Consider the following 288,358-nt stretch of genomic DNA (forward strand, 5'->3'; position numbering starts at 1 on the left):
GGAGCTCATATAGCCTGTAAGTGATAGGCTAGGTATCTGCATCCAAAAGATTTGACTAAATCGGTTTATTCGATAAGAGCTCCCCCTGGTGGACATTGGTGTAGCTACACAGTTCATAACTCGTATGGTGCGTTCCAAACGGGAAATATCGCCCTCTGAAGGGCACTTCGGAGTGAAAACAATCATGGCCGCCATATTGAAGGATCGTTCCAAACCGAAGTGCTCAAAACTAGCCACTTCAAAGGGCCCTTCGGAATGAAGGATTTCGAAGGGTACAACTGATGGACACTTCGGGCTCCCATGATCCTTTGCACAGATCCTTTGCATGATGACGGCGCCTCCGTGTGGGCACGTGACGATGATGCAGAAGGGCACTTCAAGAAACAGTTGTTTGGTCCCCTACACCCTTCAACCCTTTGAAGCTCTCACTCCGAAGGGTAAACCCTTTGAAGGGATTAGGACATAGCGATGAACCCTTCCGAATGGAACGCAGGGTGGGACAGATAACTGATGCACAAGTGTGTCCGTTTAAAGGGTTAGTTCACCCCAAAATGAAAATCCATCCATGTAAGAGATGTAAGAAAAATATCCAGATTTAAAGCATAATAAACACTTTTTTCTCACTTCTGCTGACTGTTGGGATGCGGAAGACGTGCAGGCAGATGACGTAGTACTTCAGCGCTGCGTGGTTTGTGACAAGCGCGGAGAGAAAACAAAACAAAACAAAACACTGGTCACGAATAAGAAGCACAAAATGAGGATTTGTAAAGAAAAATATTGGAGGATTTCGATGTAAGCCAAGAGGAGAATGGTTTTCGGCGCTCGCACGATGCATACGTCTTCCATCTGCATGTCTTCCGCTTCCCACAGTCAGCAGATGTGAGAAAAAAGTGTTTATTACGTTTGAAATCTGGATATTTATCTTACAAAAATGCATGGTGTCACTACAGCGGGCCTTTATTCACCCCTAGAGCCGTGTGAGTGACGTTTTATTACAGATGAGCGCACTTTATTTCACGTCTTCTGAACTGTTGATAGCAAACACTTACCCCATTGAAAGGCTTGGAAAAGCAAGGACAATTTTTTGTATAACTCCAATTGGATTCGTCTGAAAGAGGAAAGTCACATACACATAGGATGCTTCGAGGGTGAGTAAAACATGGACGAATTTTCATTTTGGGGTGAACTAACCCTTTTACTTTTTTTTCGCCTAAAACAGAAACAGAACAGGTTATTATATTTGTAAATTTACACTTTTGAATGTATTTATTTAAGTTTTTATTAATCTGACTAGACTAAAATGAGGATTATGTGGCATTTGGCAGCAGGCAGTATCCACCTTTGCATCCTGTATCCAACCAGGATCCTTTTTGCCTGTAGGGGGCATACCGTACCAACTCACCTCTATAAACGGAGCCGGAGATTTGGAGAATCAATTGAGTTCAGCACAAGCATACCGACTAACCTCACCTTTCCACAGCCAGATGTCAGTTGAGACTTTATCCTTTCAGTTACACTTGGGGTTTATTTACAGTCTCAATTTGTTCAGTTTGTGGAAGAGCGTAAAAATAAGTGAAGTGTGTTCTTTTTTGAGCTCTACACTGACATAATTCTCCATGAACTCTGCATGAGTGCATTCCATAGAGGCTGTGTGGGCCATTGTACTGTTGTCTTTGGGGACCTGTCACACACACATGCTCACACTAAGAAATCAAATCTTTTACTTTTTACCTACACTTTCAGAAAAAAGGTACAAAAGCTGTCACTGGGGTGGCACCTTTTCAAAATTGCACCATTTAGGCACTAAAATTTACAATTTAGGTACTAATATGTACATTTTAACATACCGATATGCACATTTTTGGGATAAAAAAAGATACAAAGGTGCACCTTTTGAAAAGGTACCACCCCAGTGACAGCTTTAGTACCTTTTTTTGAGTGTGTGACATTTGACTTACTCCCCGATCTTTTCCTCTGCCTACTCCACTGCAGATTGTAGATGGTGGATAATGGGGTTATTTTTTCTTGAGCCTGGAGTAAAATTACACCCACTTATCATTAGATTGAACACCTCTTCCTGTCATATCATATCCTTTTGTGTTGGCACACATACATCCATACACATGTGCACGCACACCCTAACCCATGCCCTGATGACCATGCGTCTCTTGGTGGAGAATGTTTTTCATTCCTTCACTGTGTCCATGAATGCTGGCTTTGTCTACCTGCTCCATCTTACACCCCCTTCTCTTCCCTCCATCTTCCTCCTTTCTGCCTCTCCCAACATTCTCTGATCTCTGTACTGGCCAGAACTGCTGTGTGTATGGTGATACTCAAAAGGAAATTAGGGTGTCAAGAATTCCAACAAACATTCTGACAAACACAATTATTATTTAAGTGCTCATTATTGATTGTCAGTTGATCTTTTGAATAAACCAAAAATACACATTGAACTTATGGAGTACATTACCCTTTAAAGATTAGGTAAGATTTATTCAATTTCGAAATGTCGGTAAAATTTTTAGATATTTTTGAGGGAAATCTCTTATGCTCATCAGGGCTCCATATATTTGATCAAAAATACAGTAAAAACAGTAATAGTGTGAAATGTTAGTGCAACTCAAAATATTTTTTATTTCTTTTTAAAATAAATTTTCTATAAAATACATTTTTCAATGATTCTTCAGAAATGATTCTAATATGCTGATTTGGTGCTCAAGATATATTTCCTATTATAATTATTACAGTTTAAAACAGTTGTGCTTCTTCTTTATATATTTTTGGAAACTGTGTAAAATTTTTTCTTTGAAGATTTTTTGATTAATAGAAAGTTCAAAAGAACAACATTTATTTGAATTCTTTTTTGGTAAAATTGTAAGTATCTTGTTTTTGATTAAGTTAATGCATCCTTGCTGAATATAAGTATTGATTTCTTTATAAAAACAAAATCTTGCTTACCTCAAACGTTTGAACAGTTGTGTATATATTTATGCTTTTACAAGTAATTTACTTTACTTTAGAGCTATATATTGTATGTAACTATTTTGATTTACATTCTCACATACAGATTTTTCTTTTGTATTTAAAAAAAAAATTATTTAAATGTAATGTCAAGCTCTTGGATTGCAATGTCCACAAACAGGGTCAGTTTCACAGGACTTAACTCTCACCCTTGAATGTGTACCAGGGAGCTGCTAAGAATGCAGAGCCCAGAGGTGAACTGTTTGTTTTGTTTAAGTAATCGTTGTGTGTGTGTGTGTGTGTGTGTGTGTGTGTGTGCATGTGTTTGTTCTAAGATACTGAATTGGTAAACACTACTGGTTCCACTGAAAGTATACTGCATGAAGTGCCGGCTTTGCACAGAGCTCATGATATAAAATCACACCTGAGGAAATATTCCAAAAGCCTCAGTTATCTAGTGCAACATTTTCAAACTTTTTAATGCCTAGGATCCCCAAATATGATAATCAAGTATAATATAATATAATGTAATATAATATAATATATAAAAGTTTTACATTTTTACTGTGTAAGAAAAATGTATGGATATAATGAATATGAATATTTTATGGAAAATATTTGATCATGTGTCTGTTTCTGCCCACTATACTGCTAGATATGTAGATCTGAAAATAAGTTACATTTTGGATGCATTTTTCCTGAAATTTCCCATGGACCCCCTAGCACCCCCTTGCGGCCCCCTGGGGGCCCCTGAACCACAGTTTGAATGAAATTTATTGTGGGTTTTGTTTAAATCCATGTGGTTAATGGTGTGTCAGTTTTAAAGCACATTTATTTATGATTTTGGTTGAAGTTCGGCTGTTAAACCCAGACAGTGGGGTCCTGGATGTATTAAGCCCATTTGTGGCCTAAATCACTCTATCAACAGGGACCCTTCATTCAGAAAATCCTCTGTCCCAGGACACCAGCCACTCTGTTTTGCTATAGCTTATCTCAGAAGTTATGAGAATAAATAGAAAGCTTTATGAGACCAAACAAAGACAGAATGAATCCTTCCCCGACTTCAGGCCCCCCATGTGGACTGTAATATCAAACAGAACGACGCCATTTCCCACGGTCGTCGCAGTCTGATTATACTAAAGGTGAGAAAATGTTATTTTAATTCACTGTTATACTAATATGAGAGATCAAATATCCCGTCTGGGAGAGTATTGAAAGCACAATTGTGCAGCAGTTTAATTACGGTGTAGTGTCGACAAAGACGACACAATTGTTCACTCATGTGAGTCCGTTTGGCATCTTATCTTGGCACATGGATCAGAATATTTTGTAAAGTGAATGTTTCAGGGTCTTGGATGCCATCTGGTTGATTTAATTCACTTTTAAAGGGGAAGACCACCCCAAAACAATTTTGGCAACATTTACCCACTCTTGTGTTGTTTCAAACTTAGAAGTATGACAGAGTATGACTTCTGTGGAATGTAAAAAAAGATATTTTGAAGAATGTTGTTAAAATTTTAGGTTCCCATTAGGTTCCAACAGTTTAGGTTCCTATTGACTTTTACTATATGGACAAAAAAAAAAAAAAAAAAAAATTGATTGCAAGTCAATGGGAATCCAAACATTCTTCAAAATATTTAAAAATATGTTGTGTTCCTCAGAAGAAAGAAATGCATTCAGGTTTGGAATAACAAGATGGTGAGTAAATTTTTCTTTTTTGGTTGGACCATCCCTTTAATTCAGCTTTATTCACCTTAAGCCTTCCAAGAATGGTGGAAAAGCCTCACATTTAAAATAAAGTTTGGCAGGTGCTTAATCTTCAGGCACATATCGGCCTTCTAATGCCTGATGCCAATCAAGGTAAGTGTTTTGCTCTTGATACAGGTTCTCGTGCTAATCGGCAGGCCCCACATCATCTGATCCACAGCTACCCAGCCACCCTACACACCCCTGGAGCCTCGCCGTGCCACGGCCACCACTCTTCTCCTCTCCTCATCCCTCTACCTTTCCGCACCCTCCCTCCATCCACACCCGCGGCTCTCTTCTCCCCCACTGCCCGGTGCTCTCTCACATTCCTCAGGTCTGCACACAGAGCCACATTGTGTGTGTGTCTTACAGAGCACACAGTCAGTGCTCATTTCGGACACACACACATCCAACAGGGTGTGTGCACAGTCGCACCGATGAGTACACACACATACACATATCCCTTCATAAAACTAATAGACATGCATTCATGTGAGCACACAACCACAAACACACACACTGATTTTCATATGTGCACACTGTATACACACTCATCTACATACACAGGATGTCTCACACCGAGGTCGAGGCTGAGATTCCAGTATCCGTATTCCTTCTTTTATGCTTTCACTTGATTTTTGCAGTTTGATCTTTTAATCCCTTGAGCATTACAAATTTTCTCTCCTCCTCTGTTCCCACAGTTGGATAGATGATATGGTAGATGTTTTATTGGGATTGGATTGTGGAACAGTTATATAAAGAAAATAAACTTATATAAATTGCCAACTACACTGGGGAAGACATATAGTTTTTAGATAATGTTTTTTTTGTGTTAGATTTAGACAAGGAAATTAAAATTGTATGTTTTTTTTGTTATTTTTTAAAAAGTTATTTTTTTGTTGGACAGATGTGAAACTTTTGAGAAAAAAAATACACAGTAACAGTGTTATTGTTGTTTGTTATTATAATATTTATTAATATTTTAAATAGTCATTTGTTATATTTTCAGCTTTCATTTTAATTTTATTTTACTTTAGTAACTTTTATGTGGTTTTATGAATTTTTTTGTTATATATTATATTTCTTGTAATTTTTTTTTTTTTTTTTTTTGTAGTTTTATTAATTTTAGTACCTCAACTGAAAAGCTTATTTCAGTTAGTTGCCATGACATCATTTCTAATTTCAATTAATGAAAGAGACTGTTTTAGCTTTAGGTTTGGTTTAATTGTAGATTTAGTTTTATTTTGCTTTATTTTTGGTTTTGTTTTTGGATTTAGTTTTATTTTTTTAAGTTACTGCTTTGGCTGAACAGGACATTTATTTGGACTGTAATAACAATAACTCTGAAGCAGCTGGGGCTCTACCAGAGAAATAATGTTTAAATTTAGTCAGGTTGTGCCAAGTATTGTAAGTTTGTCATTTGTTAGTTAAGGTTATTACAAGTTTAGTAAGTTGGAATTTTTAGTTGTTTTGTGAAAAGTATTGTATGTTGTATGTTTTTTATTTTATGATTTTGTGTGATTTGTGGGTCATCCATAATCAAGATGTTCACTATATAGCATCAGTAACATGGTTTTTGGAATTCAAGTATTATTGAAAATGCAAACTGCAAATATATCTGATGCATCAGGTCTGATGTTGTTCACACCTTATGTATGACCACCAATGGTTCTCATCCTCACTGTATTTTGATACTTCATGACATTATCTTGAGTTTTTAATGGTCATGTGCAACCTAGTGTGTCCAAAATCTTTGAAACAATTAATGTATTTTGGTTCTCCAAGTTTTTTTTCTGAGCAAAGGCCATTCTGATGCACTTTCATACAAAAGCATAGAGAGAAAGCCACCACTTGCCAGAAAAAGGGCAATGAGGGGAGGGGTGCATGGGTTTGGATAAAATTGTTCTTGAGACAGAGGAGTGGCGAAGTTTTTTTCCCCCTCATCTTTACAAATGGTGGAGTTGGGGGGCAGATATGGCTCGTATTTCAGCGCTCGTGGGGGTCGGGGTTGGACTCAATTTTTGGGATATACTAAGATTCATAAATGCGCAAGTGGACATAAAACCGCGGAGCTCTGACTGACGCGGTGGGTTCTGTTTGTGTGTGCCTGGCGTCGGATCCTCCCAAATACATCCACCTCCACTTTCACACTCCCCGAGAGCTGCTGCTCCGCCGGTTCTTCGGCGACTTTGACCCCTGAGGACCTGCATGTCTAAACTTTAGACATGTTCAGATTAGTGGATTCACGGACTCTCCTGCTACTTGTAGCAACGCATTGCGTTTTGCTATCCATTGTAAGATGTCAAGAAGAAGATGACCGTAAGTTGGAGTTTTTCCACTTTGAAATTCAAAGTATTCTGCTAAAATATTGTACGGTGTTGCCATGGTGACTGCATGAGAGGAAAGTTTGGAATGGATCAGGTTGGTTTGCGTGTTCACCTCTGGACTGTGGAATGTCTTGGCTCATTCTTTTTTAATATAAGACCGCATGCTTGTCTTTTAGGTCTAAGTCTGCAGATAACCAAAATTTGATTGCAGTCTACAACGCAAACAAGCGACGCGACGCGTTAAAACGCAAAAATCTGATTCTTCATGCATTCAATTTTTGTTTGCATTGTAGGTTGCGAGCAGTGGAGGCGTAGTGTTAGATGCTGAGGTTGCGCGACAGGTTAACACGCTTAGACTCTTGTGTATTAGATTTCTAATTTAGCTAAAACGTGAAGAACAAAACACGTTAAGTATATACGTATTCATTTTGCATTAACGTTTCTAAACAACGGTTCAGGAACCACAAAAGTTAGAATGCAAGTTAATCTGTGCGCAAACCTGATGCTCGCCAAGTAACTTTCTCGTGACTAAAGCAACAGTACACGGTTCGAGCACTTTCAGCTGGATAGGATCGGTATCATTATAGTGACAAAACGTATCTTTTCCTCATTACTTATCACTTTTTCATTTTCAATTCATTCATTTTTCAGTTTTCATTATGTAGGCTATTTAAAGTGTTAATTTTCTTTATAACGGGATACCTGGAGAAAATATTGACCATCTTTAGAGTTCTCAGAAGAACTTAAGCCAGTGTGGCAAACCGAGGAACACCAAATGATGCCTCAAGTCTTTGTGGATTTTTGATTTTATTTCTACAATGTATAAGGTTATGTTTAATCATTTCAGCATTATAATGACTGAACTCCATGCCATTGATACATCCACTAGTGGTTAATCTGTTTCACTCAAGATTAGGAGCAAAGGTTCTTACAAGGGTTCAAACGGTGCACCATTAGCACACGTGCACACACATATTTTGGGTTTAGTTCAGGGGATTTTACATCAATTAGTAGGAGATTTGGGAAACTAGGTCTGGTGGGTGGATAGGGAGGGGGTCTGTGGAATGTTGGCAAAACAGACTGGCAACCTCAAAGAGGCACAAGCATCTTGGAAGAGTGTCATTTGTGATACTGGGTAAACTCTGAAGGGATAGAAGAATAATGATCAGACTGATGATCTCATTGTGTTCTCACTGTGCTCATTAAATTTCTCACTCCTCAGTAAACAAGGAAATGTTAATAACACAGAACACTTGCTTAGGCCGGCCTATATTTGCATCCTAGAAAAGTGGATTTTCTGTATTTACAGTTCAGATTTAAACAGCTATAATTGACGCATTTATGTGCACTAGGGCTGAAAGTTAAATTCAAATTGCACTTTCATATGAATATTTGAAAAGCAAACACATCAAGGGGTTCTGTGTGTGTAAGGGCTGTCCTTTCCGACCCATGAGGGTGTGTTTGCCCTGGTGGTAAGTGAGACCATTAGATCCAGATGGAGCTTTCGAGAGGCGTGTGTTTGCATAAGGCACCAAGCTGTCAATGTAGCCCAGTCTGTGTTTGAGAAAGCCCCATTCATGGCTAGTTTAGTAGATTTGGGGTTCAGTTACAAATACGCAGACTACAGGAGACTGTCAGATATGTATAATGTAAATATAACCAGATGCCAGCTACCAGGTGGACAGAAATTAGAATTTTGTTTATGCATATAAATATAGCCACACACACACACACACACACACACACACACACACACACACACACACACACACACACACACACACACACACACACACACACACACACACACACACACACACACATATATATATATACAATTTAGAATATCTTAATTATATATTAATATTTGTATTAAATATATGAAATATTATACACACACACACACACACACACACATTTCTATGTATATATTCTAAAATATTTCCAAATTATTAGGAGACCTGTACAAGCTTGTTTTTTCAGGAAGTTGATATTTTTATGTCGCTCACCTGTCTCTTACCCCCATGCAATCCTTTCTGTCGCCCCCTTCTGGTGGCTGCAGAGGAAGACTTTGGGGGCTGCATCCAAGATGGCCAGCAGTATGCAGACCGTGCAGTATGGAAGCCAGAAGCGTGCCGCGTCTGTGTGTGTGATGCAGGGGCAGTGCTATGTGACGAGGTCATCTGTGAGGACCTGAGAGACTGTGCCAATCCCATCATTCCACCTGGAGAGTGCTGTCCAATCTGCCCAGCTGACACCGACGAACCTATCGGTCCGCTCTCTGCTTATACACCTCTCTTTGCTTATCATACCTGTCCTGCTAGCTGTCTGCTTTGAGTTCTGTAACCATGGCAACAGTGTCACATACCACTAGACTACACTAATTGGTCATGTGATTGCATTCAGAACTCAAAGCAAACATTTAAAGGGAAGAAAGCAACACTTTTCAGTTTTACGCTTGCATTATAGTGCAAATTATGTTTTTCAGTTAAAGACTGTTCATGGCTAAAATGTGTCCACTTTACATTTAACTTTCATAGTAGGTTGTTTTTTCTTATAGAAAAAACACAATCTTGACACTAGTTTGCTGTGAAATCTATTCATTTCAAGATATTTGGTCACTTCTTCAAAAAACTAAATTTACAATTGTATAGTGGTCATATTTTGAGCTAACTTATATTTTAGCCTCAAAATATTTAATTCTGAGGATGATTTGACTTTTTTTTAATTAAAATAATTAGTGTAGCATTTTATTTTATGCTTTCACTGAGGGACATACATAGTTCAAAAAGATTGATATTCAGTTTTTAACACAAAAAAAGACAATACATTTCTTGAAAGTGGACGTACCTTGGCCTTAGGGTGCTTTAGTTTGGAAAATGCTAAAAACCAAGACAATAAGTCTTTGAATGGGAGGTCATGGCACAACCTTATTCAAACAATCTAATTAACAAAAAATTTTGAAGTGTTCTTTCAACTTTTTTCATTCTTTTCATGTTCAGTGAACCTTGACAGCTCAAAATGTTGTGTGTTGCTGCTGCACAGATACACACACAATTTTGAAAATGAACAGTATATAAATAATAAGATGAACATAGTTAACAAAATATGATGAAATGTTTTCCTTTTGATATACTCTAGCTCACTGTAATCAGCTGCAGCTGCAATCAATCTGTAATTTTTTTCTAATTTGCTGAGCAGCATATAGCCTAATATTGCTTCTAATATAAAGCATAATGCATTATCATGTTTTAAATTGATCATGAGCTTGCAGCTTAATATTTCTGCTTTTAACAATTTAACCAAAGCAGATTGGGAAGAGAATGATGCTGTTTTGGTACACGGCCTTGTGGGGTGCTGCTTAGTTGGTCTTTTCAGCTATGTAGTTTCAGCAGGGAGTAGCTGTTCATTAGTTCTTACAGTAACACTGAGTGTCTGACTAGTTTACCGTCCTCATTATGAGTCAGTATTAGCTTATTACTTCATTCGCAGCCATTTTTTTCCTGACCGTTTGGTGACCTCTAGTTTTTTATGATGAGCCAGCAGTATTGTTATGAATATATGATTCAGATGTTACGACTCCAGTCAGACTGTTATTCTGCAACATTGGTTGTTTTTGTGTGTGTTTGAATACTTGCTTATTGATTGAATACATGCAAAACTACTTCCTCCTGTGTCTAACTGTCAGTCTTTCTTTTCTTCATCCTGTGACATGATTCAACAAGGGTCACTTGGTGCAAAGGTGAGACCTTGACTTATTTATCATGTCTTTATTTAAGAAATGGATGATATTCTTAAGGTTTAGATTGAATACTGAATAGAATTAATTATATAAATTGTATAGTAAGTCTTAAATATGGTCTTTCTTACTCTACACAGGGACAGAAAGGAGAACCAGGCGATATTGCAGATGTAAGTCATTTCACCAGTAAACAGTTTTGGGTTTTAGATTGATTTTACCAAATTTTGAAAACTGGAGTTGGAAAATGATAATTTATTTGTTTGTTTCTGTAGGTTGTAGGACCAAGAGGACCTGCTGGCCCAATGGTGAGATTAATCAGAAACACTTTGGTAGTTGGTTTCTGAATAATTTGCCACACATCATTGCACTTCTCCACTAGGGGGCACTCCAGACGGTTTATTTGAAATTACTGTTGTCCTTTTTTATTTCAGAGGCCTACAACTTTACTTGTTGAATTTTTTTTTTTTTTTTTTGACATTTCTTTTTGTGATTTCAGGGACCCCCAGGAGAGCAGGGAACACGTGGCGAGAAAGGACCTAAGGGTGAGAAGGTAAGTAACTTTTTCTCTCAGACTTGTTTGGGAAAGTGATGTCAGATCTTATTAGCAGTTATCCGGTTACATTAAGGGGGCAGTGGACACACTCTGCAGGATGCTGTCATGTGAAAAGGCTTTAGTTAATCTCTGTTCTTTCCAACTCATATGCTCTGAATTTTTTTTTTTACTCCCACCCCTTAGGGAGGTCCCGGACCAAGAGGGAGAGATGGCGAGCCTGGTACACCTGGAAACCCTGGACCCCCTGGACCACCAGGACCTAATGGTCCCCCTGGACTTGGAGGAGTATGTTTCTCCTCTCCTTTCATCTACTTTAAAATTTTTGTCTGCCCTTTTGCAGGGTTACTGTAAGTGTGTTTTTCTCTGTGTGTGTGTGTGTGCAGAACTTTGCTGCTCAGATGGCTGGTGGTTTTGATGAGAAGGCAGGAGGTGCTCAGATGGGTGTGATGCAGGGACCAATGGTGAGAAAATTATTAGTTATCATAATATATAGTTCTATAATTCATAAACTGTTAATCTGCCACCTTGCAGAATGCCCTGGAATGATATTTCATTTTAAGATGGAATTTTAAATATTTGCTCTGCATGTCAGTTTTTTTCAGACATATTGACGAAGCATTTCATACAAAAAAAAGAGCAAAAACAATATGCACAAATTAATAAAAGTCACCTTTCAATATTTGAGCATTGTACTATATTTAAGGTGCTGCATTATAATTGTACTTGAAGATCTCTATGACTGTGTATTTTTTTTTTCAATTTAAATATTTTTTTTACTCTGCAACATAAAGAATAATATCAGGAGAGTTAAATGCTGTTACCTGTTTTTAATCTTTAGTGCTCCCTAATGATTTAGTCACAATAGCATTTTCAAATGCCACCTGTTCTCAGAAAGTTACAGTGCTTTACAGATTCAAAGCTTGTAACATACAGTATAAACATATATTCAAAATAAATGTGATTACTAAAAATAAAACACACACAATAAAACATAATTAATCTTAAATGATTGGAAAATACAACACAGTCATGCCATTTATATTAATTTGTTTCAAAGTTGCCATGCTGCATTTCAACTTTATCTGTTTCTACAGGGTCCAATGGGTCCCCGTGGTCCTCCCGGCCCCTCTGGAGCACCTGTAAGTAAAAACGCATCATTCATATTCATAATCATGTCATATTTCCAGAAAAATACAACACAATGCTGATTATATTCTCAACAGAAGCTACCATTGACGAGACAGATATGAGTAATATGTTAGCACCCACCAACACCAACTCCTAAGCCCACACTGTCATTTGTTTCCATTCCAGGGCCCACAAGGTTTCCAAGGCAACCCTGGAGAGGCTGGTGAACCCGGCCCTGCTGTGAGTGTCCCAAATCTTACACACATACAGTATGACATTTTATATACTCACATATTACATGGCCCACACAGATGACGCATTCAGATAAACACAGAGGAAGGCATGGCTTTGCAGACTGCTTTACTAGAGAACACAATGCAGTTTAATCAATTTATAACAATTGTTTTACTATAGGGTCCCCTTGGACCCCGTGGCCCTTCTGGGCCCCCTGGAAAACCTGGAAGTGATGTGAGTAGTTTTTGCCACTGGATTGATATTCAACCTTTTACAAATGCTGAATGCTCGACAGATACTAACTACAATGTCTCTGACTGCTCTTCTTCCAGGGTGAGGCTGGCAAACCTGGTAAGTCTGGCGAGCGTGGACCCCCAGGGCCTCAGGTAAACAACATACACAAATAAAGACCAGCATGCAACTGTTTCAGTCACTCTGATAATGGTCATATAATCTAATGTAATCAATTTGTTACAAAGATGCAACATAATAACTAAATATGTTTCTTATTTATATGACAGGGAGCCCGTGGATTCCCCGGAACACCTGGCCTTCCTGGCATCAAGGGACACAGAGTGAGTTTCAGTTGAAATGAATTGTTTTCTGTATGTTTATTTTTGTAGATATACATGCATTTAATATTTGAATGTGTTTGCAGGGACACCCAGGTCTTGATGGAGCTAAAGGAGAGGCCGGTGCTGCAGGTGCTAAGGTACAGCAACATAAAAACAATCAGCCAAGACACCCAACCCTGACAGATAAACTACGTGAAATTCATCCTAATACACTGTCTATAATCATATCTGACAGGGGCATCAGAATTCTAACATACATTTATTACATTTATGTAGTTTTAAGGCATTATTGTTTGCAAATGTGCATATATATTTTAAATTATAAAGATGTTTTAAAATATAGGTACTCCTATAAAAACCTTTGAGAAATGGAGATTCACTACCTGCTCATTTACACCCACCTTTCACAGATACACTACGCAAAAGTCTATTATCACATTTGACAAAAAGCATGTATAGAATAAAATGCACAGATTTCACAGGGCATCAGAATTATAACAGACATTTATTAAATCTTTATGTAGTTGCAAAGAATTATTATTTGCAAATCTGCCTTGGAACAATATATTTGATTAAATAATTTCATTTCATTTCATTTCTACAGATAAAAACATTTTAAACTATAAAGACTCATATAACGATACCAGAACTTTGAGCAATAGATAGTAACTAAGTACCAAATGCTAATATGCTAATTCATTTTAATTATGTTCTGAGGAAATAAATTTGATCTAACAATAACATTATACAACTGCAAGGTGTAATCAGTCTCCTCTCTCTTCTTTCAGGGTGAATCTGGTGCTAATGGTGAGAGCGGTGCTCCTGGACCAATGGTCAGTACCTAGAGTCAGAAATGGCCTGATGATTAATTTAGCTGTAGTTTTCTGACACTGAAATAGTGCATCTAACACTCTCCATCCTGTTTTCTTCTTTTTTTTCTATCAGGGTCCACGTGGTCTGCCCGGTGAGAGAGGTCGTTCTGGGCCTTCTGGTGCTGCTGTAAGTGAACACTTAGATAACTGGCCTAATTAACAATACAATATATTATCAACATTTCTGCAGCTGAAGGCTTCAGACTGTAATGATCTACTTATGTCTCTCCACAGGGTGCCCGTGGTAATGATGGTCTGCCTGGTCCTGCTGGTCCACCTGTAAGTGCAAATCATTACTTCTTCAAGTGCAGGTTCTCACATACTAGAAGTTAATATACACTTAAAATCATGGTTTCCATTCTGTTTTAAAAGCTTAGCTTCATTTAATGCTATTGCTAATGATAACTAATAGCGATATCAAGTTGGACGATTGTCGATATAATGCAGATATAACATATAATTCAACTTAATGATAGCAAATAATTTCACTGAATATTTACTAAAAATATTTTGAAAATACAGTTAAAAGGAAGTAAGCACACTTCTTTGATCATTTGTTGATGTTTCTGTCCTCAGGGCCCTGTTGGTCCTGCTGGTGCTCCAGGTTTCCCAGGATCCCCTGGTGCTAAGGTAAAATATCAGTCATCTATAGCACTTCACTGCGAATTCTTAACCCATTCTCAAATTTAAGCATTTTTGATTTGCACAGATCCTTGGTAATGAGATATGATGTTCTCTCCTGCAGGGTGAAGCTGGTCCCACTGGAGCTCGTGGACCTGAGGGTGCACAAGGACCACGTGGAGAGGGTGGTACACCTGGATCACCTGGACCCTCCGGTGCATCTGTGAGTAATATTACAGACAATATGACAAGCAAAATATGATTAGATTTTCTTTATCATTGTAAACAATATATACAGTATTTTGAAATTAAATGTTCACATGCTGCAGGGTAACCCTGGTACTGATGGTATTCCTGGTGCCAAAGGATCTGCTGTGAGTTTATCCATATAATTTATTGTTCTCTTTCACTCATTTCTCTGTATATTTTAAAATATTTTTTAGTCTTAACACTGGTCACATTGTTGCAGTGAATCTATTGTGAACATTTTTCTCTTTGGCAGGGTGCTCCTGGCATCGCTGGTGCCCCTGGTTTCCCAGGACCCCGTGGCCCGCCAGGACCTCAGGGAGCTACTGGACCTCTTGGGCCAAAAGGACAATCTGTACGTAATCATGTCCAGTTAAAACGCTCTCAGTGTTTCCCAGACATCTATTAGTAATTTCATATGTATGATCCAGATTGCAAAGGTTACTAATTATTCTGCCATTTGGGGTTCACCATTGTACTAGTTGAAAACGCTCTTGTGTTTATACAGGGAGACCCTGGTATCCCAGGATTTAAAGGCGAGGCTGGACCCAAGGGAGAGCTTGTAAGTAACCAACATTATAATTATCATCAGTCGTCTGTTCTATTGTATTATTGTATTTATTATGATATTTTGTAGTGTTGTAGTAAGTTATTCATTTTTAATTTTTACTTATTGTGTTGGGTGTTGTCAGGGTGCCCCTGGGCCATCTGGAGAGGAAGGCAAGAGAGGACCAAGAGGAGAGCCTGGTTCTGCCGGACCTCTTGGACCTCCTGGAGAAAGAGTGTGTTTATTATCTTAATTATTTTTACTTATTAACTGAATGATAAAGAGCCACATTAATAAGCCCATATATGTGTTGTTATTTGCTAGGGAGCTCCAGGTAACCGTGGATTCCCTGGTCAGGATGGTCTAGCTGGAGCAAAGGTTGGTGATTTAGACTCATAGTTGGTTACTCATCTAATCAACCCATGTATTTCCTCTGAACTCAGATGTTTTGTACTATGATAGGGCGCACCTGGTGATCGTGGTGTTCCAGGTTTGACCGGCCCGAAAGGAACAACTGGAGATCCTGGTCGCTCAGGCGAGCCTGGTCTTCCTGGAGCCAGAGTGAGTGATTGTGGTATTTCTGGGATTTACCTGAAAAGTGATTATTCAGAGCAATTTAGATCATCATAATTGCAGACATTACAATCTGAAATCAGCTTTTATGATTGTTGACCATTCATCTGTTTCCTCTTCTAACAGGGTCTCACTGGAATAGATTTTTTTGCTGTTCATCATGTTATAGTTGGACCAACTGTGAGTATCTATATCATTTAAAGCACTTTCATTTTTCTTGTGACAGTAAAGAGTTACAGCCTGCAAACAGATATACACTGCTGTTCAAAAGTTTGGGGTCAAAAATATTTTTTTGAAAGAAAGAAATTAATATTTTCATCTAGCAAGGATGCATTAAATTGATCAATACCAATGAAGACTATTTTAATTTTAAAATAGATATCTGTTTCAAATAAATGCTGGATCCTGAAAAAATATTGGTCAAGCAAAACCATCAAAACGCTAAACCATTGACATTGAAAATATATTAAAATAGAAAATAAGTTTTTTTCACAGGAATTAATTAAACAATAATTCATAATAAAACTGTTTTGATTGTATGCAGCTTTTATGCTGAGATTTCTTTAAAAAGAAAAAAATCCTTCTAATCCCAAAACTTTGAACGGTATACATTGAATCAATATCCACTGGGAACAAATGATTTTCAAATACTAAATGCTGCAAACTTTGCTTTCAGGGCAAATTTCAGTTCAGTGCTGGTAATATCCATTTTGTTATAGTGTGTGCTTGGTGTAGTTGGAGTTCAGGGTAATCTTGGGTATCTGGGAGCTCGTGGTCAGCCTGGAGTGATGGGATTCCCTGGACCTAAGGGAGCCAATGTAAGACCATTGGAGTGTTTCTGCATTTCAGCTACTAGTGTTCATATTTAGGTCCACAGAATTGTTTGGGAAGTGTATGTGTTGTACCTCATTGGACTGTTTCTCTCTCTCACAGGGTGAACCTGGAAAACCTGGAGAGAAAGGACTTGTTGGACGCCCTGGTCTTAGAGTAAGTCATGGTTCAGTAGACATGCATGTCCAGATTACTTGGCCTTATATGTCAGAATATACAAGCTCTTCAGACTCTTTTTGGATGCTCTGTTGTTATTGTAGTTCATATTACTGTTACACCTAATATTAATCTGGTTTTCAGCTGATGAAGTCCTGTAGATTCACACATACTTGGGTTGGTCTCTTTTGACCTAGCAACCACTCAGAACACCCTAGCAATCACACAGAGTTGTGCTTGAAATAATTCAGAAAACCATAGCAATCATATACTAACACCTAGCAAAGTTTTTGTACAAACAAGCACCAAGAACATGTAAAAATGCATTTTTCTCATTCTTTCTCTCTTTATTTATTTATTTATTTCTATTAGGGTTTGCCTGGTAAAGATGGAGAGACTGGAGCTGCTGGTCCACCTGGCCCTGCTGTGAGTATTACATCACATTACTCACAATGTCTTATGATCTCAATTCTTTCAGTCAGTCAATAATTGACCATGGTCTGAAACACTTGGTTGGAGAATAAATTGTGATTTCAATGTGCTTTTAGGGTCCTGTATGTTGTGAGAGGGGAGAGGGGTGTGAGTGTTGTACATGTGTTTTAGGTGTATTTTATTATTATTATTTTATTTTTTTTATTTGTTTATGAGAAAACTGCACTCTTTTTAAATTACCGAAGCCGAACAAGGAATCAGAACTCAAAGAGTAATTATTTATATTGTTACGTTTCAGTTTGATGGGGTTTTTGTTTTTATTAGTATTTTTCTGTTTTTGTTCTTGGTGTTCCTGGTGGTGCTGGAGGAGATGGTGGTAATGGTGGTGATGGGGTGAGGATCACTTAAGATATTAATTTTAATTCTCCATTTGTGCCTTTGAGATGTAATTAGTGACTATAAGTATCCCAATTATGCTGAATTTCTCTTCTTTCTCTCTATAGGGTGTTCCTGGAGAGGGTGGTGCTGCTGGTCCCACTGGACCAAGAGTGAGTTCCTATCTTTAATTAAGAAGACTCCCAATTATTACTGGATATCAGCAGTAATGTGTCATTATACAAATATAACTCTTGTCTGTGCTTCTCTTAGGGTGAACGTGGTTTCCCTGGTGAGAGAGGAGGTGCTGGCTCTCAGGGTCTCCAGGGACCAAGAGGACTTCCAGGAACTCCCGGTACTGATGGACCTAAGGTGAGATCACATCTGACTGACGTTATGCTCTACTATTCCATATCAAATCTGTCCATTCTTCATTATTAAGCTTCTTAAAAAGTCAAATGAATGAATACCTTATTGTTCAAAAGTTTGTGGTTGGTAAGTTTTTTAAATGTTTTTGAAAGACGTCTCACCAAAACTGCATTTATTTGATGAGAAGTACAGTAAAAACAGCAGTATAGTGAAATATAATAATGTATTTTGACTTGTAATTTTTTTCGTTTGTTGACAAAGTTTAATTTTTAGCAGACAGTCTTCACTGTCACACAATCAGAAATCATTCTAATATGGTGATTTGGTGTTCATTTCTTCTTATTATTGATGTTGAACACATGTGCTGCTTAATATTTTCTGTGGCAACTGTGATACATTTTTAAAGATTCTTTAGTGAATAGAAAGTTCTGCATTTATGTGAAATAGATATTTTGTAACAATATAAAAGTCTTTACTGTCACTTCTGATCAATTTAATGCATCCTGCACTGAACAAAGGTATTAATGACTTTAAAAATAATCTCTCAAACTCCTCACATCTCTGCTTGATTTCCAACAGGGTGCAATTGGACCAGCTGGTGCTGCTGGAGCTCAGGGCCCTCCTGGTCTGCAGGGCATGCCTGGTGAGAGAGGAGCTGTTGGAATCCCTGGAGCTAAAGGTGACAGAGTAAGTGTCTTTAAAAACGGTATTCATAATTATGTGTTTTTGGTATTGGTTTTTCAGTGATAAAATAATCCTAAATTCATGGTATTAATCTACTGGTTGAATGGGAGAGAAAGGACCTGAAGGTGCTTCTGGCAAAGATGGTGCAAGAGTAAGTGTTATAAAGACAGCAGATGTAGGGAAATTGCTTGCTTTTTTTTCTTGCTTGTCATAAGTGATGATGTTTCTGTCATTTTTTTATCAGGGTTTAACTGGTCCAATTGGTCCACCTGGTCCTTCTGGTCCCAATGGCGCAAAGGTGAATGTCTCATCCAATGGTTGCAAGCTAAAATAATTTGAGGAGATTGTTTAATTCTCTTGTTTAATTACTCTTTTTCTTTTCTCACAGGGTGAAACTGGTCCCATTGGCTCAATTGGTGCTCCTGGTGCTCGTGGTGCCCCTGTAAGGAACACATTTGTTTTCGTGGTTAAGCTGTTTTGAAGTTTTTTTTTTGTTTTTTTTTTTTATTGTTTTTGTTTTGTGTTATTTTTAGGGTGATCGTGGTGAGATTGGTGCACCCGGACCTGCTGGCTTTGCTGGACCTCCTGTAAGTAGAAACACAGTTACAAAAAGCCTCCATTTTGCTGCAGCAATAACATTATAAAATATCTTTTGTTTTCTGACTCAAAAATAAAAATGTCTTTCAGTAAGGTAACATTGCTATAATGGCTTAGCAATTCTGTAGACAGAAGACTAAATTGAACTTAAAAAAGCAGTAAAAAAAACAACCAGTCGATAATATTGTGTTTTTAATGTAAAGTTTTTTATAATATGAATATTGTGGGTAATAATATTTTATATTTTGTGTTAATTTTTAAAATGGAATATTTGAATAAGTGAAATATCTCAGGATTTTGGCATATTAAAGAGCGTCAATAAAATGATTAGCAAAACATTGTGTCAATTAATGCAATTATTTTCACAGATATTGGAAACCTAGTAGATATGATACATAACTCAGTACTCTATAGTTAGACTTTACATTTTTTTTTTCTCTGTTGCTACAGTGTAAAAAGGATGTGGTGAAATAATAGTTTAGGGAGTGTCTTTACTATTAAACTTGAAATTATCGTGAAGCATTTAGTCATAAGGAACCTCTGATTACAACCTTTCATCACTGTCACTCTTTAGGGTGCTGATGGCCAGCCTGGAATTAAGGGAGAGCAGGGTGAGTCAGGACAGAAAGGTGAGGCTGGATCCCATGGACCCCAAGGACCATCAGGAGCACCCGGCCCAGTGGTTAGTGTTTCTGCCTCACTACCTATTGATACTTTAGTGCATTTTGTCAGTCAGTGTTAGTGTTTCTGCCTCACTACCTATTGATACTTTTATATGTTTTTTTTTTGATTGTTTCACTGATATGTGGGTGTTTACTGCTTGATTTCAGGGTCCAACTGGTGTTACAGGACCTAAGGGAGCACGTGGAGCCCAAGGAGCCCCTGTGAGTTACTTAATAATTAAATTAGTCATAAGTAATCATTTTCAATTCATTTTTAAATATTTACCAGTTACTTTGACAGTAAAGATATTTGACCATTAGGGTTTCTTAATAATAATATATTTCCCCTTTGTAGGGTGCCACTGGTTTCCCAGGTGCTGCAGGAAGAGTTGGATCACCTGGCCCCAATGTAAGACCCTCAATATCACAGACACATCTCTGCAGTTCTTCCATATTTTACTTAAACTGATTGACTGTATTTTCCTAAACTTATCCTAATCTAATTTTTTTTTTCCAATTATTCTTTCGCAGGGTAATCCTGGTCCTGCTGGCCCCCCAGGTTCTGCTGGTAAAGATGGTCCTAAGGGAGTTCGTGGTGATGCCGGTCTCCCAGGCAGACCAGGAGATGCTGGACTGCGTGGACCACCTGGTGCTCCTGGAGAGAAGGGAGAGGCTGGAGTGGATGGTCATCCTGTAAGGCTAAGATTCATTCATACATTCTTATTTTAGCATTGAAGGTACATGTGTATTTTGTACAGGTTTATTGTTTCTTTACTGTATTCTTAACATTTCTTCTCTCAATATTTTCTGTGTAGGGTCCTGATGGTCCTGTTGGCCCTTCTGGTCTTGCTGGTCAGCGTGGTATTGTTGGTTTGCCTGGTCAGCGTGGTGAAAGAGGTTTCCCAGGACTTCCAGGACCCTCTGTAAGCAAACAAACCCACCAGCAACATCATTTCTACATGAAAACATCTCATGTCTTCATTCAAACACTGTTTAAATTCACGTTAAAATAGAGCATAGATTTTTGTGTTTTATTTATCTGATGAAGAAAGTGATTCATATTACGTATACATATTAAAAATGAATTTACATATTTATTTACATATTTTTTTTCTAAATTTTTTTTTATTATTTTTTTTTTTATATTATTTTTATATTATTTATGTTTGGTTATATTTTATTATGATGATGTGGTGTTGATGATGTGTCTCTAATCTGGTACTGAAAATGATATGTACCACAGGGTGAGCCTGGTAAACAGGGAGCTTCTGGCTCTTCTGGTGACCGTGGACCTCCTGGCCCTGTTGGACCTCCTGGATTAAGTGGACCTGCTGGAGAGACTGGACGTGAGGTAAAGATCACATACATGCATAACATGTAAAAAAAAAAAAAAAAAAAAACAGTACCAAATAAGACAAAACTAGACTGCAAATATCTAACTGACAAAAATACAGATCTGAAGTCAGTGAACACTTTACTGAACATTTTCCTCCTACAGTATATGTATTATGCAACCATATCGAGTCCAGATCTCACTCATCCATTCTGTTTGTCCTCAGGGTAATCCTGGATCTGACGGTCCACCTGGTAGAGATGGTGCTGCTGGTGTGAAGGTGAAGGAACAAACAAACTCATATAATATCTTTTTGTTGTCTTCTGATCTTTATAAATCAACCTGGTAGAGATGGTGCTCCTGGTGTGAAGGTGAAGGAACAATAAAAATAATATGTCCATCTTGACCAGATAATTTTAATTCCATACAAGTAAACAATATATTACTATTTGTCACATACACTGAAGTCTGAGACCTCTAGTGAAATTACTTTTGGATAACTATTTTGAAATTACGTCTGTTTTAATTTTTTGATGTATTTTTTGCATATTTTGTTGAAATGTTTTATTGATTTTTTTTATAATGACTTCGGATCTGGTTATGTAAAATATTTCTTATTTGTTTGAGGTAATTTCTATTTAAAATTTGGGATTAAAATGTTGGTTAGTCCATGCACAGATGAATTTCCAACCAGCTGTAATATAGAATGTTTTTTACTTGTTCTTTTCTAGGGTGAGCGTGGTAACACTGGCCCAATCGGTGCTCCTGGAGCTCCTGGTGCACCTGGTGCTCCTGGTTCCGTTGGTCCAATTGGCAAACAGGGAGACAGAGGAGAGAATGTAAGTTCATCAACTTCAGAAACCTCATTTTCAACAGTATAAAGATGATATCTTCTGCATACTAAACTGCATGACTTAAATGTACTACATCTACGAATATGAATTTTGTGGTCTGCTTTGACGACATAATTACAGTCAACAATAAGCCCAACTGTTACATAAAACACATTAGTGTTACACCATTAAGAATATATGACAAGTTATAACATTAAAAAATATATTAACCTTTAATATAATAAGATCAAAAGCCCAGAGCTGAAGAGTTTTAGCAGTGTTCACCACTTATATTAAATTAAGTATTTTTTTTTTATTATGTACCATCTTCTTTCCTTTCTAAAGGGCCCACAAGGACCTGCTGGACCCCCTGGACCCGCTGGAGCTAGAGGCATGGTTGTAAGTACATTTTATAAAGTGTGTGGAACAAAACAGAACACTGAAAACACACATCAGGCTTTAAAACTCTTAGCCAGAGTAGCCAGTATCAAAAAATATTACACATACAATATATGGCTATGAAGAAAATCCAGTAAATTGACCAGACATCTTCTGAGGCGTTTCTTACACCTAAACTCCATTTAGTTATAATGCAATTGTGTATTTAGTTTTTATGATTTTAAATGTTTTTTTTTTTTGTAATTTTTATTTAGATATGTTGAAAGAAATTCCTTTTTTTTTTTTTGTGGCTTTACTGTACTTTACTTTACTTTATAGCTGCTCACAGGTTGATGGACTTTTTCCATTTCTCTGTATCAGGGACCCCAAGGACCTCGTGGTGATAAGGGTGAGTCAGGAGAAGCTGGAGAAAGAGGTCAGAAGGGACACAGAGGATTCACCGGTCTGCAGGGTCTGCCTGGACCTCCTGTGAGTCTCTTTTACAAGTCTTAGTTTTTATAAACAATTTACAGTGGTAATGTAGAGATATTAGAAATGCTTACATTTCTGTTGTGTCTCCTCAAAAAAGGTGCTCCTGGAGACCAGGGTGCTGCTGGACCTGCTGGACCTAGTGGCGCTAAAGTGAGTGTGGCTCTAAGCTAATTTTATTTATAGAAAATTTATGTTTTTTAGAAAATTTATTTAATTCTTTGATTGTATTTTTGATTTTTTGTTGATCTGTTGTTATTTTATTTATTGAAATAGGGACCTTAGCTGGCAAGGACGGTAGTAATGGTCAGCCTGGACCCATTGGACCACCTGGACCTCGTGGACGCTCTGGAGAGTCTGGCCCAATTGTGAGTGCATCTTACTCTGAAAAATGCACATAAAACCTGAAATATTCACTGACATCAGGTCTATCGACATGAAAAGAAAATTTCTGATTCGTTTTGTCTTCCTATCTGCTCTCATTAGGGTCCACCTGGTAACCCTGGACCCCCTGGCCCTCCTGGTCCCCCTGGCCCTGGCATTGACATGTCTGCCTTCGCTGGGTTGTCTCAGCCTGAGAAGGGACCTGATCCTCTGCGTTACATGCGTGCTGATGAGGCCTCCAGCTCTCTTAGACAACATGATGTGGAGGTGGACGCCACACTGAAGACAATCAACAGCCAGATCGAGGACATCCGCAGCCCAGATGGGTCCCGCAAGAACCCTGCGCGCTCCTGCAGAGACCTGAAACTCTGCCACCCTGAATGGAAGAGCGGTAAGAAATGAAAAAAAAAAGAGATTCAGAGACAATCTAACATTGGAAAATGTTAGAAGGTGTCACATTCACATGCTCAAAACAGTCAAGTGCACTTGTGTGTATGATACTCGCTATTACTCACTTAAACATGTTTGGTCCCTATCCACAGGTGACTATTGGGTGGATCCTAACCTTGGTAGCGCTGCTGATGCCATCAAAGTTTTCTGTAACATGGAGACCGGAGAGACCTGTGTGAAGCCCAGCACTCCCAAAATCCCACGCAAGAACTGGTGGAGCAGCAAGAGCAAGGCGCAGAAGCACGTGTGGTTTGGAGAGAGCATGAATGGTGGATTCCACGTGAGTATAATCCTTAGATTTTGGAGATGTGTACACTTTAAATTTTGGTAAAGTGACCACAAACCTCAAAACAAATCATTAAAAGGCTGTTTAAAAGTTTGCAGCACCACAAAAAGCACATCTGGAATTGATAATGAAGAGCTGTTCAATTGTCTGCCTGAGTGCCTGCAAATTCCCACAGCTAGCTTGGGGAGCTGTTCACAGTTCTGAATTTCTGTTTGTCCATGGTACTGAAAGTCTCTGAAACATTAAGAAATGCATATATTTGTAGAGTCAAATGGTATGTGATGAGGTGATATGTAGTTGTGCTTGTGTAACTATCTAGTTTTACAATTTATCTGTTTTTTTTTATATTTGTTATGTTATTTTTTGTTTTTTATAAATGGTATTAAAAGACATTTTCTCTTTCTCAAACAGTTCAGCTATGCTGATAGCAGCCATACTCCTAGTACTACCAGCGTCCAGCTGAACTTCCTGAGACTGCTTTCTACTGAGGCCACTCAGACCATCACCTACCACTGCAAGAACAGCATTGCTTACATGGACCAAGCCACAGGCAACCTGAAGAAGGCCGTTCTGCTGCAGGGCTCCAATGATGCGGAGATCAGAGCAGAGGGCAACAGCCGCTTTACATATGGAGTACTTGAGGATGGCTGCAAGGTGAGTCACACAATAAAATATATTCGTATTCGAAAATATTGGCTATAGTTATAAAATGAATGAGTTGAAAATTAATTTAAAATAATTAACTTTTTATTAACTTTTAATAAAATAAATTAAAATTATTAACACTACGATTCAAAAGTTTGGGGACAGTAGGTTTTTTGAAAATAAATGAATACTTTTATTCAGCAAGAATAAATCAAAGGGATCAAAAGTGACAGTAAAGACATTCATAATTTTACAATACATTTCTTTTTTTTTTTTAATGCTGTTCTTTTGAACTTCCTATTTATCCATAAATCCTAAGAAAATATGGTTTTCACCAAAATATTAAACAGCACAACTGAATTCAACTTTGATAAAAAGATAATGTTTCTAGAGCACCAAAATCACCATATTATTCTGAGTTCTGAAGGATCATGTGACACTTAAGACTGAAGTAATGACTGCTGAAAATTCAGCTTTGCCATCACAGGAATAAATGACATTTTAAAATATATATTATAATAGAAAACTTTTATTTTAAATTGTAATAATATTTCCCAATATTTAACTGTGTTTTATCAAATAACTGCCTGACTTCTTTTCAAACAATTAAAAATCTTACTGACCCCAATTAAAAAAAAAAAATTATTAATATATACTTATTTTTATTTGTATATATATCCACTTACATGGCTTTTTTGCTGTCTTACAGAAGCACACAGGTCAGTGGGCCAAGACTGTGATTGAGTACAAAACTCAGAAGACATCCAGGCTGCCCATCGTGGACATTGCTCCCATGGACATTGGAGGAGCAGATCAGGAGTTTGGAGTGGACGTTGGTGCAGTCTGCTTCTTGTAAAAAAAATAAATAAAACATATGTGGATTATGATATAAGACATGGAAAAATACCAATCACGAGCAATAACTGTGAGGATGCAATACACTCTCCAAATAACGAAATATGGAAGAAAAGAATCTGAAAATTGACGAAAGTTTTTTTTCTCTAAAAACACAAAAAGTCGTGCTGTCCACGTTTAGTGTGCAGGAAAACCAGCGTTAAATGGGATTGCCCCAAATAGTCTCTCCCTCTGAAATCCAGCCATGTTTCCCACAAGCTCTCGGTGCAGCGCCTCCTCCTGACGGGAGCCAAGAGGGGGACAGAATGACCAAGTGCAACCAAAAGAATAAGAGTTTCAAAGAAAGACAGAAACATGGCTTGATGTCATCACATCCTGCAGGGGGTGGGTGGTTGGGTGATGCTGTACAGCGTCATGGCTGGATACCACAGTAGTCCCTCCCACTAAAGAAGAAAGAACTCCATGTCCAGTCCCACTTCACCCTTCCCTCTGCCTCTTGACTGTGACTCAGAAGAAAACATCACATTATGCAAGATTTTGTGAAATATTAAATCTGAGGAGGGAATAAGTTAATATTTACTGTGTATAGTAACAAAAAATCTTGATTCAGTCTGTACTGAAGCAGCCAGATCTATATATTTTCACAATTATATGTGTTTGTGTGTGTGAGCTTGTGCCTATACACAGACCAACAATATTTTGGGGAAAGTGCAGTTCCATTCCTTTTTGTGTGTGTGTATGTGTGTGTGTGTAAATCATACCATTATTTTTTCCCCCACGATTGCCCAAACTAGGAAGTTTTGGTCCCTTAACAGCAGAAAACAAAAAAATCTAATAAATTTGGAAACCATTTCTATTTTTTGTTTATTTGCATGATCTTCATTTTTCAAGAAAAGCTACCTCACACAAGAAAAAAACGAAGTTAAAATCTGGAGGTGAACGAGAGCAGCTTGGGGTTCGAGAAGCGTAAGGAAGACCCCCCGGCACAGCTCGGTCCATCTTCAGAAGGTGCTATTAGTATTGATCTATCAGTCAGTATTTCCCACAATTCCCAGACCATCCCACTCCCTAACTAGCCTCATTCAACACACACAGCCTGCTCAGAGTATGCGGAACTATGCGGGATGATCAAAAGACAGAGGGACTCTTTTGTCAATGCCGGAATTTTGCTCCCAAAGGATCGCTGAACAGGATGTGTGTGTGTGAGAGGGTGTGTATATTTTTGTTATAATTAATATTATTATGATCTTTTTCTTTTTTTGGTTCTGGTTTTGTTATGATTTTAATTAATGTAAATTGAAAATAAAGGAAAAAACAAGGAATTATGAAGTCAGATTTTAATTGTGTTTTTAATCATCATGAGCACAAAAAAAGTTAAATGTATGGATTTGGCACAGGAGTATGAAACTAATGCTTTGCTTATGTGTGTGTGTGTACTATATGTTTCTGAATTTTCTGAACTAGAAGCCTACAAGGTATCAGATAAAGGCTTGTATAACATGCTTACTTAGCCTTCTAAAAATAAAACAGAATAAAAAAGGAGCTCAAACCATGATAACAACATACATCTGGACCCTTAAGACCTTTAGAAAATGAGCAATACTGTAAGGTATACATAATTTATATATAGAACCTTTAAGGCTTTTAGAAAATGAGCAATATTGTAAGGTATACATACTGTATATAGATCAAATTAGAGACATTCTTATTGGGGTAGTTGTATTAATTGATGTTAATGTTAAAGATAGATTTAATTTCTAAAGAGCTATTAGGTAGAAGGGGCCAAACCTTGAGCAGGAGACTCTGACCAGAGGCATCATGCCCATTCAAACTGACAAAAGACAAAATAATATTTTTTACATTTGATAATTGAGTTCCACGATTATTGTAGGTACAAAATTAACAGTGGCTTAGGTCATCACCTTGATGAATTTTGGTTAACCACAAAAAAAAAAAAAAAAAAAAAAAAAATTGTGCCCATGCGTCTGACGGGCAAAAAAACCTCAATGAGGATGCTTAACTATTGTAAACAATAATAAGAAAGAAAGGTTGGCACACCACAGCTCCAAAAATTCAAAAATGTTTATTTCATGTTCTCACCACAGGTGACGTTTCGAGCTGTATGGCTCCTCATCAGGCAATGATCACATATACTAATGAACCCTTAAATGCTAACAGAAATTACATCACATGATAAACCACATGACACACACAAAATAAAATAAAACTCAAGCAACAAATTACATAGCTGAAATAAAAGTGAAAACATAAAATACCAAGAACAAATCACAACAATCTTATGTAGGCCAACTTATGTTATTTAGCCTACGTGATTCACACAGAATTATTATTTTTATGTAGGGTGGTGGTTTTCCCATGATGAAGCACAAAAACTGTTATCTAAAAAAAAGTACATTCTACTGTTTTTCATGCATGAAAATGCAGGGCCATCACCAGCAGTCAAGTTCAGTTGTAATTTTGTTTGGTTCATTATAAAAATTGATATTATGTGGGGACTTTAAAATTAGTCAAGTTTAGTTTTATTTTTGTTTTGTTAGTTATTTATAAGAATTTTAAAGGATGCCCCTTAAAAAATTAGGTGCATGACACCCCTGACTATTACTTTTAAGAAAAGATGAGAAGATGATGGTAACAGGGGGACACCCCTAACACATGGGCAGAGCTGGGTAGTCACTGACTACATTTCTGAATTACATAATCAGATTCCAAAAATAAAGTACTCATAATTAGAGTAAATTACATTTTAAAATACCCGTTATCAGACTATAGTTACTTTTTATTGATTACATGGTTGCATATTATTCACACAATAGCAATAAATTATTCACAATTTATTGATTCTCCCTAATTCCTTTTTTCATCTTTGAAAGGTTCCTTTCTAAAATACCCTATCATTTATATACACTCAGAAAGTCCAGTTTTGTAAAAGACACAACATTTGACCACTGGATTTACAAAAATTATTATTGTTTTAAGAAGTGTTTCAACACTGCATCAGCTACTGATGAACATTCACATTCAAATGCACTAATTTACTTTATTTACTTTAATGCACTAATTAATTTATTTACATGTAATGCAGGCATTCCCAAACTTTTTGTCATCTGAACATCTTTCATCTTATACACATGTACTTGAAGCACTCCTGAGATTTTAAAATAAATATTTTAATAATTATCACATTTGCATGTTCACATTTTTCTGATTTTGGTAACATGACATGGAGGTAAACAAATAAATATTTAATCTTTTTTAATAAGTGTTTTATTTTAATTGATATTTTAAAAATGATAAATGAGTTTGTTCAAAAGCAGTCTAAAAGAAATCAAAAAGTAGTCTGATTATATTACTTAAAATGTGTAATGTAATGGATGTTACTAAATACAATTTTTGTCATGTAATCAGTAACAGATTACTATTTGTAAGTAATCTACCCAGCTTTGCACATGAGAAAAAGATTTTGCAGTTGGATGAGATCAAGAGTTTAAGGCAATAGTGGACTAAAAGTCTACATACCAAGGATGAAAAATGCTACTGAAAATGCCTTGTTTTCGTCATTAGGGGTATTTAACATTTACATTAAGTCATTTTGCAGACGTTTTTATCCAAAGCGACTTACAATTGGAGGATACATAAAGCAATTCTTCTTAAAGATGCAAACAGACACAGGAAGTGTTTGAAATACCAAGTTTTAGGCATTGTTCGAATAAGTACAAGCTAGTTTTTCTAGTACAATCTAGAAAAAGTACATTTTATTTTGCATTAACAGAGATGTCAAGAATACATGGAAATACGTCAGAATGACCTGTTTCAGTCGGTTAATATATTTGTAGAAATGTATATTAAAAGGCAACACTTGTGACCATCTTTTGTATAATGATGAGTTTGTTCTCATTGTTCCCATACTATTAAATTATTAAAGCTAATCAATGTAACATAACATTCAGTAAAAATAAAATAATTAGTTTTTCTTGACACCAAGCAACGTTTAGGATGGTAATCTGTGAAACAGACAAACAAAAGAGTCAATGGAAATATTTGAGATACATTGAAATACTTGTATTTTTAAACAGATCAGATCAGCAAGCAGTCTGTAATATCTAATCTTTATCTTTTTTCGCACAAAAGCCTATTTTTTGTGTTTCAAACTGTCTATCTGTTCAATAAACGCAGTACAATTCATCCTCTCCATCTGCTCAACCACGTCTCTCTTAATCCATGCTTCCCAAAAGTGGTCGTCGTCGTATCATGTTAAGTTGTATCGTGTATTTTTATTATCCATTGCGCTTACTAGGAAATCCACGTTGAGAGAGTCGAGCTGAACGCAAGAGCAGAGAGCCAAACTGAGCAGGCGCGGCGCACGAGCGTCTCGTGAAGTCAACTTGACCGTCTGTGCGCCGAACCGAACTGGAAAACAGAACGGATTCTCAGCTGTGAGAATCCCGCTTTACCGTGGGAAGAGATGATCCTGTCTTCGGAACTGACATAACGGTTAAAGGTAATGCGTTCAAACTGCGTATTTTTGTTCCTGTAGGCTTTTTTATTGCCTTGTAAAAAACGCGTTACATAACGTGCGCCGGTGACCTAGTTTACCACGTTTGTTTTGCTATTGACGTTTTTCAAATGTCTTCCTTACGTTTATCTCCGTGTTGTTCTTTTGAATATCTCGTTTTAGTTTTAGGAACGTAGCGGGGAAGCCAAAATGTATACATTAACTCTAACTACAATGTCTCGCCAGTTTCACCTACTCGGAATTGACCTAATTTCTACTCCAGGATGTTTAGTGTGTCTGTGGAGCAGCGTCGCGCGCCACTGTAAAAGGTGTTTCAGCGCAAACCAAAACTATTTATGCACTGTTTTTGTCTATACTGTATTTGCTTTGATTACTACAGTTATATGTACCAGTCTTTGTGGTCTCTTTGTCATGAATGGTAATTTGAGATGAGTACAATTATGAAACTCTGACCTACCATTCCTACCCACAGCATCCTTTTTGGGGGTTGTTTGTGGGTGCAATTGGTTAGTGCATCCATATTTTTGTTTCTACCTTTTTTCCCTGAGATGTCCTAATTGAAAGTTGTTGTAAATGAAAGTTACCAGTATACTACTGGTAGCCCATCTTAAACGGTAGGTCAGATTTGCAGTACACCTTCAGGTAAATGTGTCTTTTTAAATAGATTATTTAGATATAACAGGTCAACAGGGTACTTTTTTTCAACTAAAAAGTACACAAGTTTTTTGAAATGTTTTGTTTAAATATGCAAATGCTGCATTATCTAATTTATTAGGCACTAATTTCTAAAACCTTTCCAGAACAGTCTTGTACCAAATCTCCGCCTGAAGAATGCAACTGAAAAAATGCAAACATTTAGCAAAAAAAAATCTACCTATTTGTTAGGAATAAAATGTTCTATTAATCAGCAGAATTATGTAAAATAAAGTGAAAAGTAAAGTGAAGTGAAAGGACATACAGCCAAGTATGGTGATCCATACTCAGAATTCGTGCTCTGCATTTAACCCAAAGTGCACACACACAGCAGTGAACACACACATTGTGAACACACACCCGGAGCAGTGGGCAGCCATTTATGCTGCGGCACCCGGGGAGCAGTTGGGGGTTCGGTGCCTTGCTCAAGGGCACCTCAGTCGTGGTATTGCAGGCCCGAGCAGGTTATGACTCCTATACTTAGGGTTATGAGTCAAACTCTCTAACCATTAGGCCACGACTTCTACGACTGGTAAGAACAAACCCTACTCTAAAAACCTTGAGAATATAGAAGTCTGGTGTATATAAGTGCTGCTTAAGTAGAGATTTCTGGCTCAGTGTGTGAGGAAAAAAATATTTTGAGAAAATATATGTACTGTAAATATATGTACTGTATTTGAAATCTACAGACACAAGTAAATGTTTGAGTGTTTTTACTCTTAGTACTCCCATATATTACTAGTGTGGGATGGTGGCTAAAATATTTTGGAAAAAAAAATAGTGACAAGCACCTTTGGCAATTTTGTGCACATGCAGGACAGTTGTAGCAGATGGGCTGTACAAGTTGCTGGATCAATCCCAGGTAGAGGTGGCCTACTGTAATTCCCAGAGCACAGACAACCGATAAGTTGCCTCAGAGATAGAGGCTTAACCTTGCATATAGATTAATCAAGATAAATCCTCTGCCTCCTTGAGACCACTTTCTTTGTATGTGTGTATGATGGTTGTTTTCGAGCAGGGTCTGAAGACATGTCCTTGATTGACAGGTAGACTTCTGTGACCATGAATGTCACATCACTCATGAGAGACGGTCTGGGATTGCCATATATGACAGTAATATGTGTGATAATTCAGAACAGTGTAGACGTCACACATCCTGAGTCATTCTGAGGAAAAGCCAAGAATTGAATGGCACATGAATGACTTCTCAGATTGACAGGTTTTAAGTCCAGATTGCTCTGTCATGAAGGGGAAACAGGACAAAACTAACCAAATGGTCTCTGAGCAACAGTTAAAATTGACCCATTTTCTGCCTCATTGTAGAATATTATGATGCTAATGTCTGTAAAATAAGAATGGAAAAGTCTCACAGACAATGCATGTAATATGTAACTTAATTGCATTTCTGTTATAGCGAGATCTTGTGCTAGAGATGGTCCCCAATTTGTTTTAATTATGATGGCAACAGTAACATGTTAAGAATAAGATGCTGAAAAGTGTGTCATTTGTATGTAGGGTCCTTTTCTTAGAGTAATTGTATTTTTTTTTTATTCAGTTTTATTTTTATGTTTAAATGGCAAAAAAATGTCTTGTAAGGCCACGTTTCCCCATGTTTAATGAGGGTGTAATTTTCTCAAAAGGTGGTATATGTTTTAAGGCTTTCCATTTCTTTATTATTTTGCTCTTTGAGTGCATATGAAAACTGTCTCTAATTAATCAGCAGCCTCTAGAATGAATGTATTTGTCCTGAATTTATTTATTTATTTATTTATTTTTAAAGGGTGACTCAGTGAACATGGCCCCAAATTCCATCCACTGGTTCCGGAAGGGCCTCCGTCTCCATGACAACCCTGCACTTCAGGAGGCAGTACGTGGGGCAGACACTGTTCGATGTGTCTACTTTCTGGATCCCTGGTTCGCTGGGTCCTCAAACCTTGGGGTCCACAGGTGGAGGTGGGTGCAGATGTTTTAGAAATATAAGAAAGCATAATTTCATCCCATATTTCATCTTTGTTAATTATGAGTATTCAAAAATTTGTACAAGACATAAAGTGTAAACTTTGAAGTGCCTGATAGAAACAAAATATGCCATTGATCCATCATATGCAGTGCCTTTATGCACATTTTTTTAAATCATTTTTTGATTGGGACTACCAAACAGTACAAACACAGTCACTATTTAATACACACTCCAATGTGGATGCAACTAACAACAAAAACTATCCCTATCTAGGTTTTATTGTATGATATGTTATGCAACTTGAGAATGCTGAGTAGCCTTGACATATATAACAACTGCAAGGAAACTTGCTGAAGTGAAAGGCTTTTCCTATTCACACATTACTATTACATACTTCCCATTTAGCTGGTACTTTTTAAAATCACACACCATAACTGATCTCCCATCTTATATCACTTTATGTTGTGTGCATTTGAATGAAACTGATATTGAGGTCATGCTGTTGAAAAAAAAAAACAGCATTTTTAGATTTGTGTATGTTCTGTTCCAATGAAAATGAACCCTATTGTTGCGTAAACCTGAAATACGAGTTGACACAGTTTGATGACCACATAAGCAGTCTATTAAATATACTATTGCATTTTGTTCCAACTGTAAAATAAGACAGGTCAAAGTCATGACATGTTACTTCAATAAAGGTTAAAAGATGTGTTTACGGTGTTGTAAATTTTGTGCATCATTTTACAGCCACATCCTGCCTGCAGTGATCATAAAGGTGCAGTCTCATTATCAGCTGATGCAACTGCATTTTTGTAGAAACAGAAATGTCATTCTCTTATGATATCAGATTTTCTCAATGTTTCTTCAATGTGGGGTGATGGGCCAAAATGGATAATAAAAATGCATTATTGTAGACAGCATATTGTTGGGTCTTAGTAATATTATAATTTTTCAGTTAACATTTAAGGTTGTACCATAAACAATTCTAGTATTATGTTGGGTGACCAATTTGTAAATTTGGGATCCTGAAGCAAAACTAGTTGAGAACCACTGATTTACACAATTGTTAAATTTAAGAAATGATCTATTTGAGTTTCACTAAAAGTATCTCAGATTTATTATTATTATTATTTATTTTAATTGTCAGTCAGATATGTATTTGTGTTTCTATTTTAAACCAGTGAATAACATGAGGTGATGTGATCTGTTGGCTTTGTATGTATGTAGATCAATTGAGTTTAATTTCAGTTAAGAGGAAAGTAGGCCAAGTCGCCAACCAGCAGATGCTTTGCTCTCAGAAGACAATCAGACAGTCTGGTCACAGAGCTTGTCATTCAGCTCTCCTCACCTACTGGATACATTTTGATCTGACTCACTGAATGTTAAAGAGAGCTAATTCACCAGATTAAAAGATGAAGCAACTGTGACTGGATTTGTCATTGTCAATGTTCAGATGGCCTCTGCAGTCTTATTTAAAACACCTGTTGAGCACCAAGTTTAGGTACTTTAATACAGGGAGATTGCAGGTCATGTTGTGTTGTCTGCTCTAAATCGCCTTTAAAAATAGTGGTGTAAATGAGAGAGCTTATGTTAGTATTGTTTGTGTTTACTGTTATATTGGGTTTTTTTGTGTTTAATTACATCCTCAAGAGAGACATGCTACAAAAATATGCTTGATGTCATGCAGTAGAGAATTACATGTCACTCAATGAACTGATATCCATTGACAATGATAGAACTGATGTAACTGACTGAGTTAATGATAACTAGTTGTTATTGGTTCAAGTTATTATGCTCTGGGAAGGGAATGACATTCACATAACACTAATATAATTAGTGCTGACTTGAGATGCAAAACTGGAATGGCCAGGTTATACATCTTGTGTCTGCAGCACGTACCGTAAGTGGCAGACTAAATGTAAATTTTTTGCAGCAGAAGCATTACTGAAGCAGCATTGTCTATTTTTGCCATTCCAGTATCCAATTTACATTACCCCTCCCCATATAGAACACAATTGTAGTAGTTCTAGAAGTTTATGACCTGTTATTCAATATCAGTGTTTATGACATATACAGTATTACAATTTATGTCCTGTTATAGCATTTATTAAATTTGATAACCTGTCATATTATGTTTAGTGTAAAGCGCAGCTCTGTTACTTTTACACTACTGTTCATTGTTCTAGAATTGCAATTGTAAGAATTGCTAGTATTACTTACAACTTACAAATACTTACAACAAGGATATATTAAATTGACCAAAAGTGACAGCAAAGACGTATATAATGTTACATTTTATAATGATTTCTATTTAAATAAATGCTGTTCATTTGAACGTTCTATTCAATAAATAATCCTGAAAAAATAATATGTAATAATATTCACAATATTTCTGTTTATACTGTATTTTTGATCATATAAATCCAGCCTCGTCATTTTTGTTTACATTTACATCAGTTAATACATTTACATTTAATCCGTTCATGTAGTAATTCATCTAGTATTTTTAAGCCATCACCGTGGAACAGGAATGTTATTCTCTTGTGTGCACTCTGCAGAATGTGTGAAACAGACCTAATTTGTTTGCTTTTGCTTAACTTCAGCATGTTATATACCTTAACGGATGAGGCACGTGTACCTAGTTAGTTACCCATTTTGTTTAGTAACTTATGATATGAACTGTAGCCCATAACTTATCTTGGTTTCCTAGAAGCTGGAATGGATAGTTTTTCACTAGTTCTCATGGCCAGTAATTCTAGACTTTATTTTAAAAGACTGAACCTTATTGTCTCAGGTTTGTTTTCACGTGTTCTGGGGGAAAGGGAATACAAGTGTGCTCTTTAGGTGCTGAGAGTGTTGTTGTGGTTGAAAAGAGGTCACTGGGCTAATTTTATTCCCTCCAGTGGTGGAGACCATGCATGCTGCAAATCCAGGCCAGGCCAGTTACATAAGGTATAATGGATGACAGGGCAGAGTTGGGAAAATTAGGTTTGAGTTTTCCATTCTTGTGCTCCCAGTAGCTATTAGTTTTTGTGTTCTTTTGGATTTCACGAATGGAGGTGTTAATGTGTCCGTTTATATGTGTGTTGTTGGTGTGTTGACCAGTCAGCCAGTATCTGGAGCGTAGGGAGCTGTGTCCCTGTCTGTTCTCTAATCAGGGCTGGTTGCAGACAGTCTGATTCAGTGGACTCTGTCAGGACTCTAGGACCAAATAACAGACACTGGTAGAAGGTTTGGACGGGCCTTTCAGATAAATACTATAACCTCATTAATGAAAGAACAAAATGCTCTGTAGAGGAAGCCTACCGTGACAGTGGGTCTTTTGGAAACTTCTGTCCTGTCTGCTCTTTACTCATATTTTACATACAAAATTGTCTACTGTATTTGGGTTAACATGATTGCAGACTCATAGTTACTGGTCTGGAGCAAAGGGTTCTGCTTTTACAGAGAAAGTTTCTAAATGCCAAGGAAAAAAAATAAAAGTATTTTGAAAGGACTTTGAGCAGTTAAAATTAAAACATCACTTTTGTTTGTTGCAACAAGAACAGTTACCAAAATGTTCCTTTATGTAAAAACGTAAATATTGATATTTTTTTTGTTAAATGTTAAAGAATATAAAAAATCAATTTTTAATCATTTTAAATTTATATAAAAAAAGATAAAATAATATTTTCTTATGTTATATAATTTTACCTAAATAACGTACTAGTGCTTTTGACATTTAGAATATTTTTTTATTTATTTTTACGTGAAAACAAAAATGATCTGACCTCTTTATCCAAGTGCACCAAATGTCATCTGCTGATTTATTCATGGAGCAGTGTTTCTCGGTAAAGGCTGTAGTACTTAATGTCCCTTCAGCTGGTAAGGCAGATGTGTAGAGAGGAAGTAGCAGTTAAGCTTCTAATGTTTTAAATGGGTCATGAATGAACAGATTTGTGAATGGAAACTCAGAGCATCTGTAGGTTTGAGGGACAGCTTGATGATCAGGTAAAGCCTCAGGGCTTTGCTTTAGATCAGTAGTTCTCAAACATTTCAGGCCAAGTAACTGGTCAAGTCAAATAAGAACATCCCAGTACCATCCTAGTATCTACATTGTTCACTGTATTTTGGAATTTGAGCCAATGTAGACTTAATGTAGATCTTAAAATGTAAAATAAAATACTTTATAAACAAATGTGCTTATTGGTATTTTTGACTCTTATTGGAATAAGTCCATAGAATGTGGATCTGCCTTTATGGTGGAAAGACAATACAAACATTCCTATACAGGACTTTGTAGATGGAAATGGTAAATGGCAATAGTTTCTGTGGTAGGATTGGTCAGTAATGCTTTTTAAGTGAAGCTCAAATTGAGTAACCTCATCTGCTCTTTTTATTTTTTATTTTTTTAAGTAGTTTATGTTTTTTGATTGGTGATTAATTTTTTTTAAGTCTTTTTATTTTTTATTTTTTTAATTTTTAGTGCAGAATTATATTTTTAATGCAGTTAATGGATGATCTTGATTCCAATCTAAGAAAACTCAATTCCCGCCTTTTTGTCATCCGAGGACAACCAGCCAATGTTTTTCCACGCCTTTTCAAGGTAAATTATTTTGTTTAAAATACCGCTATCAATCCTTGAATATGGTATCACAAAAGACTTACAGTATTTCTTTCATTTGTCTGATTTCATGAGCATTTCTGAAAGACACGCATCCCAGTTTAGTTTAATCCACTGCATTAACCTTTTTTGAGTAACTATCTAGTGTTTGTGATCATTCCTACAGGAATGGAAAATATCCAGGTTGACCTTTGAGTATGATTCAGAACCGTTTGGAAAGGAGAGGGATGCAGCTATTAAAAAGCTTGCGATGGAGGCTGGGGTTGAAGTCATAGTCAAGATTTCACACACCCTATACAACCTTGATAAGTAAGAGCTCATTTCCTAACATTTAAAAAGTTGCATTTTAAATACTGTTTCCTATACCTGCTTAATGTGCAACTTTAAGTAATCCATTTATAGGTTGATTTGTCTACCTGTTTAATATCTAATGTCAGATGTAAGCTTTAATTTTGATTTTTATTTTTTTTTTGTTGATTTTTGATTTTTGATATTGAATGAAGATATTTTTGTGTCTTCTTACTATCTTAAATAAGAGTTTTAATGCTTGTGAATTGTACATGTGGGAAGGATGGTGGCAAACAGGAAGACACTGACACTTTACCCTCTACATCATTTCAGGATCATTGAACTAAATGGTGGTCAGCCTCCCCTCACTTACAAACGTTTCCAGACTCTGATCAGCCGAATGGACCCGCCAGAGATGCCAGTGGAAACCCTCTCCAACACTATTATGGGCTGCTGTGTCACACCTGTCTCTGAAGACCATGGGGACAAATATGGTGTGCCATCGCTGGAAGAACTAGGTGAGCTGAATGAGATAAAGAGCTTTTTCTGATGATAAAGTTGATAGTTCTTCCAAAAATTATGATTTTTTTTTATCATTCACTCAAACTCAAGTTGTTCCAAATCTGTATTAATTTCTTTCTTTTGTTGAACAAAAGATATTTTGAACAATGTTTGTAACTAATCAGTTGCTGGTAGCTATTGGCCTTGTTTACACCAAGTATTAAGATTTAGATTAAGAAGTGTTTTGGTTGAGCAGATCACAAGTAGACCAGGGAGACACATTCCCGTTCACACCTGGTGTTTTAATCCATCTCTTCTCTCCACTTTCACTCCTATCCTGATTTCTTTTGAGGGGAGAGTCTATTGGCTAGTGTATGTGGGGTTTTTCTGATCTTTCTATGTAATATTGTGAAATAAGCTTCCGCAATTTACATATGAGCAGAACTCTCTGTTTTTTGTTGTTTGTTCCCAAAGCTATTTTTTAAAATGTTAACAGCGAACTTGGATGGGGTATCCATTTGCATGAGATCTTGACCAAAGCTCCCTATGCCATCATGCCTAGCAGGTCCACAAAGAATAACATTTTAGACTTAAGGGCATCAATACCATTCTGCCCTCCAGTAACCTCTATTAATGTTTGTAACTCTACAATTTCAGCTTTGAGTTTTCATTTTTCCATGTAGTGTTTTTAGAGACATTGAAGGTATATTGCTGGCAAAACAATTTTTGCCATTTAATATTTTTTTCTGTACTTTGGAAGTCAATGGCTACCAGCATCTATTTGGTTATCAACATTCTTTAAAATATTTTCTTTTTCTTCTTATGTGTTCAGCTGAAGAAACCCGTGGTTTTTTAGAACTTCGTGGGGTTGGTAAATTTAAAAGTTAAAATGAAGTAGTAGACCTAAATGATAACATCACTGTATCCATTTCCTGTGACCTAATGCATGAGTTTCATAAACTGCAATACGAGAACCCACCAAGTTATGCAAGGTTAGTATTGTCTTTTTTAACCTACGTTATTTTGACTCAGGATTTGACATCGAGGGACTGCCTTCTGCTGTCTGGCCAGGAGGTGAAACAGAGGCATTAACAAGGATTGAAAGGCATCTGGAGCGAAAGGTGTGATCATTTATAGATGTACATCAGTGGTCTCAAACTCGGATTACCTGTGGCCATATGCCTGGTGGTGTTTAACAACTAAAACAAATACAACAGAAAGTGTTGTTACAACCGTGATTTTTACTGTGTACTGTGCAGTTATTGGCCCAGTTTTGCAGTTATTGATGAATTGGTGGACCTTTTGCAGATACAATAATGTAATGTATATTAGTCTTTAAAAGAACTATAAGAAATAAAAGGAACAATTTTGTTATTTTTAAAAGCATATTTTTGTGGAATTTTTAGTCCAACATGTACTGCATCATGTACTTGTTAATAGCAGACCAAACTTCATATTTTCCCTCCTAAATGTTTTTATAGGCTTGGGTTGCAAATTTTGAAAGACCCAGAATGAATGCCAATTCTCTGCTAGCCAGTCCGACTGGCCTGAGTCCCTACCTCCGTTTTGGCTGCCTCTCCTGCCGCCTCTTCTATTTTAAACTCACAGACCTCTACAGGAAGGTACAGACATGACTCTAGACTATCCATCTGTGTATAAAACTAGTATACCTTCACTTTAAAGTACCCATCTGTGTATAAACCTAGTATACTTGCATTGTTTCACTTTTTAATGATGGTGTATCAGTATTAGGGTTGGGCATTATTGGTTTGTTTTGCTTTTTAATGATGGTGTATCAGTATTAGGGTTGGGCATTTATGGTTTTTTTTGAAATTCTCCTTGCAGGTAAAGAAAAACAACACTCCTCCGCTCTCCCTGTATGGTCAACTTCTGTGGAGGGAATTTTTCTACACTGCTGCCACCACCAACCCCCGATTTGATAAGATGGAAGGGAACCCAATCTGTGTGCGCATTCCCTGGGACAAGAACCCAGAGGCTTTGGCCAAATGGGCTGAAGCTAAGACAGGTTTTCCATGGATTGATGCCATTATGACCCAGCTGAGGCAGGAGGGCTGGATCCACCACCTGGCCCGTCATGCTGTCGCTTGTTTTCTCACTCGTGGAGACCTGTGGATCAGTTGGGAAGAGGGCATGAAGGTGCATATGTTACACATAGGAGATAAATGTTTTTTATTTATCATTATAACTATAATATTACAAATGTTGACAATCTGAATGACAAAGTACTTCTTACAACCTCTTTTATTAACTGAATAGCACAGACCAGATCCATTTACATGTGCAACCCATTCCAGTTATACTAGATGCAGCCACACCATTTTGAGTCAAAGCAGGTTGATCTGTGCTGCACTTTCAGTGGGTTGCTTTGTGTGGGTCAGTTGAATTACACAGTATCAGTTGTGCTCATGGTGGTGATGCAGTGTGGTCTGCTTTTTGTTCTCAGAATAATACTTTGAATACATGAAGAGCATGTTTAGTTAGGATTGTATATGAATTTTTGAAGGGTGAATTTAAAAATGGCACTTTCAGAAAGGTTGCTGTCCTCTGTTATAACGAAATATAAAAATATGCTTGATGGATTTGAGACCTTGTTTAGGTCACACTAGTAATGACAATATAGTGACCTACTTTTCATCAGCCGTGGTTGTAGAGGAATTTTATTTCCATGTCATGAAAAAAAAAATTACGGACTGACCCCTACTTTAAAACTGTTGTGTAAAGGTCTGTTTTTAATAGTTCTGAATGACTGCTTAATAACCACCATCTCTGATTGGCTGGAGAATAATGGTAGTTATGATTGACAGGTGTTCGAGGAGCTCCTATTGGATGCTGACTGGAGTGTAAATGCAGGCAGCTGGATGTGGCTCTCCTGTAGCTCTTTCTTTCAACAGTTCTTTCATTGCTACTGTCCAGTGGGTTTCGGCAGGCGGACCGACCCTAACGGCGATTTCATTAGGTTGGTAACATTCCTAAAATGCACACCAATTCCAGGCTGAATATCCTGCTTTCAGTAAAAGGCTGTTGTTTAACAGCTAGAATGTGTTAAAGATCAACAACAAAGAAGGACAGTTTAATAGAATGAGGAAACCTTTTTTTTTTCTTTTTTTTTAAGAAACACAATTTAAAAAAAAAATCCATTAGAGGAATGTCAAGAATTTTGGGGTCGTTTGGAAGGGTTATTCATACATTCATGAAGATTTTAGACAGTTGGGGGGTCATATGCATAACTTTCATTATACTACATGGCATCATGTTTTTTTTATATATGACTGAGATGCAGAAAAGTATCAGTTGAGGTCCAGACATCAATTCCAACATGAATTATTCAAGAAAGCAAGCCTGTCCCTGGTAGTCTCTTTGTGTTCTAACTTTCCCATCAGTTTCAGAATTTGGTGTTAAAGGATTTTGGTACTTTCCCAACACATTGTCCTCATTATAGGCCCCTTCAAGAAACAGATGTCTGCTTGTAAACATTGCTGTCATCGTATTTGCCATAGCTCATACACGTTAGCTCAAAGTTTGTTTGTTTTTGTGTTTCTGTGTGGTCGTCTCATGGATTGGGTGAAAAGTTCAGCTTTCCCTTTCCCCTTTGTGAATTGTGGTTGATTGTTTTTAAGACGAAAGCCATTCTTAGCCAATGCATTTGGAAACCTGTTAGCTGTGAATGTGGTTGAAGCTTGATGCTTTATCAGCGGGAAATGCAGTAGCCTGTTCTTTAGCTCGGTAGCATCTCGTTTCATCAAAAGGGATTTTAACTGCTTGGTAGAGAAATATATATGAAGCCTGGCCTGTTTTCAATGCATAGAGAGCCATATTGCATTTCCCAGAGAGCATGATGGGAGGTGGGGCCCAAAGCCAGTGCCAATGAGTTCATTCTAGCTTTGGACAACTCCTCCTTATCAGACTCTTTTTGAAATGTTTAGCAGTCCTCTAGGCGTTGAATGCAGCCCTGCCTGTGCAAGAGAACGCGAGTCCTGTCCTTCAGCAAAACCCTGTTCCAGTGAAGTATTTTATGGTGCACTGCCTATGCAAGAGAACGAGAGTCCTGGCATTGAGAGAGAGTCGTACCTTTGTTCCAACGAAGTCATTCACGGTCCGTAGGTCATCCAGCAATTAGGGTTCTGGTCTCTTTTGGCAAAATGAGGGGGCCACCCAGCAGCAGAGGACAGTATAGGACAGTATTCTGCGTTTTTTCTTTTTTGGCTGGTAGGTTTTTTTTCTTTGTTTTGTTGTGATTGTTGTCGTCTCAAAAGCGATCAGTGGCAGTGCGAGGGGCAGGGAGCGAACCTGAACCTCTCACTCAGCTCTGAGATTCGATTTGTTGAAGCGGGTGGGATGGGGTTGTGGGAGGGTGCTCTGTCATTGGATCTGGAGGGATTGGGAGGGCCTGGTCACTGCCTCTGCTTTCTAATACGTGTTGTAGTAGGAATCTCCGTAGTGTCTCAGCACAGGCGGGACCTGTTGCCCAGTTTAAAGTGTGTCCGCCTGTTTGCAAGCCGTGCCTCCTGCAGCCCTCCGTCCCTACGCTCTGGTAAGGTGGAGCACCTTAGGTAGGTGGCCTTTTCTGTCCCTGGGTCCTGGTGGAGAGACGCAAGTCCTGATTTCAGTACAGCCTGAATTTTTAAGTTCTTTTCCATTTGTTATTTTGTTGTCGTTACTGTATGGTGGTGTGCTGACCGTTTTAGTTGTAGTATGAAATGGCACATATCTATACATTCACGTTTATAATATTACACAGTTAAATGTGTGAAAATACCATTTTGAGATCCTTGTAAATGAATCATTAACACAAGCTGCTTGACATTTTCTGTAATCCGAGAAACTGTCATTCTTTTTGTACCTGCTTGTTCAAACATGGGAACCCAATAACCATCTCGCATAACCTTCCTCATGTTTATGATGAGACTGGTTTAATCTCTCTTTGTTCTTTCAGACGATATTTACCTATTCTCCGAGGTTTCCCTGCGAAATATATCTACGACCCATGGAACGCCCCAGACTCTGTGCAGGCCGCTGCCAAGTGCATCATCGGTGTCCACTACCCCAAACCCATGGTGAACCACGCTGAAGCGAGCCGCCTAAACATTGAGAGGATGAAGCAGATCTACCAACAGCTTTCACGCTACAGAGGACTTGGCAAGAATTTCACTGTCTATTAGCAAGCAACTATTTATCTTACATGCAATCAGATTTATCAGTGAAAACGAGCCTTACATGCAGTTGTAATGCTAGAAGTTCTAGCAATTGCTTTAATGGTACATTGTAGCAGTAGAAGATAATTTTATATTCTATTTTACCAGGACTTCTGGCCTCTGTACCATCCACACATAACGGGACTGGGAATGGGATTCTATTTTACCAGGACTTCCAGACAAAACAGCCGTTTCTGGGTAAACCAATACACCAAGCTCATTGAATATATATATTTTTAAACCAAGGCATTCTCTCTTGTTTGAGATTGCAATAATTGTGTAAAAAAAAAAAAAAAAAAATGAAAACTTATTTTACAAATTTACCCTACTGATTTACAAATGCCCACACATGCCCTACTGATTTACAAATGCCCACACATGACATGGGGAAATAAAAATAGATATCATGGACACAAATTATGAATTTGTTCCCACTACTTAAACTATCCCAAAAAAATTTACACAGCTGTTGTCTTGGCATCTTTTTTTTGACATCCTGTGTTTTGACATCCTGAAAGCACCAGCTGTATCAGGTGGTTGCAGTGGTAAAAGGAGTGGAAGTATTCTGCTGAAATTTGACAGGGAAGAGCATCAGGGAAGAAGTTGTAATTAGGTGTCACATCTATTACTGTTTTAATTTTCTAATTTTTTTACAGTTGTAGATTATTGTTGTTTGAATGATTGCTAATTGCAAAATTAGCAGAAGATCTTTTTTTGTCATGCAGTTTTTTTCCCTCTTGCTTGTTTTCCAGGATACCACCACATGCCCGACACAGGGCACAGCAGTGGACTTTACAGATGTAATGTCTCACACGACATGGCAGGCCCACAACATTCAGGTAACGAACATGGAAATGTGTACTGCGTGTTACATGAATATCGTATACATACAGTTAATATTACATACAGTTTATATATTCCTATTTACAACAGTTTTTTTTTTGGTGTTTAGAAGGTTATGTGTTGTGTTCAGGAGGAAGTTTTATGGGTTAGGGGGGGAGTGTTTCGGGTAGGGGTCTTGACGGTGAAGATGACACTCTCTCCACCTCTCACAAGTTACAACGGCAAATTGCAGAGGTCACGTCGGTTCATGCTACCAGTGGGAACCAGTCGAGTATGGTAAATATAACTCACTTAAGTCCTTGATGTATAAATGTTAAGAAATCATACATTGTATTTAAGATTGATATTTTTCTGTTCTTTTTTCCAGAAGAGTTAGCTGGACATATCATCAAACTGAGCAGAGCAGATTCAAACAAAACAAGACCCAGTCTGAAGAGGACTGACTTTAAATCTGGTTTCCTATAAACAAGTCATGTTTGGGGATTTATTTTATTTTTAGAATAAAAATATTTTGTTCTCCATCTCTTTTTCCTTTTTCTTACATGTTCAGTTGAGATAAATATTAACTGAGGATTAATTTATCATTTAATGAAATTCAGGTGATTTTAAAAAGAAGTTGATTTTTTATCATTTGTTGGCAGCGAAAAAAACCATCAAGAGATTTTTAGAGATTTTTCTGTTGTAAACCCCTTTCTTTCTGTTTTGCCCATCTTTGCTCAGGTTAGGGTTTTATTTACTGTGAAGTGAACCATGCTAAGTGGGATATATTTATCAGCTTTTACCAAACATGATAAAGCTGAGCTTCATTGTACACTCATTGCAGCTAGGATTTTGTGAGGATTTTTACAGTTTGGTTGGTACCAGCACCAGCCATAGGTTTGAACCACAAACTACAACCATCACACAGCACTTTTGTACATTTTCTCATTGTACAATTTCAGTATTTTTTTTTAGGATTTTCAGTAGAGTGGTGTACGTGCCACTTTTTGTAAACAAACAAATGTATACAGGTATATTTTATATATTGGTGTTTTTTTTTTTTCGTTCTTCATTTTATTGTTGTTTATTTATAAGTTTTTTATATGAATTTATAAATATTAAATACCAGCAGAGATGACCATTTAAAATAGGGTTTAAAGATTTCTACATAAAATTGTTGCTTAACTGATTTTAAATTCATGTTTTTAACCTTGAACCAATTTGTAAATTTTATCAGGGACAGAGCTGCAGTGGAATGCAGTTCTTTTTTTTTTTTTTTTCAGTTTTTAAATGGTCTACAATGGCCCATTAAATGCATCTGTAGATTAGCTACAGTATCTTCTTCATTGTCATGCTTGGCCGACACACACAGACAGCTGATCTTCATGGTCAGGCCTTAAACACTGATAAAAAATGCCAGTCTAGACTCTGCCAAAGCCAGGAAATGACACTGGAAAAGAACATTTTTCCTAGCTCAACATTGATCACTACAGTACATCTTTGAAATAAAGCTTTACGGATCTTTAGGAAAGAAATGTATGGAAAATAAATACACCCTGTTATCTCTGACTCTTAAGACCTCTTAGCAGATTATACATGGAATTATTATTTATTTTTTTGATCTGGGTGTGTGTTTACGGTGTCTGTGTGTTCACTACTGTGTGTGCACTTGGATGGGTTAACCAGTAATTAGGATTCTGATATTTAAATACAGAGGTTATTCAGCCTCTGTATTTGCCCACAAATGCTTTATTGAATATTAATCACTTTTTTTTATTATCATTTAATTTAGCTGTTGGTTTTCTACCATATTGCCAATCAATTAAAAAAAGTTCTGAAGTACAAATATAGGCCTACTTAATTAAATTAAATTGAATGATCAATTTGGGAATCTATGTGCTATCTGAAGAAAAAGCTCATTCTTAATTTTTTTTTATTTTTTATTCAGTACGAAGTCACAACAACTAAGACTTCTATTAAATCCACGACGTTTACAGTGTCACTAACACAGATGCTCAATGACAACTATATACTATTGTGAATATACTAGTGTATATAAATAAATGGGGCCCCTGAGTTCATGTACGGTTGTTTATCATGGTGATCTGGCAACCTATGACTGAACTGGACTATAGCAATTCGGTCTGAATTTGTGTTTGTATAGCTGGATCTGCTTTGATACGGTGACATCTGTATTGTTTTTGCTGACCAGGAGAGGTTTCCAGTTCTAATGTGAATGTTTTGATATGACAATTGTAGAAACCTCAGTGCTTTTTGACTGTAATATCTCTGTGCTATAATAGTTTGTCACAGCAGAAGAAGTGAACCATTTCTGTTTTCTCCCCATTCGAGATTTTTATTTCCTTTCTGTGAAATAAATGTGATGTCAAGTCTAAATTTTGTCCTTGAAGTCTGTAAACAGTTGTAAAAGTAAATCTGATTAAAACTGGATTTGTTTTTCTGAGTTTTTTTTTTTTTTTGTGTGTGTGTGTCTGACCAGATTATAATTATGGAGGACAGAACTTGCAAAAATTTTAAATAAATAAATATAAAACAATAAATGGAAAATGAAGAAAGTAACAAATAAAGAAAGAATATAATAAAGGGAAGATAATACAAAATATAATGACTAAGTTCAAATTTTTATCATTTGTTCCTTGCAGAAATGTACAATTATTTTCTTTTGTTGCATTATTTATTTATTTGTATTTTTTTGTAGGTTTGATGGAAATATAATGAGCATCTGCGACCACTGGAGGGCGTCGTTGATGCTTATAATTTCCCATTTTAGGCATTGTGTGGGCTTGTCCCGTGCAAAGCTTTATTTGTTAAACTTCCACATAGTTTTTGAGAATTTAAGTTTTTCTAATAACAAAGAAACAAAATTTCAGAATTTTTCCTGTTTTTCTAAGGAAGTTATTGAAATGTTATTTGAGTGTTTTGCTGTTTTAAGCAGCAACTCTGCTTTTGATGTTATGGTAAGAGAACTTGATAATGTTAAATTTAGTTGGTCAATAAAATATCTTCCGATTTTAAATTCAGTATTGTTTCTGTTTTGTGTTCTGTTTTCACAATCAAAGGTAACTCAGAATCTGTGGGGATTATGAGTTTCATTCACACAGCCCAATTTTGTTCTCTATCAGAGGCTTGGCACACAACATTAAGGGAAAAAAAGGGTTGAGATGTCCTGGGCCCTCGAAAAACAGGGAAATTTGGCATCTTCGGGAACCATTGCAGCACCTACTCTTGTTTTTAGATTGCCATGTGCCTTGAATACACAAGTATGACAAAAAATGCAATGGAAAACCTTTTTGCCATCCTTAAACTGGCATTGTTATTTAGTGAATAAGAATGAAACTCACTAGTGTTTCCTGTTCTCTATTTGCGGTGGGTTTTTTTTGTGCCCAGGACCTCAGTCCAGACCCTGATTTGTATATTAGTGTACTCAAGGGGCCAAAACTAGTTGCCACAGCAACTGTGTTGAATCTCTCACGGACCCCACCGTCCCCTTCCACCCTCTCTCAGCCTCCCCTCTCAGAACTCTGTGAAACAAAACAAACATTGTCCCTTAACAAGGCGCGGAGAGACAGCGTTCTGTTCAGAAGTGCGGGACATTCAGGTCATATTAGTCCTTCCTCATTGAGTTTGGTCTGAGAATAAGAGAGTCCCCACATACAGGACACTCATCACTTTCTCACGTCTGCTGAGGGTGACTTGAAATGGGAAGCCCTGGATTCACCTCACCAGACTGTCATTTTGCCCATGCCAAGATAGCTTTTATAGGTGTACACAAATATTTGCTGAGTACATCCTTCAGAATGGGAGAACTGTCATTAGGTGAGGTTAGAGTTCTGAGCGATAGGTTCTGTCTTGTCCTGAGGCCTAGATCTGTCTTTCATCTGTTAATACTCTCATTTCAATGCAGAATGGAAAGTGGACTGGCTCTCAAGGAAGCACAGATCAACATCACTAGTCAAACAATGCAATTATATAAACTTCTTATTTATCTATATATTATTTTTTATTGTTTTCCTTTCTTTAAATAATTAATTATTGATTTTTATTTATTTTGGGTTTGTTTATGCTTGCTTATGCAAGTTTATTTATCGTGAATTGTTTCTGTAGTTTATTTGAAGCAAAATTCATGTTACACAATATTTTACAGACTTGCTGATAAATGATTGTATTTCTGGAAAGCATTGTACATTGACCATGTAAATGGGGGAAACTCCTGTTTACTCTGATACTGAAGCCTGATTTCTTGAACCCACCAAAAGGGGAGGAGCTGACCTCTATATAAGTCGGCTCTGAGTGACATTTCATCAGAGATCTCCTCGCTGACTCTGCAAACAAGAGCAAAGCAACTGACCTGGCTTTGGATGCTACTAAGGCCACTGTGCAGGTGATCGGCAAGGCCATGGCCAATTTGGTGGTGCTGGAGCGCCACCTTTGGCTGAATTTGGTAGAGATCAGGGATGCTGACAATGTCACCTTCCTAGACTCGCCAGTCTTTCCTAAGGGACTGTTTGGCCCTGCCATGGATGGTTTTGCAGAGCAGTTTACAGCAGCACAGAAGTCATCGCAAGCAATGCATCACTTCCTGCTGAAGCGCTCCAGTGCGGTAGCTTGGTCAAGTCACCAGAAGGCTTCATTCCACTCAGCAGCCTGCAAAGCTGGCATCGCCTCATCCCCAGCCTAATCTGAGCCTGGGCTTCAGCAGAGCTTCCGTACAGTGAAACATTACCCATTTCCGAAGCACCAAGGTCCCCACCCCAGAGTGACGTTGGACCCTGGAGCCTCAGTAGCCATCCTGATCTGAATGCAGTGAGGAGAGGAGAGGCTCAGCTCTCGCCGAGCCCGGGAACTCCCTCCAAGAATCTTGTGCTCACTCTCCATCCCTCCACTTAACACCAAGGGATGTTAGCTCCATTCAAGCTGGGCCCATCCTTCTCATTCAGTTCACTCCCTGACTGCTCAGCAACTAGCGGAGTCATTCAAATTAGTGACTTCACGTCCCCTCAGGGCTTTCCAAAGGATGCTCGGCCTTCCTCTGTGATTCCTCTGAGCCTGCTCAACATGTGGCCCCTTCAGTACTGGCCCAAAGCTCATGTTCTGTACCATGCTTGGTGCCTGGGATGTTTTCATCTCAGGGTAACCCACTGCTGCTTCAGAGCTGTAGCCCCGTTGGAAAACCTCTCGCCTGTTTCAATCAGGCATCCCATTGGGACTGACCTCCAGAAGGAAGGTGATCATGACAGTTGCCTCCAACTCAATTGTCGAACTCTGCACGAGGGCTCCTGTTCAAACCTGGAGCAGCGCTTACACATCAACTGCCTCAAGCTGATGGCAGTTTTTCAGGCCCTAAAACCTTTGCGCTGGCCTTAAGGAGGCCCCACGTCCTGGTCCATTTGGACAACATGACAGTGGTAATAATAACCAATGTGTTCTGTGGCCTAATGATTAGAGAGTTGAACTTGTAACCCTAAGGTTGTGGGTTTGAGTCTCAGGTCTGGCAGGAATACGCCTGCCCATTGCTTAAGGTGTGTGTTCACTACTGTGTGTGCACTTGGATGGGTTAAATGCAGAGCACACATTCCAAGCATGAACACCATACTTGGTCACTTCACTTTCACTTTTACTTCCAGTCAGGTCACATTCCTTTCACAGGTTGGCTTGACGCCTCCTTTTATGGGGACAGGGTAAACTCCTTTCACTGGGAGCAGTTCATGAGCCGGCCAGACTGAACCAGGGGGTAGACATGCTGTCCAGGGACAATGTAGATCCAGGATAATGGAGGCTACATCCCTAAATGATTCAAATGATTTGGTCTGTCTTCGGGAGGGCAGAGGTGGACCTCTTAGCCTCAGAAGACAACTTTCACTGTCCAATCTACTTTTTGAGACAGTGAGATGATTGGCCCTGTGCTTGCCTGTATGTCTTCCCCCTGGTTGCTCTGCTTTCTCCGGGCAACAGACAGTTCAGGGAAGTCACCTGCTCAGTCCTCCTGGTGGCCCCACTCTGGAAGAATCATATGTGGTTCCCAGAGTTTATTCAGCTGCTATCGGCAGCCCCTTGGCCGATAAAACTGAGGGACGACCTTCTATCGCAAGTGAAGGGCATGATTTGGCATCCACGGCCAAATAATGTTTGGCTTCTTGACATGATCATTTTGGAGGCTAGACCTCCGTCTACATGAAGTAATAGTCAGTCTTCTTTTCCAGCATGGAACAGGGACCTGTCCTCTTGTGAAGTGTCCCATGTGCTAACCTTTCTAGAAGAGCTGCTGGATAAGGGGCACACCTCTTCCACACTCAAAGTATATATGGCAGCCATCGCGGCGAGTCATTCTCTCGTGGCTGGCCAGTCAGTCGGAAGAAACGACTTAGTCTTTAAGTTTCTGAGGGGAGCTCAGAGATTTAATCCACCTCGCCCCCATACTGTGCTAATTTGGGACTTGGGTAAAGTGAATCAGTGACCACCAGAGGAATGGCCTGCTCCTGAGCTTGGTCCAGTGGGATTTCTATTGGGGATATTTGTGTGGTCACCAACTGGTCATTGCCATGTACTTTCACCAGGTTTTATAAATTGGACATCCCTGCAGGCACGGATTTTATCCACTTAATTTTACTTAATCCCCTTTGTAAGTGGAGATGGTTATGTTATGTAGCCCTCAGCCTTAACCGTTTCTGTGGCTCAGTGGTAGAGCATTGCGTTTGTAGTGCAAAAGGTTGTGGGTTCACTTCCCAGGGAACACACATACTGGTAAAAAAATTAAATAAAATGTATATCTTGAATGTACTGTAAGTTGCTTTGGATAAAAGTGTCTGATAAATGTAAATGGCTTGGGTCTCATTATTGGCTCATGCTTACAGGAGCCCTCAGTATAAGTGTCTGTGCTGGGCTCGCAAAGCGGCATCGTTCTGCACTTGCTTATAGCACAGCACTATTGGATGTGTTCCCCATAAGTGTCAATGCAACGGGAGGACCGTTCAAACAGAAACACTCCAGCTACTAATGTAACCTCGGTTCCCTGAGATATGGGAACAAGCATTGTGTAGGCTGCCTTGCCTACACGCAAAATCTTTGTTTGTTTTGACATTGATATGCAAAATATATTTTTACATTTTCTGAAGAACATGTGTGAGGTATTTATTATTATATTATTATTTAATTATTATATTACATATATGAAGGCTTTAAAAAAAACAAAAAGTCCATTTGAGATTTTTTTTTTCTTTTAAATGAGCATTTTTTATCAGGATCCTATGTTTAGGTTAGGTTTATATAAGCTGTATGTGTATATTTTTTTCTTCCAAGTCTGGTGTTTAAATAGATATATAATAAATACATCACATTAAATTCTAACACTATTAGGCGCTGTTGTGTTGAATAATCAGTCTCCTTTTTTTTTATCTTGGTGTTTTGGAGCATGATGTCAAATATGTTTGTCTAGTGGGAGATGTACCTCTTGTTCAAAATAACAATGTCCTAGAGGTGACCTCAATAATAACTCATGACACTGAACATCTAATGTGAGCTGTCATGCTTAATTGGACAATGAAATAGAGTAAATTTGAATGCAATTGAATTAACATGAAGTAAATTACAATTGTACTTTCCAAACCTGTGAACATCAGAACTACCTCTTTTAATGTTTTTAATGTTTTAATTTTTATTTCATGATTTACTGTAGTATAATGCTTCCTGTCATACTGGCATTGAGTGTTGTGAAGAGATTTGTTGATTTGTGGCACAAACTTCATTACAGAGAACAGAGCCTTGTCTGTTCTCCTGCAGTCATTATGGCCAGTGGAGCTCTCTCTTAAAGCCCTGCTCAGTTCTCTAATGAGGCCTTTCTCTACCTCTCTCACTTGTCTTCTGAATCTCTGAAAGGCTCTGAGCACAAGCCAAAACCACAAGACAGTAGAGGTCCAGCCCCTTCCTAACAACCCCTGCAGCAACACACATGTCAGTCTAACCCAAACATTTGTATCTTTGATTTAGTTTATGTTTCACGGTCCGCTGAATGTTAGATGATCAGTTTGAAGATGTGTTTTTTTGTTTTAGTTTTTGTTTAAAGGTATATTTTATATGACTAATGACTCCTTTCAGTGTCCAAGCTTGCACTGGTCAGCACACCGACGAACATGACAAGCATACAAACGTTGTACTTTTGTCAAATTCTTTGATTCCTACATTGACAAGAAAAGGTGGCAAATCCAAGTGGGTTTTTTGTTCACACTTGGCCATTCTGGAAAAAACACGTGAATTTTTAGACGGTATCTTGGCAACTCAGCCATAGTCTGGCTATTGATATTCACAGTAGAAGCTTCCATCTCCTTTTCAGAACAATAGAAACCTTATGGGAATGAAGAAACCAAGTCTGCAAGGACAAATCTTCTCCCCCAGGCCCTGATGGACATTTGAGAGATTAGTACAACTCTTGACACTATTTCTTGCAATTTCAAAGATGAATGAGACAACATAAATTATTTAAAGGTATTTATTGAATAGAGTTTAATAAACTGTTTATGGACTTTTAAAATAATTTGCTTATGAAAGCAGCTATGTGCAAAAGTTACAATAGTCCCTTGAGGAGGTACACCATTCAGTTTCTGTCTTTTTGTCTTACCGTACTACATGAAAGGGCACGAAAAGCTAGTTTGCTCAGGGAGTTTGCTTTCAAAAATGATCTATTTACATTCTAATACAGCTGAGTGATTATATACAGAACCTGACAATCAATGGTGTAGATAAATGGACCAGTGTTCAGTGGTTTTGATAAATGATGAGTTGTTTTTAATTAGTGATAAATAGCATTTGCCTGAGTAACAGACAAAAACTCCTTACATTTTTGTTTCACAAGTTTCCTATTATATGAACAAGATGATGTGTTATTTGTGATCTGGTAGTATTCACTGCATTTCTGATCTCACAGAGTGTTTAGCTAAATATTTATACACTCTGAGCTATGTGTAAAATTCGTAACTGTCTGTACAGAAATGTAGAACTATGAATGTGGGACATTTGAAGTCAAAATTACAGTGACTTTAATGGAGACCCTGGTGATATATTAAAGAGATAGTTCACCCAACAATCGAAATTCTGGCATCTTTTACACCCCCTCATGTTGTTCCAACCCTGTATGACTTCCTTTCTTCTGCAGAACACAAAAGTGGATACAATGAAGAATTGTTTTGTTCATTCAATGAAAGTCACTGGGGTCCAAAACAACACTGGACCCCACTTGGCTTCCATTGTATGTACATAAGTATGGAGACGTCTTACAAAATGTCTTCTTTTGTGTTCTACAGATGAAATGACACGAGGGTGAGTAAATTATTGGGTGAATTATCCTTTTAAGAACTTATAGGTACATTGAGCCATCCTGAGATATTATGGAATGAATATTCAGATTTATGAACATAATTTAGAGTGAATTAGCCTTCAGATGCCAAACTTAGAAATTAGATCTTAACTTAAAATGTTTTTTACCTGGCAAGTTTGTACCAAAACCAATATTGCAAATTGGACTCAGATTTGTTGAACAAAGCTAACTTGCTCCAACATAACAGTAAGAACTGCTATAAAGATGGCCACTTGTGGATAATGGGAATATAGGTTGTAGGTTCCATGTCATCTCATGATGTCATCACTTAGGGATGGGATCCGCCTACTCAACTGCCAATGGACAAGATGGTTGTACTGTCCTTGGCTTTGTCAAAAAAAATTGAGGACACGTCATTGGTGGTCTTGAGCTTGCCTTCAGCGACGTTTTGGGTGGATGAAGAGTTGCTTGGTTGGCATTCTTCACAGCAGCAGCAGCAACAGTCCATGAAGGCCTGGCCCAGAGATTTGCACAGGCAAAGCAGCAGCACTGGTGTCACAGATGACTTAAAGAACAGAAAGAACTGGTTTATGAGGGCTAGAAGAGAAGTCACCTCTTCAGACACCTGGATGGGAGCATACGCCAAAGTCAGGTTACAAATGTTCTCCGGCAGCGTGCAGACACCATAGACCACCGCTAGAGCCATGACCGTGCAGTTGAGCTGCCGTTCGATTTGCTGAGCGTGCTGAAGCTTTTGTTTTTTGGATGGAGATCGCTCCTCGGGCCGCTTGGGAGAACTTCCGCTTCCGCCGGATACATGACAGGTGGCCAGCTGACAGAACAGGGTGAAGACAATGGGCAGACAGAAGTAACAGCCAAAGTACCACCACATGCGTGCGTCGTGGTAGTTGATAATGAGAGAATAGATGGATTCAGGGAGATCTGGATATGGACTCATGATGCAGGTGTCCACTTGGTCACCCAGACTAGGTGGTGTCACCTGATGCAGCTGCCACAGGAGCAGCTCAGGAGCCGCTAGCACCATGGAGCCAATCCAAACCACCGCCAGCTTAGCCAGGACCTTTTGACAGCGCTCAACTCGTCGGGTCTTTGGCATGGAGCTTGTGGCAGCGTGGAAGCGGTCAATGCCCAAAGCACACAGACTGAAAGTTGTCACACCAAGAGAGGTTACCTGGATGGTGTGCAAAAAAATAATTATTGATATGATCATATAACGTGTTTGTGTTTTCATGATAGGTTACCTGGATGGTGTGCAAAAAAATAATGATTAGATTAGGGATGTAATTATCATTGTGCAAAAAAGTAGCATTTAATTTTTTTATTATTTGAAATGCTATTTTATTAAATATTTTATAAATACTGCTTAAATATAATATAAATATATAGATATATAATGACATAGATAGTAATATTTTAAGAGATTTATTTAGGCTACAAAAATTACTACCAAAAAAAATAAATGCTACAAGTGAATTTAGGAATTAGTAAAGTTTAAGTATGAAAAACTGATGATATTAATGTGAGATTTGTATTTAAATGTTTTTTTGTTTTTAGATTGTTTTACTTTATAATACTAGCTTACTTAAAGTTAAAATTACTAGATAAACTCTAAATGAGCGTTAGATGATGTCAATGGTAATTGATAGTATAAAATAAGGGGAAGTACACAATTAAATGTCCTATATTTATCAACAATGATAAATCAAAAGTCTGTAACATTGTAAAATAATATATAACCGATATGGTGTGCATCCCTCTTGATTATCATAAATAGTAATTATAAAGATTTACATATAGATTTTTAAAGATTTTTCGGTGACTACTTACATGGGTGTTTAAAATGGTTAATTCTGTGTGTTTTATGAAAACTAAAGTTAAAGTTACAGGGTTACGTTACATGGTCTGCAGTGTTAGGAATCCAGAATGAATACTGCATCTATCTGAATTTAAAAGTTCCTTAAATAAAAATATCGGCACTAGCTATACTTTTGCCACATTTAAGATATATTTTTCAGATACATTAGACCATGAGAAACTGATCAAGACTTAATGTAAACTTGACTATGCCTTAGAAGGGCCTCACCTCTATGTAAGGCACAACTCTGCAGGAGAAATCTCCCAGCAGCCTCTTATTGGTGAGTTCATTAAAGACCACCACAGGCAGACAGAAGCACAACACCAGAAAATCCCAAAAAGCCAGACTTGCAAGAAAGTAGTTCCATGTGCTCCTCATGAAGTAATTTTGCCACACAATGCACATTACTGCCAGATTACCCACGACGCCGAAGGCAAACACCACAAAAGCCAGAAAGAGAATCCCATAAGCACTGTAAGAGCTGTCAGTGATGGGAAACAAAGGATTGTGGATTTTTGTGATGCTCCTTTTTGTTGGATCACTATTAGGAACCTGTTCAGTAGTTATTTCAGTGCTGTTTCCATTTTCAGCCAGTGAGGAATTGGTCATCTCTGTGAAGGGCAAAGGACTTGTAGTTTGTGTGTCCATGGATCCTTTATCTTCATCTTCCACATCGAGCACTTCTTGCTGTGTGCTTTCTTGTGAATGATGTTGATTAAAACTATCCTCCTTGCCAACAGTTGTCTTGTCTTGACTTTCTCTTTTTGCTTCTGAAGCAGAAGCACTCAGAAGCAAAGCCAGTGTCATAAGATAAATAAATTTATAATCTTGTATCCCCATCTTCAAGGCAAAGTCCAGTAATGTACAAGTCAGAGGAAATTGCTTCAAAAGCAGTAACTAAGAACAGATGGCAGAGGCTGAAGTAAAGACCCTGATGAAGGCACTGCTGCAGTTTGGGATCCCTTGTGCCAAAAGGCTCTGTGTTCTGCAGTGACCAGAGAGTAGCTCTCTTATCAAAGCTATGGATGTCTGCTCCCTCTCAATAGGGGTCTATGGAGTCACACCCCCTTTTGCTGTTCTCCCTGACTGACTGATGGGTGTGATTGCCCTCTGCTGGCATTAAAATGCTGTTCTAATTTCAATACAATTTACTAAACTGAGAGTTTTGAACATTACTTTTATAGTGCAAGTAATGAAACTAGTTTTCAAGCTGTGGTGAATTAAAGAGGTGAAACAAAATGCATAAATGCACATACTACCAGTCAGAAGTTTGGAATAATTTAGATTTTTGAATGTTTTTTAAAAAATAAAAAAAATTAACTTATGCTCACCAAGGCTTTAATATCTTTTAAAATGCAGTTTATTCCTGTGAATTCAGCAGCCATTACTCCAGTCTTCAGTGTCACATGATCCTGAACAGTATTTTTGTTTACAGTCATTGATGCAACCTGCACAGACAAAGATTAAAGAGCATTGAAGAAATAATATTAAAGTGAAAGTGAAATGTGAGTGTGAGTTAAATTTTTGTGCGTCTAAGAAAGTGAAATGTGAGTGTGAGTTAAATTTTTGTGTGTCTAAGAAAACTAAAGAGAGAATTCCTTAGCAAACAAAGTGAATGGCTGAAGAGACAGATTTGTTGACCCCCCCCCCCCCCATTACTGTAGCCGTGAACAGCTTCAACACGTCAACACATCCTGGTTAGACAAACTTTTAAACATGACATGACTCATGTCTGAACTTCTAGAAATCTAGATTAGGGTTAGAAGATAAGATTGCTTCCAGAAAAGATTAAATTGTGTTAAATTAGAAGGGAAAAAACACGCATGTGTAAAAACTACCATCTCTATATCAGTGTTTAATCTTAATCAGCATGATATCTGTTGAGCAGAGTTTGTGATACAAACTCTGTCTCATATGAATACATTACCTTTGACTGAAAATTTTTACATTTTGAAATGTATTTCTTTTTTTTCTTTTTTTTTTTTTGGTTCATTTCTTGGGTGTGGAGTGGGGGGGGGGGGAGGGATTTGATTTCAAAACAATACAGACAGCAATAGCCATAGTTTACACATCAACCCTTCTTGGTCTGGGGAGGCCGCAGTTTTCAACACAGAAACACAGATGGCAATGGCTCTCCACAGACCACGAGTATAACAATGTGTAATGTTTGTTAATCCTTCTTTTGGAGTTAACAGTTTGCACGTGTGTAATGCTTAGTAAAGCAACACTAACAACATAAGTGTGATGTGCTAGTGATTCAGAAATGTCTTCCTTCTCTTCCCTTTTGGGTTGTGCATAATGTATTTGCATGACATCATTCATTGATTTTTAAATATGCCTAATACTGAAAACCATTATGTTACCAATGATATTCACATGCAGAAAGCTAAGTTTGTTAGCTCAAGATTATTTGCTCGAGATACAGTGTATGACTTAAGATAAGCTAATGTCACTAATATTATTCTCTGTGATTCTTGTTCTTAATAGCTACTCAGCAATGGTTCTCCTGGAAATTGCTAATGTAATAGTTTTGTGTGTGACTGTAAATAATTGACTGTAGTATATTTATTAAAATGTAAAATACTCTACTTAAGTGTCATCACACAGTTGCATCAAACGTGATGCTTCATGGGCAGTTATGTTACTGAAATAGGAAGGAGTGGCACATTTACACATTTTGTGGGTATGGGTGGAGGATAAATTATCTATATGGATGTTATTATCTCTAGGTTCTTCACTCACACATGTGCATAAAAAAGCAAAGGGCAGTTTACATTTACAACAAAACATTTCCTAAATATTAGCATCCCACCCACATCAGTCAGAAAGATTTATGCATGCACATAAACCATCCTATAAATTAAGACAAAAAAATGCATACATTTATATTGTCATAATATTTAGATACTGTTTATTTGAAGTAATAAATAAATAGTTGAAAATGAAATGTTGTTTAAAATTTACTCACCCTCAGGCCATCCTAGATTAATTTGTTTCCTTATCCGAAGAGATTTGGAGAAATTTATCATTACATCACTTGCTCGCCAAAGGATCCTCTGCAGTGAATGGGTGCCATCAGAATGAGAGTCCAAACATCTGATAGAAACATCGCAATAATCCACAAGTAATCCATACTGCTCCAGTCCATCAGTTAACATCTTGTGAGGTGAGAAGCTGCATGTTTGTAAGAAATAATCCTCATCTACATCTTGGATGGTCTGAGGGTGAGTATGTTTTCAACAAAGTTTCATTTTTGGGTGAACTGTTACTTTAAATACGAATCATATCATCATAATGTTATGCAATTACATCACAAAATATTATAAAGTTTTGGTGCAGAGACTACAAAACCATAACATATGAAATCCAAGTGCTTTAAGATATCTGATACCAACAGGAAATGTAATCTAATACTAATGAGGACATCATTAGTGGTCACTCTGAGAGAGTTCTAGAGAATATTCCTGGGTTTTACTCCATTTACAGGAAATGCATAATGTTTCATATCTGGGAAAAATGCTGATGGTGTTTCGATTTTTCATTGAAATGACAGTGGTTTTGAACTTAACAAATTAACTCAACAAATCGATGTTTTAAAACTGACAGAGGACATTTTTTGTGGTAATGAAGTTTTCCTCCTGTTTGATAAGTGGGCTGAGGCATTGTAAACGTCTCCCTGTGTCAATAAGGATATGAGGAACAAACTGTAGGTAAAGCTGGAGGATCCTTTGGTCATGTGCCTTAGCATGCACACACACTTCCTAGGTAACACACCCTAACACCCACCCTTTTTTTTTTTTTTGTCTGCGCTACTCTCAGTAGATATTTTGCTCATTCTTGAAGTGATTACTTTGAGTATTTGTTTTTATTTTTTTTATGTAGTTTTTTGCTGATGATGGAATTTTTTTCGGTTTTTTCTGATTGTTTTTTAAGAGTCATTAATATGCAGTCAGCCAAAATCTGTGTATGACCTTGCCCTTATAGGGAGATCTGAGCTAAAAGTGAGATTTAACAAGCCAATGGAGGGTAACAAAGAACCTGTAAAATACTGGTTTTGGAGATTATGTGAATATAAAAATATTTCCAAATGAGGCCATAGCTAAGGCTGGGAAAAAATCTTTCTATGGTGTCAGAAATGTTGTTGTGGTTGCATGTGATTTATTCACAGACTGAAGAACTAATTAGAAAAGAGTCAGCTCTTAGAAAAGCCAGCACTTTAGTTTACTCTCAATTATTGTATTTTTAATAATAATTGTAAGGTTAAAAGCTTTGCTAATGTGCAAAGTGTTTTAAAAGTATTATTGTGAGTTTAGATCTGAGAAGGTGTTGTTCGTAATATCATGACTGCAGGTGTTATAGGGTATTTGTTAATTTTTGTGACCTGTCCAAAGGGGCTTTTTCTACTTCAGCAACATCTCTCACTTGTGTTGTGCACCTACATTACCAAAATATGGCAGTAATTACTCAACTAGAGATTAAAACATGAGGTTGCAGGGTTGAGCAAGTGGGGAGGTTGGAAGTAAGTTTTTATTTGACTTTAATTGAGTTTAAGTGCAATGCAGATGTGGAAATAATTGCACAACTGCATCCAATCTCTCCTGAAGCTTGATTTGAATGCAAATTTGCCTGGACATTCATTTTGAATACGTGGAAAAACAGCTTGACATTCAGAGCAAGTACTTGTGCACAGATGTGATTTTGCATGGCACATATTTGTGCGTAGGTATCTTTTCTTGCTGATGGTGGCGTTTCCATGGCTCCTTATAGTGAATAATTATTTTATATACCAACTTGACATACAGTGACCTTTTTAAACATAAATGAATGGAAAGATGGATTGCACATTTCTCAGCTGTGAATCTAAAGCCTCTCAACATAAACCACAACACATCAAAGTGTGAAACTCTCTTGCTGTAACTGCCAGTATTGAAGGATATAGATGTGATTGAGTGTTGGATATTTTATGATGTTATGTTTTTGATGTTTTTATTTTTTATTCTTGAAGTCTTTATTATTGACATTATGCACAAAGACATCACTCGGTGGATCATATTATATTGCTTAAGATGTGGTTGTTGGATTTTGATTCTGTATTTTATAATAAATAACATTGTATTGGGTTGTTGTTTTTTGTGATTTTGTATTAGGTTGTATTGCAGTTGATTTATTTCGTGTTTTTTATTTGCGAGGTTGAGTGGGTCTGTTTATTCAGAAGCATGTGTAGCTTTCTAATAGAGAAACCTTCTCATACTCTGACCCTTAAAATTAATACACAAATATTTTAAAGGCATCTAAGGTATATAATAGATTAAAGGCATTTAAGAAAACAGGTGGGCCTAAAAATATTTACTTTTTAAAATTAATTGCGCAACAGCTAATGGTACAAAAATCATATTTTCTAACAAAAAGAGCTAGGTCATGTTTTTAGTTTGTCATTATTATTTTTATTTTATTTAATATTTAATTTTAATTTTTTATCCTGCAATGATAAGCGACGACGATTTTATATATAATTTTTTATTTTTATTTTTTTATAATCTGTATGAGAGAGTAATATATCGATTTTATATATAATATTTTGTTTTTTTTTGTTTCTTTTTTTTTGCAATGATGAGAGTGAGTTAGCGAGTCTCATCTGTATTTTCCTTCCACGCGGTGCCTGCCTCGTTTGAAGCACTATGACCTCAGGTACGCTGCAAAGCTCCAATAACGATTCACTTTCTGCTTCTCGGACGTTTGCGCTTGACATTCCCAGCTGCACATCCAACCGGGGATTAACTTTTTTAGGGTTTCTTTCCTTTGCATGTTTTCCAGCTCTACCGGGATGCATTTATACTTCAACTGTGGGTGAAGCGCGTGCCTACACCCGCTTTATATCAGGAAGAGTTTGTAAGAAAAGTGTCCGGGCTTCTCAAGATCAGACTGAAGCATCCAGACTCCTGCGTGCTGTAAATAGCAAAGATGTCTGATTCAGCATCCAGTTTTCTGCATATAGGGGATATTGTCTCCCTGTATGCAGAAGGAACTGTCAATGGTTTTATAAGCACACTGGGGTAAGAGTCTTTCATTGACTTCTCTGTCTTCCTGCTTGCCTTCACCTCAGCCCAAGACTCTGCACAACATACAGCATTTGTTTATTTAAAAAGCAGTAAATCATAGCCATCAATAAAATACAGTTTTAATGTGAAACTTAGTTTATTTTTAAATAAAATGACTGGCATTCTAGTCTTGAGAACTCAAGCTTTGTTCTTTTTCTTTGCTAGTTGGTTGTACTGTGGCTTTCTTTTACTCTGAGCTTTGATGTGTTTGAGTTTTTGGTTTGCAAAAAGATCGAGAGCTGCACACAGGTGTGCAGTTAAGTTACAGTGCAGTTAACTGCCTAGAATCTTTTGATTCACATTTTGATTGATAGGCAGACTGTCAGCCAATCATATATACTATAAATGTCCATGAATGTGTATATTGTGCATATTTTATAGTGAGGACATCACAAATCCATTCAAACAGCTTCATTTGATATCCATGCTCTTAAATAAAAGCACAATCTTGAATTTACATTTACAGTGAAGCCTGTTAGTCATTGAAAGGGAGAGACCTTTTTAGTGTTATTCTGTATGCACTCTGAACTTCTCAGCCCAAACCTTACTGTTGTTTTAATGTCAGGATGAAATACGGAAATAGTTGGGTTCATGTTTTGTGTTAGGGCAAGATGATGGAGAAGTTGATCTTAAAAAGCAAATGTTATGCAGGAATGGCTTTCTTAAACAGCATTCAGAAGTGTCCAGGGTTTTTCCTTGGGCTATTTCAGCCGTTCGGGCTCAACGAGTGTCTTATTGTACTGGGGTGGCAACTTACTGTATAAACACGTTTTAACCTGTTTCCCAGAAACCCTCAAAGGTTGCTGTAGTTAGTTGCAGGCTAGCCTAGGGGTATTATTGAATAGGATTGCATATATATAATATAACGTAATTAGACCTTAAATGCACTTTGGCAAAGCATTTAGACCTTATTATTTAAAGTATTTAGCAGGATGTCCACCAGAAGTCTGTAGAAATTAAGAAATTTGTGTTCAAGGCCATGGCTGAAGCTCTTTTAGAGTTCATGGCTTGTAACTCTTTATTACCGCTGATACCGATGTGCCTCTTGAAGGCTTTTGAAGAATCGTTTTATTGAGGTGACACTATGTGTTTACCTTCCCAGGCTGGTGGATGATCGTTGTGTCGTGGAGCCAGCAGGTGGAGATCTAGACAACCCTCCCAAAAAATTCAGAGGTATTTTATAGCTTTTAAAATAATCTTTCACACAGCTAAATGTAGTTCCATTTTGATTTTTTCTTTCTGTAAGGTTATTTTGGTTTCTTGTTATGATTTTTTTTTTTTTTAAAGTAATCTTTCACACAGCTAAATGTATTTTGTATGATAGTGAGAAGTCTGTGGTCCCCAGAGAGAAGTATTTTTATTTTTTACTTAAAATAAATAATATTTGTTTTATATATTTTTTTAGTTAGCTTTAATCTATGAAGTTTGTGGTCCCCAGAGAGAAAATAAAAATTGTGAGAAATGTTAAATTTTGGTTGTATAATATATTTGGGTTATTTATAGTTAATTTGTATTATTTAGTTAATTTATATTTTTGTAATGTTGGAATGTATGATATTTACGTTAGTGTTGGTTTGTTGGTAACTAACTGGGTCAACAATGCAGTGAAGTAACCTCAAACCATAACCTCCCCAACCCATTAAGTTCAGATCTGATCTGCAGATGATACAAAGGTTTGGTTGAGATCAAATGTGAGCGAATACAAAATTATTTTGTCCCATTTCCTGTGAAAGTCCAAAGCAAATTTTTAAATATTGCTTTTATTATTTCTAAAAATACAGTATTTTCCCAAAATATGGTCTCACAAGAACAGTGTCTACAATGTTTTTTTTTTTCTTTTCTTACAAATCACATTTTCCAAAAACAGACACACAAACAGCTTGTACAGATGTTATTTATTTATTTTTTGAATCTAGACTGCCTCTTTAAGGTTTATCCCATGAACCGATATTCTGCCCAAAAACAGTTCTGGAAGGCAAAACAGGCAAAACATGAGAAGGATAAGATTGGAGACATGGTGCTTCTTCAGAAATTGCAAGTACGTCACAAACAATTCTACTGAATTTAGATCATCAACAGAAACCACCTTTGTTTTTTAATTACAGCTGTGAGCAAAAAGTGGAATCTGATGTATTTAATATGTTTGCTGGGGCACGTTTCATATGATGATTGACATTTGAGCTGCTTGCAGTTCTTTGTTGCTCATTTGTTTGTTTTTGTTTGCTTTGTTTTTTTTGGTTTGTACCAAAGCATGCAGCTAATTTGGAACAAAAACAGAATGAGGCCGAGAACAAAAAGGTCCATGGGGATGTGGTAAAATACGGCAGTGTCATTCAGGTGAGAATCTCCATTTAGAAAAATGATACCTGTTAATTAGCTGCTGATGCAGTCAGTGTGATCTGATGTTTTTTACAGGCTGGTTGTCTATAAATACATCTTTGCTGATTTTTTTGTTTTTTTGTTTTTTTAATATTTCACATTAGAAAGGTTTCCCACAACATTTCTTCAGGACATCGTTACACTATTTAATAATTATGTAAAAACTTACAAAATCAAGAGAGGTTTTGTAAAGCTCTATCAAACAGCTATATTCCCGACAATTAAACCTAAGTGTAAAACCATTTAATCCCTTATATAGAGGAGTAGAAATGTGTTTCTAGAAACAAAAGATTAAGAGTTATCCCAGTCACCCAATGTGATCATGCATTTCATTCAAGATTCCAGGTGCAACACCAACTATGGACTTTTTAGCTGTTAATATGGGGACACTGAAAATGATTTGATGTTTGTACTTTTTCTTGATATTTTTGGGTGTATGTTTTGTTGTACGTGGTCTGTATATTACATTAGGAGCTGGGTTAGTAATATTAGCAATGAATGGAATGAAAGCCATTTTGATGAAGATAACGCAGAGAAATATTTAGTTTCTTTGGAATAACATGCATCAAATAATCTTGCACAGTATTAACTAAACAAAGTCCCTTTTTGTTTTGTTGACTTATGCAGACATGCTGAGTTTGTTAATGGGGTCACAACTGTACCTGCATATCTTTATATGAGTCAGAAAAGGCAAAAAAGAAATGTGTTTCCTCCCTGTTAGTGACGTCAGTTACAGATAATTGCTTACAGCAATGGCACAATATTGTAGGAAACAAAGTTTTTCTTTTTCTATAGTATAGTGTATTATAAAAAATAAGAGTTTTTTTCAATTTATTGTGTTTAGGTTGGTGTTTTCATGTTTTTTTATTTTATTCTTGTTTACTATAGGGTATCCTAAAATAAATAGGAGCTTTCAATGTCCAGTGATTCCGTACCCAATCAAGATGTAGGTCTTTAGGAATTTGTTCAAAAAAGGAAGTAAAGTTACTAAGAAGCTCTGTGTTAACTTCCATTCTGCAGAAACAGCAGTGAAAGAAAAGGCTATAATGGTACACATTCAAAATATTTGGCACGAGGTCTTTTTTTGCAGATAAAAAGTCAGACAGTATGAAGTACTTTCTTTCTAATAAGCTCTGTAGTAGGTGCAGTGCTGTAGAAAAAAGCAACAAAAAGGATGTGTTGTGAGTTGTTTATTTCTAATAAGCTCTGTGGTTGTTTGGTTGATTGAGAGAGTGTTGTTGGCACGATGGTCTCGAGTGACTTCCATGTATAAAAAGTCAATCAATAAATGTTGATGTGTTTTCAGCTCCTGCATATGAAGAGCAACAAGTATTTGACGGTGAATAAGCGTCTCCCAGCATTGCTGGAGAAGAACGCTATGCGTGTCACTCTTGATGGGACGGGGAATGAGGGATCCTGGCTTTTCATCCAACCTTTCTGGAAGCTCAGAGCTAATGGTGACAATGTAATTTCACACACGCATATGCAAGCATACAAGAAACACAAAAGTCACATATTATAAACTAGGCCTGTCACAATATCAACTTTTTGTTGTGCGATTTCTTGCACCAGAAATAATTGCGATAAACAATATTATTGTCATTTTAAGACCATTTTATGCCACTGAATATATATTTATAATATAAAAGAATAATAATGCAAGAAGGCCAACGCACTTGCAATTCTTAAGAATATTTAGATCATGGAAATTAAGTATTAAAATATTAGATACCTTAAAAAACTTGAATAAATAGTAAAGTACCATTTTCTAACAAAAAGTGCAAAGTAACAGAAAGAAAAAAAGACAAATTCACAAATAACTTGTCCTGTATGGAGATTTTTTCCATCTACAGATTTTTCCCGGACCTTCCTTTCTCTGTGAATTAAGTCAGATCAGATGTCCGTATGCACGAAGGCACAGATTCCTTAACAAGGCCATTATCCGCAGATGAAACATTTTTGTAGAAGCGTTTTTTAAATTTGAACTAGCACAAACCTCACCATGTTATGTACGAGAAACTGCAGAAGACACAGGTGCAAGTGGAATGCAAAAAACATGGTGACATTAACTTTCATGTAAATACAATGGCCAATATATTGCGTCACCAAAAATGATTGAGGTCATGTACATATATTGTTCGACACGTATATATATTGATTATTGCAGGCCTAATATAAACAAGCCTATAAGGGGAAATCACATCATTATGTGATCAGAGTCATATTTTACCCAAAATAAGATTAAAAACAAGAAATTTGCATAAAGTTGAAGCTTTTAAATCCATTTAAATTTGTATGATTAGTTACAACTGAAACTAAAATTAAAACCATTTAAAAAAAAAAAAAAAAAAACATTTTCATGACCTGAAGTAAAATAAATGTTAACTGAAATAAAATATTTAAAAAAACGTTTTTTTTTTTCAGCTAGTTTCCAAGGCAATATTTCTCATTTTAATCTATTTTAACTTTATGTAATGAAATAACTAAAAACTAAATATACTGTATACATGAAGTGAAAAAACACTAAAATTAAAAAAAACTAATTATTAATAAAAATATAATAGTAATGCTATGATACTAAAATAGCACTGCTTCCCCCCACAGCTTTTGTGACTAATGTAAAAATAATGTACTACTGTAAAAATATAAAAATTACTTTAATATTTACATTATGCAGTATTTGTTTAATTTGTGCTGAATTTAATTAATTTATTACTGTAATATTTTTATGGTAATACAGAAAAATACTGTATTAATGCTAGAAAAATTTAGAAATTAAAAATAACATAGAAAATAACATCCAGATTCTTTTTATGTCAAAATGTTGTAAATCTTTGTAAACAAGCTCTGTTTTCTGTGTGTAAAAGGCTTTTTACATGTTTTTTTTCTTCTTTTGGTTTTGGGCTGCACTGCAGTGTAACCTTGCATGCTTTTATGGGATTCACCTTTATACCTATATAGATACGGCATATTTACCTGCACACCTAATTACATATCATAGTCTATACAAATATAGACACGCATACTCGCTCACCAAGTTAGGTAAAAGCATGCAAATGACCCAATACACATATAAACAGGTTTACCGAGCTAATCCGAATTTAAATGTTTGTAGATTGCTTCTCCCTTGTGTAAACTGATAGGGATGTACATATTTGCTTTTCAGATGTCTGTGGCTGTGACAGTCATATTGAACCCCTCACTGAATCGTTTATACTCCATTTCAGGTGGTAGTTGGAGATAAGGTGATCCTGAATCCTGTGAATGCTGGACAGCCTCTCCATGCCAGTAATTACGAGCTTCTCGATCACCCAGGGTGCAAAGAGGTGGGCCTGTTTGAGAAGACATGATCAGTTTTTTTTAGAGAGTTGGGGCTGTTTGAGAAGACATGCTCAGTTGTTTTTTGTAAACATGATTTTTGTGTAGTAGGTGGGATTGTGTGTTATGGTGAGCAGTAGATTAGTTTAATGCAAACTAGTTGTCAATTTTCCAAAATGTACATGTTTTCTGAGATTGTTAATGGTTCTGTGATTTTAATAATTTACTGCCCCCTACAGATCAATTCAGTCAACAGCAACACCAGCTGGAAGATCAGTTTGTTTATGATGTTCAGTGACCATAAAGATGAAGTCCTTAAGGGAGTAAGTGCAACGATCACATGCAAAAGTCATTGTTACAAACATGTGCTGCAGTTCGTACCAACAAGTCTATGGTGTTATTTTGCTGTTTTTAAAATAAATGCTAAGCCTTATTGCATGCTTTCAGCTTTTGCATACACCATAGCCACAGTTTCAAACCAGTTTTATGATTATATATCCAAAGCCAAGCCAGTTATGTTGATATCTTATATGCTATTCATGCATAGGGAGATGTGGTGAGGCTTTTCCATGCAGAACAGGAGAAGTTTCTGACCTGTGATGAGTATAAGTCTATGCTGCATGTGTTCCTGCGCACAACTCTGCGTCAGTCCGCTACTTCAGCCACCAGCTCTAATGCATTATGGGAGGTTGAGGTAAGAGCCTCCTCGTAGACTGATTTAGCAGATTTCCTGCAGTTAATGGTAGGATTTAGATTCGGATGTGTGTGGGACTATGTCCTCAAAAAAGCCAAATTATTTTTTTATAAATAAATTTTAATATGTTTAAAAATGCGAAATTTATTGAATATATATTAGAATTAGTATTTTAATTTTATATGTTTTCTTTATTGTTTTTTTTTTTTTATGTGAAGTTGCAATCATGAGAGATAAATTTATCAATTTTAACTTTTGAGGACACATTTTTAAGAAAGTTTTTCCTATTTGGAGGTGGAAAGGTGCCTCCATAGTGACATAATGTTTGCTTGTTGGTTGTAGGTGGTTCACCACGATCCGTGTCGTGGAGGAGCAGGACATTGGAACAGCCTGTACCGATTCAAACACTTGGCCACAGGAAAATATCTTGCTGCTGAGGTAAATTCCTCCACATTTATAGTAATCTGATATATTGTTGATAATATTAGAAGGACTTATTTACATCATTTATTTGTGTTGCAGGAGAACCCAGGTTATAAAGAAAACAGCAATGATATAGAGGTAGGTTAAAAGGACATGTTCTGTATGCATGGTAACCAATAGAAAACTTTATGGTAGACATCTCACTCTATAGGACTTGGATCAGGAGTTCATGAGATGTTAAAAATTAGATGCAAAGACTGTTCCTATTTTATGTGTCCTGAAACCTTTTCTCCCAGAACGTCTCTGACTGGTACTATGTCTGTAGGTGGATAGTAGCCGTATAAAGAGAAGCCTAGGAGAGAGGATAAAATACAAGCTAGTTGCAGTGCCTCATGGGAATGACATCGCCTCTTTGTTTGAGCTGGACCCCACCACACTGCAGAAAACTGATTCATTTGTGCCTCGGTATTCAGTTCTATGCTTTACTCTCTCTCTGTTTGTTTGTTGCTGCATTCTGTGGGATAAAGGAATTGGTTTGATTAAGAACTTGATTAATGGATTCCTGCTGCGTATTCATCTTCTTGATTTCCAACAGAAATTCTTATGTTCGATTCCGTCACCTGTGCACAAACACTTGGATCCAAAGCACCAACATTCCCATCGACATTGATGAGGAGAGGCCTATTCGATTAATGGTGAAGAACTTTCTCTGTACAGTCTGTCTAACCCTCACTTCTTAATGTTGAGAATTCTGTATATGTTTATGTCTGAAACATTTAATTCGGACTACACTTAATTGTATACCAGGTAAATTTAAAACATAAGTTGTATATTTTAGTTGTGTATTTTTTTATTTGATTTATTTTTTTTTTTTTATTTATTTTTTGTGTAGTATTTCATATGTCTTATAGATTTTTTCATATTTCATTATTTTATACTTTATTTAACATAATTTAATACATTTCGGTTGAATAATATAATAATTGCTTTATTTAGTTTGGTGTTGCATATCACATAATTTAATACTTTTCAGTAATTTAAAATAATTGAATGTATATAGATTTTTTGTAATATTTTAATTTTAATGTATTTATTTTTTTGTTTTTATACCTTTCATGGTCCTCAAGCCATTTCTTATTTTTATTTGTTTGTTGTTTGCTTGGATTTTTGTGTTTGTGGATATTTCAAGATTCTTTGATGAATAGAACATGCAAAAGAACTGCATTTATTTCTATATATATTTATTTTAGTATTCACTTTTTCCTTTTTTTTTCTCCTCTATTCCTCCTTTTCTTCTGCTAGCTGGGCACCTGCCCCACCAAAGAGGATAAGGAAGCCTTTGCCATTGTCTCTGTGCCGGTCATGGAGATTAGAGATCTAGATTTTGCAAATGATGCCAGCCTCATGTTGAGCACCGTAGTCGACAAGTTCAACTCCGGTTTCCTCAGTCCTAATGACAGAAGGTAGAGTTGACACGACACACAAGCACCAAACCAGAGTGTCAGCCTTAGGTTTTATGTCCTTAATGGCTGTGGTTTTTACTTTGTAAATATTTGTAAAGTAAACCTTTTGTAGATTATATTGTGTCAGAGCTTCATGCACCCTCTCTATGCACAGGTATGCCATTAAACTCCTGGAGGATGTGGTTTTCTTTGTTGTCGATCAGTTAAACAATGGCCAGCCAGCCCTGGAGGTGACCATGAACAAGCCCAACCGTGAAAGACAGAAACTTATGAGAGAGCAGAACATTCTCAAGCAGGTCAATTGGCAAATTATGGCGTTGTCTACAATTGAAACATCATTGTTGGTGAATGATCTAGTGAATGGTCTATTTCTGCTTAGATATTTGGGATCATTAAAGGCCCGTTTAAACAGAGGGGCACTGATCCGCCTCTGCTAACGTTGGATGAGCTGTCTGACCAGAAATACGCCCCCTATCAATACATGCTCAGACTGTGCTACAGGGTGCTGCGTCATTCACAAGAAGACTACCGAAAGAATCAGGTACTCCAATCCATACTAACACAGGTGCTCAAGAATGGTAAATTGTATGAATTGTATTAATGGTTTTCATGTCACAGTAGAAAGCTCAGGAATCCTGTATTCAGAGATGGGGATTTGTCTTACAGGAGCACATAGCCAAGCAGTTTGGAATGATGCAGTCTCAGATCGGCTATGATATTTTGGCTGAGGACACCATCACAGCCCTGTTACACAACAACCGCAAACTGCTGGAGAAACACATCACTAAAACCGAGGTGGAGACTTTCGTCAGTCTGGTTCGTAAGAACAGGGAGCCCAGGTTAGATGAACCTTAAAATTCTGAATTTTTAAATTGTGGTTTACAGGTCTGAAAAAGTAGTGGAAATAAATTAGTGCTGTCAATCGACTCATCGCATCCAAAATTTGTTTACATAATATATGTGTGTGTACTGTGTATATTTATTTATTTTTGTTTTGCTATATATATATATATATATAAACACATATTTTTAAAATATTGACATGTATTAATGTGTTTATGTTTATATTAATATAAATTATATCAGATATAATATATAAACAACATATTTCTCTTAAATATATACATACATGTGTGTGTATTTATATTTACATGTACATAATAAATATACACAGTACACAAACACATATTATGTAAACAAAAACTTTTATTTTGGATGCGATTAATTGTTTGACAGCACTTAAATTAATAGAATTTTTAAAGTTATAAACATTTGTTTTGCTAGGGTTAAAAATGCTCATTTTGATTGTAATGTCAATGAAAAAATTTAAATTAGCTGGAAAAGTCATGAAAACTAATTGCTCAAATTGTTTGGTAATTCATTTATCGGTTAATTTTGAAGCTCCTCCTTATTTCCTGCATTATTTTTAGGTTTTCCTTTTTTTTTGTCCATAGCTTATAACATGCCTGTGTCTGTAAATGTCTATTCTGTGTTTATGTATTGATTTTCAGGTTTCTGGACTATCTATCGGACTTGTGTGTGTCCAATAATGTTGCGATCCCAGTAACTCAGGAGCTGATCTGTAAATGTGTGCTGGATGCCAAAAACCAGGATATTCTCATGAAAACTGAGTAAGTTTTACAAAGAAATTGTGTAGTGTGTCTGTCTTGGGTTATGTGCTCATGTGAGTTCTGTGTGTGTTTGTGAAGGCGGCGAGCCGCTAAGGACACACAGCACACCGCTGAGTATTTGGAAGAGTTTGGAGAGGAGGATGAAGTTTGGCTGATTTGGTCTGAGAAGGAGAATGAGACCCATGAGAAGAGCATTCGACAGCTTGCCCAAGAGGCCCGGCAAGGGAATGTGCATGACGAAAATGTGCTGACATATTACAGGTAATAAAAACGAGTCCGTTGTTTAAACCCATTTTAAATATAAATGGAATGCTGCAATGATTAAATAACATGTTAATGTAGTACAGTCAGCTGTTAGACACCAGGCCTGTCAGGTGATTAAACCCTTTATTAAATTATTATAGCTGATTTTACTAAATGAACATGTTAAATTGACAGCAGATTATTTCAATATGTTTACAACTGTACGAATATATATTTTTTTTTTCCAGGTACCAGCTCAAACTGTTTGCACAAATGTGTTTTGATCGCCAGTATCTGGCCATAGATGAGATCTCAAAGCAGCTGGATGTGGAGCTGATTTCGCTCTGCATGATGGATGAGGCTCTTCCCTTTGACCTACGGGCGTCTTTCTGTAGACTCATGCTACATGCACACGTCGACCGTGACCCTCAGGAGCTTGTAACACCCATCAAGTTTGCTCGTTTGTGGACAGAGATCCCCACTTCTATCAGCATCAAAGAGTGTGTTCATATACCCACACAATCACCTTATATATGACTTAATATTGCATTTTTTAAAGCATACTCAGCTACACTACCATTCAAAAGTTTGGTGTCGGTAAGACTTTTTAGTCTCTTAAGCTCACCCAAACTGCATATATATTTTAATAATATATTTTAAAATGTGATTTATTCCTGTGATGGCAAAGTTAAATGATTAGCAGCTGTTACACCAGTCTCAAGTCACATGACCCTTCAGAAGTCATCTAATATGCTGAATAAATGTATTAATTTCTTTTGGAAAAAAATGACCCCAACCTTTTGAGCGATAGTGTATGTAAAGCAATTTAACTTTTTTTTATATAGCAGTGTGCAAGCACTGTTTAAACAATGAAAGGTGTAATTATGCTGTTTTCTGTTATAGTTATGACTCTCACATGGACTATTCACGAGACAATAAAAAGAACAAGTTTGCCAATACGATGGCTTTTATGGAGGAGTACCTCAACAACGTTCTCATTGATGACCTACCTTTTGCCAATGAGGAGAAAAACAAGCTTACATATGAGGTACAGTTATACATTATATGTTAAAACGGAAATAAATATGTACATGTTAACACTAATATTTCAAAATGACATATACATATTTGCTTTATTTACATTGTGTGTAGGTGGTGAGCTTGGCGAGACATCTCATCTACTTTGGATTCTACAGTTTTTTTGAGCTTCTGAGGTTGACTCGCACCCTATTGGGAATCATAGACTGCACTCCGAGTAATGCTAACATCAACCCAGTGTTTAGCGATGATGGCAGTGGTTAGTATTCAAAAACAAGATTTTTTTTTTAGATATATACAAGGTTATAGACTGAATGACACAACTAAACTTCCTAGAATCCCAGTGTCCAAAATGGCCAGTAAAACGGTTTCAACTTCCTAGGTAAGAACGTCAGGCGCTCTATTCATGGCATGGGGCAGATGATGTCCACCATGGTGCTAAACAGGAAGCCATCCCTTTTCTCGGGCTCTGGTCGCCCTGGTGCTCTAGACAGCCAGGCCGGTAGTAAAGATAGCATTGACACACAGGACATCACCGTCATGGACACCAAACTGAAGATCCTGGAGATATTACAGGTAGATGCTGTCGAAGATGGCAAAAGCTTTATGCTGTCAGTGCTGGCAATATCTAAATCTCCTACTTATGGTTTGTGCAGTTCATCCTCAGTGTACGTCTGGACTATCGGATTTCCTTCATGCTCTCTGTTTTCAAGAAGGAGTTTGTGGATGTCTATCCTATGGGTGATGCTGATGCAACGCATCATACGGAGCATGAGGGTAATGATGTTTAGATAAATAGTCAACACTTGTAAGTGTCACAACCTGACTACTAATCAAATAACATTTATAATGTTAATAGAATCAATCAACAATCTCTAAAGTTGCATTATATTCAAATAACAACATAATTCTTCCATTCTTCCATGTACTAATCCCTCTACTCTATTTTTCATCTCTGTTTTTGTGTTTGTCTCAGAGCCTCGTTCTGGTGAGAGTGGCAATGTTTCATCATTTCTTGATTCTTAAAATTAATTCCTTAAAGGTGTAGTGTGTAATTTTTTATTTTTTTGTTAAAAATACTTACTCCCATCACTAAATATGCTCAGTATGCAAAACCTCTATTAGTAAGTCGTTTTTACATTAAAAAACCTGATTTCTGCAGTTCCATTTGATGCCGCTAGTGGCTCAGAAATTACACACTTCAACTTTAATGAATGTCCATTTTAAATCAAATTAAATTTAGGTTAGAAGTATAAGTAGTAATGCTTGAGTTTGTTTTCTGATTGTACATTTTGTTATTTATTTATTAATATTTTAAACAGCTTCCATCAACCTCCAGCACATTGGAGAGCAGGCAGAGGCCATGTTTGGAATTGGGTATGTTAATGAACAATTAATTCTATTTCCACATGACTGTTCATCATGTATGTGTGACCCTTGTGACTTCTCTTTGGCTTTACTCTGACCGTACAGTAAAGTAAACAGCATTCTGGAGGTGGATGATGAAGGGGGGCGAATGTTTCTGCGTGTTCTGGTGCACCTCATCATGCACGACTACCCTCCGCTGGTTTCTGGGGCCTTGCAGTTGCTCTTCAAGCACTTCAGTCAAAGACAAGAAGTCCTCCACACCTTTAAACAGGTAGAATGTACAGCCCATTTAAACATATACAAACAAATTGCTTTTATTGGTAAAAAGGTGTGCCTAGACGCCTCCAGGTAAAACATCTGCAGGTACAGCACATAACTAGATGTGCAAAATGTGCTGACCATACAACTGACATTTTACTGCTCATTTGCATGCAGCAAATCACAGTTCCTGTGGCACAAAATGAAAAAGTACTCTTTCAAGTGGTTAAAATGCAAATGCTTTTGTAAAGATTAAAATTGTTGAAGTCAGTTCTTCATCTTGCTGTGTTTGTTCTCCTCAGGTCCAGCTTCTCATTTCAGCTCAGGATGTGGACAACTACAAACACATAAAACGAGATCTGGATCTTCTGCGCACCATGGTGGAGAAGTCTGAGCTTTGGGTCATAAAAAAAAGTACCTCTGGGGGAGATGGGAAGAAAGACAAGAAAGACAAGAAAGACAAAAAGGACAAAAAAGAGGCTGCGCCAGTGAGTCATGCATGTGGGATTATGTATAACAGGATAATTAGGTGAAAGAAGCTTATTTTTGTTTTTTTTTTCATGCAGGCATCTCCAGAGGAGGAGACGGATACAAAGAAACTGAAGGTTGAAAAGAGCAATGAAAGCTACCAGAATGTCAAAGAGGTGATGTTCTTAGTCTGTTTGTCTGTTGATCAATAATATGTTAGATTAATTACAGTGGGGTCTAAAAGTCTGAGATTACAGACTTTTATATTATATTGCACTACTGTTCAAAAGATTGGGGATAGATTTTTAAAAATAAATTAATCCTTTTATTCAGCAAGAATGTGTTAAATTGATCAAAAGTGACAGTAGACATTTATAATGTTGCAAAGGGTTTGTGTTGCAAATAAATGCTTTTGAACTTAATATTCATCAAAGAATCCTGTAAAAAAGTTAAATTGTTTTAAATTGATTATAAATGATTGTTATTTTTTTCAACATTGATAGTAATTTATACGAATAAGCAAATTAGATATATTTTGGAAGGATCACGTGGCACTGAAGACTAAGGTGATGGCTGTTGAAAATTCTGATAAATTTAAATTGTAATTTTACTGTATTTTTGATTAAATACCTGCCTTGGTGAACATAAGAAACATCTTTCAAAAACATAAAAAAATAAACGAAAATCTTACTGACCTCAAACATTTGGACAGTATATTATGATAATTAAAGTTATTACTTTTCATGGTATGCACATATATGCAGCTTTTTTTTTTATATTGTATTCAGTGTACAGTATTTATAAATATGTATAGATGGATGTATTTTTTGCAATAATGAAATCTTTTCTCTGATCTCCAGATTTTAGAGCGTTTGAATAAGATGTGCAGTTCAGGTGTATTTAAGAAACAACAAAGGCTATTGAAGAACATGGGTGCCCACAAAGTTATGCTTGACCTGTTGCAGATCTCCTATGATCGGGTTTGTGGTCTTTATTAAAGCAGATAAAATCTGTGGTAGATGTGAAGCATGGTCTTTGGTTTGTCCCTCACTAACCACATGATTTATTGTTATATTTTTTAACAGAATGACACCAAAATGCAGGAGATCATCAAGTACACGCACCTGTTCTTACAGAAGTTCTGCACAGGGAATCTGGAGAACCAAAACCTCCTCCATAAACACCTCAACCTCTTTCTCACACCTGGGGTGAGTGCGAAGCATGGCGCTTAAAATAGCCTAAGATGCTTATCATGTTTTCATTGTGTTTCTCTTTTCTGGTTTTTGTTTTGTCTCTCTCAGCTCCTAGAGGCAGAAACAATGCAGTACATTTTCAGTAATAATTTCCAGCTCTGTTCTGAGATCAGTGAGTCTGTGCTGCATCATTTTATCCATTGCCTGGCCACACATGGCCGCCACATTCAGTACCTCAACTTTCTGCACACCATCATTAAGGCCGAGGGGAAATATGTCAAGAAATGTCAAGACATGATCATGACAGAGGTTTGTTATTGTGATCGAAATAAAGTAGCCTTGAGTTTTTGAACAGCATGTATTCTTTTTAACCATTTGTAATCATGGCATGAATGGAAATTGTATATAACTACTTTCATTAAATTTTTTTTGGGGGGGGATATATTTGTTTGGTGTAATGTTGATGTTTTTTTTTTGTATATATTGTATTTTTTTTTTTGTTATTTTTTTAGATGTTTTTTGTTGTTATGTTTTTGTGATTTTTTTAGTTGTTTTATTTTTAGTTTTTCAAGGAAATGTCCATTTAGTTGATGGTATATACATGATATGTACAGTGTTAAAGGTGTGGGTGATGAAGTGGTCGTCTTCTATAATGATGACACATCATTTGACACCATGGTGGAACTGATGACACAGTCAAGGGAAGGGGTGAAGGACGACAGCCCTCTGCGGTACCATATTTCTCTGGTAGAGCTGCTGGCTGCATGTGCAGAGGGCAAAAACGTCTACACTGAGATCAAGTGCACATCTATGCTGCCCCTGGAGGACATGGTGAAAGTAATCACACATGAAGACTGTATCACAGAGGTAATCAGATGATGGATGTAAACATGAAATGAAAGCGCTTATTCTTAAACAATGTGTCATGTTTCTTTTTTCCACTTGTGCTGAAGGATTATGTTCAGCCTCCCTATATCTGTTTGTTAAAAGAGCCAGTTAATTGATTAAATTACACGAGCATTTATAGCATGTTTGGGGGTTTTAAAAAAAAGTGTATTGCATAAAGTGTATCAGAAAATTTAGGAGTCTCTTCTGTGTCATGCAGGTGAAAATTGCATATGTGAACTTTGTGAACCACTGCTATGTAGACACAGAAGTGGAGATGAAAGAGATCTACACCAGTAACCACATCTGGAAGCTGTTTGACAACTTCACTGTAGATATGGCTAGGGTGAGTCCACCGATGCTAGATAAGATGTGTGTAAGAATAAAGAGTTTCATTAACTTGGTTTCGTTGGAATTCCAGGTGTGCTCCAACCGTGAGAAACGCATGTCAGACCCTGTGCTGGAGAAGTATGTGATTCAAGTGGTTTTAGACACTATAAATGCCTTCTTCAGCTCTCCCTTCTCAGAGAACAGCACCAGCACAGAGGTGAGGCATCATATATATTATTATTATGATTCATCATATGATTATTTATCATATTTAAGGCACAATAGTCATATTTCTGGTCTATGCCACATCAGCCTTTATTTATTGTTTTTTATTTAATAATTATATTTATGTTTATGTTTATTTTTTTTATTTAGAAACAAAACTACTAAAACTAGAATTTTAGAGCCTTTATTTATTGTGTTGTCACGTTTAATTAGATTGTGTTGTTTGTTTATGAATTTGTTTTAGGTAGTTTAGGGAAGATTTTTTGTTTTTGAAAGAAGTTCGTTTATTGGATCAAAATTATGAGTAAAGTTTTGGTAATGTTTTTTTAGAATGTATATGTGAATATATTATAAAATGACATTTATTCCTGTGATGGCAAAGCTGAAATTTCAGATGATCTTTCAGAAATAATTATAATATGCTGACTTGGTGCTCAAGAAGCATTTCTTATTATCAGTGCTTAATACAGTTGTGCTGCTTAATATTTTTGTGAAAATCGTGGTAGTTGTGCTGCTTAATATTTTTGTGAAAATCGTGGTACATTTATTGATGAACATTCTTAAAAAAATTAATGCGACAATTTGAAAAGCCTTTAAATCTGAATATTTTTACTTTTGAGCAATTTAATGCCATTTGCTGAATAAAAGTATTTAGTTAAAATTCACATTTAATACTCCAGGTTTCTCTTTCTCCCTCTCGTTTTCTCTTTCTTTTGTCTCATTCAGGCTCATCATACCATTGTTAAGCAGGTGCTGCAGTCTTCTATGCGTCTGTTAGATTGTCCCTGGCTACAGCCACAACAAAAAGTCCAAGTAGAGTCCTGCATCCGAACTCTTGCAGTGACAAGTAGGTCAACTTGCTTTTTAAGAGAGTAGATCAGGTATACAAAAAAAAAAAATTTTAACAATTATTTTACAGGCCTAAAATGTGGCAGGAGTTTCAGTTCTCCTATAAACTAAAGGTTTTTGGAGTATGACCAGACATCTTATTTGTTTTACCTGACTGTTTCCACAGCAAAGAGTCGCTCCATCCCTCTGCCGTTAGAGTTGGAGGATCATGTCAGTATGATGTTGAGTCACAGTAATGCCCTCACACTGTCTCGGTCCAGCCACAGCATCAAAAGCCTGTCACGCCTCACACGGCCTGCTGCTCCCACCAACCCCTGGGACTACAAAAACATCATTGAGAAACTACAGGTGCCTAAATGCATGTGTGCCTACTTAATCTCCTTTTAGATTTTGAAACCAAGTGATTCCAAAAGAAATTATTATTAAAAAAACTTGTGCGTGACACTGTAATGCATAGGACACAATAATGCTGGACTGTAATGCATATGACACAATACAGACTTAAGTAGTTTGTTTTTGTGTTTTTTTTATATATGTTATTATGTATTGTGTATGTGTAGTGTATTAATGTTTCTGTAACACTGTTAGGATATCATTAACACACTGGAGGAGCGCGTGATGCCGTTGGTTAATGCAGAGCTGTCAGTGCTGGTGGATGTGCTGCACCAGCCTGAGCTGTTGTTCTTGGAAGGCACGGATGCTCGATCACGCTGTGAATCAGGAGGCTTCATATCTAAGTGAGTCACTTCTGTCTAAACTGGATTTTTTTCATACAGCTTTTAGCATGCATTTTGTGGCTTAATCAAATAAACTCAGAATTTATGTTGCATAATGCTGTATTACTATTTGTGAGGGTGCGTCATCATCACCTTACTCTTTAACTTTGTGCAGATTGATTCAGCACACAAAGGCTCTCATGAATTCAGATGAGAAGCTCTGCATCAAAGTGCTCAGAACTCTACAGGAAATGCTCATTCGTGAACTGGACTTTGATGAGAAGGTGAGATTAGATTATAATATTAATAATATCACCATGTAATCAAACTATGATCATTCGTTAGTTTAATTTTGATGTTTTAATGATGATATTATTTTATTATTTAACTGATGAATGTTGTAAAAAATAATTTTTTTATTTTTTTTATTCATTTTTTTTATAATTGTTGTGTAATTTTGAAATTTAAATATTAGTTTTTATTTTTATTGTTTAATATAAGAGATTGCGTTTGACTTATTTTTTTTAAGATTTTTTCATTGTGTTGAATTTTTTTTATTGATTTTGTGTATGTCATTTATTAAGTTAGTTTTATTTTAGCTTTAATTTCTATTGGTGTATTCATTGTTTAGAAATTTTAGTGCTGTCTTTTGCAGGGCTTTGCCTTAAGAAAGGTATTGCTCCAAAACTACCTCTACAACAACAAAAAGAACATAAAAGCAGAGCTTGTTGAACATGGAGGAGGTAATTTTTAAATTACTGATGAAAAATCATAGAATAATTCATTAATATCACACAAAAAAGAGTGTTTGATTTTGACTGGTTTTGTAATTGCTAGCCGGATCAGCACAAAACATTCTTTGTGGATGTCTTGTGTGAAATATTGGTGTGTGTGTGTGTGATCAGCACAAAACATTCTTTGTGGGTGTGTGTTTGTTTGTTGTTGTGGATTTGGAGTGTGGTATTGGCTGGGAGTTTGGGAATTAAATTTTCGTATGGATAATGAAGGTGGCTAAGAACGAGAAGATCTTTCAGGAGAGCATTCAGCTCGCCATCTGTCTGCTGGAAGGAGGCAACACGGAGATCCAGGTGGGAAAGTATAGCTTTAGTCATAAATGTTGTTACATTTGCAAGAAAAAGCACCCATTATTGTATATAAATTGGTTCCTGTTTTTAACAGAACTCCTTCTACAAACTCATGATGGGAGACAACAAATCAGAGAAGTTTTTTAAAGTGCTAAATGACCGCATGAAGAACGCACAGCTGGACGTCAAATCCACAATCTCTGTCAATGTGGGGGAAATGACCAATAAAGCCAAAGATGAGAAAGATCTAGACACAGGTAATTTGTAAAAAGTGTATGAAGTCCAGGCATGAGAGGAAAGGGTCAAAATTATTCTCTTATTAAGTTTGTAAAGGTATGCTACATCTTATATATTTACTATACATTTCTAATAAATGAAACTGTTTAATCTACATTCATTGCTGACTCTGACAATGGTTTCCTGTAGGTGCAGGGCCTTCCTTTGGCCAACCTGAGCAGCCACCTCAACCTGAGCAGCAGGAACTAGATACAGAAATGGGCCCCTCTGTCACCATCATGAAACCCATTCTGCGCTTTTTACAGCTGCTTTGTGAGAACCACAATCAGGATCTTCAGGTCTGAACAACCCCAGATTAACAATCATTTTAGGATCAGCTATAATGCATGAATGATCAGTGTTTCTTAAAAAGGCCTTAAATCAGAGCAAAAAGTCTTCCTCAGTATTTTTGTCTTGTTTTCCAATACAAACATCTAAAAAGTCTTAAATCAAGATACATTTATTGGAGATGCAAGTTGAAGATATGAGAAATTGAACAAAATGATAATTTATTGTAGTTTTTATCTACATTTCATTCAATAAATTCAATGTTCTTTGCCCTAGAATTTTCTTCGCTGTCAGAGCAATAAAGCAAATTATAACCTGGTTTGTGAGACGCTCCAGTTTCTGGACATCATGTGCGGCAGCACGACAGGAGGGCTTGGTCTGCTGGGCCTTTACATCAATGAGAACAACGTGGAGCTGATCACACAGACCCTGGAGACCCTCACAGAGTACTGCCAAGGACCATGCCAAGAGAACCAGGTGAGATTATCAATTACTAATAATGGTATTATTTTTAAATAAATAATTTTTTGACATATATGCTTTTAATCTATGGCTGAGAATTTACTTTAAGTACTTATTAATTCCTTAGGGGATTCAGAAATAGAGAATCAGAAAATGCCAGATTCAGAAAGAGCTTCACTCGCCAATGATTATCAAGCACACAAGTTGATGTTTATTATAAAAACAAAGTGTTTCCTGAAAAAATGATTTTTGCTGACAGAGACAAATTAACTGGCACATCTAGTTTTTTTTAGATCAGTAAAAAATGTAATTCATGACATTCTAATTGATTTTTGTCTGTCTCAAACATGCATTGTCTCTCATGAGTGCAATGGTATTGACATAATCACAGCCTTGATTCTGAATGACATCAGTCCTCTCTGTCGTTACCGTATGGAGCTGGTGCTGCAGCTCAAGGTAAGGATACAGTTCTGACACAAACACAGAAGCTCTACTTTAATCATAAATCATGTTCATCATTATTTGTAACAATGTGTGTCTATTGTCAGGACAACGCCTCTAAGCTCTTGCTCGCTTTGATGGAGAGTCGTCATGACAGTGAGAACGCAGAGAGGATTCTGTTTAACCTTCGACCCCGGGAACTGGTCAGTTTGGCTGTGTCTTCTGTATTATGTGTAACAATAGTATTTTAACATTACTGAGTACTGTATTGTATGTCTTCAGGTGGAGGTGATAAAAAAGGCTTACCAGCAAGAGACTGAAAATGAGGAGGGGGAAGTTTCACCACGGGAAGTTGGACACAACATCTACATCCTGGCATTACAGGTGGAATATAGATATTCTTTTTTGTTTTGAGGGTTGATTTTTTATTAATAATGATGTTATTTTTTGTTTTGTTTTTTGTTTTATTGATGGTTATTTAGTGATTTTTTTTTTTGTTTTTTATCACAACAATCAATAAACAACTAATAGAATGCAACAATGAAAACATAATGCATGTTGGTATGCCATTATTTTAATTATTGCTGACAGTTTGGTGGTAAAGACCATAAAGTTTGTCATTATTATTATTATTTTTCTCTCTCTCTCTTATTATTATTATTATTACTACTGTCAGTTTGGTTGCAAAGACCTTTTTTCCTGCTTAAACCACAAAAGAAAACAATAGAGGAAGGAGAGGAAAGCATCTCTTCTATGGTAATGTGTGAATTTTTCTTTTATGACTAGGAGCGCATTTTCAATATTTTCTAGAACATGCAGTATATAAGACATTGCATTTTTGCTTGTGTTTATTGCAGCTCAACTTGAACAAACAGCAGGAGGAGCAACAGGAGGATCCATTAGAGTACTATGACCGTCAAACGGCTCAGATTGAGGTAATAAAAAAGATCTCTATGACTGCTAAACTGGATATAATGAGAAATTTTTTGTTAATGTGTTTTGTATTTTTTTGTGTTTTTGTGATTTCTGGTCTACTAATGTCTCCGTACGTCACATGCAGATTGTGCGGGAGGACCGTAGCATGGAGCAAATAGTGTTTCCTGTTCACCCCATCTGTGAGTTCCTAATGGAGGAGTCAAAGTTCCGTGTGTTTACCACCACAGAGCAGGACGAGCAGGGCAGCAAGGTCACACACTTCTTTGATCAGACATCTTTCCTGCACAATGAAATGGAATGGCAGAAAAAACTTCGAAGTAAGTATTGGGCCTAGGATTTTGTGGCTTAGTGATTTACAAATATGTCCTTAACACAGGTTTATTGTGATGCTTTAGGCATGCCGGTCCTGTACTGGTTCTCTCGTCGAATGTCTCTCTGGGGTACCATATCATTCAATCTGGCTGTGTTTGTCAATCTAATCATCGCTTTGTTCTACCCACATGACTCTGGTCGTCCTGGTATGTTTATGTGTGCATTATCTGTTGGTAACTTTAGTGTATTAATTGTATAAATGCTGCATTTACCATCAATTTCAAAGCACACAAATATGGACCAGCAGTTGGCTTTCTAAATATGCTTTTCCATGTAGTTTTAACAGGCTTTTGTGCTTCCAGGTAGCATAGACACTTCGTTGCTGCTTATGCTGTTCTGGTGCTTTGCTGGACTGGCTGTTTTGGGCCTGTTATCAAAGCGCTATGGGTTCCAATCCCTCACTGTCGCCATCACCCTGCGCTGCATCTATCACTTTGGCATCGGGCCAACACTCATCCTGCTGGGGGCTCTCAATGTAAGTCTTACATACCATAATACTGTATGTTTGCTTAAATAAAAGCGAATGGTTTTAATTCAGAATTTCTCTTTTTAACCAGCTGATCAATAAGATAGTGTTTGTGGTGAGCTTTGTGGGGAACAACGGCACCTTCATCATGGGCTATAAAGCCATGGTGATGGATGTGGAGTTCCTGTACCATTTGGCCTATGTGTTGACCAGCACGCTGGGGCTTTTTGTCCACGAGCTCTTCTACAGCATACTGGTGGGTGTTAAAAAAATGTATTTAAAAAAAAAATGAAGAAATTAATACTTTAATTCAGCAAGGATGCATTAAATTGATCAAAATGTTACATAGTTGCAAAACATTTCAAATAAATGCTGTTCTTTTGAAATTGCGATGCATAAAAAATGTAACCATTTTTACGGTTTAACCCCAAATATTAAGCAGTACAACTGTTTTATGTTGATTGTTACTGTAGATTAATTGTTTACTTTTCTGCAATGTTTTAATCGTCAATATTGTAAAAATGCCACAAAACTTTTGCCAAGCACCAAATGCCATTAAAATGACTTTTGCTGAATAAATAAAACTGAGATACTGTACTCACCAGTGAAAATATAATGCTTTTTAAATGAAATGAGAAACTGTGACATGATTTTGTATGACTAAATCTAATTTAGTCTAATCTCATCATTTCTCACTTCTCTTTTACCTCCTTCAGCTGTTTGATCTGATCTACCGCGAGGAGACACTCTTTAATGTCATCAAGAGTGTGACACGTAACGGCCGCTCTATTCTCCTCACTGCTGTCTTGGCCATCATCCTGGTCTACCTGTTCTCCATCGTGGGCTTTCTCTTCCTCAGGAATGACTTCATTATGGAAGTCGACCGGCTTGCTAGCCTAGATACAGGTTAATTGCATGCACCTCTGTTCATCTTTACTGGTGTATGACAACCCCATCTGAATAGTTTTTTCCAGAAAGGCATCAAATCCTGCGTTCATGATAAATTTGAACTACAGCATTGCAACAGGCTTAATGGTGTTTCTTGTCCTATAAGCAGATACAGATAACTCTATGAGCAGCTGCAGTGCTGATGGAGTGGAGTGCACAGAGGAAACTGGGTTGGTTGCACCATCAGAAGGTGAGTTTGGCATTAAAGACAATATTTTATATTGGTTTATTTTAGTATTTAATAAGATGTTTAGACTTTTTTTTAATGTCTTTGCAGAAGAAGAGGACAACACAGAGAGAGCATGTGACACTCTTCTAATGTGTATCGTTACGGTGCTGAATCATGGGCTGAGGAACGGAGGAGGTGTGGGAGATGTACTGCGCAGACCCTCTAAGAATGTATGGAGACCCGCAATCATATAGGAATGTTCCCATATATGAATACAAAAGTTAACCAATTTAATACAATGTTGTTCAACTTACAGGAGCCTTTGTTCCCTGCTCGTGTGGTGTATGACCTTGTCTTCTACTTCATTGTCATCATCATTGTTCTCAACTTGATTTTTGGTGTGATTATTGACACCTTTGCTGACCTGCGTAGTGAAAAACAAAAGAAAGAGGAGATACTGAAGACTACCTGTTTCATTTGTGGTACGGAATTAGACTTGAATATATTTTAAAGTGTTTATTCCTGTGATGGAAAAGCTGAATTTTCAGCAGCCATTATTCCAGTCTTCAGTGTCACATGATTTTTCAGAAGTCACTTTAACATGCTGATTTGCTGCTCAAGAAACATTTATTATTTTTAGTATCAGTGTTGAAAACAGTTATGCTGCTTAATGTTGTGGTTACAACATTTTATAGCTAAAATAAATAATTAAAAAGTAAAAAAGGCTTTTATTTTTGATATATTTTTTTTTTGTAAATATTTTTGTGTTTTTTTTTTCTTTTTTGATACATAGAATGCATCCTTGCAGAATATATATATATATATTTTTAATCTTACTGACACCAAAATTTGAATTTGAATTTGCATTGATCTTATTTTTGACAATTAAGCACTTTTTCCCCACAATATTTACTGCAATGCACAATGGATTTTTGTATTGATATTTTCATTACTGTAATTTTCAAAAAGACACAATTTTAATATTCCTTTAATATAGGCTTTATTTAGTTTTTTAGCAAAATATAATTTCTTAATTTATTTGTTGAGGGTGAAATATGACCCTAGTATTTCTTAACAGGCTAGACTTTATGACAAATCATATGTGAAATACAAATCATCAGAGAAAATTACAGAATGAATTGATCTATATTTGTTTTTCAATAGGTCTTGAGAGGGACAAGTTTGATAATAAGACTGTGTCATTCGAGGAACACATTAAATTTGAGCATAACATCTGGCACTACCTATATTTCATTGTGCTGGTACGGGAGAAAAACAAGACCGATTACACTGGCCCAGAGAGCTACGTGGCCCATATGATAAAGGTAAATTAATAAAAATGAAAAATTCCAGCTGTTTGGATACTGGACACATTCTATATATTAACAGCATTTACCAATGTTATTTCCAATGTATTATTTCTATGCTTTCATGTTATTTATCAATACTTTGAATAGGATTTTTTTCTTTAATTTTATTTTTAATGAATTTTTAGTTATTTTGTTATTTCCTTTGGTCATTTTTATTATTATTATTATTATTACTATTATTTTTTTATATTTCTATTTCGCTTTAATTTATTTAATTAATTCTTGTTTCACCTTGCAATGGGTTTTGATTCAGTTTTCTTAATTGTCGCCTCTTGTTAGAATAAGAACCTGGATTGGTTCCCACGCATGCAGGCCATGTCTCTGGTTGTAACTGAGGGAGATGGAGAACAGAATGAGATGAGGAACCTGCAGGATCGTCTCACCTCCACCATGAAAGTGGTCACACAACTCACAAGCCAGTTAACAGAGCTGAAAGAACAGGTACATTTATCAATGTCAGCACTGTTTGTCCAGCATTAATAATGTTGTTGCATTAAAATAATTGTCTCAAATTTTAGATTCTAAAATAACAATTGTGTATTTGTTCATTTAGATGACCGAGCAGAGGAAGAGAAGGCAGAGGATGGGTTTTGTGGATGTCCAGTCTGGCTCAAACCCTGGGATGCCTATGCCTCCTAGTGCTGCTGGAGGAAATCTTCAGGTCATCAAGACCTAATTTCTCCAGCTAACCTTGCATTGACTTTATAGATGCAATAATGTAATCCTGTGATGCTGGTGTACTTCCCACTGTGGAAAAGTTGCGTTCAGTGGATAGACGGATTAGATCTACACTCCCACAAAAGCACTACTGACTAAATAGTCATACTTTGAGGGGCCTTTGATTACCTGAATGGTTTTAGTATTCACAAATTTTTATATATATAAAGTATGTAATGGTTTTATTTTTTTTGGTTAAAATATTTGAAAGCTTCTTTTCAAAACTCTTGTTGGATGTATGGATAAATGTAGCATTACTGTGATTAAAGCGGAGTGTTTTAGATAGATAATGAGTAGTTGTAGGTTAATACAGTCGGATGGTTTGTTTTAATGTGCACTGATGAGATTGCACATGCTGTATTTATAGGGATAATCATGATGCCCTGGCTTGATAAGATTGTGAGATGATTGGGATGGGAAACATGAAGGGGAATATCATGACCAGCCTTTTGATGAACTAGGAAATGCTAATGTCACTATAGATGAATCTGGGGAGTATAAATGGCAGAATGTATAGAAGTGTGTTTAAAGTTCATGCAGCTTTAATTTAAAAGTAAAAGTGCCTAAAATGAATCATAAGAACATAACTTTTGCTCAGGAAACTAACATGTTCCTTTATTTATCTTATCATAAAAATACACAGTCTTAAGTGAGGACATGCTGATCGTGGTTTTAATAGACATAATGCATGTAGATCTATGAATGTGTCTATTTAATTATTTATTGTGCGACCTAAGTGTCATTTTTTTATGGCCACAAAAGAATGCTGGGACATACTTATATTTTGGCTTCGTTAATAACAGCAAGTGTGTAATTAATCAGTACTATTGACATCAAGTAATCATCATTTTATTGCTAATATGTTGATATGAAGTGCCTCACCAACTTTACACAAAATAAAACATTTGGTTATTTGACGTCTTGTATCATTAAACGTTAAAAGACTAAGAGAAACGAACGAGTCACATTACTACGATATTACTATAATAAAATGTTACAAAATTCAATAGAAGTTTGATTATTTTGAAACATTGCAATGCCTTTTTATTCTTTTCCAAACACAATAAATGATATCTTCCAAATGAAACAAAGTAAACAGTCGCGTGAAATGTCCATTAATTTGTCTTGGGTCAGATTACGTCCCCCTGTCACGCACACTTCACACTGTTAGGGTGTGAGCGGAGTGACGGACGGGGGTCAATTCCTTCGCTGTTCCTTTGAGCGTCGGGTGAAGTTCAGAAGTTCGTCCTCAGTGCAGGTCAACAGGTAGGCTGATGTTTTTATTAAGAATATTAACCCAATATTTACATTTAAACAATGTGTAAACTAGTACAGGTAAAACGTCACTCTGGAAATGGGAATTGCAGTTATGTAAATAAACTAATCCAACACACAGAAGATTAGTCTCAGAAATAAGGCTAAAGTCATTTGTCAAACCTTTTCTTTTGTTTTATAGAAATATAGAAGTGTTTCTTTTTTCATCTTTTTTTTTGTGTTTATTAATCAAAAAAATTTGTAAAAAAAAAAAAAAAACTTGAATAGGAAAACCACAACTATTAGACCTCTGAAAGATAAGCTAGCCTATATAGGAGTTTGTGTGTGTGTATTATATAAACTTTTTCGTTTTATAGAACTATATAAGTGTTTCTTTTTTTAATCCTTTTTTGATGCTGATTAGTGAAATTTAATGAACCTCAGACCACTCAAAACCACATCTTGCTACTATTAACTAGCCTATTAGACCTGAAAGATAAGCTATATAGGAGTTTGTTTGTGTGTGTTTATTATATATTCGAATATATTATATAATAAAATATTATATAGGCTAATATATTACAATACAGGTCTATAATAGTTTGTTGTTGTTATTATTGTTGTTATTATATTAACAAAATTCTCATCTTTAGGCTACTGTAGCCTAATATCAGTTTACTCTTTCGAAAATTCACTACGCAATGTTTTTGTTGGCCATTAATAATACTTCTTAGGCTACGTTTAGCCGTTTTATAAGGTTGATATTTTTCGATACGTATAATCCAGCTTTTATCAATGTATGTGACGTCAGTGTTTAAACTTTGAGAACGGAGTGCTGAGGAAAGCGAGTGTCTGTGGGTTCCAGATAAAGCGCGGTATCGGCCGCACCCAGGTGCCCCGCGCCCTGAAACCCGCTGCTCAAAATTTAGATTAGGGTCACTTTAGAGGCTCTTTAAGGACTTAATTATTGATATTATGTAGCCTAATGAATAATTCTCTTCTCATCTTTCTCATAAATATATGCTTGACAATGTTGTTATATTATGGAATAGTATATTTTTTTTCACATAGAGTAGACTAATTTTTACCCCACTGACCATCTTTTCCATTGTTTACAGCTGTTAAAATCATGTCTGCTTTTCTGCATCACTGCCCATTCTTGAAGTCCCCTCCAGGCCCTCCTCTAAGGAATATGGCAGCGTACTTTGGATTGGCTGACCGATGTCCAATCATTGTCCGCCAGATCTCTGTAAAAGCCACCCAGTCCTCTGAGGAAAAAGGTAATACTGTTTTTTTTTTTTTTTTGTATTTACCATACTATATTACTATAAGGTTTTCTATACCAGGTAGGCTACAGTATGACTAAAAAATTCCATATTTTTATAATGAAAATCTCATTGACACCAAATATTGTAAGCCAATAGTCAACACCTCATATTATCATCTTATATTTATGTGTTTATTGTGTTCAGACCTCCTCCCTCATAAGGAGCTTAAACGGCAATTGGCAACCACAGCCACTCAGGTGGCGATCTCCATGTCCCAGAGCTGTCCCTTTGTTTCCTCTAAGATTGGACTAGTTAAAGCCAGTCCACAAGTGCAGGAGGATGTCCAGCCCAATCTTGAGAATCAAGATAACTCTGGTAAAACAATCCCTCTCAGTGTGATAGATTCATGGACTGTGGATATGTGTATATATATTGTTTATATTGCTTGAGATGCAGGTATCATGTAGCTGACTGGCTGATGTGTTGCAGCAGCTGTCTCTTTTTTTTTGCCACCACAGTATAATTAGTTTGCTGCTGAAGAGTCTCTTTTATCTGCGTTGGTTGGTTGAGAGGCTCTTTTTTATGAGAGGTTTGTAGTGTTTTATTGTTTATGAGATTTGCACCATTTAACTCCAATTTGAGACACTCATCAGCTGTGAATAGTAAGCAGATGATGACTCAGACTGCTGATGTAACAAAAGCCAGTCTTCAGACAGTCACATTACAGATGAAACTTCAGAAAGCTGCATGTGTACTATAGAAAATAACATCTAATTGGAAAATTGTAGTTTTGGGGTTTCATAGCTATCACGGTTTGGCAGTGTGTAGGCTGTACTTTAAAGAAAATATATGACTTAAACAATGGCATTAAATACAAAACACTTTGATTTTCGCTCTGTTTTTACACTGAAAGTGAATTCAAACAGAGCAAAAATACTGAATTTTGTGTTTGTTTGATGAATTTCTGACACATTGATGCCCTTTTTCTCTAGGTTTGATGAGCTCGCTGTTCAGTGGCTTGCAAAGTCATCAGTCCACTGGTCCTACACACCTTCTTGAAGACAACTTTAGTGAGCTTGACTGCATTTTTCTTAATGATTTACAGTAGTATAAACCATACACTTTCAGAAAATACCAAATAACAAACTGTCACTGGGGCAGTACCCTTTCAAAAGATAATAAATATGATATATAGACTTATACTAATATGTACATTTAAAGTACTAATATGTACCTTTTAAGGTACTATCATTTACGTTATTACTATAGTACTATTTAAGGGGTAAATAAGAAACAAAGACTTATAGCTTTTGTACCTTAGGGTATCGCCCCAGTGACATTTATACCTTTATACCTTTTCTCTGAGAGTGTACTACTGTTTCTGGAGTATTAAGTACACTGTGAACAGTATGTGTATTGAAAATCTATTTATTTGACTCGGACTGCCAACATTTTTTTTTTTCTTTTTTGGAAATATCTGTGTGAACTAATGGAATAATAATATGGCATAATGTGGAATAATGGATGTTGAGTAAAACCTAGGTTATCGAACTAACCCGAGACTGTTTTGTTTTGTTACTGTACACTGTATCTGCAGCACTTAAGTAGTGCCAGTCTTCTTTTATTCCTGTCTTTCTTTCTCACTTATTGACTGATGATTGCCCATCTGCTTTTTAAATAACCCAGCCAGACCCAGTTTCAACTACGATGACTTCTTCACTCAGAAGATTGTGGAAAAGAAGAATGACCATACTTACCGTATCTTTAAGACGGTGAACCGTTTTGCAAAAGTTTTCCCTTATGCTGAAGACTATTCCATCCCTGGACGCTTGGGCTCCCAGGTGTCTGTATGGTGCAGTAATGATTACTTGGGAATGAGTCGACATCCTCGTGTTGTCAAGGCCATAGGGTCAGTACATAAAACAGACAATGTGAAATAAATGTTTGCAATCATATGTTATACATAGAGAAGAACAAATGAAGGTGCAGCAAAATACAGTTACTATTTATAAGTCTTGTTAAATACTGTATGTGTATTTCATAATATGATAAAAGAGTATGCTTTTAAGTTTCTTATTGTTTGATTTGGATATACATAGCTGCTAAAACAAACTAACTGAGTAATCACAACCTTTTAACGTTTCTTAGAGAGGCTTTGCAGAAGCATGGTGCAGGAGCAGGCGGCACCCGAAATATCTCTGGGACGAGTAACTATCATGTGGCCCTGGAGAGTGAACTGGCCCGTCTACACCAGAAAGATGGAGCACTTGTCTTTTCTTCCTGCTTTGTAGCCAATGATTCCACTCTCTTTACTTTGGCTAAAATGCTCCCAGGTATCCAACAAATCTATGACCTGCCTGTGCTTAATGAATGTGTGAATAAATGAATTTATGAACTAAACTGCTATTAAATTAAAAAAGATCTCTTTTCAATGTGCAGTACTGTTCAAAAGTCTGGGGTTGGTACAATTTTTAATGGTTTTGAAATAATTATTTGATCAAAAATACAATAAAAAATAATAAAATATTATTAAAATAAATGTTTAAGAATTTAAGAATTTAATATTGATAAAGTTGAAACTGCCTGAAATTTTTTCAAGATTCTTTAATGTATACAAAGAAAAAACAGCATTTATCTGAATTGTTTTGTAACATTGTAAATGTCTTGTCACTTTTGACCAATTTAATGCATCCTTGTTTAATAAATGTATTTCTAAAAACAACTCACTGACCCCAAACTGAATGGTTATGTATTTTCTGAAATTCCTCTAAAACATCTTCTCACTGCGGGTTGTGAGATCTACTCAGACATGGGTAATCATGCCTCCATGATCCAGGGCATCAGGAACAGTGGGGCCAAACGCTTCATTTTCCGACACAATGATGCCAGTCATCTGGAAGAGCTGCTCAGCCGCTCAGATCCACTCACACCCAAAATCGTGGCTTTTGAGACTGTTCATTCAATGGATGGTAAGTAGAAGAAGCTATCACATAACTGACTCAAAAAAGTTTGTTTCTTAATATTGTAAAGTAGAGCTTGGCAATAGCAACGCCATGGTCATGCGTTTAATTCCTAGGGAATAAATGAACTGATATTGTGCAAATGCACACATGTAAAATGAAGCACCTACCTTTATATATATATATATATATATATATATATATATATATATATATATATATATATATATATATAATATATATATATATATATATATATATAAATATAAATGGTAGGTAACTTGCAGAAATGCAAAACATTTCTGCAGTAAAAAAATAGGGAAAACAACTGCACTTACTTTCTCCTTATTAAACAATGCAAAAAAAAATATTTTAGTCAAAATGAAGACTCAGTCATATCAATAGCCAAATATATGCTGTTGTTTTTTTTATGTGGAGTGAGTCACCTTTTTTTATTTTTTTTTATTACACATCCACCCAAATACTACTCCCTTTATCTTCGCAACCACCTTTTTATCAGACACTTTGGCTTGTGGAATAAATTAATCATTGTCAACTGATAATAGTGCATTTCTATACTTCATCATTAAATGAAAAATAACTCAATTTGTTTCAGGTGCAATTTGCCCTCTTGAAGAGCTATGTGATGTAGCACATAAATATGGAGCTCTGACTTTTGTGGATGAGGTCCATGCTGTCGGACTGTATGGGGCTCACGGAGCAGGTGTAGGAGAGAGAGACAACGTCATGCACAAGATCGATATTGTCTCTGGAACTCTGGGTAAGACAGATAAAGTCAATGATTCTGTCATTGAATCATTGCATGCATGATCACAGCATGATTCTATCCTATAATTTCACCCTTGTTCTTGCCTCTCAACTTCTCTGATATTGTTTGAATATCTGTAGGTAAGGCATTTGGCTGTGTGGGTGGTTACATAGCCAGCACTGCTGCCCTGGTGGACAATGTGCGCTCCTACGCCGCCGGTTTTATCTTCACTACCTCCTTGCCTCCCATGGTGTTGGCGGGGGCTTTGGAATCGGTGCGTGTGCTAAAGAGCCCAGAAGGCCAAGCTTTGCGCAGAGCCCATCAGAGAAATGTCAAACACATGAGACAGCTGCTGCTGGACGCTGGACTGCCTGTGATCAACTGCCCTAGCCACATCATTCCTATTCGGGTCAGTGTTTGCAAAAACCATTATGTCCTTAATGGGATAGTTCACCCAAAAATGAAAATCGGTTGAGTGTTTGTTAAAATTATTATGTCCTTAATGGGAATTTACTCTCATTCATGTCCTCATTCCAAGCAAGAATTTTATAATGCAGTTTTGATGAGACCTTTTTGGATCTTCTAAGCTTTTTTTATTTAAACCTGGACAGAAACCTCACAGTTATTCAATTATTTTATGGTAAACGTAAAGTAATTAGTGCAAGTAACATTAATTATTGTAAATGGAATGAAAATGCTTTGTTGAAATAATTTGTGTTATAGGGTGGATTGATCTTTTATGTGATGCTTGATTCATATGGATAAATGATGACCTTTTGGATGACTTTCATTTAGGGTGAACCGTTCAGTTTAGTTATTAAATATTAAAAATCATATTAATATATATATTTTTAGATGTGAAATACTGGTTATTAAATATTAAAATACATATTATATATGTAGTTTGAAAGAAATCCTTTGTCTGCACAGGTATAAATGTTTGCACCTTAAATCTGATATTTCAGGTTGGAAATCTATGTGCAGGCCATAAATTACCCAACAGTGCCTCGCGGGGAAGAGCTGTTGCGGTTGGCTCCTTCTCCTTTCCACGATCCCATTATGATGAACTACTTTGTAGGTGAGTGGTCATGCAATAAGCTAAACTCTATTTCTTTTCACTTTAAAGGTGAAGAGTTTCATTTCTGTACTGCAAGTGCCACTTAACAGAACAGCAGTTTCCTTTTCTGCAGCACTCTGACATCTGCCATTGTCATAGGGATTTGAGAAAATGAAACTGGTTGCATTTTAAACTGGTAATGATTTGTGTCTGAATTTCTTTTATTATATTTTGTGTTGGACAGAGAAACTGTTGGAAGTCTGGCAGGAGGTTGGACTGCCGCTGAATGGACCAGCTATGGCCTCCTGCACCTTCTGTGATAGGCCTCTTTATTTTGACCTCATGAGCGAGTGGGAGAAGTCCTACTTTGGGAACATGGAGCCGAAATACATCACTGTGGCTGCACAGTGAACCAGTATCAGCAGGCCAAGATAAAGATCTGTTTTATCAGATTAGGTTGACTCTAAATCCACTTCCATTCCAGAATATTTTATGGTAAGATAAATGTAGAGGGTGCTAAAAATGTCCTTAATTTAAAGCACTGTTTGTGGCAATATGTGATAAAATAGTGTTTCTGCATTGTTTGCTGTGACTGTTAATCATAAAAAAGAGAATTTCCATATAATATTCGTATAAATGTACCACTAAATTTATTTATTGAGACTTTGACTAAATTATACATTAATTGTGTGTCCCCTTTGCATGATGACAAACTTTGGAAAATAGGCACTTTTTGGTAGTTTTCTATTATTGGTATTATCGTATGTATATGTATGCATGCCAGAGTATATTTAATAACAGCTTACAATGAAACTATCCCACATGCCCTCTTTCTGTTTTGGACCATTTGCACTCAAATTGATGAATTAAAAAAATGCAATAAATATGGTCAGTTCCAACAAAATGCCTCTGATTATAACCACTTGTTTACAAATACCAAACAAATGAAGAAGTTATATTTGTACTCTTAATCTTATATTTTTTAATTTAGGGGAAATTTTTTAATGCAAAACACTAACAAACGATAGTCTTGGCACACACATGTAAAATTGTCTTGATTTGGTAAAGTTTGTCTTTGCACATAAAATTGTTTTTTACGGGCGGTTTTGGATTTGAAAATTACTTTGCTATGTGATGTAATGATTTTGAACACCACTAACAACCAAATACCACCAACAACTTTGTACCAAGGTACTAAATCATATAAGTCATAAGTGCTTTTAAACATGGTGTTAATAATAATATTAATTTATTATAGTAGGCTAATGTAAAGAGCAAATACATACACAACTTTATGTGCAGTTTAATATTTTTATTGTTCAAGGTGTCGATGATACAAAACCCATTTTCTGTTTGCTCTTCAGTAGCTGGCCATGTTCTGTAAGAGATTAAGGGTTTTGGGGGGGGGGATCATTAATTATTAGTTTCCATAATGACAACACTGTCCAAAATGCAATGAAGCTTAATTTGCATGTTATTACAATGTGTTTTGCTAATATAAAACACTTACCTTGCTGATCCAGTCAGTGTAGGCGCTCACACGAGTAATTGTTGTTATAATTGCAGCTCAGTCCTGAACCAAAGCTCACAATACCGTGGACCTCCCAAGCGCCGTTGCTTCTAGTACAGTTCAGGGGGCCACCAGAGTCGCCCTGTGTTTTGTGACAGGGCAGTGTTAATCTGTTGCTGTTGTTTCAGTTATGATTTTTGACTTAAATATCCTTTAAATTTAGTAAATAAAATCAAAAAGTTTGTTTTTTGCAATACTCTGACATCTGACATTGCTGTATCCAGATTTAAGAAAACACATTTTTTTTTTCTTTTTTTTTTTTCTAGCACATGTTTACATAGAAAAACAAGAGAAAAAGTGCAGTGGAATAAAAAAAATAAATAAATAAATAAAAACATGTTCTGTGTGAATGGCCCCTTATTGTAGGCTACATCAGTTAAAGTTAACTGTAATCAAAGCTTACAAATAATGAGTGATGAAAAATCAATAGTCCATAAGTCATCAATATCTCCTTACATTACATCCAGCAACAACGCCATCTCCACCAGCGCAGACCATGTTTTGTGTGACCTGAGAGCCCCACCAGTCAGACTTAGAGCAGGTGGCATAATCCACCACAGGCAGAAGAGCCTGCTGCAGGATATCAGCAAGGGGTCCATTGGCTATTGACAATAAAAAAGGTATAGGTGAGAAGAAAAGAGGAAAAAAAGAGCCATCAACATTAGCCTACTTACTGTATTCATCCATAAAAATAGTGATATAGCATGGTTAATTTTGGGGCAGAACATGCCCATCAGCAGGAAGACATGTAGGAGTGTAACTTGGGGTGACAGGACTCTCCAGTTTGATCAGGGCGATATCATTACTGTGGACCAGACACAACATGAAAATTAGATTCATTACACAAGTGTTCAAGATATGCATTTCTATTGTTTGTGAGGAGTCGTTGGGACTCCATACCGGATATTGAAGGAATTCCAACCCTCGTGGACAATGATCTTTCCAGCGGCGATGGCCACAGATCCGTTCTCCTCCTCCTTCAGGTTGTGTTTTCCCAGATACACCCTGTAAGTTCTGCTACTGCTTAAGGGCCACGAGAGGAAGACAAAGCAGTTCAGAAACACTCAAAAATGCTATCAAATGGTAAATTATAACATAGTACTTTGTTGTAGACCATAGTACTAAATATGGTGTATTTAATTTTTATTTCTAACTATAGCCCGCGTTTAAGATCCTCAGCCTATTCCTCAGACTAACCTGATGCAGTGAGCAGCAGTCAGAACCCACTGATCAGAAATAAGGCTTCCACCACAAGTGTGGTACCAGCTGCTGCCACTTTTGTACTGGAGGGAAATCTAGGTGAAGAACAGAACTGGGGTCAGTTGTTTTCCTTATGTCCTTTTTGTTTATAAGTCATCAAATATAAATTCATTCATAAATGTATTTTTTAGCAAATAAGTGGCCCAAATAATAGACAATATACAACTGATATTTATATGTATTTTATGTAAGTAGTATGATATTACTGTAATAATTATATAATTATATCTAATCATTTTAATACTGTTATAAAGATCTCATTGATTTCTCAATATTTTTTATGTTCATGTCTCAGGAATTACAGGGTAAACAGCTAATTCTGCACAAATGGAAAATGATTTTGAACAATGACAGAAATTAAGATTAACAGGACAGTATGTTTTAATAAAAAACAAAACAAAAACAAGCAGAAAAAAATGTCATTTAAATAATGGAATGTGCATGAAGGCCTACCTGCCAGGGCCAGCTGTGTGGACGGACATCCACACCCCCCACAACCCTCGTTATAACAGGAGGGTAGGTGGGCAGCCCACATCCATAAGCTGAGGTGAAACATAACACATTATAGTTGTTTTAATAGCAATCATTATTACTAGGCATTTTAAAAGTAATAGAATTGTTTAAAAATGCTAAATAAGATGCTACTTCTCCTGCATGTCATTTCCAGACTTTAAAAAATAGTCAGTACTACAGTATATTATCAGTCTTACCTCCAACAAAAAGAACAGCCAGGACCACAAACTTCATCATGGTTGTATCTTCAATGTTTGCCCTTTCTGCTGGGCTTTATATACTGGAGAATTCACTTTCAGTGTAATGTGTGACCACAGTAAACAATCGTTTGGAATGAATGTCCTTGACTGCTTCAGGAAAAACAAATAAAATGACCCCCCTTGGTGCTTCTTTGGGTACACTTTGACTTTGATAATTCACAGGATATAATCTAATCATTTAAAAGTATTTTTTCCCCTGTTCTTTAACATTTGTTGTGTTCTCACATTTCATTTCATTAAAAAAAATTCAATCTTTTATATAGTTTCTCCATTTTTATTTGCACCAAAACTTTGGATAATTTTGTTCATTTGTTGTGTTTTTTGATTTGGTTTGTTATTGAAAAACACACACACAGTTTCTCCAAAGTCATTATGTATATATATATATATATATATATATATATATATATATATATATATATATATATATATATATATATATATATATATATATATATATAGTCAAATTCATAATAGCTAATATCCCCTCACAAAACTCAGAACAGATGTTATGAAATATATGGTTGTTTTTCAGCATGGCTTTGTGCAAGTTGTTATTGTGCAAGCATGTCATCTGTGCATTTCACAGGCTGCATTTAACACTCTGGTCAGAGATTTTTCCTTTTTCTTTATTAACTTTTTTATATTTTTTTTCTTTTTCTTTTGAATTTTTTTTATTGTTTTTTAATTGTTATTGTTTTTTATGTTAATAAAAATTTTTCTTTTGATTTTATTATCAGTCTTAAAGACTTCTTACCTCCAACAACCAGAACAGCCAAGAGCACAGACTTCATGTTTATGTACAAGCCAATTCACTCTTAATTTGTTTTTTTTTTGGAACGGATGATTGCTTTAGAGAAAAACTAGTCAGAAAAAGTAACCCTCTGGTGCACCTTGACCTTAATATTTCACAGGGTAGAATCTAATAAAAATATTTTTTGCTGTTGATTAATAAGTTGAAGGTTTGTTCTCACATTTAATTTGACTGTAGAATCATCTTTTTTATATATTTTTTTAATTTTTCCCCTTTAATTTTCATGTATACTTATGGTAAATAAAACATGACACTTTACGTTCTTAGTGTTTTTCTCAAAACCATATTAATACTTAAATCCTTAAACCTCAAAAAACCAAAAAAACAAACATCAAATATACCATCTGGCTTTGGCAAGAGCTTACTCTTCATATCAGCATGTCATCTGTGCATTTCACAGGCTGTATATATTAAAACTCTAAGATAACTAATACTTTGGGATGTTTATCTACAAGGCTAAATGATACTGGAAATGCTATCAATGCTTTGCTGCAGGATATGTAACTGGTCTGTGTTGCTGTCCATGTCCAGGTTAGTTATATAAATGTTGGGTGTTTGCCTGTAACCACTGCAATCAGGCATCATGAAATTTGTGATCTTGGCTCTGTTCATTGCTGGCGGTAAGACGAACATTTGTCTACTTCAAACTCTAAAAAGAGTTCAACAATTCTCTTGTACTTTAGCAGTGGAATTAGCAGGGATATCTTTCACATTTCACATAGATATGCATTGCAGCAAATGAACCTGAGCATACATGTAATTTATAATTGTGTGTGCATGTGTGTTGTCTTGAAACAGCCTACGGTTGTGGGCAGCCCACCTATAAACCTGTCGTCTCAAGGGTGGTGGGTGGAACTGATGTTAAACCTAACAGCTGGCCATGGCAGGTATTGTGTATATTACACTGTAAAAAATGATGATTATATATTTTTTAAGTTTATTGTAGTACATTTTACAAGAAAATATTTTGGTCATTCTACTTACAAATTGTTTAATTCTTTGTATTACTTGCAATTAAAAAAAAAAAAAAATAGTAGTATCAAAAGTAGTACTACTCAAAGAAGTATCTTTTGTCTTTCTCTCTCCTCAGCCAATGGTCCCACTGATGATATCCTGCAGCAGGCTTTGCTCCCTGTTGTGGACTACGCTACCTGCACTAGGTCTGACTGGTGGTGCAACCCTGTGACTGTGATATTCCACATTTCCTGTTGACAAATTTAAGACATACTCAGATATTTAAACTGGCCTCTTCTTTTTCAGGTGATGACCTCTTATTAAAGTGTGGAAGTTGTGGTTATTTCAAAATCAACAACAACAAAATAAATGTGTAATCAATAATCAACAGCCATTTTGTCTGCTCTTGGCCTAAAAGAAGAAGAAGAAGAACATTAAAAAGCATTATTTTCCCCTTCTTTTTGTCATGGTGGTGTTTGTATTACCATTGGCATAATCTAGATATTTCCCCAATTATAGGCCTATCTATTGTAGATTACTAGATTATTAGTTAGGTTGTAGGCTAGTGTAGTGGATTGCAGTTTCACAACTAGACAGTAAAGACAAACTTTAATATTTGCAAAGGAAAGCCTAGTCTGAAAGTCTAAAATAGTTAAATAAGATGTAAGTTTGTAGTAGCTAAGTGTCATCATTATACACTTACACTTCACACATAAAACTGTTAACTCGCACCACCAAAATACACTGGCTTTCGGACAACAGAAAATTACTTAGAAATTCCTCTCCAAAAAAAAAAAAAAAAGTCAATAAGAATAAGTGCTCTCTTTATTTTATTTTTCATTTATTTTGACAACGCGCCCTGTGCCCAAGTTTCCAAGGCGGAAGATTTGCGTCTGTTCACCCAGACTGAACGGACTGCATGCTGGGTTGAAGGTGGTGCTCCACGGCGGTGCTTCACGGCCTTGACGTTACCATGACACTCGTACACAACCTATTTAGACCAAAACATGCCTTTGTACACAGTTTGGACATATGAAAACTCATACTGGTGAGTTGTCAAGACAATTAACGCAATTAATAAAAATGCCTGTGCATTATATTTCTTGCAAGTAAAACAAAAAGACACGAATATGGAGACATGAATGCCAATTTAACAGAACGCGTCAGTGTACATACATTCAACGCTATATATATTATGTACCAGATAACAATTTCTATTTCTTCAGCAGGTTGAAATGAGGGGTTACCTCAAAACTTTAAACTGGGTATTTAAACTCCAGCCTAAAAGCACCACTATAGGAAGGCACAAAGACTCTGACCTCTGTCTACAGGTATTAGTAATAGTACAAATTTATTTTGGATGTGTGAATTTGTTATGTGTGTTCACATGGTTATTGATTGAACTTTTAATTATTCATCATGATGAGATGATACTATATTGAGTATGACATACGTACTTGTCACTGAGAGGACATTCACACCAGTGTTTCTCATCTCATCTACTCAGAATAGTGGGGTGGATGAATGTCATGCCACTGTTGACTGGTGTGAAGCAGACGGCTGCTATGTTATCCATGACTTAAACTCTGCCCACGGGACCTACGTCAATGACTGCCGGATACACAATGCCACTGTGCGTCTCTCTCCAGGAGACCAGCTTCATTTTGGCTATGGAGGATCAACCTATGAGCTCTGCATTGACATCGAGAAATCAGTAAAATTTGTGTTTGAAAAGATAAATGATATTGTGTCCCTTCATTTATATTTTTTTCAGTAGCATTTTTTTTTATTATTGATTTAAGTTCAAAGACAGAAAATATCATAAATGAGACATGCAATGTACAGATTCAAGTTTTTATGAAATTATACAATATTATCATCTATAATACATAAAATGATCATGAATGTCAATCTAATCTTTATATAAATGATACAAAAAGTTTTGTCTCACTCCCAAACAGTTTCCTCTTCTGGCTGCCCATTCTCCTGTTCCCCAGGTCTGGGTACGAGCTCGGACCACTTGTTTCTCCCCATCCTCCCACCAGACCTCGCCCCATGAGTGCTGGGTCTAAACGGGGTCCAAATGCACCTGATCGAAAAACCCAATCTAGCAGACCAGGTAAAGTCTTTTTCAGCACACAATTTTTTTTTTTTGTCAGTTAAAATTTCATTTTACCTCATTATTACCTTTTTATTATTCCAAGTAGAAAGAAAATGGCAATTTCCCCCCCATTTATTTAGAGACTTTCCAAAGCAGGGTTATTATCTTTAACTAAAACTTTTTAAATGATTTCTTTCATTAATGGAAATAAAGCTGAAATAAAGCAAAATATAAATACAAGAAATTAGAAATATTGCTTTGTAACTGGAATAATTTTAGGATGAAGCACTAAGATGACTAACTGCCAATAAATAAAAACTAAAAAAAAAAAAAAAAAAAAAAACTAAAAACTGAAACAACCCCCCCAAATTTTGATATGAAAAAATAATACAAATGACACATAACAAAAGTAAAAAAAAATTAATATAAAAATAAAAGCTCATTCAAAATATTAATAAAAGCTATAATTGTACAATATATAGATAATACTAAAATAACACTGTGCCAAATTGATGGGAAAGTGATTTTGGACTGCTTTTTGTGTGTTTTTTTTTGGTGCAGGAAGCTGGAGTGGTAACACAGGCAGACCATGTTATCCTATAAGTAAGACTCAACCTAACAATTCTTAAAGCATTCATGTCTTCCCAATGGAGAAGGTGAGTCCAACATCCTATTAAAAAACACCCAAGTCTCTCTTGGCTGAACCATTCATTCTATTGTTATGCCATCTTGCAGAGCCAAAAGGAGCAGAGGTTGCATCGGCTAGGAGATGGACACGTTCGTGTGTCTGTGTGCTTTGAGGATGAGTCCCAAAGGAAGGATGATGCGATCATGGCCCTGAAGGAGGAAGTGTCAGCTCTCAGGCTCCAGCTGTCTCAGAAGAAGCAGGGTGATCCAGATGTCACATACAGACTTTGCTGCCTGGAGAGTGACATCAAAGAGAAGAAAGATCAGATACAACAGCTAAAGCAGCAGGTGTGGTATTACACAGTCTCCTATGTTACTTTACATTTTACATTATTTACAGTTTTGTGACTGTGATGGATAAGGCAACTGCCTCAGGAGCTGGAAATTGTGGCTTCAGGTCCTACCTTGGTCATCCCTATCTTGAAGGGGTGTATGAAGAGGCCTTCTGAAACCAAATGCTAGCAGCAGATTCATTGTCATACACAAATATAAAAGCTGCTTGTTTGATTTCATGATACAACCCAGATAAGGCACAGTTTTTTTTTTACAGCATTAGTTCATGTTGCATTACAGTATAAATTTACATATGGTAAATCTTTGATGAGGAGCCATAATGTGTTGTCTCCATCTCAAAAAAGAAATAGAACATTTCTTTTACATACTGCAATGGCTCAGGTGGGACTTGGACTCACAATCTAGAGTGCTACAGGCTGAAGTCTTAGGGGCTGTTCATGCAGAATGTGTTTTTGCTTTGAAAAATGCTAGATGCGAGCAGTGAAATGAGAAAAAAAAGCACGGTATAGAGACATATTTTTTAAAAGTTGACCTTTATCTATTTTAACCTGAATGCTGTTTTTTTCAATACTTTGTCATGTGCGTCAAGCACATGTTCACATACTGTAGAAAAACAATGGAAAAGTAGTGTAATAATTAAAGTTTCATTATTTATTTTACGTTTTAATTCAAAAGCAACACAATTACACTATTTGATAAGCTGTTTCTTCTCTCCTGAAAATCCTTTGGAGATCTTTCACATGTTAATTAATTATTACCGTAACTGCTTTGTCTCTTTAATGGATCTAGATGCTGGAACTTCAGAGATGTTCTGGAGAGATGCTGGGACAGGCTGTGACTGAGAGAGATCAGAAGATCAGCAATCTTTTGGAACAGATGGATAAAGTGAAGAATGAAAATAATTCATCTGCAGGTATGAGGATGATGATATAGGGGTGATATACTGTATAGATTATTCACATTGCTGTAATGTAGAAAAATTATGATACAGTATATTGATAATTTGCTATGAGAAGTAATATGATATTATTACAAACCCGATTCTAAAAAGTTGGGACACTGTACAAATTGTGAGTAAAAAGGAATGGAATAATTTACAAATCTCATAAACTTATATTTTAGATTATAGATAATAATAGAATAGATTATAGATAACGTATCAAATGTTGAAAGTGAGACATTTTGAAATGTCATGCCAAATATTGGTTCATTTTGGATTTCATGAGAGCTACACATTCCAAAAATGTTGGGACAGGTAGCAATAAGAGGCCGGAAAAGTTATATGTACATATAAGGAACAGCTGGAGGACCAATTGCAACTTATTAGGTTAACTGGCTACATGATTGGGTATAAAAAGAGCCTCTCAGAGAAGCAGTGTCTCTCAGAAGTCAAGATAGGCAAAGGATCACCAATTCCCCCAATGCTGTGGTGAAAAATAGTGGAGCAATATCAGAATGAGTTTCTCAGAGAAAAATTGCAAAGAGTTTGAAGTTATCATCATCTACAGTGCATAATATCATCCAAAGATTCAGAGAATCTGGAACAATCTCTGTGCGTAAGAGTCAAGGCCGGAAAACCATAATGGATGCCCATGATCTTCTGGCCCTTAGACAGCACTGCATCACATACAGGAATGCTACTGTAATGGAAATCACAACATGGGCTCAGGAATACTTCCAGAAAACATTGTCGGTGAACACAATCCACCGTGCCATTCGCCGTTGCCGGCTAAAAGCTCTATAGGTCAAAAAAAAGAAGCCATTTCTAAACATGATCCAGAAGCGCAGGCGTTTTCTCTGGGCCAAGGCTCATTTTTAAAATGGACTGTGGCAAAGTGGAAAACTGTTCTGTGGTCAGATGAATAAAAATTTGAAGTTCTTTTTGGAAAACTGGGACGCCATGTCATCCGGACTAAAGAGGACAAGGACAACCCAAGTTGTTATCAGCGCTCAGTTCAGAAGCCTGCATCTCTGATGGTATGGGGTTGCATGAGTGCGTGTGGCATGGGCAGCTTACACATCTGGAAAGGCACCATCGATGCTGAAAGGTATATCCAAGTTCTAGAACAACATATGCTCCCATCCAGACGTTGTCTCTTTCCGGGAAGACCTTGCATTTTCCAACATGACAATGCCAGACCACATACTGCATCAATTACAACATCATGGCTGTGTAGAAGAAGGATCTGGGTACTAAAATGGCCAGCCTGCAGTCCAGATCTTTCACCCATAAAAAACATTTGGAGCATCATAAAGAGGAAGATGCGACAAAGAAGTCCTAAGACAGTTGAGCAACTAGAAGCCTGTATTAGACAAGAATGGGACAACATTCCTATTCCTAAACCTGAGCAACTTGTCTCCTCAGTCCCCAGACGTTTGCAGACTGTTATAAAAAGAAGAGGGGATGCCACACAGTGGTAAACATGGCCTTGTCCCAACTTTTTTCAGATGTGTTGATGCCATGAAATTTAAAATCAACTTATTTTTCTCTTAAAATGATAAATTTTCTCAGTTTAAACTTTTGATATGTCATCTATGTTGTATTCTGAATAATTGTTTTATTCACAATTTGTACAGTGTCCCAACTTTTTTGGAATCGGGTTTGTATATATACATTTATATGTATAAAAGAGCAGTATTAAATATAATAGTAAATATACAGTATTTTTCAATGTATTAAAATTGAAAATAGTTATTTTAAATTGAAATAATATTTCACAATATTACTGTCTTACTGTATTTATGATCAAATAATTTCAGCCTTGGTGAGCACAAGAGACTTCCTTCAGAAGTATTTAAAAAATCTTACCTCCTCCAAACTCTTGATAATTTGTGTAATACAAAGATGCATTGTTATATTGTTGTGGAATTATCAATAAGATATTTGTTGCACACAGGGCACCATCTTGTTAGAACTGCACAGTTAGTTACTTTGTGTTTTATTTCAATTTTTGATTCAGAATTGGTTAGCAGTTTGAAGAAAGATGTGTCTGCTCGAGAGAAACAGGAGGTGGACAAGCTTAGACAAGACGTGAGATACAAAGATGCCAAGCTCACAAGCATGATGGACAAGGTTCCAGCATCCTTCTCTCTTTCTACAGCCGTTGAGCTCTGTAGATGTTTTAATGATGCTGTTTTTATTATTTAAAATGTTTTATCAATAGAAGATAACTTTTCATTTTGTTTGGTGTTGGTTTAAAAGCTGAAAGACACCCAGAAGCATCAGAATGAGCTACTTGCCAGACAGAGTGAGGTAGAATCGCTCAAAAAAGTGAGTATCTTAGACTTCACTCACACCTAGTCCTGATTTTCACGCAATTTCATAAACAGACAGTTGTTATTTAGACACCACAACCCAGGTGGGAGTTGAACCCACAATCCCCAGCTCCGGAGGCTGATGCCTTATCCATTAGGCCACTGGGCCAGGCATGTGAAAGCTGGTGTCATGTGTCTGTTCTTCATGTGTGATGTGTGCTGCAGGAACAGGCTTCTCTGCTGACAGAGATAGACACACTGAAGCAGCTTCATCAGCAGACGCAGCAGAGAGAACAGAGAGTTCAAGAAGAGCTCAAACACAAACAGTCAAGGGTGAGTGAGTTCAATACAGCAACAACAGCTTGGTAAGATGACTACTTTGGTATCTATTATGCTAACGTATGTGAAATTTCTTCAAAGTTTGACAGTTTTCGTGACTGGATTGTCAAGACTGTGCATGTTTCTGACAAAGAATCAGACCAAAAGGTAAGAAAATATTTCAAGCCAATCAGAAGCCACGTTTACATCCAGGGATCGGTGAACTGACTTGAGCTGAATAATGACACTGTTATCTTCTGTAGAGCTGCTTTACAGCTTGATTTAAATTAATTTCTTGATTTAAATTCATTCATTTCAATTGATGAATTTTACAACATTAGCTGCTATTTTCCTGTTTGATTAATGTTGATGCTTTGAAATAATTTGTTTTATTAATGTGAAGCTGCTTTGAGCAATCTGTGTTGTATACAGTAAATGTGACTTAACTTGAACTCGAGAATCAGATATAGTCAGGTGGACCACATTTATGAAATCTTTGTGGTGTTTTTTGTAGCTTGCCAGCTTCAGTCCATATTCTGTCATTATACTGAAAAGGGTAGCCAGGATATTCAAAAATTTGAACAGATACGAAGAAAATGTAATTATTGGATAACCTTTTTTTTTTAAGATTGTTTTTATTTTGCAGGTGTTGGACTGTTTACTGCGCTAATGGAACAGATGGAGATGTACAAAACAAAAGTGCATGGCTTTGAAATGAAACTCAAAGAGGAAGCTCACACACAGAGGGAAATGTTGGATGAGACCCAGAAATTTAGAGCTAGACTGCAAGAATGTCAGGTATTAGTAGGTTGAAACATTGATTGTGCTGTGTAATGTTGTATGTTTGTGTTTCAGCATTGCACAGTATGTTGTAGAGCTATATTATATTTCTTTGCATTTGTATATAGAGACGAGTGCAAGACATGTGCATTGCAGACACAGTGCTGATGTGAGTACAAAGTTCTGAGTGCGGACATTTTTGTGATTGAATTAGCTGGGTTCAGGAGCATTCGCTTTCTGTGCTCAACCTCCTGCACAGAGTACTGCAGAATGCTGCTCAGAGCTTACAGACAGCAGGGGTTGATGTGTCATTAAAGAATGGAGGTAAGAAACAGAAAGTTTAAAGAAATTCAGGAGAACTGGGTTTGACAAGAATAAAAGGGATATTACTTTCACAGTCTAGCATTACAAATTAAGTTGAAACATTATTGAATTTCAGTACATTTTACAAGAAATTAGTCTGAATTATTGGTATTATTTGTTTTGACTAGGAGTATCGGGTGCCTTACAGATTTTGTGTCAGGACCACATGGATGTCCAATCAGAGCTAAGGAAACTAAAGGTATTACAGCAAAGTATTTCAAAATCAGTTAAAGAATCATAAAGTGATTCTTAAGAAATATGTCTTTCTTTCCTTTACTGAAGTCAGAGATGCAGAGCAGAGATCTTCACAGTAGGCTGGAATTCATGCAAAAGCAGTTTGATATGGAGAAACTTCAGGTGCTGTTGTCTCTCTAAAAAACAACCAAAAGTCAAATTAAACACATTTCATTTAGTCTCTGAAGCATAGATCTCTTGAGGGATGGTCTCAATTAGATTGTTGTTTGGCTTTTTCAGTTTTTATAATTGTGGGTAAAACTCATCCCAGTTCCAATGGAAATTTGTATATTAATGAAAGTGTTTCAGAGAATTGACTCCAGGCTGACCGACTGGATTAATTTCATGAATTGAACTCACTATCAAATTTTGTTTCATTGAAGTCTCTTCTGACCTTGACCTACCAATCATTCAGGCAGCAGAGGGACAGAGAGAGATGAAAAACACACTGATGTGACAGCTGGAAGAGGTCATGGCTGATCTACAGTCAGTGAGAGAAACTGAGGTGAGTTAAAACTAACAACTGAATTCATCCACAAAAGAAAAATGCAATTGACCACAACTCTCAAAACATGCTCTTGACACATTAGAAAGTCCATTTCTGCCACATATAGTATGAATGGTTTGGTTAATCATAATGATGACAAAATAAATTGAAATAAAGTAATAATCATAATTATGACATAGAGTCACATTTTTAATAATAATAACTATTAATTTTTAAGACATAATTATCTCATAAGTTTTACTTTTTATGTAATAATTATGACTTTTACGTAAATTCCAGTTTTTATCTCATAATTATGACTTTTTATGTCATAATTTTAATGTACCATCTCATAATTGTGTCTTAATATCTCATATTTTTTTTACCAGTTTCCAGCACATGGCCATATTGGTTATCTCAGATATTATGAGATAATAAGTCTAAATTATGGTATAAAAAGTATTTATTGTGTAAGATGGGTAATTAATATGATAAGTCATAACTATGAGATAAAAGTCAAAAATAAAATTCAAATTATGACAAAATTAGTATTTTTATGTTGTAATTATGATTATAATTAATCAGACTTTTTATCTCATAATTATGACTTAGCAAAGCATGATGTTTTTTTCTTATGTGGCGGAAATGGCCTTCCGTAGGACACACAACCACACAATGTAAGTCGTTCAACTCCATGACTGTCACTTTATTGCCTTCCAAAAGTGCCTTACGCAAGGAAATTGAGACACGCAAGGCTGAGTGGCAAACCAAGATGGAAGAAGCCAAAATACGAGAGGCAGAGCTGAAAGAAACGCTGGGTGAATTACATCTTAAAGAGGAGGAGAGGCGCGAGAAAATGAAGCAGTGTGAGGAAAGAGAGGTGAAGGCCCTGCAGAGAGGAGCTGAAGAGGAGAGAAAGAAACACAGGGTTGAGGTAGAGGAGTACAGAGAGCAGGTGCGACAACATGCATACACCATTGTTGCCATGGAGACGCGAATAAACAAAGCTTAGCAGAGTGAGGAAATATGGAAAGAGATGGAGGAGGAGAGAGACTCACTGAAGGAGCAACTCAAAGGTGAGCATAGCCTCTCATTATACTGTGTGGTTTAGCTCATACAGAAACCTGTTTTACATTGTTTTGATATGCTGCAGTTTCATATGTTACCTGTTGAGGGCAGCTTCTCAACAGCATTAGGTTCCTAATTAAAACTAATTAGTGCAACAGATTTTATGTGTCCTACATATGTGTTCTGTGTTCATTATCATGTTTACCTTTGTTGTACTTGTCCCACAGAGGCGCTCGGTAGGCTGGAGGGCTTTGAAAGCAACAGCACATCTTACACATCAGAAAAACAGCAGGAACCGGATCAAAAAATAACATCCCTCCAGTATAATAAAGCTCTCATGATTACCATCACTGTATTACCCATCTTTCAAAATCTATGTTGTATATTTTTATGGTAAATATTTAATCTCCCATTTAGCCAGTAGGCCTGCTTTGGAAACCAGTTACAACAGCTCTGCGTAAGATTGTAACTTAGCAATTTATATATTGCATAAGTTACTGTGTAAACCAATTCCCATACTCTGTCATTACATTCACTGTGAGAAGGATAATATCCATACACTGTGCTCTTGTTAATGAATAATGCATGAAGGTTCACTATTTATTTATGCATTATTTATGAATTCCTTGCTTGATAACTAATTATACAGTCCATGTCTCTATCTTTAAATCATTTCATAGTTCAGGCACTGTTAAATTGTAGCTGTAAATATGTCTCTTTTTCTACTTCCATTCATTTTTAATACACAATTACTGCTAAAATCTCCTAAACAACTTATTTATTTTTTTTAATTATAATGATAACCACAGTGTATACATAATGTCTAAACGTGTACATGCTTTTAAATTATAATTTAGTTATTCATCAAAAAAATGATCAGTAATGTTTATTTTATTCATGGATGTTTTATCTTCACTAAACAATCAATACTGTATTCATATCGAATCTACTGTATTCAGGATATTCACTGTATGTCAGAAATCTATAATGCAGTTTCTAATTGGTCCTGCAGGGCATCTCTAATCTCATCCCAACAGGAAGTGTTCAGTCAGAGTGAGATCATCAGTGCTCTAAGTCGTGACCTGGCCCAGGCTCATGCTCGGCTCTCTGATATGACAGGTGCCGAACAATCAGCACAATTCAAGAGTCCTGCTCACTTCTACGTGTGGTAGTGTTTGTGTTTCTGAGTGTGTGTCTCTCTGTGTAGGAGAACATTTTTGAAATATATAACAAGAAAAACCTTTTTGTTTGGCCTAACTGAAGTGGGACTTATAATTATGGATTAAGTAAATTTTTGTTTGGAGAACACAAGTCTTCTTCCACTTCAAACCTCAAGAAACACTAAAGTGAGATAAACTGGACAAACATTTACCTTAGCAAAACTGAACTGATTTATCACTTTTGACATGTAGAGGATAAATAAGCTTTCTTTGTTTTACTTTTTTCCCTGAATATAAAAATGGTTGAATGACAATAGGATATTAAAACATATTAGCTGAATGTGTCCCACTGAAAAAAAATATATTCATCAAAGAATCCTGAAAATTATATTTAGTAGAAGAAACATTTCTTGAGCACCAAAATGATTTCTGAAGGATCATGTGATTGAAGACTGGAGTAATGGCTGAGCTGCCATCATATGAATAAATGACATTTTAAAATAGATTAAAAAAGAAAACAGTTATACTAAATTGCAATAATATTTCACAGTATTACTGTTTAAAAAAAAACTGCAGCCTTGGTAAGAGGCTTCTTTCAAAAACATTAAAAAGTGTTACCGACCCCAAACTTTTGTGGTGTACATTCACAAGAAAAAATGGGCAACAAAGAGACCAAGGGATCACACAAACACACACACTCATAGATCACAAACAGACACGTTGCTAACTGTTATATGGAATGTTGTTTTTTCAGGATGTGGCACTCATGACAGCTCCTAATGATGTCATCAATCAGGGGTCAAAACACAAAGGTCATCACTGCGAGGAAGCGATTCTTCAACAGCAGGAAGGTTTGCGTGACATGAAAGAGCGAATCAGAGCTCTAGAACAGAAGTGGCCTAGCAGTGAGTCTTCTAATCCCTTATAACTAATGATCAAACCTTTGATTATGGCGATCCTTATCTAATCTAATTTCAGGCCAACATTAACCTACATTATCACTTTTCTTCTGTACTGTTTTCAGAGCATATGTCCCAGCAGGGGGAGCCAGAGAAACAGGGTCAGATGAAGACTACGAGACTTCAGAGATCTGCAGCTTGGAGAGGATCCAACAGTTCTGTGGTATTTGCTTTACACATTCTGAATTACCTATTGAATAAGAATATTTTATCGCAAAATTAGTATAAAAATATTAGTCAACACTGGATGATAGTTAGACACTTATTGTTATACAGTTTTAACAAATAATTTTTTATTTTTTTCTAAATGTTAATAATTTTATGTCATTATTAGTTATTTAAAGTCATATAGAATTTGGTCATATTTTGGGAGAATTTAAATTTATGGATGTAATAATTTGCTTATTAAATAATTACATTTCTTATTCTAAATTATGATTTCAGTTTCACTAGTAACATTGAGCTCTCAAAATCAGTTTTCAAAGTGAAGAATATGGTCAGTTCAGATCAAAATTGTATGATACAGGGACATATTAAAAAACATGGTCAACTGACTCAAAATTCTCATTACAAAAATTGGAATTTAAGTTATCAATACCAAACTGTAATGTCATTAAAGTGAATAAGAATATATATTTAAGATTCTGCACAATTTTTAGGTCACTTATCAAATAAGCACATTTGTGACACTGACCATGTGAACCATTTTAAACTAAAAGTCAAATGTTTTCTTGTTTCCATTGAAGCTAAAGATGCTCTTTGGATCGCTGTCAAATGTTGAAGAACATGATAAGTATGTTTGAGATATAAAATATGAAATTTGTATATGGTCTTTTTGTTTTTTTTGTATTGTGCTGTGTAGTGTGTTAAACGTGCTTATTTGAGAGTGGTTTTGCGTTCCCTGATGCTCTGACCGAGGCAGCAGGAGAGCGTACAGCCAGACTGGACATGTCTGATGCTCTGGAGCTCAGTGAGAGAACAGTGAGTGCGGCACATACTTATTCAAGCTAAATTGTGTGAAACATGCATCTGTGGCCTTGAGATTGTGCTCTATTTTGAATTTGTTTTATTCATGAATCATTAATGAATCATTATTTTTCGTCTTTAGTTTAGTACCTGGAGCTAGCGCGCGTGCTGCATGAGGCTCTGGAGCTCAGCGACAGTGAGCTGTCAGGCTGTGCTAGTTTAAAGCACCTACCTCCCGACGAGAGACAGCACATAGTCTCTATGAGACAAACAGACCTGGAGTTTTTGAGAACCCGCCTTGATCTACAGAACAGACAAAGCCAACAGCAAGAGCTACTGCTGCAGGAAAACCAGAGAGAGATACACACACACTCAGGTGCAAACAAAAGAAAAGCACACATTCATGACAAATAATTCCCTCTCTGTTTCTCAGTGTTTCAGAATTTTATATTAAGATATTAAGAAAAGAAACTAGAAACTCCCTCTCTTCCTCAGTATTCAGTGGATTTTCAATATATGTTTAGTGTTATATGTCCGAAAAATAATAGAAAAAAAAATGAAAAAAATTATATTATATTATATTATATTATATTATATTATATTATATTACATTACATTACATTACATTACATTACGATGAAACAACTGTCTTTCAAAGAGAGAGCCAGGTGCTGGAGTACCAGATGCAGTCTGAGCTTGAGAGTGTGAAGGCAGAACTGGAGACTCAGAGAAAAGAGACGGAACAACTTCGGCTAGCTCTACAGGACAGCATCAACCAGCTGCAGAGAAACCAGCAGGAATGCAGTGTTACCAACTGAAATAATAGGGTATCACACATACAAGCTCATGTGGAAAGTGAGAAAGTGTGACTGACAGCAACTTTGTGATAGAGAGAAAAAAAAATGTTCCTGAACAAACTTATTCCGACTTGCAGACACAAACAATTCTGACATGTCAGTTTGTAAAAACAAATAATCCAACTAATGCATTGCCAGTTACAAAGTCAATGGAATGATGATGCTTTTACTTACAAATCAACTGATTCCTTTGCCTATTTTGAGGCATGATTGATAAGTCAGAATTTTTAACATTTCAGACACACACTCTCTCTCCTGTCTCTCTATAGAGAGCCACCTTCAAGTGGTTCATAGTTCACCCAGTATGATCTATAATAAATACTTTCTCTACAGAGCCTTAGTATGGAGAGAACGGACAGAAAGTGTGGAAGAGTGGGCCATCACAACTGTATACCAAATGAAAGCTATGCAAAGGTACGCTCAGTGGCAACAGTGGATTGGTTTTGAATCAGTGCCCCAATGCAAGAGTGTGTGTGTTTGATCTCCAGAACATATGTAAGGTCTAAATCCATGCTGTCTGCCAAAGGCTGCCTGCATGGGGTTTTACAGAGAAACTCCACACTGTGCAATTAATAGATTTGTTACAGCCGCACCACCCAATTTGTTCTTTCCTGAGCTAATAATCTCACTGCTATAAATGGAGCTTGAATCTGTTCCTGTTCGTTTGACGTTAGACCTATTAAAAAATAGCACAGACAAAATACAAGAATGCATCTTTTTAATACTTTCGTCTGCCACAATAATGTTATGCATTTGAATTATCTTCATTTGGGGGCTTTTCTTAGCAAATATTCATTAAAAAAATTATATGCCATGCATAATTAATTTTATTGAAATGTGTAATAAGCATTTGACAGCCCTATTTTTTTGTGTGTGTGTTCACAGGCTCCAGCAGTGAAGAAACGGACCTCACAGATAAGACTGAAAAGGAGAGAGAGTGAGCTAGATCAGGGGTTTTCAAACTGTGGATGGAGCAAGGTGGGTCCCACACTCACTTGGCTGCAGCTAAATTTGCGTTTAAATGACACACACTCACACAGTTCAGTCTAGGGCTGCACGATATAGCCTACCAATATTAATTACGAATTGCAATATCCTTAGTGTGATTTTCGAATTGCAATTAAGTCAATTAAGTGCAATTGCGTGTTTTGAAGCACGGGCACGCACGAGTTGTAATTACAGTGAGGGTCTCAGAGCAACGTCATTATTAAAAGGTTCAATCGGTCCGCATTATTAATGAGAAAAAAAAAAACTCGCTCACTTCCATGCGCTGTATTCTGCATGAGATTGCATACACCAGAAAATTCAAATGTTACGGAAATGGTTTCAGGTAGGCTATGTTCATTCATTTCTATCGTCTGTTTGAACTGCACTGTTTTCGTTCGGGAAACAGACTGTAAAAGCATTTCACATATAGGCTACCGGGTTAGCAGGGCATACACGTAGGGTTAATTGTAACACTACGAGATTTAAACATTTCCACATAACAAAATTTACAAAATTTCCTTGACATATCATCTCTATATAGAGAAAAAAAAGTTAAAAAATCTTTTGAAGATACTGCTGACCATTTATTTAACCATTGCAAAAGCAAATTTCTGACTGAAGTAAATTTGTCATCACGTTTTTTAGTGTTCATTTAAAATGAGACGCATATGTGTATTATTTTTACCTATTTCACAATTATTTCAATCTCCAAACTGTTTTAGATAGTTCTGGTTTACTTCTTATGCTTTCCTAAAAAAGTGTTGGATTGTGCACCGCTCTCCCTTACACACAGACACACGGAAGGACCATGAATGCATTTTTTTTCTGCGCTGAACCCCGCGATGAGTTTAAAACACGCAGCGCAGATTACAGTTTCACTGTAGTGAGCCTGTTTCACACGTTTTTATGGACGGATCATATTTGAACATCTGTAAACAAAGAAATTAAAACTTAAATATTATAGTGACATTTTACAGTTGTACACTAAAATAAAATGGTTATTTTTAAATCAAACTTTTAATTAAGATTAGGCTTAAAATAATGTCAATTGTGTTTTTTTTGTTGTTTTTGTTTTTTATCTCAAATATTTTGGTGGGTCGTGAAATAGATTATACTTGTCTAGGTGGGTCGTGGAATGGAAAAGTTTGGGAACCACTGAGCTAGATAATCGAAAGAAAGAAATGGGGCAGAAACAGCAGATCTGTTCAATGGTTTCTGATTTGTCCAATCCTCTGCAAGCCCCCGAAAGCTCCCAACTACCCCTGCTCACTGAAGCCCACTGACATGAACACAACTTAAGAGTAGTGTTGGGTATCGATTGGGTTTTTTACGATAGGCTACTGGTGCCATATCGATACTTTTAAAATGGTACCTGAACCAATACTTAAAAAAAATATATTTATATCTTTTCCTGTAGTGTGTCAGTAAGAAATATCAGTTTACATTTCCAAACATTAATTTTGCCATTAATTTTATTAATAATCTAGTGAGATTTTTGAATGCACAAGCATTCTGTCAACACCCGGTGCTCCACATGGAGATCTGATCTCACCATCATCGAATCTGTCTGTGATTACATGAAGAAACAGATGAAACTGAGACAAACTAAATGTCTCTACAGCAAACAGACACACTACAGCAAAAGATATAATTAACTGGCCGAACACCATTCTTTGGGGCGAAAATACTAACGTGCCTAAGACTTTTGCATAGTAGTGTATGTATAAAGTAAGTATAATTAAATTAAGTATATTTAAATAAGTATAATTAAAGTATGCGTTCATATGTGTTAAGGGCTAGATTTTCGCTGAGAGGAAACAGCTGTGGTGTGATGAGCGGGTGAACGGAGCTAAAAACTTTACAGTAGATGGGAAACCGATTGCTCCTTCGTGACCTATTGTAAACTGTATTTATGACAAAGAACTGCACGGATACAGATATTCAAACGATCTATCAATAATCACACCTTGTGTCCTCTGTTTTTGTTTGAGTCCGCTCGCGCTGCTCCTCCGCGGTCTGCTGATTGAAGAGCGTGCTGAAAGACGGGGAGGAGACGGGTCTGCTGCCGTTTTCATATGAAATTTAAGGGTACTGACTCTGAGGTGACTGTGCTTTTTAATATTAAACAATGTTATAATATTTCCCTAATTCTTGTTTCTCTCTATATATGTGTGACACTGTGACACACACACACAACAGAGTGTTGATATATTCTGCATTAGTGATGGGGGGATTTAATCTTTCTGGAGGTTTTATCATTTTGCCAGAAGGGTGGCGACATGTGACTGTTTTTATGAGTGAGTCATTTGAATCATTCATTCAACCAATTTTCTTTCATGAAATGAAACAAGTAACTGCTGCCTTTATGATGTGAGCGACCAAATCGTTTACTCAACCACAATTTAAGGTGCGTTCATGCCATTCACGTTTCTCATAGAACCTCTAATTACAACTTGTGAAACTGGGGGTTTTCTGAGGGTTACAACTTGTACCACATGACCACCTCAGATTCATGTTTAGGCATTGATAGTGTGATAGTTCAGAGTCTGAGGGTGTGAAGAACAGCTCCAAGTAGAACGTCAGGTGTGTAATCATATGGCGTGAATGCAGCATAATCCCTGACTGAAACATTATAGATACATTTAAAAAAAATATATATATATAATTACGTCACTTAACACTGGAAATGTTGTGGTGGTTTCGAATTATATCAGTAACATCACCAGTAAATCTATATAAAAACATATAATATCTCAGGTATTAAAAGAGATTCCTGTACCCATTTATATGAAAGAGTGCAAAAAATCTGGTGTTTAACAACAAACATGCCTTTGGATTTAACATTAATCCGCTGTGTGGGATCATTTCCCAACTGTTCTCTGCACATAGTCTCTTTCTGAGGAAGAATTACCTTAGTTCTTTTTGTTCCTCACATCTGTTCCTCATTTACAGAACCATCTGACAACAGGGTAGAGATTCAGAAAAAATAGTGATGTATTACGTTAATTAAATACACTCAGTTCTGTGTAGACAGGCATCAAGGGTAAGTCTCCCCTAATCGTTTTGTCTGAATTACTGTCACACAACTCTGTTTGTTTGTTGTGGGTAGAGGAGCATAGAAGAACATAATGGACAGTTTTCAATAAAGGAAGGCTCCTGGAAGTGATCATTAAATTTCACTATACAAGCAGATGGGATCACATGAATCCATCTGAAGTACCCAATTTACATTATCTATATTTGTTGACATTTTTTTCTTTTGAATGTAGAATCAGATTATCAGCCAAAATACCAGTGGCCCATGTAATTTTAAAATGATCCTCCCCTCGTCTTCCTCATTAGTGCTGATCACTGTATGAAGTGGGTGGATGAATCCCAGCTGGCATCTGCTTCATTCAGATTGCTGGCATCAATCCAGCCCATTAGAGGATCAAGAGAGGAAAATCAGTTCAATTATTGAAAGAGGGTCCAATCCTTTGTTCATGGAAATTCAAATAGTACAAGCAAATGCTGGGCTGTGTTCCCCAAATCTGTCTCCTTCCATTAGTGAATGCACAAGCCCCCGAAAAGCCCCAACTCCCCGACTCTGTTCGTTTGACGTTAGACCCATTAAAACATCGCAAAGACAAAATACAAGAATGCATCTTTTTTATTACTTTCGGTCTGCCCCCCAATTAGTGTTGAGCCATTTGAATTATCTTCATTTGGGGGCGTTGTCTTGTAGCAAATATTCATTAAAAAAAATTATATGCCATGCCTAATTAATTTTATTGAAATGTGTAATAAGCATTTGGACAGCCCTATTTTTTTGTGTGTGTGTTCACAGCTCCAGCAGTGAAGAAACGGGACCTCACAGATAGACTGAAAGGAGAGAGAGTGAGCTAGATCAGGGGTTTTCAAACTGTGGATGGAGCAAGGTGGGTCCCACACTCACTTGGCTGCAGCTAAATTTGCGTTTAAATGACACACACTCACACAGTTCAGTCTAAGGCTGCACGATATAGCCTACCAATTATTAATTACGAAATTGCCAATATCCTTAGTGTGATTTCGAATTGCAATTAAGTCAATTAAGTGCAATGCGTGTTTTGAAGCACGGGCACGCACGAGTTGTAATTACCAGTGAGGGTCTCAGAGCAACGTCATTATTAAAAAGGTTCAATCGTGTCCGCATTATAATGAGGAAAAAAAACTCGCGTCACTTCAATGCGACTGTATTCTGCATGAGATTGCATACACCAGTAGCAAAGTGGTCAAAAATGTACGAAATGGTTTCAGGTAGGCTATGTTCATTCATTTTCTAATCGTCTGTTGAACTGCACTGTTTTCGTTCGGGAAACAGACTGGTTAAGAATGTTTTAAAGTATTTGATATATAGGGTTAGGGGTTAGTAGGGGTTGGGTTTATTGTAACACTACGAGATTTAAACATTTCCACATAACAAAATTTACAAAATTTCCTTGACATAATCATCTTATATAGAGAAAAAAAAAGTTAAAAAATCTTTTGAAGATACTGCTGACCATGGTTATTTAACCATTGCAAAAGCAAATTTCTGACTGAAGTAGTAAATTTGTCATCACGTTTTTAGTGTTTCATTTTAAAATGAGACGCATATGTGTGTATTATTTTTACCTATTTCACCAATTATTTCAATCTCCAAACTGTTTTAGATAGTTCTGGTTTACTTCTTATGCTTTCCTAAAAAAGTGTTGGATTGTGCACCGCTCTCCCTTACACACAGACACACGGAAGGACCATGAATGCATTTTCTGCGCTGAACCCCGCGATGAGTTTAACAACACGCAGCGCAGATTACAGTTCACTGTAGTGAGGCCTGTTTCACGTTTTCCTATGGGACGGCCGATCATATTTGAAACATTCTGTAAACAAGAAATTAAAACTTAATATTATAGTGACATTTTACAGTTGTACACTAAATAAAATGGTTATTTTTAAATCAACTTTAATTAAGATTAGGCTTAAAATAATGTCAATTGTGTTTTTTTTGTTGTTTTTGTTTTTTATCTCAAATATTTTGGTGGGTCGTGAAATAGATTATACTTGTCTAGGTGGGTCGTGGAATGGAAAAGTTTGGGAACCACTGAGCTAGATAATCGAAAGAAAGAAATGGGGCAGAAACAGCAGATCTGTCAATGGTTTCTGATTTGTCCCATCCTCTGCAAGCCCCCGAAAGCTCCCAACTAACCCCCTGCTCACTGAAGCCCACTGACATGAACACAAATTAAGAGTAGTGTTGGGTATCGATTGGGTTGTTTTTTTTTTTTACGATGGCTACTGGTGCCATATCGATACGTTTCAAATGGTACCTGAACCAATACTTAAAAAAAATATATTTATATCTTTTCCTGTAGTGTGTCAGTAAGAATATTCAGTTTACAATTTCAAACATTTAATTTTGCATTAATTTTATTAATAATCTAGTGAGATTTTTGAATGCACAAGCATTCTGTCAACACCCGGTGCTCCACATGGAGATCCTTGATCTCACCATATCGAATCTGTCTGTTGATTACATGAAGAGAAAAGATTCGATTAACTGAGACAAACTAAATGTCTCCTACAGCAAAACAGCACCACTACAGCAAAAGATAATAATTAAACTGGCCGAAACACCATTCTTTGGGGCGAAAATAACAACGTGCCTAAGACCTTTTGCATAGTAGTGTATGTATAAAGTAAGTATAATTAAATAAAGTATATTTAAATAAGATAATTAAAGTATGCGTGCATATGTGTTAGGGGGTGGGGCTCATAATTTCGGGTGGTGGAGGAAAACAGCTGTGGTGTGATGAGCGGTGAACGGAGCGAAAACTTTACAGTAGATGGGAAACCGATTGCTCCTTCGTGACCTATTGTAAACTGTATTTATGACAAAGAACTGCACGGATACAGATATTCAAACGATCTATCAATAATCACACCTTGTGGTCCTCTGTTTTTTGTTTGAGTCCGCTCGCGCTGCTCCTCCGCGGTCTGCTGATTGAAGAGCGTGCTGAAAGACGGGGAGGAGACGGGTCTGCTGCCGTTTTCATATGAAATTTAAGGGTACTGACTCTGAGGTGACTGTGCTTTTTAATATTAAACAATGTTATAATATTTCCTAATTCTTGTTTCTCTCTATATATGTGTGACACACACACACAACAGAGTGTTGATATATTCTGCATTAGTGATGGGGGGATTTCAGTGAATCTTTCTGGAGGTTTTATCATTTTGCCAGAAGGTGGCGACATGTGACTGTTTTTATGAGTGAGTCATTTGAATCATTCATTCAACCAATTCTTTCATGAATGAAACAAGTAACTGCTGCCTTTATGAGTGAGCGACCAAATCGTTTACTCAACCAATTTAAGGTGCGTTCATGCCATTCACGTTCTCATAGAACTCTAATTACAACTTGTGAACTGGGGGTTTTCTGAGGGTTACAACTTGTACCACATGACCACCTCAGATTCATGTTTAGGCATTGATAGTGTGATAGTTCAGAGTCTGAGGGTGTGAAGAACAGCTCCAAGTAGAACGTCAGGTGTGTAATCATATGGCGTGAATGCAGCATGAAATCCCTGACTGAACACATTATAGATACATTTAAAAAAAATATATATATATAATTACGTCACTTAACACTGGAAATGTTGTGGTGGTTTCGAATTATATCAGTAACATCACCAGTAAATCTATATAAAAACATATAATATCTCAGGTATTAAAAGAGATTCCTGTACCCATTTATATGAAAGAGTGCAAAAAATCTGGTTTTTTTCATGGTAAGTTTCTTTGTTTTTATATTTAATAAGTTGTGTGGGATCATTTCCCAACTGTTCTCAACACATAGTCTCTTTTCTAAGGAAGAATTACCTTAGTACTTTTTGTTCCTCACATTTGTTCCTCATTTACAGAGCCATCTGACAACAGGGTAGAGATTCAGAAAAAATGTTGATGTATTACATTAATTAAATACACTCAGTGCTGTGTAGACAGGCATCAAGGGTAAGTTGATCCTCATTGTTTTGTCTGAAGTACTGTCACACAACTCTGTTTGCTTGTTGTGGGTAGAGGAGAATAGAAGAACATAATGGACAGTTTTCAATAAAGTATGGCTTCTGGAAGTGATCATTAAATTTTATTATACAAGCAGATGGGATCACATGAATCCATCTGAAGTACCCAATTTACATTATATTTGTTGACTTTTTTTCTTTGAATGTAGAATCAGATTATCAGCAAAATACCAGTGGCCCCATGTAATATTTGAAATGATCCTCATCTTCCTCAGTAGTGCTGATCACTATATGAAGTGGGTGGATGAATTCCAGCTGGCATCTGCTCCATTCAGGTTTTTGGCATCAATCCAGCCCATTAGAAGATCAAGAGAGGAAAATCAGTTCAATTATTGAAAGAGGGTCCAATTCTTTGTTCATGGTAATTCAAATAGTACAAGCTATGCTGTGTTCCCCAAACTGTCTCCTTCCATTAGTGACTGCTTCCCTGTGGCAAGCTGGTACTATAGAGTTTGATGCCTGTAACTGTATTGAACCCTTAAAATACAGTGGCCCAAAAAGCTCAATATAGTGTCAAATGTAGTGAGACTTTACTATATATATAATATATATATATATATATAATATATATATATATATATATATATATAATAAACGGGCTGTCAAATGATTAATCACGATTAATCACATCCAAAATAAAAGTTTTGTTTACATAATTTATGTGTGTATACTGTGTATATTTATTATGTATATATAAATACACACACATGCATGTATATATTTAAGAAGAATATGTGTATGTTTATATATTAAATATATTTATTTATTATTTATATATAATATAAAATATAAGAATATAATATATAAATGTATATACATGTAAATATTTTCTAAATATATAATTAAGTGTGTGTATTTATATATACATAATAAATATACCCTGTACACATACATATATTATGTAAACAAAACTTTTATTTTGGATGTGATTAATCGTGATTAATCATTTGACAGCCCTAATATAAATGTAATTATCTTGGGACTAAATGGGATATACATATTTTTTTTCAGTTGCAGAGCAGTTTAAATATTTTAAGTCTCACTTTAATGTCCAAGTAGTTTTTTTGGGGTCACTGTATATATAAATGTTTTAATTATACTACCGTTCAAATGTAAAAGATTTTAAAATGTTTTTAAAATAAGTCTGATTCAAAATACATCAAAAACAGTAATATATTTTGTATTTTGTAACTGTATATATATTTTTTTATTTAAAGGGTTAGTTCACTCACAAATGAAAATTAGCTTGTGTTTTACTCACCGTCGACTCATGGTCTATGAACTTCCGTTCACTCACCACCAGAGGTTACTCGCTCACTACATGGACTCTTGCACCACACCCACTGTTGCACTTCACCCTGGACTACAGTTCCCATCATCCATTGCACTGATTACGCACACACAGCTGAATGCACTGATTTCACACAAACAGCTGAAACCAATCACACATACACTATATAACACTCACTCAGATCACTTTCAAACTGCCGAGTATTGTTTAGCGCTTATCACTCTCCAAGAGATAGCTACTTTACGGAGTCACTTCTAGTTTAATCTTAGTTTGTTTAGTGACCTTCTGCCTCTGTTTATTGGATTAACCCTTTGTCTTCTGTTTTGGACCGTGTTTGCACCTCGCCGGGACTATTGCTCGTATCACTGGATTACCCCTCTTGTCACTGCCCTTCTGTTTACCGATCGAAGACCCACGCTTGTTCTAGGATTGCTCTTTGTTTTACCTGTGTTTTACCTGATTGCCATTGTTTTGCCCATGCCTGTTTATGACCACGTCTCTTAATAAAGCCTTGCATATGGATCTGCACGTCTCACGTCTCGTCAGCCCTGTAACAATTGTAGTTAGTGGGTGTTGCAGTTGAACAGTCCACATGTCGTCAAATAAAAGTCGCGCATTCATAATAAACCGTGCCGCAGACAGCTCCGGGGGATGAATAAAGGCCCCGTAGCGAATCCATGTGTTTTTGTAAGAAAAATATCCATATTTCAAATGTAATAAACACTTTACTCTCACTTCCGCTGACTGTCATACACTGAAGCAGTTCTGGTGTTGTGTGATTAGTGATGAATGTGAAGAAAGAACAAAACACCAGTCATGAATTAGAAGTACAAACCGAGGATTTGATTTTGATATAAGCCAAGAGGAGACTGGTTTTCCTTTGCTAAAGTATAGAAACTTTGCTTCTTTTGCTCTTAACAAACTCACAAAACTAGCACATCTCAGAGACTTTTTTTTTTTTTTTATATGTTGAACAATTAACATTCCAAAGTATAAACAACATGGTGTTCACATCTTCTGGAAGAACAAAAATAAAACAAAACAAACAAAAAGAAAGAAAGAAAAATAAGAGGGTATACAACAATTATCACAATAGAAAAGAGGAGTTTAGTTCTTTGAGTGTGTCCATAGTTCTGGTTGCTTTCCGATTTGAAAGACCTTGAAGAGTTTCAAAGTAAATCCTCAAATCAGCTTTGAAGTGGGAGATACTGTGCTACCTTTCTGACCATTTACATTTGTGTAAAACTTACCTAATAATATTAGAAGATTTATGTGAATCTTATCCATATCTTTTTTTTATCAAAATAAAATAAACATATCTTTTTTATATATTAATTTTAGATCCACTCAACATAGTAAATAAATATTCAACATCAATCCAGAAAAATTTAACATACATACATTCGAAAAAAAGATGCAAAACAGTCTCTACATCCATTCCACAAAAAATGCAAAATTCAGAGAGATCAGCTCTGTATCACTTGAGAAACTGCTAGTTGGATTAATTATACATATAATTTTAAGGTAAACTTCACTAAATTTATTTGTGACAGAATTTGTTATTATAAGTCCAAATCAATTTCCAGTTGATATTCTCAAAATGGTTATTCCAGAAAAACTGTACACCGAAATGTTGCAGGGCAATGAATCAAACATCTACAAAATGTATTAATACATTTTGTATCTTTAATATTGTAGGAAATCCGGTAAATAATATGGATATGCAATTTTCTGATCAATTCCCTAGTGGACCAATTTCTATAAGAAACAGAGGTCATGAAGCAAATAAAATAAATATTGATTTTGGTGATCTCATCGTTAAAGAACTGTCAAAAAACAAGCGAAAGTGGAGAGGCACCGCCGGACAGAGAAGAAACCTGGAATACCAGCAGAATATGAATTTCAAATTGAGAACTATAATAAAGTTGATGAGAAAACAGGAAACTCTGAAAAAGCAAATAATGAAACTGATAAGAGAGATGGCTGAATATAATAGGATAAATCTTGAGCTGCAAGCATTAACGAGTGACTTCATTGAAACTTAAAGCTCCAGCTCTAAAATTATAGATAAATAAAATATAAAAATATAAATAAGATTCAGATTTTTTTAGGAAGTACTGTAGCCAGTATGCAAAAAAGAGGAAAGCTGAAGAGGACACAATTTTAGTTAAAATATCTACTTTATTATCTAAAAGAGTAGAATAATTATCTGAATCCGATAAAATAGAACTCACGAAACAGAAACTTACATTTGAGGAAATTTACAAGCAAAAGGCTGAGGGAGCTTTTATTAGGTCTCGAAGGAAATGGCTTGAAGTGGGTGAAAGGAGCTCTGCTTATTTTTTTAGACTTGAGAGGCGACAAGCTAAAAATAATCATATTGAAAAATTGAGGATCAAAGGTAATATTGTGGAGGACCCTAAAATTATTTCAAATTTTTGTTTTATAGTAATTTGTATTGTACTTGTACTATTATAAAGCCTTTGATTCCCTGGAGCATGAATTTTGTTACAGACTCTTCACAAGGTGGGATTTGGTGATTTCTTTTGTAGATCTATTAAAATGCTTTATACTAATTGCAATAGCTCTATCAAACTCAGCCGCAGTACCTCTCCGAGATTTACTCTGAATTGGGGAGTCAGGCAGGGATGCCCAATTTCCCCATATCTGTTTCTGATAGCTACCGAACTTCTAAATTTGCATATCAGAGAAAGTCCTTTAAGGAATAACTGTTGATGATACTGAAGTGGTAATAAGTTGGTTTTTTGATGTTGGAGTTTTGTTTTTGTAGTTTGAATGTAATGTTTGTTTATGATTATGGAGTCTTAAGCCCTTTTCTAAAGCCTCAGGTCTTCGTCTCAACATTAACAAATGTCAGTTACTCCCAGTTGGGAATTGTTTGGAATCCTAATTAGTAATATTCCTGTAAGAGAGAGTGTTACTTATTTGGGAGTTAAAATAATCAAAGACGATAAAATCAGATGTCTTTATTTATGTTAAGTCTTTATTTTTTCACAATTGGTTTAGTAATGGGTTGTTATTAGTAAATCAGTTATTTAATAATAGAGGGACTTTATTTATGTTTACAGACTTTATCTCAAGATACAAAATACCTATTACATTAAAAGAATTCAAGGTGCTTACTAGGGCCATTCCTGCAGGTGTACATATGCTGTTCAAAAGCAGTGTATGTACTGTACATCCGCACTTTCTGTCTTTTAAAAGAGAATATTTCTACACCTTATGTTAATATCTTTAATAATGTAAGTTGGACTCAAAAATTCCTCCTTACAAATAAGATTAAGGAAATATCATATAAATGAATTCATAGAGTTTATCCAACAAAAAAATTTCTACAAAAAATTTAAAATTAATATTGATTTAAAATGCTCTTTTTGTGAATACACCACTGAAATAATTTCTCATTTGTTTTGGTCCTGTCAATATACCCAGCGTTTTTGGAATAATGTGGAGGTTTTTATTGCTGATAATATTTTAAAAACATTTTGCTTATCTTATAAACATGTGATTTTTGGTTATTATATCAAGGATCGCTCTTTAAAGGATGTTGGTTTTATTATAAATTAAATTTTATTTTTATGTAAATTTCACATTCATAAATGCAAGTTTACAAAAGTCAAACCTCTTTTTATGATGCTCGAAAAAGAGATTAAAATGTATGTAGATGTGATGTCAAAATCTAAAAATAGTAAAGCAATTAAAACAATTAATATATGCTCCACCTTTGACATTTTCACATAATAAAAAAATAAAAATAAAAAATAATAAATAATGGCGCTGACCTGCAAAGTGTATTTTTCTGTATTAAAATTGCATTGTAAAATCCTATGGAAAGGTTAATATATGTATAATATATTTGTATGTAAACTGATGCTTATGTACCCTTTCTTCTTCTTTTTTCATTTTTTAATTTACTTTTATTTTTCCTTGTTCCTTCTTGTTGGAACATGTGAAATGTTTTGTTATATAGTGAGATATGGCACTGTACATGCTACTTGTTGACAATAAAGCATTTATGAGAAAAAACGAAAAAAAAAAAAAAAAAACCCTATGCAGTCTGAGCCAGAAAGAGAATTGATTAGTTCATCTTTTGAGTCTAGGGTTTTGAGTTGTTCGTTCATCATGTGACAGCGTTCATAATCTAAACCTATGCAGTCTGAGGGAAAAAGACTTAATAATAATATAATAACCAACTTTTTAGTTAATTACCTTTGTTACCACATTCAGTGTTATGGAAAAGAACCATCATGACAGAAATTTACACATTTATAAACTGTTAGAACTTTAACTAGACTTGAGAGATTCACTAATCAATTCTCTTTCCGGCTCTGACTGCATAGGTTTAGTTTATGTGGCTGTTACATGATGAACGAACGACTCAAACCCAAAGACTCAAGAGATTAACTAATCAATTCTCTTTCCGGCTCAGACTGCACTGGTAAAGTTTATAGGGTTGTAACGTGATGAAATAACTACTCCAACCCGAAGACTTGTCAGATATAAGAGGTGAGGTGAGGTAACCATAGACTAAAGTCCCAGGTAAACAATTAATAATTTTTTTTCTGTTTCTTATACCATTATAGTTTTGTATAGTTTGTAGTGTGATCAATGTTTAATTTTATATATATATATATATATATATATATATATATATATATATATATATATATATATATATATATATATATATATATAGCTAAAATGAACGACATGAACAAAATAACTTCATGTCAAAGATTCATTTATTTTGCTGAACGAGACTCAAAGGTCCGGGTCAGTAAAATGATCCGAATTTCCAATCACTAGCATTACTTTCCGTCACAGTGTTGCCAAGTCTGCGGTTTTCCCGTGGAATTGGGCTACTTTATCACTGTTGCCGCAGGCTGTTTTTCATGTCTGCGCCATGGGTTGAAGCGACCCCAATAACGTGTATTTTATCTAGTGGTTGACCGATTTTGTTTTTTTTGACAGCCGATGCCGATATCTTGGAAAGTAGGGTGGCCGATAGCAGACAGAAAGAACTGTTAAAGAGCAGGTCATATGGTTTTTGAAAAAAATTTTCATCTCTTTTGCAGTTTATAATGTAGCTATCCTTAAATGAAAACAATCTGCAATGTTGTTAATCAAAAAAGTGCATGATAAATAAAGATATTGTCTCTCAAAAGAGAGAGCTGGTTCTGAATCTCCTTAACGAGTCGTTATATTTTCGAATCTTTTGCCTGTTACCAGTATGCGTCACTGGGTAACACATTTGCATAATCCCCACCTGCCTGCGAAATACGAACAGACCCTACATCTCAGTGTGCCTACTTATCCTACGCCCTTAAAGTATGTACTCTTTTGGTGAAGAAAAAGTACACACTTTTGAGTGTGTAGTAGAATAGTAGGCAAGCTTTGGGACATACTATCACGTCACACAATTGCAGGGCCGCTCTGTCGCACCTGTTACACGCACTGTATAATGGCCTGCCTATCATCTCGTTACAGTTAACATTCTCCACATTTAATTTAATTTAACTTCCTACCGTACTGGAGAGAAAAGTAACAGCTTGTTGATCTGCCAATCGCGGGTCTTTCATGCGGAGAACTCTGCTCATATTTTCTACATAATGCTGCATTTAAAAGTTAACGACCAAATGGATGTTTATAAAAGTTTATAAATCTGCCTTCAAAACACGCTAAAAGAGTCGCGCGATAACGTGCGTCATCACTATGACACGACATTAGTTCTGGCTTTTGTTCTCACAGCGCTCGTTCTGGGACTGAACCCGGCAATGTTAAGCCCCTTTCACACTGTACGTCTGACCCGGAAAATTGCCTGAACATTGCTGGGTCGCCTTCTGTGTGAAAGCAAACACGTCCCGGGATTGATTCCGGGATTGGTCCCGGGTCGGGGACCTAGTAACATTGCCGGGTTCAGTCCCGGAACGAGCGCTGTGTGAACAAAAGCCAGATCTAATGCCGTAAAGGGTGTGTTGTAGTGATGACGCACGACTCTTTTAGCATGTTTTGAAGGCAGATTTATAAACTTGTATAAACATCCATTTGGTCGTTAACTTTTAGCGAGTGTTTTGAATGAAGATCAACGTTCGTGATGAAACAAATATGTGCAAACTGTAATGAAGCAGAGATCAGTTAGTTCCTCACTTTCCGTGCTGAAGCTGAGATCGTTCACCAGCTTAAGTGAAAGTTAACGTGCCTGGCGTTTTCGACTCGTACATTACACGTCACACCCTGATGTCACGTGTCTTCACGGGACCTTTACGGGTTGTGTGTGAACGTGCGCACATATTCCGGGTAATCACTGGCAGTGTGAAAGTGCAAAATCTAGCGACCCGGGAACAATTGCCGGAACACATTACCTGTGTATTTTCCGGAATTGCAGTGTGAAAGGGGCTTTACTGGGTCCCCAACCCAGGATCAATCCCGGGACGTGTTTGCTTTCACACAGAAGGTGATCCGGCAATTTTCCGGGTCCAACGTGCAGTGTGAAAGGGGCTTAACTGAAGTAGGTCTGATAATTCACTGTGAACCTACTATTTCCTAAGAATGTATTGATTATTGTATACTGATGTTGTTCTAATCACTTTGTTTAATAATTAAAGAATGTAGTATAGCACACAGACTTTATAATCATTGTGAAATTGTTGTTTATTGTGCTGCACCGGTAATTATAGGGTTAATGCGGGAGAGACGAGCGAGTTAGGCTGGTGCTCCTGTGATACAACTGTTCTGCGTTCTGATTAAAAGTTAAGACAAACATTACAGTAGACATATTTTGGTTTACAAACTGTATTGTTTCATCAGTTAGTCACGTTAGCACTCAGCTAACGTATCCACCAAGTGTTCACAGTTTAGCAGTTAAACTTTAGCTGTGGGCACGATTCGCTTGCATAAGTTTTTGTATTTTAAGTCATTATTATAAGAACGGATTGCAGCACTTCATTATCTTTTTATGTAAAGTTGCTTTGTCAATGGTAGGGCAGGCTAACTGTCTGGCTCAAGGACTCCTCTCTGTGCCAATCACAACAGGCTTGGCCAGCTGACCAATCAGAGCAGAGTAGGCTTATGGAAGGGAGGGGTTTGCTCCGAACTTGCTTGTTTCGAAATCATTGGCAAATGACTCTAATATTAAATGTATATTTTGAGAAAATTACAATGTTTTCTGACCTTAGATGCATTTAAACCTGTTGTATGGGACTCCAACACAATATTAGGACACTTTAAAATACCATATGACCTGCTCTTTAATTAACTATGACAGCGAACAAGAGAGAGAATGTGAGCACTGTGTGTTCAGGCCACTGATCTATATATGACTGGATCGCTCATCTATATTATAGATCAGTGGTTCAGGCGCTGCCATTCTCAGCGCCGTCAAAATAAAGGTCCCGCCTCGAACACATCGGCCAAGCACAAAAATTTATCAGCCGATGCTGATATTTGAAGCATTGGCGATATATCAGTCAACCACTAATTTTATCCCTCGAAACGCGGTTAATTTGGTATAGTTTTGAGTAGTAATTGGGCGGGTTTTGTTGTGAACACCTAGCAACCCTTTCCGTCAAGCAGGTAATGTATTATTACTAACATAGCGGACTCATCGAAAAATACTTTGGCATCATGTATTAAAGAGAAAATAATTACCGCATCCGATGTTTAAGTGAATAAAATAGCCATTGAATTTGACAGCCTTACTTACTGGAGGTCCGCAACTATTGACGTCTCTCTCACAGGAGGTGTGTGTGTGTGTGTGTGTGTGTGTGTGTGTGTGTGTTTGTGTGCAGGTGATGTAAAAGAGCAAAGCAGGCATTTGGACCAAAACACTGTGAGGTAAGGGAGGGGGGACTAAAATCTTTCTAAACTTAAACGCATTTTTGCTCCGTTTGTGTTGTTTAACTACTTACACAATTATTTAAAGTATGAAACATTGTTAATCATAATTTTAGGGGGACCAACCCTCAGATATGCTGATTTGCAGCTCAAGGAGCATTTATTGTTATTATTATCAATGTCAAAAACTGTTTTGTACGATTTTTTTCAGTATTCTTTGATGAATAGAAAGTTCAAAAGAACAGCATTTAGCTGAAAAAGAAAGCTTTTGTAACATTATAAATGTCTTTACTGTTACTTTTTGATCAAGTTAGGGTGGGTTAAGCACTGGAAAAATTATATTGTAAGGCTTAATCTGTTTCCATCATTGTTAACCATTGTTGGCTGTGTTTCTTTGGGTGTTCTGTGTATACATACAATCTTGTACATTAACGTCTGATGCGTTATCGCTTATATAAAGACACTGACAGCATCCTACATCATAGACAGCCTCTGCTGAGGAGACTATAAAGGCAACTGAGTGTTGATGGACCATTTCATCAAAAGCTATCATTCACAGATATCCGCTCTCCCCTGAGAGATCTGAAAGTGTAGGCATTTTCTCATCCTCTCCCCTCATGAAAATGCTGATGATTTCATGAAGGAGAATGACAGAAGCACTCTGAGAGGGTCCATAAATAGCAGTGGGTAGTGAGGTTGATGGGCCTAGCAAGGAGTAGGGATGGATTTCTTAATGACCAAAATAAATGGGCTACTCATTCCATCCACAAACACAGTTTGTCTTCACCTGAATTCCCCTCTGACAGCCTGTCCTCCCTAAACAAATGTTCACTTCTGATTTAGTGTGCCACTCTCTAGATTTATTGTAAATAAATGGGCTACTCAATATCATTCCTGCAGGTGGCACCATATACAGTCACACATAGATGTCACTGACACTATTATATAATGTGAAGAACTCTGAAATGTTAAAGGGATCTTTAACATTTTCCTTAGTTGTCAATTATAATCATCAAAATTAAAAGAAATAAAAAATTTGAAATATATCAGTCTGTGTGTAATGAATAAATATAATATACAAGTTTCACTTTTTGAATGGAATTAGTGAAATAAATCAACTTTTTGATGATATTCTAATTATATGACCAGCACCTCTATGATGCAATTTAAATTTTTCCTTTCTCTTTGGAGTGTTACAAGCTCTTGGTGCATAAAGAATATTTGTAAAGTTGCAAAGACTAAAATCTCAAATCCAAAGAGATATTCTTTATACCACACCCTCCCCGCTAAAACGGCTCGTCCTAACATGCCCCCACATCTCTACGTCACTATGTGGGAAGATTTGCATAATGCCGCCCAAATGTTCACGCAAAGGAAGAAGGCGTAACTTTTATTCTCTCTGTTGCCACCGCTGCCTTGTTGTGGAATCGCTGTGTGTTTCGTTGTGAAAGCGAAACTACTTTGTTTGGCCTTCCAAAAGAGGACACGACTAGAAGTCAGTGGTTAAGTTGTATTTCAACACTGTTCCAGAAAAGTCCAACCCAAATATTCAGATGTGTGCTGCGCATTTTATGGAGGATAAGGACTGTTTCCTGAACCAGTAACCTGGAGTGCGTCTGTGGCTCAACGGCTGTTTCTACAAAGTTGGGCAGTTCAAACTTTGCAAGGACAGTCTGGCGCTTCTGACTCACAGCCTGTAGGTACGTCTTTTATATTTAAATAATTTGCCAATGATGATTCAAATGCGATTTTTGAGAAGTAGAGTAGGCTTGTTGTTTCTCAGATCACAAATGCAGACATGGTTTTATGTTTACGCAGCGCGATACGCAATGCAATGTGTAAAAATACAGTATAAGTCATTATAATCAGTAATTATGTCCCCACTGGATGCAACAAATGCCTTGTTTGTAATGAGTTTATTGGTTTTTTCTCGTCTAGTGATGTCCGGATCACGAACGAATCTTTCTATTTAACCGGATCTTCTTAGTGAAAAATAATCTGAAAAAATAACGTCTCCAGTAGGCACTAATCCACAAATTAGTTATGTTATTAGGTTTATAAACGTGCCTTACACTCCCTCTTAAGCGAAATAAACCATTATTCTGAGTCATTCACTCCTAACAGTACATTGACTGAACTGCTGAAAGAGAACCGATGATGAGAGCAGCTGGACTGAGTCTCTTGCTGCTGACCTGGGAGAGAAGGCATAGTATGTTAATGGGTGTAACATTTCCGTCACACGCTTGAGACATTCGGCCAATCACAACGCACTGGATAGCTGGCCAATCATAGCACACCTAGCTTTTTCAGAACAATGAGTTTCGTAAAAATCAACGCGTTTCAGAAAGGCGGGGCACAGAGGAAAAACAGTAATGTACATTAAATGGAAAATAATGTTTTTTGTATAAACACATTGCATTACACCAAATACACAAAATAATGTTCTTTTTAGCAGCATCATATGACCCCTTTAATGTAATTTATTATTATTGTTATTTTTTGATGTGTATTATTTTGATTTTAATGTAATGTTGTGTTTTATTTTTTATTAGTTATTTCTAGAAGTTACAATTCTGCTTTGTGTCACGAGCCTCTCAAGCACAACTTGCTAAACATACAGCACAGTTTTTGGTTCATTTTGAGTTGGACATGATGTAAAAGTAATAACCTTGAGTCAAGTTAATTCAGAGACAGCTCCGATTCACTAGAAAGACCCAGCTCATAAGAATCATTCACCCAGGAATCATACTATGCTACATTTTTTGATTCACTACAGAGAATTTGCTCATAGGGACTGGACGGTTATGCTCACTGAACTATACAAATGTTTTCTAGTGTAGATCAGTGGTTCTGCTGCATTTTTGTGATTCATTAAAAAGAATAAAGCCTACGGGAATTGGAATACACTAGTAGTAGCTATGTTTCATGGTATTCAGCAGTACAGTGATTTCATATGATTTGTAACATTTCATAATTATGTAATTTCATTATGATAATATGTGTTTATTCATCAGAGTGCTGATATAGAATCAGTCAATAGTGGTGGGGATTTTCTGGTGAATCTTTCTGCACGTTCTTTCACCAGAATGTGAAGTTTTGAGTGAGTCATTTGAACCATTCATTCAACTGATTTGTAAACAAATGGTTAAACTCTGATTCATTCATTGTCAAAACAAGTCACTGTCCTAATGAGAGAGACACTGAATCATTTACTCAGTCATTCAAAATGTGGATAAATCCATGCATACTGTAAGATACAATAGGTAGTACATTTGATTTGAAACTTACTTTGTGACCATCAAATAAGTACATAAACAGTATAGCCTTCAAAACATTACAAAACCGAGATTTGTTTCAGTGTAGATTAATTTGTTTTAATTTTTTTTTGTCATGTCTGAAAACTTGTAACAAAAATCACAAGAACCGATTCTGAATACTATTATTAATAGCATATGATCCCATGTCCACTGTAAAGGTTGCATTGCCTATGTTTTTCTAGTGTCTTATCACGCCCATGTTGGGTGGTACTACTGTGGCATGGTGGAATCAGGGTGTGTATGTGTAAAATGTGTCTGAAAATGCCGTCTGAAAGACTGGCTCCTCATTGCAGATAACTTTGTTCTTGGGGTCCTTAAGGATAACATCATAATGGATGATCATACAGCAGCAGGAAGTGTTATCTGTGACATGTTCAGTCACAATAACCTCAAATGCACACAAACACAAAAAAAAAAAAAAAAAAAAAAAAATTCAGGCACACACACACTCCATCCTACTCTTTCCCAAAAGGCTGCTTTTTATCTATACAAGACACACACACACCCATTCATATCCAGAAGCAGTCCTTGAAACCTCAGGGGGGATAAGTTGTGTTTGCAGTTAAAAAGGACTGTCTCCGACTTAGGGGCAGACAGAGGGTTGTGGGTATGGTAGAAGCTTTTTTTTTTGTAAATCTATGAAAACATGTGGGATATATTTTATAACAGTCACTTGAGTATTTGAATCTGAATCCTTTGGCTGAACCCACTGAAAGTAAGTCTGGTATAATTTTATACTGTTGCATTGAGATTTAAGGAAATCTTAAGTAAGTTGTCTTTGTGGAAATGTCTTTGAGTACTTGTATAATATTAAGCATTTGTTTATCAAATTTTAATTTTTCACAGGAGACTATCAGATATGTATTTTATTTATTGATTTATTAAATAAGACCACATAATTTTTTGCATTACTTTATGAACTTTATCCAATGATTAACTTATCAATGAATAAATAATTCAAACTGTTCCTTTGAAAACATAAACGGTATGTTTTTAGAGGCACATGCATGTTTAGTATTTTATTTCATTTGTATACAAGAACAAAAGCATTATATATATATATATAAGAAAACCCTTTTTTCTTTGCCCTTCAGTTCTGTCTGTCTGGTTCAGACTGCGTTGATTGAACAATGTGCCGGGTTCTGAACATCTTATTGGCTCTTCTGAGTCGCATCCTGTTTGCGGTGCATGGCCTCCTGATAGTGTGGCGTGTAGTGGTGGTGACTGGCAAAACCTCCTATTGGCTTCTGCTGATGGGGGTGACACTGCTGGGGGTGGAGATGGCCATCACTATCAAATACACACGCAATGCTGAATGGAAATGGTGAGGTTATGCTATAATCCTATGAATGACATAAATATACTGACAGTGATCTCACTGAAATTATTGCAAAATTTTACATAAATATTGGTGCATAGTGCTGTAAATGAATTTGTTAAATAAAATAGTAAAAAAAAAGTAAATAGAATTTATATATGTATGTATGTATATGTATAGATTTTTTAATGGTTTTGGAAGAAGCCTTTTATGCTCATCAATGCTGCATTAATTTGATCAAAAATAAAATAAAAACTGTACTGTTGTGAAATATTATTACAATTAAAACAAAACAGCTGTTTTCTATTTTAATATATTTTAATTTATTACTGTGATGGCAAAGCTGAATTTTCAGCACACAATCCTTCAAAAATAATTCTAAAATGCTTATTTGATGCTCAAGAAACATAATTATTATCAATGTTGAAAACCTTTTTGCTGCTTACTTTTGTGGAAACCATGATACATTATATTTCAGGATTCTTTAATGAATAGTAAGTTTAAATGAACAGCATTTTTAAGTAGACATCTTTTGTAAAATTATAAATTTCTATACTGTCACTTTTAATCAATTCACTGAATCTTTGCTGAGTAAAAGTATGAATTGTTTTTTTCAAATAACAAACAAAATGTTTACTGACCTCACACTTTTGAACAATAGCGTAACATGTAGTTTAAAAATGAAGATTAAAAGCAAGGCAATCAATTTATAAAGACATAATGTCATTACACACTTTTGAGGTCTCTGACCTGATCAGACCAGCCACATTATGTATTGTTATATATAAGATATCTTTTATTTATCAATGAATTGTTTAGTTATATAATTGTAATGTTATGTTTTGTGAAAGAAAAAATAAAAATAAAAAAAAAAATCATGGTAATTTGGAACAACACGTGGGTGAGTAAACAATGACAGATTTTTCCCTTTTTGGTGACTCTTTTCACTAGGACATGATGTGTTTGGCAAAAATAGTTTTCTCAACTGTCTTGACAGTCTCAGAAAAAGGAGAATCCGTTATTCCTTTTTTAAAATAAATTTACTGAGTTATTCCAAATGTTCTAGTACAAAAAGACACAGGGCTCAGAAGCAGGGTGCCTAAATAATGATTAACACTAACGAGAATGTGGGAAGTTACACTGGTTTCTTCTAGCTTGGCACTTCAGTCTGTCTTGCGTGGACGGGTGATAATAATAACCCCTTCTCTCGACAAAGAAAAAAACAAACTTTGCATTCACACAGAGCAGCACATTATCACATTCAGTCAGACTTGATTCTGTTTTTGGTTAATTTATGCATTTAGTTTGAGTTTGATATGGGAATGTACATTGAAATTGATGTGGTAGGATGACCTGCTGAGATCCTTCTTACCTCTGTCTTTCTCATCAACCTCTTCGCTTTACCATGTTTTCCATCTGAACCTTTCTATTTCTCCTTCTCTGCCGTGCTACTTTTCTATGCATACTATCTTTCTCCTGCACACTACACTTTGAAGTCTCTGTGCTCTTTAGAGAGGCTTGCCTGTGTCAGTGGGGATTTGCATAGCTAATGGGAGTAATTTGCAGTCTGCTTTGGGGTGGTGTGCCTGCAGCAACGGACTCTGTGGTGTGACCCAGCTTTAACACCCAATCAGAAGAATCTGACACACATACAACTGTTTGGTGGCTTTAGTAGAAAGTAAAGAATAGGCATGCTCATCCATCCATCCATCCATCCATAAATGTGATCATCCACTCTTCTGCAGGTTCTCACCTATGGTGTTTCTATATCTGAGCACTGTGATTCCCTCGGTCTGGTTCCTGGAACTGAGCCTCCTACAGTCCAATCTGGTAAAGTGGTAAAGAATTCAGTTTCACCTTTGACCTGTGGGCCTTGTACAAAAGCACCAACACTTATAATCACAGCAGCACGAACATGCCGGTTATCCTGTCCACCTTATTTTTCTCGTAAGAGATGGCCGCCCATTTGTAAATTTCATGTGTCTGCTGAAAACAGCTCGTTTTGCTGCTTGATATTACAAATTGGTGTGTCTTACGTTACAATTTTAATGTGTTATTTTAACTATGAACACACTGGTTTGTAGTGCAAACAGTTTTATCGTTTACTGCACTCTGTTATTCTTCTTGTTATTTCCCTACAGCGGCTAATGAACTGGAAGTCTCACACATTCACAAAAAACGGCATACTTTTGCGTTGAAAAATAAGGTGGATAACACCTTATTGTCTGCAACAGTTATCAGGACCTGTAGGGAAGGATTCAGGAAAGATTCAAGTCTGTATTACAAAATTTGACTCTAAAAATATTGAAGTATGTCCAATAACTTTCTAAAAAAAATAATTGAACCAGATTATAATCTTTTAAAGAAACAAATATTTAAGAAATTTCTTTGTTTTTTAAATTAAGTTCTAAAATATATTCTTAAGTTCGTCTTAATTTTTGTCTTAAGAATAAAATGACAGGCTTTAATATTTGATTATATAATAGCCAAGTAATGAAGTTGTCTAATACAACAAATTCTACTTAAACACTGGTAAATCTTAACAATACATTTATTGAAAAATGTATCCATCATAAACATCTATGCTGCAATGCTTAATATTCAAAATAACCCAATAAATGGATTAAATACTTTTCCACAAATTTTAGTTCTTAAAGTAATTTTTTCTATTGAACAATCTTAAGAAAAACTGCTAGAAACACTTGTAAAAAGTATTTTTGGAATTGCAAAGTATTTGTAACATCTTAAGTTTATAGCCAAGTTCCAGTGTTTTTATATAGTTACATGAAATGCTGTTGATCCTGTCTGAGGTTTTTAAAGGTTTAGACTTTACCTCCATATCCTTCTGTCAGCTTTGTATTGGAATAATCAGAATATTTTTAAATACTGATGACTGTGATAATTGTTTTTTTGTTGTGACTTTGTGTGGGTGGAAAGCTGGGTGTTTTGTAAGAATATGCTGCAAAAGCTAATAAGTGACTTTACTGAAAAGCTTTTATGAAACCATATCATCTCAGTTGTCCTCTTTCATTAAGTTAATCCTCCAGTGGATCTTTTGTTGAGGCAGTCCAATTAGTCAAAGCAATCATTTTTCCTTATAAACTGTTTGAACCTTTTTAATCTGGTATTACAATAACATCTTAATAACAATTTTGATTCATCCATTCAAATTATCACAGTCTTGCTGTGTGCTCTCACTGTCTGCTCTGTTACCATGGTGATTTGCCTATTTGTGTGTGTGTGAGACAGGGGTGTGCAGAACCTGATCCTGCGAACTGTGTGAGGGCTCTGGAGCAGACCATGTTGATCGTTTTGTTTCTGGGCCGCTGGCTGATGCCGAAGGGTGACATGTCATGTGACCAGCTATCCCAGCTCCTCATGGTTTATTTGGGGCTTGGAGATTATTTCCTGGACATCTTTGAGACGTTTAGGGATTCACAAGTGAAAACCAATCGGTCTGTGATCATTGTTGGGCTAAGTTTGTTCTCCTGGGCCTTGATGCAGTTTCCTCTTGTTCTTACCCAAACCAGCCGTCCCAAAGTCCAAGAGGAAGGTCAGTCAGAGCCTGCAAAGCCTGGGCGAGCTGGCTGGACCATGTCCTGCTGCTCTAGTGAAGTCTGGAGCCTTCTGCTAACGGTGGGTCTGCAGGATGGACCATTTCTGATTTACCGTCTGTACCTCATGATAAGTGAGAGGGTTCTGAGCCAGAAGATGGTGTTCTTCACATGCAAGAACATCCTCATTGTTTTGCTGGAGGTCTACAGGATCTGTGTTGTTCTCTTGGAGCAGCGCAATCCAGGGGGCAAAACTGAGTCATGGACACTCAGAATGGAATGATGAAGGACTTATCTATCTATCTATCTATCTATCTATCTATCTATCTATCTATCTATCTATCTATCTATCTATCTATCTATCTATCTATCTATCTATCTATCTATCTATCTATCTATCTACCCTTATGAAAAAGAAGTTTATTCAAGTGTGCTATTAGTATACTTCTTTTAAACTAAAAATAGGAAAGTATGCTTTTAGTTTACTTTTTATGTACTCCTCAGAAATAAACTTAGAATGACATTTAAGTATACTTGACTTATACTTACAAAAAGTCTAAATATATTTGACCTACTGTATACTTGTGCTCCTAGAATCCATGTTTTCATTGTTATACGGTAGAAGGCGCTAGTACACATCTTCTGTACAGAATTTCCAAGAAAATACAAGTGAAGAAGAAAAAGAAACAACCGATACTAACACATGTAATCTAACATGATCATCTGACATGAAACAGCATCAAAACTGTAACGTTATGGAATAAAATGTTGACCTATGAAGAGGTAATAATTACAGTCAAGCTTTGGGGTGTTGATCGACTCCATCTACGTTTTGATTATCATTCTGAATCCAATTCATAGTCTTTTTTTCAGCTTTTTGTTCAAAATGTTATTTCTTTATTTTTAATGAAACTTACCCACATTAAAGTGTTCAAAAGAATGCATGAAGCTTGAATAAAATGTGTTTGTTTACAAGCAGATACCCTGTTCTTTCTTTGGATGTTTTGTATGTTCAGATATTCATATAACAAAATATATACAAATTAAAACCTAAATAGGGACATAGTAGAATACTTAGCCTATGATGTAAAGTTCACTTAAAGAAAACTTATGAGTATACTTGCAGTATGAAACTACTAAACTAGTAGTTTACTGAGACTATATTTCAAAGTGTACAAAGTATTTAATTAGTAAACTATCAGTATACCTAGAAGTTCACTTTTAGTATAATTGCAGTACAAACTTCAAACATAGAGGTAAACTAGTAGTGTACTCAAAGTTTGCTACTGTTATACTAAAAGCATGCTTAAAAGTAAACTTTTATATAGTAGAAAGTGGGCCAATTTAGTTCCAAGGAGTATTGAAACAGTACACTTACAAGTATACTACTAGCACACTGATATTTGTATACTTGCTACATAAAGTATACTTAAAAATATACTTGAACTTTACTTAAGTATACTTAATAAAATAAACTTGAAGTATACTACTTTTTGTTAAGGGTATCTATCTATCTGTCTTTCTGTCTGTCTGTCTGTCTATCTTTAAGGTGACCTTATCTTTAAATCTGTCTGTATAGACAGAATAAAAAAAATAGTGCCTTGTATGCTTAAAAGTTTTGGAAGGTTAAATCTTATCATAAACATCTCAATTAGATTCAAAGCTTTAGATTCTGAGATTGTATTATTTAAAAAAATCTCACAGCTAGCATGGACAGCACAAAGAGCACAATTGGTAACAGTTGCTGTACCACATGAGGCCAGCAGATGGTAGTGTGAACAAACTAAATGTAAGCAGAGCTATATGATGAAATTCGGAAATCACTCTGGAGATCATGGCGCATCTTCAACTGAACCCTGACGCACACCCTCTGCACACAGCAACCTGTGACATTTTAGCATCTAATATCAGATCAATGGGTAACAAATCAGTTTCTGAGTGCTTCCTGATGTTTGTGAAGGATCTGTCCACGGCTGTCTCATTACTCAAAGTTCAAGCCTTCCTTCTTGCTCAGAACTCTTGTATCTTTTTGACGGTGACATGTTTGATTGAAGTACTGTCATAAAGACCAAAATAGCATGCTACAAAATCTGTGAGATTGGAATGCAGACCTGCTGTCAATCGTGGGTTCAAAAGCAGAAAGCAGTGGTTTATTAGAATGGCAGCTAATTAGGATATCAGTAAGAATAAAAACACAAATCATGTAATTTTTGTTATTATTGTTTGATTTTGTAAGGTGTTATATTTGTGTATATGCTTGATTATTGTTTGTTTTGTGATATATGTGATAGGTGGAAGAGATAGAGGGGAGAAATTAAAATGGGGGTCTTTCATTAGTGTTGTTCTGTCACAAAATCTTTCTTTCCTGTGATGGCTGACAGTGTCTGTGACAAAAAAGGAAGACAGAGAGGGAGACCTTTCTTGTTTTTTTTTTAAATAAATAAATATTTCTCTCTGTGTCTGTCTCTCACTCTCTTTCTCTGTACTCGGCTCCCCGTTAAAATACATCAGCAACAATTAAAGTCCCCTTAGAACAACCTAACACAATGAAACTGTCCTGCATTTTTCCTACGACCCCTTGGCTCCCCAGAGTGCAATTTTCATTTTCAAAGTCCTCTCCCCAAAATTGAATACCCTGTAGATACTTGTAATGTGCTGGGTACAGCAAGGATGCAGAACGAGGGAAAGTGAGGGAACGAGAACGAAAAAGGTAAAGAAAGGAGAGTGAAGAGCAGATTGTTGGAGGAGAGAGATGAACTGCATGCTTTAATGAGATTTGAACTCGTGGGAGGAGACATGCAGTGAGCTGATCAAACGGTTAAACAATGACCTGCCCTAGATAGAAAGCAAGGGAAAGTGTGCAGCTATGAACGGTTTGCAAAGGTTCAGATCCAAAATGGAAGAAAGTTCATTTTTGTTCAAAATGTATGGAAAGGTTCAGAAAGGAGAGTGTGCAGGGATTTCCAGTTTGGAAAGGTTCAGAAAGGTTCAAGAAAATTTTAACTTAAAATTAATCGTTTACACATTCCTCAACTTTTCTCATAACCTCTTTCTTTTTCAGGACAGAAAAGAAGATATTTTGATGGATGTTTTAACATTTTTGTGCATGGTATGAGAGTGCACATTATATAGGTTTTTTAAAACAACATTCAAAATCCACTGTATGGACAAAAATAGCATTTTTCAAAATGTTGTCTTTTGTGTTCTACAGAAGAAAATCATAAAGGTTTGGAAACACATGAGAGTGAGTAGCCTAAATGATGACAGCATTTTCATTTTTGGGTGAAACAATAGAGAAAACACACGAACCCACACACAAATACTTATTTCTTCATATTCTTTAATTTAAAACACAGTAGCTTTAAATAAACAGGTGCATACCTGTAGAATAATACTTGACAAGAATGACATGACTAACTTTTCCTCTGATTCACAATACACACACACACACACACAAAGCAGCACATATGTGGAAAAATTGTCCTGAAACTGCAACAGCAGGCCCACATTGTGCTGGCAATGTGTAACAGGCCTTAAACATCCACTCACTGCCTCAAAACTCCATCTGTACTATGAGATTTGATCAGCTCTTGTTACTGTCAGTACTTTTTACCAAGATATAGAGTAATAGCACTTAACTTGAACTATTTTATGGCATATTTATAAATGATTGAAGCTATGTTAGCGACTGGGAGCACAAAGCTCCAGAGTGGTGCAATGTGACAGCTATACATTACAATTTATAAGTAATCTGACAGTAAATGCCATTGTTTTGTAGTGCATTTATAAAATACATTTATTTCTCTCATATAAAATCAAATTCAACTTGCCTATTTCTATGCCTATTTCCCCCCTCGAGCTGATCTAAATTGTCTGCAGTCATCACACGTGTGTATTTTGCATAATTTAAGGCTCATACATCATGAGCTGTCCATCACTTTCCCTGGGGCTTTTTATCAGATGATTCAACATATGACGGCATTAACTCTCTTTTTCCGCCGCCTCTGCTGCTCACCCACTGCACTGCAATCACCCACTGCCACTAGCAGATTTTCGAAATTTAAAATAAAAATATATGCACACCGTCTGTGTGTGGGACTGACAAACTTTATTTAATAGCTTATAAGCAGGCCGTTCATAAAGAGCGCGTTTTTCCACTGCAGTACTTTTTCTATGTAGCCTAGTGTAACACCCCTCTCTCCCAGGTCCTCACAGCCACACCTCGTACTTGCTTCGAGTGGGCCTCGAACCCGGGTCTCCGACATGGGAGGGGGAAGCACTAACAAGGAGGCTAAATGACTGCAGCCACTAGCGTCAGTCGCTAGTGCGTCTCTTGAGATCAGGGGAGTGAGGTTTACCTGCACAGCACCTACTTGCTGGCCTCCGTTACACTCACCCCCCTAAACCTCACTCCCATCCGGGTCACGGCACCAATGTAACACCCCTCTCTCCCGGGTCCTCGCCGCCACACCTCGTACTAGCTCTGAGTGGGCCTCGAACCCGGGTCTCCGACATGGGAGGTGGACGCACTAACAAGGAGCCTAAATGACTGCAGCCACTAGCGTCAGTCGCTAGTGCGTCTCTTGAGATCAGGGGATTGAGGTTTACCTGCACAGCACCTACTTGCTGGCCTCCGTTACACTAGCGCTTGGCAGGAGCGTTGGCCTTGCGCCTTTGCTTTTTCTGCAGCGGCTCCTGCATAACATGGCGTTCAAAATCGCGGCTGTTAAGTTAAAAGAAGTTAAACATAAAACCCCCCCTCAGACTTCCCGTTCACACAGCAGCTCGCAAACAGCTGTTATTCGAGTCGCGGCAAATGATGCAAGTCCCCATTGTTTGTTTTCGCGCTCTCAAAACTGACGGCAGCAACTCTACTGGAAGACTGGATTCAAATTCATCGAATGATATCCCCATTGCTGTGAGTTTTATTGAAATGACACATGAAACGCAAAAACGTTGTCCTTAGGATGACAAAGAGTTTTAAAAGTAGCCAGTTTTTTTATTTTTTATTTTAGAGCGGTCTGCTTCAGCGATCTAACTGCTTATTATGTTTCCTGTATAGGCTATAAGGCAAAAATATTTTCTGTTTATATGTTTCTTTTCCCTTCTTTAATTCTTTAATTAATTATTTAACTCCTTTAAATATTAAGCTCATTGGTTATGGCTTTGAGTAGCAGACAGCTGGTTGTCCAGTATAATTCCATTCACATAACAGGGATTTGTTGAAAATGTGGAGTCCTGAAAATGTACAGATGTGAGTTGTTAAAGAATGTGCTGGTTGTCATTCTGGTAAATAAACAGAAATGTGTGTCAATGGAAGTGTAAAATACAGTATTGTCATTTTTGTAATGATGTTGTGTGTGTGTGGATTGTAGAATAGAGTAGTTGGGTGAAATCTGTATTATGATTATAGTAATTCTTGTATTAAACTGCTTTAGTTTTCCAAAATCCATCATGTTAAAAAAAAAAAAAAACGGTTTGTTTTTGAAATACTATTTCTGATTCAACTGTGTTGAATTTTTCTGTGCACCTTATAAAATATCCGGATAGCCTATGTGAAGGAGCAAGTGATGAAGTAAGGTTGTAAACAACACATACAGTACTCAACAAGAACATTTTAAGTGTTAAAAAGCATTGCTTTTTGTTATGATATAAGATTATAATGATAAAAAATATCTCATTCTATTTCGACTACAAATCAGGTTCTTTGTCACCAAAAATCAACATTCTGGAGAGAAAAACACTTCCCCAAAACTCCAGCAGACTTTCCACACATTTTCATGGCTCAAGCTCATGTGTCTAAGGTCTATAATTTCCAGGCAGAGGGCAGACTCGTGGGTGGACATTTTCCTGAATCTTTTCACATGAATTACTCAGAAAACACTGAGCATATTGAAGCCTTCAACCTGATGAAACTTCAATGAGATCATGCAAGAATAATGATGAGATGACTTTGTGACATACCCGCTGAGATATTTGTCACCATAATTGACAAAATATATTTAGCAAGCATCACATGCAATCAAAAGAATGAGATGCCATTCTGTCATGAGATGATAGAAGACACAGTTCATAATGATAAACCTCATATTTTGTTGCTGCTGTAGTCTAACTGTGAACAACCTCTCTCTCTGTGTGTATTAAGAGCCCGGATACTAATTCTAGAAATAAGTTTGACACATTGACTTGTTGAATCCATTATACTTGACTTATTTACATCAGTTCTGGAGGCGAAAGAGGGCAGAAAGGGTTTTAATTTGAGGCAAAGTGGTACAGTGGAGCATACAGTAATATCCTGTATGCTTATATGAATGTTAAAGGGATATTCCACCCCAAAATGAAAATTTAGTCATTAATCACTTACCCCTATGTCATTCCAAACCCGTAAAAGCTTCATTCATCTTCGGAACACAATTTAAGCTATATTGTGGATGAAAACTGGGAGGCCTTTGACTGTCCCATAGACTGCCAAGTAAATAACAGTGTCAAGGTCCATAATAAAGGTCCTGTGTATGCTCTTCTGTATCATCCGCGCCACAAGGAGAGCATACACAGCATACAATGATATGGAGAGACACAGAAAAAACTGTTGACAAAGGAATTGTTGAATAAAGTCGTTATTTTTGTTTTCTTCTCTTACAAAAACTGTTCCCGTCGGTTCATATAACTCAGATTGCACGTCTGATGGAGTATTCTGATGACGACTTTCATACCTTTTATGGACCTTGACACTGTTATTTATTTGGCAGTCTATGGGACAGTCACAGGTCTCCCGGTTTTCATCCAAAATATCTTTAATTGTGTTCCTAAGATGAACGGAGCTTTTACGTGTTTGGAACGACATCAGGGTAAGTGATTTATGTCATAATTTTCATTTTGGGGTGAAGTAACCCTTTAAGGGAACATTATAATTTATCATTTATTAAGTTCTTTAAGTGGATGCCAGACAAGGACAAAACCCTGTCAATAAAGTAATTTTTGCTCCGGATAGCTCAGAATTAAAAATAACCACCAGTTACAAATGATGCAGTCAAGAGGAAATGAATCATATCAAAACCAAGAATCCATAGGCTAGTTCATGTTCAAAAAATGTTTTTCCCCATCAATGAATTTCAAACATAGCCCCAACACATAACATTAAACATACAGGTTTACAATACACCAAAAACAATCAAAAGAAAAAAAAAAAAAAAAGTAAGAACCATTCACAAATTTGACTAGTGAGCATCAAAAACTCAGTCACCACGAGTCTCTGGCAAGTTTAAGCACACGTCACTAGCGTTTTTAACCAGCTCGAAGAAACTAGACACATTCACAAAAGATGTATATATTTAAAGTATATATTTTGATACATTTCTTATATACACTAACTTTCAAAAGTTTGTGTTTAGTGATTTAAAAAACAAAATAAAATAAATACATGCTTTTATTCAACAAGGATGCATTAAATTAATCAAAAGTGTCAGTAAAAAGACTGTTACAAAAGACTTATATTTCAAATAATCTTTCTTTTGAACTTTCATCAAAGAATGCTGGGAAAAAAATGTATCTTGGTTTCCACAAAAATATTAAACATCTTTCAACTGTGATAATAAGAATAAGAAATAAGCAATATTTCTTGACCACTAAATCAGCATATTAGAATGATTTCTGAAGAATCATATGACACTGAAGACCGGAGTAATAGCAGCTGAAAATTTAGCTTTGACATCGCAGGAATAAATGACACTTTAAAATATATATATATAAACAGAAAAGTTATTTTAATGGTAATAATATTTTACAATATTATTGTTTTTACTGTTTTTTAATCAAATAAATACAGCGTTGCTGAGACTTCTTTCAAAAACATAAAAAAAAAACTTTTGAACAGTTTGTATATATAAAATATGTCATATAAATATGATTCATTAGCTGAATTAATTAATTAATTAATTTTCTCAGCTCAACCCATGACTGTGGTTGAGTCTGTCACACTGAGAATCCAGTTGGAGAACAGCTTCATTTCCTCTTCTCAAGAGTTACAGAGTATGTTCAGCTCCTAAACTGAGAGAGGAAGTGTTATCTGCACCCTGCCTCCAGACAGAGTCAGTCAGTCAGTTCCAGACTGAGTGCGGAAGGGCTTACCGAAGCCTTTTCAGGGGTGTCGAGTCGGGGATGAAGTTATCTGTGAGCAGTGCTCTGGAGTTTTCTTAAGGAAGGAGTGCAGCTTGAGATATATATATGTGCACGCTCTTCTCTCTCTCACACACAAACTCTCTCTCACACAGAGTTCAAACATCTTCACTGGCAAACAGGAAGATGCCTGTGATAATTTGACTTTAAAAGCATTCCGCTTCCAGACAAACTCGCACACAGAGTTCAATATCTGTCTTCACTGGCTTGAATCAGAGCTCTCACTCTCTCACACATTGAATCTGGGATATAGGGTTTAAACGTTTTATTTGTAAGAAATGATGGCCTGTGCAAATTTATACAGACCTACACAAACTGTGAAAATAGGGAATCAATAATAGCATTACACACACAAATACACACGTATGAGATGCATACCAGGGTATCAGAAGTATATAGGCTGTTAGATCACAGAAAGAATATTCTAGTGATATCATAGCTGCTTGGTAGAAGATTATGGGCACTTTTGAGACTAAAGATCATCTGTAAGTGCCTTTAAATATTTAAAACAAACTTTGAAAAAGTTACACTTACACTTTCACTTTGTTAAATTTTGATAGATTACAGTATAATATATAAATGGAATATGCAGCTTATTTGTATTTGTAACATTGAAGACATTCTTTATTTGCAGTGATACCCTGAAAGTTAATTGTGAAGAGAATACAAGGGCACGAAATTGTATAGGTAAGGTGATTTATCTTTAAACTCAGCCTTCACATTGTATGCAAGCAGCTTTTTTGAGATAGCCTGACCCTGTCAAGACTGACAAGAAAGTCAAAGAAGCAAGAAACAAATCTTTTACTGAATATTGGAGTCTCCCTGCTCAACAAACTCATATTTCCAATCCTGTCAGTATACTGTACAGTATGTGAAGTTGTGGAATGTTTCTGTTGTGTGTTTTATTTATGGTACATTTTCTTTGTTCTAGCCATCTGACCATAACTGACTATGAGAGAGAGCCTTTAAATTGCATTTTCATTTTAAAGGTGTAACATGAATTATACAGAACGGTGACTTACCAAAGAGCATAATCAGAATATCCTCATCCCCCAAACTACAGCTTCAAAGTCACTGCTCATAGCTATTATCCTTCTAAATGGAGCTTACAAAGTTTTTGCTTTTTTGTTTTTTTATTTGTGGTTATTTTTTTTTAGTGAATTGTGGTGATTTTCTGATGTGGTTTTCCAGTATCAGCATGCAAATATTAGCATCAAACAATTAACTATGGGAAACTCGCCACTATAAAAAAAAATAAATAAATCAAAGTTGTGGACAAACTACAAGTTTAAAGGGGTTGGCTACAAATGATTTCAAAGGCTTTGACTCAATGCCGACAACACAGTGAAGTCTTTGTATTAAGAAGTGTTTGTTATTTGGTACGACAAAGTTGTATGCTGGATCTTTGTGTTGCTCATTTTCGACGAAAGAGCAAGGGGAGTTTTGTGTTATATATTTTTTTTTTTTTTTTTTTTTTTTTTCTGTGTCTCAAAGTTGTATGCTAAATCTTTGTTTTGTTCATTTTTGTTTTTCTCTGTCTCAGAAACATCTGGAGTATTAATATGAGTAAATACAGTGGAAAAAAGCAGTTTTTTCTTAGGTCCATCTCATTTCACTAGGTGCAAAATAGTGATAAAATATATTTATTTTAAAGGGCAGTATTCTTTTGCTAGTTTTACAGTATATTTTAATGCAATATAAGAAATATCTGCATATCAAAATTGTAGTACATATAAAAAACAGCATGCAAAAAAAGGTCAATAGTAATCTCAGATATTTTTTTAGAATTTTAAATGGATGCACTTATTGGACAAGCAACCCTCCCTACACATTGGCAACCCTGTATTAGATTTGTGTTTTAAACTGCTTCAGCAAGCTGTATTTCCTTCATTTTTATTTTTTTTTTTTTTTTTTCAATGTGCTCAGAAACATGAAACAAGGGAGACAAAAAGGACATTTTGGATTCAATCAAAAAAGGACATTTTGGATTTGATTTTATTGTGTTTTAATGAATTTTTCTTTTGTTTGTATTGTTGTCATGGATTTTTCATTTTGTTTGTTTTTTGTTTTTGTGAATGTTTTGTTTGAGATGTTTGCTGCTTGATGTCCCAGTGTTTTTTCCTATGGCTTGAGTCTTCATCTAATGTGAATGTACAAAATTTTATTTTGATATTTTACAAAAATGCTGTTCATTTCTTCATTTGCAAAACATTTTTAATTAGCAAAAAAATTAAAAGTGCACCATTGATTTAGTGGATTGCATATTTATTGTTAAATTAGTGGGTATTTTTTTGGTTTGATGGGAATGATAAAAGAGTGACAAGAGGCTGAAAAACGAATTAAAAAATAACAAAAACAACATATTTTTCTTATCTCAGATCAACATTTACGGCATGACTATAATTGTGTATGCTCATTTCTGTAGTTAAAGCATAGAGGAGCATTTTTGTAGTTAAAGGCAAGACATCTGGCATGCTGTTTACTGTAAAGTCCTCCATCATTAACATACTTGCTACATTTGGGATCATGACTACCTGCAGTGTGTTATTTTCTGTTGCATGTTAATACATGAAACAGATGTTAAATCCTGAAACAGATCTTAAATAATATCTCTCCTACCTCTGTCCATTCATCTGAGCTGCATAATCAAGTCACACCCAAGACAATCTGATAAAGACATTCAGATGCTCCCTGTGTCCCTCCACCATTACAGATTCATCATGCGGTTCACATGTACGCTAACAGTCACACTTGTTTTTCCATAAATTCGAATATAACTCTGTGCTCGTCAGTGGGATGAGATCTCCCGAGCTGACAATCAGAGGAGCAAATTCAATTATGAGCAGCATGTTGAAAAATCCCATTCTTGCTCTGACCCAGACAAGCTGTTGTGTTGCCAGGATGAACTTTGTAGGATAACTTCAGCTGGTTTGATAATTGGATTTTCAGCCATGAAAAATAAGGATGACATTTGTATCAGGGGCAGGAGATTGCGATCAAATGTGTTGGTATTTGCTTCACTAGTAGATCCTGCTGGGAAAATATCTTTAATATTGCACATGGAATAAAAAAAATCACTTTGGGTTAATAAATAAATTAGTAAACAAAAATCCCTCAAAAAAAAAAGTCCCTCAGCTGTTATGAATCATGGTGAAAGTATTTCTGTCATTTTTAGATACAAATAATATAGATTGCTTATTTGCCCATTTCCTTAGTGTGGTTAGAAAAGTGGTGTAAGATTTTCTTTGAAATAATTTTAACTCAGAAATCGTTAGTAAATTTAAAAAACTAATTATAAAGAAAAGACTTTGAATTAAGCATGAGATTTTAAAGTAGAATGACTGAAATAGTATGTCCTTGCTAAAATCCTAATTCCAATGATATTTGTTTTATTTACAATTTTGAAAAATCTTTTTTTTTTTTACATTGTGTATATATGCTGAGATTCTGAAGTAATCAGTGGAAGCTTTGCTATCCCATAAGGCCACAGGACAAAATATTCATATGTCAAAAACAAAGGACATTGGCAATATGCCAGATGTATATCTGGCAATGTATTTATGCTACACACCTGCATATGAAACATACTTCATCAGCGGTCGAGGACCACCAAATTCAGTACAGGAATTTGGACACAGCTTATGACACAAATAATGCTGTTTGTTCATAAAAATTAATCTACTTTCTTTTACCATTAACCCACTTCCTGAAATAGATCCTCCCCATTCACACTTGCAAGTGTTCCAAGGAGAGATATTGCTTCTGGCGGCCAGTGTCCTACATTATGCCATTATGTAAACTCAAAAGATGAGGTGGGGAGGAGAGGGAACAGAATGAAATGAAATAATTAATTAATTAAGGGTTTTTAGAAAATTTATAAGTGAGAGAAGAGAAGATCATGTTATAGGGCCACACAGAAAGGATGTGATGTCACAGATGGGTTTAGGTTTCATGATTGCTCATGAACATTTGCAATCTGCCTTTGGCAAAATCAGACCTCAAAAGAAATTTTCATAATGGAATACTCATTTAAAATTTTCAAAAATCTTTAAAACCCCATCACTTATAGCTGCAATCACATTTTGCATGGCAACTGAATATTAAGCATCATTTTTCACAATCTACACTCCATATAAAATCACTTTTGAGGTATAATGTATTGAACAGTTAAGACAGTTAAGAAATTTATCAAATGTGTGCATTTGCGATAAATTAGCCTACTGCTCATTTTTGGCTAAATAGATCTAGTTTAAATATTAATGTTGATGTAGTTATTATTCGTCATAAATTGATGATGTATATGTGTTATTGGAATGAGGGCTTACTGATCACTCACTCAGACAGTTCTGCAGTGGACTGAAGTCACACGGCTCATTTCTTCAAACCCCTCTCTGCCTCCCCTTCATGGGCCGGTAATTGAAAGTGAGAAAATTGGTTTTTAAAACATTTCTTTTGCTGTTGAGGGACAGATAATCATTATATCTTCCTTCTAAATCAGCCCCATCTAATCAAAACGTATGATCTGGTACTTCCCTGTAACAGAGGTGATTGGAAACAGTGAGTCCTGTCAATATATTATATTAAACATGCTGATCTGGAAGTGTTTGGATGATGAGGAAGCACTGGAATGGAGTTTTTGGGGTACGGGCCAAACAGGATGAGGTAGAAATAATGTAGCCCAATAACATTTGGAATCATCAGATAATGTACAGTCAGCTGCAGGGCTGTTATACTTAACTAAAACTAAAACCATAAAACAATTAGTTTTACTTAAAATGAAAAAAAAGAAGAAAAAAAAGAGAAATGTATATAATATATATAATATAATATATCAGCTAGTCATGAAAGCAACAGTTTTCATTTAGTTTATCTTGTACTAAAATAACTAAAACTAAAACTGAAATAAAAATCAATAAAAGGCATATATAGGCATATAGAAAAAAACACACTAAAATTAATATAAAAAGGCACCTTGCATAAGTGATTTATGCATCTACACATCTCAGACTTTTTCATTAATATTTTGAATTAGTTTTTATTTTTACATTTCGAGTTTTCACTTTAATTTTAAGTTTCATATTTTAGTAATTTTGTTTTGTGTTTTTGTCATGTTTTATTAGTTGTTGTTTTTTAATAATTTTTTTTAAATTTGTTTTAATTATTTTCTATTTTTAGTTTTAGTTTGGCGTTGGCAACTAGCTGAAATAAGTTTAATATTTTTTTTTGCTTTATTTCAGATAATGTTTTTTATTTTTTTTATTTGAAGTAATATATTTTTTAATGGTTTTAATTTTAGAAAACTATAACCCTGTCTCAGACTAATATTATATTTTGATGACTTTTTCTGCTAATAATTCCATGTAAAAACAACTGTGTCAAGCACTAAATGTAGAGCTGAGAAAATAAACAGATGCCCTCATTACTAAACATTTTATTCTCAAAAAGCCCACACTGTCTAAACATTTATTAATGATGACAGACAAAGATGGTTACTCTATGGAAGCGGTTACAAACCATGAAATGTAGAGATGCTCACACTGTTGAACATTTACTAACACTGTTAATTTCTGCTTCATGAATGTCAATGATCTGTTTCATACATTCTTGTGACAGCTTGCGATCACATGCTCACATATTCAGAACAAGAAATGAACTAAGTATGAAATGTGTGCATACCGACCCACTGACTCACATCAGACATTTCTGGTCACGTACAGCTTGGTCTGTTTTTTTTTCAGTTTTTTGATTATTTTGTTGTATTTTTTTTAGATGATGTAGGTTTTATTGACACAGCAATTTGTGAAAAGACTCTATAGCGGGAAGGAAGATTACGAGTAAAGACTGTGGCAGATCATTTAAACTTCTGGCATTATTTACTCAACTTCATGTCATTCCAAACCTATATGATTTATTTCTTCTATGCAACATAAAAGATTTTTTTTTTTTTTTGCACAAATCACCGTGGAATACTTTGATACATTTTTTTTAATATACTTTTGCATACTTTGATAAGCTCCACACTCTTTACTTGTGACTGCATAATTAAAAAACAAAACAAAACAGCGCATAATGTACAAAAAAAATCTATTGAAAAAAGATGAAAAAAAGGATAATTTTATAATTTTTATTATTATTGAAATAATGAATTATTTTTTTTTTAAGGAGAAAATAATTTTTATAATTACAAAAATAACAACGGTTCTATTCCTTCGATATTATGTCTAACCTTGTTAATACTTTTCTGTCACAGAGATTCACCTGCAGCATTTTTATTAGCAGACAGTTACTACTGAATACCGCTGGACAGCCTGATTAAAGCTCAATGATGTACATAAGCAGTTCCCATCGATTTCATTTAGCCAATACTTTAAAATAACCAGGAGCCAGGAGCTTCGATTGATTCGGATGGTTATATTCATATATACACCTATTCTAAAAACTGAAAACAATTACCTGTAATCTTTCCCCTGCAATCTCAAACACAGACAAGCATTCTCTGACACATTTAAAAACAAGCAAGGTTTTAACAAGAACAATAAAGGCACCCTCCAGAACACTGAGAACTGCAATAACAACATCAGTAACTGTCAACATCAGCAGGGATTCAGAACAAAGAACTAAATGCATGGTATCATTTCAGAAAGTCTGACACATAACATTAGATATATAATTGTTGTTAATTTAGTTGTTAAGGAGGGGGAATGGTATTATAAGCTATTATAGTTTTTTTTTTTTTTTTAATCAGTTATTAACTTTCTGAAATGTCAAATTAAGTGGAAAAGACAAGTCCAAAGACACTTATAATAGCTGGATCTGGCAACACAGCAAAGGCTGTGCCTGCGCCCTCACTCACAACTCTCTCAAGCCTCGTTTACTCCGCCAGCATCTCGCAGGGGTTATTTTCAATCCCCAGACACTAATGAACATGGAATTATTCCGAACATTGAATATTTACCGAGGTCCAGTGTTGTGCTTAATTCTGCACCCCTGACCTCAGTGATCTCATAGCTGGCTACAGCCATGGGCTTAGTTATGTGAATTGCAAAAGTCTGTGAATTAATTATTAAAATAAAATGAATAATAAAATTAATCAATTAATTAATCAGAATTAATTAATAATAATAAATAATACAAATAATATATTAGTAATTAATTAATTAAAAATAATATTTAAAACAAACAAACTTAATATATTTTATTAAATTATGGTATATGTTTTGCCATTTTTTCCTGCTTACTCCAGACTGATTAGTAACATGGCATTTCTCGCTCAGGTCAATGGCTCAGAAAAAACTTGTCATGAGCAAATATGGCAGATTGTGGAGTTTTTTTTTTTATTATTTAAGCCGATTCCTCTCTGAAGAACTAAAGAATTGGCAATAATGTACGTGGCACCTGTTGCTTTGTTTCTGTCTCCTCCTCTGCCTTCATTAATTGCTTATTGACATGTGTGTGCTTTAGCATGAAATCTCCTGGTTTATTAAAGGGATAGTTCACCCAAAAATGAAAATTATGTCATTAATGACTCACCCTCATGTCGTTCCAAACTTATGAGACCTCCGTTCATCTTCGGAACACAGTATAAGATATTTTAGATTTAGTCCGAGAGCTTTCTGTCCCTCCATTGAGAATGTATGTACGGTATACTGTCCACGTCCAGAAAGGTAATAAAAACATCTTCAAAGTAGTACATGTGACATCAGAGGGTCCATTAGAATTTTTTGAAGCATCGAAAATACATTTTGGTCCAAAAATATCAAAAACTACGACTTTATTCAGCGTTGTCTTCTCTCCCGGGTCTGTTAGGAGCGCGTTCACAACACTGCAGTTTAGTGATATCCGGTTCGCGAACGAATCACTCGATGTAACCGGATCTTCTTGAACCAGTTCACCAAATCGAACTGAATCGTTTGAAACGGTTCGCGTCAACAATAAGCATTAATCCACAAATGACATAAGCTGTTAACTTTTTTAACATGCCTGACACTCCCTCTGAGTTCAAATAAACCAATATCCCGGAGTAATTCATTTACTCAAACAGTACACTGACTGAACCGAGCCAGATAACGAACGAAACATTGACTCGTTGTTCTCGAGTCAAGAACCGTTTCTGTGGGACGCGTCCGGTTCGAGAACCGAGGAGCTGATGAAACTGCGCATGCGTGATTCAGACTGACACACAGCGCGTCTGAACCGAACTGGTTCTTTTGGTGATTGATTCTGAACTGATTCTGTGCTAATGTTATGAGCGCGGGTAAACCGAAGGCTTGAATCAAGGGCAATCATCGCCAATGAAGTCATTACGTCGAGCGCAAAAGAACTGGTGAACCCTTTTCGGCAAGCGGTTTATTGAATAAAACTGTCCGAAAGAACCGGTTCGCGGAGAAGAACAGAACTTCCCATCACTACCGGTGATCCGAAAACCGATGCAACCGGTTCTTGACTCGAGAACGAGTCAATGTTTCGTTTGTTATTTGGCTCGGCTCGGTGTTCATCTTCAGTTCTCTCTTCACAGCAGTTCAGTCAGTGTACTGTTTGAGTAAATAGTCAGGGATGTTGGTTTATTTGAACTCAGAGGGAGTGTCAGCCATGTTAAAAAAGTTAATCAGCTTAAGTCATTTGTGGATTAATGCTTATTGTTGATGCGAACCCGTTTCAAACGATTCAGTTCGATTTGGTGAACTGGTTCAAGAAGATCCGGTTACATCGAGTGATTCGTTCGCGAACCGGATATCACTAAACTGCAGTGTTGTGAACGCGCTCATAACAGACCCAGGAGAGAAGTCAATGCGGAATAAAGTCGTAGTTTTTGATATTTTTGGACCAAAATGTATTTTCGATGCTTCAAAAAATTCTAACGGACCCTCTGATGTCACATGTACTACTTTGAAGATGTTTTTATTACCTTTCTGGACGTGGACAGTATACCGTACATACATTCTCAATGGAGGGACAGAAAGCTCTCGGACTAAATCTAAAGTATCTTATACTGTGTTCCGAAGATGAACGGAGGTCTCACGGGTTTGGAACGACATGAGGGTGAGTCATTAATGACATAATTTTCATTTTTGGGTGAACTATCCCTTTAAGCTTGTTAGTTTACCCACAATCCAAAGTGAAATGGTTGTATTGACTCCAGCATTGAATCCATCATAAAAATAATACATTTAACCTGAATAAGTTGTCTTTTATCAACATAAACCATGATGCATAATTAAAATAGAGTTCTTGTAATTTAACAGATCAAAAGATGTATCTGTTTGCCTGAGAGGAAAGTTACATTTAGATTTTTGCATACTTCAAAAGTATATAAATAAACAAAAACAACACAATTTTTTATCCTTTAAATACTGACATTATGATTAACAGCTTTGATCTTTTCCCTGCAGATAAAATATTTTGGCATAAAATATTTTGATAGGATGATAGCATCTCAGAGTATTTAGATGGGGTATCATGTAAATCTGTTAAACCGAGCCCAGTTTATCTGTTGTGCATTATCAGTCTTCCTTCGTCTGCTCTAACTGCCGTTTAATTCTGCTCCTCTGGTTCAGGACGTTGGATCTTATTGGATTCCGGCCTAAGCCTTTCCCACGTGATCTGTCATGATCAATTGCCACTGCAACCGTTGGGACAATGAATATAGTTAATGATGGGGAGGCTGGTGGAGAATACTGCCTGCCTGTTAACTTATCTAATTAAAACATTGTATCACCAGACAATTAGACTGGCATTGCTCTTTCTTTTCTCAGGCCAAAATCAGAGCCATTAAGGGTCTAAGTCTAATTAGAAAAAGTATTTTCTGCACCGTGGGGTGTCCTGCTGAGGTGAAAACACATAAAACACTATCGATCTGTCCTGTTTGCCCTTAATTATTTTTTAGGTCACTGGATTTGGAGACAAAAAAAGAGAGCAACTGACAGAATATGCAATTTTATTGCTTTTCTATATTTATTTGCAGGTAAGTACATTCATACAACTTACAGGGGGAATTTGCTAAGAATGAATGATGGACTGAAAGACTGAAAGAAATGTAATTGTGTAAGACATAAATAAATTTTGGAATGTTACATGCAGCTGACTTTTCAAAGTGGAAAACAACTTTAAATCTAAATAACCCAATTTTCTGAAGTTAAGTCCAACTTTTTAGTCTATCCAAATTCTCCTGTACTAAAAAAGGTACTGAATGGTGGTAATGAACAATTGTCTTGTCTTCACACTGGCTTCTTATCACACACCTCTGCACTGGCTTACAGTCAGTCTTCTGACACTGGCTTAAGTTTTAATGTAACATAAGATCTTAATATATTAGTGGGCAAAGTGAAAGAAATAAGGAAATCCTTTCATAGGAAAAGTATTGTTGACATTACAAAATGTATCCTTTTTTACCTTTGTTAATTAGTCTTTATAAAAGTATTATCAGGAGGCCAAAGGGAGTTGGGATTTGAATTTTTTTTTTAAATATATATAAAAATATTAAAATAGTCTAAAACTTTTCATCCACTGAAATAGTTCTGATACGAGACGTCCAGGTGCCAGTATTCATCCCATTCCTGACAGAACCACTCTGAACCTTCTGGTATTGTTCATTTTGGAAGTCACACTTGTGTTGTTCACAGTCAAAAGTGACCAGACTTTTTTTTTCAGTGAAATCAATGTAATATATTTTTGTTTGATAATATTTGTTCTTTTTTTCTTTTGTATTTTGAGATAATTTCATGGTACTATTTAATATTTATGCGATAATTATTATACATTTTTCCCTTTGAAAATAATACACATTTGTTTCTAATATTTTTCTATTACTTTTCAATTATGGCAGTATTTCATGTTAAAATAGAGACAATGCCTTTAAAATCCATTTTTTTGAAGGCAGATTAGTTCCATCTGGTGGAAATAAAAAGGAAAAAAAAAAAAACAAAAAAAGAAAAACATCTGAAATTCCATGGTTTAGCCACTAGATTCATATAAAGTTCTATATAAAAGGCTTATAAATTCTCTAGTTGTTTTTAGACATAAATATTTATTTTTATTAAGTTGTGGATTTGGATTTATATTTAGACATTCTCAAAGACAACTTTTTGTAAAGGTTTAGATATTTTTTGTTTGACGTTGGTTTGAAATGTGTCATGTTTATGTTCTGTTTTAGTTTAGATTTCCCTGTGTTTCTGTTCTACCCGCCTTGACTTATTTTTCCTGTGTTGCTTGATTAGTTCATTCGGTTCCACCTGTGTTTATTAATTATCTACTTTGTCTCAAGTTCATTTAAGCCCTGTGTTTCCCTGGTTCCTTGGCCCTGTATTACTTTGAGCTTAGATGTTTGTGGTGATCCTTTCTCTTGGTTATTCTCCTGAGTTTAAGTTGGAATGAAAGACTTTCTATGGGATTACTCCTGCATCGTGCGCTTCTCTACAGCCACAAACTGTTACAAAATGTCAGTTTTTGTATTAATTTGACTACAGTCAAACCTGAACACAAAGGAAAGACATTTTATTGCACGTAACATCAGAGTTCAACAAAAATTTTACAAATATGAACAGGAATGCTTTATCAGAGGTTAATCAGTCTGATTTCAACCTCTTATTTGAGTCTTTTGGCTCAGTTTTGCCATATTTTTACAGCTACATCAGTTCATTTGTGTGTGTATAACAATGTGTTGTGTGTGTGTGTGTGTCTGTTTTGTACTCTTGAAGTTTTAGAGTGTCACCCCTGGTGTTTGTGTTTTTACTCCATTGTGGCTAAACTGATTTTATTTCAAGTATTTGCAAAAACATGCTTTGTTTTACAGTCACTAGTTCATATATGTTTTGGTGGGGGTGTGTGTCTGTTTTGCACTCGTGATATTTTAAAGTGTCACCCTCCACTTTTTTTTTCTGCATCGCGAATGATTTGTAGATTGTACACACCAAAAAATATTGCTAGTTTCATATTTTTGCATATTTCCCATTCATTTTTGACCGTGAACAACGGCCATTTTTTTTACGGCCATTTATCTTTTTCGAATCAAGTCCATAATTTTTTTTTTGTTGTCACATAGTGACTGCCATATAAATCAGCGAGTTTCGTACCATTCCGAAGTATATGATTTTTAAACTTTCAAAACATTTTTTTTTTTTTCCGGTCTAAAATGACAGAACAATACCAGAGCTTACATCTAACTGTAAGGCCATTTTTAGACCTTCATATCATTTGCTTGGTTCAAGAACAGGGACTGTTACAATGTTGCATTTTCTTTTTGGTTCAGTTTTGCGTTCACCAGGCAACATTTCAAAACAAACTGTGTGAAAATGTGTTTATGCAAGTTACATCTTTCATGTGAATAAATCTGTCCTATCATTGGTCAGAGTACTCATTGTTTATGTTCCTCAAAGCTTCATCCATCAAGAAGTTAGCTCTGCAGCTTATTGTGAATGTAGGCATCATTACAAGAATGTTGTCCTGACAAAGCCTGAATTCCTGCTCTAATTGGTAAGTCAGTTAGAGTGGGAATCGAGGCTTCTTTGGGACAACATTCCTGTATTTCACTTTCCAAATGTCACGACTTTCACACTAATGCACCTGCTTTGGCAAAGAGTAATTGCACAACAGTTTAAGATGAAGAGGCTCTCTTTGGTTTGCAACTGCGATATCTAATGTGCTCACTCACAGAATCAGACTGCTGCTTTTTACGTAAAACATTTCCCATAATGAATTATGATGGACCTATTTCAATTCAAAATATTACAATCCGTGGATTAAGACGAGTCCCATCATTCTTATAAAAATGCATAGCCGAACTTTTACTTATTTTTGTTTATTAACTTATTAATTTTGTTTAGATAATGTGACCAACATGTAGAGCAACCAATAATAATAATAAAAAAATATAGTAATATAATAATAAAATGAATATAATGTTACTATATAATGTATTATATAATATACTACTTGGTTACAAATACATTCTATTTTAAGTAAATTCTGATCTTTTGAACTTTCTATTCATGAAAGAAAAATGTATCAAGGTTTCTACATAAATATTACACAGCACAACTGTTTTCAACTTGTGATAATACTAAATGTCTCTTTACAGGAATACATTACATTTTAAAATGGAAATTATTTTTAAATAATATAATAATTTATAACTAAATAATAGAGGATGAAACGGAAAGCCAGCCAAACAGATATGAAGTAGTGGTTTCAGTCAGCACTTGCCACTTTGTGTTCCATATCTGCATCAGACAGCTAGTGAATAGATAGTTGGTGTTCCTTGTGCATGTCGTCTGAGGCTGAGACTAGTTCCACATTGGCTTCTCTGCCACAGATGAGTCTGAGAAAAAACAATGAAGTTGATGATGTTTGGTTGCGGTTACAGTAAAAATTACTTTTTGCCTCGTTGCTTTCCTGGTATTGTGACATCTGCCAAAGATTCTAGTAAATCCCAGCAACGTCATAATTCCCACAACACTGTTAGAAAGTGCTATGAGAATGTTTGAGGTCAGCTGTAAGCCTCTTTCAACCAATCACTTACATGTTCCGTAAGAGAAAATGACACATGTAAAGGCCCGCACTGTTTACCTTAAAATCACTCGCAACCTGCAGGTGCACTGTCACCATGGCAACTGCTGATGCGACTGAGAAGGGCTCACTCCAACTTTTGTGTTACAACACATCTATTTGAACCAGACAGAATGTGTCACAGGTGTAACATCTGAATAACAATGACTTCCAGGTGTTGAGGATCAAAAAAGATTCAACAGGATGGTAGCAGGCGTAATTTGTATTATTTGTGCTGACAGTGGGAGGACTGCAGTCAGTTGTGTTTGTGAAGCTTTGCCTGGAACCGGTTGTAATATTGCTAATGCTATTATGTATCCTTCCTGGAGGAACATTGACTTCATTCCCATTTATATCCATGACAACAAGCATCCTTGTGATCCTTAATTGCTAAAACCAATAGTGTTTGTTCGCTTTGGCAATCTGTAGGATGTCTTAATCTGCCTCAGTTCACAGGATTAGAATTTAACAGCTCCTAACCCACCTCGAAATACCATTAGGATGAGAACCTCCCTAAAAACAAGGAAGATGAAGGAAAAACAGCTCCTTGTGTTCAAATCCGGCATTTTAAATATATAATGACCCACTTAGACAGGGCAGACTCAATCTGTTTCGCTGAGAGGAACATGTCATTACAGAGCAGAGACGTCATTTTGGTGAAATATTCTATATGTTTGCCTTATCCTGCACTTGCTAGCATGGAAATGTTTTTATGGGATTTATGTAATTCTCCAAAGTGGCGGCACGCATAGCTGGCATGTGATGTGATTTCAAACTCACGTCGATAAAACATTCATGTCTGACATCCTCTAGCTGGGGTTACAGGCAAACTGCTTGCAAATTCATTACAGAAATATTGTGCTTTGGTGTGATTTTTTTGGAAATTTTGGGGTGTTGTGTTTTGTGTTGTTCTTGTATTTTGTATTGTATGGTGTGTTCTTTTACAGCTGACAAAATGCTTTTTATTGTTTATGCTTTTCACTGTCAATTATAGATAGTTGATAAAACCTTAAATTCATGTATTCTTAGTGGTACACATCTCTTTTAAAATCATGAATTTTATCTTTCTTGTTAGGCATGAAATAATTTGAGCAACATCGGGATGCCAGAAAAGATCAAACACAGGTATGTGCGTTATGTTTTGATGTTCAGGAGATTGAGTTCCCTTTCAGTTGGTCACGTTCGACATTAAGTCAGAAAGAGACATGACCATCTCAGCGTTAAGATTGAGACTTGATTACCTTAAAAGGTATAGAGTCCCCTCTGCCACACCCCGATCTAGCTCTTCTTCTCGTAAGAGGGCTACTTTGGCTGGTGGCCAGGGTGATCTGAGGGTTACCGTGTGGGCTTCCCCGACGAGCCAGCCTCCTCGGGCCACACCCCCCTCACAGATGCCACAGCCGGTTGAGTTTCCAGATGAGTTTGTTAGACCCTCTTATCAGGTTCCTGGCATCTCATTCGGGGCTTAGGAGGAAGACCAAATGTCGATCGCCGCATTACAAGGCGGGCTTGAGTCCTCAGGAGATGAGGATTCAGCTGCGTTGCCTCCCTCGGGAGTGCCAGCGTTGCCCGAGGGTGATCCAGAGCTGACGGCCGTGCTTGCCCGGGCAGCTGAGAGCATTGGGCTTGAGTGGAATCCTTCACCCTGTCCCAGGCGCTCGAGGTTGGATGATTGGTTCCTGGGGGCTGCTCGCGTTGATCATCAGTGCCCCCCTCCAGTTCCTTTCTTCCCGGAAGTGCACCAGGAAGGGACCAGCTCATGGAAGGCACCTTTAACTGCCCGAAACCGTTCTGGTGCTTCCTCCGTCGTCACTGCCCTCGATGGTGGAGCGGCCAAGGGGTATGCTGGGATACTTTCATGTCTCCATTCTTCCTCAACACAGACCATTTCTTCGGTTTGCTTTCGAGTGGCAGGCATATCAGTACAAGGTTCTCCCATTCGGGTTGGCCCTGTCTCCCCGTGTCTTTACGAAAGTCACGGAGGGAGCCCTGGCACCTCTCAGGGAACGAGGTGTCCTTATCCTCAACTACCTCGATGACTGGCTGATTCTAGCTCACTCTCCAGCATGGTTGTGCGAGCACAGGGATCTGGTGCTCAGACACCTCGCCCGTCTGGGTCTTCGGGTCAACTGGGAAAAGAGCAAACTCTCCCCAGTGCAGAGGATCTCTTTTCTCGGTATCGAAATAGACTCAGTCGCCATGTTCCCGCAGCTTACGAATGAGCGCGCACAGTCAATTCAAGGGCAAGAGAGCGGTTCCACTGAAACTATTTCAGATGATCCTGGGGCATATGGCATCCCCCGGCAGTCATACTGCTCAGGTTGCTTCAAATGAGGCTGCTTCAGCACTGGCTTCACGGCCAAGTCCCGAGATGGGCATGGCAACAGGGCACGCTCCAAGTGACCGTCACTCCGGCCTGCCTTTGAACCTTCACTCCGTGGTTGGACCTCATTTCTATGGGCTGGTGTTCCCCTAGAACCAGTGTCCAGACATGTTGTTGTGTCAACAGATGCCTCTGCCACGGGCTGGGGTGCCATGTGCAACCGGCATGCTGCGTCAGGCTCCTGGACAGGACCCCGACTTCAGTGGCATGTCAATTGCCTCGAGTTGCTAGCAGTACGGCTTGCTCTGCACCACTTCAGGGCCCTGCTGAGGGACAAGCATGTTCTGGTCCGTACGGACAACACTGTGACCATAGCGTACATCAACCGTCAGGGCAGTCTACGCTCCCGTCGCATGTCGCAATTCGCTCGCCATCTCCTCTTGTGGAGTCAGAAGCATCTGAGGTTGCTTCGTGCCATTCACATCCCGGGCAGGCTCAATCATGCAGCCGACGAGCTTTCACATCAGCAGTCTCGTCCCGGGGAATAGAGACTCCACCCCCAGTTGGTTCAGCTGATTTGGGAACGCTTCGGAGATGCTCAGGTAGACCTGTTTGCCTCTCCAGAGAATTCCCACTGTCAGTTGTTTTACTCCCTGACTGAGGGCACCCTTGGCACGGACGCTCTGGCACACAGCTGGCCACTGGGCCTGCGCAAGTATGCATTTCCCACAGTGAGCCTTCTTGCACAGATGTTGTGCAAGATCAGGGAGGACGAGGAGCAGGTCCTCATGGTTGCGCCTTATTGACCCGGCCGGACCTGGTTCGTGGTGAAACCTCTTCGTCACTTGGTGTTCTTCATGGTGTGAAGACCCCTGGAGATGCCCGATTGGGTCATTGCTTTCCTTTCTTCAGGAAAGGTTGGAACGAAGGTTGTCTCTTTCCACCCTGAAGGTCTATGTGGCTGCCATTTTTGCTCACCATGACCCTGTTGATGGTAAGTCTCTTGGATACAATGATCTGGTCATCAGGTTTCTGAGAGGGGCCAGGAGGCTCAATCCGCCTCACCCTCATCAAGTTCCCTCTTGGGACCTCGCAGTGGTTCTATCTGCACTGCAGAGGGCTCCCTTCGAACCCTTGCTCTCAGTAGAGTTAAAGTTTTTATCATTGAAAACTGCACTCCTGACGGCTTTGGCTTTGGTTAAGAGGGTCGGGGACCTGCAGACATTTTCAGTTGACAAGGCATGCCTGGAATTCGGGCTGGCCAACTCTCAGGTTATCTTGAGACCCCGGCCTGGATAAGTGCCAAAAGTTCCCACCACTCCTTTTAGAGATCAGGTGGTGAACTTGCAAGCGCTGCCCCCGGAGGAGGCAGACCCAGCCCTGGCGCTGCTCTGTCCAGTAGGTGTGCTCCGCACTTACGTAGACAGAACTCAGTGCTTCAGGACCTCAGACCAGCTCTTTGTTTGTTACGGAGGCCAGCATAAGGGAAAGGCTGTCTCCAAGCAGAGGTTATCCCACTGGATAGTGGATGCTATTTTCTTGGCTTATCAGGCTCAAGACCTTCCATGCCCCCTAGGTGTGAGAGCTCACTCAACTAGGCGTGTAGCCTCCTCCTGGGCGCTGGCGCATGGCGCCTCGCTAACAGACATCTGTAGAGCTGCGGGCTGGGTGACACCTAACACATTTGCAAGATTTTATAATCTCCGTGTAGAGCCAGTGTACTCGCCCCTTCAGGCCAGTAAAAGGACATGCTCTGTGTCAATCCGCTTGCTGTGGCATTCCACTCCACGGACTGGATGCGTGTGCTATTCCCCTCGTGCTGGGCTCATGACAGGGTGCTATCACTCACACCGATCACTGGAGGACAGCCATGTGGCATTTTGCAAAGGACCCCATTCGTCAGTCTCTTTCTGACGTAACATTGAACGTGACCGACTGAAAGGGAACGTCTAGGTTACGTATGTAACCCTCATTCCCTGAAGGAGGGAACGGAGATGTTACGTCCCTTTGCCACATTGCTGTTCTGCTGAACGGCCGGGTCACTTGGCTCGGCTCCTCAGAGAAGACTTGAATGCGATTTGCTTGCGCTGCTCCTTATATACTCACACAGCGGGGCGGAGCTCGTGATGCAAATCCCGCAGACCAAGGTACACTGTGTACCATTGGCTCGTTTTGTTACCACTCGAAGGTGATTGGGCTCTCGGGCGAGACCCCATTCGTCAGTCTCTTTCTGACGTAATGTCTCTGTTACCTCCTTCAGGGAACGAGGGTTACATATGTAACCTAGACGTTCATCCACATTCTCTGACTGATAAGTAGTACTGTGTATCTCTGCATATAATTTAGTCTGCATGTATAGAAAAACAAAACCTTAGGCAGACACAGACAGAAAGAAAGAACCAGCCACTAAAGAACACTTGTGGATCTGAAGATGTTAAATGGTGTGTGAAGGTCATAGGTGACTAATGCGCCATCTAAGCTGGAGATCAGTCTGAAATCACCAGCTGGCTATGACACACTTTTTTCAAAGTGCAGTGTTTAATGTTGTGACAGAAATAAATCACAGCTGATAGCTGCAGTTTTTCCTTTGCCACTGAGGAACCTTCATTGTAGGGTTTCACTTTTACATGATGCATTTTATTAAAAGCAAATCTTATGATTTAAATATCATCACACCATCCTGAACTAGTCTGCAGAGGACAATATCATTTCTTTGCTAATGATTTAACTTTACCTTAGTACAATCTTTAAAAGGTTGCTTTTTGGTTTTATTTTTTGTTTTTATTTTTAGCTTTCTGTTGGAAAGAGGATTTGAAAGGGATAGTGAATCAAGGCAGAATTTTGTTAAGGGAAGTTAAACAGGACAGGATTGGAGTGGGATTGTGAAATTACATTTTCACGGTCTATGATCTCTGAAAACAACCATTGCAATTCGCCCCCTAGTGGGAGTCTTATTAACTTTTTTTGCTGTGAAGCTGCCATGATTCTGTTTATGCTTTCAGTAAAAGATTACAACTAAGAGCATTTACCCTACATTTATTGGGTTGCTTTGAAAAAAAAAAGCATCTGCTAAATGGTGAAAAAATATAAATGGCTGGATGATTACAGAACAAAGGACTACCAATAATTTTGATACTAATTTTTGATTTGCAAAAGGTACACCATATTTTTATGCATTCGGCAGATGCTTCCATCCCATATGACTGATCCACTTTTGATCTGACAACCACAGTGGGTCAGAACTCATTGAAAATGAATGATTTTGTCTGTTGTTTGTCATAAACAGTGAAAAGGCGTGTTGGGTGCAGGATGAGAATGAGACTTGGCAAGAGTGAAGAAGGACAGTGAAACTGGACAAACATGGAGAGGGAGATGGAGACATGACAGCAATGGAGATTAAGTGTGAGACAAGGTAAGAGTAGAGGAGGAAAGTGAGATAAGACAGTAGTCCAAATGGATTTTTAAAAACATTTTTTTTATTCTTTCATGTTTAATTGCTCTGTGTGTCTTGAATCTCTCTCGACTATGGTAGCAGTTCTCAAATTACTGTTCAGTTTTGTAAATGCATTCATGCGTGTGTGACACTCCTGCTGTGTGCGAGCCTGTAATGTGGCAGCATTGTTCGTTTATTTTGATGTTTTCTTCCAGCCTGAGTCTAAGGAAGAAAAAGGATGCAAATTTAATATGGAAATCAACAACATCATACTTTTACCAGCCACCTGCTCAAAACACCTATTAGGCCATGTGATATCAGAGACCCTTCTAACCTCAGCTTGCTTGCTGACATTTTTGTCAGCCTGATCTCATAAGAAAAATGTGACAATGCATACATTTATGCAAAACCCAAAATTCATACAATGCATTTTACATTTTTTTTAATTCTATTTTTTTTTTGTATTTTTAGTATCTTTTAATTATAGTTGGTATTTCACAACATTTTTTGTAACTCTAAAAACTCACCCATTACTGCTTGTGCATTTGAGGAGATCCTAGAGAGTCTGTAACTGAAGTGTTGGAGTGGCTGTTCCAGTACTTGCTGAGATTTTACAGTCTCCCTAAGTGCTGACTGGAAATTGTGGGCTGTCAAAAAGGAAACGTCAATAATTCACTTGCAAACAAACGACTCACAGAATCAGCAGAGAAAACAAGTGTAAATTTGGAATTAAAATTATTTTTAGATTAAGATGGGAAAAAGTGTGTTGTTTTTGGTTTCAGCTTGCAGCTAACAATTTGTTTGCAGAAAATAAGCATTTGAGGGGAAAATATAAAGTGAAGAAGAGCCTGTTTTATAGTTACATTTTCAGTCCATCGAAAAGTCAGCTTCAGTGCTGAAGCCATTTTCCGCATTCGTCCAATCAAAAATGACACTGACACCACAAATATGCAAATAAGAACACCAACCCAGGTTTATGAATGTACAGTGTATGAATACACAGGATTAACTGTTAACCCCAGGTATGAGCAGTGTAAATTGCAAAACAGGAAACACAGGATTCTGTTTACCTGGGGTATAGAATGACCCAGGGTTAACTATTTCAAGAGTGAAAAGCCCTATTGTGTCCTGGTAAGAAACCAGCTAATAGTCCAATAACAACAAAATATAAGAAGAGATTTTTCTTATTTTTTTCTATGTGTTATGAGCTGGGTTATAATACTTCATTAAACTAAATGGAAGATGATACAGCCTTTTTGGACAAGTTGGCCCTGATTTCCGTCACCTGAGCCAGAACTCTTCTGTCAGATACAGAAAAGGCCTGCTTTAATATTTAGCCCACAGCATGACGATGTCCATAACCTCAGTGCCACGAATACAGCTCAGGTTATTTTAATTTCTTTGTCGCTCATACTAATTAGATTTCCTGCTCCTCTTTTACGGCGGCGGCTTTTGAATGGCGCTTTGAACTTGGCTCTTCTCTGAGGTGGTACAGGGAGGCTGAAATGATAAGAGAGGAAAACCGTAGGATGGTTAAGGAGAACTTCCTCGTGCGAGCCTTGGGAGATTAGGATCTAAGATGAGCCCTGGATGTTTCTCACTTGCTCTGTGTATGTGCAGAAGGAAGGAATGTTAGGTCTCATGTGTTGTGAAGACAAAAACACAGACCTGGAATGGTGCAGATTTTAGATCTCTATATTATATAATTTTGAAGATAATCATCTAAACTGCTGGCACATACAGTAGATCCCGATGCAGCCTATAGGTGAAGACAGATCGGTTCCAGTGGCATAAATTTCCTTAGAACAAGCAAATAAACAGATCAATGTTACATGTTTCCAATATCATACAGTCATCGTAATGTATTGTTTTGTTGTTTTGGTATCAGTTTTTATAGGGTTTTGATTGAAATTGATTGTAATATTATTATGATGCTTTCCCACCCCCGTCTCTCACTGTCTTTCTTTATCCATTTAGTCTCTCTCTTTTGCTATCTCTCAATACCTCTCTCTCTTAGACTGTCTCTTTCTCTCTGGCTCTTGCGAACTTCACAGACCATAAAATCAGCGATCGCATTGCTAGGCAACTAGCATTTGCAAGAAGCAGGATGGAGTGGAAGCTTCTTAGTGGTTTTTCAAATGGTCATGATTGTTAACGAGAGACACAACATATTCAAATGGGATCTGGCAGGCTAAATTCACGACTTCAAACAACGGGATTTTTATATTACTGTAGCTGTAACCCTGGAGCCATTATGTGTTTTTAAGTTCTAGAATAATCTTTAATATCTGGAATCTGAAAGTCACACTTATGTGTTTAATGCAAAATGTTAATTAATACAGAGCAGATATGTGTCATGGTTGACAAGTGCTTTTTGAAAATGTTCATATGGCACAGCATATCCACAGGGCGGCTTTTAAAAAAATAGTGTGCAATACACAAAATTAGTTATATATTCAATTACATCTTGAACTTTGTGTGCAATATCTGTTATCAACCTGAGGTTACTTGCAGACACAGGTATGTGCAGCTGCTGAAAATATTACTCATCATTATGGGTTACTAATGTTTTCATCACCTCCTCCAGTGTTTTGATTTTGAAGTTGAACTCAAAATCTGCCGATTTTGTTACAAAGAGCCTAAATTTTGGATGCATTTTTGAAAGTTTTGTGCTCTTTTGTGGGATGTATTGAAGGACAAACAAAATCAGGGAATTTAAGTGATGAGAAAAAACACTTACAAACCTTTTGTGTAAAATAATACGGTGAACTGACAGCAGGTTTAATCACTAATGCTCATGAATACTAATAAAATGATGTGAGGCTCACCCATCAGTTCACACCACTGATTTGCTGAAAGATGCACATTGAACTTCAGCATGCCTCCCCAAGTTATAACCCTTGCTATGCCTCAGTATTTGATAAACAGTTGATAAAAAGCACTGAGAAATCCATTTTTGCAAGTAGCTTGGAAGTATATTTATTATTAGCACAAATAAATAATTCACAATTGCTAAAAATCTACTACTTTTACTAAAAGGCCTACTTTTACCAACTGGCTAATTAGACACAGGTTGTTTATGGGTATTTCTTGAGTGGGAACATTTTGCCTTGTGGACTTTTAGAAAAATAAATTCCCAAACTTTTACTAGTTGTTTAATTTATCCACTAACAATGTCCATTAGTGTATACTCTAGGCTACATATGCATCACAAAAGGATGTTTTCTGAAACATTGTGAACATTTCCAACACAGACATTTCCATTTCTCGAAATATGTTTTATGTATAACAGCACTCTGTGATGAGAAAGTCATTTGAAACATTTTTTGGAATAAAATGACTCCCTTGTCTCACCACGTTCATAACTTGGATTGGAAAATATTTACCTTGATGTTATTTGCACATTTATTTTTTAGAAAACCTGCAAAGCTCCAAAATCATTGGTTATAATGGAAATGAAAAACACCAATGAATTCCCTTTTTCTTAATCTGTTCTTTTCAAAGACTCGATCAAAAGGGTAAGTGCAACGGTCTGAATCGGTTTATGATTCAATCTGAATCTTTTGGACAGTTCATTTCACTCATGCACTGAATTGATTGGAGAGGCCTGTTCACACACTGCCGCCTTTTTCTAGTCGCGTTTATAAAGTGTGAACTTATTTTAACTAGTCACTGCGTCTTAAAAAGACTTATTGCATTTACATTGAGAAAGTGGATGTTTACACAGCGCAGAGGAACCCCAAAACGCGTTCTGTGTTACTACAATCAATCACAAAGCCTTAAAACGCATTGTATGGTTTGTCAGCGATGGAAGATGTTGTTATTATTATTATTATTATTATTATTATTATTATTATTTTTACAACACCTGTATGCGAAGCATGTGAACTCTGGACTGAAGGTAAAGGCCGTTTACGATCAAAACACTATTACACGAATGCACATAGAGCACTTTCATGAATTTTTGTATTGCGGTTAAATTAGTTTTATGTTTGACATTACATTCCCAGTTTTTATCATATAATCAAGCCAAACTCATTTGGAAATGCACGGATGTTTTCTTTGCACAGCACAGCATTTTCAAGAATTCTTTCTCTTGAAAAGGTTGTTTTATTATGCTCAAAATATTAATCTTTATATAGCACAAGACTTGTTTTTGGGAATACACATCCTGTAGGCTACTTTTTAAATAAATTTTCTCAATAAATTCAATGTCCGATTGGCATATAGAGACTTGAATCCAACTTTAAAACACTCAGAATATTATTCTACATACAGCACAAGAGTTGTTTTAAAGATTGTACAGTACACAGGAAGTGCATTGGTAGAGATAGAGGGGGATCAGCATCAGAAATAGTTTCAGAACAGTTGGTTTTGAGAATATCTATTAAACTCAATGGCCTATATGGCCTTAGTCATATATATCATTTAAAAACTGAACTGTTTCTCATTTTGACATGGCATCAAATGTTAAATGGTGCTAAAAATAGGATACCCCTTTCCTGACAAAAGCTTTTTGAGGACTTTACATTCTGTTTTTTTTTTTTTTTTTTTTTATAGTAGTGTAAAACTGTCTGTAACATTGTAATTCTATTAAACTCAATGGCCGTTTGACCTAGAGATGTGAATCCAACTGTAAAATGCTGAGAACATTATTCTTTATATAGCACATGACTTGTTTTTTGGGAATACACCTCCTGTACTTTTTATATTTAAGTATTGTGGTAAAAAAATTAGGATTCCTGAGACAATATAAAAAGTACAAAAAAAAAAAAGTACAAAAAAGTAGTGGGGCAAATAAAGATTTGAACTACAGAAGGAAAAAAAATCCTTATTTTGGAGTCCTGATAAGACTAGTGTAATCATTCAGTTTCCACTGTGTATTGGAGTGGGGTTTAGTTTTGGTGGTGTTTGTATGTGTTTATATTTGTATATGTATTGTGTATATGGCGCTGACACAGTAGGAAACTTTTTTGAGTGGTAATTCTTAGAAAGTTCGGTTAGTGCTTTGTCATGTGAAGTCTTTGTAGCCCATAGTTACAGTACATTCTTGCCACACAATAGTACTGAAGAAAACGCTGCTTTTGAAGTCACTATAGAAATTGAACAGAACTCTTTGCTTCCATGTTGGAAAAAAAAAGTTTACCTTCCACATCCAAGATTGAAAATATGCCTTTTTAAAATTAATATTACTTTGCCTTAATACTTATCAAAGGCTAGAAATGCTTCTCATATGTGTAACATCTACATTTTGTAAAATATTTGTTCTTTTTGGGAGTTTCATGTTAACTTTTATTTGTCTCTATTCATGGTTATGGTTTCCACTACAGCCTAGATTCCAAAATAGTTTTAATGAGACATTTATTTTAACAAAAGCAAAATAATGAATTGTCCATAGTTGAAGAAACACCTTTATGTGAAGAATGAAACTGGACACTTTCTGTATGCTGCTAATTTTCCAAATGTTTGAATTATTTGTACACTAATTGAAGTTTTGGAAGTGGTTCCCCTCACCATTCATTAAATTGTGTGTGTGTGTGTGTGTTTTACTGGTGTTTTATTTATTTGTAAAGTGTGTGTGTGAGAGAGAGAGAGGCAGTATGAAAGATCATTATGAGGAGAGAAAATTATAAAGTTAGCTAATCAGTCACCCTGATCTGCACTGATAGTGCTTGTTAACTTAACTTAATCTTCCACCAGAGAGAGAAGGAGATGAGGGAGGTTACAGAGAACATATAAAACATCATTTATTACTATGACCATCATTGACTTACATTACCAGTCAAAATTGGGACCCACTTGACTAAATTGACACTTCTCATGATCACAAAAACAGTTTGATCTAAAGGATTATGCTTAAATGCTTGAAATTATTTTATTTTTTTTAGTTATGCCCATGAATGAATTTATTCAAAGAACAATTTGTTTCAAAGCATGGATTTGACCATAAAAGCTCCAAAATCTAAGAATGAACTGGTGTGAAGAGCAATAACAGGTTCGTTTGGAGTTTATTCTGGGAGAACAAAACTGCTTAGAATTTAATTTTTGTGTGAACTTTTCCTTTAAAAAAAGAACTAAAAAGAAGTTTATCAGGGCCTTAAAGAAGAAGCAGAAAATGGCTGCCAAGGATACAGTACATGGAAACTTCTTAAATGCTGTTTTGGTCATTAATAATTTCCTTGCTTTGTTTTGTTTCTAATAGATTTAATGCTGTTGATCAAACTTTTGACTTTAAAGTGGTCTAAACAAGACTCTTCATTAAATCTGAGTTTGTGCTTGGAATCTAATAATTTCCATAGGAATCAGCACATTTGGGACTTTTGATTTTCCACATAGATTCTGCATGGGGTTAAAGTTAATCACAAAATCTTCATGCCTTGCTACACTATTAACAGTAAACCTTTTTTGGACATGAAATTTCTCTGAAATGTCACTAATGTAATCGCACCTTCATTCTCTTTGTCACTCTGTGTTAGATCCCCTGAAGGATCTTGGGCAGTTTCAGGTCATCAGCCTCTTCCAGTCTGTCTGTTTTTAAAGTGCAGTTGCTGCTGCGCTTCTCCCAGTGGACTTGCAGCAGGGGATCGGTTCGTGAAGTGGAATGCCGGTATCTTCTTTTCTCTTAATTTTGTCAAGCCTTGTGTGGTGAGGGTCAGTAAGCTTAGAGACACCCCTCTCTACAGTTCACAGCCTGAAAAAAAGTGATGCAAGGCTCTAAAAAACACAATAAAGCAAGGGCGAGGCGAGAATAACAGACATGAAAACCACTGTTGTTCCTGATCGCACCTCTCATTTGACATGGGCATATGAGTCAAGAGCTCTCAGGCGTAAATAGACAGACAGCGTGAGATGGATGTTTCTCTGTATTGTTGTGGACCTTGACCTTCATGTCAACAGAACACAGGCTTGCCTGACCGAGAAATTGGAAACTGCGGCATGATTTTAAAACAACTCTAATGTCAAACAACTGACACATAAAATTTAGTGACATACATCCATGGCTGTCACTTTGTTTTAGAAAGTGGTGAGGACAGTTGGGTCAGCTGAGGTGTATTGAATTTTTCTAATCCCACAACCGCGGGATAGTAGTTTGTGTAAAAATAGAAAAAAAAAAGAATAATAATTTACATAATATAGTATAACTATTTTGATTATTTTGCTCTGTTTAGATTATAAATATGTACTATTTATTAGTTGTATTTTAAAAATATTTTAACATGGGTCTTTTTATTTGAAAAATTATTAGAATTTTTTAATTGAATAAATCAAATTGGTGATATATTTTTTTTTATTTTTTATTAGTATTTTATTTAATGAATGGTTTAAATTGGGTATGTTGTATATAGGAATTGTTTTAATGGTATTATTAAGTTTTGCTCGATTAAGATTTTTTTTAAATAGATGGCTTGTTGGAAGCTTGAAGGGATGTCTGATGTACTGCATTTGGTCTTGTTTTGTTTTATGTTTTGTATGGGAGATGGAATAGGTTATATTTATTTTATTTGTTTTTTTTTTTGTCATATTTCTCACTTTGCACCTGTCTCAGAAACTGCACAGTCTCAGTCAGATTGACACACCTCCTGATTATCACAGTCATACGTCCATCACAATATATCCAGAGGGTGATATAAGAGTAACCTGTCATAGAATGTGCATGGAAAGACATCAGTCAGGATTTTAAACTACTACTAAATATTGTAGAAACTTAATTTTCTGTAAAGTTGGTTTGCAATGATTTGTATCGTAAAAAGCGCTATACAAATAAACTTGAATTGAATTGAATTGAATTGAATTAAATAAACCTTCACCATCCTGAATAGTGCTCCAGATTGCATCTTTTCATGTTTTGCGCTAAAATTTTTTATAGTGCTGTAACCTCTATCATTTGACTCAAGAATGATTGCTTGTTTGATGTTGCTTTAAACGAGTGGTTATTGTCATGGTGTAAAGAACAGAAACTGCTCTTTGTTAGTAACTGGAATCTTTCCTGGGAGCGTCCTAGGCTTTTTTGCGCTTATGGCCTGCACCCCTGCAGAACTGTCTGCATTAATAAGTTGGACAACATCTCCAGGATGCCACGCTCCATCTGACTAGTAAGCCAATTCTCAAATAACTGCTACGATGGCTTTTGTTCTACCCGCTTAAATGATAGAAGTACATGCTCTGTCTAATCTATAAAGAGTGTGTCTGTTCCCCCTATAGTGAGGTCAAAATATAAATTTAATGCACGCTCTAGAAAAAAATCTGATTGTGATTAAACCAGAAAAATGCTAATTAACAAATTAACAAAAAAACATTTTTAAAGTTTGGGCTTCTAAACATTCGATCACTTGCACCCAAAGCAGTTATTGTAAATGAAATGATCACAGATAATAGTTTTGATGTACTGTACTCTGCTTGACTGAAACCTGGCTAAAACCAAATGATTATATTGGTCTAAATGAGTCTACTCCACCAAGCTACTGTTATAAGCATATGCCCCCGTCAAACTGGTCGTGGCAGCGGTGTTGCAACAATTCAAAGTGATATTCTCAATGTTACTCAGAAAACAGGATACAGGTTTAACTCATTCAAAATACTTTTGCGTTACACTGTCAGATATGCAAAAGAGATCTCTGGTATCTCTTGCTCTGGCTACTGTGTATAGACCACCAGGGCCATATACATATTTCCTAAAAGAATTTGAAGATTTCCTTTCAGACCTAGTGGTAAATGTTGATAAAGCGCTAATTGTTGGAGATTTTAATATTCACATTGATAATACAAATGTTGCATTAGGACTTTCGTTTACTGTCCTAATAAACTCTTTTGGAGTCAAGCAAAACTTCACTGGGCCCACTCATCATTTTAATCATACGCTAGATTTTATTATATTGCATGAAATTGATCTTCCTGATATAGATATTGTACCACAAAGTGATGATGTTACTGACCATTTCCTTGTATCCTGTATGCTGCGTATTACTGATGTTAACTATATGGCTCCGCATTATCGTCCTGGTGAACTATTGTTCCAGCCACCAAAGACAGATTCACAAATAAACTGCCTGATTTCTGAACTGCTCTGTGTACCCATAAACACATATGAACTAGATTAAATGACTAGCAACATGGGCACTATCTTCTCTAATACATTAGAAGCTGTTGCCCCATCAAACTGAAAACGGTTAGAGAAAAACGTACTGCGCCATGGTACAACAGTAATACCCATTTTCTCAAGAAAGAAACTCGTAATCTTGAGCGCAAATGGAGAAAAACTAACTTGGAAGTTTTGAATTGCGTGGAAAAACAGTATGTCCAGCTATAGACAGGCTCTAAAAGCTGCCAGGGCTGAGCATATCCGCAAACTCATAGAAAATAACCAAAACAATCCAAGGTTTTTATTTAGCACAGTGGCTAGATTAACAAATAACCAAATGCCAGCCGATCTAAATATTCCATCACAGTTTAATAGTAATGACTTTATGAATTTCTTTACTGCTAAAATAGATAACATAAGAAATACAATAACAAATTTAGATACTACAAGATCTAGTGCTTCAACTTCATTTATCGAACCCAAAGAAAATCTGCAGCAATTTAGAAATATAGGACAGGATGAGCTAAATAAACTTATCGCTGCTAAAACCAACCAACCATCTAAACCAACAACAGGTCTATTAGATCCTGTACCCACTAAATTACTGCAAGAGCTGTTACCTGTAGCAGCAGAACCGCTTCTCAATATTATTAACTTATTAATCGTTATATTTAGGTCACATACCAAAACCATTCAAGCTGGCGGTTATTAAGCCTCTTATTAAGAAACCACAACTAAATCCTAATGAACTGGCAAATTACAGACCCATTTCAAATCTTCCGTTTATGTCTAAAATTTTAGAAAAGTTGTGCCTGCTCAATTGTTCTCCTTCTTGCAAAAAATTATCTCTATGAAGAATTTCAGTCAGGTTTCAGGCCCCACAGCACAGAAACTGCACTTGTTAAAACTACAAATGACTTGCTTCTTGCATCAGACCTAGGCTGCATCTCATTGCTAGTTTTACTTGATCTTAGTACTGCGTTCGACACTGTAGATCATGACATGCTCATACAGTAGATTGATTAAAAAAACTATACAAATATTCAAGGGCAGGCTTTGAAATGGTTTAGATCCTACCCGTCTGATCGCTACCACTTTGTTTACTTAAACAGGGAGTCATCTCAGTTATCACCAGTGAAGTATGGAGTGCCACAAGGATCTGTCCTAGGTCCTCTGCTATTTTCAATGTACATGTTACCCCTTTGTAATATTATTAGAAAATACTGAATTAGTTTCCATCGTTATGCTGATGATACTCAACTATATATCTCAACAAGATCAGATGAAACTTCTAAATTATCTAAGCTAACAGAGTGTATTAAAAATGTAAAAGATTGAATGACCAATAATTTTCTCCTATAAGACTGATATATTACTTATGATGTGCCTATGACATCTGTGGAAGGAGTCGAGAGGCGAGTGAATAAACACCTCCCCAGGTGGCTCGAATCCCACCAAGCTTCACGTACAGCTACCCCTGTCATCAGTGGTCAAAGAGTTTAAGGTGGCAAAGTGCAGGGCTGTGATGATGTACAGAGACTTCAGCGATGAAAAGGTCAGAGATACAGGCATCACCAGAACATCAGGATGCAAGTGGGCAGCTGACACATCAGTGGTGCAAGCTGAGTGCATGCTGAAGTTGAAAGACATCATAGGGAACCCTTACATGGGGAGACAAGGACTCGGGAGCAACCACTTCCAACAATGGGGGAAAGCAGACCCAAGGCAGTGGAGAGATATGATCCATGCTGAGGTCTGATACCTGGAGGAAGAAATGCGATGGTCAAAGGCCGTGGAACTTGGACTACAAGGAGCCTGGACTAAGTGGGACCTGTCAAAGAGAAAAATCATGTGGCCTGAACTTTGAAGCCTAGAGCCCTTTCTCATCTCTTTCCTGCTCCGATCAGTGTATGACACTTTTCCAACACCAACAAACCTCCAGAGGTGGGGAATGAGGGAGGACTCACTGTGCAGTTCTTGTGGAGGGAGAGGCATACTGGTGCGCATACTGGTGGGGTGCAAGATTGCACTTAGCCAGGGAAGATATAGATGGCGCCACGACAAGGTCCTCTGTGCCCTGGCCGATATCTTGGAGCAGGATAGATGGAAAAAGCACCAGACCCATGTGAGACCAGCCTCATATATCCAGTTCAGCAGGGAGGGGGAGAAGCCACCCTCCTTCAAAAAGACCAAGAAGAGCCTCCTGCGGGCAGCACATCCCTGGGAGATGACTATCCTGGGTGTTGGACCTGGATAGGAAACTACAATTTCCCCAGGTCGTCCAGACATCCCTGAGGACTGATGTGGTCATATGGTCTGAGGAGATGAAGATGGGCAGTAACTGGCCATCACTGCCGACCCGCCAACTGGAGGATGTTGTGGTTCAGAGTTTAAACGTCTGAGGAAAGTTGGATGCCACCTGACGACATCTACCTCTGGCTGAAAGCTACAGTCACAAGACCGTGACTGATGGTGTAAAAATACAGATGTATCTAATAGCAGACTGGACCAAAAAGCAGTACACAATCTCTTGGATTACAATTTGCAACTAGACGGATGTAGTTACTTCCTCTACAGTCAGAAATCTGGGTGTTATATTAGACAGCAACTTGTCTTTTGAAAATTATATTTCCCAATGTTAAAAAAACAGCATTCTTCCTACAAAACGTTACCTGTTTCTGATGCAGAAAAGCTAGTTTGCATTCATGACCTCTAGACTGGACCATTGTATTGCAATGCTAGGTGGTTGTCCTGCATCATCAATAAACAAGCTACAGGTAGTCCAAAATGCAGCAGCTAGAGACTTTACCAGGTCAAGAAATATGATCATATTACCCTAATTTTACAGTCTCTGCACTGGCTACCTATTATATTCCGTTTCAGTTACAAAATATTATTTCTTACCTACAATAATGGTTTATATAGCGGCAGCCAGTAACCGCTAAGAGGCTGAGTAGAAGGAGTAAAGGATGACGCGCTTCCACTGCAAATCCTGGTGGTTTATTGTAACATTGAAATAACAGTAAAGTAAGCAAGAAGCAATGAAATGAAATGAAACTAAATTAAATGAAAACGGTCAACAGAAAGTGAGCATCCCAGCTGCTCACCCCCTTCCTACCTGCTAACCACATGCAAACTAACAGATAATATGCACCTGTTTCAAGTGACGTAACAAACTGAAAGTAAAAATTTCAAAATAAAAGACATCAATTCAAACCTGGCACCTACAGTTTAACTCCTGCGTACTTAACTAGTCTTCTATCATGCTACAGTCCATCCTGATCCCTAAGGTTGCTAAAGTCCACTAAAGGAGTTAGAGCTTTTTCACATTTGGCTCCCAAACTCTGGAATAGCCTTCCTGATAACGTTTAGGGTTCAGGCACACTCTCTCTGTTTAAATCTACATTAAAGACACATCTTTTTGGCCAAGCATTCAAATAATGCATCTCATAATCTTGTACTACAGTTATAGTTGATCAAATGCACATTATTATTCCTTAGATTAGGTTGAACAAATAATTTTTACCACCAACAGCAGCTATGATAATTATGTCTCTATTTGTTTCTCTGTTTCTCCCATGGGACTGGCATCCTGTAACTAGGAATTACACAAGCTTCAGGCTGGATCCAGCCCTTACAAAGACCTGAGATGACCGAACACCTGAGAAGAGATGATGCAAACCCCTCAGAGGACCTCAGATTATGGCAACCTTGACACAACATAAACATAAACTACCAAATTTTGCTACACATTTGATTGCAACATATAATGCAATTAACTATAAGTTAATAGTGTTCATCCTCTGTTTAATTACATCATTAAATTAATTTTACCATACATTTCTGCCATATGTACATCAATTTGACATAGTCACCACTGGCAAGCCACAACTAGATGTATTGTTGAAACGTAATTTTCTGTAAAGCTGCTTTGCAAAGATTTGTATTGTGAAAAGCGCTATACAAATAAACTTGAACTGAATAATGTATGTAAGCTGTTTTATATGAGATTGTGTTCTGCTAAGTTTCACTCACAGGGCTGCAGTTTTGTTCTGATGGCTTGTACACAGTGTCGTCTGTTAGCAGCCATGTTGATTTACAGTACCAAGCACTATAACATGTGCATTCAGAAAATGCTGCACAGGTTTCATATGCAGCAGTCATAAATTATGGGGTGGATTTGTAAATAGGATGAATGGCTTTATTTGAGTGCTGTCTTTTTCCACAGTGCATCTGGATGGCCAAGCTCAGGGCCACTGCGCTTAGTGTGACCAGTTGAGAGAGTGCAGCCTTCATCTGTCCCATTGCGAATGGTTCACGCAAAAATTATTATTTGCCGATGGATCCTCTGCAGTGAATGGGTGCTATCAGAATGAGAATTCAAACAAACTCATCTACAACTTGGATGGTCTGAGGTTAAGTAAATTTTAAGCAAATTTCCTTTTTGGATGAACTATTTCTTCAACACCAAATTCCTATTATAACAATACATTTTGTGTTTGTAACAGAATTTTTTGGCCTTACTAGACAAGAGTGAAGGACAACAATTTCTTTCCAGCATGTCAGTTGTTACTGTTTGTGTTTGGCTGAACACTCCCTGACAATCTGGAGAATTTGTAACAGTTTTTTAGATGCTTTTGTTGAGGTTTCTGTGATGAAACCAAACCGTTGAGGGACCGGAGCCAGGTGAGAGTGTATGTATGTAAATGGAAGTCATGACACCCTCACAAAGACGACTTTTTTAATATGTAAAGCCAATGTGAAAAAGATGTGGCTTGTCAACGAGCAAAGATGAGGCAGAGCAAGTGAGAGAGGAAACTGAGAGCTTTTTACTGCGGTGATGTTGGAAGGCATCCCATGTTCTGTTTTGCTTTTCGCCAGCGGGTGAGAAAGAGAGATTGAATTGGTCGGTTATCTGCTGGCAGCCCTGTTATTTATTCCATGGTAATTCTGGCCCTCCCACTCCACCCCCCCCCACTTCATCTACCACCCCATCCCAGCCCACCTCTCTCACACACTGCCTTACTATAGCTCTCTTTTCCTGTCCCTGGACTTAGTGCAGTATAAAAATGATAAGGACACTCACTTAAGATTGAACTTTACAATAGTTCTTGAGGCACAGGACTAAAGTGCCTATACTGAAAAAAGAGAGAAGGAAAAAAAAAAAGATTTTGGCTCCAGGTAAATTTTATGAAATCATAAAATGCTCTTTTGATTTATTAAAATTTTAATGATAATTTTCAGGTTTCTCATTTAAAAATAATAACAGGTGGAGTGTTTATTTTGGGGTTTGTAATTTGAAAATAATAAATGGTGTTTTTGGTTTTGTTTCTTTATCACAGCAGATTTGGAATGCATCAGAGGAAGTGTTTTTATGTATATGGACTCATATTTTGTCCAAAAGTGATGGTTTAAAGTTAAAACACACTAATGATGGATGGTTCTTACAAACATGCAGCTTTTCACTTCACAAGATGTTAAGAGTCATGTGGATTACTTGTGGATAATTGTGATGTTTTAATCAGCTGTTTGAACTCTCATTCTTACGGTACCCATTCACTGCAGAGGATCCATTGGTGAGCAAGTGATGTAATGCTGGTGAGTAAATTGTTATGCAAACAATGATTTTTGGGTGAATAATTTTTTTCAGGAAGTATGTCCAGATAAAGGGTCTCACAAGAACTATAAGTAGTTGCTGTTGGTTATGATAAATATCAGCTTGCAGTTTTTTTTGGTGTTACCCAGGCAGTTTTGTGTTAAATTGTGGTGTTTAGCGTTGGAGATTAATCTAAGAGTTGAACCCTTTTTTCACGCTGTTATATTTTTTATATTGAGCATAATGTGCAGTATATTACAACTCTATTCTACCAATATCTGAGAGAAGGAAGCTCAAGAGGAAAGGCTTTGAAATTTTGCATCAAAGTGGTCATGTCGTTACATCTGCATCCTGTTGTAAATTGCATTATAAAAAATAGAAACATGAAAAAATCTGTTTGGATATTATGGCATTTACTTAGGAGGATTTACTTTAGCCTCATGCACATTTTACCACCATTTAGCTTTAAAAAAAATATTCCACTTTAAAAACATTATTTTGTTGTTCAAACTAGCTTGTCTGTAGGAGATTCAAGAGACTGGATGAAGGCATTGACCACCCAGATGACAAGGATTTGTGTCTGGTTTTAGGGATTAAATGTGTTCCCTTGAGCAGAGAATAATGTGTAAGACATCCTCTGTTCTCTTCTTTCCCCCCGAGAGCTCTGGCCACTTTTCTTTTTCACATAAAAAGCCTGTTGTCCTCTCAACCTTTCACATCCAAGAATCTCTTTGACTTAGTGACTTAGTGACTTTTGCTATTCAAGAATAATGAACGTACTTAAAAATATTTCTTCTCAAACACACAAAATGGGACAACAGAAGTGTTATGCCAAAGGAAAGAAAAAGGGAAGAATTTCTAATGCAGACCCGTAAACCAGCAAAACAGCATGAAAAATGAGGTCATTGTTATGTGACGAGCTTAATTTGTAGCTCATCAGCTCAAGCTCCATAAGAACTCTGAATATGCTGCCTTCATAATCGGGTAAGCTATTATAAATCGAATGGTTCTGTAATTCTGGGAAATGAGATTAGATTTTTTTTTAAGTAAAGTGTGTTTTGTTTGTTTTATTTTAATTTAATGTTATTCAGTAGCTATAGAGGTACACTGACATTTACCTGATGTTTCACATCAGATCAACCCTGAGCTGATGCTCATCTTGTATACTTACAAGGAATTAACTGAAGCTCTCATGTGACTGCAGTGCCTAACATTTCATATTTTCACCACAGTGTATATATAGCCTAGATATTACTTAACATGTTGAGTAACAGGGGTTGCACATCTGTAAAATGGCTTTAGAAATCATTCTAATATGCTGTTTTGAACATCAAATAAACATTTCTTATTACCAATGTTAAAAACAGTTGTGCAAGAATTCTTTAATCAATAGAGACAGAGAATTCTTAATAACAAATTATTTTTAAAATTATTCTGTAAATATTTTTACTGTCAATTTACATCAATTTGATGTGTCCTACTGGAATAAAAGTATTCTTTTCCTTAAAAAATAAATAAATAAATCTTACTGACAACAAACTATAGTATATTGTAGTTTACTGACTGTCTTTCTTTCAGAATTCAGGTCAGATTTCACTGAACATCAACAAATAAGTAAGTTTTGATAGTTTCATATTTATAAGACAATAGTTTACCTCAAAACACACAAACCATGTTTATTCCTTGTGTAACCTTGAATAGTTTTGTTTCTGGTTTTGAGCATAAAGATGCAATAAGCAACCTGTTGATGCTGGCATGTGCCTAATCTAGCTGCTTTTACAAGGTTACTGGAGTCTGCCTTTGACATCAGCATCACAAAAGGGAAATATTTTCTCTTTTTGTTGAAATTCCTTTGCTTTCCTATCCTAACTATGCACAATTGGTTATTTGCTTTTTATTATTTGCATTTAGCATTGTTTCTCCACTGATGTCCACGACCTTATGAGAACAGATTTGCGATCCATTTTTAGGTCACAGCCCACCAGTTGAGAAGTGCTGCGTTAAAACATTTACTGCCTGCAGCTCATGAGAGAAAGAGAGAGGAAGACCACATTTTTTTTCCATACTTTCATTAAAATCATCATTAAAAAAACAAACTCCAGGAGAATGTGATTTAAAAATTAACTCTGACTTTGCTTCACTTTTAATTAATTTGTTTTGTTAGAAGATGCAACAGAAAGTAATTGAAAAAAACAAAGCAAAAGCCGAATATGAAACCAAGACACCAGAGAGTCAATACCAAATCTCCCAAGACAGATAGTGTCTGATGTTCTGCTGGATTCAGGGCATGGATTATGAAATTATTCAACCCTCCTCCCTTAGCTCAGATGAATAAATGTGAGTTTTAGGAAGCAACCGCTTGCTTGCAGCATAAATTACGTATGGCGTCTATTTAGCCCGTCAATATCGTCAGACAACACCTCAAAGAAGAACGCTGGTCTACAGTATTAGACTACTGACGTAATTCAACCAATCATTGTGAATAATTCTGTCAGAGCTATTCATCTTTTCGAACAGTAAATTTCAGATTGAGAGGTATAGAATTAATCTGCATTCCCATACTCTACCTGGAAAAGTGTTTTTTATAATTTGTTTCAGAGGCTTTGAACTCTTTGCATAAGGGACCGTGGGTTTCAGAACAGGAAGCTAAACAAAGCCATCACCAGCACATTTCAGAAAAGTGTTATGTGTGTAATAGAAGCGTTGAGCCATTCTCATAAATGTCAGATGGAAACCCTTCGGGTCTGTTTTTATGAGGCAGACACAGGGAATATAGCGGGAACTAAAAAGGTCGTTCTTCAGTCCTTTTTCTGTAATTCCTGGGTGGTTTGGCTCTTTTCCCTTGAGTTTTGCTGTATGTTTTTATTTTAGTATTGCCTTGTGTCTCACAAACCACACAGTACAGTCATTCGAAGTTGTAATGTCATTTGAGAAAAACGCAGAGAGCTCCTTCAGGGTAAGAGCAAGCTACTTTTTAAAAGTTTGAAATGACTCTAAAAGTATGCAGAGAATGTTTTCAAAATGTTAAAAAAATTAGGCTGTTTTTTTATTATTATTTTTTTAATTGTATTTTAGAGAGAACAGCTTCTGTCTCTCCTTACACATGCCCACCGTTTTGGAGCCTGATGGTAGTTTTATTGATTTTAACAAATGTTTTGAGGCTTTTATTCACAGCGGCTTCAAATCTCAGATGTCCCTTTGAAAACATTCAGGTTTTTTTGTAAAAATTTCTATAAGATACCCTCACCACAAAGATGCAGACCTTGTCAGAGCCTGAGCTTCATTTTGTATTGTAAACAGCTGTTCTAGGAAAAAAGACAAAATTTCAACATTAAAACATCTAGAACAGTCATTATTACATTTTTAAGAAATAGCTATACTGAATTCAAATTTAGATGTAGGGAGTATAACACATTTTTGTTTTGTGTTTTTAACTTTGATATAATATTCCCACATGTATGTTCTACAACTTCAATAAGAAAAAAAATAATAATAATTATAAAAAAATAAGTTAATTAATATCATTATAACAAACCCCAACACCAGGGGTTGTAACATTAATTAAAACATAGACATTTTTTATGAATTTAGATAACAACATACTAGTTGATAATAATTAAATGTAATGTTCTAAATAGTTTTATTAATTTTTATCACTATAATTTAATATTTTTAAATAATCATATCAGTTCTGTCATTTAACACTGATTAGCATGTTCTTACAGTGAGTCAAAATATACTGTATATATAATTTTTTCTCCTGTAAATTCTTTTTATATTTTTTACACGTAATCTTAACATATTTTACTGCCACTTCCTCAGTGATTATTTTTTATAATAGTGATTTCAACACTGATGGCATTACAACTCGCCTTGCTTGACACCACCCTCTCTCCTCTAGTCTACATTAGTAATGGCCACAGACCATTAAAACAATTCCTGTATTAACAAGTATCTGACATCTTAAAAACAGCGTTTTTAAAATCTCATTTATAATCCCTCTCCTGATCAGAGTTAAGTAACACCGTCTGACTTCCTGTTATCCTCAGACAAAAATTCCACATCGCTAGCAGAACCACAGGATACATAAACAGAAACAAATGAATGCAAAGGTGAAATATCAGCTTTGCAAAGGCCACAGAAATAAGGCACAGTCAATAACAACACACATAATACACCCACACCTTACTGAATTACGATCCCTAAAACAGGCCATTAAGACTTGTGGTGCTGCTATAGGAAGGATATAATACATGTGTTGTCATGTGAGTGGGCCGTATTATGTCTTTGTACTTCTGACTGTTGCCCCTCTCGCAGGTCCCTGAGTCTCCGTGCAGTGAACATGATGTGCTTGTGCATGCAGAGACCTTACAGGCTGGAGCCGGGTACATTCACGTTGCACTGTATATGTGGGAGTGTGTGGGAGTTCTCTGTTTTTCTGTGCTCAGAGCTGCCAGATTTTCATACATACACATTAAAATGCAGGATTTTCTTTTTTAAAAGGTTTTTTTTTTTTTTTTTTCTCTTCGAGGCAGATAAAGCTTTGTGTTTTGGCCAGGGACTGCTGAGGTTATACAACATGTGTGAGTGATAGGCAAGCAGGCAGAGAATGAACTGTCATATGCCATAGAAAGACTTTAGTTCCACAGACAGATCAGCTTTGGTTGGAGAGAGAGAGAGAAAGTGTAGAACTAAGCTGAAAACAGATCTGGATGTGTAGTACGTTTTTGAACACACTCATTGTTTCTTTTTAGATTTGTAGTTCATATTTAAGGTTTGTAATTTGTAAATGTAAAAAAAGGTCAGTTGTGACCCTGGACCACAAAACCAGTCATAAGGGTCAATTTTTCGAAAATAAGATTTTTACACATTATCTGAAAGCTGAATAAATAAGCTTTCCATTGATGTATGGTTTGTCTGTATACAAATATTTGTAAATCTGGAATCTGAGGGTGCAAAAAAATCAAAATACTGAGAAAATCGCCTTTAAAGTTGTCCAAATTAAGTTATTAACAATGCATATTACTAATCAAAAATGAAGTTTTAATATATTTACAGTAGGGAAATTTACAATATATCTCCATGGAACATGATCTTTACTTAATATGCTAATGATTTTTGGCATAAAAGAAAAATCTATAATTTTGACCCATACATTGTATTTTTGGCTATTGCTACAAATATACCCCAGCGACTTAAGACTGGTTTTGTGGCCCAGGGTCACAGTTATGTCATCGTTTACTCACCCTCGTGTGGTTCTAAACCTGTATGAGTTTCTTTCTTCTGTTGAGCACAAAAGAAGATATTTTGAAGAATGTTATAAACCGAAAAGTTGACGGTAGCCATTGACTTTCATAGTATGGAAAAAATACTATAAGTCAATGGCTACCATGAACTGAAACATAATCAACTTGAGGGTAAGTAAATGATGATAAAACTTTCATTTTGGGGTGAACTATCCCTTAAGAACTTCATAATACCCTTTTGCAAGTTTAAATTTCAAGGCTAGTTGACCCAAAATTGTAACATCACGTCGTTCCAAATCATTGTTCAACATGTTGAATCATCGTGTTCTAAGTTTCAAAAGTGTCATAAGTACCATGAAAAGTGTATACTTAAACTGATAATCTTAAACTGATTTTATTAACTGATAACCTTTCCCTCTAGTGAGCTATTAACCCTAGATTGTTGATTAATTTATGAACAAGCCATTTTGTCTGATTTTGTGAAAAGACTCAAAACAATGACTTATTCATTAATGAATAATTTTTTTAGAGTGGATCTCAACGTGTTTTGTGAACTTAAATTTCAGGCCTTTTCTCACAGAGAGATATTATGTGACTATAGTGCATGTGAGATAGAGTCATTAAGTACCATAATGTTTGTTGCTTTTTTATTAATTTTGGATCATGATAGACCCATTTACTCATTTACTTTCAATATTTACTCACTCTCATGTTGCTTATTTCAGTAAAATTATAGAATTTTCACTTCTGGTACACCTTTCCTTTATGGGTTTCCAGTCAAAGTCGATATTCAAAAGGTTAAACTGTCTGCTCACCATTTTAATGACAAAATGAAACCTGTACACACAACAAATAGATTTGAAAACTCAATCTTGCACATCTCCCCAGAGAGCACAGGTTGGTTTTTTTTTTTTTTTTTTTTTTTTACATAGGTATAAACAGTACCATATAATGAACCTTTATTAGACTCTTGGAGTCTTTCAAGTTAATGGAGGAAATAAATGAGGACAAATAATATTACCTTAACATGCTAAACCATCCATACCTGCATTATGTCTGAAGTGATTTAAATAATAAGGTTTTGCGTTCATATTGTATCATGATTTTGTCAACTATATGTGACCCTACCTGTGAAAACCCAGCTAAAGTTTTTTTTTTGTGTGTGTGTGATTTACTGTTTTCTTCATAAAATCATCCTTTATAAAGATGTAGAACATTCTGTGAAGATATAACCTTTATATCTTTAATATTGACTGAGTAAGGCCATATCAAAGACTGAAATCATAGTGAAATTAATGGTTGAAATCAAACTTTGATGCATGTTATCTCATAATTAGATTTTGAGACTTTAGCCTGGATTTCACAGACAGGGTCACATATTTGTACTGTGTGGCCTAATACAATTGTGCCAGTGCTCTGTCCTCAATAAAGTTTTACACTGCTATTAATTTCTGTGGCATAGTTTGATACCAGTGTCCGAGGGCTGGGGAATTCTTCAAATCATGTCAGCTGTTGTTTGCACTAATGTTATCTCAGTGAGTGGATTATTCTGCCCTCAGTAGGCATGTATATTTTAAAATACTGAAAGCTGAATCCAAGTGAGATGTGACAATTATCAGGAACACTCGTTGGATTTTGCTCGGTAAGTCAGAGAGCTTCATGAGTAATGAATGTTCATTTATCTCCTGTCTGATTTAAAGCTTGTGGATGAACCTTTCAGTCTGTCTGCAGATTTAAATTTCAGTCTGTTTTTCACACAGACTGCCATCACATGGCTTCCGAAACATTATGTAGCCTACTGCACAAACAGTATGGACACATTTTATGGTGCTTTTTGTTATTTTGGAACATAATTTTATTTACATTTACATTTAGTCATTTAGCAGACGCTTTTATCCAAAGCGACTTATTATAATGAGGGACAATGGATAGTGAATCAAAACCAACTTAAACAGAGCAATGATTTTTATACAAGTGCTCATGAAACAAGTCTCATTTTAGCTTTTATACAATAAAAAACATATTAGCTTAAACACAAATTATTTATTTTTTAATTTTTATTTTATTGTATACTTTTTTTTTATTGTGTAATATTTTAAACAAACACATTTTTATTTAGCCAAACACATTTTATTTATTTTATACAATAAACCTCACATATTTTTTTTTTATAATTTTTTTTATGCAATAGACAATTTGGCACTATACAAGAGTGAAATAAACATTCATATTGTATACGAACTCACATATTCTTATTTATTATTTTATACAATAGAAAATTTGGCATTATTTTACCGTAACACAAACAGGATTTGTAAATAACTTTTTTTGCCATTTAAGCTGATACACAGTTTTCTTTTTATTTCATTGCATTGCATTGCATTCAATTCAATTCAATTCAATTCAATTCAATTCAATTCAATTCAATTCAATTGCCAGTTTGGCTGTATACGATAGTGAGGTCAGAAAGGGTTTGTTTTTTAATTCCTCTTACTTTCTCTGTCATTTAAACTGAAACGTAACATAAATTTTTAAATTATTTTACTTTATTTTTAAATAGTCAGTTTGGCTGAATACGAAAGTGAAACAGAAAAGGTTTGCATGGCTGAATACGAAAGTAAGATATATATATTTTTTTTAATTCAATAGCCAATTTGGCTGTATAGTGAAACAGACAGGGTTTGTAAATGACTTCCTCTGCCATTCTGCATAGCTAGCGGCAGTTTTGGACACAACAGTAGCATGTAGCACAAGACAACATCAGATGACCTTTGGGCCGGCAGCACTTGGTGCCGAACCAAGAAGATTGTGGGTGATGGCCCACTTCTCTGAGACACCCTCCCCTTACACCCCCATCAACGGCCCTGATTACAGTTTCAGGAGAATTAAATTGAGAGGCAGACTCTTTTCATTTTCGCTTTAATTGTCTTTTGTTCTCTCGTTCCAAATATCCGTACTTCATATTACTCTTTTAAGTGCTCCACAGGGACCGTTTGAGTCACTGACATCACCCTCCCCTTCCCCGAACACGACGTCTTCAGTACAAGCAGTCAGGATGCTAGTTCTGACTGTCTGCCAGAAATTAAAGCGGCTATGGAGGATAGTGATGCTAAATTAGCCTGTGTTTATAGATGTTGGTGTAGGCTGAAATGTTGTGCAACACAACACTGAAGGACTCATTAAGTAATGATGTAATATATTGCAGTCTCTCTTTCTCTCTCTCTCTCTCTCTCTCTCTCATTTGCCTGCTCTCTCTCTCTTTGTCATCATGAATGCATTTATGTCTCACGTAATGGCTGAGTTATTTCGAATGTGAAAAGGTGGGAGAGTTCTGTCTCTCTTAATTTCCTCGAGCCGCGAACGCTGTAAGGAGACACTGCTGAGCTCTATTAAGATCTGAATGAACGTAAACAGGAGGCAGATGCTTAAAAGAGTCGACACCATTACCCTCATCACACTGTGTGTATCTGCCTCATTGACTTTTAGAGGTTCTCTTTTGTATCCGTATTATCCTTAATACCAGCTAGGCTGTCAGCGAGATGTGAAGAATGGGGCGGGTGAAAAAAAATTAGCCCTCGTTTATAGCTTACACATTTAAGATTTCATTATATGTAGTTATTACATTATTGAGTGAACATCACCGGAGAGGAGATTATAACCCTCAGTCAATAGTCAAATGCCCCCCTTTCCTCCCATGCTAAAGTAATAACTCATAATACAATGCACTCTCTCTCTTGCTTGCACTGGTAAGGATGATTAGTGCTTTGTGAATGCTGTTAATGAGCATATTTAGATTTTAATATATCTGCAAGAACATGTATACTGCTCACGATGAGGCCCTTAATTGTGCCTGTGAAGCAGCCCAACCACTACAGACAGAAGAGTTCAACCCTAATGAGGATTAATTGGCTGAAAAATATTCATATTCATTTGGAATTAATTCATAGTAGTCAGGAAATCCAAACCAAAGCACTATAATGGCAGTAATGAGAGTAATAAGTACAATAAATATAGGCGTTTGAAAATGAGCTTAAAGGAATAAATGAAAATTTGCTAAAAATTTACTCACCGTCATGCCATCCGTTTGTTTCTTCATCAGAGCGGATTTGGAGAAATTTAGGATTTCATCACTTGCTCACCAGTGGAACCTCTGCAGTGAATAGGTGCCGTCAAAATGAGAGTTCAGACAGCTGATTAAAAGAGTCAATCAGTTGCATTTACATGTGAAACAGTCCAAAACAGTACTAAGTTATTATATTATTTATTTTTGATGTTAGTGAACAAGAGATGATGGTTATTTTGGAGGAATCATGAATGTTTATGGATTTGTGTTTATTATGAATGCATATTTCGGCCTCAAGCGTCATTTAACATTAAAATGGCTTGATGGATTTGTTCCTTACAAACATGCAGCTTTTCACTGCTGGTGTTAACTGATTGTGTATTGTTGTGTTGTTTTTTTATGGATTTTTAACTCACATTCTGATGGCATCCATTCACTGCAGAAGATCCACTTTTCTCCCTATCTTTTATGATGCAAAAATGAACTTAACTACATCTTGGATGGCCCGAGGCTGAGTACAATTATAGCAAATTAAAATTTGTGGGTGATTCATTATTGCTTTATTTGTGGGTTATTAGTTATTTTTAGTGTTTTGTTTTGTTTTATAGTGCATGATGGGATGACAACGAGGTGTTTTGGCATGATTTATGGCTGGTGATTGCAGGGGACGCCTGGCGAGTGAAATGTAAAAAATGAAATGATGTGTAACAAGATGTGGCCGGGGTGATGGAGGCTCCCTCCTATGCTTAATAATGTCCATTTAATGAGAAGTCGGCCCTCATAAAAATGGCAGCAGAGTTTATTAATGGATTCATTATGGTGTCAGTGTCAGGGTGCTGTTGGTGAATATATATATATATATATATTTTTTTTTTTCTGCTCAAAAGACAGGACTAACTGTGACACTCAATAAATAAATCATTTTATGGTGTAATTGTATGCGTGTTGTTGGTGGTTATTTATTTTTTTTATTTTTTGTGATTTTTTTATTTTTAAGCTATTATTGTTTTTGTTTTTATTATTGTTATTGTTATTATTATTATTTTTTTTTTCAAATTTATTATTATATTATTATTATATTTTAAATAAACCATAAAATCTCTTAGCCAGGAACATTCAACAGTTTGGAACCATTTGAATATTCTGTATTATTCCATTATTTTTAAGCCTTTTTGTTTTGTGACATAGACAGAGTGAGTACTTATAAGTATATATTTTGCAGTGTTTCTCCACATGGATGTTGATAAATGACCTGGTTTTTAATCCACGATTATCAGTGTGACATGTCTATAACTGCATATTTCCATTTACCTGTGAGAGGATCCAAACATGAGTAAGTGCCTCATCATGAACATTAAACACCCCCTCAAATTCACTTCAGTCCAAAAATGTTTAAAACCTATTTTTTTGTTTATTGTTTTGTTTTTTTTGTGATTGTTATGTTTTGTCTGTTTTTGGGAATTTGTTCTGGTATTTTGATTCGAATGTGGTTGTTCTTTTATGGGTTTTTGGTGTCTTTTAGTTTATTAAGTTGATAATTTGTCATAAGTTGATAATGTTACACAAAATTTCTATTTCAAATAACTGATGTTCTTTTGAACTTTCTATTCATCAAAAATCCTGAAATGTATCACAGTTTTCACAGAAATATTAAGTATCACAACTGTTTTCATAATTTGCTAATTATACAAAATGTTTATTGAGCACCAAATCAGCATATTAGAATGATTTCTGAAGGACCACGTGACACTGAAGATTGAAGTAATGATGCTGAAAATTCAGCTTTGTTATTACAGGAAGAAATTACATTTGTTAATGATTTTTATAACATTTCACTTTTTACTATATTTTTATCAAATAAATGCAGCCTTGGTGAGCATAAGAGACTTATTTCAAAACCACTGAAAAATCTTACCGACCCCAAACGTTTGAATGGTATTGTTTGTGAGATTACTTTCTGAAGATAAATCTATGTAGGAGAATTGCATGATTGCAAAATTGTCTTGGAGAAACAATTCAGTCATTTCAGTCCACTCAGTCAGGCGGCCTAATAAAAGCATTCAGTTGGACTACAGGTAGCGTCTGAACCTGGTGTGTAGATGATGTTTTTTGCTTGGCCTGCAGGGACAGTGACAGAGCTCTGTCTAACACATCCCAGCATGCTCTGCGCTCAAGGCCTAACCCTGCCCCACATATTGAGCATTCATTATACAGCTTTCTTTCTTTCTTTCTTTCTTGCCTGCAGGGACAGTGACAGAGCTCTGCTTTATATATATATATATATATAGATATATATATATATATATATATATATATATATATATATATATATATATATATATATATATATATATATATATATAAATTTTTGCCTTATTAGGTTTTATTGCATATTTTTTTGTTGTATATTTTTTTTATATATATGTTTAATTTCTTGCATTTGTTTTTACGGCATTTTTATTTTTATATTAGTAGATCTGAAGAACATAATAAAGACAGAAGAATCCTTCACAGCATAAATATTTTAGATGCTCTATGTGGACTGAAAATTTCCTCTGAATATAGATTGTCCAAGAACACACTAGTCCGAAAGTATGAATCCATGGGAGGAATTAAATGAAATAACAGACTTCAAGCTAAAAGGAAGCAATGGACAAGTGAGATTATATTCTGATCAATAGAGGTTGTTTTTAGTAGTTATTAAGCTTGTTGAATGATGTAGTAGTTATTCTTATGATTGCTGTTGTTCTCCTTTTTTGGGATTGTTGTGAGTGTTTTTTTCTTCTGGTAGGAAGGGTCAGAGGGTGGGAAGATGAAGGAAGGTCTCCATTAAAACCCCCCAGCCCAGCCCAGCCCAGACTCACTCCGATCCCTATCAAATAATTTATCGCCTCACTATGATGGATGGAAGGAAAAGTACAGCCCAAATCAATAAACAGGGGGTGACGATAAGCACAAGGAGTGACTGTTGCTCACTGATATGACAGGTGATGGCATGGAAATCTGAACGAACGCTGGCATGTGTGTTTTTAAATTAGATTAAAGTCCCATCCCGTGCAGGAAAAGCTTGTCATGCTTATTTAGATTCCTCTGTAATTAAAGGTGCTGTCGGTAATAGTGTTTTGGCAGTTAGTGGTCCCAAAAGACATATTTTTGTTGGGTCAGAGACTGATATCATAAATATCCACAGTGGTTTTTCAGTACTGTAGCTGCACAAGTTGTCAAGCAGGAAAGGCCTTATATAGAAAATCCAAGTGTTATTTTAAAATGAGACTGTGTAATTTGATGGTGTGAGTTATTATTTTTCTCATGATGGAAAAAGCAACTCTCCCAGACCACTCTCATTGTGCCTTCGGCCCCCCTTGAGAACAGAATGCCTTATTTCCTGTCTCCATGAACAGTTTATTATTCAGTTTACAGAAGGCGATTGTGCCCATGTTGATTTCCTGTAAGCATGACTGAAGGAGAAATTGAAATTGTTTCTTGGAAATTTGTCTTTAAATAGGCATCAAATAATTTGTATACTCTGTGCTTTCACATTTTCTCATTTTAATAAATGTATATATACATTTTTTTTTACCATGGTTGGCAAATGAGAATAGCCATGGTGAGATTTCTGACATGGTGAAAACCGACACGTTGTTTATCGTTTGAATTAGTGTGTGAATGTGGAATATTTTTGTTATTTGTCAGAATGAGTCAGATCTCGCCACGGCTCCTCAGGTACACAAATACAAGTGGCAGACACGACAAGATGCAGGTCTTTGACTCGATAATCATGAGAAGACAGAAAAAGAGGCGAATGATGAGAGAAATATAGTCCCCAGTAGCAGGAAATGGAAATGAGTTAAAAAATGACTTAATGTAGAGGAAGCAAGAAAGTCTCGAAATAACTCAAAAAGATATTGTACGCTCTGTTGTATGAAAAACTTGACCGTTAAAGGCACTTCCAACTTGGAATAATTAACATAGATTTTGTGTGGTTTTTTTTATGGTTATCTTGGAATTGACTACATAAACAGCTGCTTTTTAGATGGCATCTTAACCATCATGGAACCTTATCTGACTGATTTTGAACGCTATACAGAGCCAGTAACTTGAAATATATCTGGTTTATATGTAATTGCATTTTAAAATGCTTGTAATCAGATTACAGTTACTTTTTTATTGATTACATGATTATATTCACACAGTAAATTATATATTTGTTGTTTTTATTTTAAAATATTATTATTATTTTAATTATACTTATTATTAATACTTATTATATACTTATTATTATTACTTGATTAGCTTTTCATCAACTGACAAACTCCAGTTTGTGAAAGTCACACTTCATGTTGTTTATAACAAAGAATAGAATATACTATTACAGTATATGTTATATATTATAAATAATATAAACATGCATCACACAGTTCAGTGTGATTATAATGGATTATGCCATATAATATTTTTGTGTGCTATGTAACTGTCTGCCAAGGTAACATTTTGTTGACAAAATCAGATGTGAATTGCTGCTTTTGTAGATTTTTCCAACGTAGATTTTTCCAAATTTGCATGTTATGAATTTTTAATTAAGATATGTTTTTATGTTGTCAGCTCTTCATGGCCACAGTCAACCATTCACTAATAGAAAATACAAACATTATGGAGGTTTAGCTGTGTGTTACTGTGCAATTTGAGATTTATTTAAGAGAAAAGCAAAGCAAATATCAATCTGAGTTAAAGTGCCTCAGCAGTAAATAAGAACAAGTGTAACTAGATGAACTAATGCAAGCTTGTTTTCAATGGTACATTGAATTTAGCTGAAATGTAACGTGTAGTACATTTACTTGTAATTTCATCTGAATGAATATCTCATAGTAAGAGGATTGGAGCAGTTGTGGAGATCAGTGTTGTGACCCATGGTGTGCTGCGCAATGTTGTGAACTATTCGAAGATGAAGCTTTAAAATAGTATTTTACTGACGTCTATTAGAGGAAAGGTGTTTTAGTGTCTCAGAAAAGGGCTCTCACATATTGCATTGATGAGCTGAAGCAGTGTGTGTGTGTTGAGCTGAGGTAGTCTCTTCCAGGTCATGCGCTCTTCAGCTAATTGGACATTAAATCAAACTCTCTGTTGCAGCCTATCTGTGTGGTCTTTAGTGAATCACCCTGGGCTATTGTGTGCAACCAGCTATAGACATCCATCACTAAACACAAACTTTGTGTATCACTGACTTAGTGAAAAAAATTCTGAGTTTTTTGAGTGAATTCACTCCTTAGCAAATGAATCTCTTGAAAATCTAGGAAGACAGCTTTATTAAGGGCTTTTTCTTTTTTTTTTAGCAATAAAGTGAAGTAAGTGCGAGTCTGATTAAACTCTTCAGTTAGTGGTGCCACAGACGGCAAAACTCAGTTTCTCAAAAGGGTCAATCAAGCCGAATACTGCTTGCAATAACACTGACAGGCTCCATTGATCCATAAGAGGAGAGCATTAGAAATGCAGTAGAGGAATGTTGTTAGTGGAGCATTGTGTTCTGGGAAGACAATGTTATTGATACGGTTCAGCAGATGAGAAACTGGAGATTACAGTATAGATTTACACAGGAGCTGCATGTCCACAATTAACACTCTTTCTTAAAGGAGTAGTTCAATTCCAGAATGAAAATTCTGTCATCATTTACTCACCTTCCACTTGATCCAAACCTGTATGAGTTTCTTCTGTTGAACACAAAAGAAGATATTTTGAAAAATATATTTAGTATCCGAACAGTAGGTGGCCATCAACTGTTCGGATACAAACATTTTTTTTTTTCACTTTAACATTTGAAAGTGAACTACTCCTTTAATGAGGCCAGTCGGCTGCACGGCAGAACTTCCAGAAAGGCTTGGAAATTGGCATTCATGCTAGCCTTTTGCTTTTATGCTTTTTGTCTCAGTACAATTTAAGGAGCATAAAAACCTGGTCTCATTCTTGGTCTTTGATTTTTATCATGAATGAATTTTGTTTGTTGTTTTTGTTTGATTGATTCAAGCACAATGTCTTTAGATGTCTGAGTGATGAATTAATGAATATACAGTATGAGCCACTCAAACTAGTGCTTCACCTTCACTGCTGAAAACACCAGCATCGCTGGTCATCATTATATGTCGCGTTTTGGATACTGTTAGTATGCCAGGATTATTTGAATTTTTTATTTAATCTTTATTTCCATTTTATTTTCATTTTTTCCCCATGTAGTTGAATTTATTACAGTGTAAATTTGTAAATAAAACAAAGATGATAAGAAAATACTATTTCAGTCTTTCTACTTTTTTGACTTTAATTCAGTGTTATTTGCTGATTCTTTGTAATTATTGAATGAAAAACTGAAAATTGTTGCAAAATATTTTTTTCTTTCAGTGTACTAACTTTTTTTATGTTTGTTTTTTAATTTCCATTTTTATTAGTTTCTAATTTCAGCTTTTTATTTAACTTTAGTTCTTAGTATTTTTAAGGGCTATACTCAAATAAAATGTGCTAACTGGTATCATTTAAAAAATATATAATATACCATGCATAAGAAACTAAGACTAAAATTATTTTTAGCTAGTTTTAGTCATGAATGTGTATTTTTTTAGCTTCAGTTTTTCAAGTTGTATTCATTTGTAATTGTATTTCTGAAAATATATAAATCTGTTATGCTATAAATCTATTGGTTTTAGTTGTGAAAAAAAAAGAAAAAATGTAAAATGTAAAATTAATAAAAGAACAGAAGGGCATGTAAATATGAAGAGTAAAATAAATAAAAAGAGTTTTCACAGTCATATCAGTATGATTGGGCTCTTTTGAGTTTGATGTTTGGTTTGCTGAAATCTGTATTTCTGTATTATTTGTATCTAGTGCTATCGCACACATTACTCAGAGCTTCTGTCTGAATATCACACATAACCCACACATTTCAAATGAGAGACGCAAAACACACTAGCTTTTTGTTATTTCTTCCCAATGATGATCTCAGAAAGTCCATTATTTTCGCTTTCATTATCTTTTTCTTATTTTTTAAAATCTGATTTATCTAATTTTTTTTTTTTTTTTTTTTGCTCTAATTTTCTCTCATCTCATTTTTTCACTTCTTTTAGAAGAAACAACATATATAACTTGGAAACAGACATGCCTTCTGGGATCAGTGATCTGTGATTCTGCAGCATCAGATTTAGAATGTATCTTTCTGAGCATGATCTCTATCACATGATGTTCAATCTGGTCTTTGTGAAGAAAGATATACTGTACATTTGCATCCCCATTCATCTACCACTAACATCTCCTAAAAAAATAGTGTTGCCTTTTATTTGATTTAGTCTGAATACACTGCTACTTTTAAATGGCCATCAAAGGAGGTAGAGGCTTTCTGTTCTACATTAACACTCCTGATGAGTCTTGATGAGAACTGTAATGTAGTTATGAAACATGTTTATCATTGATTATATTGCTGCTTAGCAAAATGTCATACATGGAGTCAATCAAAATGCTAATAATGTATAAGTGGCTGCTTGCTTCTCTCCTGCAGTTCCTCTGGCATCCAACTCCATGTTTATTTCTATTAATTAATTACATCTGGCGCTTCATCCTTGAGCTCCTTAAATGTGATAAGCAAGCAACTATTTATCAGACTCAAAACGCATGCTCAAAAATCAGCTATACATCAGTTCAGTTAAATATTCAATGATTGCATATTTTACATTACAAATGAAGCATTCATATGCAGACATTTATAGAGGAAAAGATATTTGAAAATTATTTGATGTAGTTATCACTAAATTGTTTAAAAGAATAAATATAGGTCAGTAAGATTTTTTTGCAAATAAATTAATTCTTTTTTCTCAGAAAGAATGCATACATTGATAAAAAGTGATGGTGAAGACATTTACTGTATAAAATATTACTATTTCAAATAAATGCTGTTCTCTTGACCTTTCCATTAATCAAAGAATCCAAACAAGAAGAGTATCATGGTGTCCATAAACATATTATGCAACACAACAACATTGAAAATAATCAGAAAAGATTTTTTGAGCACCAAATCATAATATTAGTATGATTTATGAATGATCAGTTGACACTGAAAACTGGAGTAGGGGCTGCTGAAAATAACATTTTAAAATATACTAACATCCAAAAAAAAAAAAAAAAAAAAAAAAAAAGATTTTTCAAACAAAGATTTTTAAAACAAAGATTATTGAAGTGTATTTTACAAGAAAATACAATTTCAGTCTTTTTATTTCAAAAAATAATGTTTAATTCAATGTGTTACTTACCGTTGCTTTGTAATTATTTACTAATTTTACTAATAATTTCTGAGTAAAACTGTACATTTTTCACAGTGTAGAGCATTTAATATAGTAGTTATAATTTTACAGTATTACTATTTTACTGTAATTTTTATGTACGTTTTTTTTACTCATTTACCTTTTTATTTACAGTTAAATTATTTAATTCTTTTAAATCATTTAATTATTTTGACAGAATGTGTTGATGGCTGACTGTTCACTCAATCCTCTCTTCACACTGATTGTGAAAAATTTCAAAAGCTTGAATTTCTTTAAGCTATATCTTATTAAAGAATTTATGTGTGGGTCAGGGGGCATGATTAATTGCGATGATAGTTTTTTTTAAATCAATTAATATAATTAATTTAATACATTTATTTTGAAAGTTAAATTGATAGAAATTGTAGTGATTTGGATGCATTAAGATGCCTCTAATGTCTCTTCTGTGAGCAGGTGATCAGGCGGAGGATAAAATGTGAGCTGAAGGAGATGTACAGCCATCTGATATAGTCTCCGAGTGAGGATTCTGGGCCCTGGGCCACTGTGGTGTGAATCTATGGTCTGTGCTCACAATTTTTGATAGCCTCGGGTAGAGACAGAGTGATGGGTCTCACACACCGCCGCTGTAAAACACCAAAGCTCTTCAGTTTATAATGTTTTTGCTCTTTCTGTTATATGCTTTATCTATTTTTTAGGAACACACCCCTCCCCAAAAAAATACTCTCCTTTCTTCTGCTTATCCCCATCTCGCTCTGACACGCGTGTGATTAATGTTTTTCATTTGATGTCCTCCTCTTGCCTCCACCAAGTAGCAACAAATAAAACTCAAAGCCAGAGCGTGCAAATGATCTCTCAAAAGAGCTGTAAAAGAGGAGAGGATGTATCAAAAGATATGTATAAGAGGAGGGGTGTGCAGATGGTGGGAGTTAGAGAGAGAGAGAGAGAGAGAGGATGAGTGAGTGTTGGGCTACGTAGGACAATTCAGTAGTTGAAATCTGGCCTTTGGAAAGGAAAACATTTGCGGAGGAATGTGACGGAGGTTTTTCTCTGTGTATTATAGCTCTCCTCCCTCAAGAAATTCCCTCGGTGCTAATCTGCAGTTATTGCGATTGCCAGAGGCACTTTCCAAATTAAAGCAGGAACTCGGGGAACACTTTCAACCCCCCCAATCCCACAAAATCGTCATTTCCACTCAGCTGTAACACTCTCAAGCCTGTTGTCACGGATAAATTATCAGTTGTATGCTCTTTGGTCTGATTTTTTTATAGACACATAGATATGTTCCTCAGGATAAACAAAGATAATGAAGTGTTACTGATACAGACTCGTGGGCTGTGGACTGAGATGATGATGTTTTATTGTTGCAATTTAAAGGGACAGTTCTCCAAAAATGTATATTCTGTCATCGTAGTAAAAAAAAAGTAAAAAAAAAAACAAAAAAAAATAGTAAAAAAAATTTCTGTGAGTTTTTTTTACAGTATAAAAACAAATAACTTAAAGGTGCAGTGTGTAGATATTAGCGGCATCTAGCGGTGAGGTTCCAAATTGCAACCAACGGCTCAGCCCCCGCTAACCCATAACTTATAGGTGCGCTTTGGTGGAGGTATGGTGGTAGAGATGTGTTAGGTTGTGGTAGGTGAGGGCAGTGGGGTTTATTTAGATTTATTTAAATCAAGGAATTATATTTACTTAATTATTCAATAAATCAATGTTATTGTGAATGTTAATGTACTTGTTCATCGCTGTGTCAGTGTTTAATTAGCAAGAACAACAGTTTGTCCGTTTAGGGCTACTGTAGAAACACAATGGCAGCTTCCATGTAAGGGGACCCGCGGTGTAGTGTAGAGAGATATTGCTCAATCTAAGGTAATAAAAACATAACGGTTCATTAAGAAAGGTCTTTTTTATTTTTTATTTTTGTGTATTGTATTTTATTTTGTTTTTTTGTTAGATTGTTATAAATAATACAAATTGCACCTTTAAATTAAAAACCATCAAATATGAAGTGTCACACAGAGAATTCTGGGAATGTCATTACATTTTTTCCACTGTATATTAAGATGATTTGTTTTGTTTTTTCACTTCCAAAAATATAAATGTAACAGTATTTTACTGTTATATTACATTACAAATATGCTGGATTTACAGTTTTTGACCATATAAGCAAATAAACTTACTTTTAACTGATTAACACGTTTTAACCATGTCTTTTACCATTAAAATTCTGACTTTTTTTATTTTATTTGTTTTTAACAGTGTAGGAATTAACTAGGACAAGGGGCACCATTCTTTAGCATCACGCTCTGTTGGTGCCTGTTTGCCATACAAATACTTTCTTAAGAGTGGGATTGTGCTCTTATAATCATAAATCAGAGAGAACTGCATCGTGTTTCACATTCAAATAAAAATGGGATTTGGAAAAGTAGAACTGGGAAAGAAAACTTAGTGCACATTTAAAAAAGCTGCTGCACAGCTTGTTTTATGATTGATCTCATAATATGAACACTCATTATAAGGGTAGTTTAAAGGCTAATAACAAGGCAAGTAAAATGACTATTTGGATAATAAAACATAGAGGTGACAATGGGTAAAAGACAGTAAGAATGATACAGACTGATTTCTTTTTTAATGACCTATGCAAATGAAGTTACATTTGGTATGTCTATTAGAAGTTTTAACTGCAGTTTTTGTAGAATTGGAGGTGTTGTTTGCTGTACATATGAGACATTTCCTACATTTCAGTGTCCTTTAGAGGTAAAGTCAGTCAAATATTTGAGACGTGCATCCAAGCATCAAAAGAAACATCCATAGCCAGTATATAAACAATTTTGAGCAGATGCTGATATGCAACTTCTCTTCCACATCAATGCGCAACTTTCGAGCATATGTTTATAGTCAGCCTTTCCTTTCCTGTATAGTTTGACATCAAACTCATTAGTACAGTGGTACTATCATTTCTTTATTATGCTGGTGCATATATCATGTTTTTAAAATATTTTAAAACCCGTCTCTAACCAGAAAAGGATCATCATTTTTAATATTTTTTAGAGCACTGACGGTGAGGTTATTTTTTGGTTATTGTTTATCGAGAAAATATTTGTCTTTTTTAGAGCACCAGCACTGAGCTGTTATGTTTGTTATTTGTTTTTGAGTGTTTTGAGTAGGCTATTTTTATTAGAGCCTCTGACTCATTACTTTGCACAGTGATTTGGTTTATCAGGACAGAGCATTATTATTATGCCTACAGTAAATCTTGTGATTTCCTGAAAAAAGCGTATTCCCTTATCAATCACAAATAATCAGTTCAGTCACTTTAACTATGGAGTCAGATTAATGATATGGAGACACATTAATCTTTGAATAGAGTTAGATGAAACAGTTTTAACACTTTACTTGTAACCAGACAGCTTCGGTACACTGATTCCCATTCGGTTACAACCAGGGAATGTTGATAGAAAAAGCGGATGTTGCATTTCGCTCAGACTTTCTGGTTCAGAGAGATTAAAATCAGTAATAATCTAGTTCTCCAGTGATCCTAAAGGAAAAGAGTCTTTTTTTTTTATCTGAAGCACTTGTGGTATATATTTTCACTCATATCTGGAAGTTGAGGTGATCATCTGGCAGTTCAAAATCTTCTGCTCAGGCTTTAGATGTTCTCCAAGTGGCTTCATTCTGTTTTCAGTCTATGTGGATGAAAAATGCTGTGCTCATGCACAGAAACTGCTTTCAGTAGCACATCAGCATGTCATCCCTCCATGGCAACAGCAGTGAAGGAGAGCTTAGAGTGTGTGATTAAACACTGCTTCTCATATGAATGTTTCAAACACCACCATGCACTGCCTCTGACTTCTGCATAAAGTCTGACCCATTTTAGCTTTTTACAGCCAAGAAATATGGCCCACTTAAACAGGAAAAGGCTGTCTTGTGGTCATGTGAAATAACCAACCATTGTTTTTTTGTTTTTTTGTTTTTTTTGTACATGATGTTTAGGGGTCAAATCAGATTTTTTGTGTGTGTATAATACATGTTAGTCTAGAGCAGGGAACAACATTTGTTTATAACTTTGAGAGAACCTTGACAAAATCTTAGCCAAGGTTCTTAGAATGTTCCCTGCATTAGTGAGCTGTACTGGTAAGATGATGATGATGATGGAGTTGTTGTTGGGTATTATGATGATAAAGAGGATAGTTTTTGTTTTTTTTTTGGTTTTTTAAGGAAGAGATGCAGCCTAATGGGCAGTTGAAGAAATGATGCATAAACATTGAACTTGGAGTTCAGTAAGCGTGTCATACAGTATTTTGATTTTGTAGCTGATTCAAAAAAAGTTCATTCAGTGAAGGTTTCATCAGAATGATTCTTTTTCAATTGTTAATTAAAGGAGTCATTGGTAACACTTTAGTATAGGGACCAATTCTCACTATTAACCAGTTGCTTATTAGTATGTATAAAGCACATATTCTGCATGACCATATTATACATCCCTATACCTAAACTTAATAACTACCTTACTAACTATTAATAAGCAGCACATTGTGAGTTTATTGAGGCAAAAGTTGTAGTTAATGGTTTATTAATAGAGATAATTGGACATTAAAATAAAGTGTGACCAAGTCATTTTGTTTGTGAATCAGAATATAAATGTGCAGTATCTTGTGGTGCATCATGTACGTCAAGTTCTGCCCACCAACAAACTTGTTAATTGAATTTGAGAACTTATATTTGGTATGTTGTTATTTTTATTTGAGTACTTATATTTGTTTTGTTTTTGGCATGGCATAAGCAAAAGACCATTTTCGGTCCGTGGGTGGTCTGTAGGCATGTAGGTAAACTATACCCTACAAGACACTTCCTCCATATATTACCACACAGTGACCAGAACACACATTTCCCAAACACATTACCACACAACACTGAACACGCACTATCAAACATAAGTGTATTTGGACATGGTTAAAAAATGTGCCGCAAACACCATTTAGAATCTAAAATACAATTTCATGTTTACCAGTGCAAACATAACAATCTTTAATGCTCATTCATAAAATTTAAGAACTGTTAAACTAGTGCAGTTATTGATGAATATGTCATGTTTTTGGTTATGAAGACCCTGGGGCATTTAGCAAAAGTAGATCCTTAATCAGGGAAGTGCTGACAAGAAAAGCCAGTTTTATTTTAACAAGACGTGAACCAATACATAGAGCACATTATAAATCAGTGCCATCAGTCAGCATGCACTTTGAAGCCAATCCATCACCTCAGTGACACTTGAACTCGTAAGCATAATGCTTTAGAATCCAAGGACGCTGTTCTGGGATCAGTTTTCTGTCACTTTATTCATTAGAATGTGAAAATGAGCTGATCTCACATCAGCAAAGTTACTGAAGTTCAACACAAATGACTGGCATATAGACCCAAACGCAGTCTATTTGGTTCATGACAGTATTTTATGAAGCTCTAGTGCCTCTCAGGAACTGGGGATTCTGACTTAATCAGCTATTATGTATCATGTTTGCTTGAGCTCAGAGGAGTATCTTTTTTAAGGCGAGTACAAAGAAACTCGTATGAGTCAAAGAAAATCTTTTTCTACACTCGCTCTCAGTGAGTACAGCCAAACAGCTTTATGACCAGCAGGAGTACCGCAGTGTAGTTTCTAATAAATACAGCCCTTAGGAGTTTTGTGCATATTTAACATTCAACTAATAAAACCCCTTCAAAGATGTATGAAACAGCATGATGCAAACCAAGTTTTAGAATTTAAAGTCACAGTTTTAAAAGAAAAACACCTTTAGGTGGTTTTGAGCTTAGTTAGAAATTTAGATAATGTAGTACACGATTCATATGAACAAATAAGGAAGAATTTTGCCAGTATAACTTGGAGCATGAACCTTACGTACAGACTAAATGTCAATGTTTTGCCTGAACAAATTTCAGTTACGTTAAAAGGCAGTTTGTTAATTGAGTCAGGCACTCAAAGAAAACAGATGATGTAGAAACAAATTGACATTTCAGCTGCAGGACCTCCTAAGGGATCTCTTCCTCTTTCTCTGCCAATGGAATTGGGTTGTGTCAAAGTGTATTGCTAAGACAGGCACAAGCTTTGTTAGATAATCTAATGAATGTAAAGCTTTTTTGTATGTTGAGCTAATCTATCCTGATTTATTGGCGAGCCAACAGAAAACACACTTTTAATAAATCCAAATTATATGGTGGATTGGCAGCAGTCACTGCTGAAAAACCACCTTAGAAAGTTTATTGCTGGTACAGTACAAAGTAGTTGGCAAAGCTAGTGAATCTACTGTAGTTGAAAGTGAAAGACGTGTAGCCAAGTATGGTGTCCTCAGAATTTGTGCTCTGTATTTAATCCATCCAAGTGCTCACACACAGCAGTAATTAGTGAACACACACACACACACACACACACACACACACACACACACACACACACACACACACACACACACACACACACACACACACACACACACACACACACACACTGTGAACACACACCCAGAGCAGTGGGCAGACATTTTTTGCTGTGGCACCCGGAGGGGCAGTTGTCTTGCTCAAGGGTCTCACCTCAGTCATGGTATTGAGGGTGGAAGAGAGCGCTGGTCATTCATTCCCCCTACCTAATATCCCTGCTGGTACCAAGACTCGAGCCTGTGACCTTTGGGTTGCAAAGTCAGGCCATGCCTGCCACAGCAAGGATGCTACTGTATGTTGTCTGAGATATTTAAAGGGATAGTTCACACCAAAATTCTGTCATTTGAACTCCTTATGCCTGATATGAACCCATATGTTTTATTCTATCTTTGCAATTACAATGAACTGTGACCGAAGCTTTCAGGCTTAAAAAAGGCTGATAAAAATATCATAAAAGTGGTTCATATAACTCATGCACTATATGTCAATAAACATATATTATTAACTTATTTATTCAATATAACATATTGAAAAAAACATTTTTTTTTTCACTGAATACATCAATGAATTGTGAGTCGAATCATTTCAATGGATCGGTAGATCCAGTTCTCAAACTTGAATCTGTTCACAAATCATACTGATGTGGTTCACTGACTCTGTCTGGTTCATTGTTTGAGAAATTATTACATTTATAAACTTTTTAAACTTGTTTAATCCATTTTGTTCTGGAAGTGTAATTGTTTTGATTTGATTTTTATATACAGTATTGTTGCAGTTTATTTTATTATTCTTAATCTCTCTTTGAGATGTTTACTTTTTATATTATTTTGCAACATTCTGAGTGTGGTGCTTTTTAAATAAAACATATTAATTTTACTATGGACTCAGTGATTCATTCACACCAGTTAACAATAATTTTCAGAATACTTGGAATACAGTGTATAAATGGTATGATATTCTAAAGTTTGAAAGCTCCAGTCTCCATTTATTGTAGTTGTAGTTTTAGGTGAACAATTCCTTTAAGAATCCTGCCCGGGACACCAACAAATGGTCATTCCATGTTGAAGATCAGCATCCAAAACACAACATATTTGTCTTTTCAGCATGTATTGTTAAACAACTTGCCTTCTTTTCTAAATATCAGATCTACAGCCCATAGAATAGCCAAACTAGACTTGATTCATTTAGGATGGTGGGAAAAGGTGGGAGGACAGTCATAGAGATTGAATTAGATTCAATTCATTGCTGTAGTCCACAGGTCATACTGTTAGGCTTGACTAAATCATTCCCCGAAAAGCTATAAAAAATGTCACGGCATAGATTTAAGGCACTCTTAGGAAACTTTCCCTTTCATTCTCTCTCTCTCGCTCTGTCTTTCCTTCTCATTCTTTTTCTATACCACTCCGCCCGACTCATTTTCACTCTTTCTCTAACCCCATCCTTTCTGAGGTTGACATTTAGAAAAGAGCCTGTCAGTGTGTGCTTGTGAGTGTAGGAAAGAGAGTGATCATCTCTGCTTTATAACTTAGCCATACACCTCATTTGCCCAGTTCTTGTCAGAGAGAGAGAATGAGAGACGTGGACCACAGTTAAACATTAGCTGCTTTAAACAGCTTTTATCTGAGATTCTGAGGGATTTTCTTCTGAATGGTGTTCACCTGAACAATCTCCTTGGCATTTCTACATTCATCTTGTCTCCTTTGATACTTTCTTCATAATTTGAAAATAATACCTCTTGCCGCGTGTGTGGTGCATTCTGTAGTCACTGAGCTAAATTGAATAAATTGCTGTTTTGACGTAAATCAGCATCACGTTTCCCTTTTCTGACATACTGTACGCAGTGGCTGTTCATAGTGAGCCCGAAGGAACTTGATTTAGACTTGGGTGTTTAAAAGATTACCCAGTCAAACCTTGATCCTACTTCATCCTTATTACCTCACAGTAGCTGGGAGGGCCAAGCTTGTGAACAACAAATAATGTTTCGGGTCTCTGACATAGAAAGAATTTTAAATGGTCTCTTTGGCCTGGAGAGGAAGTTGTGAGTTCTGAAAGTATATATTTTTTTATGGATTTATTTAAATGGAATTTTATTTATTTATTTATTGTGTTTGAATGTTTGTTTAGTTATTTTACTAGTAGTTTTTGTATCTTATTTTTCTTATTTAATGTCATGTAATTATGGTAAAAAAATTAACTGAAACTGAATTTTAGATTAATAATTTTATTTATACAAGAAAAAATGACATAGCCCCTTTAATATTTGAATGATTAAATAAAATCAGTATTTATTTTTATTGTTTATTTTAATTAATTTATAATAAAATTGGATTTTTGCAATATATATATATATATATATATATATATATATATATATATATATATATATATATATATATATAATTTTATATATTATTTCTTATGTTAAACCCCTTTAAATATTTGATTGTTTGTATATAACTTGATCTAAAGTTTTTTTTTTTGCATTTTTGGTTTTGTATTAGCCCAGTAGTTTAATAGTTTTCAATTATATTATTTTTATTTTTATTGAGTATTTGTATTAGTGAGTAAGTTTTAGACAATTCATCATCACGGTGGATGTTGTCACATCAAGAGATTTTAATATGGATTTCTTTAGAACTTTAAAATTACTGAATTTAAATAAAAAGAAAAACATCTTAACTGGCTAATGCTTAATCTGCATAATAGATTCTTTACTGCCAAGAAATCTTTGAAAATGTAGCTGATTTGGGGCAATTGCTGTGAACCTTCAGGGGCTTTTTGCATTAGAGTTCTCTCTATCGAGATATAAAGCATGATATGCTACAAGATAGCGTACATGCCCAAAGCAGCAGCTATTTATAATATATAGCTACGTGGTATAGTGTTTGGAGAGTTTGGCTGCTATTTATAGTATTTGAAGGGAATAAAGTTTAGGCCCTGGCCCGAGACGCTCAGGCCCTAGCCCGACCCGTGTCCGACAGCTCATCAGAATTATCAGTCCGAGTCCGACACGAGCCCGTGTTTTTATTTATTTATTTATTTTATTACACAGCGGAAGCCTGCCCTATTTGCAACAATTAAAAAATGGGTCAGTTTTGTGTTATGTTTCTTTTCATTTCTTTATCAAGTTGATTTAGAAAAATGTTTGGAGCATTTTTTTTTAAAATGACGATTAACGTTAAACAGCCGAGCCGACAGCGAGTAGCCTAAAACATAGCCTATTTAATCAATTAAACCTCTCAAATTAACGCTAATACTTTACTTGGCTACATTAAAATCCATATATAAAACACTTCAAGCATATCACACAGACAGTTTAATAAATGTTTATTTATTAAACCACAGTGAGTAAAATAAAATAAAAAAATTGAAATACTGAGGCAGGCTCGCAACAGCGCTCACAAACGAAATGAGAAATAGCCTACAATCTAAACAAATTAAATTAATTAAAAACAAACTTGCAGGTTATCTTACCTCAAAAATGCACCACAGAATATGTCCATTCTTTTTTCCATTAGTTTCCAACAGTTAAACGAAAATAAAGTCCAGTCAAATTAAAAGTTAGAACAGTCTCTTACAGAGCATCGTGGAGAAAAAGAATAGCCTCCAGAGTGGAAGGTTTTAACCCAGTCCTCCTCTCTTCTATCACTCTTCCCGCTGTGCTGAAGACACGTTCGCTGCTGCTGCTGACGGGACACTAAACACAGAGCGAGCCAGTCTTGACAGTTGCGGTAGCAGGGTCTCGTGCTGTTTACATTTACATTACTTTAGAGGCCTCTAATAGCTACTACTAAAATAAGTGGATATAAGTGAAGTATAATCGTGGGTCGCGCTGACGGAAAAGCGTGCGTGCGCGCGTGCGTGTGTGAGACTGTCATGTCAGTATGTCAGTTTAATTATAACGAGTTGAATTATCAGATTATGAATGGTATGAGGTTAAGAAATGTCTTTCTATGTTTGTTTTTCTATCGTCGACATCAACTTCTCATTTTTTTATTTAATGTCTAAAAATATAAATAGAAGGATAACCCAAAAAAGGCCAGAGGCCCGGCCTGCATGTGAGCTATAACGTGAAAATTGGCCCGAAGCCCGGCCCTAGGGGCATAAATAAGTTGGGGTTGAAATGCAGGGCTTTACTCCTAACCCTAAGGTTGTGGATTCGAGTCTCAGGCCGGCAATACCATGACTGAGGTGCCCTTGAGCCAGGCACTGAACCCCCAACTGCTCCCCGGGCGCCGCAGCATAAATGGCTGCCCACTGCTCCGAGTGTGTGTTCACGGTGTGTGTGTTCACTGCTGTGTGTGTGCACTTTGGATGGGTTAAATGCAGAGCACAAATTCTGAGTATGGGTCACCATACTTGGCTGTATGTCACGTCACTTTAACACAGCTAAATCTGCATGATTTTTGTGACAAGATTGGCTATTCATGCATGTAAAGGTTTTTGCAGTCCTGTGATGCAGAAATGACACAATTTGCCTTTAAGGTCTGTTTCGGAAAACCGAACCTCACATATCTCTCTCACACATTAAGGTGTGAAGAAATTTACAGATGGTAAGACGGGGGCTGTAAGGGACAGAGGTCGACTTGGGGTCATTTGGAAAAGGGCTGGTGTTTTCACACTCAGATCTCAGAAAGTGTCAGGACAGGAAAAAGACTTGGGTCTCGCAGGTGACAGTCTGCACAGAACCCAGAGATAGAGCAGCCGCTGCCGGCATGTTGAACCTGACCGCCGGGGCCACTGGAGGGGTAACAAGAAGCACTATACAACCCATTAACCACAGCGGTGTGAGCACATGTTGGGAATGTGAGTTCAGGGAAAACATGTCAATCTCATTCTCTTTTACTTTAATGCATATTCTGTCTCATATTTCCCTCTTTCCCCTCAAATGGATGAAGAAGCCACTTATTATCTATTTAAATGTACAAATACACTCAATAACCGCATACAATCTTGCCGAAGGCACTTGAATGTTTATTGCTTACATACATCAGGGAACCTCTTGTTATCGCTGTCAGTGTATTTTGAGTTCTTTTTGAGGTGATAAAGGACAAGTGAGGTGTCTGATGGAAGAGAAGAAGAGAGGATGTGACAAGACAGAGGGTTAATGGGTGTTTCCCCTGTAGCTGAATTAAAATAGATGCACAGATTTCTTCCTCCCCTGTTTCCATGCTATAGTCTCTGGCTCGAGTCCATGAAACTCACACATACTGGTGATATCAGCTCCTGTCGATCATATGCTGTGACAAATAGAGTTTTGGAGGTAAATATTAAATTTCACTTTTTGAACCCATAATGAAATTGCATTGAATATGCATATTATTCTATTAGAGATAAGGGAGCTTTAAATGTTTACTCTCGCAGTAAGTATGTAATAAAATAATTGTTCCCTTAAAAGTGTGATGTGTAATTGCAGTCATTTGCAGCCCATTACCGATAACAAATGCCTAAATACTCCCATTTGCTGTTGCACTGTCACAGTAGTGACAACAATAAAACGTTTTCAACAAAATTCATATGGTGACAGTAAGTGTCAGTTACTATAGGTTTGGTGTTTAAAATTACAGAATGTCTATATTGATTAGAAAGAAGGCTGTCTTTACTGCAAACTTCATCTGACTAAATGTAGTTTAATTTATGCTTAGAAAAAAAATATTGAAAAATAAAATAAAATAACTTGCAGTATAGGCCTTTTTGGATAAACCAGTATTTAAAAATATATTTATTATTTTAATCCAGCAATACAGGAAATATTCAAGAGAATTCAAGCCTCCGTATTGTGTGCAATTTTGCTTCTCAAGGTAAGTTGATCTTGTTTTGAGGAACTTGTCACTGGAAATTAAGATAAGTACTGTGTAAGAAAATGTTTTTTTTTGTGTGTGTGTGTGTGTGTGTGTTAGCTTTGGGTCTTACATAATATCTGGCTTATAAAAGATAAAACAACAGCAACCTGTTCCACCTGCATTTTCTGAGTGTTAGAATGGGATCTGCTTTCAGCTGCTTTCAAAGACTTTTAGAAAACCTCTCCATGAGTGTAATGAAATAGATGCATCAGCTACGTGCTGACATAACAAAATAAACAGCTATGCTTTTAACAAATATATATTTATGTATATATACACCGTGTATTCTACCATTCAAACGTTTGTATGGGTAAGATATAAAAAAAAAAAAAAGCTCTTCTTGGCTCACCAAGGTTGATCCAAAATACAGAGGAAAAAAAAAAAAATATATATATATATATATATGAAATAATATTACAACATAAAATAACTGTTTACTGCATTTTTTATTAATCAGGTTTGGGGCAAGTTATCACATTTGTTTTATATGTTACAGTTTCTGTTACATAAGACAATTATTTGATATTTGCACATTAACTTTTACGTTTTTGCCAGTTCATGATTTCATCATTGTCTTATTGTTTTAATATTTTAATTTAGTTGAAAATGCTATTTAATGGTAGATTAACCCATTTAGCGTGACAACATGCCCCACTATTATATGAGCCATTATAGTCTACATTTTTAGTCTTCTGAGCATTTCTACAAATAAACTCTTTCCATCCAACTAACTAGATTATGAGTGTATCAAAGTGTCACCTTTGCTCATTGATCGCAGCCAGATTAGTGTTACCGATAAACCCATTTGTCAGTCTTCCAAACTGACCATACGGGTCAGGCAGAACGGCTCTTGGTCTCTTCACATTTCTTTTTTAATTCTCAAAGACTCTACTGACCCGAATGCACCATGTAATTCCTACCGAATTTCTTCTCTTTCACTATTATGCCTGTTTCCATAGCAATGACTTTTTCTACACTTCAGCGTTCAGACCCTTCCCAGGTGAGAACTGTGTTACACTCCAGACTCCAGAGGCCTTATCAGGAATCTTAATCAAAGACAACATCAGATGTTGGGCAAATGTGAGGTCCGCCTCCACAGCCTGGAGATGAGATTATTGAAATTGTCTGGCTGATATTCTCCACTTAAAATGGGCGAAAGTTGTATACAATTTGTGTCCACATCGGTGTCTACAACTCATACATATATAAGTTCTTAGATTCTCTTGTACATCAAACATACACCTGACCTGATGTGTGCAGACAGAAATGCAAATATTTAAAAGTCAATATTCAACTACAGTGTGTGTGTACCAAACTGTGATTCTCTAGATGGCAGCGTATTTCAAGGCGAGTGCTATAAAGTGCCCTTCAGAGTATAGATGAGCAGTGAATTAATGCACAAGGCCAGGGTTCACACCTCCTCTTTCTCACTCGCTCTGTCCCTGCCATTCTGTTTAATATTTTTTATATTTTGTGTGTCTTATGTGACGTGTGTTTCTTGTGATTATTCTCTTATTCCTCTCTCTCTAACTGCCTGAACGAGAGGTCTGTGCATCAAATATCATTTGAACAGTTGATGTGTTTTTGTCTGGAGGTTAAGACCCAAGTTGGGGCTTATTGTGGGCCTTTTACTCTTAAGAGGTTTGTTGATAAGTGGCTGTTGAACTGAAAGCTTTACTGTTCGCAGAATGACTGGTGTAAAATGGGCTTTCTTTGAGTTAAAGCTGCTGAGACGCTAAAACATTTCAAAAAGCACATTTTTACTCGGTATTCTTCACCATGAACACCTGAAATAGAAAATGGATTCTCTGATGTGTACTAAATAATACCATCTGTTGCTCAAGTTCCTATTCAAGACTGCTTTATTGGTGTGCATACTGATATTTTTTCATGTTTTCTTTAGTCACAGTTTTTGTTGATTCAAGGTGCTGTGGAAAAGACGTGTTTCTGTAAAGTTATAGACCTATTTAAGGGACGGTTCTCTCAAAAATTAAAATTCATTATTTACCCATGTTGTTTGCTTACTTTCTTTGGTGGAACACAACATATTGCATTTTTGTCTATTGGTGAGTGTCCAGTGTTGTTTTGGACCCCATTGACTTTCATTGTATGGACAAAAGAACACTATTCAGAATATCTTTTTTTGTGTTACACAGAAGTCCTACAGGTTTAGAATGATGCGAAGGTCAATAAATAATGATGACATTTTCATAATTATGTGAACTATCCGTTGTGAAAAAGCAGTCCACTTATTGTGCACTTGTAGTGTACTTAAAATCTTAAAAGTACAGTTTTTAATAATACTTGCAAATAATATAATTTTATTTTAAATAAAAGGCCACTTAAGTGCATGTAAAGAGAGTAAATACAGTAAGTACTATTTTAAAGTATATTTTTTTCTGTAATAAGTATGCTACTCTTTTTAAAAGCATGCTAAAGTGTACATCTTTTTCACAAGGGATCCCTTCTAGTATGTCTTGTATCTCCAGCATCATCAATGGGAACATTCTAGTACTTTCTGTGGGATGATTTTTGTAATCTTATGTTGAATGATTTTTATGGACTGAAATTATAATGGTTTTTTGGTGTGAACATTCCCTTTTGGGGACCCATTGCCCTGTTAACTATCTTGGTCTCACAGCTCATTGTGCTCAAATAGGCCCTCTTGTTTTTCTCATCTCTAATGTTTCACTATCAGATAGAGGAGATGTCCTCTCTTCAGTCCGGTTGTCATGGTCACTGTCTTATTGTTGTGGCAGCTATTTGTGTCTCATGTTGTGTTCAAAGTGATTTGCAATTATTCCACCTTTCGAGGGGTTATTAACAGCTCTGAATATTGAGAATATTGAGCACATAAAGCAGAGCATTCCTTGAAATATCCAAAGCCCACTGCTCTGTTGTATGAATGAAACAATTGTTAGTTAATGAAATGTTAAAGAAATACAGCCCATATATTCAATAAAGAGGAATGACCAGGGACTTGTTCTACTTGAGATACTTACTCCTATACCTTTTGAAAAACGGATTGTCATGTTGTTGATTTGACCCTGGCCAAATATTATGTTGGTTTCAAGGTGTTGCTCTACATAATTTACTGTGTGCGGGTTCAGGAGAAGGATCAATAAATCATCATGTAGTTTTACAGTTCTAAATATAGAGCACTGATTAGCTCCTCAAAATCTAAACATGCCTTGATGTATTGAGTATCTCATTAATGAACTTGACAGTTGGGGAACTGGGGTCTGGCATGCTAACTTGGTGCTACTAGTCAAGTGAATCTAAAACCTATGTAATGTTTAGGTGAAGCCATTGTGTGTATATGAATTTGCATCTGATCCAATGACAAACTGATCTGTATTTGAATATTTTGTAATATAACTTATAAACTGAACATGCATCCAATCTAAATAAAAGGCCCAATTTTAACTAAATTCCATACTTTTATTTAGCAAGGATGCAAAACATTGTCACTATTTCCACCAAAATATCGAGCAGCACAACTGTTTTTAACAAATTAATTTTTTTTTTTTTTTAATTATTTATCTGGAGGATCATGTGATAGTGAAGACTGGAGTCATGGCTCCCTAAATTCAGTTTTGCCAACAAAATATATTAAAATAGAATTCTAAAATTTAAATTCTAAAGATATTTCACAATATTACTGTTTTTATTGTATATTTAATAAAAAATTTTTATTAGATTATTTTATGCAGATTATTCTGGCCAAGACACATCTGCAGGCTAGGTTTGTCTAGCCCACATGAACAACAAAGCGCTCACTAAATCAACCTTGTACCTTCCTCAACTTTATTTCCAGAGGGACTAGTGCAAAGATTGTTGAAAATTGCATAGAAGCATAGAATTAGATCAACTTGTCTGTTTTGCAATATGCTTCAGGTGGTCAGTGTATGTACTGTGGGCGGCCCGACTAGGGTAAGGGGATTGATTGATAGGATGTTGATCCCATCAACATGTCTTAGTTGTGTAAATCACATTGGGCTCCCATGGACAGTGTGGAGAACAGTGATTCAATATCTGCAATCTCTTTCTAGGCCTGTTTTGAAAAATCTAATCATCATAGAACATCTAAATCTGAAAAATCTGCAGCTGCTTTAACACAGACCAGGTTTAAAATGAAAGAATCCACTAAACTTTCATTCATTAGCACAACCTGTGCTTAAAATTCATTAGAAAGCATCCCCATGCCCTCACCTTTGACCTCCCTGATAATATACACCAACTCAGACTAACCCTTGGTCTTGACCCTCAGCCTTTCAAATCTGAAGCAGCTAAATGAGTGCAGTGCGTTTCGGCTAATTACCAAAGACAATACACTCTGAACTCCCCTTTATTTGCATATGATAATACAATTGTCTGAAGCTGGAGTAATAGCTCATTTATAGCAAGAGAGATAAGACCTCAGTTTCTTGACAAGTTTAACTAATTACAGTTATCTAATTATTGCAGGTAAGCGAAGTGTCCAAATTGTTATTGAATCTGGAATGGCTGTGGTCGATGTCGTTGACAAAATTTTTAGTCAGCATTTAAGGGTCTTTACATCGGAGGCTTAAATCATCAGTGTAAGGATTACACAGTAATCCTGGGTGAGTAAATACCCAGCCTGATACATACAGAATGTTATGAATAACTGCGCAACTGTTTTCTAAGAACTGCTAGGATTTCATGTTTTACATCAAGTGAAATGACTTTAGGTCTGGTAGTGTTCCACACACAGAATAAAGATTCTCAGTTTTTGTGATTTTGTTTCTTTTTCAGCACGAATTGAACAAATAAAAGTGTTATTTAATGTAATTACATGCAGTATAAATGCATTGATTCTACAGATTATACAACATATATATCAGGTTTAAGATCTCTAAGTGCATACATACAGAAGTGTAAATGACCTCTTTACAGATGCTAAGGAATGTAGCTTCTCCAAAATGCATTTCCAGTAATGGCGATAAAATGCCTAGCTGCTGGAATCTGCTGAACATTTGCTGTTAAGGCTGGATTTGATATGGCGTACAGCTCTTTAATGACGCTTATTTATCTCTTCATTTTCTATTTCCACACACACCCCATTTATACTAGCACAATTTAAAACAGTTTTCCTAGATGATCACAGATGTTGTAAACCTTCAATGTCTTGCGTTCAGGAAATACGTCTTTTAAACTCTGCTTATCTGCTTTAGAAAGTGATATACATATAAGCCTGTTATTATGTTGATGTTATTCTAGTGTTTTTATAGTGAGCTAATGATACTTTCTTACCCATACCCTTATGGTGCGTTCACACCAGACGCGAAATGAGCGTCTGGCGCGAGTGATTTCAATGTTGTCAATGCAAAGACGCGAATAGACAACCTGCGGCGCGTTTCGCGCGAATGAGGCGGCGCGAATGACGCGATTCGCGCGAATGACGCGGCGCGAATTGAGCGTTTCGGGCGTTTGACGCGCGAAACTCGCGATTCGCGCGAAACGCGCTAGTTGTAAAATCTGAACTTTGGCGAAATTTCGCGCCGCGTTAACCAATCAGGAGCTTGCTCTAGTAGTGCCGTGATTACGACGTAGCGAGCGGAGGGAAAATCCGAAAAAACAATGGAGGACAAAGTCATCATCGCTGTATGTGGATACCCGGAGCTATATGATACTTCTTCATACTTCTACAGAAACAGGAATAAAAAGGATCTTGCTTGGAAGAAAGTGAATTATATTTTATCTTGAACCAGTAAAGAGACATCAGAGCCAGCGGCAAATGTCAGAAGGACTAGCCGAGTTGAGACTGCTCTAGGCGGATACATGATCACTGAGCTCCCGCTGATCGCATGGAGCTCGTCTCCGAAATCGGCGAAACACATTTTTTAAATGGACACTGTTTTTATAAATAAACCGCATATTTGAGTTTAAAACAACTACATTTCTCGCCTGAAATACTTTTAAAACTAATTTTCATGACACGATAACAATAATATTTTGAAAACTATCCGAATAAAAATGGTGGTTGAAATCACAATGCTGCGTGAACTCAACTGGCAGAAGCCCCTCCCATGACGCGAATTCGCGTCTGTTCAAGTTAATTTCACGCGCGAATGAAGCGAATTTCACGCGCGAATGAAGCGAATGAACTCAAAATGTTCAAGCGTCCAACTACGCGCGAATAGCGCGATTTATTCGCGCAAGTCGCGTCTGGTGTGAACGCACAGTCAGGCATAACCCTTGTGCAAACCTTTGTGTATTTTTAGATTTTTATGAAGACATTATTTATTGTGTTTATTAAGTTGTTTTCTCGTGGGGGCCGTTAGCTGGTCACCTCAATTTTTGTGATAGGTTTAACTATCTTTGTGGGGACTGTTTGGTCTCCACAATGAAGGCAAAATCGTGATACTTCATAACCTCTACACATGCTAGCGTTTTTCAGGAATGTATTTTCTTCATCAGGGCTGTTTTCACAAAGCCCTTTTCTGAAACGCACTGGCTTAATGAGCTTTCCTGCTGCTGCCTGACACTCTACAGGCCGAGTTTTTATTCATTTTCAGTTTTTCATGTGAACTGACTTAATGAGCTTTCCTGTTGAATGACAGTGTTGTGTCTTAGTTTTTATTATTTTTTAAATTGGAGTGGAAGATCAATCATCTTAACAACAAAAAAAGAGTTTCTGTGTTTCACAAGGAAGAAAAATGTGGCATTACGCTCTCATGTAATTTGCAGGATATGGCTCTACTGCTTCAGTAAACCCACTAGACACTGTATTAACCTTGGGATGAGAAACTGATCTCCCCCTTAGTGGAAAGTGCTGTGAGCTTTTCATAGTCCATATGCAGACTGATTTATCTCGGGGAGCAGAGATTGGGATAGAATTGGGTTCGGATGAACTCCTCTGAGGGAAACAGGGGGAAGGATGTCTAAAATGTTACATATTTTACTTTAAAATGACGTCACGGGTTTGTCAGCTAAAGCAGGACTGGCAGGTTGTTAGTCAGACGGAGGAGGAAAGGAGAGAGAGTATGTGAGAGAGGGAAAGAGAGAGGGAGCGAGGGTGGATAGCGGGCACAGTGGTGATAACACTATCTTTCTATCTATCCTAATGACGAACGTCGCTTTCACGCGCTTCACTCATCACGCGCGTCCGTGAAGTGGTGTTTCATTCCTCACTCTTCTTGTTTCCTGCCCCCGGCATTTCTAATTTATTTCAGCCCTGAAAGGTTTTCGAGAGATTTGTAGGAGCTTTTTAAGGGGTTGTTTGGCATGTGTAGGACATGGTTTTGCGCAACGGAACTCTCAACGTTTTATCGTGCGTTTTTGCCTGCGATCGGTCTCCTAAAAATGTAGAGAAAGTGCGTTGTGACCGCGAGCGCAGCGCACGGGCGATGTTGACGCTGTCACCTTGCCGCCTGGTTGTGCGCTGTGTCCTGGCGCTCAGTTTACGTTTGTCCTTTTTATTTCCCTTCCAGTGGAGTATATTCTAAACGAACTTGTGAATGTAAAAGAAGGTGTCTGTTGAGAAGCAACTGAACCGTCCAGCTGCCCACGCTGCCGCTGGGTCGCTCTGCACATCTGTGCGCGCTTCTGAGGAGAAAAACGGCGAGCTACTGAAAAAGGGGACAAGACGCGTCCTTGTTTTTCGTGAATATTTCGCCCAGTCCTCGTTTGGTGCGCTCTGGTGAGACGTGGAGCTATTTGAAGCTTTCTGTTTTTCGGGATATATAACATTAGAATGCTAGCATCCGTAACATTTGGAGTAAGGTGTCTAACTTAAGGTGATCATTACGCTCGAGCGTCGACGTTTGTTGGAACGCATAAATGGACGAATACCAGGAGGACTGATTCGGAATTGTTATCTGGAAAAATGTGGCTGAAACGGTGTGTCACATGCAGGTAATAAATATCCCTTTTGAGAGCTCTCAGCTAAGGGCTGAATGCATTAAACGCCCATTGCCAAAATCCTGTCATCTGTGAAGAGTTTTGTGGCAAGTTGATGCGCATCATTCTGTTTTCACTTCACTTGTTTTGAACGCGAAGTCTTACTTACACATTACAGCTTTGCGTTGGTAATATTCCCGAGGAAACGTTTTAAGTGATGCTGGTTTGTATGAATAACTAGAGGGCTCGTAATTAACAAGATTGCGAATCGAGTTGAAGTTGTTCGTTCAGCGCTCGCTAGGGGTCGCCAAATAACCGCGATGCGATACCAAAGACTTGGAGGCGCGCAAATTAGGTCGAGTATCAGCTTAACACACCCTCGCATACCACAATAGTACACCATGCCAGAACAACATTTTCTGTGCGGTCAAGACATTCATGTCATTTTATGAATCACATCTCTCACTGGTAGAGTGACATTTTGATCCTAAGGTTCAAATAGTGTGCTATTTGCCAGTGGAAAGTCAGGTTGAGTCAGAATCAGAAGAGCTGTAATGGCCAGGGATTTACAGTTTATGGTTAATAGGAGCTCTTAGCACTTAATGTACATATATAGCAAGAGTAGGATTCAATCCAAAACAGACATTTATGTAACAAATCTTTATTATACATTCTGCATGGACAAAAACAGACAAATGCTAAGTAATACACTACCCGTAAGTATTGCAACAGCTCATAATTAAGAGACCCATAAAAAGGAAGCACTTTTCATCGAGAGGTTCATTTTGAAAACTGAGCAACTTACAAATTTGGTTATTCAAAGTGGCAGAATTTGACAGCTGTCCTTGCCATTACATCTATTCAGCAGCTGTTCCAGGGGCATAATGTGGAGAGCATGTTTAAGATGGGAATGATGACGGAGCCAGGCGAGCATCTTTGTTCATTACCTACCTGATGTAGGATGCTGCATTCACAGGTTCTCCAGAAGGTGCTGTCTTATCATAGTCACATATGATAAAGTGCACATTTTACATATTATATTGTTTATATTATGTTTTGTTTTGTTATTGTCTCTTTTTATAGAGTTGTCATTTTGTATATTGTATTGTTAAGTGTAGTATTACAAGTTAGTCTAAGTCAATTTAGTCTTACAAGTTAGTCATCTATTTGTTTTCCCTTTAGGACTGGACATATCTTTTATATTTATGTTATTTTTATTTTGTATTGGTATTTTTTTAGTCTATTGATTAATTTTTATTTGTCTGTTAATAACTTACTTGCTGGTCAGACTAGTAAGTTACATTTTTTATGTAATGGCTTGTATGTGAGAGTATGATTAGAAATACAGCCTGGTTAGTTTGTCTTACTCAAAAGTGTCTGGAAAATCCTTCTCGTTTTATGTTCTGAGACAGATATGTAACTCAGAAACTTGAATCTTGTTTTTTGTGGCCTTTCTCTGTGCTGCTTTGATTTAAAGCATCAGTAAGAATGGATGATGTAGAATTCACAACGGTATTGTTTTTTGTGGAGAAGATATTAAGGGTATGTTTGTAAATATTTGTGATTTTTTTGTATGTTTATTTGAGTTTATCAGAAAGAATTTGTGGTTTAGTAATCAGTTTTTTTTTTTTTTTTTTAGTGTTTTGTGTTATGATGCTATAAACAAAAATAACTACTAACTAATTTTGGCCTCCCCATTGATTTTTAATATTTTATCTACATTCTTTTTTTTGGGTTGTTTTTGGTACGGGGTTTAAATTAGGCAGTTGCTTTGTTGCACTCCAGAAAGGTCTAAGGTGGATCAGCTGCCAAGTTATGAGACAGCGGGTTTGGAAAATTCCTCACTATTCTGAGTAGGCTGAATAGCTTTGATGATGATTGTTAGCTGCATCTCTTAATTGCTCCATCAACTACTTTAATATCTTCACATCAAGGTTATGCATCCTCTCACGGCTCTGACGTTCTCTCGAGAGCCTTGATTCTCCAGTGTACCTTGCAGGATTATGCTGATGCTCTCATATTAAAACAGCCTGGTGAATGGGTCCCCATATGCCACAGACTGGGCATGTATCTCAGTGTCCAGCTCACTGACCTGGAAGCCGTTAGGAGAGTAAACAGTGATATGGGAATGTGGGGAATATCAGCCTGTGTACTGACCTGAACAGCAGCTGGTTCATTACGGGCTCTGTCACTGGAAAGAATTAGCTCGTCTCTGCTTTGACACAAGCCGTTGAGTAAATTGTATTTTTTGAAACGTTTAAACGACTTAATCTGATCATTTTTTTTACATTTTTTTCTTCTCCCTGTCAGATGAGGTTCTCTAAGTGCACACTGTATAGCCGTCAGTGTCTTAAATGGCAGCACACAACTATCTCATTACCATGTACACTGTAGCGTGTAATAGCATGACAGTTCTGTCATTTTTATACCACTTTTTTCTTCTTGGATGTAAGCTTACTCGCTCGCTCTCTCACACAGTAATGCATGCCTGGTTAATGCAAAGAGTGCTTCTGCTATCCATTTGACACTCTTGATGGTCTGATATAATGGCAGGACGATTTGATTGCACCCACCCCCACTTAAACTGTTATGTGACAACGTCTTCAAGGGTTCAATAAGCCAGAAACAACTCCATACCACAGTTAATGGTGCAAATGTCAGTAAAGCTGAAGTACCTTAATCAGGAGAGATTTTAAAGGCCAGCATTTTTTTTTTAATCTGAACAAAAAAATTCTATGATTTCACTCAGGAATAGTAATTCTAAGGTTTTGACTACATCAAAGGCATAAATAGAATTGAAACACCATGTTTAAAAAGTAGAGCTTAACAAACTCTGGTTATGTAACTTTTGCCTTTTCATAGGGGAAATTGTCGGTATTAGCATATGTACATTCAAAGAGTTTCTTCAAAGCCTTGATTGGAGTCAAGTGAAATATTATATAGCATCCTGACAGATTGAACAAGTTATAAAGCAGAGATATTTAAAATACAGACTCTTGCGATGCACGCACTCTTAAAAAAATAAAGTTTCTTTATTGGCATCTATAACACTGCCCTGCATTACATTTGTTGAGTGAAATCCAGTATTTTTTCTTATTAATTTTGGGTTGCTGATTCCAAAAATGTCACACTTTCTCACAAAAATTTTGCTTCTCATAGCATTTTTTTGTTTGTTTGTTTGTTTTTTGGGCTTTTGACAACCATTTGTAAGGTCAAGCAGTCTTGTATTATTCCTTAATCTTAAGAAAAACTACCACAAAGACATGATTCCTATGTTCCTCTGAGCCAGGTTACAACTATTTGTTCAATTCTCAGCTGATTTTCACATGTATGAATGATACTGAAGACATTATTTTATGCCTAATCCTTATGTCAAGGTTAAAATTAAAAACATGCTTATTTATTTATAAACTTGTGTTTATGTAAAGTTCTTTGGTATTAAATGGAGTAGTTAAACAAATTAAATCCTTTGAAGATTGTAAGTTAAATGATACATTTTAATACTTATTTTTTTGTCATTAAAACCAAAACATTTTTGTTGAATGCTTTTGTTATTTTGATGAGTGCATTTAAAAAATGTAATAAAAAAAAAAAATCAGTCACACTTTATGTTAAGTTTTAATTACTTTATTCTCACTATTAATTAACTATTAACTACAACTTTAGCCTCAATAAACTCATAATGTGCTGCTTATTAATAGTTATTAAGATAGATGTTAAGTTTAGGTATGGGATAGGATTAGGCGCATAAAATATAGGCATGCAGAATAAGGCATTAATATGTGCTTTGTAAGTACTTAAATATGCTAGGTAAATCATAATCATTTTTATCTGTCAAAAAACAGTATCTGATGAAAAGTTTGATTTGAAATTTATTTGAAAACTTTTGATATTTTTAAAATCAGCATAATCCAGTTATGTAATATTAGGCCCTTTTTTTGCAAATCAGCAGGATTGTATTTTTCAAGATGCATGACTGTGCAATTTCCTGAAGAACCTTTCATATCCATGGAACCTTTCCATTTCACAAAATGTTCTTTATAGTGGAAAAGGCTTTTCAGATTCTTAAAATGTTCTTTACACTAAGCAGAAATGCTTCTTTCTGTTCACTAAAGGTTCTTTGTTGAAGCCAGAATGGTTGTTCTGTGAAATCACTGCGTAAGCCCCTTTTTTGAACATTTATTTTTTAAGAGTTCACAGTCAGTGTTAATTGGTCAAGTTGAGTCACCATGGCAGCCGAGTGCCCTGTACCCCTCAGCACTGCCTGTCTAACAGGGCAGGAGTGGCACACCTGAACCACACACACACACACACACACACACACACACACACACACACACACACACACACACTCATGTAGCGCCTTTGTTAAATCAATACCGCTTCTATAAAGCCTCAAATTTGTCCGTCATTGCACAAGACCAACAGTGCCTGCTAGCCCTCCAGGGCCATGTCTTTCTCCCTCTCCTATTTTTCCACACACATCTTGAAAATGAACAGTAAACACTTTTATATGAGTTTAAAATGACTCTGAGGATTTCTCCAAACATTCAGGATGTCTAGGTTTGGCCTGAGAGGAAGTCATTGCCTCTAACTAATGAAACTACACATTTAGTAATGAAGAAGTGTATGGTTTCCGTTGTTTAAGCTTTCATGTACTGTATGTGCACATCAGGTTTTATTGAGCCTGTGGGTCGTGTACACAGTTGTGCTGAGGGATTTTAGTAATGGGTCTTTAAATGCCTGTGGCTGTTGAGGCTCTTTTATCTGCAAACTTTTAGTTTGGAAGATCCCTGCAATACAGATGCAATGCAGATCTTTTCATCCATAATAACAGCTGATCCTCTCCTCCAAGCAATGTTTTGTATTAGACACAGCTAGAGAGTCGGTTGGTGTATGTGTGTACTTTTTTTGTTGTCGTTTACTGTGTTAAAGTGCCACTTGACTGTACTTACTTGACCTGTTCTTACATGAATTATTAGTATTCATGTATTGGACACAGTCTGTTATTGTCCATTACAAAAAGTAGGCAGTTTAAACTAGTTTACCTTGGCTCAACTGAACCCTGATGAGGAATTGGATGTTTTTACTTGATCATTTGTGTATAAATGACTAAGTGGGGGCATTAACGTTCATTTTCACCAGAACATTTGTTTGACAAACCGTAAAATTGCATCTGAAAATATTCTAGTCTGTTTACCATTGAATAAAAATGTGTTCCGATTCTGAACAAATCTTCATATCTTTCACAAATCAATTTCTTTTTTTCTTTTTTTTTCACAATTCCACATATTCTTTACTTTTATTTGAGAGGTGATCTCCATTTCAACAATTTAATCAGCTCAATGGCTTCATTCTGCCAATCAGCATAATTATTGGATTAAAATTTGGATCATTTCTCAGGTTGCTGTTTGGCGTTCGCTGTAGTATTTGTTGGATCTGATCTGAGCATTGTCTTGGCATTTTGGATTTAATGGGAGTAAACAGAATGTAGTGAAATATGACATTTCATGATTCAGCCAAACAGCTGTCCTGGGGGAGATGCTAGTGGCATTAGTCCATTATTCATCCACTCAAGAGGAAAGAAAACCATTTAATTTATTACGATCAAATTATGTTATAATTTTTCCACTAATCTGCTCTTGTGAATCTGCTAGCAGCAGAGGTGTTAGCTAACTGTAATGGCTCAGAAACTTATATTAATTCATTATCTATCTCTGGCCCTTCCTCAAATTGTAATAATATTTCATCTAGTCACGTATTTCAGTTGCATTTATGATTGGTTGTAAATTTGAGTTATTTTTGTTGCATTTATGATTGGTTGTATTTTTTATTTATGTTTTTGTGTTATTTATAGTAATTATTTTTTTTTTTGTGACATTTTTTATTTTTTTTTTATAATTTTGGGGTGTGCAGATTTTTTTATTTTTGACCAAACAGCTACTGTTGCCAAATTAATTAAAAATGCCTATTTAATGTGTTTGTGTGAATAAAATCTGACCAAACATATATTTTATTTATTATTTTTTAGCTGAATTGAAACTAGAATGTGATTATATTTATATTTTAATTACTATTTTTCACAAAATTAACACTAGAATTTTACTAAAGCATTTAAATTATACAAATTAACATTACGTTTAAGTTTTTTTTTATTTTTATTTTTCTTTCTTTCTATTTCAAGCAACAACAGTCTACTATTTTGCTTTTTTTATTTTTTATCATTATTTTTCATTTTTCAACTTTTGCTATCACCCAGCCCTAGTCTGAGTAAGTGAAAACTTTGTCCCCAGACCCTCAGTCTTTGAGTTTGAGTTTCTGGTCCGTGTTTTTGCCTGTGATAATGACTTGCGCTCGAGTTTCCATAATGCCAAATCAGAGCAAGCAGACAGGGGAACTTTAGCTTACATGCTAATTACAAGTCTCAGATAGTTTAGAAATGTAATTGGACAGTTTAATTGCTAACTATGTGTGACAGCAATATGGACACCGGGGACACATAAACTGCCACAAAGAGTTCTGGAAGCTAACTGGATGTTTTACATACACTGACTTATTGAGGTCAAGCAGGGATCGTTTATTTAGCGTGACGAGGCATTAATTTGTGCTGAAATGCAATATTTCATGTTAGTCCAAACATGGGCCTCTGTTGGTATAGGAACTAACAGAAGAGATAGAAATTACAGCGCTCTGTGCACCAGTGAATTCTATGAGTCCATATCAGCTGGTGCGCAAAGAGTTGTTTGCATAGTCATTCACTCTAAGAGACTTTGCACACAGAGGGTACGGAAATACCAATAAAGCCATCCTTTCACATTCAACACATAGCAAACAGAGGGAAATCTGCCCTCTGTCGTAGCTTGGGTGAAATTTAACATATTGAAAGAGATCCATGATTTAATTTTTTATTTTTTTTTAAATGTTGCATAAATGGAATGTTGATTATACTGATATTGGGGGAAATATATATATAGTAGGTCGTCAGAAGCTTGGAATCATTATGATTTTTGATTTGTTTTTTGAAAAGTTTGTTATGCTCACCAAGGCTGCATTTAATGCTAAAAATACAGGAAAGATAGTAATACTGTAAAATATTATTACAATATAAAATAACCTTTTTTTTTCTATTTTAATATATTTTAAAATTTAATAAATTTCTGTGATGGCAAAGCTGAATTTTCAGCTGTCATCTTCAGTCTTCATTGTCACATGATCCTTCAAAAATTAATTATGGTAATACTTTACAGTAAGGTTCCATTAGTTAATGTTAATGTGAACAAACAATGAACAATACACTTATTACAGTATTTATTAATCTTTGTTAATGTTAGTCAATGAAAATACAGTTGTTCATTGTTAGTTCATGTTAATTCACAGTACATAAGCTAATGTTAACAAGCACAACTTTTGATTTTAATAATGCATTAGTAAATGTTGAAATTAACATTAAATGCTGTAGAAGTATTGCTCATGCTTAGTTCATGTTAACTAAAGTAGTTAACTAATTAATGAACCTTACTGTAAAGTGTTACCATGAATTCTAACATGCTGATTTGGTACTTAAATATTAACAATGGTTGTCTGTCTTATCAATGTTGAAAACAGTATTTGCTGCTTAATATTTTTTGTGGGATTCTCAGGATTATCTGATGAGTAAAAAGTTTAAAATAATTTATTTGACATAAAAATATTTTGTAATACATGTCTTTACTGTCATTTTTAATCAATGCAATGTATTCTTGTTAAAAGAAAGTGTTTCTTATTTTTTATATTTTTTAATATAAATAGAACTTACAAACTGTTGAATTATAGTGTATCATGGTTTCTACAAAATAAAATAAAATAAAATAAAAAATATACAGTAAAAATAGTTTTCAGCATTGTTGTTTAATTATTTTGGATTTTTCCCCCAACTATAGCATGTTCAACATTTTATTTATGCAACATCAAGCAATAAAAAAAATTCAACAATTAATAAGATATTGTTAAAAATAATTTGTACATTATTAACGTTATGAACAGTATTATTTTTCCAATACAGTGAAAGTAAACACTGTGCTGAAACTCAGTCAGAATTGGCAAGTCAGAGTGAATTGAGAGAACTTGTGTTGAAGCTTATGTCTCTATGGAGATTTGATTGACATCACATTTGATTGGACATGAACAGTAATGACAAAGTGGTAGGCCGATAGCATTTGGCAGATTGCAGTAGTAGTGGAGTGTGATGGAGAGAAAATAGATGAGTCTGGCCCAGAGGCTGGCCAAGGAGCATGCAGAGTCGTCTGATGGACACTTTTGAGGTAAAAATAGCCAGCTCAGTGGGGTCAGTAGGAGCTTGACTTTCTTTGATCCAGCGGTTACTGATTTTCCATACTCAGAACCTTTAGAAGGTCCTTAATGTTGTAATGAATCTCGCCTCTTTGAAAATTGATTCCCAGTTTGAGATTTGAGTCGTGACCTTGAAACCAGACAGCATTTCAGACAAGATTCAGCTTCAGTGAAGGTTTCAACCCCCCACGGCTCTCTCCACACTGTTTCATAATTGTCTTCAATGGGGAGCTTTCTGCTGAAATATGATTTCATCAAACCGGCTTTATGCTTCGTTAACCAATTAATTTTCTACTGAAGACTTCAATATAAGAAAGATTTGTATATATCCTCACGAGGGCAAAATGGAATCTTTTCTCTCTAAGAAAAGAAAATGGTGGTATTCCTTCACAGAGCCTTCATTTAGTTCCTGATCAGTTGGCCCTGAGCAGTTGGCTGTGAGTGGGTAACATTAACCACATTCCTGACAGCTTGCCAGACACAGGGACAGAGAACATTCCAGATACTGTAGCAATCCCTCTGAATTAAATGCTTTGATATTTGAGGCGTTCAGCAGTATGCATTTATGCAGTATGATGTTGCATTGTTCATCAGGGTTCCTGCTGTTTTTGGAATGGAAGTCAGTTTTATTTACTCCACAGTTATGTAATACAGCATACTCAACATTAATCATTTATATTTTTCAGTTGTTACGTAATCTGTTACTTGAGTAATTTATGTATTGGATGATTTTTTTGTCTCTCTTATCTGACACACACATTTGAGGTCTGAGTCTTCACTAATGAACTGATGAGTTGAATCAGGTGTGTTTGAATAGGGAGACATCTAAAATGTGCAGTGTTGGGGGTTCTCCAGTTCCAGGCTTGGGAACCACTGATCTATTGGATGACAGATTTTGGTGTGCTGCACAAAAAAATGCTTTAGATCCACTAGGATGAATTTATACAATTTTAATAATATAATATATATATCCTTATTTATAATAGATGTTTTATAACTGAAATAATGTACCATAGCGAAGAACTATCAAGCAAATTAAAACCTTTAATTAGCTGAACTAGTTCAAATTGTTCCTTATTCTATTATTAAATTATTGAAAAATAATTGTGCATAAAAGTCTTCTACATTCTTCTTCTGACCTCAATAAATCAGCCTCATCTGTTATTAACAAAAGAGAAGCATTTCAAAAGAGAAGTTTCCCTGCAGTTTTCCATCAAAATAAAATCTCTCTGGTTTAATGTTTGAAAGGCTTCAAACATGAATAATAATAATAATATTGTAATTTTACTGTTTATATATTAAATAATAAATAAATAATAACTGAAACTTGACAGTTCAGTAGTATTCAAGTGCTATTCCTTTATTATTTTATTTTTTATTTGATTCAGTAATAATATAAATACAGTTTCATGGCCAGTAAAAAATATTAATGGATGGTACATTTTCACAGGCCATTGACAGGTAAATGTTCTGAAGTTATTGGTTATTTGGTGGGTGTGGCAAAATGTTCGTCTTAGCCCCTCAAAGGATATCATTTAAGAAATTGTTCTAAATTTAAAAAGAATAGCGTCCACACCACAACTATAACAATTACAGCACAGAGAAACAATATTGTTGGAATCACTTTCACAACAATTTTTATCTAGTTGATGAGCAATAAAAACATTTATAGCTAATCAGAATCTCCCCGGCTTTAAAGAAGTCATGAACTGACAAATCAAAACTGATGTTTTGACAAGTAAGAGGTCATTAATTTCTTTGATCTTCTGTGTGGTTTTAGGTCATTTTAATTTTATAGTTATTCTGTAAGTTTCTTATATTGGGTGGTGAATTGATCAAGAAATGACTCGTTTTAAGATTCTATCACATTATGATGCCATAGTGCAATGAAACCCCACCTCTGCAGAATCAGATCAACACCTACTTTTGCATCATCGCGTCTTTGGCCCCGCCCACCAGAGTGTTAGTGAGATGACGAGGCGAGAGTAGAGTTTGTTCAGTACATTTCACTGAGGATTCAGTCGCACACGACAGGAGTAAATCTAAATATAAAGCTATGATCAACACTCTCCATGATTAGTTGTAATAGTAAAAACGTAGTAAAAGTTTTTGAGAGAGCTCTACATGTAATACTTATTTTCAAATAATTAAAAAATGCAGTTAATGAGCCCTTTAAAGAGGTATCTTTATAGTTTGTTTCTTGGTGTGAATGAGCCTTGGTGTGAAGGTCAGAGCTGAAGATGATTCTGAGTAACATGAGAACATGAGGGTGAATTTTGTTCAGGATTTCTTTCTGAGTTGCTTGCTCTCTCATCTGTGTGTAATTTGTGTATTAATGAATTTTCTGCTATGCAGAGTCGTAAATTGCTTTGACCATCAAATCACATTGTGGCATAAGGGCACATTATACACACTCACACTGTAATTTTTGTATTATTGGCAGCGCTCTGGCTTCTCGGCATACACTGATCTTCCTTTGGTTTATTAGTTTTTCTGTCACTGTTTGTTTGTTGATCTGAGGTCAGTAATGTCATTTTACAGATCTGCTTAGGGAAGCTCTCTCTCTTTCTCATTCTCTCGCGCTGTCGCTTAATTTGTGCCTTGTCTTTACTGCTCCACATGTGTGTAGTGTGAGCCTCGTGAAGAATAACGGCAGGATTAATCTTGGCTTGAGCTTGTACTGGCAGCCCAGCTGGACAGGCGTTTTGCTCAGACGCTTGAGCCAGAACCGACCTTAAGGCTTTAAAGTGCAGCAGTGCTGACCTCTCCCCTCCAACCGTTATTATTCTGGGCCACTCTGCCTTAAAGGTACAAACTCTTATTAAAGGCAGTGAAAAGAACAAGTCAATGTTTCTTATCTATTGCGAATCCTCCTTTTCGGCTATCTCTCTTATTCTGATTCTCAAGGGCGGCATTTGGGAGCCTTTTTGAGTTTTGTCTAGGGTTTGATTTGGGAGTAATGAAAAGTATTTTTTTTAAGTAAAATAAAAGGTTGTTTCTTTAGTACAATACGTTACAGAAAAGGTTTTAAATGCACAGTTGCTTTGGAGATTGGCTGATCTTTGTAAAATACACTGTTTAAAAGTTTGGGGTAAGATTTTTTTTTTTTTTTTAACGTTTATAAATTAAATCTCATGTACTCCAAGACTGCATTTATTTGATCAAAAATACAGTAAAACTTAAAAAAGCTGTCGTCTATTTTAATATATTTTAAAATGTAATTCATCTGTGCAATGGCAAAGCTTTGTGGACTTTGAAGTCTAAAACCTTCCTAATTAAAATAGTGACACCCCTACTCTTAGTATTGTACTTGAGTATACCTGATCAATCCACCACCTTTTGAATTTCTCAATTTCCTCAACACTCTGATGAGTTTCTTGCGGCATAGCTATATCTGATTTGTTTTGCTTCAGGTAGGAGAGGATTTTCTCACATTTAATTACATGGTTACATCCCGAAAAGTTCCATTAAATTATTTTTGTGACTCCCATAATATATCTCTTAGTTATAAATTATTAGTCATAAAGAAAGTTTTTTGCTGTTTGGCCACTGTCAGAAAAGCCTGTGGGCATCTCAGGGAGGTTACAGGTGATGTCCTGTGCAGGTGAGACAGTGTGTTTCCTGTCTTGCTCCCACGCCCTCATGCCTGCGTACATGAGCCGACCTCGTAGTGCAGCCGAGCTGAAAGCATAGATTATTAATAGAGCAGATATAGCCTGTGGTTTCAGGACCAGAATAAAACAAACGTTGATGTTTGTCATTTAGAATTACACTGAGCCACTGAGCATTAAAGAGGCCAGTTTTATAGACAGGTACGCAGTGATCCTGGCTAAGTGAGGATGTGTGGGCTGTTCATTCCATTTTCTGATATATCCACAGAAAACACATTTATTTAATTATTTTTATAGGTCTTTTCCCATCAACTTTGTTTGGGATGCGATTGTCAGTATTATGCCTGTCAAGCACTAAAAGTCCATTCTTTTCTCTGTCTGAGTCCAGGGGAGATGGTAAAATGAAACTGTAAAGTTTCATTCTGTAAAGAAAGAAGGAAGGATGAGGTGAATGCATTATTGGAGGTCATCAGTTATGTTTTCCATCAGACTGCTTTTGGAAAAGGCAAATATCTCAGATAAAGAGAAGAACGTCAAATAAAGAGAAGAATGGTTGATGCTCTCTTCTCTCTGTTTCTGTCTTTGTATCTATTTTTTTTTTTTCTGGTTTTGGATTTTGGATGTTGTATGATGAATAGGCATGTTTGATCACATAGAGTTTCCCCTGGAGCAAGAAATGAATGAGCGAGAGAGAGAGAGAGAGAGAGAGAGAGAGAGAGAGAGAGAGAGAGAGAGAGAGAGAGAGAGAGAGAGAGAGAGAGAGAGTAAAAGGACCCACACGGAGCTGTTCATGAGCTTCTTCTAACGTGATGCAAATGAAAGGTTTCTTGTATCTGTTGTGTTCTATTTTAGGTGTGTGAAAAGCAGCATGGAGACTTGCTCAGGGAGATACTCACTATACAACCCAGGAAAGGCAGGCTGAATGGACAGGAAGTGTGTTTGTGTGTGTGTGGGTGTGTGTGTGTGTGCGCGTGTGTTTTGGCACACGTTTGCATGTGTGTACAGTGTTGAGCGTTTGGAGGATCTGATGGTTTGAGGGCTGCTCGACCCTTTCTGTTTACACTTACACTCTCTTGAGCCACAAGCCATGATGCTTATTAGAATTTTCTCACATTGCAGAATTACCACATGATGGATTATGATGCTGTTTTAGAGTTTTGTTCTCTATATATATATATATATATATATATATATATATATATATATATATATATATATATATATATATATATATATATATATATATATATATATAAGATTAATTTTATTTTCCGTCAAGTAAATCAACATCTTTTACAGGTCTTGTATGACATTGCTATCAAGTAAACTTGAAAATGAAGTAAACTCCTGAAACGTTTGGGGTCAAGATGTACAGCAAGGATACATTAAATTGATAATTAAATAATTAAATTCTGGAGTACAATTGGAATAATGGCTGATGAAGATTCAGCTTTGTCCTCACAGGAATAAATTACATTTTAAATATCAATCAAACAAACAAACAAACAAACAAACAAACAAAGAGTTATTATACATTGTATAATTTCACAATCTTACTGTATTTACTGTATTTTGTAAATTAATAAGAGCATTCTTGCTGAGCATTAGAGAATACTTTCAAAACATCAAAAACTCTTTGTGACCCCAAACTTTTGAATGGTAGTGTATATTATACTCTATATTGCATTACTTTATTCATTTAGCAGATGGTTTTATCTAAATAACTTAAATATAAGGAGAACCACAAGCAAGTTTATTATAAGAGTCAACAATATTTGCAGTATCAAGTTTCAAGTGAAAGATTAGATTAGAACACAAGCTGAAGTGAAAAGAAAGTAAGTTGTTATGACAAAAAGTTCCTTTGTTTATGGTTGCACTTGCATATGAAATGTCTTCAGCTGTTTTCTAAAGGGTGTGATGGTCTCAACAGATCAGGTTGAACTTTGCCACTCGTTCAGAGATACAGAGAGAGTGAAGGTTCTAGAAAGTTTCATTGTGAAGCAGCCACCGGGAACCACTCATTAACTAACAATAAAACACAACAAGTCACTTTCTAGGGTGAAATCAAGTAGAAGTAGCTCTATTTGAAGGTCAAAAAAAATGCACATTTTAACTAGTTTGTAGTTTAACCATGAAACCTAAACCTAATCCTGAAATTATAGGCTGATGAATGTTGTTAAAGGCCAAACCTTAGATCCCTAATCCTAAATTCTGATTGGTTGATAGGAATTCTGTTGATCAAGGAACATGTACTACTTGGTTAAATCACGGTAAGATTTAAATACAGTAGCAGAGTGTGGTAGGTAGGTTGGACAATTTAGTAAATGTTGTCTTGTTGACCTTGACCTTTCAGCAATAGCTTGTTTCTCTTTCTGTATGTGTGCTGTTGTGACTGGAAGCCAGAAGTAGTGGCGCTGTCCAAGGTGCTGAAGAGAGACCTGCTGCTCAAAATCTCAGCTCCAAACAGACTCAACTGTCTAGCATGTCTCTGAAACAACTCAAGGAGATGTTCATTGTAATCCCAGCATACTTTTGGGACCTTTATGTTTTACCTCTGCAGGTACTGCACCTTTTTTGCTGATTCATAAATCTGTGTTTGGAGACATAACATTGTTACACTGAAGAGCTCAGGCATGTCTTTGAAAAACTGTGAAGATAATCTCACTGATTTGCTGTACTACCTAAGACCTGTCAGCAGATTAATGTGTGAAATCTTTCCTATAGTGAGTTAATGGCAGGGCTTTGCAATGACGTCACATCTCTCCCAACGAGAGAGCAGGGATTTGTCCTTTTCCTTGGCTAAGCCTCATTACACACTCTCACATACGCAGACACCCCTGTCATGTCTCTCCAGCCTGCTTCTGATGCTTCTATATCTGTATAATTACTAGGAGATCCTTCCTCAATAGCTTCCTACTGGCCAATTATAAGCAAGACTAACAGTGCTGTCCAGATAAATACAGTATTTTATTTTATTTTATTTTATTCACAACTTACCATTTTTTCATGGCATATTTAATGTGGCTTTTAATATTTTGTTATATTATTTTATTTTACATGTATTTTAATTTATTTGCTCATTTATTTATTTTATTAACAATTAGCAATAATTGCCAGACATATTTAATGTGGCTTTTATTTATTTATTTACAACATGGCTCTATTTGCCTGCCATATTTAAAGTGTTTTTTATTTTATTTTATTTTATGTTATTTTATTTTATTCACAACTTCATTTCATTTTACTTTCTGTTGATCATAGCAACAGTAATTCATCAAATAATAGAGGCATGGAAACATTGTTTCCCTACTTAAATACTTAGTCTATGTGCCATTGTTTAAGTTATTATTATTATTTCATATTAAAGTGAACTTTTATTTATAAAGGAAGTTCTTCGGTAGCATTTACTTTTTGCTGTGGTATTGAGAACATGAGCATCGATTGGCATTCTGAAATTTTATCATTAAAAGCCTTCAGTCTTTTAGTCATCTCTCTCTCTCTCTCTCTTTCTCTTAGGCATTGTATGTGTCTATGTGTGTGTGTGTGTATTTGTGTTGAGAGGGCGTATGTGTGAAGAGGGAGTCATGTTCTGTCATCATTGTGGCAGGGATATGAAATGTCAGTGCAAGGCTGTTGGAGATATCTCCCCCACAGTCACACACACACACACACACACTCACACAGGGAGTCATGTTCACGCACGCACGCACACACACACACACACACACACACACAGATGAGCTCTCCAGTGGTTCACACACACACACACACACACACACACACAACACACACACACACACACACACACACACACACACACACACACACACACACACACACACACACACACACACACACACACACAGGTTCTGCAGAGATCGGAGCATGTGAAACAGCCATTTACATCCCAGTGCATATTCTGATGCAGTGCTCTTATACGCTGATGTGCTAATGGGCCGATGCGAGGACGACAGCTGCCTGTTCATTACTGCCAGTCTCTAAATATGAAATGTGAAATCCTTCCAATTCATTTATGAACCATATACGAAAGACAAGGGCAATTTTGTCCAATGATGGCATGTTTTTATAATGTGGTCTAATTAGTAGATATTAACTTTAATACATTTGTAATACGAACCATTCTCTGCCTATATTTTATGCTTTCATGTAAGGTTTAATAATAATTACATTCAGTCAAAGAAAGAGTGTATATGACTTTACTTCCATCCTCTTTAGTCCCATATGGATTTCATTTATAAATTTGCCTATTTAATTATTTCATACAATTGTATTGTTTTTGAGTAATTTGGTACTCTGATACAAAATGCATATTTTACAAACAAATATCTGTGATTACTAATGTAATCACCCTTTAAGTAAGACGATATATTAAGGTTGATATATTAATAAGCCTATATTCATGTATCTCATACTTTTATATAAATACAGACCACATATCTGATGGTATCTTATTGGTAGTAAATGTTAGCCCTTTTGATTTCACAGACTCCACTAGTTATCTTATAAAATAGAATAATATGTAATATTTGTAAATACAGATAATTCTACCGGTTCATTTACATTTTTATTATTTTCACTCTGCTTAGGATAAACCAAGTGACTGATCCAAGGATTCAGTCGGCTGTATAAGGATCAGACTGACTCAGATATAAGTTCCCCGCTTATCCAAAATGCAGGCATGGAATCCATATTTATTTGCAACACTTCTCTTGAAGTGTAATTCAGCTGAAAAATCGGCCCATGAGTCATATGTCAGTGAGCATTTGGCTTGCTGTCAGAAACCATTCTGGTCGGGTTTCTCGAGTTTTGTCTTGTGTCTAGAGAGTATGTGTGATGATTCGTAATGTGAAGACAGCTGAGTAACTAGTACTGGATGTTCCTGAATTTTCCACCGGCCATATGTTCCTCTACCAAACCTCCGATCTCATTAATAGTAACCTGGGACAGTGCTTACCATAATCCCTCTGGATATACAGTACACTGTACTTGCATGTGTATTTAGACCATTATTATTTGGTATTCCTTTGTAACCTACAGTCCTAAAGTCTGAGTCCATAATGAAAATATGAAATTGAAATTTTAATTTAGACCTTTAAAATAAGTTTTAGTTTTAGGATAAAACAAATAAATAAATAAATACAAATCAATGTTATGATGTAAAAGGTAAAAAGAAATATTTAAGATTCTGCACTATTTTTTGGTTGCTAATCAAATTTAACATTGATCAGATGGTCAGATGCTTTAGAGCTCTATTTCATTTCGAATCATAGAGGAGAATATGATCATAAGGATGAAAATTTGCTAAAAATTTGCTCAAAATCTGTTTTGATGAAGAAACAAACTCATCTACATCTTGGATGGCCTGAGGGTGAGTAATATTTAAGCATATTTTCATTTTTTGGTGAACTGTTCCTTTAACCCTCTGGGGTCAATGAACATGCCTAGGAAACGTGCTATTAATATTTAATATTGGATCTGCCTACCCAGTGGAATTATGTTTTATTTACACCAATCAGACATGACATTATGACCACCTTTCTATAGTGTTGGTCCCCCTTCTGCTACCGAAACAGCCCTGACCCATTGAGGCATGGCCTCCTCTAGACCCCTGAAGGTGTACTGTGGTCTCTGGCAGCAAGATTTTAGCAGCAGATCCTTTAAGTCCTGTATGTTGCGAGGTGGAGCCTCCATGGATCGGACTCCTTTGTTCAGCACTTCCCACAGATGCTCAATTTGATTGAGATTTTGGGAATTTGGAGGCCAAGTCAACACCTCAAACATGTTGTTGTGCTCCTCAAACCATTCCTGAACCATTTTTGCTTTGTGGCAGGGCGCATTATCCTGCTGAAAGAGGCCACAGCCACCCGGGAATACCGTTTCCTTGAAAGGCTGTACATGGTCTGCAATAATAGTTAGGTAGTTGGTATGCGTCAAAGTAACATCTACATGGATGGACCCAAGGTTTCCCAGCAGAACATTGGCCAAAGCACCACACTGCCTCCGCTGGCTTGCCTTCTTCCCATAGTGCATCCTGGTCTCCAGGTAAGCAATGCACATGCACCCAGCCATCCACGTGATGTAAAAGAAAACGTGATTCATCAGACCAGTCCACCTTCTTCCATTGCGCCACGATCCAGTTCTGATGCTCATGTGCCCACTGTTGACACTTTCGGTGGTGGAAAGGGGTCAGCATGGGCATCCTTATGGGTCTGTGGCTATGCAGACCCATACGTAACAAACTGTGATGCACTGTGTTTTTTGACACCTTTCCATCAGAGCCTGCATTAACTCCTTGAGCAATTTGAGCTACAGTAGCTTGTCTGTTGGATTGGATCACACATGCCAGCCTTCGCTCCCCATGTGCATCAGTGAGCCTTGGCTGCCCATGACCCTGTCGCCGGTTCACCACTGTTCCTTCTTTGCACCACTTTTGATACATACACATACTGCAGACCAGGAACACCCCACAAGAGCTGCAGTTTGGAGATGCTTTGACCCAGTCAAGTCGTCTAGCCATCACAATTTGGCCCTTCTCAAACTCGCTCAAATCCTTACACTTGCCCATTTTTCCTGCTTCTAACACATCAACTTTGAGGACCAAATGTTCACTTGCTGCCTAGAGGCCTATTCGGATGGTAATTGTTTCTCAGGGGGATGTAAGTGATTTTTAACCATTTACAAGGGGTATTCTGTGATTTAATTGCCGTCTGAATTCAGGATGTCTGTGTTTTTCTCTCACCACCCCCGTAAAAATCCCCGGCCAAATTACCTACTGTTTTTTGACAAACACAGAGGTCGTGTGGTAATTTAATTGCCGTTGAATCCACATCTCTGAGTTTACAATAAGAAATCGATTCAAAATTCAGTGCTTAAACACTTTTTGAGCACTCCTGAACACCGTAAGATACGTTAAGATTAGATTAGATTCAACTTTATTGTCACTGCACATGTAAGGTACAAGGCAACGAAATGCAGTTAGCATCTAACCAGAAGTGCAATAAGCAGTAAGTACAGAATATACAAGGTCTACAATATGTACAATAACTATACAGATAAGTATTGTGGACAAAATTTACAGATTTTAAATACTATCAGCATGATATACAGATAGGTGTGCTATGAACATATTATACAGATGAAATATGTGAAGTGTATGTACACTATAGGCAGAACTATGAACATATGAACAATTTACACTTTTGCAATGGAAAGTAAAGTGCATAGAAAATATTTCAGTGTGCAAATGGGTTATTCAGTGTTCCTGGATGAACAGACAGTAGTGCAAGTAATAGCAGGTTTGCTGTTTTGCTTGTTGTAAATAAATAAATAAATAAATCAGTCAGATGTAGTGATGAAGTGGGGGAGGAGTCTGTGTGTATGGTGTGGGGGGGTGTCAGAGGGCAGAGTTCAGCAAGGAGACAGCTGTAGGAAAAAAAGCTGTTCCTGGATCTGCTGGTCCTTGTCCGGAGGCTCCTGAAGCGCCTCCCGGAAGGCAGGAGGTTAAACAGTCTATGGTCAGGGTGAGAGGAGTCCTTAAGAATGCTGCGAGCTCGACGTAGACAGCGTTTCCTCTGGATGTCCTCAATAGCAGGAAGTGGTGTTCCTGTGATGCGTTGGGCAGTTTTCACCACCCTCTGCAGTGCTTTGCGGTCAGCCACCGTGCAGTTTCCAATACCAGACTGTGATGCAGCTGGTCAGGATGCTCTCGATCGCACACCGGTAAAAGTTCACCACTATGGCTGAAGACAGCTGGTTCTTCTTCAGTGTTCTGAGGAAGAAGAGGCGTTGGTGAGCCTTCTTGACCAGGCTGGAGGTGTTTGTGGTCCAGGACAGGTCCTCCGTGATGGTGGTTCCCAGGAACTTGAAGCTGGAGACACGTTCAACAACCAACCCGTTAATGTGGATGGGGTCATGCGTGCTTCCTTTCTTCTTCCTGAAGTCCACAATGAGCTCCTTTGTTTTACTGGTGTTAAGAAGCAGGTTATTGTCAGCGCACCATGTGGCCAGGTGCTGAACCTCCTCCCTGTAGGCAGTCTCATCGTTGTCACTGATGAGGCCAATCACCGTGGTGTCATCTGCAAACTTAATGATGGAGTTTGATCCATGCACAGGCTTGTAGTCGTGGGTGTAGAGGGAGTAGAGGAATGGGCTCAGCACACAGCCCTGTGGTACGCCGGTGTTAAGTGTGATGGTGGTGGAGCAGGTGTGGCCTGACCTAACATGCTGAGGTCTGTTGGTCAGAAAGTCCATGATCCAGTTGCAGAGGGAGGTGTTAATGTCCAGGTCTCCAAGTTTTGTGGTCAGCTTGGAGGGAATGACGGTGTTAAATGCTGAACTGTAGTCAACAAACAACATCCGTACATATGTGTTGTTATTGTCCAGGTGTGTGAGTGCAGAGTGCAGCACTGTGCATACTGCATCCTCTGTGCTCCTGTTTCTGCGGTAGGCAAATTGATGAGGGTCCAGTGTGGGTGGGAGGCAGTCTTTGAGGTGTGCTAGGACCAATCGCTCAAAGCACTTCATAATGATGGGTGTGAGTGCTATGGGGCGGTAGTCATTTAGGCACATGGGGGAGGAGTGTTTTGGTACTGGCACAATGGATGTGGACTTAAAACATGTTGGCACAGTTGCTTGGGTGAGGGACAGGTTGAAAATGTCTGTGAAGACCCCTGCAAGCTGCTCTGCACATGCTCTAAGCACACGTCCAGGAATGCCGTCCGGGCCGGCAGCCTTGTGTGCGTTGATCCGGCTTAATGCAGTGTGGACATCTGTGGAGGTGAGTTTGAGATGTTGGTGATCTGCTGAATGTGTGGTTTTGGTGGCCGTCTCCTTGCTGTCGCTGTTGAAGTGAGCATAAAAGTCATTTAGCTCGTTAAGGAAGGAGACGTCCGTGACCGTTGGAGTGGAGTTGCTTGGCTTGTAGTCACTGATGGCCTGGATGCCCTGCCACATGCGTCGGGGGTCAGAGTTGGAAAAGTGTTCCTCTACCTTCAGCTTGTAGCAGTACTTGGCCTTTTTGATGCCCCTTTTCAGGTTAGCCCTGGATTTACTGTAGGCCTGAGCGTCATCTGACCTGAAGGCAGTGTTGCGGGCTTTCAGCAGAATTCGCACCTCCTTGTTCATCCATGGCTTCTGATTAGGGTATGTTGTGATCTGTTTTTTTCTGTTGTAACACTGTCAATGGTAATGTTGATGTAAGTCAGTACAGAGGAGGTATAGATATCAATGTCCGTGTGAGAGCCACAGGCAGCCTGAGAAGAAAACATACTCCAGTCCGTGTGTTGAAACCTGTCCTGAAGTAAAGAGTCTGCTCCAGTTGGCCACACTTTGATGGTTCTCACTGATGGCTTCACACGGTTGATGAGGGGTGAATACTTGGGGGTGAGAAACAAAGAAAGGTGATCAGACTGTCCGAGGTGGGGGAGTGGGGTCGCGGTGTAAGCTCCATCAATGTTTGTGTAAACATGATCCAAAGTTTTGTCTCCTCTGGTGTGGCAGGAAACATGCTGGTGAAATTTGGGGAGCACTGTCTTTAATTTGCAGTGATTAAAGTCACCCGCGACAATAAAAGCAGCCTCCGGGTGAGCAGTCTGTTGTTTACTAATGGCTGCGTGAAGTTCGTTCAAAGCAAGCTTGGCATTAGCATCCGGTGGAATATAGACTGCAGTTATTATGGTGGAAGTGAACTCCCGCGGCAGATAAAAAGGTCTACATTTAACCATGAGAAACTCTAGGTTAGCTGAGCAGTGTTTCCCAACAATGACAGTGTTCGTACACCAAGCTTTGTTTACATAAATGCACAATCCACCACCTCTTGTCTTGCCGGAGTCATCTGCTGTTCTATCTGCCCGAAGCGTGTAGCGTCCGGTTAGCTCAATAGCATTATCGGGTACGTCGTTGTGTAGCCATGTTTCTGTGAAAACCATGACATTGCAGTCCAAAAGTCTCTTACTGTGGGTGATGCGAAGTCGTAACTCATCCATTTTGTTCACCAGTGACCGCACATTAGCGAGGAAAATGCTGGGTAAAGAGAGCCGGAGCGGTGTTAGCTTTAGCTTAGCTCTTAGACCTCCGCGCTTCCCCCGCCTTTGTTTACGATCTCGATGCCGCCTGCGAGCATTTCCGCCCGGCCGGGTAGAGTGCGGAGCCTCGGGTGTTCTGGCGATCTCAGGGATGAGTCGAAGATTGGTGATAAAACTGTTGGAAAAGTCCTCACCGATATCCAAAAGCTCCCGTCGGGTGTATGATGTTAAAGCAAAGCTGTTCAGTACGAACAGACCCGAGATGAGCAGGAAAAATACTGCAAAATTGCAAAAACTGGAGAGACGCTGAGCCTCGCGATGTGTACGCGTCGCCATCTTGGTTAACTGTTGAACTTCGGTGTAATTTGCATACATATTTGATATTGATCATAATGTTATGCCTGATTGTCTATATAGCTTTGACAGTATTATTTGTTGCACAGTGTGGTGTGTTAGTCGTGACATCTAGTTCTGAGAGGGTCAGTAAATGACTGTCTAAAGGGGATTCATATGAGACCTGTCCCACCCTGCAACACTCATCAGAACAGACTGAGCTATATATTGAATTCAAATGTTAATATAGAGAAGAAGAGAGAAAGAAAAAAAAGGGGAGGTAAAGTTCAAGTGGTCAAAAGAGTGTGCTCTCTTCTCTGTGTAATGGTTTATAAATCCCTTTTATTGTGTTATTTCCCATAATTTGTTGCGTCATCAAATAAAAAGTGTCTGTAACCTTAAGCTTCAGAGCTCTGGGGAAAAGTGTTTCTGCAGTTTCAGATTCTGTGTGAATCTGTGAAACCACAGACAATACGAGGAGGAGCCTGGCCATTCAAATTGGAGAAATTACAATTATTAATAAAATGTATGGAACGAAAAGCAATCATGTTTTTCAAACTATTCAGGCAGATTTTATTGGTGATTTGTTATATGTTTTTGAAATGTAAGCTTGGCAAATAGTTCTGGATTTCTAAGTCTTTCCACAGAGCTAGAAGTAGCTGCCTGGCGGTGTTATGAAGATGGCATAAAAGGACTTTGGTGAAACTCATTATCAGTTCATTCTGTGTTTATAATGTTATTCCCTTTATTTTTAACACAGCGGATATGAGCGAGATGGAAAAGGGAGATGGTCTTATCATTTTCTTTCAGGCTTTTTCAGATAGCATATTTTCCATTTAACTTTTTTAGGAACTCCCGAGCCTCTTCTTTCAACTTCCCTTTGTTAGGAAATGTGTTTTTTTTAGCACTTTCATTTAAATAAAATATATATTTTCTCCATTATCATGAATATGGATGAGAAAATAAATTTTGTATTCCCACTGAGTCTATATTTGTTCTGCTGTTAAATCTAAGCAAATAAGCACAAATCTTATGCAAGCTTGCAAACATAGTGAACATTAGCCTAATGAATATTCAAAAGGAAAATCTTCTTTGTTCATCTACTTTATTTTTGTCTTTGTCCCTTGTAGTTTTAATTTATTGCATTAATTAATTAATTTTTATTTATTTTACATTTATTTATTCATTTTCATTTGTTATCAGTTCAGTGCCCCGCAAAACTCAGCAGAATGCAAGTTTGGCGATATGACATGTTTATATGAATAATGCAAATAAATCAGTAACAAGTTGTGATGAAATGTCTGTTAAAAACAAAAAATGTAGAGAACATTCATATGAATGGCAAGTAATTGAAAGAGGTTTGCCTATGTCATCTTAATTTGCTTGTGTGGCAAAAAGCTAATTTTGAACTGTGTGCCTGTTTGTAATATGTGAATTCAAACTGGTTAATTTAAAAATCTAAATAGAAACAAGACCTCTGCTTTGTGGGTGATGTGTTGAATTACAGTGCAGAATCTAAATGGGTTGCATCATGCTGAAGTGACCCGAATCGTAGCTGATGCGTTTATAAGTAAAGAGCAGAGAGGGCTTGTTCATGCAAAGCTGTCCTCAATGTTTTTCACTCTCATTCACACCCTGTCGTGTTCGACCCTTAATTTAGCCCTCATTAATATCACAGCAGCCTCCTTGAATTCACAATGTAGCCACCTAATTTTATCAAAATCCAGCGGATGGGTTATCATTAATAGCACAACATCGGTTCCGATACATCTCCTTAAGTAAATACAATGATGTTCATGACAGGAATTACTTTCTAATGGAACACATTAGCACAGGGAGTGTGAGTCAGGCCCCCCGGGGCCCAGCCCAATGGGACTGAAGGACCTTATTAGTGAGGTAAAATCTCTCAGATGAGTGGCCAACCCAAGGTCCTGACCCAGTTCAGTCAGACCAGATCCCACAAGTAATTTTTTTCTGAATGAAAAATGAGAGAGAAATGTAATGAGAGACTAGAAGAGGCGAACATGGAGAGCAAAGGGCCCACTCTTAGTGTGCTTGAGGAATCCATCTTATTCATGAACAGATGAAGCAGCATCCCGAACAGGCTCTTGCGTATGGAAGCATATGGGTAGCAAAATTCATTTTGAAATGTAATATGCAAAATGACCTATTGATATCACGATGAAAATGCAATTTCAAGTGTCCTACCCGTAAGTCTAAATGCATTTAGGAAAAATGGCATTTAAAATATAATTTTGCTACAGTTTTTGCTTGGACATGGTAAACATATCTAATCAATTTGGGTAATACAATTTCATTTTAATTTTGCAACTTATAAAGCGTTAAAATATTTTAATTTACATACATTACAAAACAAGTGTAGAAAATGGCAAATGTAAATTATATAATTGAATTTTCATTTTGCACTAAATGTTGCACACATATATAGGACAACTGAATTTTCATTTTAATTTTGCACTAGAAGTTGCACATATGTATGGGAAAATGCACATTTAAATACAGAAATACATTGCCATTTTACATATTACATTGTCATTTTGAAAATTACATTTCAAAATTAATTTTGCTACCCATGTGCTTCCATACTTGAGTATATGTAAATGAAAGTGCTATTTAGATGAAAAGAGAATTTTTATTCCTTTTGATTTGGTTTTAGTATATTTCAAATATATGATTTTTAAGTATGACTCATATTTTACTTTGTGTTGGACTTGCTGGTTCAGACATGCCAGTTCACCAGTGGGTCAGATAAATCCATCATCTCTGAACTCAAAGCAACACAAAGGCCATTAATAGTATGTGTGGATATGTGTGGGCTCTTTAACCCCTTTAAATTAGCCTTTGACCATGACCAATCTTATTGAAGGACTGGAAAGATTACAGATATGTCTCGATGAACTCTCTTTCTGTCTGGATCTATATAGATTCTTGGCTTCTAGATATGGGTATGACAGCCCATTTCAATGTGTTTGAGGTTCTGGAATTGAAAAACAAAAAACAGCACCCCTCAAACAGGTAAAACAAGTTAAACAAGTTCAGCTGAAACAAATCCGGGAAGGTACTGTAGAATCACAGTGGAAGGAAATTGGACATTTTGTGGTTTTAGGAGTTTATTTCACTTGAGCAGTGCTTCCCAAACCTGTCCTGGAGGCCCCCCTGCCCTGCACATTTTGTATGTTTCCCTTATCTAACACACCTGATTTCACTCATCAGCTCCTTAGTACAGACTGCAAAAACTAAATTGGGTGTGTCTGATTAGAGAGACATACAAAATGTGCAGGGCAGGGGGTCCTCCAGGACAGGTTTGGGAACCACTGCACTAGACGTCTTCAAAGTGGTTTTAGGGACCCCCAAGGGACCACAAGGGGGTGCTAGGGTGTCTGTGAAAAAATGAGGAAAACGAAAGAGAGAAATTGTACAAAGTGCTTTTTTAGGACTGTCATAATAATGAAATGTGATATTATTATTATTATTATTATTATTATTTAAACCACCAAATTTGACCGTACATTACTATTTAATTCTGCTTTCAAAAGACAAAAAGTAAGGTAAAATGAAGGAACTATCTGAAAGAAATATCTGGATATAGTTTGTAGGTAGTATTATATATTAAACTTATCATTTTATATTAAGTTTTAATATTTTTTTCTTTTAAGTTTGACTTTTTACTTAATTTTAGAAATACTTCACAATATAATATAAATTAGTTTTTATACATAACATTTTTATTAACGTTATAGTTGTGCTTGTATTTTATCTGTAGCCCAACATTAGATCACTGGCAGAATTTTCAGACTCTAATTTTACGAGATTACAATAAATATCAGACATTTGGCACACTTTTATCCAAAGCAATATGTGGTGCATTCAAGCAATATGTTTTATTAGTGTGTGTAAACCTGATTTTTACGTTGCTAGCACCATGAGACCAATTCAGCCAGAGGAACGTTTGTTTGCAATGCAAAGTAATTGAATGGTGTCTTTGAAAGTAAATGTCTTTGAAAACAACATTGAAGTGTGCTTTTAGCATCTAGCCGTTAAAGAGGAATCACACATCTAATTAATATTGGAGTTCAATTTATGAGAATTTAGTGAGTCACAGAGCAGAACGAAGCCTAGAGTGAAAATCGCTAGACTGGAAAATGGTGTTGGAAATAAGTACATTACAAAGAGTGCAGTAAAACCCAATCTACTGTAGTCAGTTCGTCAAATATCTAATAAGACAGTCTTTAAGGTAAAGAAGTTGTGTAAATTTGCCATGCCTACACACTCTCTCTGTGATGTATAAAAGAGCACTGATTGAGATTCTTCAATGCGGCTGATTTCCCTCTCTCTCTTTCTCTGCTCTTCAGTTCCATGGTTGCTTGGAGACCTAGAGGAATGCTGGGATGTAGAATGTGGATCCTCTTCATCCTTGTCCATCTCATAATGGATCTGTCTCTGTGTGCACCAGCAGGCCAAGGGCTCACACTTAAACTACTGCCCAGATCAGTGCCCAGCCGGCAGCCGCACCCTCTGCCTAGTCGGGACACGCTCACTGGCCAGCACTTGAGGACTCTGGGTGTCTTGCATCGTGGTGTTCCCCCTCCCTTGCCATCACTAGGTAATCATTGGGAGCTGGGGGGCGCCAAACTGTGGGAGCGGAAAAAGCGCAGGTCACTCCAAAAACGACAACTATGTCCAGAGTGCCCCTCTGACAAAGGGAAGTCAGTTGTATTACCAGAGGGGAGTAAATCTGATTTAAATCTGCATTTATCCCGCTCACGGAGGCAGCTGAAAGGGGACGGCTATGACTCCCTGGAGGGGAGGACCACCACAGTGGCAGGATTTATTGATTGGGGCCCTACAGGGGCCGACGAGGTGCTTGAGGAGGAGGCGAAGGTGACCCCGAATGCCACTGTCACCTCTTTAGCCCCTTCCACCACCACAGTTACCGTAACTAGCACTACCACACGCAGCCCCCAAAGGACTTATGCGGTGATTACAACTGTGCATCCTAAGAGGCACAGCACCACACAGCCAAGCAACTCCAGAGTGACTGCCAAACCACCGAAACCTTTTGGGGACACACCAGGTAGGGCATAAATATGAATGGCGACTGTTTCTTCATTTAGCTTTTGTTTTTTAATCTGTTTAAGGTACTTAATAAGCTTATGTTTGATCACATTTAAAATTCAGAGGCAACGAAACACATAAAGATATTTTTAGGGGCCGTCAGGCGGTTTAAGGTCATTCATGAACATGACGCAGAGGTCTTTGGGTCTCAAGCCACAATGTAGTGCATCAAAAACACTGTGTGGGTTCTTTGAAAAACCGAGGGTGGAAAATGCTCACGAAGCTGTAATTGGCACACAACTTTTCGGCAATTTACAGCAAAGAAGGTGGTTGAATTGTCAAAGGGCCAAGAGCGTGCATCTAGCTAGTTTTTTTTTGGTGAAAATATTGGCTTACTCTTAAAATTTTGCTGTGAAAAACATCAGCTGCTGTATAGTTATGGAAAATAAGCAAATATGGAGAAAATAACAATGTACTAGTGTTGAAAGTTTGTCATATTAGTTAATAGGCTATTTTGAAAGTTTTGTGCAAAAGTGGAAATGTGTCACTTTTGCTTTTTGTGGCTTAAAGTTTCTTAAGCAGGCCAAAGAATACAGTGTTGTACATACATGATGTGAATTTTTAAATGTTCTTGAAATAAGTCTCTTATAAATCAAGGCTGCATTTATTTAATTAAATTCACAGAAACCTGTAATTCCAATCTTCATTGTCACAAGATCCTTCAGAAATCATTTTAATCTGCTGATCATCTATAATTCTTTCAATTACAATTTATGTTAACACTTAAATTTGAACGGCAATTTTCAATTCAGATTTAGGATTTTAACTGGAATTTAAAAGGCAGTTATTATTGAAATTTTAGATGGCCAATTGATTAAATTTGGCCAGTTTTGAAGGCAGCATAGTTTCTTTTCTGCATCCTTCGCTTTTTGATATTATGCAATATAGTGTGTGGAGTTCAGGTTTAAAAAATAAGAATTACATTTGAAAAAAAAGTTTATTTATTAATGTCCATTTTTTCAACACTCAGTTTCAACGGAGAAATAAGCATCGTAATCATTTCTAAAACTTTCTTGATGTTCCGGAACCCCAGAAACCAGAAAACACTAAATCTTTCTTGATGTTCTGGAGCCCTGGAAGCCTGAAACCAGTTTTCATACACAAAATGTTGCTTGTTTAGTCATTAACTGACTAGGCACATAGGCAGCGGGTTGATTGCATAATCTAGGCCTTAGTACTGCATGACAGAGTAGCCTACATATGGCAACCTCAGTATCCGTCAGTAGTATCTCTGAATCCTGGGGAGATTATTCTATTCTCTGTCCTAGAAGGATGATGATTGGCATTAGCTCTCATGTTTGCCATTAGGCTGCAATCTGTCCTCTGTGTTTGGTATTGCACAGCATTAGGCTAGTCATCCATTCAGTGTGAAGTCCTCTGGGTAGATCAACTATTGTGCTCCATAAATCTGTGCAAAAGGGGAAGTGTCTTGACACTTTCTACAAATTAGTTTGACACTATCTGTGTATGCACATATTTTTGTTTATGTTTATGTGAAAAGGGTGAGTTGTGTTGAAGATTTATTAAAATTTGGTTATACCTAATAGCATGACGTTTAAGATTTGCAGGTTGCAAATAGCCTAATTCTACATTACAGATCTGCAGTACTGCGAAGTTATTCATCTTCACAAGTTTTGCACATTAGCATGCCATAGATTACATTAGCTGCGAAAGATATTAACAATGAAGACTCCCATAAAATTAAATTCATGGTGAGTAATATACAAGCGAGAACAATTTTACGACTCCCGTGAATGGAGACTTACATAGATCCATGCATGTCGAATTGTATTTCAGCACAAAGGTCAACCTCCAATCATATGTCATGGCCTCATTAACCACAGGAATGATTAGCCAGTTGAAGTCAATCTGGAGTGATGACAGCAGCATCATTACATCTAAAGGCCAGCGTAGGGTTGGCCTTAATCTCTAAAGTGCTGTTCCAATAATCCTTTTATGTTTTATTTGTTTTTTTAATTTCTTCTGATCTTTCATTTCTTCTGATCTTTATAAAGGCTATGCAGGTGAATGCAAAATATCAATCGCACCAAACTGACAGTTCACAACCACATAGTCTAACTCTATCAGAGGAGATTGTAGAATTATTTCAAATATACGTCTCATATACTGTATAAACCTCTGTGTTGTAAAAAACTCTTGTGTAATTTTTGCCATTACTGGCACCAAATTACATGCAATGTGTTTCTTTGAAAGGCCTGACTGGGCTGGACATAATAACATTGGCTTCACCAATGTGTTATTTTTTGCATTATTTATTTATTATTAATTCGTTTTGCGGTTCTATTGGTGACATTAGTGATGCATAACTTACACACATCACCTATAAAAAGGAAGTGGGTAATCCGAAAGGATGGCCTTATTGCTGGTGTCATGCTGCTAAGAATAAAATTTCTTATTTGTGGTGAAAATATTGGCATGGCAAGTTAAAATCTCAACTACACTGAGGAAAAAAAAAAAGTTTTTAAATAATTTTAAAAACAGTTTTCTCTCAGAAATCGCAAGTAAATTACACAAATAATTACAAAGAAATGGAAAGTAACACATTAAATTAAATGAAATTTTGAAGTAGAAAAACTGAAATAGAATTTTCTTGTAAAATATACTCCAGTAATATTTAATCTCAAATATTGAGCTCTGATCAAATTGAATTTATGTTGTTCCAAATTTGTTAGATTTTCAAGTTTAGTTGTGTTGTTTTATTTTATTATTTTGGTTTGATTAATTAATTTATTTTATATGAGAATGTAAATAGTTATTTTGTGTTTTGTGGGAACTCGGAGGTAGTGGCTCACATTCGTAGAGTGCTATCACAGTATGTGCAATAAGCAGTTTAATCTAATATTTGCTGCTAAATTAATTTGACTGGTTTGTGTTTTTTGCTCCGGTGTATGGAAGCAAGTGTAATGGGTTCACACAGACAATGCTGCAATGTTTTTGCATGTTTTAATTATCTGATGAATAGAAAGAATACCAGTGTTAATTGCAGTTTTAATAGAACTGAGGCGTGAAAATTGAATAATTTGTTTGCTGCACACAGTCCGTAGCTGTCTTTTAAGTGCTATTTTGCCATAAGGGGGAAAAAAATCTGGCTAGTCACTCGTCAGTGACTCTAACAAATAACAAGCAACCTGAGAATATTAAAACTTGCTGGAACTGCAGATGGAAGAAATAGCAAGTTGATATGTAAATCCCTGAAGAATACAATCCTTCACTCTGTTCTACGCTGTCCACATGGAAAGCATAATGATCAAATGCTGCATGGTGTCTCTTGATGATGCTAGATCTACAGTATCTGAAATATTAATGCATTATGTAGTATGTTGCCTTGGCATATCTTTCATATACAGTATGAAAATGAGTCCTATGCAGTGCCCTTAAGGCATGCCATAATTATCCATTTCTGTCAAGCTACAGCTGAACCTGTCTAAAGAAAGGAAATCTATCAAGGTGATGTCTTATGATTCATAATTCCTGTGAGGGTGAAGTGTATATTTTTCCTCTTGCAAACCTGCACCAGTACTAAACTGCTTCTGACATGCAAAGTAATGGGGGGGAAATAAGCAATGGGCTGTGAATACAAAACTGGAGCATTAGACATGCATACGAGCGGGTGTTGCCAGCGGAGTTAATTTCAAAGCATAGAAAGTACATGGAGGTCAGTGTAACTGTTCAAATGCCTGATTAAAATCCAGGACACCAACAGCATTAACTCCTTTCATTATGGTATTGGAGATGGTGCACTATCGCTGATTTTCTTTTTTTTTGCAGGGGGATAGTTTAAAGGGATAGTTTTAATTTGCTCACCTTCATATTGTTCCAAACCTGTAGGACTTTCTTTCTTCTGTGGAACACAAAATAATTAATTTAAAAGAATGTTTCAAGCATCCAGTTTAGAAATTGAAAACTGCTTCATATTTGTTTTGAAAACTGTGATTTTTCGGGATTCTCTGATGAACAGAAAGCTCAATTTATTTGAAATAGAAATCTTTTGTAAAATTCTAAATGTCTTTACTGTTATGTTTGATCAATTTAATGCATCCATATTGAATAAAAGTATTCATTTCTTTCCTTTTTTCTTTCTTTTTAAATCTACTTACTCCAAACTTTTCAATGGAAGTCTATCATGGTTTCCACAAAAATATGAAGCAGCACAACATTCATATTGATATTCAAAGAAAATACAGTTATTTAACATTGTACAAATATTTTACAATATGCAGTTTTATGCTGTATTTTGGTCCAATAAATGCAGCCATGGTCAATATAACTGTTTATATAGTTTGTGCACATTGTGAGAAGCATGCAACAACAGCTGTAATCTTTACCCCCTTTATTATATCGAAAAAAAAAATCGATATAATACATTTTTTTTTCTTTTCTTCATCCATGAAAAAAAAGTCATCAAGTATATGATGAGAGAAATAATTATTTTTTTTGGATGAAATATCCCTTTAATTTTCCTTTAATAGCGAGCATCCAAGACAGCCTAGAAAGCTTCCACTCAGTTTAATGATGAACTATATCAGGCTTTTCCCCAAGGACCAATGCTTCGCAACTCTGTGCAATGCATCAAGTCCGCTTCTCTCCATCAGCTCAGTGCTGACTAGACTATATTTTAGAGTCACGTATTATTCCTGCTGGTGACAGCCTTGACTTTGTGGGTCTGTTAATACAGCACAAGTATGTATGTGTATGTCTTTGTGTCTACAGTATGTGTGCATTCAGAGGGGTCAAGGTTTGGCCCATAAGCACCCATAAGAAAAGATGTCAGATTTTGAATTGCATTCATGCAACAAACTGATTTCTACAGATATTATAAATGTCCTCAGTCTATACCTGTGTGATCGTGTGTGTCCTTTGTCTCCATTTCTTTCTTTTTAAATCTACTTACTCCAAACTTTTCAATGGAAGTCTATCATGGTTTCCACAAAAAATATGAAGCAGCACAACATTCATATTGATATTCAAAGAAAATACAGTTATTTAACATTGTACAAATATTTTTACAATGCATTTACAAATATTTTTTTACAAATATTGCATTACCATGAAGATCACAGATGAAGCCATCAGGTTAACGATGTGCGTGACTTGATTAAAATGCGATACAGTCCTGCTGCTCAGCACTCCAAGCTCGTTATCACCTCCCTAGGCTCAAAGGTTAATTGAACATTTAATAAGGAAAAGACAAAATTAAGCATTTATCCAAGCCGGACTGTGCTTAAAAGTTAATGGTTGGAAAAATAGTTTTTTGGTTAACTTATTATGTGAAATTATGTTGTGACACACTAATTACTCAAAATAACGCTCTGCTCAATGAAGGGTGCTCAATAGTAAAATAAGAATTATAAGAATTACTGGAGAGCTGGAAATATTGCTTCCACATTCCACTCAAATGCAAATTGTTAAAAAACTAAAGTAAGTTCTACTTTAATGAGGGACAACTGGTATAGTTATAATCATTATTTAGAAATGTTGGGTAATGTGTTACAATGTTGCATTTCTCATTATGAATAGTAATTACATATTCATTTTTTTATGAAGTTATTAATTCACATTACTTTTTGCTTTTTTTTAATGTATTGAAAGGGCCTTTTTTGTAACACATTATAATAACTTTAATTTATACATCATTAACAAACATTATATAATGCTTAACAGATTAATATTATTCTGATAGCTAGAAATATGAGATAATGTTCTTATTAATGTTTACTAATGAACTTACTAAACATTACCTAATGATTAACATATGATTATTTAATGTAAATTAAATAGGTTACAAATGTCAGTAAACTTTCAGTTCATATGATCTTAATTTGTTGGTCTTTGTTTGTTGTGTAGACCTCTATTTACACATCTTAACAAATAATCTATTAATTATTTGTTCATGCTTTTCCAGTACTCAATCTAAAGTGAAAACTATTTCTACCAGAAAGACTCAGGGAGGTAGAGATAAGACTGAAGTATTTATTTACAACAACACAAAAAATATAATTATTTTGGCATAGGCCCCATCCGTAGCGTGGATCTGAAGTTTGTAGATACCAGCTAATCCTGCCGAAGACGAAGGCAGGGCGGAGCCTACCCCCCGCATGGACAGGGCCAACCTGGTGGTGGTGAGGAGGAGGAGGATGGAGGGAAATGACAGCGGCGTTATCTGCAAACACAAAATAGGATGTGAGTAGTGCGCTTTTATATCCATCGTGTTGAAAGCCGATTGGCTAGACTTTAATTGTAATGTGACGTGACATTTAGTCTTCCTAGTAGAACTTACGCTTACGCTTCCATTTCTACCAGAAAGACTCAGGGAGGTAGAGATAAGACTGAAGTATTTATTTACAACAACACAAAAAAAAATATAATTATTTTGGCGTAGGCCCCATCTGTAGCGTGGATCTGAAGTTTGTAGATACCAGCTAATCCTGCCGAAGACGAAGGCAGGGCGGAGCCTACCCCAAAAGAAAGAAGAAAAAATGTAATACGCACCAGTTGAAGTATTTCTTAGAGGATCCTGGAACATGATCGAAAGAGATAAATTGAGATAATTAGCCAGACATAAAAATACAACATCAGATTATAGCTAAAGTATTAGCTTATATGGCAATGAAGATATACCACAGAGCCTTTGAGAGAGGCCACGATAGGCCGGACAGTGAGAGAGAGAGGCAGGCCACGATAGGCCGGACAGTGAGGCAGAGAGACAGGCCACGATAGGCCGGACAGTGAGGCAGAGAAACAGGCCACGATAGGCCGGACAGTGAGGCAGAGAGACAGGCCACGATAGGCCGGACAGTGAGGCAGAGAGACAGGCCACGATAGGCCGGACAGTGAGGCAGAGAGACAGGCCCCGATAGGCCGGACAGTGAGGCAGAGAGACAGGCCACGATAGGCCGGACAGTGAGGCAGATAGACAGGCCACGATAGGCCGGACAGTGAGGCAGAGAGGCAGACCACGATAGGCCGGACAGTGAGGCAGAGAGGCAGGCCACGATAGGCCGGACAGTGGGGAACGGCCCCGGCGGGCCACGGTGGGAACGGCCCCGGCGGGCCACAAAAAGAAAGCCACGAAGGCCGCAGAGATGGGTAACAGAGGGGAAGGCTACGAAAGACGGGCCACAAAAAGAAAGAACAAGTTAAGCCACAGTAATCAGAGGTTGTTGGGAGTAATATGAAGAGGAATTGTACCACCACCATTATTTGCATATAGATTACCTTGAGGACAGCTTGATATACCTTAAGATGTTTAGTATTTCAGGTCTAATGTGGAATTCCAATGCGGAGGATGACCATCTTCCCAGTAGCTTCATATCTGATGTTTGTACTCCGAGTTCAACAGCATTAGTGACCAGTGTATAGAAGCGGTGACAGGACCGCAGCTTCTAAACGTGACTACATTGAGCTGAACCAGCCGCAGAGACAAAGGCCCCGATAGGCGGTGAAAGAACGCTACAAGAGGCCGTAGAGAGTATAGCTGCTAAGGCCATGACGGAAGCCTGCGAGAGGCTGTGGAAGAGTAAATGTAATGAATAGGTGTAACACCACCACCACCACCAGTATTTGCTTAATTTACCTTAAACACACGCATTACATTACGTTGATGGGCAATGTACTTTTCTTTAAGCTATGTGATGTGAAAGCCTTGTGTAGATGACAACGATAGACCATTGTGTGTGAAAAACCATGATAAACTGGACATGGGGAGCATGTGAGAAGTAGTCACCGCCAGTAGTTTGCTAAGAGTATTATACTGTACCTTGAGCATTACGTGAATAAAGTCTGATCTTGACGGACATCCAATGAGGAGGATCATGAACATAGCAGCCTGAAGGCAAATTACAGGAATTCTAAACCACCTCACTGAGAAGGTGATTAGGTTAATTGATAAGAGGTAGAATTAGGGTTCTAGCAGACATAAGAGCATATACACAGATACAATTCTTTAGGCTAGACTCCTGCGCACTCTTGATAAAACTCCATCTAACTGCAGAGCAACCTATCCTCCCCCCCAAAAAAAATAGAAAATGAGCCAGATCAGCATGACCATAAAAGAGATACTCAATTTAAGCAAAGTCGTTGTGACATGTGAAGGCCACAATAGGCCAAACTTCATAACTGTAATGGACACCGTCCCTGATGACCATCATAGCAGAGTTATGCAAAGTGCCTCAGCAGTCTGTGTAAGGTGAAGGCAGCAACAGCCGGGTAAGACCAAACAAGCCTCGATTATAACTTAAAGTCTGCGTGAAATCAAAATTGGCTTTACTAGCACACATGGCTAGTATTTATGTAAATGATCTGTGCAAGTTAATCCGCTGAAAAAGAAAGAAATAATCTTCTTTGTAATCCTTAATCAAAATCTGAACATTTTACTTCGGCTGTGGAATGGCATTCCTTTTCTAATGACGTCAGTTTGACGGCATGGGCAGAATATCCTTAAACACACCCCTCCAGCCATTAGTTTGCGATAAGTGAAAGAGACTAGAAGTGCAAACAAAAACCATGCCCTCTATTCAATATTCCGTTTCAGCTGGAAATACGTCACCACACTGAAATAAAGTCAGCAGCGACCTCCAGTTCACGTGGACTTTAAAGATGAGCCGACTCTTACCTAGAACTCAATTGAAAGATGACCATATACATCAGCTTGATAGAGCCTGCTTCATAATAGCGCCAGTCCAGAGAGGTGACCTGCGTAAAGATGAGGTGAGAGCCAAAGTTCTCTGCATCTGCAGCCATGGAATTCCCACAAAGCTTGATGACTCCATATAACCATGGGAACCCACGAGTGACCCCCATTCCTTTACGAGGCATTCAGAATTATTGTAGATAGATGCAGATGAAACAATGACTGAATAAACAAAGACAAAAGCATATGATTAAGACAAAAAAATACTTAAAGGTGTGCAAAACATAGCCCCTTTTTCAGAAGGAATAATGCGAGCAACGACCTTTATCGGTAGGCTAAAAAGATTGTAAGCCTTTAATAACAAGCCTTAATATGCCTTAAGAAAGAGTTGTTCCGAACATTGAATGTATTAGTTTGATTAACATCTTGATCATGCAGCGCAAGTTTGCTAGATAAACCATCACGCAACACCAAACGCTTTATCTTAAACGTTTGAGCAAATAACCTTGCAGAGAATAAAATGTATGCCCAAGCGCATAAAACAAAAATGATACTTATAAGATGTAGGCTGATGAAAGCGAGATGCCGAAAGAGACCGTCAGCAGGCCCAGAGAGATTTCATGCGTGCAGGTTCACGTGAGCGTACAGATGAAATATTTTGTTGATAGAGACACAAGCAGCGCCGCCCCGACACGACAGCTCGGAAAGCACCGGCGTTGCCATGTCCTCGATTTTTCTGAGGAATTGGGATATTGTTACACTGTTGCTGCGGGTTGCTTTACATGTCCACGAGTTGAAGCGACCCCAATAATGTGCTATTTAGGGCCTGGAATGTGAATTTTTTTTTTTTTTTTTTTTCGTCAGGGAAACGCGTTTTCCCTTCTCGAAACGCGATTGGGATAGTTTTGAGTAGCAATTGGCGGTTTTGAAAAAACCTGTCAACACTGGAAAGCACTCGGAACTCCGCCAATGTTTCACTTCCTCTGCCGAGGAAACTCCGAAGCCTGTGTATCATCCAACGCTACTAACGACCAAAAACATTCACGACACCAGAGCAAAGCCAACTATCTAATGTGCATCTTGAGAGGAATGTCAAACTCGCAATAGCTTGCAGGAGACGAACTTAACTGCAAGTAACCCAGGTGAAAATCAGGCAATAGCCTAAATGACAGTTTGCGCAAAAATGACAGCGGCGGTATCTGCAAACACAAAATAGGATGTGAGTAGTGCGCTTTTATATCCATCGTGTTGAAAGCCGATTGGCTAGATCTTAATTGTAATGTGACGTGACATTTAGTCTTCCTAGTAGAACTTACGCTTACGCTTCCATTTATCACTTGCAGATGTTTATAAATGTTTACTAATCATTAATACCTTTATGAGCAGTCATCTCGATGGCAAAAAGTGTCCCGAAAGACCTGAATTTACCCTATTCACACATCTTTACTAATCATTTATTAATCATTTGTTCATGTTTTGCAGTAGCCAATCTACAGTTGAAACTGTTCAACATTTGTAAATATTTAAAAATGATTACTAATCATTTAGTATCTTTATGGGCATTGGACTTTTAGCTAATGTAACAAGGTTTGTGTGAAGGGTGGCTGGTTAAGTTTAGCTAAATGCTTGCTAAAAACATAATACATTGTAATTTTGGTGGAAAAAAATGTTTTTATTGTCTCAACACTCACATTAGTATACAACTTTTCAGTATATCATTAAACAGGATATTACTTGAATCATAAAAAAACGGGAAAACAAATCATTTTTTTAAAAAAGAAAATAGTTATACATTTATCAAAACATAATATTGAACCGTGTTCCTGTGGCTCAGTGGTAGAGCATTGCGTTAGCAGCGCAAAAGGTTGTGGGTTTGATTCCCAGGGAACACATGTTAGGTAAAAAGTGTTAGCCTGAATGCACTGTAAGTCGCTTTGGATAAAAGCACCTGCTAAAATGCATAAATGTAATAATAAAATCAACCCCTGTACACTGTTGACCCTTTAACCAACCCTTAAACCTACCCATACCACCAAACCTGTCCCTAACCTTACTCATATCACACCTCAATAGCAGCTAATGTGTTAATCATTTTATAACATCTGTTAAAATAATTTGCTTGATCATATGGAATTGAAAGTTTGATGACATTTTTAAGAATTTTAGCTTACATGAAATAATGTTTTGTTTGAACGTTATCTAATGTTTAATAAGTTTATTAGAAAACATTACGAGCACATTATCTCACGTTTCTAACTCTTAGAATTTATTATTATTTATTATTTATTGAGATTTGTCTTATTTTTGTTTATTATTTATTGATGTGTGTTTTTATAAAGTGTTACCTTTTTTTTTTTTTGTTTTAGAATTATTCCATGACTTTTTTCTACAATGTAGATTGATGATATGATATTCAGTATAGGCTATGCTTAAGATATGATTTTGTTTTGACATGACATTTTAAAAAGACATTATTATACATATTATTATTACATAGTATTATTTTGTAGTCTGACTAAAATCAAACCTGACACACACTCATCAGAATTACAATACCCATAATTCTCACATACTTCAACATACACTACACATTTTTTGCACATCAAATATACTGTATACCACAGTTTTTCCCACCATGGTGCATGGAGATGTTTTTAATTGTATTTGTCAAATACAATAAAAAATCGAATAAATAAAGAAAAACAAAAATACAATGAAGTATTGAAAAAGACAATGGATTTTTTTTTTAATACACTTTACCTCCATTGTGTCAGTCCACCATGTACGTTTGTTTTGACAATATGTTAGGTCCCAAAGCATCTACTGGATGACCTTGTGTTGTAGCAGCAGTACAGCGTTTGTGAGATTTTTTCAGGTGCACTAACTTTAGGTAAAGTTGGTGCTTTAAAGTTATTGCTTTGATGTGTTCCAGTTTTATTAAAAGGCGACATTTTCCCTGTCAAAGGTGTGCTAAATTCACTCACAGGCCCCTTAGGGATGTGTCTTACCTGGATTGTAATACAAGAACTATATTATGTTAGAAGTGCCGTCTTCCTCAAAACTGTTCATCCAATAGGGCCGTTCGGTTTCACAGAGGTAAACCTTTTAAAGATGTGATAAGCTCACAGGGCCGCTCTGACAGACAGCCGTGAAGTAGTTCCATCCAGGACAACTTCATTATCTGTTGAGTAATAAAATCATAGAGTCTACTTTGACCACCTCTCCCTCCAACACTGTACAGAGTGATTGAATTATGCAGGGGAGCCTTTGACACTGTGAAAAGGCATTTAGAATAATTGCTTTTGATCCTCCTTGTCTTTCTCTTTTTCCTCTCCATTTTGCTCTGCTCTTGCAGTAAGGGTTTGGGAAAGCTGTAGCTCAGTGGAAGTCAAGTGAGATCGACATCTTGACATCTACGTTAATTGGCAATTGTGAACCATCAGCAGGTGCGATGAGAGTTTTCCCGCGATCAGGTGGGGCGTGTGGGAGGACAACAAACAGAGCAAAGGGGGGAGAAGGTTAACACCCAGGGGAGGGAAGACTTCAAACCCTTTTCCCTCCTCTACAGATCCAATGCAATCCAAATTAGAGCTGGATATTTGCAGTTTGTGGTTGTCGGTTGGTTGGAAAGATTTTCATCAAGCCCATTTCCACAAATGAATGGGAGAGGGGCACTCAGCAGGAGTCAACAGCTCTGTGAACAGAAAGCTGATGCAATCAAACGTAAATTCACAAAGAGCACAAGGATGTAACTGATGGAGATTTAGTCATTTTCACTGGTCTGCGAGAGGAGAACTGGTGCAGAAATAACAGTTTTTTAATAATGTACTGAGCAAATAGGGTTTGCACATGAGAAAGCCTGTGCTTGTATTGCTATTCCTATTATCGCCCATGAATAAGTTAAGATTCCATTCATAAGTGGAACCCTCTCATTCACATCCATTTTTCGGTGTACACGCTTTTTAAACTTTTAAAATTCAGTGGCCATGAAGCATAAATTGTGAAACTTAACACATTCTTGGGCTGAATTATAAATCATCAGTGTAGTGCTTTGGTCTTTGTTACATCACACTTGTTTTGGAACATATGTGTACAACACAGAAGAAGAGATTTTGAAGAACGTTTCAACTGTTTTTGACTATACAATGAAAGTCAGTGGGGTTCAAAACAACAGTGAACTCCTAGTGACTATGGACCCAAAAAAAAAAAAAAAAAAAAAACCTGAGACAAAATATACTAAAATACTAAATATAATAAGAAACTTTAATTTTCTGTAAAGCAATTTTGCAACAATTTGCATTGTGAAAAGCGCTATACAAATAAACTGTAATTTAATTGAAAATTTCTTCTTTTATGTTCCACAGAAGATGAGGTGAGCCAATGATAAAAATGTTTTTTTCCTTTTTTTTGGTAATATTTGGAGTTAATGATTTTATAAATTTGTGTGTGTGTGTGTGTGTGTGTGTGTGAAAGATATTACAAATTTTATTCAGCAAGGGTGCTACTTGAAATAAATGTTGTTCATTCACTATTCATTAAAAAATCCTGAAAAAAATGTACAACAGCTATCACAAAAATATTAAGCAGGTCAACTGTTTTCAACATTGATCTTAAAAATAAATGTTTATTAAGCTCCAAATTAGCATATTAGAATGACTTCAGAATTAAAAAAATCAGTTATTACGGAAATAACATTACATTTTAAAATATATTAAAATACAAAACAGTCATTTAAAATTGCAATAATATGCCACAATATTAAAATTATACAGTTTTATAATAAATGCAGCCTAGTGTGCATACGAAACTTCTTTCAAAAACATTAAAATGGTATGTGTGTAGAAATTCTTATAGAACAATACAAAATGTGCAAAAAGAAATGGTTAAAGATGATTGTTCTGATTTGAAATCATAACAATATAATCATAATTATAATATAAAAGCACCTAAATGTACTTAAAAAAAAAAAAAAAAAAAAAAAAAAAAAAAAAAAAACCTTTTAAAAGATTCTGAATTTGGCTTTCCACTGCAAATCCCCATATTACAGAAAATGCATAATTGCTTTTGGAAAATGGTTTAAAATATAGATTCATAAACCCCAAAGATTCTGCATGCACAGAGAATATATGCATATACTTATCATTTTTTAACTCACAGTGAAAAAGAGCATTTTTAATAGTTCTCAGTCATCATGGAAAAAATGATTTTCTGTCTCCTCATACTCTTGCTGTCTGTCTCTCTTTCTCCCTGAGATTTCACTTATAATGAAATTACAGCATTCCCATTAAAACTAAATTGACTTCTTAGATTACTGTGAAAAATCTCTGTTGTTAGTGCTGGGATTTGCACCGAACACATTCCAAGGTGTTATTTTGGCGAGATTGGTGCTCCTGTAAAGTCAATTTAAACTTGGCAGACGCACAGCAGTTCATTTGAAGTTTGAAGGATCTGGATACTTCTGCATACAAATTCTGAAGGTCTTTTTTTTCCCCACTTTAATGTTCTTTCCTTTTGAATGTGCAGTCAAAGCTGTTGCTTTGCCATGAGTCCATCCAAACCACAGCATGACTGAAAGCACTCAGTGAAGGCATCTCCTTTCCACTCCATCTCACTAGCCCTTTACAGCCATCTGTAGCTGCAGATGCCAGGCCTGGGCTGCACTAATAGAGCATTTAGCTGACAGATCCACACAATGTCCCGCTGAAAACCTCTAAATGTCCTTTAGGTGCACAGAAGAGTGTCTGCCTCTGTGGTCTCTGCTCTATGGGGCCCCAGCAGCACAAACTCATAACCTTCAGTTAAAATACTGCCCCCTGTGTATGTGTCTCCTTTGCATATATTTTCAATGTCCTGTCTGTTAAAATGGTGCTATTTGGGTTTTATATTTGTCCTAGATTTTTTTTTTAACTCTCTTTTCTTTCCACTATTGTCCTATTTTAATGGTAGTCTCATGACATTTCTCTTTGTTAGGCCTAATTTTTTATCTGGACCAGTTTACTCTGCTATATATCACTGGCCACTAGTGGATCTTTGTTAATGTGTTTTGTACATCCTGGTTCTACTCTTTTTTTTATTATTTTTTTTGTGCATCATTGGTCTGCTTTTTTTTTTGTATTATTTTTTTCATTTCCATGTTAAACATAATATTCAGAACAGGACGTGATGTTATCTATTAGGACTTGATTGGACTGTGATAAATGTCTTATAGTATTATTGATTGCAAGGATGTAGTGGAGGATAAACAAAGCTCTACATTCCTTTTGTAGTACAAAAAAAAATTACTATTTTTTAACCATATTATTTTTACGCATATATTCATATTAAATACATTTTTTTTGTAACAATTTTAAAGTATTCAGATATTATTGACTGACTAGTGTGATATTTAGTTAATAGCTTAACAAAATATTTTATTAAACTATTAATCTCTCCCATTTAAAATCAGATACATAAAGTCAGTTATTACTAATTATATTTTAATTATTTAAAAAAAAAAACCTTTAACATACAGTAAAACGATTTTTATAAACCTAAACCTTGATTAAAAATTAAAGCAAATTTACATTTAAACTTCCTTTTGCTATTTCAGTTTGAGCGGTGCAATTTTTACACAAATATAAATGCCCATGTTTTTTTAATTCCTGACTGATTAATATTTTTTTCATCTATCCATGCAACCTTGAATATTTCATAATAAAAGGAATGTTTTGACCAAAAAAAGTTACTGAATTTTGATTAAAGAAAATGAAAACAATTTTTTTTTCCCCTGTTGGTATTACATGCACTTATGACACCTGCACAATAAGCCTTGGACTCTTTGATACAATTGAAATAAACAACACCCCAAAATAGTTTAATACTGTAGTTCAGCATGTTCTAACAGGAACAGTAGCAGTATCTCTGGGCGTGAGGACTCTATGTCTTTGTGGTTTGGGGAGTTTGGGATGTATAGTGCCTCTGAGGGTTGGGCTGTTTTGTACTGATTATTGGCAAGGCGCCCAGAATAACAACGGCTCACCCTGAGCACCTGAAGCAAGGCGACTCCATCGCTGGCAGAGTAAGGAAGGAGGGTGTCTGGTACCACACCACAAGGCTGTTTTCCTCTTTTGACACTTTCCCTGACTGGAATTGGTGTGCCTATCTCTCTCATTGCATGACCTGGTGTGACAAGGTGACGTACGTCCTTTTCTCTCTGCCTGGGTGGCAGTAATAAGAATATAATGGGGGTACATTTGCATTCATCTACTCTGGTATTATAAAGCTCTATATTACACAAATGTGATGGGTTCGGTGTGACAGAATGGGGGAATGAATCTTTCGAGCTCAAATCAATACATAAAACAACAGGCCAAGAAGCCAATGAGAGTTCTGACTAAGAGCAAGGTCGAGGACGAAGAGCTCGTCTCATAAAATTTCACAGATGCATAAACACCTGAATATATCACCCGACACACTCTCTCAATTCAATTTGTTGCCTTCCATCTCAGAGTTAGAGGGACGGTGCGAGAGAGAGAGAGAGAGAGAGAGAGAGAGAGAGAGGGAAATTTAAATAGCTGTCTGATATGTTTATGTGTTGGTGTTGCTGGGGGACTATATGCCAAGGAGCAGTGGTCAGGCCAGGGACTGAGATAAATTTAATCCAGCTATGACCCGGATGCAGAACACTCCAGGGAGGGAAAGTGAGGGAGAGCTTTTCCCAGATTCATCTGCAAGCTTCCATCAGTCATAGTGCCAGCTAAGCAATCATGAAGGGTCAGAACATCAATATGAAGTAAACGAGTGTCTGAACTCCTATGAACCTTGACAAGTTCTCCTCCAGGTCAAACAAACAACCTGTAAGACATGCACTGCTTATAGTGAATCAAAACTGCATTCAAACAAACTGATTTCTTTTCAGGATCAGTATTCACACAGCCTTGTTAGACTGATTGATTATAAAAAAATAAAGAACACATTTCATTATAAATTACAGTAGTTGGTCTGCACAGTACTGAAAAGTGCATTTCTATGGATAAAACACATCTAAATTATAGAGGTCACAGACTGAGCTTCTGTGGGAAATGTGCATGACACAAGATGTTCAAAAACACAAGAATGCTTTAAATGAAGTGCTTCAGCAAATGTACCATAAGGAGCACAGCTCAGCAGAGCTTGTTGGCCCTCAAGGCTAATGTAATCTGTCAGAACTGACCCAGATGTTTAACGTCACATAGACAAATACATGTACAGGTTTGTAAACATGCACATGTGCACAAAATTGAAGTGTTTAACTCTCTCCCTCTCTGTCTCTCTCTCTCCTCTGTTTATATCCCATTTCTTTTCACTCTTTCTCTAGTATTGATTATTCAGCCAGAACCTGAGGGGCACAGCACCCCAGAGGTCGGTAGGGTTAAGTAAACCAGTCCAGTGTTTTCTGTACAGCAGCACAGTATAGCGTAACTTAGCCCTTCCTGCCAGCACTGAGACATGATGAGACACACCTAACACAAGGGGCACTAGAAAGGAAATGATGTGCAAACTGACTGACACACACACATATACAGTAGCACAACAAGCACTTATATTTGCTGCCCTGTTAGCTAAATAAAACAAATGCATTAGGAAGAGGATGCTGGTTGTGAAATGATACATACATTTTATCACTACATACTGAATAATGCAAACAGTCTGACGGTGTTGGCGGTTGCAAACTGGGGACTGCGGTGGAGTGGATTTTTTTTTTTTTTCAAAGGAAAAAATGTTTTTTTTTTTTTTTTTTTTTTTGCCAGTCCTAAGTTTGTTTTTGATCACTGCTAGACACTGTCAACATTGTAAATCTTTAATCTTTACATTGTAAATCGTTTCAGCCTCAAATGTTAATGAGATGCGGAAACAACATATATGGGTAGTTGATGTGTTAATTGTGGTTTTAAAATATTATTAGCTGATGCATAAAATGTGCCTTTAACCTAAAATAAGGCATGTTTTTTCAGTCTTAATCACGGTTTTGACTTAATTAATTTAAAGGGTCCTGTCAATTTCAATAAATTATAGAAATATATCTATATAAGTATACATATTGTTGACTCTCTGACACTGCTTTTGTTTTTCATGCTGCTTCTAATAAAAGTGTCTACTAACTGCATATATGTAAATATTGCACTTAGTCTCCCAATTAATATATCATAACACCTGAATACAAAATAACTGTAAAAGAATCAGAAAATTTTTTCAAACATTATTTTAAATGTCAATGTCCTAAAAGTAGTTTATACCAAGCACCCATATCTTACATCTATAAACACTTTCACAGATTAATCTTGTAATTGTAATGTACAAAGGCAGCATAAATGTATTTATAGATGAATCACTTTTGTGAGACAGTTCAATAAACTCTGATGTCTTTTAATAAAACATACATGTATGTGTTTTAATAAAATATAAATTTAAAAATGAGCAGAAAAAAAAACAAACTCGAAATGAGCAGACACATTTAACCAACACTAAAGAAAAAAAAAAAAAAAAAACAGGATATTATCTTGTAAATTTATGGACATTTCCATTAACCCTAATATACAACCCAATAAAATGCAACATTCAAAAAACAGGCAAAAAATTATTTTAATACATTATTAATACAGTACATTGTCCCCTATTTTTATGGATTTTTTCCCCATCGAAGATTACATTATAACTTACACACAGCCCACGTTCATATGCTCTGTCTCATATTGAGGTTGACACTTAGCCCCATGTGAAGCTAATGCATGAGGTGAGGTAAGGTTAACTACTGTTATAACTCTGAAATGGTTATGTGAATAAATTAACACTAGAAATGTGGAACTCCCTTAAGTCCTGCAAACTAACCACTCACATAAATGTGCTAAGCTGTACCGCATTCTCATATTCCAGATACTTTAATATGGATGCTGCTGTTCCTTGCGGAGTTGCACACAAACACTTTAATATTGATGGAGAAATCCATAAAATTGCTTTCTTCACTCTTATCAGCTCCAGCAAGAAATGGAAGTCGTGGCACTCTTTATATCTAAAAGTCTGTAACTGTGGCTCCCCGCGGGGGTTTCATTTCTATCCATTCGGGAGTGACGGAGTGAGAAAGACGTAGTTCTTGTGACACTCTTTATTCTGGAACAGAGAGTTCTTATTCTGCTTTAATTGTTGTTTGCTGAACTTTAGCCAGATGGTATGCTTGCCATCTTCTCCCAGTCAAGCTGTTTCATGCTCCAGACTTTGTGAAATGGTCAAATGAATGATTGAATTACTGTAACGGTGGCAGACGGGGCTTAGAAGAAGCTACGCTGGCATAGAAACTGCATCTTAAAATGTACTGCGTTATCAGTGTTATTGCAATCAAATAAATTAAAGGAGGTGGTGGTGATATTATTTGTTGTGGTGGAGTTGTTGATAACTATGCTGTCTTTGTATTTTTCTTCTTAGGTCTGGCTGTTCACCAGATCATCACCATCACTGTGTCCCTCATAATGATCGTTGCAGCCTTGATCACTACTCTAGTCCTTAAAAACTGGTAGGAAACATTCTTTTCTTTCAGTACTGTGTCAGTGATTTCTGTCTGTGTTCCTCTTGTTTGTCTCTCCCTATTCCTGTCCCTCTGTCTGTTTATTATCTGTCCTTCTCTATCACTCTGTCTGTCAATGTGGACAGTGACCCCTTATTGCACCAAGCAATCTGGACAGTCGTACAAAATAGCTTTTTTTCCAAACCTGTTGAGCTTCTTCTGTACGCACCTAAGATACCTTCTTTTTGAATTCTATGAATCTTCTGCAGAGACAGCAATATCAGAGTGCACTGCAACATGAATGTGGGAGCTGTATATATATATAATACTAATATATATATATATATATATATATATATATATATATATTTTGTCACAAAGCGTTCATTAAATTATATAATTATTTCTAAAAATATATATTATATATAGTATATAATATATAATATATTGTATTAATAATGAAAATAATGCTAATAAAAATGCAAATAATTAAAAATAATATTTAGAAACTAAATTTTCATTAAACAAGATTTAACAAATACTAAAAATTCTTCTGAAAAATCATAGTAATAATAATAAAAATATATTTTTAAATAATTAGAAACAGACTTTGTTTTTGCAGATGCAAGAAAAATCTTCATTATTAAAGATACTTGAAAAATATTTTTAAAAACTGTCAAAATTATACTAATAAAAATGTTAATTAATTAAAATAATTAAAATAATTGTGTTTACTATCCAAGACACTGCTGAAGAATGGGATTAATAATAATAATCAACATAATAATATATATATTTTTAAAATAATTAGAAGCTGATTGTTTTACACATGCAAGAGACATTTTCATTATTCAAAACTGATTCAATACTGATAATTATTCGTAAAAAGATGGTAATATAAATAATATTAATAAAATGTCAATAATTAAAAATAATTAAATAGTTAAAAACTAAAATGTTCATCATCCAAATAAATTATTTAAGAGAAATGTTAATTATTCAACATTCATTAAATACTGAAGAACATTTTCTAAAAAAAGTTAATGAAAACAAAACATTAAAAATGTTAACTAATTACAAATAATTTAAAAAATAATTATTAAAAACTGAAATGTTCATTATCCAAGATACTGTAGAAAAAAAATATTGGTAATGCTAATTTAAAAAATAATAATAATAATAATTGATCTTCACAATTTGTTACATTGAAATCAGCTTTTGTTGAGTCATTTTGCTGCACTTTGCTGGCTATGTAGAGCATTTCAGATCAGTCATTTATGTGGTACCATTTCAATCAGAATGCCTTTTTAGGAAATACACAGCGAGGAGGCTCACTAGGTTTCGAACAGAGCTAAATTTGTCTGTGTCTGCCTCCCCAGTCCATGTTAAATGTAGGACAGACACAGCGGTTCAAGGTATGATTTTATGTTGGCTTTGTGAATTTGGTGCGTGTTTTTGTAGTTGTGCGCAGTCCGGGAATGGCCGACACAGCAGCCATCAGAGAAAGATCAACCAGCAAGAGGAGAGCTGTCAAAACCTGACCGACTTCACGCCCGCCCGCGTGCCCAGTAAGGTGGACATCTTCACCGCCTACAATGACAGTTTACAGTGCTCGCACGAGTGTGTGCGGGCCGGCATACCGGTGTACACGGACGAGATGATTCAGCACACACCCATCTACAAGACCTCCTACAATGGAAACAGGCAAGAGTCCAAGATTAATATATATTCTGTAGAAAAAACTGGGCTGGATGTTGCTGTTGCTGACAGTGAAGAGACTGCACTGGGAGCCCTGTCCATACATTCTGACAGGGTTTGGCTTCCTCATAGCTTAGCGTAGGTTCAGTGCTGTCAGAAATAATGTTCATTCTGAAAAGCTTGAACACTGGACCAAAGCAGAGCAGAAGAAACATTATGCACAAATGTATAACATGCTGTTTGCCATTTTTTTTTTTTTTTTTTCAACTAAGGGGCCCTTTACACAACACCATTTTCAACCTTAAAACAGAAAAACGTTGCATCCGTCTTGGCTGTTCATTTACATGACAGCAGCGCTTAATCCTTTCACGTGTGAGTTTAACCCCCCAGGGAGTTTTTTTTAAGGCGACTGTTATTTTAGATTGTATCGCCTTATTATTTGCATGGCAACACGTCATGCTTGGTACGTGACACACTGCAGCCACAATAACACTCTATGACAAATGTATCACTTTTATTTAGTTTTTTGTGTTTTATTCAAAATAATCACAAACTTGTTAATGGTGTCATAAAGTGATATTCCGGTTCTCAAATACGTGAAAGTGAATGTGTTTTGTCGTTTACAAACCTTTATTATGATCTTGTTACTTTATCTATAACACGTGATGGGCACAGCAATTCAGAGAAACAAACTTTATTTGCCAGATTTACAACACATAAATTCACCCATTTCTCGCAAAATACATAAAAATGAATGGTGATTGGTGAACTGGAAGAATAGAGAGAACTTTCTAGTTACATACCTACACACAGGACCGTCCCAAGCTGGACCCATCATCAAATTATAAGTGAATGGATTGTTATTACTGCTGTAAAATCAGTTTGTATTTTACAAACAATATATGTATTGTTTTTCTAGTAGTTATGTGTATTTAATGTATGAAACTTAAAATAAACATTATGTGGTTGAAAACACTGCATAATAGTGATACATGACATGCGCAGATTGCGTCTATCACTGGCTCAGCTCCAGCCAAAGCGCGAAAGCACATTTGAATCTGCCAGTTATGTGATGTGACTGTACTTTCTAAATCCCATATGTGTGACCGTACTCCCGGGGCACAGAAATAATGATCCCACATGTGGGACTGTATCGCTCAAGTGATAAAATTACATATTTGTGCCTACAGTGTAAATGTAGAGTTTTGTGCCTTTTTCTGAACTGTTCTTTAGCTGAGAGACAGTTTCCATGTTAAAACATTCTTAGAGAAGTTGCATGTTTAAATTCATCTGCTATAATGCACCACCACTACAACCATTCACACTCAGACAGACTCTCTGGCAGTTGCATCATGTCTCATGCTGTTTTTCATGTAGTTATGAGTTACTTTTGAGATATTTATGACAGCTTGTCTAGTTAAATAATAGTTCAACTTTAAATATCAGAGCTCTTAAAACCCCTGCTTTTTGTTCCATTTAAACTGTTTTTGAATGCAAGAATGTCTTCATTTAAAAAAAAAATATAGGCTATATTTTTTTTTACCATTCTTAAAGTGCTGCTTTTAACATGTTTTTCTCTGCTACAATCTTCAGTAATAGAATAATTTAGCCTTTAATGTGCATTTTGGAAATAACCAGTTTAATCTGCCAGAGAGTCATTATTTTTTCAGACAAGTATGTTGTGACAGTTGTTTAGTGTTGTTTTTTGTCCTTCCACTGCCCTGGTCTTTACAAAAGAGTATGAGTATGAGCTTTAAATTGTATGAATAATTTCAGTGTAGCTTCATTTAATACTGTATGCTTCTGAATACAAAAGCCTAGATGAGAGGGTTTAGAGGAAATGTAACTGTGGGTGCTTTGTTTGTGGTATAATGCAGTCGCCACATAAAAAAAGAGTCTTGAATCAGGGAGTGGGACAGAAGTGCTTATATCTGCAGGATTGAAGAGCTGATTTGTCTGTCTATTCCAGACCGTCGCCCACTGAAAGGCAGCTAATCCCTGTGGCCTTTGTGTCTGAGAAATGGTTTGAGATCTCCTGTTGAGGCCCTTTTACTACCTTTGGGTTGAGCCCACATCTTCAATTTGTGCCCTGGTATGTACTGTATTTCTTATGGCTCTGAAGTCTACATGGTGTAATTCTGACATGTGCATGTGTACTTGCTAGAAAATCACAGTTCCTCAGGGTTCAACACGAATATTTCAGTAGCCATTGAATTGAAATGAGTTGCAGATTTGTGGCTCATATCTTTTAAAAACTGAATTTACACCAACAGCAGAGATATAGTGTGACATGAAAATACTAATATAATGGTTACACTGGTATCATAAACTAACAATGAACACCTTTTATAAAAAATAATTGGTAACAATTTCACATAATGAGCAATGCATTTGTTACAGTATTTATTATTTGAACAATACATTTGTTACAGTATTTATTCATCTTTGTTAACGGTAAAAAAAAAATACAACTGTTCACTGTCAGTTCATGTTAGCTCACATCCATTAAATAAAATTAACAGATACAACTTTTGATTTTAATATTGTATTATTCAGTGTTATTTTACTATCATGAGATAATATGGCAGTTTCTATTAATAGTTTGAACTATATATTCTGTTTGTATTTTAATTGTTCTATTTTAATTGTTGTTAGTTTTTTGTGCGTGTTTGTCATTTTTATGTTTATGTTTTTTTTTTATTATTTAATGTTTAGTGTTTTTTAATTGTAGTACATCAAGTTAATGAAAATGCTAAATGTTTCTTTGGGAACTAGCTGAATTTAATACATTTAAGTTTTGTATATGTTATTTTAATTCAGTTAACATTTATTTTAAGTAACAGTTTTTTATGGTTTTAGTTTTAATTAACTACAATAACCCTCATATTAGTAAATACTGACTTTAACATTAATTAAGATTACAAAATGCAGAAGTAGATTAGAAGCAGAAGTTTTTCAATTGTTAGTTCATTTTAACTAATAATGACAAATGGAACCTATTGTAAAGTGTTATCAATTACTCAATCTAGGTTAATGTTCATTTGTACTATATGTACTAATATATTTTTTTAAAATTTAAAGTTGTATAAAGTAACATGTAAGTTAAATCATTATTACATTACATACTTTTAGAGTAGTTCATTTACAAAGTAACACTATCCGTTCTTATTCTATTATAAATACTTAAATTGAATCTTTTCAATTTATCTTTCAGGATCTCATTGGAAAACCTGTGAATCAAACACAAAAGACTAAAACACAATAAAGCAAAACAAAACCACAAGAACAACAACGACAAGCAATTACAGAGACGGGAAGTGAGACGAACAGGCAGTTTTGTACAAATGTCGGATCTCTCTAGAAGCGGACTGAAGATGTTTATTTTTCTAGACTGATGCAGTGCTATGGATACCACTCCCAAATTATTTTCCATAGACATGTGATCATTTTAGAGATGATATACCTAGAGCTGATATATTATATACGTGTATTACTGCACATGTGGGTGTGCTGGAGTGGAGAGGCCATGGGACGCTCTCTGACACGATGATACGTCTGCTTGTGTGGAGAAAAGACTCTCCTGAACTTTGTGCCAATAATGCCATTATGTGCCACTACATATATAGATGGGACGCGTTCAGTTTTGTGGAAAATTACAGACACATCAAGTAATTTCAGTGACTGTCTCCCAATATCAATCTGTCGTCCGTTTTTGTATAAAAAGTATGAATATGTATTTGAAATATGTTTTGAAATAGCTGAGGAAATGTGTTACAAATGTCCAAAAAATATTTATATGGAGCACTATTCATTTAGAGAAAGAAAAAAAAAATGAACCCAGTGAGGAATAGTATACCCAGGTTTTAATTTCACTACATTGTTACTAGGCCCCGTTTTAAAGGAATAGTCTCTATTTTTATACAAATGAGGTTACATATGAGTCAGACAGACCCAATTCAACTGGACTCTTGGGACTGTTAATCTGTGAGCGGGGGTTTAATGAAATGTTAATGTTTTTTTTTTTAAAAGCTATCAAACAATGTGGAAGCCGGATTCAGTATTCATTTACAGCTTATTTGATTTGCCAAAGCCATGCTTCAGACGCTTGTTGCGTTTCCTTTTTTTTTATCACTGATAAGAAATTACATGTACGGGTTAATCATGTTTACGGACTCACAGACCCTCAAAGAGGTGTTTAATACCTGACAACTGTTAGTTTGTGGGTCGAGCCTAAATAACATAATCAGTTATCTATTAAAACATAACAAGATAGCTAATAAACCTCCTCTACGTTTTAATAAAGCTTAATTTGAATAAATCACCAGACAGTTATCAGCCTTGTGCATAGATTTATAAAGGACAAAATATTGTGTTTATTTATTTTTACTTTTTTTTCATGTCTAGTAATTTGTGCCAACTTGATTTCATTTGCATTTACTTCTATATTTAAATGTGTGTCAATTTCATTGTGTTTGACGGTTTATTTTTTTTATTATAGTTTATAATTTATAGTTTTTCACAGTTTGATTTATTTGAGCAGAACTGACTAAAAGGTTAATATTCCATTATCAGAAACAGAAACGTCTAGTGCCAATCATTTTAATAGTAATCAGAAATGCAGTTATATACAAACAGCATGGAACTTGCCAATCAGTTTCATTTATTGATAAAGTGTGTGTGAGAGAGAGTGTGTGTGTGTGTGTGTGTGTGTGTGTGTGTGTGTGTGTGTGTGTGTGTGTGTGTGTGTGTGTGTGTGAGATCACAACTCTAGTCGAGCATCACTAGACCAAAGAGCTCCGCTGTGGGTAGCAGTATTTTAATTGAGCATAACTGGGGTGAATTTCTCAGATGTGTAGTTGCTAATCTGTTAGCAACTTAGTTGGTTGGCAATGGGAAATTGCATTGCAACCAACAAAGTTGCTAACTTAGTTAGCAACTATGGTTTTGGGAAACGCACCCCAGGACAGTTATTCCGTACATGACGAGTGAAGAAAATAAGAGGGAGGATAACTATTATTTTATCCCAAAACAGATGTTTAATGGTTACAATTACATATTGTACAAAGGCAAACACTGTGAACGAGGAAAATCGTTGTTTCCAAACGTCTTTGAGTAAATTTAAACAGGTTTTCAGATGTTACTCAAAATGTTTAGAACCAGTAGAGAATTGTGATCCCTGTTTTTATCCTTGGAAGACAGCAATACATATGAAGTTATGTCTACTCTTTTCTCATGTGATCATGTTGTAATGCAGCAATACATATGAAGTTTTGTTAGGTATTTTGTTTTTTACTTATTATATTGTGTATAATTGAAGATTTTTATTATGTACATGTGTAAATGTGTTTTATATATATTTACCTCTATTCTATCTTGTGATTTTTTAAATCCTCTTTTTCACAGGATCAGTGGAAAAGTTTGAAACAGATTTTTTTGTTTACATTGCATAAGTCGCTGCAGAGGTTACAGACAGACAAATGTACACTGATGTTGTGCCAAGCCTCAAAAACACTGTTGTTTCTGCTGTAGCTGTAGTTCTCCTAATAATTAGGAAATTCCAGGAATAAGGAAACTTCATGGGATAAGATGCATTAAAGACATTTTGCAGGTCTCAAGAGTAAGGTTTGTTTTTTTTTTTTTTTTTTTAAGTCCAAAAAAGTGCTAAACGGGACTCTTTGAGAAAAGAAAATTTTATTTTTATTTATTTATTTATTGGTTAAATTAAAAACACTTAAGGTGTTTTGTCATTCTCTTTCTCCCAGAGAATGGCTCCAAACCATCTCAGTCGACAGCTCAATAAACTGAACATCTATAATAAAAAATTAGAAAATAAATAAATAAATAAAAAATAAATAATAATAATAATAAAATAAATCCGAACAGACGATTGGCATGTGTGACTGCTGGCAAAGGAGGAGAAGATTTGTGCTGTGAGTCTGATAAACATGTCTGGAGTTTGACTTGAGTGTGGAATGTTGATTTGTTTTTCAGTCTTGACACAGAGCTCAGAATCAGTTGAACAAAAATCTGCTGAATTAAAGGTTAATTTACTTTGTGCTAAGCCCCGCCTTAAAACACTACTGACCAATCCTACTGGACCTTACCAACTGTTTGAACTGTTTGCCATATCATATAACAAGCTTATGGAAGCATGTTTAGATAGTTTTAAATGCAATTATATAAAAAGTATCCTTAAAGGATTAGTTCACTTTCAAATGAAAATTTCTTGATAATTTACTCACCCCCATGTCATCCAAGATGTTTATGTATTTACTTCTTCAGTCAACAAGAAATTATGGTTTTTGATGAAAACATTCCAGGATTTTTCTCCATATAGTGAACGTCAATGGACTCCAAATGGTTGAAGGTAAAAATTACAGTTTCAGTGCAGCTTCAAATGGCTATAAACCATAAAAGAAGATAAATAAGGGTCTTATATAGCTAAACGATTGGTCATTTAAAAAAAAAAAAAAAAAAAAAAAATGTATATGCTTTATAAACACTTTTCTCTCACATCTGCCGACTGTCAAAACTGGAAGACATTCTGGCGGATGATGTAGCATGTATGGGTCGCGCATGCGCCTCTGGGAAATGTAGGAGAAAAGGAAACAACATTTCCTTACTTTAGCAAAAGAAAACCAGTCTCCTCTTGGCTTATATCAAAATCCTCTGACATTTTCCTTAAAATCCTCGTTTTGTGGTTCTAATTCGTGAATGCTGTTTTGTTTTGTTCTTTCTCTGTGCTCATCATTAATCATGCAACGCCGACGTGCTACATCATCCACTGGAACGGCTTCCAGTTTTGACAGTTGGCAGAAGTGAGAGAAAAGTGTTTATAAAGCATATACACTTTTTTTTTTTTTTAAATGACCAATCGTTTCACCAGATAAGACCCTTATTCATCGTCTGGTATGGTTTATAGTCCTTTGAAGCTGCACTGAAACTGTAATTTTGACCTTGAATCGTTTGGAGTCCATGACGTCTACTACATGCTGGAATGCTTTCATCAAAAACCTTAATTTCTTTTCGACTGAAGAAAGAAAGACATAATCATCTTGGATGACATGGGGGTGAGTAAATTATCAGAAAATGTTAATTTGAAAGTGAACTAATCCTTTAAAGAAAAAAAATTAGGATAGCAATAATTTACATTTCTCTTCGCTGATTGGATTACATCACAACATGTCATGCGTATTTCCCGCTGGAGCTAAAATTTTTAAACTTGTGCAGAAGACGCGATTAAAGCAAACATCGCACATTTGCAGCAATTGCGAATTCAAGTCTATTCGCCTCTTTGTGTTGACTTTGTATGTAGACTAATCTACTCACACAGATAATTAAATTCGCTTTTGGTATGCACACACCATAAGGCTTGTTTAAGTGAAAAACAGTAACCTTTGGGGCGGAGCTTAGGGAAACTGCCAATTGACCATTTTCATCGTCTGTGCATTACACCTGAATGTGCTTTCTCATTCATTTCGAGTCTATCAGAACTTTCTCTGAATGAAACCTGCTGAATCCAGTGCAATATGATTTATTTATTTTTTTTGTTAATTGACATGTAAATTACATACTGCTTATTGTAAAGGCTTATTCTGTTGTCATGTGTTGTACTTTTTTGGTTTTCATGTGGTACTATACTCAGGCATCATCTATCTATGAACGTGTTATTTTATAAAAGTCAATTATCTAATGTTTACGGACACAAATCTTTGTTGGCTTCAGTTCTGTTGATTTTCTTTTTACTTTTCTTTATTTATTAAGTGACGCACGTTTCCAGAGTCACATTTCATGATGACAGGTTTCATATGGTGCAGAACATACTCCTAAAAGTACCCCCCAAAAGCCCATGGCTGTCAGGAGAGATTATGCCAAATTCCTCCTTGTGTGACAGAGATCCCTAAAAACCATTTAAACTTATAGAAACTGGAAACTCTTTACTGAGGTGGAGTATCTCTAGTCAGGGAGTATCTGAGATGGTCTTTGGCTTTTGATTTGCTGCAGGTACAATTTATTACATTGCTCCATATTCCATGCAAAAACAACCTGACACATGTCCTGTTGTTGCCATAGAAATAAAAACTTTGTACTTTGTGTACCTTAACTTTTTATATTTGTGTCTAATATATCGATGAGTACCTCTTTTTTTTCTTTTATATAAGATCTATGAATATAGTACACAACACAATATATGAGAAAAAACACATGAAAACATACACGGATGCTGTATGAACTAACAGTCTCTGTGTCGAAATAGTGCTGTGTACTTTTATTTTGTGTCTTTGAGTCTCTCTCTCTTTCTCTTTTTGTAGGTATTGGTAAAGTTACATTTCCAGGTGACAATGATTTTGATTCTTGTTCTAAAGCTCTCTGTGTTTTGGCCACTGTAAATGCAGCTGTCATCAGAATGAATCTGTACATTTAGTACTCTCTCAAAGTTGCTATTAATAAGATGTTACAATGAAATGGGCTGTCTTTCTATAAACACCATGAAATGTTTGTAAAATGATTATGGGGTGTTATTTGGACTGGGACAATGATATTGAAAATAAAAGTCATTCAAAAAAGAATAGCACTGTATGCTGGCATATTACTGTTGATTGTTTCTTGAAAATATTTATTTCATGTTCTATTCATTCAGCGCTAGTCACAAAAATTCAATTTTGTGAACAGGATTGTTGGTAGCCTCTAAGATTTAATTAATTTTTTTTCCTATTGATTGAACCAGATGAGAATGTTTTCCAGACATCTTTGTATCTTTTGTGGATGGCTTTTTATTTCCTATAGACTGAACAGGATAGCGAAACCATCAGGACTATTCCTACACCGCCACTAAGACATCAAAGAGTCCGACCAGATTTTTACCAGATGGACTGCTGTATGATTTTCAAAAGACTAGGCTAAACAAAGCCTAATGAGCAGCATTTCTCTGATGATGATCGAGATGAAAAATGAAAACGCTCCATCATGCTCCAAGGAACAACAGGAGGCAGAGAGACAGAGAGAGATTGTGAAAAGGATTGTGCTGTGAAATTGGCATGACAATGTGCCAAAATATTGTCTATATTGATGGATACCCCAATAAGCAGGAGTTTACAAAAAGTTGCTTGTTAAAGTGCTACACTTCAATGAAAGTCCGAGATGGGAGCTTCAAGTGAATCTAAATGTATTTTCTTTATTTTCTGATGTCACTGGGAAATAAAAATCCACTTCCCAGTTTCAGTTAATGCTAGAAACATAAAAAAAATAATAAAAAAAATGAAAAATAAGTAAACTTAAAAAGTTTACATATTTAAATTAGACACAATTAAAACAAAACTGCACACAGTAGATTGGACACAATTAAAACTAAATGTTCAGAAATTGTGCTGCTTTAAGCCATCTAAAGTTAATTAAACCAGCAGCAAAATATTTTTATAGACTGTGCCATATTCCATTTCTCTCCCATCATTTCTAGTTATTTGATAAATGTTTGTCAGACAGAAGACTCTCGTCTCCGCTTTTATCTGATGTCCCCATCTGAATGGGGTGCTTTAATCTGTTGGTTTTCTTGACAGGGCGCTTCCTCTCTTGGGCGTTGAGAGTGAGAACAGGAGATGAACACCTGCTGACAGAGCCGCTTACATCTCCTCTTGGAGGTTCAGAAAGCAGACGATCTCACAGCTCCACAAAAGCATCAACCCGACACAAAACCGACTCAAAACTACAACACTCACTTATTTACTGATCAGTTTTTGGGCTGTACGTGCAGGTGAACGGCACACAAAGCAACTGATGATGAGATCCGAATTGCATAAATTGCATCTTTATTGCCAGCATTCCCATCAGCCCTCTGCTCAGATCTTCATTAGCGGTGCTGCGGAGGTTCGGCACTCTCTCCAGTCGCTCCTGTGACCAGGGTACTAACACGCCTACTCACTTACATTTGCATTAGCTTCAGCTTTCTATTTCTCTGTCATACTCGCCAAAAATAAATATTGGAAGGCTTTGTAATCTTGACAAGTGTATTTGTGTTGCTAAAGCAATTATGTGTGATAAAATCAAGGTAAATATTACAAAACATAAAATCAAATTGCGTTTCTCTCTCACGTTGCCTCCTGTTGCTCCTATAAGGAAACCTCACTGCATTCATATGAGGCTGTTCTGATCCCTAGCCTGCCTGACACTCAGACACAAGCACATTCTGTATTCTCTATTCACACACACACACACACACACACAGAGATACATGGATACCGACTGACAGCCAGACTTGCATCCTTTCTATCCCTTGACAGCATTCACACAGCATACACACTCCAGACTAGCTGACAAAAGGCCATCATCAAACACAAACACACACACACACACACACACACTCACTCACTCACTCACTGAAGATATGACAGACGTCTGCAGAAATGTGTACTTCACACACTTCTGTGGTCGATGACTTCATCACACACACTCTGTTCCAGCTGTTAGTCTATTAATTGTGATTATGCAGGCAGTGCCCACATCCGCATCACAGCGAACACAGCAGCTGTGAGATGGAGCTGGAATACCTTCAGCTCACTGGAGCTGCTGTCACTCTTGCTGTCTTGATGACAGTCACGCCCTGTTGATTATATGTTTTTGTTTCAATCATAAATTTTGTATTTTTTTGTGTTTCGCATTTTCTTCCACCTTATCTCCATCACTATTTTAGAATCGTTGTGTCCCAGAATCTCCATTTTTGATACAGAATCTCCTCCATTATTTCTGTACACTATTCTATAGTTCTAATTTAAAATCTACTACACTCTCAGAAAAAAAGGTACAAAAGCTGTCACTGGGGCAGTACTTTTTCAAAAGGCACACTGTTTTACTAATATGTACCTTTAAGGTACTAAGATGGACTGTTTAGGTACAAAGGTGTGCCTTTTGAAAAGGTACCGCCCCAGTGACAGCTTTTGTACCTTTTTTTCTGAGTGTATAGAAATAAATTATACTGTAAACTTTTTGAAAGATCCCCAAATATGATGCCCTTAGTATCATGTATGCAGCTAAATATTTCATGCGTACATGTTTCTCTCTGTGTGAGAGAAAGTGTGATAGTATAGACAGGTTTTGTTTGTAATGATAAATGATTTTAATATGGGCTTTGCAGAACGGATTTTATATTGTTACTACAATGAAGCCCAAACAAAATAATATTATCTTAAAAAATACAGAATAGCAGTTAGATAGCACGTCTTTTTCTACCTTTAAAGTCACGATAAACCCGAAGTAGCAACAGATCTTTTCTTTTATACAATTATACATCTGAGTATCTGAGTATATCTAAAAAGAAAAAAAAAGTCTTGTGTCTATCCACTGATTGCCGATTGGATGGATGATGTTCAAAATTTACTAAAGTTCTGAAAGTAGTCTGTTGTTTCACCTAAAGATTGATGTACGATTAAAAATAAATGATAAAAAAAATATAAATGTTAAAAATGTAATGCATCAATTACTTGTTCACTATAAGATCAAGAACATGCATTGAGAAAATAGGTGAATTATTATTTAATATTTCACTTTATACTTTAAATAGAGTGCTGTTAGATGCATAAACCCATTTTTATTTAAATTCAATTTAATTTGAATAGCTGTTTTCACCATAAATATCAAGTTTCACAAGACATACAGTATCACCTTGCAGTACACTGGCTACAAAGGTGATGACCAAAAAAAAAAAAAAAAAAAAAAAAAAAATGAACACATTTTGTTGAACTTATGTATGCAGGAACTATGTGGAGATTTGCATTTCATTTCATACTGTTAATTAAAACTACTGTCAGTAGAATGGAATCATTGTGATTAATAAGATGATTCCTGACCAGTCTTTAGAAAGCAGAATGAAAATAACATTAACAGTATTATTTCTATTTTTAAAGTTAAGTTTAATGTATTAAGTGTTTAATTAAATGATTTCATTTTGCTAAAAAAAGGAAAAAATAAAGCCTTGATCTAGCACAGAATGTCCTGCACTACTTTTTACAACACATTCCATCACACTACAATATTTGTTAAATGTATTATTATTTCATCATATTGCATTCCTTGTTGCATCTGTACTGACTTAAAAATAATGGGATAAGTCCATTATTTATTTATTTTTAAAAAAAAAAGTTTTTTGTTGTTGTTGTTCCCGGATGTCCATCGAATAAGGCATTCTGTAAAATGAAACAAACAGACAACTGTGAATTAGAAGTAGGCCTAACAAACATCATGCTGACACAAGTCCAATAGAGGTCATGCCACTACCAAAATATTTGTCCACAGTTGGCATGATAACCCTGATCTTCATCCTTTCCCTGCAGAAATACAGGACAAATGATTCAAGCCACGCGTTCTGACCTAAATACATCAGCCTGTGGCAAACTTCATCAAATGGCTAAACAAAAGATCAGCTTTCTCTGCAGCAGGCTTGGTAATCAAATGCTGATCTACAGCTCTGTGTGACAGTTAAGGGCCAGTGATCCAGTTTCCACCAACAGTTGTTTAGTTAAAGCAGCTGATATACAGCTACCGCAAGGGAAGAACTATCCAAAACAATACATTTTCCCTTATATATCCCACCAACTGGCATCTCGCATTTACAGAGAACACAGTAAAGCCTGATGGGTGGCTCTCATTCCTACATCAGGTCTGATTTTGTAATCAGACATGTGATTGCCACTTTCTATAGTGATTGCTCTTCTTAGAGGGGAAGGAGGAATGTTGTGTGATTGCAATTACAAGTGAGATATTTTCATATTTCCCAGACATGACTCCGCCGGTGTGACCTTTCCCCTGTTTTCCTGGGACTGGGCTGGTCTCTGAGCAGCACCAGGATGGACCTGTGGGGATGTGGTGTCTCTCCATGCATATATTAGACTAATAAATGTAATACAAGGCTCCAGCACAACTAATCCAAGCACTTTGGGGAAGCATGACCCTGTCATGTAACACACACTCGCACACATTTGCACTGTCTGCTTGTTATTATGCTGTCAGTCAAAATGTGTTTAGTTTTAATGCCATTTATTGTGCAAGGCTTGTAATTTCACAAGCCCTATTTTGCATTTGAGAGATCAGTAAACATGTCAGCCGATAGCACCCAATAACAAGAATTTTATATTTTTCTAAAAAAAAAAAAGGAAACCCTGAGTGGCGCTTGTCCAGGCAAACCTGCTACTCATGGGTTCTGAGTGTTCTATAGACTGTTGCTATGTGGTTGCTAGATGTTATTTTTGACCCAAGTCAAAAGACCCTATTTAAAAAAAAAAAAGAAAAAAAAAAGAAAATTTCATATTCTTATACCTAGATATGGCTAGATGCTAGATATATAATATATTATAAATTGTATTTACATTTTTTTAATGATTTTCAATTTATCATTTTCTATAGAATATCTTTTTCTTTTCATTTATTCATTTATTTATTTTTATATTTTAAAACAGAAATTATTATTAAACAAAATAGATGTTATTATCCACCAAGCAAAAATGGCTTTGAAAAAATAGCTCACCTTTACAGAAGCAACACAATATGGGGTATAATAACAGTAAGCATTTTTTTTTACTTGGCCAGTCAAGACAGTAGTCCAAACAATCAAATCAATCAATCAATAATTTTTTATTCTTTTTTTAATGAATTTAAATGTATAATTTTATACTTTTCTAATTTAAAATTTCAGATTTAAATTCTTTAATTCTAGCATGCATTATCTTTTACAATATTTTAAAACAATTATATTTAAACAATAAATATTTCAAAAATTTGCACACATACAGTACATGTATTCTATCATCAAATTTTCGCAATAATACCTTGAAATTATACAGTTATTATAATAATAAAGACAAATTCAAAAATTCATAACTCAAATTCATAACTTCTGAAAAATCATGGCATACATGCCACATAGTTACCCACGTGTTTGTCATTTTATCTGGGCAATTTTGTTAAAAATCTGACAAGCATTAATCTTCATTTTTGACCTATAGGGAGGACTGTGAAGAAATCAACATAAATGATCTCTACAGTCTCCATCCCTTACAGATGTATTGGAGAAAAAGTGTGTGTTTGTGTGAGATAGAGCCTTTGATGTTGTTTCTAAGCGTTCTGCTCTGAGTTACGGGTTTAATCCAGAGGCTCTTTTCAAACCATCTCCTGCCTCAGCTAACGGAAGATTAATCTTGATCCACACCAAATTCCCAGAGTGTGATTCATTTCAGTGTGGGCACATGCTGATGAAGAATATCACACGCACCACGCTGTGTTTACTAATGTCTGAATAACTGTGAGTATCAGCTCTCTATATCTCTGACCTGAATAAACAGCACCATCCCACCCCTTCACTAGCTTAATCTTTCTAAAATGTTTCGTTTGGAAGTGTTAAGAAGAAGAGGACTTGCCAAATGCAAGGACCAGCTCCTGGGGTGTAAAAGTCACTTTCTGTGTTTGTCTATGACAGCCGGATGAGTTGCATCTCGGAGCTGCCGTGGGTTTGATGGGTGTGGATGAATGATCATCGCCTGTGTAGCGTGCTGAAATGCGTCTGCTTGAAACTGTCGGCACGATTAAACCATGTCACAGACTGATGTTAGCAAGCCTCTGCATGCACACTACCAGAGATTTATCCTTTTTTTTCTAGGCTTCACCTCGACCAAATATTAATGAAATTCTGTCGTTGTTGGTGTGAATGTCTTTCATGGTAAGTAGGCATAAATTATATATATGGTGTTATTATTAGGTGTTGTTGATGATAGGGAAGATGATTTGTTTGGTTGTCAGTCTTGGAATATTGTATGTGTCATTGTACTACTCCGAAACTTTAAAGAAGGAAAACCATTTCCAATATTGGAAACTTAAAATCAGGATTCACAACCCGTGTAGTCCAATTCACAAACAAATCACTCTTGATTTGGTTGTTTTATGGATTCTTTAAAGTAAGACTCACAATCCATTTTTAAAAAAAGTATCAACCAGTCTGAATAGTTCAAATTAATTATCTAAATTAATAAACCCACCGATTCCATCAGAGTGGCTAATCAAACTGATAAGCAGCCCTACTAGAGTATATACAATCAAATGATTGTATTTAAACAAAAATAATTTAACTACAAGAGAGCAGATTTTTACTTATATTTCACAAGTTTTTAATGAATTTTAAGTGATTTAATGGATCTTGACTGATTATACCCGGCACACTGTCAATATGCAATTGTGTTTTGGCAAATTGGTGGCTAATTTCCATGAACTGGTGGCTAAATTGTAATTCTAATTCAGACATTTTCGTAGAATTTGCTTATGCCCCAATGCCAGTTAGGTTTAGGGGTGGACCTTCATGCTTAAGTTTTGTTCTAAAAAACATACTTTTATGTAGAAATCACACTGTATGAATTCATGCAAAATCGCCAGCTCATAAAATAGTTACATTTTCTCATGAGATTGGGTTTTTACCTCTCTAGGTGGGTCCTAGCATGAAAAAAACGATCAACCCTTTATTTCGATAGTTAGTTGACATGTACTGTAGTTGCAAATGTTCTTATTGCTAGTAAATGTCTAAAGTAAAGTGTGACCAAAAATGTTTGGGAACCCATGCATTCCTCATAAAAATAATAATAATAATAATAATAATTATAAAAAAAATCATGGTTTCCACAAAAGTATTAAAGGGATACTCATCCCAAAATGGAAATTTTGTCATTAATCACTTACACCCATGTCGTTCCAAACCCGTAAAAGCTTCGTTCGTCTTCGGAACACAATTTAAGATATTTTGGATGAAAACCGGGAGGCTTGTGACTGTCCCACAGACTGCCAAGTAAGTTACACTGTCAAGGTCCAGAAAAGTATGAAAGACATAGTCAGAATAGTCCATCTGCCATCAGTGGTTCAACCGTAACGTTGTGAAGTGACGAGAATACTTTTTGTAAGCTAAGAAAACAAAAATAAAGACTTTATTCAACAATTCCTTTGTCAACAGTCTCCTCTGTGTCTCTCCATATCATTGTATGCTGCGTATGCTCTTCTGTATCAGCTGATGATATGAAGAGACATAAGCTTTTACGGGTTTGGAACGACGTGGGGATAAGTGATTAATGATAACATTTTCATTTTGGGGTGGAGTATCCCTTTAAGCAGCACAGCTAACATTAATAACATCAAAACAACCACTAAACCAGCAGAATAATCTCTGAAGGACCATGTGACACTGAAGACTGGAGTAAAGGCTGCTGACAATTCAGCTTTGCGATCACAGGAATAAAATATAATTTTAAATACATTAAAATAGAAAACACTTATTTAAAATTGTTAAAATTGTAATAATATTTCACAATATTACTGTTTTTACTGTATTTTTATATCAAATAAATTCAGCCTTTTTTAATGTTTTCCCTGTGTCATCTCTTGAGCAGAAGGAGATATACGTTTTGTGTTTTGTTGAGTTCTGTAAAAAATGAGGGCGCAGCAGTTTTCTGGCCAAAATGGATCAGCTCCAGACAACCGGATATATATTTCACAAAAACACCCTCACACACACACATACACACAATTTTTTCCTATAACTCTCTCACACACTGACAATTTTAGAGTTTCGCAAGGAAATGAATGTCAACTAATGATTAAAGCTTGAAACAACCATTACAATCTTGATGGAATAACTTCTGAGCATGTTTTTATATATTTTGCACACACCCCCATGAGATATAAAAGGTGTATGTATGTATGTATAAGGCTGTGTGATTTGCAGTAAATCAAAGTTTGCTATACAAGGCTCAATCTAGTTCCACTGAATTGGCCAATGTATTGTGTCAGACATGCACTTTTTCAAAAAGAGAAAATATCCAATAAAAAGTCTTCATATTGCATCATAAAGCAGTCCGATCGGATCAGGCCCTGTTATTGCTATATTTCAGAATCCATCATCCCTCCGATGGGACAGAAACACAAGGACAGATTGGCTCGCTGGAGGGCACCTTTCCTCATACATCAAGCAAAACAATACACACCTGCTCCATCACCATGGCAACACCACACTGAGAATGCCATTTTGGTGCACCTGTCTAACTTCACCTAAAATACCAGCGAATCACTGCACTCTGCTCTGCCAAACTGCATGTATGTATCATCAAATGAACAGTTCATCCAAAAATTTAAATGGTCATCTTTTACTCAGACAAATCTGTATGGCTTCCTTGCATCCGTCAAAAATCTGAAGAATTGAACTTATCATTCTACTCCTTTCAATTACAGTGAATGGAGACTGAGGCTTTCAAGCTTTAGAAAGGATATAAAATGGTCCACACAACTTGTGTGAGGAATGAGGAATATATATATATATTCTTAGTTTGTTTGTTTGTTGGTTGAAGTGTCTATATACACTAACAACAAAAAGCCCTTCTTGTTAGTTGATACGGACAAGTAGGATCTCAATAAGGCAATATCATCCATTACTGGATAACGTTTAATAATGTACTATGGTACACTAAGATACAAATACTGTTGTATCTGCTTTTATTTTCACTCAGCATTGAATACTATCTACACTTGCAAATAGCACCTGACTACTAATTACACTTAGTGCAAATAAAAGTATACTTTTAAATATATATTTACACAATGTAAATACCATCTATCCCTATTTTCACTTAATTTAATTGGCATCTAACACCATTTATTTTAAATCATATAAATGGGTCTTTATGCTAGAAAATAAATCAATCCCTTCATATTTTAGCAAATAGATTGTCATAAATGGGGGTTCATGACATCAAAATGTACAAAAATCCCAGCTAGACCATCTACTGATGAGGCTGAAGTGGAACAAATGAGCTACCATATTTAAAAAACCAGCTCAACACACTAATGACATGTAAAACTGAAACAGGTTGCAAGTTTTACAAAATACATTGAAGGTAAGTCATCATTACAGTGGCTGGAAATTGAAGGGGTCCTCACACACAAGCTTTATAGATAGATTTGGCCCTTTTATCGAGCTGTTCAGGTTGTAATAAGCTGAAACGCTCCATACTTCAGCTCTAGCAGGACAGCAACAAAAAGAGGGAGACAGCCAGCAAAGATAGGCATTCATAAATCATGCACGCACACACTATATCTTATTCAGGAGTGACTCCATATTGCGCTTACACACAGACACAGCAAAAACAAACAGCTACTGATACAACACTGATCCAATAAAAACCCATTGAAAAAAACCTGTTGAATATCTCTTTCAATGGGTCATAAAGTTGTTTTACAAACACAATTTTCTTTCCTGCACTGATGAAACATGCATTCTTTCCTCTGGATAACATCTGGCCGGCAAATATATCAAACTTCAACGAATCAACAATCACAAGGCCATCGATTTCAGCCCGCTGCTAAAGGACATGCATTATGTTATGTCTGCAGGTGTGAGAATATGATAGCAGCATGTTTCGTTTGACACTTAATCTGTTCAGATCGCTCCCTAGCAGCTGCTAAAACACACCGCACGTGATTTGTGAATGACTCTATGCGGTTTGGTCTCCGTAACGGCATGCAGAGAATGCAATGTCATGTTAATAGGCCCGAATGGATGGATATTTAACAATGGATGAAAATCATATACGATGGTGAGTGATCACAGAGAGCTGTATGTGTCCCCAGGCCAGCGTGATACATTTAAAGCATCAAAGGCGATACAGATGAAGATTCATCATGCGTTCTCTGACCAGCTTTTATTACACTGTGGGCACAGCCTGTGAGGAGGAGGGCAAGAGCTCATTTGAATATCACCTCAGCAAGGGAATGTAATAATGCTACATGGAGATGGAAAGCAGAGCCGTGACTTTTTGTTTTGATTGTCTAACTTGTATCATAACGACTGTAAGGTGACCTTTCTGGGATATCAATTTCCTTCTTTCCTGAGCCCGACTATTTGGGAAAAAAAATGGATACTGTGACACAATGTCAAATAAGTTTTAATGGTACTTCTATTGAAGTTGTGTTGCTACAGATTGCCTTGTTTATTTCATTAAAACGGACAAATATTCAAACAAGCAGAATTGGATTTCAATCCAAAAACAGTGCACATTTCCCACCACTCTTTCACTCAGAGGCCTCTTTATTCATCTTTTAAACAGTGTCTCTCTTTTCTTGCTTTGCATCAATGTACAGATTGTGAAAAGTGGAGCTTGTTTTGAGCAGCTGTGCTGAGCCTTGGCTGCATCTCAGCTGAGGTTTTCCTAATTATCTCCCAAAGGAATGAAAAATAGAGAGCGAGAGAAGAGAGAGAGAGAGGTAGTACAGGACAAGTGAGAAAGAGTGTTATGTGGTGTATGCTCTCTATCTCTCACCTGATCAGAATTGGTAGGTCGCCACACAAAAATGGGGTGCAGGTCTGTTCTGATCGGGCAAATGCAAATGATAAACCACAACTAGCCATATAATCATGTAGAGTCAGGAGAGCAAAACAAATTAAATTATCCATGCATTTTATCGCACTGGCAATGTAAAATCTGGGTCTTGAAGCAAAAACACTGCACTTGATAGCACTCTTCCATAAAGTGCTCTTAAAAAATGTATGGATGCATTGCTTTTACAGAAGCCGGGAACTTAATGCATGATAGTGTGAACCAAAGATCAGCCTTTCAACAATACCAGGGCCTGTTAGCTCTTAATACTGACAGCTTTGAGAAGACAGACACTGAAACTGCATTAGTTACTATACTGTATCTTCCAGTCACATAACATGTTCTAGTTTCTCTATACCTCAGTTTTATGACATGATTAGAGAGTCGCACAAACAGAAATGTGCAAAGTTGCACTAGTATGCATGAGTATGTGTATTTAAAGCCATTCTAATGGCATCCCTTCATGACCACAACTCCAACTTAATTTTAACTTATTTCTATTATGTAAACTTGATTTGCTGGATACTGGATTCATTTTTAATTAATTAATGAATTAAAATAATATACCAATTCAATTATCAAATACAAAAATTCAATAATGCGGGGGGAACTCAAAGCTCGAGTCAGATCTTGCATTGGATCCTTCATTATGGACAGCAAGCCAAATATATTTACCCCACTGAAGATCTATATGACAATGTAAATGTGTGAAGTGTTATAATTTTTAACGTAAATATAATTTATTATAAAAATTAAATATCATTATAGTATTATTATTATAAATGTGACTCAAGGACATTATCAAGGCAAAGTTAAAACTAATACAGACAGATAAGCAGCACAAAATAAATAAATAAAAAAATTACCCCCCCCCCCCCCCAAAAAAAAATCTCTGCTGTTTATGTCTGCTTAGGTATGAATGAGTAACAATATGTGCAAAGAGTCCCACTTTCTAATGCTTCTTGAGTATTTTTTTGTTTTGTTTAACAAATAAAACATAATGGGAACACATTTGGATGTATTGTCACTTGTGATTTCACTGAACTGATTAACCTGACCTGACTTTATGTCAACGATAACATAAAATCATCCCTTTCACATCTTTTGGTTTTACCATGTGGGACTTTTTTCATGGGAAAAAACGTACAGAAAATGTTACACATACAATTCTGTAGAACTAAAAATAAGCAACGGTCAAGTGACGAACGTGTATGAAAACAATATGCAGTGAACGTTGCTGCCCTAGGCGTTCACCTCTGCCAGTCATGATCTGCCACTGTACACAATGAATGATAATGTCATATTTTATATTGCAGACTTATATCAATTTGATTTTTTATAAGCCACTTGGCAAGCATTTACAAAAAATAAAGCCACAATTACAAGAAAAAATTATATAAGTTCACAATTAATTCACAACGTTGTAACAAAATCACAAAAGGTACTGTATCATAGCATGTTTATCTTTCAGAATCTTTCTCATTCTTTTCCATATTTTTTTTACTCTTGTTATTATTATATTATTTTCCTAGGACCTAAATCTGTCATCTTTGGTAATATACAATAACGTTTAGATTATCTGTATCGGATACATGCTTCTGACCTATAGGTACCATCAGTGATTATGCCATTGAATTATGCATGAATTATGTATTATGAAATGATATGTTCTGACAAATCTGAACCCCAAAAAATCTTTGAAGAAAAGCACAACAGTCACTGTTTCCATCTGCATAACCTGCTGTTCACCAGAACCTGTTCATCTATTAACAGAATGCACAGTGTTGGAAAAGGTAATGATGATTATGATGGTAATGATAATGACAATTATAATGTCAATGATAATAATAATGTCAATGGCGGTATGAGCAATTTTGATGATGATGACCAAAACAGAAGTGGAGCTTCTGACATAAGGGCACGAGAAAGTGAATGATAGAGAAGACCAATGCCCTGACAGGAGCCATTGTTGATCACACGTGGCCTCTCACATGCGATTGCATTTTTGAGTTGAACTGTTGTTCAAGCGTGTGCGCACTGATATGGAAAATCTTTTGGCATTCATTAACATGTTTAACGTTTAACCAAGCATGTAGGCACTCTGCATCCCTCCTCTCTCGCACACACCAGGAGTTTTCCACACTCTGTTCAGCATGCAAAGAGTGCAAGCATATGCGATTCAGTTAGATACTAAGGTTTTTTTTGACTCTGTGCACAATAACACTACCAATAACACCATAAATGTGAGAAATATCACTTTTTAATGTGATAATCCCATGTGTTTGGTGCAAATGCTCTTCCTCAAATTGAATTCAATGAAACATATGATTCAATATTTTACTCTTTCAGC

The 288,358-nt window shown here is 36.3% G+C and overlaps 8 protein-coding genes, 3 long non-coding RNA genes, 1 other non-coding gene and 2 pseudogenes across 13 annotated transcripts; 11 read left to right on the forward strand and 3 right to left on the reverse strand.

Moving 5' to 3' along the window:
• Window positions 1–6,740: 6,740 nt before the first annotated feature.
• On the forward strand, window positions 6,741–26,706 carry col2a1a (collagen, type II, alpha 1a). The gene is given in 53 exon segments (XM_042763026.1): window positions 6,741–7,026; window positions 9,097–9,306; window positions 10,760–10,776; window positions 10,914–10,946; window positions 11,049–11,081; window positions 11,273–11,326; window positions 11,513–11,614; window positions 11,713–11,790; window positions 12,424–12,468; window positions 12,644–12,697; window positions 12,872–12,925; window positions 13,024–13,077; window positions 13,213–13,266; window positions 13,350–13,403; window positions 14,055–14,099; window positions 14,212–14,265; window positions 14,373–14,417; window positions 14,715–14,768; window positions 14,884–14,982; window positions 15,089–15,133; window positions 15,262–15,360; window positions 15,514–15,567; window positions 15,698–15,787; window positions 15,877–15,930; window positions 16,015–16,113; window positions 16,252–16,305; window positions 16,845–16,943; window positions 17,059–17,112; window positions 17,485–17,538; window positions 17,869–17,937; window positions 18,048–18,092; window positions 18,193–18,291; window positions 18,868–18,975; window positions 19,070–19,123; window positions 19,217–19,270; window positions 19,361–19,414; window positions 19,506–19,559; window positions 20,144–20,251; window positions 20,400–20,453; window positions 20,587–20,640; window positions 20,763–20,924; window positions 21,047–21,154; window positions 21,475–21,582; window positions 21,791–21,844; window positions 22,296–22,403; window positions 22,743–22,796; window positions 23,157–23,268; window positions 23,365–23,421; window positions 23,550–23,632; window positions 23,751–24,039; window positions 24,191–24,378; window positions 24,796–25,038; window positions 25,739–26,706. Coding segments are annotated over 53 exon segments (4,401 nt in total). The 5' UTR covers window positions 6,741–6,932; the 3' UTR covers window positions 25,886–26,706.
• A 3,507-nt stretch (window positions 26,707–30,213) lies between these two features.
• Window positions 30,214–45,040, forward strand: cry3a (cryptochrome circadian regulator 3a). The gene is given in 15 exon segments (XM_042763027.1): window positions 30,214–30,403; window positions 32,892–33,064; window positions 37,542–37,656; window positions 37,841–37,983; window positions 38,296–38,480; window positions 39,496–39,584; window positions 39,945–40,085; window positions 40,309–40,620; window positions 41,289–41,440; window positions 43,418–43,620; window positions 43,785–43,891; window positions 44,143–44,281; window positions 44,402–44,500; window positions 44,629–44,795; window positions 44,887–45,040. Coding segments are annotated over 14 exon segments (2,019 nt in total). The 5' UTR covers window positions 30,214–30,403; window positions 32,892–32,906; the 3' UTR covers window positions 44,896–45,040.
• An 8,324-nt stretch (window positions 45,041–53,364) lies between these two features.
• Window positions 53,365–56,717, reverse strand: gpr37l1b (G protein-coupled receptor 37 like 1b). The gene is made up of 2 exons (XM_019079037.2): window positions 55,931–56,717; window positions 53,365–55,018 (listed from the first exon to the last, which is right to left on the reverse strand). Exons 1-2 carry the CDS (start codon window positions 56,540–56,542, stop codon window positions 54,176–54,178), a joined length of 1,455 nt encoding a protein of 484 aa, XP_018934582.2. The 5' UTR covers window positions 56,543–56,717; the 3' UTR covers window positions 53,365–54,175.
• Window positions 56,718–61,419: 4,702 nt separating this feature from the next.
• On the forward strand, window positions 61,420–87,728 carry itpr3 (inositol 1,4,5-trisphosphate receptor, type 3). Its single transcript, XM_042762136.1, is given in 59 exon segments — window positions 61,420–61,755; window positions 62,903–62,973; window positions 63,717–63,838; window positions 64,051–64,137; window positions 65,486–65,644; window positions 67,407–67,505; window positions 67,737–67,820; window positions 68,045–68,191; window positions 68,534–68,629; window positions 68,714–68,752; window positions 68,940–69,079; window positions 69,210–69,309; window positions 69,917–70,077; window positions 70,232–70,373; window positions 70,457–70,618; window positions 70,744–70,916; window positions 71,589–71,708; window positions 71,787–71,969; window positions 72,200–72,451; window positions 72,855–72,999; window positions 73,104–73,248; window positions 73,372–73,565; window positions 73,646–73,766; window positions 73,966–73,977; window positions 74,312–74,366; window positions 74,463–74,628; window positions 74,918–75,097; window positions 75,182–75,259; window positions 75,944–76,063; window positions 76,169–76,291; window positions 76,385–76,589; window positions 76,899–77,143; window positions 77,382–77,507; window positions 77,583–77,708; window positions 78,443–78,563; window positions 78,732–78,913; window positions 79,154–79,302; window positions 79,457–79,565; window positions 79,937–80,048; window positions 80,218–80,369; window positions 80,461–80,623; window positions 80,793–80,941; window positions 81,207–81,407; window positions 81,738–81,848; window positions 81,941–82,036; window positions 82,116–82,240; window positions 82,523–82,589; window positions 82,691–82,768; window positions 82,894–83,086; window positions 83,165–83,287; window positions 83,444–83,616; window positions 83,699–83,863; window positions 84,324–84,513; window positions 84,662–84,745; window positions 84,833–84,954; window positions 85,041–85,206; window positions 85,889–86,049; window positions 86,374–86,535; window positions 86,648–87,728. Coding segments are annotated over 59 exon segments (7,947 nt in total). The 5' UTR covers window positions 61,420–61,663; the 3' UTR covers window positions 86,771–87,728.
• Window positions 87,729–87,933: 205 nt separating this feature from the next.
• Window positions 87,934–93,795, forward strand: alas2 (aminolevulinate, delta-, synthase 2). The gene is made up of 10 exons (XM_042763028.1): window positions 87,934–88,077; window positions 89,184–89,345; window positions 89,538–89,708; window positions 90,326–90,403; window positions 91,020–91,242; window positions 91,482–91,666; window positions 92,123–92,302; window positions 92,910–93,074; window positions 93,203–93,524; window positions 93,786–93,795. Exons 2-10 carry the CDS (start codon window positions 89,195–89,197, stop codon window positions 93,793–93,795), a joined length of 1,485 nt encoding a protein of 494 aa, XP_042618962.1. The 5' UTR covers window positions 87,934–88,077; window positions 89,184–89,194.
• Window positions 93,796–94,031: 236 nt separating this feature from the next.
• On the forward strand, window positions 94,032–95,023 carry LOC122145916. Its single transcript, XR_006160640.1, has 2 exons — window positions 94,032–94,140; window positions 94,364–95,023. It is a non-coding gene; the product is annotated as an uncharacterized LOC122145916 (long non-coding RNA).
• Window positions 95,024–95,611: 588 nt separating this feature from the next.
• LOC109061958 lies at window positions 95,612–97,804 on the reverse strand (annotated as a pseudogene).
• On the forward strand, window positions 96,706–97,493 carry LOC109061960. Its single transcript, XR_006160641.1, has 2 exons — window positions 96,706–97,006; window positions 97,245–97,493. It is a non-coding gene; the product is annotated as an uncharacterized LOC109061960 (long non-coding RNA).
• A 1,195-nt stretch (window positions 97,805–98,999) lies between the features above and the next one.
• Window positions 99,000–107,095, forward strand: fhad1 (forkhead-associated (FHA) phosphopeptide binding domain 1). Its single transcript, XM_042762137.1, is given in 12 exon segments — window positions 99,000–99,156; window positions 99,335–100,538; window positions 100,717–100,821; window positions 100,998–101,204; window positions 101,452–101,510; window positions 101,512–101,609; window positions 102,153–102,247; window positions 102,336–102,566; window positions 103,362–103,485; window positions 105,533–105,645; window positions 106,792–106,943; window positions 107,054–107,095. Coding segments are annotated over 9 exon segments (1,047 nt in total). The 5' UTR covers window positions 99,000–99,156; window positions 99,335–100,538; window positions 100,717–100,725; the 3' UTR covers window positions 106,816–106,943; window positions 107,054–107,095.
• Window positions 105,924–105,996, reverse strand: trnar-ccg. The gene has a single exon. It is a non-coding gene; the product is annotated as a tRNA-Arg (tRNA).
• A 1,580-nt stretch (window positions 107,096–108,675) lies between the features above and the next one.
• On the forward strand, window positions 108,676–110,249 carry LOC109075027 (annotated as a pseudogene).
• Window positions 110,250–112,057: 1,808 nt separating this feature from the next.
• Window positions 112,058–114,573, forward strand: LOC109095496. The gene is made up of 5 exons (XR_002018762.2): window positions 112,058–112,177; window positions 112,310–112,538; window positions 112,821–112,989; window positions 113,353–113,433; window positions 113,905–114,573. It is a non-coding gene; the product is annotated as an uncharacterized LOC109095496 (long non-coding RNA).
• A 19,795-nt stretch (window positions 114,574–134,368) lies between these two features.
• Window positions 134,369–138,817, forward strand: LOC109095002 (transmembrane protein 26). The gene is made up of 3 exons (XM_042763029.1): window positions 134,369–134,877; window positions 136,617–136,701; window positions 138,121–138,817. The coding sequence occupies exons 1-3, from the start codon at window positions 134,684–134,686 to the stop codon at window positions 138,706–138,708; spliced, it is 867 nt and encodes a 288-aa protein (XP_042618963.1). The 5' UTR covers window positions 134,369–134,683; the 3' UTR covers window positions 138,709–138,817.
• A 79,060-nt stretch (window positions 138,818–217,877) lies between these two features.
• On the forward strand, window positions 217,878–270,441 carry ajap1 (adherens junctions associated protein 1). 2 transcript variants are annotated; one of them, XM_042762139.1, is made up of 6 exons: window positions 217,878–218,320; window positions 244,994–245,715; window positions 264,844–264,931; window positions 266,369–266,626; window positions 268,590–268,712; window positions 269,835–270,441. In XM_042762139.1, exons 1-5 carry the CDS (start codon window positions 218,292–218,294, stop codon window positions 268,660–268,662), a joined length of 1,170 nt encoding a protein of 389 aa, XP_042618073.1. In that variant the 5' UTR covers window positions 217,878–218,291; the 3' UTR covers window positions 268,663–268,712; window positions 269,835–270,441. The 2 variants fall into 2 exon arrangements, with proteins under 2 accessions (XP_042618073.1, XP_042618074.1); XM_042762140.1 differs by having other exon boundaries at window positions 266,384–266,626.
• The last annotated feature ends 17,917 nt before the right edge of the window (window positions 270,442–288,358 follow it).

The sequence above is a fragment of the Cyprinus carpio genome, chromosome A8 (assembly GCF_018340385.1).
Source record: "Cyprinus carpio isolate SPL01 chromosome A8, ASM1834038v1, whole genome shotgun sequence".
Taxonomy (NCBI): Eukaryota; Metazoa; Chordata; class Actinopteri; order Cypriniformes; family Cyprinidae; genus Cyprinus; species Cyprinus carpio.

What these genes read in the sequence shown, in the direction of transcription:
- gpr37l1b (XM_019079037.2), bottom strand. Translation starts at nt 56,542, where the DNA reads ATGGGGATACAAGATTATAAATTTATTTATCTTATGACACTGGCTTTG. An exon ending in GAGTTGTGCCTTACATAGAG is followed by an intron (nt 55,019 to 55,930) that starts GTGAGGCCCTTC and finishes CACACCATCCAG; the next exon opens with GTAACCTCTCTTGGTGTGAC.
- alas2 (XM_042763028.1), top strand. Translation starts at nt 89,195, where the DNA reads ATGTCTGCTTTTCTGCATCACTGCCCATTCTTGAAGTCCCCTCCAGGC. An exon ending in CCTTCTTGAAGACAACTTTA is followed by an intron (nt 90,404 to 91,019) that starts GTGAGCTTGACT and finishes TAAATAACCCAG; the next exon opens with CCAGACCCAGTTTCAACTAC. An exon ending in TTTGGCTAAAATGCTCCCAG is followed by an intron (nt 91,667 to 92,122) that starts GTATCCAACAAA and finishes TTCTCACTGCGG; the next exon opens with GTTGTGAGATCTACTCAGAC.
- LOC109095002 (XM_042763029.1), top strand. Translation starts at nt 134,684, where the DNA reads ATGTGCCGGGTTCTGAACATCTTATTGGCTCTTCTGAGTCGCATCCTG. An exon ending in CGCAATGCTGAATGGAAATG is followed by an intron (nt 134,878 to 136,616) that starts GTGAGGTTATGC and finishes ACTCTTCTGCAG; the next exon opens with GTTCTCACCTATGGTGTTTC. An exon ending in GCCTCCTACAGTCCAATCTG is followed by an intron (nt 136,702 to 138,120) that starts GTAAAGTGGTAA and finishes TGTGTGAGACAG; the next exon opens with GGGTGTGCAGAACCTGATCC.
- ajap1 (XM_042762139.1), top strand. Translation starts at nt 218,292, where the DNA reads ATGTGGCTGAAACGGTGTGTCACATGCAG. An exon ending in ACCTTTTGGGGACACACCAG is followed by an intron (nt 245,716 to 264,843) that starts GTAGGGCATAAA and finishes TTTTCTTCTTAG; the next exon opens with GTCTGGCTGTTCACCAGATC. An exon ending in ACTCTAGTCCTTAAAAACTG is followed by an intron (nt 264,932 to 266,368) that starts GTAGGAAACATT and finishes TTGTGAATTTGG; the next exon opens with TGCGTGTTTTTGTAGTTGTG.